Source organism: Styela clava, chromosome 2 (assembly GCF_964204865.1).
Source record: "Styela clava chromosome 2, kaStyClav1.hap1.2, whole genome shotgun sequence".
Lineage (NCBI taxonomy): Eukaryota > Metazoa > Chordata > Ascidiacea > Stolidobranchia > Styelidae > Styela > Styela clava.
This window is the reverse complement of record NC_135251.1, coordinates 3,111,914-3,400,271: the sequence shown is the minus strand read 5'-3', so window position 1 is coordinate 3,400,271 and position 288,358 is coordinate 3,111,914. Positions and strand designations below refer to the sequence as shown.

Below are 288,358 nucleotides of genomic sequence, written 5' to 3'. Positions count from 1 at the left end.
GACGTCGCCGGGCCATTAATACCGCACTTATCAAACACCAGTATGACGGCGGAGGAGAAATTGCGTAATAAACCAACATAACTTTGACCTATTAATCAAGAAAAGCATGCAGAACGGTAAAAGCACGCATGCTGATTTCCAGGCTTCCGAATCTTGCAAGATTTGACGGAGTGTTTTCGCGATGAACCAAAAAGTATGATTACTCGGCGCCAAGACGTCGCCGGGCCATCCGGCACGTATGCAACAGCAATATGTTGGCGGAAGAGAAATTGCGTAATAAACCAACGTAACTTCATCTTTTCGGCTTCGGTAAAGCGATTGAGACGGTAGAAAAACAATAAAATGAAATTTTTCGCGGACCGGCAAAAAAGCCTCGCGGACCGGCACTTGTGAAACTTGATCACTTCAGAAAATAGGGTGGGAGTTGAACTCGATGACCTCATGGTCGTATCGCTCCCTGCTGTCAATACCGAAGCAATTTTGTTTATGTTATGTATTTTTTTCGTATTGATGACTGTTTGTTTTTGGTTGACAAAATAATAAATCTGTTTATGTGAATATGGATTATGTTTATGGAATGTTTACTACGCTTTCTGCTTTGACCTTATATTGTTTGTTTAACAAGTGTGCTAACGCAATTGTTTGTTCACTAAGGCAATTGTTTATTTTACCAGCTTGCACTGACAGTGCGGTGAGAGTAGATCGGCAACTTTCATGAATGATGCGTCGGACCACATTACAGGGTGTGGTTGGATACAGGCAGCGGGCCAGTCAAAATCTCGTCGCGGGCCGGATCCGACCGCGAGTCGTATGTTGCCCACCCCTGGTCTACCATATCATAGTTTGTGAAAAAATGAAGAATTCAAAGTTCATCTTGGCTATGGTCTGCATAATTCTGTAAATAATGAGAAAGGTCGCAATATAGGACTATATACCCGTTTACTTTTGTAAATTGGGCAAACAATACCATGACCTTCCTAACTTCATGACAAAATTGAAATTTGAAATTATAAGGGACTTTATGGACACCCTGCATAATTAGTTTGACGAAATATGGTATAAAAACGATTATAATGATCGCAAAATTCTTGCTAAAACTGAGATTGTTCGGGGATGAACATCAATATATCAGCAGTTCAATTCAGAAATTATTATTATGTCCAATTCCTGTTTAATTTTGTAAATTGGGCAAACAATACCATGAGCTTCCTAAGAGGTAACTTCATGACAAAATTGAAATTGTAAAGGGACTTTACGGACATCCTGTATAATTAGTTTGACAAAACATGGTATAAAAACGATTATAATGATCGCAAAATTCTAGCTAAAACTGAAAATATGAGCAGATGGATTTCATTATATCAACAGTTCAATTCAGGAATTATTATTATGTTCAATTCCTGTCAAAATTACCGCCATCTCATTTCATGTACAAAAATGAAGAATCTTGGCAATGTTCCTTCTAATTCTGTAAACAATGAAAAAGGCCACAATAAGGGACTTCGTTTAGAACTTGACCAGTTCAAATAGATTAAAATTTTACTGCCTGTGTGGCCAATTTTATGAAAAAATTGAAGTGGATAATTTTTTACATTTATTCATTATCGGTAATAATTTTCCAACTCGAGTAAAACATTTCGTTGAGAGGGAGGCCCGTTTGAATGATGATTGTGGTCGCATATCCTTATGAATTTCGATCTGTTATAAAACTGGGAAAATAATATTAGACTGTTATGTATTAGGATATTTTGTACAAAGTCCCCCCACTAATGCAAAAATGTGAGATTTAAGAAAACACCCCTGCCATGTTTTGAAGTAACAACTTTCTAATTATCCAGTTGGGTATAGGGCTAAGAATGATTTAAAAATTTGAATTTCCAACACAATCTGCATCCCTAACTTTAACAGGATGATTACTAATTTTCTTATTTTGAGCATTGGTGGGAGTGTTTTGGGTGGGGGTTGTAGAAAAGATCAATGTCTTATACTTTCCTTAATTCATTTTGGCTGGCGTAAAATATATCGGATTCATTTGTCATTCTGTGGTTACAGATGGCAATTTTAATATGCTAGTCCAAATAGTCCACAAATAAGGCCCTTGCTCTATGGGAAAATGTGGAACGATCTATGAGAAAAAGTGGGTTAGCTTCATCAGACCAATAGATGTAAAAGAATTACTAGATAAAATATTGTGATGTACAACACCCATCTACAATCCAACTTGTAGACCCATATCTGCTTATATCTGGCCTTCTGAATGATAATATAAAATATTCAATAAACAGTGCGTTAATAAGCCTATATTTGACTAACTCTATATTAGGTTGAAGCGAAATGTAGAATGACTCATGAGGAAAGGGTTGTATTTTACTACACTATTGAAAATTCAATACTTTTTAGTCTAGGGCAATGTTCTGAGCAAAAAAAAAACTTGATACACCTATTGTCTCAGTATTTATGCTAAATGTTTGACATTAATATGATAATTGCTGTTTTTTGTTTGGTGTCACCTTTATTAGAAGAAGTACTTGTGATACTACATGTATTACACCAGGCAGAAAAACATTTTATAGCTAGTCCAATAACATAGCACATGAATTATTGTATATTTATGCAGGAGGATAATGTACTCATAATGTACATAGTTATGGATTCATACAGATTTGAAAAATTTAATATTTTCCACAGTGACCAAAAGTTGAATGAGCTCTTCTTTTAAGCAGCATATATAGCTAATGAACAATTTTTCAAAAAAAAAACTCTTAAAAACCACTTAATTTAGTTCGATTTACTTTTGTAGTTTTTGAATATCCAAATTGATTTATGCATTGGTAGAGGAAAGTTGATATATCATTATTAGTGGTTGAAAGGCAGTGTTCTGCCATATTATTTTACATACATGTGGATTATGTAAAATATTTGTCAACAGATCTATCTTGGTTTATATTTCTTTAAAGCGCATTGATCACTGTAAACCATTGGTTAAATTTACCCAACTTTATTGTTAGAATTCCGCAGATACAATCATTTTTACTTCATGGTCTATTAACATGCTTAGGTAATCTAATCTTAGAAACACGTCAACCGGAAAGGAATGTGAAAACAATCATTTACTTTTTCCCCAAACATGCATGAACGAGGTATCTTAAAAAATACTGATTGTGGGTGGAACATGCATACTTGCATGCTTCATCAATATCCCACACTCAGCAGAAGTCAAACATATTTTGAGTAAACACACCTTTGTACAGGGGTATTTTGGGTTTGATTCACTTGAGTTGCAGTCTGGGTTGTGAATAACATGTTGATTTTCATGTATCTGCGCGTAAAATTACAGTATCACTTGCCCCTGGGTTTGTATTTGTAGTTTTTCCGTTATTAATAAGTAGCCTGATAAACCATGGTGTAAAAATGATTGAAATATTTGTGAAATGCTTAATAAAATTGAGCTTGTCCAAGGATAAGCACTAAATCAACAACCCAATTCAAGACTTCTCACAATTATTGTGTGCAATTTCAATCAGAAATTACCATTTACTATCAGGCAACAACAGGGGTGGGCAACTTCTCTAGTCGGCGGATCAGATGTGGGAAAATGAAGTACTCGGCGGGCCGGATGATTACAAAATATTCTTGGGTATCCAATCTTTATTAGATGCTCATGGTGATGCTCTGGAACATTATACTGTCTATCTTGATACATTCTGGTTTTAAACAAAGAAATATTCATAACCTTTTATTTGGATGGATTTGGATTAATCAAGAAAATCATGCAGAGCGGAAAAAGCACGCATGCAGATTTCCAGGTTTCTGAATCTTTCGAGATTTGACGGAGCGCTTTCACGATGAATCGGAACCGAAAAAGCAAAGAGTGATTACTCAGCGCCAAGACGTCGCCGGGCCATTAATACCGCACTTATCAAACACCAATATGACGGCGGAGGAGAAATTGCGTAATAAACCAACATAACTTTGACATATTAATCGAGAAAAGCATGCAGAATGGTAAAAGCACGCATGCTGATTTCCAGGCTTCTGAATCTTGCGAGATTTGACGGAGCGCTTCCGCGATGAACCGAAAAGTATGATTACTCGGCGCCAAGACGTCGCCGGGCCATCCCGCACGTATGCAACAGCAATATGACGGCGGAAGGGAAATTGCGTAATAAACCAAAGTAACTTCGTCTTTTCGGCTTCGGTAAAGCGATTGATGCGGTAGAAAAACAACAAAATGAAATTTTCTGCGGACCGGCGAAAAAGCCTCGCGGACCGGATGGGAACCACTGATCTAAAGCAAATAGAACTTTTATTGTGTGAATGAGTTCTCAATAAAACATCCCCCAATAGTTTTCTGAGATCACATCGAATTTTTAAAAGTATTATTTGACAGACCAACTTTTCTAATAATCATCTTCAGTGTAAAACTTAATCACTTCAGAAATTAGGGTGGGAGTTGAACTCGATGACCTTATGGTCGTATCGCTCCCTGCTGTCAATACCGAAGCAATTTTAGTTATGTTATGTATTTTTTTCCGTATTGTTGACTGTTTGTTTTTGGTTGACAAAATAATAAATCTGTTTATGTGGATATGGATTATGTTTATGGAATGTTTACTACACTTTCTGCTTCGACCTTATATTGTTTGTTTAACAAGTGTGCTAATGCAATTGTTTGTTCACTAAGGCAATTGTTTATTTTACCAGCTTGCACTGACAGTGCGGTGAGATTAGATCGGCAACTTTTATGAATGATGCGTCGGACCACATTACAGGGTGTGGTTGGATACAGGCAGCGGGCCAGTCAAAATCTCGTCACGAGCCAGATCCGGCCCGCGTGTCGTATGTTGCCCACCCCTGGTCTACCATATCATAGTTTGTGAAAAAATGAAGAATTCAAAGTTCATCTTGGCTATGGTCTGCATAATTCTGTATATAATGGAAAAGGTCGCAATATAGGACTATAGACCCGTTTAATTTTGTAAACTGGGCAAACAATATAATGACCTTCCTAAGAACTAACTTCATGACAAAATTGAAATTTGAAATTATAAGGGACTTTATGGATACCCTGCATAATTAGTTTGACGAAACATGGTAAAAAAACGATTGTAATGATCGCAAAATTTTTGCTAAAACTGAGATTGTTCGGGGATGAACATCAATATATCAACAGTTCAATTCAGGAATTATTATTATGTCCAACTCCTGTTTAATTTTGTAAATTGGGCAAACAATACCATATGCTTCCTAAGAGCTAACTTCATGACAAAATTGAAATTGTAAAGGGACTTTATGGACATCCTGTATAATTAGTCTGACAAAACATGGTATGAAATTGAATATAATGATCGCCAAATTCTTGCTAAAACTGAAATTATGAGCAGATGGATTTCAATATATCAACAGTTCAATTCAGGAATTCTCACAATTGATATTTCCAATTCCTGTCAAAATTACCGTCATCTCATAGCATGTACAAAAACGAAGAATCTTTGCTATGTTTCTTCTAATTCTGTAACTGAAGAAAAAGGCCACAATATGGACTTCGTTTAGAACTTGACCAGTTCAAATAGATTAAAATTTTACTGCCTGTGTGGACAATTTTATGAAAAAATTGGAGTGGATAATTTTTTACATTTATTCATTATCGATAATAATTTTCCAACTCGAGAAATACATTTCGCCGAGAGGGAGGGCCGTTTGAATGATGATTGTGGAACCGAAAAGTATGATTACTCGGCGCCAAGACGTCGCCGGGCCATCCCGCACGTATGCAACAGCAATATGACGGCGGAAGGGAAATTGCGTAATAAACCAAAGTAACTTCGTCTTTTCGGCTTCGGTAAAGCGATTGATGCGGTAGAAAAACAACAAAATGAAATTTTCTGCGGACCGGCGAAAAAGCCTCGCGGACCGGATGGGAACCACTGATCTAAAGCAAATAGAACTTTTATTGTGTAAATGAGTTCTCAATAAAACATCCCCCAATAGTTTTCTGAGATCACATCGAATTTTTAAAAGTATTATTTGACAGACCAACTTTTCTAATAATCATCTTCAGTGTAAAACTTAATCACTTCAGAAATTAGGGTGGGAGTTGAACTCGATGACCTTATGGTCGTATCGCTCCCTGCTGTCAATACCGAAGCAATTTTAGTTATGTTATGTATTTTTTTCCGTATTGTTGACTGTTTGTTTTTGGTTGACAAAATAATAAATCTGTTAATGTGGATATGGATTATGTTTATGGAATGTTTACTACACTTTCTGCTTCGACCTTATATTGTTTGTTTAACAAGTGTGCTAATGCAATTGTTTGTTCACTAAGGCAATTGTTTATTTTACCAGCTTGCACTGACAGTGCGGTGAGATTAGATCGGCAACTTTTATGAATGATGCGTCGGACCACATTACAGGGTGTGGTTGGATACAGGCAGCGGGCCAGTCAAAATCTCGTCACGAGCCAGATCCGGCCCGCGTGTCGTATGTTGCCCACCCCTGGTCTACCATATCATAGTTTGTGAAAAAATGAAGAATTCAAAGTTCATCTTGGCTATGGTCTGCATAATTCTGTATATAATGGAAAAGACAACAATATTAATTTAGGAACAATTATGTAAATGTTACAAAGTAATTATGAATAGCGACTGTTTACAAAAGTGTACATTATATAGCAATAGCAGATTTAATGGCATCTATGTTAGGCTTCATCGCACTTGGATGACAAATGTTTTCTTGTTAGATTTGTAGCAGCTTTAGTTAAAGCTTATATCCTAGAACTTTGAAGTTATTGTCGAAAAGTATTATTGAATATTACATTGGATGGATCTTTTTTTATGAAGCTTTACCAGATGGTCAATACGCTGGATGTTTAAAGTGTATGACATTGTAAAGCAAATATGATGTCTTATCAAAAAGTAATAGCAAAAGTCAATGATAACACTGAAAAGTGCACTGACTTCTATGACTTTGCTGAACCTCATGGAGTTTTCAAGAGAAAACTAAATGTGGACGTAACTCCTCAATTGGAAGAAATTGATTTTTATAGAGGTGGAAGAATTCCTGAACACGATTATGTACCAGAGTCACCTAATCAACAAAAGTATTTACAACGAGAAAGAGAAATAGGGATCAGAAAAGAGACACAACCTGATGAATTGTTTAACAACTTTAAACATGGTCATGTCTGTTTCGTGGGGCCCCCTGGTTCAGGAAAGACCACTCTCATGAAAGCAACCTCAAGAGATGTCATACAAGGAAAATATTTTCAGGGGAATATCAAGATGGTTCCATATGTAGAATGTAAACAATTTATGAACGACAGTAAAGTAACAGCAGAAGAACTAATTTTCAGCAATCTCACAAAAGAAGAAAGAGTTCAAGCAATAGACATTGCAAAAACTCACCCAGAGGAAGTTTTGTTTATGCTCGACTCCTTGGATACTCTTCAATATACAGTTGATGGAGTTTATGAACTCATCAGTCTAGATGAGCCTGCATATCCTGAGGTAATAATGTGGAATTTTCTCTCGGAAAAATTATTTCCTGGCTGTCGCATTATATCGTCCAGTCGTGAACATTCCATCAGAAATTATTGGGGAGAAGTTCGACCAGACAAGGTCATTGCACTTGCTGGATTAACAATGGACTCCATCAAAGAAATAATTTCTGGATATGAAGGAAATGAAGAAGCCGAGAAAATAATAGAATTTCTAAAAATCGAAGCTCCAGCACTCTTGTTACTGTGCACTACCCCTGTGATGCTGGTTTACACGCTGATAGCATTAAAATTCAAATCTGACTTCAAACCAAACACCATGAGTGGTATTATGATTGTGGTCATGCAAAGTATCCTACGATCACCCCACACTCACCAAGAGATTACTATGGAAGTTTTGGACAAATTAAAAGAACTATCATACATTGGGACATTAAAACAACGAGTTCTATTTACAGAAGATGATTTTCGTCAAGTTCATCTAAAACCCGAAGAAGCAACCGATCTAGCAATTCTGGCTCCTGGAGGAATATATCGTAAACTCTTTCAAGGAATCCACCTTCTTTACTTTCAACATCAAAGTATTCAAGAAATGCTCACATCTTTCTATATTCTTGGACTGGATTTAAAATCTTTTAAGGAGTTCGTGGATAAACATCTTCATACCGGTCACTTTGTTTTCGTCAGAAAAATGATCTGTGGATTTTTATTGAATCCGACAGTTTATGAAGCAGCTGGAATTTTACTTGAAGGTAATGTGTTGTTTATTGTTGATTCAAATTCAAGCTAGAGCCATTTTTTGTTCTCGATTCGAATCTAAAATTTGTTAGGCGTTTCTCGCATTATCAATTAATCAGTGCAATGGCCTAGCAGTTAAAAATTTCAACCTAATAACTGTATTGGCATTCTAGGTTACTCATCTCGGGTTCACATCACATACTTGTCTCTTCACCTAGGCCCTAGGTTGTAATAAATTTGGTAGACAATGCTGACCTAGGAATATTCCTGTAATTTTAGGAAACAGTAACTCTATGCCTAGCTTATCAGTGGACACTGTTACAGGGCATTTTTCGGAGCCAAATCCATGAATAAGTTCATATAAAAAATTAATTCATCAATGCTGTAATTCTTGGTGATAGAGCAGAGCTCCAGATGCTACTAGGGTAAGGATGGGCAATATTTTTCGATCAGGGGCCAAAAATTGTGCCCACTTAGACTTGCGGGCCATGGATGTAAGTGTAATGTAAAAAGTTACATTTTATGAACAATATTTACAGTGTAACAAAAGCAAAAGTGGAAAACAATAAGCCTCGTGCCAAGACTAATTTTAATCGCAATCTCAACAAATTTCTTGAGCTAATTTTAACTAAAACATCAAAATTTAGTTTTAGTTAGGTTGTGGCACCATCATGCGGGCCAGATTGAATTACTCAATGGGACGGATTTGGCCCACGGGTCATACTTTGCCCATGTCTGTACTTGGGTGCTTTATTGCAAAACCAAAAGTAGCCGAGCATCATTAATACGCATCAATCATTATTATTACACATTTTACACTGGATTTGTACTAAAGTTTTAAGCTTGGGGAAATCTGAAGTGCAATAACAAACACTAGTCCAAACAATGTAACAGACACATTAGTACAATGAGGTGCCCAATACATTGATTGGCTATGGCTGACTAGATTTAATTTTCCAATAACTAATTTAAAAGAGATAAGCGCTAATGTTATTTGCAAGTCAATCTTTACTGAATGGTAACTTATCATTCAGACACAAGTATCATCAGTATACATATATTCTTATATTTTCACAGAAATTCAGGATCTTGAAGAAAAACGAGATATTCTCAAGAAAAGTCTGCAATTACAACTCAATAAAAGATCAAACAAATCAGATCTTTTGGAACTTTTCGCTGCATTGAACGAAGCCAAGAGTGGAATGAGTGACATTGTCAAATCATCTCTTGATAAAATTAACATGTATGATCATCCTCTCTCCATAAGTGATGTTCATGTCATTGGATCAGTAGCTTACTACTGTACGTCACTAATAATGGATTTCCGTAGATGTGATCTCAAGTCATCCTCACTTCAAACTCTGGCATCTGGATTGAAAGGATCAAATGTGAAGGTAAAATTTTTGATATTAAATTCTTTAAAATTTTTTTTCATGTCTTTACTATAAATAAAGCTTTAGGCAAGCAGCTCATATTTGGATTTACTGGTACTACTATATAGTAGAATTCCACCATATATTAATTATATGATAAATTATATATCAGAATCTTTTTGGTTTGAAAGTATTTACTGAATTGTCACACGGAGTGTTGTGATGGACCTGGTTTTTTTAAACCTGAAATCTGCGGTCTGTGGCGCAAATGTAATTATTATAGTTAAATTTCTTATTTGACGAATACTTTCTGACTATACAGTATGTGCCAAACACCATAGAGCAGAATTTTTAGCGCTCCTGTAGTATGTGCACTAGAACGTAGCATGTGTACCAGGTTAGGGTTAGGCCATAAATTTATTCCAATTTTACTTATTTCAGTCCTATTACGAGTGCGGGGACTAGCCTAGTGACTGCCGTAGTATTTGTACCTGAAATTATGGCCTAACACTAACCTGCTACTCGTTCTGCGCTCCAGTGTCCGCCATCTTGGTTCAAATACTACATGAGTAGTTCATTTGGTTTTGTCAGTATTAGATTTGCTTAATACATATTCATGGTTTATTCAATTTAGTCAATAAAAGGCAATGAACTATTGCACATGTGGGCTCCTTGACCAACTGGAATTTTTCATTCAAATTCCACTCTATCAAAAAGGTGAAACCACTGTCCATACTTGATTTTTTGCTTAATTCAACAAGATTTATAGCAGTCCAATTACGGCAAATGCTATGGGAAAGTGGAGAGGTATTGGCCACCTGATTTGCCAAGCTATTTTGTTTTGGTCTTTTGCATAAAATATCCAGTCTTTTACTCGCTGAATGTTTGATAATTCAGCTAACTGTTCCACGCATTGTTTTTGTGAAGTGAATTTTTCCACAAAAATTTCGTTTGCGCAAAAAAAAAATTGCTGTAGAGCAGGGGTCACAAACCCGTTGCCTGCGGGCACCAAGTCGCCCGAGAAGAAAACATGAGTCACCCGAAGACTGTTCCGAAATAAGCTTAAATTTTTGTCCTGCTATTGTATAGATCACACTTCTATGGGAACTGGGAATCGCACTATATTAATTATTGTTACAATCAACCTGATTTGACCTGTGACGGGTCATTTAATAATCTTCCAATTATGACATCACACATATATCACCTTCCACAAACCTGCGTTTTTTCAAGTACAGTGTCAAGTATTCTGTGACGTCTACAGCTGCCGCAAAACCATGGAGGTATTCCCAAACCATAGCCCGCTATGGCCAAGCAACACCCACGGCGACCGACTTTTTAGCTGCCACATAAGAATGGCAGAAAATTGTGCTGCTGTAACCGCGTCAAAAACCATGGCAAGAGCTGCCATCTGTTCGTTTGTTGCAGGAGCTGCCATGAAGTGGTAAGAACTGCCACTCCGTTTTTGCTTGTCCATCGGTTTGTGGAGTAGCAATAATACAATTATTGATTCCAAGGAAAAATGGCAGTAAAACGATAGGGAATCAACCATTTTCACAATGAATGAGAGGTGGATTTATTTTTAACCCTGTGAAAAAAGTTTGCGTGTGTCTGAATTGTTTATTTGCTGGACGATTTTAGCGACGGCAAAGCGGAGTGAAATCACACAATCTACCACGCTTAACTATCCACATGTCAGCGCAGTATGTGCAGAAAAAGCTTGCGATTTAAATCATACGGCAATCCCATTTTTCGAAGCTATTGTTTGGTTCAACCTATCTTTGTTAATCAACATTTTTTGACATGTACTTCACCCGGAACAAACACGGAACACGGCTTTCTGATGATCTGCAAGTCTCGCTCAGAGTTACAGTGTCAAGTTACGCGCCGCAGAACAACACTCTGTAAAATATGATAGCACAACTGTTAAGTCCGTTTTATCTTAGGCTCGTGCATAGTGTTTGCAAATAATCCAAGAGCGTTTTGGTTTCCTAGGATAATATACTAGTGATCACTTTAAAATCAATTTGAAAACACTCAGTTTTTAAATGCAAGTGTCATTGATAGAAATTTATTGCGACGTTGTGATAATCGTTTGATATCCTGGAGAATCCTAAAGTTTATTAGTGGGTCTACTTGACTAAATACCAGTAATTATCAATATTTGAAACTTAATCGAGCAAACTGACTTTTATAGAAGTGTACATTGAACTGGTAGCTCTCGGCTTAATCTGTACCCAAAAAGTAGCCCTCGGCTTCGCAAAGGTTGGTGACCCCTGCTGTAGAGAGACGGAGGTAACATCAATCTCTCTAATCTTGTATTTTCGATGCCCTACATCAGGGGTTCTCAAACTTTTTGCGTTGCGGAGCCCTTGAAAAGGTTGACTATTATTCACGGAGCCCCCAAAAAAAAGTTTAAAATTGCTACTTTCCGATTAATATTCCTGAGTAAGTTAAACGTACTTTACTCAATTTAAATACTAAACCCTTTTAATAGGGTTAATACAAGTCATAAATGAATCTAAATTTCAAAGATAAATTGTATAATACTAAAGCCGAAAATTTGACACATGACAAACATATTAATAAATTAGGCGTCGAATCTTTTCCCCTCTTGACATTTTTGGAAGACTTAAAAGGTTGCTAATAACGTGCGCGATTGCATTTTGTTACAATCGCCGATTGTTTTCGTCAGCATGGCGTGTTTTTAAACCTCAAACATCTTTACGCCGGTGTTTATTCTCACTAAATCAAAAATTTCCTTGTATTGTACATGTATTGTTCCACAATGACGACGATAATTGCTTTTTCGTTCTCGTGGGGAATTATAAGTTCAATGTGAAAAACATGTTACCATATTATAATCATCGGCGACGAAATGCTAAAAATAATAGTTAATAAAGAGGTAAATCCGCAATTCAAATTTCTTGATTAAAAAGCGGCATTCTAAAATATTAGAACTAAAACTTAAAATGGAAGATAACACTATACGTTTTGTTTCAGCAGACTCACGTCAGAATAACATTTTCCACTCTAAAACTACCGACGGAGAACAAATCAAGTTTAACAAATCCCAAGATCGCAAAAATACGACTCCAATTTATTTATAGTTGGCAGTTTATGTTATTTTAGAATAGTATTCTTTCATTTTAGTAATCCTAATAGTAATCTGGAATCGAACGTGAGTAACGATGAGCACAATTAAATTATTACGACAAGACACGCTCACATCGGTCATGAATTGAATATTTTACGCAACAGAAATCTCGTTATCCGTTTTTTTTTTGAATCGCCAAGAATGTTGCGCATAAATTTCCGATTCCAAATTTGCACCTCCTCCCTCTTAAGAATCCTGGCTGCGCTCCTGCTTATAAATAATGTCATTTTTTAAGTCCGCCATTTTGCCATATTTCGAGGCTATATTGTTGTCAAATTTTATCAAAGCTGTTATTGCTTCTAGGAACAGTTTTAAATTAGCCAAGTCAGTATTTTGAAAAGTAATCGAATACCTCGCGGAGCCCCTGGGTTTCTCTCGCGGAGCCCTGGGGCTCCGTACGGAGCACTTTGAGAACCTATGCCCTACATGACGCTACCATAAAATTTGAATATGAAATATGGCACAAACACGAATGTACATGAAATATAGCGAGAATAAAATTACCGTAAATTGTCAGTCACGAAATATGACATTATTATAGACAATAAATAAATGATATATGCATGTATGTCCCAATGTTTTGATGTGATGCAAAATAATATTCCATTTTGTATTTTGTTTTATGTATATAAACAATTCCGAGGTTTTCATCAGTCGAAGAATAAATTTGATGTTTTCTTAGGGAAAAAGTTCATTTCATTGATGCTGTCACAGTTGGCAATTCTTCATTAATAAACCATGCATTTTTGGTAATCTTGATTAATCACGATATGATTGATGGTGAGTAAGGTAAATATCTGAATAATAACGGAGATAAGCATTTTTATCAGCGCCATGAAAGCATAAGATGCTGTAAAGACAAATAAAAACTTGTGGTGATAATTGCGTTGAGGTGATATTGCACAGAATAAAATAGTTTTGACCGCAATACCGTGATTTGCTGAAAGTAAAACGAGGCCGTTGTTTGCTCCAAGTAGAAGGCAGAAATTTTGAATCGTGGAAAATTAAAAAATGAGGGTTATTACCCATATAATCTCCCCCACTGCCTTTTCCCTTGAGTGATATATAATTTTACTTAATCTTAAATTAACATGATTCCTACAATCATAGAAGTTGTTTGAAAATATATATCAGAAAATTATCATCAATTGCAAAATAGCCAGTATGCATATATATCCGATTCAGATTCAGATAATTTATTTTCGTCGTGCAAGAAACATTATGAACAACACAAGCATAGTAAATCAAGGCAAAAGAAAACAACAGACACATAATGTTTCGACTGCAATTAACGAGGAGCCGCGAAAGACTATCAAGTCATCGTGTCAGCGACACCATTAAAGCTGAATGACGTCAAAAAAACGTCAAATGATTAAGGTTGAGTTATATATGATCAGGGCAAAAATTTGGAAAACGTAAATCGAATCGAGAGAGTAAGCCAAATGAGAAAAGTTTAAATAAAAAGTATGAATGGAATCAACAGAGTCGGGGAAGAAATGATTAATCTAGAATTAATTTAGCTCAGGGGAGATTTAAAAAACGTAAATCGAATCGAGAGAGCAAGTCAAAAGAGAAAGGTTTAAAAAGAAATGTGAATGGAATCGAGAGAGAAATGTTTAAATGGGAACAAATATCCATCGTGTCGAGTAAAAGTCAGAAAAAACGCGTTTACGATAAATCATTATGTCAGTCTCGCAGCGTCATGCTCGGGTGATCGCAATCACAATATGAAATTGTTGACTGGCAGGACGCTGTAGAAACTTAGCAACTGAAGGGGAATTCCCAGCAACCATAACAGGGGAAGCCGGGTTGGATTAAGTACCGGTACTGATACGGCAATATATAAATAAATAAATATATAAGTACAATTCAGACAGGAAAAACAGTTTTGATGGGAAAAGTTCATTCCACATGTACTTTGGGCAATGATGCAAACTCAGTGATGATGGTTGTGCTCTGTGAGGACAATAAAGAAAAATGGTGACAATGCCAATGGCATTAAGAGGTGAAAAAAGTCACGATCGTTTAGGTAAAATAGAGATCCTGGACCGAATGACCAGTTATAGAAAAATCGAGCCACACAAAAGGTGGGGGACATGGGTTGTATACGGTACACTACTATACTTATAAGGGATCTATACCACTTATTGAAGCAGACTAAAAGGATACATAGGAATCCAGGTAAAAATTTTTCAAAGCTTGTTTGAATGAATTGTAATTCATAATTCGAATGTTATCGGATACAGCATTCCATAATTTAACGCCTGTATATTTTATCGAATTTTGAGTACGTTTGGTTGAAAAATGAGTTACATAATAGGAACTACTGGCAGAGGATCGTGTTCTATAAGAATGCACGCTGCTTTGTTTCAAGAAATAATCAGTGAATGTAACAGGGAGTTTTTTGTTGTGATGTTGGTGCATCAATTTCAATATCTCTAATTTATAAATATCCACCATTTTAATAATACGAAGTTTATAATAGATTGGATCAAGTCGGGCATAAGGTCCACTGCCAGAGACAGCACGAATGGCCCTATTCTGCATTATTTCAATTTTGCGTAAAAGAGTTTTATCAGCGGAGCCCCATGCAGAAATACCGTATTGAATATGGGCTTGGAATAACGAGTGGTAAACCATACGTAAAGTTGAAATTGGTATAAAATGCCTGAGTTTGTACAGTATTCCCACCGACTTAGATAACTTAGCAGCCAAGTTAGTTATATGAATATCCCATTTCATTTGACTGTCTAAATATATGCCCAGATATTTATAAGAATTGACTTTTTCTAATGTAATGTTGTCAATACAGATTAATAAATTATGATTGGCTTTATGTTTATTTGGTGAAATAAGCATAGACTTAGATTTATCGATATTTAATGTCAATTTGTTAGCCTTCATCCAATTAACCACTTTTACAATTTCAGAGTTCACTCGTGACTGTATAGCTGGTAGAGATTTGTCACTATCTAGAAGTATAGTGTCGTCAGCGAATAGTTTTGCGAAGAAAGAAGAACAGTGGGTGAGGTCATTTATATAGACGAGGAATAATAATGGACCCAACGTCGAACCCTGTGGGACCCCGTGAGTCACTGGTAAGACTGGGGAGCAGTGGGTTCCTACTTGAACGAATTGAGTTCTGCCACTCAAGTAACTGTAGAGAAGTTTATTTGGTATACCTCTGATACCATAATGCCATAACTTTTGGGTTAGAATATTGTGATTAACGGTATCAAATGCCTTTTTGAGATCTAAAAATATAGCACTAACAAATTCTTTTTTTTCTAATTTGTCATAAATGTAAGAGATGGTGTCTAAAATTGCATGAGACGTAGAGTGATTACTCTGGAAACCAAATTGATGTTTATTTATCACGTCATATTTTGTAAAGAAATTACTGAGCCTATTATGAATTAAACGTTCAAATATTTTATTAATTGACGAAAGAATTGAAATTGGCCTGTAATTTGACACAAGTTTTTTATTGCCAGATTTAAAGAGAGGAATTACACGAGCAACTTTGAGGGATGAGGGGAAAATTCCAAGCGAGAGCGAGCAGTTGAACAATTTAACTAGAAGCGGCGCAAGCGGGTCAGCAACGAATTTCAGGAAGCGGGGAGGAATGTTATCCGGCCCAACTGCCTTTCTCTCCTTCAAGTTTAGAATTTCCACTATCATTTCGGATTCTGTGACCAAAGTCATAAAAGCTGATTTACTAACACGGTTACGAAGAAATGGCTTAAATTCACACATGTCATTAGAAAACTTGGCTGCCAAGCTAGATCCAGCAGTTGAGAAATACTTATTAAATTCGGTTGCGATTAAGCAACCGTCTTTAACTGTACTGCCATTTTCAAGACATACTTCAGCTATCGAATGCTTGGAATTATTTTTTGTGGTTGTGATTTGATTAATGATTTGCCACGTAGACCTGGGGTTACCCTTGGTCTGGGAAATAAGATTTTGATAGTGAATTTGCTTCGCTTTGTCTAATACGGAAGTAAGTGTGTTGCGATACTTTTTGAAGTATGAGCGTTGCAAGGGGGTTCCACGTAAAAAATGGGTTTTAAACAACTTATTTCTGTGTTTCATACAAGTGATTAACCCTTTGGTTAGCCATGGCTTTAGCCTCAGCCTTTTTTGACGACGCGATAGAGGTCGAAGTGGGGCATGCCGGTCGATGGTACTAACGAATGACTGTATGAATTCGTCAAATGTGTTGTCAAAGTTCTCAGCAGTTATATTAATTGAGGAAAATCGATTATTCATAATGTTATGTACCTCAGATCGAAAGGCATCAATTGAGAACAGTGACATATCTCTTGACAATACACACTCATTCGTTTTTGTGGGTCTAATGCCTCTTAAACAACAAAGTATGGGGAAATGGTCAGTTATATCGGAATGCACGACAAAGGAGTCAATTTCTAGATGTGTCAAATTGGTGTACATGTGGTCAATAAGAGTGGCTGAGGTGTGGGTGACTCTTGTGGCTTCGGATATTAATGAAATAGCATTGTGTGACACAAGCATATTAATGTAATTTGCAACTTGGGTGCTGTTAGTTGCTGAAAATAAATTAATATTAAAATCACCAACAATGAGGAATTTTTTATTAGCCAATTTAGACAGGGATTGTTCGAGTATGTTCGTAAAGTCGTAGATGTCATTGCGTGGGTGTTTGTAAATAATACCGATTACCAGGTTATCTATAAAATTTTCTAAAGAAATTTCAAACCATAAATTTTCACAATTAGAGTACCGAATGCTATTTTCTATGGTTACAGTATAGGTAACATCATTTCTAATATACGCACCTACGCCTCCTGCTTTAGTAAGAGATGGTGCATGGATGAAAGTATACCCATCTATGTTAATATTTGAAGAATAATTATCAACTAGTTTGGTTTCACTTATAGCTATTATGTGTGGCGGTAATGAGAAACAGGATAATAAGAAAGTTAGTTGGTCAAGATTTTTATGGAGAGAGCGAATATTAGTATGAAAAATAATAAGATCAGAAGACATACGAATAGAATTCAATTTCGAAACTTCAATATTGTTGCAGACAATGTTAAAATTGTTGGACATTTACGTTAAGAGAATAACATCATGAATTTATAGAGAATCAATATAAGAAGATGCGAGTAATAAAATATTATTGCAACTGACCTATTTGATGAATGCTAGGTCATTCTCATTTCTGATTTGTCTTGTTTTCGTGTCATCGTTTTTCTTGACAAAAATTCTCCCATTGTTAGTCCAAAGGTATTTGTATCCACATTGTCTTTTTAGTTCCCTTGATTGAAAATAAAGCGATCTAGCTGTTTTCGTTAAGTTCTCCGCAATGAAAATTTTGGAGAAGTTGAAGAATTTATTAGGGTCTTTTGCTGTTCTCAGTTTTTTTCTATTTGTAATTATGTTGGTTCGGACTCTCCTAGAGGTGAAGCGAGCAATTATGGCAGAAGGTTTATCTGAGTTATCATGTGCTAGTCTATGTGAGTTGTAGATATCTGCGGTGGTAATGTTCACTCCAATGATCTTTGACAGTTTACATACAAGCAGGTCGGTGTTTTCGTTATTATTATAAGCTATACCGTGGAACTCGAGACATTCCAATCGTGATCTTCTCTCTTGGTCTTCAACACGGTCTTCCAGGTGGTCGCATTCATCCTCAAGGTCTTCCACGAGTTCTTCTAGATCTTTAATCTTTTTCTGCTGTTTTTTCACCATATCTTGTGTGGATTTAAGAGATTTATTAATCGAGTCGAATTTATCTGATAAGAATTTTTGGCTGTCCCTGAGGTCACTCTGAGCTTTAGCAATCACACTGAGTTCGCTTCTCATATCTTTCAATGAGGAGTCTAGTGAACTCAGAATGTGTTGAAAACTAGACTCGGCAACTCTTGAAAGATCCGATGGACTGGATGGTGTTGTTTTGGTGGTCAAACATTCATCAATCATTGATGGCAATTGTATCAGTACTTGGCGAAGAATAGTGCTTGTTATAACCGCCATTAGTGCGCTATCTTCCTCCTGTGATGTACTTGGCGAATCAGGAATTGGACGCTTGGAAGAATCCATACTCTACAAGTCTACACTACAGTATATTATCCTTAAACAGCGAAGCTCATTCGGTAGTAAGTTGTTGAAATTTTAGGAAACCAGTCCGGCGGCTGAAAACCATTTCCCCGGCACGTTGTCGACATTAGAGGAAGTTTCCTTCTCATTTCATCTTTGGCTAGATTGTATAATGTATCCTGCAAATTTACAGCAGATATGCCCTTCTGACAACCACTTACCTACAAATTTGTATGTGTAGTGCAATGAAACGAACATGATCTGGTTCTAAGCATATAAAACTATGGCAAGCATTGGTGTTCAACTAAAGAACAGAAATTTCTTTTACTTATTCTGTCTCGACTTGTTGGCCGGTAATATGGAGAAACTCTCAGAGGTGTGGCGCATGGCTTGGCAGTGTGGCAAATTCTGCTAAGAGTTAGGAATATGCTTGCCACCGCACCTCTGATTACCATGCATGGGTTCGCAGTTTCGAATCGCATGCAGGATTGATTACGCATGAGAAGATGACTGGACTCCTCGCCACCATAAGGTGGTTCATGTACCCCCTGGTCGGCTACGGCTTTCTCCGCCATCAAGTCCATGCATCTTAAAACTGGCTAACTAAATGGTAACCGAACGAGAGGCCGTGGTTCGGCATATGATGATTGAGCAATCTTATTGGCTTTCCTCTCCCCCGGGATAAATATGTAAATCCTATTTCTAAACCCTAATTTGAGCGCTAAAGATTGGCTTCGTCTCACAATGTAGAAGTCTTAGATATTTTTGAGCCTGTTTTCTTGGTGATGTAACTGCTATCTGCCAAATACCTGGGCTGGGCTGGGCTGCTCTGCCTATTTCATACGAACGACAGCAGGCCTTTCTATTTGATATATTCCTACTAGCGCCAAAATTACATTACAAATTTCCAAAAGAATGGTGAGAAATGAAGACATCAACATCGAACATGACGAGAGAAAATATATTTTCCAAGTTCAATATTTTCGGTTAACAAAATAGGAGCCAGATACAAATCTATGGTCACTCACTCAAACAGGGGTCCACGATACTTCACTCTATTGAAGCAGCATTCAATTAGCTCCTTGAAATAATAATTTGAAATAGGCCGTGTTAATATCATAGTAATATTTTAATGTTAGTTTTCTGCTTTGTGAGTATTAGGGATTTCATAAAGCTCAAGCTTTCGATCTATTTCACAACATGGGTCAGAATCCTCAGTGTTTGAGTGGCTCACCCAATATATATCGATTCTGATATGTCTACTTTTGTAGTTTGATTTATTTTTTCAAATTCAATGGTAAGGTCTAGAACAGAGTGGTCCAAGGTTGTCGGCTCCAGGGGCCACAAAATTGATTAGCCACGTTGATCAGTATTTGTCATTTATCAAGCTAAAACATGCAAAAACCACCAAAAAACCTACTAAAACCAGCAAAAGGCTTTCTATATCTACGTTTAGTGTGAGATTTCAAACTCTTCATAACGGAAAAAGTGAGAAGGCTTTCTAGCAAAAGGCTTTCTTTATCTACGTTAAGTGTAAGATTTCGAACTCTTCATAACGGTAAAAGTGTTTCCGCAAATGTAAGTGCTTTTGAACAGCTATAGGATTTTTAAAGCAGAATCTTAACTTTGGAAATGCTCATTGCTCACGAGATTCTAAAATGCTGTTTTTAATTATATTCTTTTGTCACCGACAAAACTTGCCGTCATATTAAGCAAGCATTGTGGTACCCCCCCCCCCACATTCAGTTAAAAATATGTTTGAATTCGTCAGTTTGCAAAATAACTTACAAACAAATAACTGCAGATTGATTGATTACCAAATGTGAGGTACAGGAGGGTAATTATTAAATGTTCTGACATATAGGCAGCATTTTTTGTAATACTGTTCAGGCGGGCTGCAAAAAAACACCCGGCATGAATTATATTGTAAGGCCATGACATTAATATTAGTTATCAGACATAGCCAACCAAGCTAATTCGATTTTTAGTTTTCTATGATACCAAAATTGTTAGCATATATTCGTGACATTCAACTTTGCTAGTCGCCTAAGAACACCGTTCAATTTAGTGACATTGGTGATATAACAATATGCCAAAAGATTTTTCTGGTCAATTCTATGACGAAACAACACCAAATGCGATTTTTGATCACCATCTGGCCCACGGGCCTGGGTTTGGACCACCCTGGTCTAGAATATTACTAGAATATCGTGAATCAAAACCTAGAAATCCCACAAAAAACCACTTCCAGTTTGTAAATGTTCATAATGGATCTCCGCTCTAGGAGACCATTTTATTATCAGTCGTTCTGTCTGTGTATCTGTCAGGACCAATCGGGATGAAATTTCTCATGTGGGTTATCATGTCACCCTAGTATTGTGCGTTTCATAGAAAGTCCGGATGGAGGTTTCGTTTTCATGACAACGCTGAATAACGCGCCGATCGTTGAAAAATTTCCATTTTTTTCCCTACTTATCGCCGTTCAATTGTTAATTCGCCTTCGCCTTCTGCACAGTAAAATACGCTTTCCAATAAGTCGTCTTTGGTCTCGATACTCCATAAACTGGAGAAGCCTTAAGGATTTTAATGAACATGATTCTTTCCAATTTTTAGTCACCGCATATGAGTCCTGTAAGTATGTTCACAAAACGCGCAGCACTCAAAATGAATTGGACTTTTTAACCAACCCGCTCACTTAGTTAATCGCGCCACAGTTAAAGATCCTCAAGTTTCTATGGATGGCAATAAGTAGCTAAGTGCGGGCCCCAACTATCAGCGGAGATCCTGGGTGCCTACCGGCTTGTTTTTTTTTATTTCTTACTCAGTAAAGAACCATTTATAGAAATTTTTATATGTGTAAAAATAATTAGATGGTTACCAGATGGAGCCACCCAAATTTCCGAATAGAAAACCGCTGTACACAATGAATATGCTTGATCAGGAACTGAAAAGTTTTTAGAAATATTTTCAATGAAACTTCACAGAATTAGCTGAGTTTTTGTCCAATTGACATGACTTGCAGCAACGACCCGATCGCTATTTCATCCAATGGTGATTTTTGTATTAAAGTGAAAAAAACGAAACTTGATTTTCAAATTTTTTGTATTTTAAGCTATAGTATGAGCTTACGATTTTTCTTTGTTTACTATAAGTGCACTTCCCTGCAAAAACTGCGAGAAATTTTCGCAAATGCTAAACTTTTTGGGAATTTGGTTATCTCATAGTGAGCAAAGGCAGGTCAAAACATTGTTTGACTTTTGAAATTTGAAATTCATACCTGCAAGTGTGACTGTTTTGATATACGGGTAACAATATTTTTGTTCTGTTCTATGAGTTTCAAGAATTTCATAATTGCTCAATCATTCATTCTCGTGCCGTTGTTAACATGGGATACAACTAATCCAAATTTACAGATTTTAATTCTGATATGTCTAGTTTTGTAGTTCAGATTTGTTTTTAAATTCAACGTTATTTTCTATGGAATATTAATGGTATATTTTGCATCTAAAACTACTTTCAGTTTGAGAATGTTCATAATTTGTTTTTTTTTCGCTCAGTAGAGAACCATTCATAGATTTCATGGTTTATAAATTATTCTTGTCTCTTTATAGATCATGGAGTTGGAGCTGAGTGGAAACACAAACATGGGAGTTGAAGGTTTATCAACAGTTGGACAAATACTTTCCAATCAATCCTGTGTTGAATACTTGGGCCTTAGCTACTGCAACCTGTCATCAGATCAACTACAAGCTTTAAAATCATCCTTGGGCACCACAGAGGTATAACACAATAATAATCAATATTTAACTTTTTTACAAGGGTTGGAGGAAATTTTGAGTTTGATTGTTTAATATGTTATAGTTTTACACTTTCGTAACCCAGAATTGGATTACATGGTGAAATTTATGTAAAACTTCTATAATTTTAAATTTACCTTTTTGAATAATAGCTTTCGGGCCTACTCTTTTTTTTGAATATTTGTTTGAAATACATAATAACCAATTCCTATGAGCAATTTAGTTCTGTTGAGTCTTGTCCTGTGATTGTGTGAAATACCTAAAATTGCCCCAAAATGCACCCAAGGGAAGATTTTTTTTCTGATAAACTTCCAAGTTCAATTGATTTTTATTAAAATTTTAGAATAAATGGGCAGTGAGGAGCAGCATTCATTTTCCTGAGTACTTATCGAATATTGTTTTCAAGAAAAATATTCTTATGACTCTTATTCACGGTTACACTCTAAACCAAGCCCTGTACAAGTGTCCACTGAAGGAGTTACTATTTTCTAAAAAAGAAAAAATCATTTCAGTTCGGCATTGGCCTCCCATTTCGTTACAGCTTGTGTTCAGTGGTTTGAACTTGTGCAAACGCAGTCAAGTTCATTGGTCATCACGCCCATGCATGTGAATTCATAGTTCGCATGTTATTCTATCATTTCCAAAAAATGCTGTTTGGTTTGAGTGTTCGATAGTAAAAAGGAAAAAAAGGAAATAAAACTTTCGACCAAAAATAATATTTCTTAAACAATTAATGATAAGTGTTCCATAACCAAATTTAATTTTGACTGGATCAAATATTTCAGTCGCCAAAGCATTATTCACACTATAAATCTTTTGACATAATATACAGTAATTCTGCTGCCGTAAACTTGTAATTTAGTAAATCCCAATGAATCAGATGAGGTCTATGAGAGATAGATTAAGATTGCCTTTTCATAACAAATCTTGTGATAAACTTTAAGTTCTAGTCCTTTGTAAATAATTCATAAATTACCATTCAAAGCAACCTTTGACCTCAGGAACCTGGCTGGTTGTCTCCAGACCTTGTCTGTTTTTAAATTTCAATTTTGACTAGGTTGCTTCGAGTTAACAATGATATCACATATTTTTTTTATTTATTGATTATAAATGCGGTGGGAAAGTAGAGAGGTATGGGCCACCTAATTTGCCAAGCTATTTTGTTTGGTTTTTTGCATAAAATATTCAGTCTTTTACTCACTGAATATTTGATAATTCAGCTAACTGGTACACGCATTGTTTTGTGAAGTGAATTTTTCCACAAAAATGTCGTCGTTTGCGCAAAAAAATTGCTTCAGAAAGACGGAGGTAACATCAACCTCTCTAATCTTGCATTTTCGATGTCCTACATAACGCTACCATATAATTCAAATATGAAATATGGCACAGACACGAATGTAAATGAAATATAACAAGAACAAAATTACCAAGAATTGTCAGTTACGAACTATGACATGATTACAGACAATAAACAAATGATATATGCATGTATATCCCATTTTTTTGATGTGACTCAAAATATTAATACATTTCGTATTTTATTTTATGTCTATAAACAATTTCTTATATGCCCGCATTTGATTATAAAAGTGGTTCCCAAATTAATTTAATATACGGTAAGTCGCGGAATATTAACCCATATCTTAAAAATTGTCTCTATGTGCTAACGTTTAGAAATAAAGCGATAGAAATCGTGAAAATTAATTTTGAAAGTCATTTGCGACTCGCTAATATCAGTCATTTTAATCATTTATATACACAAAGACACGATCTGATTGATGATGAGTAAGGTAAAATCTCGATAATAACGGAGATAAGCATTTTTATCAGCGCTATGAAAGCATATGATGCTGTAAAGACAAATAAAAACTTGTGGTGATAATTGCGTTTAGGTGATAGTGCACAGAATAAAATAGTTTTGACCGCAATACTGTGATTTGCTGAAAGTAAAACGAGGCATTGTTTGTTCTAAGTAGGAGGCAGAAATTTTGAATCGTGAAAAATTAAAAAATGATGGTTATTACCCATGTAATCTCCCCCACTGGCTTTTCCCTTGAGTGATATATAATTTTACTCAATCTTAAATTAACATGATTCCTACAATCAATGAAGTTGTTTGAAAATATATATGTAACAGCAGAAAATTATCATCAATTGCAAAATAGCCAGTATGCATATATATCCTGTAAATTTACAGCAGATATGCCCCTTTGGCAACCACTTCCCTGAAAATTTGTATGTGTAGTCCAATGAAACGAACATGATCTGGTTCTAAGCATATAAAATTATCCCGAGCCTTGAGCTCATGTTTTCTCAATGATGTAACTGCTATCTGCCAGACACCTGTCCTGGGCTGCTCTGCCTTTTTCGTACAAACGGCAGCAGGCCTTTCTATTTGATATGTTCCCACTAGCGCCAAAATTATATTACAAATATACAAAAGAATTGTGAGAAATGAAGACATTAACATCGTACATGACAAGAGAAAATACATTTTCCAAGTTCAAAATTCCCGGTTAACAGAATATGAGCCAGATACAAATCCATGGTCACTCACTCAAACAGGGGGCCACAATACTTTACTCTATTGAAGCAGCATTACATTAACTCCTTGTAATAAGAATTTGAAATAGGCCGTGTTAATATCATAGTAATATTTCAGTGTTAGTTTCCTGCTTTGTGAGTATTAAGCTCAAGCTTCCAATCTATTTCACAACATGGGTCAGAATTCTCAGTGTTTGAGTGGCTCACTCAATATATATCGATTCTGATATGTCTACTTTTGTAGTTTGATTTATTTTTTCAAATTCAATGGTAAGGTCTAGAACAGGGTGGTCCAAGGTTGTCGGCTCCAGGGGCCACAAAATTGATTAGCCACGTTGATCAGTATTTGTCATTTATCAAGCTAAAACATGCAAAAACCACCAAAAATCTTACTAAAACCAGCAAAAGGCTTTCTATATCTACGATTAGTATAAGATTTCAAAATCTTCATAACGGAAAAAGTGAAAAGGCTTTCTAGCAAAAGGCTTTCTATATCTACGTTTAGTGTAAGATTTCAAACTCTTCATAACGGCAAAAGTGTTTCCGCAAATGTAAGTGCTTTTGAACAGCTATAGGATTTTTAAAGCAAAATCTTAACTTCGGAAAATGCTCATGCTCACAAGATTCTAAAATGCTGTTTTAAATTACCGTATATTCTTTTGTCACCGACAAAACTTGCCGACATATCAGGCAAGCATTGTGGTACCCCCCCCTCTCCCCACATTCAGTTATAAATATGTTTGAATTCGTCAATTTGCAAAATAACTTACAAATAAATAACTGCAGATTGATTGATTACCAAATGTGAGGTACAGGAGGGTAATCACTAAATGTTCTGACATATAGGCAGCATTTTTTGTAATACTGTTCGGGCGGGCTGCAAAAAACACCCTGCATGAATTATATTGTAAGGCCATGACATTAATATTAGTTATCAGACATAGCCAATCAAGTTAATTCGATTTTTAGTTTTCTATGATACCAAAATTGTTATCATATATTCGTGCCAAAAAAAAAAGAAATCCAGAGAACAATTTAGACTGCCAAGCACATCATTCAACTTTGCTAGTCGCCTAAGAACACTGTTCAATTCAGTGACATTGGTGATATAACAATATGCCAAAAGATTTTTCTGGTTAATTCTATGACGAAACAACACCAAATGCGATTTTTGATTACCATCTGACCCGCGGGCCTGGGTTTGGACCACCCTGGTCTAGAATATTACTAGAATATCGTGAATCAAAGCCTAGAAATTCCATGAAAAACCACTTCCAGTTTGTAAATGTTCATAATGGATCTCCGCTCTAGGAGACCCTTTTATTATCAGTCGTTCTGTCTGTGTATCTGTCTGGACCAATCGGGATGAAATTTCTCACGTGGGTTATCATGTCACCCTAGTATTGTGTGTTTCATAGAAAGTTCGAATGGAGGTTTCGTTTCCATGACAACGACGAATAACGCGCCAATCGTTAAGAAATTTCCATTTTTTCCCAACTTATCGTCGTTCAATTGTTAACTAATTTGAAATTTCAAGAACGCTACCTTCTGCACAGAAAAATACGCTTTCCAATAAGTCGTCTTTGGTCTCGATACTCCATAAACTGGAGAAGCCTTAGGGATTTTAATGAACATGATTCTTTCCAATTTTTAGTCACCGCATATCAGTCACGTCAGTATGTCTACAAAACGTGCAGGGCTCAAAATGAATTGGACTTTTTAACCAACCCGCTCACTTAGTTAATTGCGCCACCGTTAAAGATCCTCAAGTTTCTATGGATGGCAATAAGTACCTAATTGCGGGCCCCAACTATCAGTGGAGATCCTGGGTGCCTACCGGCTTTTTTTTTTTTATTTCTCACTCAGTAAAGAACCATTTATAGAAATTTTTATATGTGTAAAAAAAAATAGATGGTTACCAGACGGAGCCACCCAAATTTCCGAATAGAAAACCGCTGTACACAATGAATATGCTTGATCAGGAACTAAAACGTTTTTAGAAATATTTTCAATGAAACTTCACAGAATTAGCTGAGTTTTTTTCAATTGACATGGCTTGCAGCAACGACCCGATCGCTATTTCACCCAATGGTGATTTTTGTATTAAAGTGAAAAAACAAAACTTAATTTTTAAACTTTTTGTATTTTGAGCTATAGTATGAGCTTAAATTCTCTTTGTTTACTATAAGTGCACTTCCCTGCAAAAACTGCAAGAAATTTTCGCAAATGCTAAACTTTTTAGGAATTTTTCATCTCATAGTGTGACTGTTTTGATATAACAATATTTTTGTTCTATTCTATGAGTTTCAAGGATTTCATAATTGCTCAATCTTTCATCTCGTGCAGTATGGGATTCAACTATTCCGAATGTACAGATTTTAATTCTGATATGTCTAGTTTTGTAGTTCAGATTTTGTTTTTAAATTCAACGGTATTTTCTATAAAATATTAATGGTATATTTTGTATCGAAAACTACTTTCAGTTTGAGAAGTTCATGATTTTTTATTTCTCACTCAGCAGAGAACCATTTATAGATTTCATGGTTTATGAATTATTCTTGTCTCTTTATAGATCATGAAGTTGGGGCTAAGTGGAAACACAAACATGGGAGTTGAAGGTTTGTCAACAGTTGGACAAATACTTTCCAATCAATCCTGTGTTGAAGACTTGGAACTTAGCGACTGCAACCTGTCATCAGATCAACTACAAGCTTTCAAATCATCCTTGGGAAACACAGAGGTATAACACAATAATAATGACATAATCAACGTTTTAACAAGGGTTGGAGGAAATTTTGATTTTTTTATATGTTATAGTTTTACACTTTCATAACCCAAAATTGGATTATATGGTGGAATTTATGAAAAACCTCTACAATTTTAAATTTATCTTTTTAATAATAGTTCCCAGGCCTGAATGTTTATTTGAAAATTTGTTTGAAAAACATAATAACCAATTCTTTTGATCAATTCGGTTCTGTTGAGTCTTGTTCTGTGATTGTGTGAAATACGCGAAATTGCCCTATATCAGTGGTTCCCGGATGGGGTCGCGAGCAGATTTTTCGGGGCGCCTAACTTCTTGTGAATGTACATTAGTTCGCTTATATTTATCAATAACTTGAAATTAGTAAAGTGACGTTTTTAAAGGTCAGGTAGAGAATGCGATTTAGTGATTGGAACGTCAATGATATATCCACGTTTTCAGCTTTTTTATGCGTGTTGTTCAATTCGAAGTATTGTTGTCTTTGGTCCTGATCTGGCAACAGTCTTTACACGTGCGCTTGCAGGCTAAATAATTTATGTTTACGGTTGAATTCGGTTTCATAATAGCTTGAGTTTTAGGGAGAGATAGTTATTTAAGTTACCTTTAAGTTATGTCCACTACGCTTGATCATTGTATCGCGCTGATGCGTTGTTCCTCTGTCTATTACATATCAGTCTGCCGGTAACGTAACGTTGAAACGTACCGGTGTCGTAAATTGCATAACGATGAATAGATAGTCAGGGGATTGCTGGTAGATTTGCATCACCTGTTCAACTGACTGCAGGGAGAAAGAATTTCTTGATTTTGCCAAACCAAAAACATACGTATATAAGAATAAATAAGGATGTGAAGATTTGCTAATTTTCCAAAGCAGTTACTTACCGGTACATTTCAAATTAATATAAAACATAACTGAACCATTATCACAAATTTTTCACTAAAATGACATCCGGAAAGTCAAGAAAATTGGCTGTACTTAAAACAAATCACAGAAATAGGTTGAGTGTAGAAGATGACATGCGGCTGTGCCTCAGTAACATTACACCATAGTCTCAAAAACTGACAAACGATGTACAGGCGCAGTCTTCTCATTAATATAATTGGAGCCACTGCCAGCTGCCGTCAGACACCCAGAAATTACCTGTCATCCCATTGGCTCGTTTGTTTCCCGCGGTTACGTACAATGTGTCTGAACAGTCAGTTTGATTCCCTAGCTAACTTCAGTGAGAAGACGATACGCGGAACAGTTAAACAAAAGAAAATTGAACTGAAAAATAAATGACCTAGAAAAGAAAAACAAAAAAAGAACAAAAAAAAACAGAAAAGTAAAAAAAAAGTATATTCTAAGTTTGAAATTCATGTGCATGTGCTCATTTCCGTATTACGGTCGCTCTCAACTGTCGACTTTTGTCGCTTCGTCTCACCTCCTTCGAAAGCTATACTCCCGATCTCCACGGTCTTTTCTTAGCCCAGCCTAGTCGACTGACACCAAAGATAAGCGAACAAACAGTTTATTGTTTTTATTCGTTATTTCTCTGTTCTTTCCATGAATATACCCTTTCTATTTATTATGCCGTAATCTAGTTCTAACATGTATTAGTTACGGTTTTTAACCATAATATGATTTATACAAATAGTATAGTAGTTTTGTGGGATCTTAGAACAGATTAGGGCATTTACAGGTAAAATGTGTCCCTACCTACGAAGGGATTTAGGAACGAATTAACTTCGTAGGTATGGTTTTTAATGCTTTTCTTGTTGCGGGGTCGCGAGTATCTGTAAGTGTTGATTTTACGAAGATTGGGGTTGCGAAAAAAAAGGTTGGGAACCACTTCCCTATATCATACTCAATTTTTTTCTGATGATTTTCCAAGTTTAATTGATTGAATAAAAAATTTTGGAACCAAATTAGCAAAGTATTCTTTTCTTGAGTACTTATCATTAAATATATTTTTTGAGAAAAATGTACTATTTGACTCTTATCAACACCATTCACTCTAAATTAGGCCCTGTACAACTGTTCACTGATATCTGTTAAAAAGGAAGAAGGAAATAGTATTTCCTCCTAACAGATATCAGTAAACAATTGTACATAACCTGGTTTGGAGTGAACGGCATTGAAAAGAGTCATATAACACATTTTTCTGAAAATTTGAATGCAATTCAGATTGAAATTTGGGACAGAAGGTAACAGATTTCAAACATTAAATGATGAATGATAACAATTCTAAAAAGCTACTTATTTCCAACATTGAAGGTTGGACAACAAAAGCATTTCTGTTTTTGAAATATTACCGTAATATGACTATGTTGCTCTGAGTTAAAAACAATTTTACAATTTTGTTTATTGTTATTTATTTTGTTTATGACGAGAGAAAATACATTTTCCAAGTTCAATATTTTCGGGCAACAGAATAGGAGCCAGATACAAATCTATGGTCACTCACTCAAACAGGGGCCATGATACTTTACTCTATTGAAGCAGCATTCCATTAGCTACTTGTAATAATAATTTGAAATAGGCCGTGTTAATATCATAGTAATATTTTAATGTTGGTTTTCTGCTTTGTGAGTATTGAGGATTTCATAAAGCTCAAGCTTTCGATCTATTTGACAACACGGGTCAGAATCCTCAGTGTTTGAGTGGCTCACCCAATATATATCGATTCTGATATGTCTACTTTTGTAGTTTGATTTATTTTTTCAATTTCAAATTCAATGGTAAGGTCTAGAACAGGGTGGTCCAAGGTTGTCGGTTCCAGGGGCCACAAAATTGATTAGCCACGCTGATTAGTACTTGTCATTTATCAAGCTAAAACATGCAAAAACCACCAAAAAACTTACTAAAACCAGCAAAAGGCTTTCTATATCTACGTTTAGTGTAAGATTTCAAACTCTTCATAACGGAAAAAGTGTTTCCGCAAATGTACCGTATTTTCTCGAATATACGCCTATCACGCGGATAAGCCGACTCCCTAATAACAGCTTCGAAATAGTGAATTTATAAAAATTCGCATATACGCCGTTTCCACAAATCGTAACACGCGCACGCATCTATTACAGTCAATGATGTTCAATTCAAATTTAATATTCAAATATCGCGATTCGCTACCTTCTTGTATATGGCACACACATTCTAGCGCCGCTGTCCACATTTTGATTAAAACAATTTTCGATTATTATATTTTCTGTTTTATCGTAATGGAAGACAGCACTTTGTGGCACAACTAAATTACTGCCAACATGAAAGGAATTAAATCAGCGCCGACTTGAAGTACCAAACGTATAACATGAGGACATTTTTGATTGAAAATATTTTACAATCATTATTTTATATTAAGGTAGTCGAGATATCCTGAGCGGACACGGCAATAAATTTGGCTATTTTTCGCAAGTCTTCTCAAACATGATTTGTGTGAGCTTCATATATGGGCTGATATATTTTATAATGTATGCCAAAGTGTCTGCCGATTATTTAATTGACTTTGTATACCAGCTGTTATTTGTCTTAATCCTAAAAACAAAAACGTGGCCGGTGCAATGAAGCACTCCCTGCCCAATAACGGCACTTCAGAAAGAAAACGGCTACCACGAAATAAAGTGATTGATTTATGACCCTTCCGTTTTGCTGATTCAGGAAAAAAACGAAAACACAGCTGTTGCCTAACCCATGGACGTACAGCACAGTATTTATCACATCATATTCATATGTTATTTCAACCTTTCAGTTACCGTGAAGGGTTGTTCAAAAAGATTGAAATTACAGTTTTATTGTTAAGAATCAATGCTGTGAGTATTATTCTACCTGAAACTTCTATCTGATCTTTACTTGTGCACAAATGATAACGTTTTGACCACGACACGGCTGGTAGATCAATGCTGTTGCTCTTATGCAAAAGATACAATTAAATTTAATCAAATACAAGCGGTCACGTGTATGATCAGACAATCACACCTAGACAAGCGATCGCGTGTGTGGTGTGTGCGTTCACGCTCTTTATCGTGAGAATTAAGCATGGTCTGTAGCTGTTGCAATTACCGGCAAGTCAGCATTATATCATTTCGTTGCGTGATCAAAGTCTCGATGCGCGAAGGAGCCGATTTTTTGGTGATATCTGAGTTATGCGCACATAAGACGGTCCCTCTAGTTGGGCAACTTTTTTTTTGAGTTTCAAACTCGGCGTATTTGCGAATAAATACGGTGAGTGCTTTTGAACAGCTATAGGATTTTTAAAGCAGAATCTTAACTTTGGAAATGCTCATTGCTCACAAGATTCCAAAATGCTGTTTTAAATTATATTCTTTTGTCACCGACAAAACTTGCCGACATATCAAGCAAGCATTGTGGTACCCCCCTCCCCCCACATTCAGTTAAAATATGTTTGAATTTGTCAATTTGCAAAATAACTTACAAATAAATAACTGCAGATTGATTGATTACCAAATGTGAGGTACAGGAGGGTAATTACTAAATGTTCTGACATATAGGCAGCATTTTTTGTAATACTGTTCAGGCGGGCTGCAAAAAACACCCGACATGAATTATATCAGGGGTTCTCAACCTGGGGTTAATATTATTTATCAGACATAGCCACTAAGCTAATTCGATTTTTAGTTTTCTATGATGCCAAAATTGTTAGCATATATTCGTGACCAAAAAGATAGAAATCCAGATAATAATTTAGACTGCCAAGCACATCATTCAACTTTGCTAGTCGACTAAGAACACTGGACAATTCAGTGACATTGGTGATATAACAATATGCCAAAGGATTTTTCTGGTTAATTCTATAATGAAACAACACCAAATGTGATTTTTGATTAATCGGGATGAAATTTCTCATGTGGGTTATTATGTCACCCTAGTATAGTGCGTTTGATAGAAAACCCGGATGGAGGTTTCGGTTCCATGACAACGACGAATAACACGCCGATCGTTGAGAAATTCCAACTTATCGTCGTTCACTTGTTTACTATGTTGAAATATGAAATTTCAAGAATGCTACCTTCTGCACAGTAAAATACGCTTTCCAATAAGTCGTCTTTGGTCTTGATACTCCATAAACTGGAGAAGCCTTACGGATTTTAATGAACATGATTCTTTCCAATTTTTAGTCACCGCATATCAGTCACGTAAGCTTGTCTACAAAACGTGCAGCGCTCAAAATGAATTGGACTTTTTAAACAACCCGCTCACTTAGTTAATTGCGCCACAGTTAAAGATCCTCAAGTTTCTATGGATGGCAGTAAGTAGCTAAGTGCGGGCCCCAACTATCAGCGGAGATCCTTGGTGACTACCGGCTTGTTTTTTTTTATTTCTCACTCAGTAAAGAACCATTTATAGAAATTTTTATATGTGTTAAATAATTAGATGGTTACCAGACGGATCCACCCAAATTTCCAAATAAAAAACCGCCGAACACAATGAATATGCTTGATCAGGAACTAAAACGTTTTTAGAAATATTTTCAATGAAACTTCACAGAATTAGCTGAGTTTTTGTCCAATTGACATGGCTTGCAGCAACGACCCGATCGCTATTTCACCCAATGGTGATTTTTGTATTAAAGTGAAAAAACAAAACTTCAAACATTTTGTATTTCAAGCTATAGTATGAGCTTACAATTTTTCTTTGTTTACTACAAGTGCACTTCCCTGCAAAAGCTGCGAGAAATTTTCGCAGAGTAAAAATAAATTTACAATTCTGTTTATTGATTTCAAATGCTACCAAGATATGAAACACAAAAAATCTTGACTTGACTGAAACGTTGGATTTTCATATCTATTGATCCTCACTTGATAAAAACTCCCAACCAGGCTATATTTAAAGTTACAATGGTGATTCAACTTTCAAAACGCGGATTTTGACAAAGTTTCGTCAAATTTGAATATGAATTTCACTATGTTGTGTATTAATGCCAAGTGCTACCACTTCATTAAATGCAATTATTTTGACCTGCAACCCCAAGGCCATTCAGAGTTAGGTCAACATTTAATGATGTATTAGTGTTTATACTGTTGTCAAATTTAATAATAAAAAACAGTAGGCCTATAAGATGCAAAAGGATAAATTATATAATTATCATGAACTATTAGAAATTTTGATATTGAGTAATTATAATTAGATTGTTACCAGCGAAAGCTACTTAAACTCAAATTTTTGAATAAAAATACGCTGTGCACAATAAATATGCTTGATCAGGAACTAAAAAAGTTTTTAGGAATATTTTCAATGAAGCTTCACAGAACTAGCTGAGTTTTTGTCCAATTTATTTTCAAATTTTTTGTATTTTAAGCTATAGTATGAGCTTACAATTTTTCTTTGTTAACTAAAAGTGCACTTCCCTGCAAGAACTGCGAAAAATTTTCGCAAATGCCAAACTTTTTAGGAATTTTTCATTTCATAGTGAGCAAAGGCAGGTCAAAACATTTTTTGACTTTTGAAATTTGGAATTCATACATGAAAGTGTGACTGTTTTGATATCATAACAAAATTGATTTTTGTTCTGTTCTATGAGTTTTAAGGATTTCATAATTGCTCAATCATTCATTCATCGTGCAGTTGTTAACATGGGATTCAACTATTCCAAATTTACAGATTTTAATTCTGATATGTCTAGTTTTGTAGTTCAGATTTTGTTTTTAAATTCAACAGTATTTTCTATGAAATATTAATGGTATATTTTGTATCGAAAACTACTTTCAGTTTGAGAAGTTCATAATTTTTTATTTCTCACTCAGTAGAGAATCATTTATAGATTTTATGGTTTATAAATTATTCTTGTTTCTTTATAGATCAAGCAGTTGGGGCTGTATGAAAACACAAACATGGGAGTTGAGGGTTTATCATCAGTTGGACAAATACTTTCCAATCAATCCTGTGTTAAATACTTGGGCCTTGGCAACTGCAACCTGTCATCAGATCAACTACAAGCTTTCAAATCATCCTTGGGAAACACAGAGGTATACCACAATAATAATGACATAATTAACGTTTCAACAAGGGTTGGAGGAAATTTTGATTTTTCAATATGTTATAGTTTTACACTTTCATAACCCAAAATTGGATTACATGATGGAATTTATGAAAAACCTCTACAATTTTAAGTTTATCGTTTTTGAGACTAGTTTCCAGGCCTACTTGTTCATTTGTAAATTTGTTTGAAACATATAATAACCAATTCTTATGACCAATCAGGTTCTGTTGAGTCCTGTCCTATGATTGTGTGAAATACCTAAAATTGTCTTACATTGTACCTAAAGCATATTAGTTTTTTCCAAGTTCCAAGTACAATTGATTTTGAATGAAAGGCAAATGAGCAAAGTATTCTTTTTTTTCAATACCTATATATTTTTCGTATATATTTTTCGAGGGAAATGTGCTTTCACTCTAAACCAGGACATCTATAATTGTCCCCTCATATCTGTTAAAAGGAGTTACTATTTTTTGAAAATCTTTAAGCGTTTCAGTTCGGCATTGGCCTCCCATTTTATCACACCCTGTGTTCAGTGATTTGAACTTGTGCAATCTGGAATGCAAACACAGTCAAATCTAAAGCTCTTACTACTATGACATTACGCCCATGCGTGTAAATTTGTATTTCCCATGTTATCCTATCATCTCCAAAAGTTGCTTTCTAGTTTGAGTGTTCAACAGTAAAAATGGAAAAAATAGATCAAAATTTGGAACAGAAAGTAACAGATTTTAAACAATAAATAATGAATGATAACAAATCTAAAATTCTATTTATTTGCAACATTGGAAGTTTTATTTGTTCCATGTCCGCATTTAGTTTTCACCTGATCAGATATAGAATTGTTCATTTCAATAAGCTTGTGTCACAGAATATTACATTTATTTCAGTCACCACTCATGAAGCGTTCAATGCAAAATATAAAAAACTCATGCTCTCCTCTTACCAATCCGCTGCTGCCCATCTCCATCAGTTAATGACGCGTTGGTATTCCATTTTCTTGCATTTTCAGCTAAACAATTGACCAGATTCATAGCTATTGAGTCTTCAGTACCTGGAATAGTCATTCTTTGTTAAATCTCATTCTATATTTATTTTTATAGTGTATTTCTCTGCTAATTGGTACCATTGCATGGACATATTTTATGGGATAGATAGGAGTGTTCTGAGGATATCACCTATATATTATTGGATGCAGTATTGCATTCAAAACAATAATTTCCAAGCCATATATGTACAATAAACCTTAATATCAAACCAGTTAGTTAGTGTTTATAAATGTCATATTTTGTGCACTACAATTACCTTTATTTTGAATGGTTACACCTCTACAATTGTTGTTAAACATTTCCTTAACTGCTTGTTTCGAAACCCCTGAATAACTGTTTCATATTATAGTATATTTTATTATAGTATTTATTATTACCTGCATTTTGTTGAATATTCAATTTATTGATTCGAATCATTAATCTTAAATATTTCACACACATGAGTTATGGTACTCATCTTTTACTCAAGCACAATGACAGTAAGAGGTTCATGTTTCATAATCTCTTCTTATCAAATGGGTAAATTAATTGGTTAACATTTTATACACGCCTGCGCTTCGCATATCCTACCTTATGCATCCTTAAAAACTCAAACTCGTACCTAATCTAATCAGCTGCCGGTACCCTGGTGAGCAGTTGTATTTTGTATTTTAGCAAATTCTAATGAGACAGGCCAGTTAGGCATAAATAGTTAGTTAAGCATAAATTAAGCATACCTTTCCACAACAAACCTTGTGACAAACTTCATCTTTTAGTCTTTTGTATAGAATTAAGAAATTACCTTCCAAAACAACCTTTGACTTCTGAAACCCAGCTAGTTTTTTAATGTCACAAGAGCTTGTCTGATTATGAAATTACAATTTTGACTGTGTTGCTCTGAGTTAACAATTATTTTACAATTTTGTTTGATGATTACAAATGTTAGCAATTTATGAATTACAATTGATTTCACCACAAAAAATGCTACACAACGAAAACATTGAATTTTGATAACTATCGTTTCTCCCTTGATGAAAACTCCCAACTTCTAGCACCAGGCTGTATTTAATGTTACAATGCATTTCTGTGTAATATGAATAATATGGGTTTGGCAAAACTATGATGAATATGACTGTTATATATTTTATCCATATCAGATTGTTCTTTGTATTTGTTTATTTCAACAGATTGATCACTTGTTACTGAATGAAAATCGAACTGCTAACCATGTAGAAATTGTTGCAGTTGCAAATCTGCTTCCTAATGTTACAAAGAAGTTGTTATTGCAACTATGGAAAATAGCAGATGAAGATAAAGAAATATTGCAGAATCAATTGAATGAAATTGGATCTGAGGTTTGAAATTCTTTCTGCGATAAACTAAATATAAAATATGGGACAGACATAAAACCAACAATTTGAGTGAAATATGAAATAAACTGCAAGTATAAATTGTTCATGCTGGACTGAACACTTCTAAGTTTCACCAAAGTGTATTGTATTTATATTAAAATATAATGTCCTCGCAGTCAATGTGATTGTGTCGTACATATTCAATATTTGCTATTTTTTATTTAGGTTTATTTGTGTTTTGATAAAAAGAACAATTTCATAGTACATTTTTTTTAGTTTCCAAAATTTATCATTCATCTTGCTCTACTGCATAGATGCCTAATTTTTTTTTTATCAAATGAAACCAATAACAAAAATTTTACAATATCAAGGTTTTGTATCAAGATTCATTTGTTTCGCCAAGCAAAAGTCTAAATTTGAAATGAATTTACTAATTTTTCACAATATTTCTTATTTTAATGAATTACCAAGTCACTAGACTGTCAGTTTAGTGATTTATCAAAGATAAGACAAAGTATGCAAATTTTAAAAGTTTTTCAATAAATGGAAGAATTCTTAATAAAATAAGCAGCACTTTTATATAGTATGGTTTTATGGGAAAATGCATCAAATTTCAGCATTGGAATCATTAGATACCGTTGTTTGTTTAAATATTGCTCTGCGTCCTTAGTGCTAATCTTGTATAAAAATTTTATTCATTACAGGAACTAGAAATTTGGTTGGATAGGCACACAATACTCAAAAGTCAAAGGAAGTCAGCAGATGCTACAACCAATGTTTTTTCTAAACAACTTCCAACCACAACTTCAAAAGCTGAATTTGGTAAGTTGTGAATATATTTTTTAAATTGAGTGATGCTATGGTATGATGAGTACTTAATGGTCATCAAGTATTATAGTTATGGTCATCAAGTATTTTTCATTTTTTCGTGGAATTTTATGTTAAATAAATATACTTCCATTGTTGCTGAAACTGGCATATCCTTCAACAGCATCTTGCAACATGTTATATAGCCTATTGTGATTCTTCAAACAGATTTTATATTTTAATTGTTTAATATAAATATGGAAATATCGAACAAATTTTCAGTCTGATATGATTGAATATAAATCTGGGATATTCAAAATTAATTTCATGGAAAAATAGAAAATTGTCTCCAAGTTGTTACATTTGGTTGCAGAGCATTGTTATGGATGGACGCTTGGCATACCAATCTGATTATTTTGCTCGGTTCACAGTTTCGGATCTTGGGGATAATTAAGTGCGAGAGATTTGCTGAATTTCATGTCGTCAAATAGTGGTTCATGTACCCACTGGTTTATTGAGCTTTCTTCACCATCAAGTCCTTGCATCTGAAACAAATAACTGGCTAATTAATCCCATACCCGACATGCACTGGTAACCGGATGAGAGGCCATGGTTCACTGTATAAGCCGCATTATTGATTTACCTTTCTTTTCCAAGTAAAATAAGAAATTCTATCATAGTTTCTGATAAACGATGTTAAATAGATCAAAACAGATTCCTAAGTACTATCGTTTTTTGATAATCATTTATTATTCCTTTTCAGTATCACCATATGACAGTTTTGAGAATACTGGAGAAAATGTGGATTCTTCACAAGAAGTAGGAAACCCCAGGTTAGATATAACAGTACTTTGTATTATATATAATGCTCACCTATATTTCAACTGTCAAGGATAGTGATGGCCTAGTGCAGCGGTTCCCAAACTTTATGTTCGTACGACGCTAAATTATCAGGCAAATAATCATGGTACACGTACATGAAACTTGCTGCCTTTGGATAAAACTGAATTTTGTGATCGTCAATGTGCATTTTATGCTTTTTAAAGTTTGTCAATATGTGCGCCTGAAGAAAAGGGAATGCCATTAAAAACATTCACACTTATTTATCTAATGAGAGGTGTGCGGCAGTTGCTCTGAGCACATCTTTTCAAAGCGAGTTGTTATACTTGTTATGCACATGCATTTCTCTCTCTATGTCCAATCGTAACCGGTATTTAGTTTGATTGACACCCCTGCTGAAAACCCAGCTTTGCAGAGATAGGAGGTTGTACTTGTGGCCATTACAAACAGGTGCTTGAACAAAATTCATATAAGTCATTAAAATCTGATGTCAAGTTGACAAATTGCTCAGCTTTGCTTGTTGATAAGCATATATATTCATATACACATCATTTAAAATGAGAAATAATAAAATATTTATAATAAATACAATATGTAAAAAGGTTTAAAGCCCATGCCAACCAGCTTACATGGTGCACAATCTTTAACGCTGTGAGTGAGGGGAGAAGGGTTTTGAAATCGAGTGATAGGGGCTGTTATTTTAACCAATGGATCAAAATTAATACATTTGCATTCTCCAATTTTATCTTCAGAAGTGAACTCCCACTGTCTGAAGAAGAAGCAGAACAATCAGATAAAGAAGTAACGAAAGAACTTGCAAAGCCAACTCAGCATAGTAAGTCAGACATATTAATAGAATCAGATGGCGTTGGGCTGAGTTACATGCTTGTAATCATTAGGAAGTGCTGAACCTTTGAGATGTTGAATAATACAGGGGGTGTGCAACATTTTTTGCTGGTGGGCCATATAACCAACTTCAGACATCTAGCTAGGCCAGACAAAAAAAGTTAGCTTTTCCATAAACATGGAGAATTAATAAATTACCACAATAAAGAATCCCATTTTATGTAACAGTTTAGTGGGACATTGGAAACTTCAAGTTCTTGCATAGTTTGTTAAGATCAGCTTTGTCAGAACTGTCAACATGAACAGTCGGATTGGAATTTTATTCTTGGTGGGGAAAATTTGAATGCTGACAAGGGCCACACTGAATAGCTTGACAAAACGGTTCATGGCCCACGAGCCACCTGTTGCAGACCCCTGAAATAATAGAATCTGTCCTCAACCAAATTTTCGCACAAATAGTAAGGTTTGGCAAATCAACTGACAAACTGGACAAATAAAACCCACTCCAGGTTGGAGAAGATATCAACTCCAGCTCCAAACTACAAGGAAATCAAATTTTTAATATATTTAATTGCCGTGTGCATGCTTTTTCAATACACTGTTGGGAACGCTTGGTCCACTTCATGTTTTTGAGTTTCAGTAAAAAATTCATAAAAGTCTAAAATTACCGTATTACCCAGATAATTCAACATTCCAACTTCTACTCCTGACTTTGAGTTTGAAAATACCACTTTAGCTCCAATTCCAATGAAAACATTTTATCCTGCTTTTAGCATATATCGCTAACTGAGTCTTAGATTTTCTATTAGTTGCACATAAATCTTTGTATTTGGCTTTTGCTTGAAAAAGTCACTCACAGTTGTTTTATTGTAAGCCTGCTTTATTGATTCTAAAATATCTGAATTGCTACTCACTACTATTTTATATTCGATTTTGTTTTTGAATTTTGTATGAATTGCCCAGAAATAATTTTAAGTTCACAGCTTATATTGAAAATGTTTTTTATTGAAGTATGCTAAGTCGAAATATTTATTTATAGCTTTGCCGCAAATTGAAAATGTTTCGTCTCAAAGAAGTGGATCCGACATTCTTTTGACTTGGAGTGCAGTATCTGACAGAAACGTTCTATACAACATAGAAATCTTCTGCGATGATGTGAAACTTGGAAAGACTCACACTACAGAGGTTCCTCAGTATAGAATGAAGTCACCTACACTTGGTAAAAAATATCGTTTCCAAGTCTGGGCCACAGATGAATTGGGAAACTCTGGCATAAAAACACAGTCAAAGAATGTTATCAAATGTAAGTTATGGCCATTAATCATTACGTGAAGTAGCAACCTCATAATTCAACTTCTTTGTTGTTCTAATAAATAGTGAGTGTATCAGTATGATGCCCCTCCCCCCCCCCCCCCATCATCATTATTAAAACAAATAGCAAGCATTTTCATTCTAACAACTTAGGGTTGCAATTTGCGTCTGACAATGTTGTTTCTATAACACATTAATCGATCATCTGTGAGCCTTGGTAGCAATGTTGGGGGAACTCGAGTAACTCACTCATTCGAACTCGAATAACAGCCATGGCAACTTTACTTAGGACTTAAAAAAAATTTTGGGCAAGTATTTGGAATAGCAAAAAATCAATTAAATATGAATTGCCATACATATCAATGCTGTATATTTGTAATGAGAAAAAGGCTTATTGGCATAAATTCAGTGGTTTCAAAATGACATTTTTTCGAAATGAAAATGATTTACATCCGTTGACCAAGGCACAGTGTTTTTATTCTACCATTTGTGGTAGTTCAAGATTTGTTCACTGATGTTCTACTGCACTATGTCAAGCTGTTATGTGAAATAATGGAACCCCCGAAGTATGTTAACCAAGATACACCAGAATGTTGTATGTGTACCAGGTTAGGGTTAGGCCATATTTTCATCACAATTTTCCTTTTTTTATTTCTTTTATGAGTTCTGGGACTAGCCAAGTGACTCCTATAATATTTGTACCAGGAATTATGGCCTTATCCTAACCTGGTACACATACTATGTTACGGTGTCCGCCATCATGGTCATGCTTCGAGAGTACTGAAAAATTTATGCCGAAACCACTATTTTAGTGGCTCCGAAACATTATCCTCTTCCTTTGAATGTAATTAATGAAAATATATCGTGCTCTGGTCATACAAGCAATCCAAATTTATGGAACCAAATCATATTGCTATTCCTGAATGTGGATACGTTGTTCCATACCTGATTGACCTGGGAAAAAAACAATTGAAAATTCCAACTCAATACACAGGGAATTGCTCTCATAACTTATGTTAACAAATATTATGTCGCATTCCCAGTGCTAGCAAGCCTTTTCTATATTTGCCTTCTTTGCGCCAAATGTTCAAATGACAGTGCAATTAGAGCTGAGCCTGCTGTGATTTATGTCCAAGTACCCATTTCCTGCTCAGCTACTTCTTGCATTTTATTTCAGTAATTAGCAATCTTCCCATTTTGTAGCCAATGACCTCCTTTCTCTAATGGGCTTTATGCATCTAAAACAAAATACTGGCTAACTATTCTCATAGCCGACATGGACTGGTGATCGAACAAGGGCCGTGTTTGCCATGCTATTGAAACGTCTTATCTATTTCCCTTTCCCGATTGATTGGGATAAATATGGAACTTCTAATGTCATTGGAAGGGTCCTTTAAATAACTTTGGAACCACCTCATTTTTTATTGCATTATAGAAAAAATCTATTTTTTTAGCGGAAAATGTTGAAGTTGCCGGCGGCTCCATGAGACTAAATGAATGCAACGTCACGTTTCCTAGTGGAACTTTCAACAAACAAACAAAGGTCTGGATGTCAGTTGGAATAGACAATTCAATATGCCCCAAAGAATACATTGGTATCACACCAGTTTTCGATATCAGCGCGGATTCTGAATTCCTCAAAGATGCGATCGTGCAAATTCAGTCATGGTGCATCGGTCTAGAAAAAGACAAAATTCACATAATACATTTCTCAAGTAAAACTGACTGGGACGTTATTATTCCTGATCAAATCACAGAGGATAACAGCATAGAATTTCGATGCAAAAAGTTTAGTCTGTTCACTGTCGCCATCGAGTGGTTAAAATGGCTACTTGGTAGGCAAGAGGTTATCATGGACAACTGTCTCTATATATATAACAGAAACCAATTTCATTTCACATTTTTCGAGAAAAGTGAGACTGCTGAAACCAATATCAGATCCCATTACAGAGAACTAGGGGCACGTCTTGCTCCAATTCGGTTCAATCCATTCGCTTTGAAAACTAGTGACAGACTTCGCCTCGAGTTACAGATTGATCAAGAAGATTTACAATTCAATATGCCCCACAGACAATTCATATGCGACAGAATATTTCTAGCAGCCCACAAACGTGAATTAACATTTCGTCTTCTTCCTACTTTACAAGAATATCCTAAAAGGCTCATTGTTAGCCGAATTTTGATAAATGACGATTTGCATGAAATGCAAGACTTTGATTTTCCATTACCCCATGCAGGTAAGTGATACTGGGAAGAGGGCTGTATAACATGTTGTGTTCCGATATTCTTGTTTTGATAATGTCCTAGCTATGACTCTGCTCCCTAACCTATTGTTCCCCTAAAAATTTGTTGTTCAAGTTGTCATTCAACCACTCAACGTGATGTGGGTATTTATTGTTAAAATGAGGCTTTCTGTCGTAAAAAAAAACTTTATAGTTTGACTTATTTTGTTTAGTTTATGTTTTTGGAAACTTGTGTTGCCCTATAAATGAATGAAATATAAATGAATGAATGATTCTTAGTGTGTATCTCATAATGTTTAGATATGCCAGGACAACAAACTACCCATATCTACGGCGATGTGAATGTGGCAGGGAACATGAATATGAATGAATAAGGAAACAATCGTCAACAATCTTTACAAGATGTGAGTAAATGCAATAAATATTGGTGCTCGCGTAGTATTTGTACCAGGGCGGGATACTTTGTCTTATTTAATCCCACATTGGTACGAATACTTCTGGAGCGCCTAAATATGCAGATAAACGATATGTGAAATGGAATTCTTATAAAAAACTATTTATCATTTGTGTTATAATAATATTTTGAATAGGTCGAAAAGGCCAAATTGTCCATTATTATACACTTTCTCCTGTTATAAGCACAAAATGATAATATCACCATGAAAATAATCCAACATAAATAAATTTATCAAATATAATAAAATATATATAATAAAAATATAAGATAATATACAACTCAACCTCACATTATAAATATCCCTTCACAAGACATGCATTTAATTTGACTAACAGTATATTATGCTGAAATTGACAATTGTCTGTTTTATTAAGGCACAGAGAGAAGCAGAGCAGCAAAGAGATGCAGATGAAAACGGGGATCGTGAACCAGAATTGATTTTCCAATTTGCTATTTTCTTGTTTGTAGCTGTTTTTCTCAGCGCTTATTTTTCGAGGCGGCACAACTGATTAAACCCTATAATTTGTTTCTGGCTGGAATTTCATAAACTTTAACGGAATCTCTCATATTGACGTTTCGGCGCTCCTGAAGTATTCATAACAGGTCATTTTCCATTAGAATACTTAATCCGCACATTGGTAAGAATACGGCACTCCAGAAGTATTCGTACTAAAGTGGGGATTAACTAAGGCAAAGTATCTTAAGGGAAAATGCGCTGGTACGAATACTATGGAAGCAAAGTATCTTAAAAAAAATGCTCTGATACGAATCCCACGGGAGCAAAGTGCTAAAAAAATGCCCTGGTAGGAATACTTCGGGAACACCGACTTTTTAACTACTGATACTACGTAACTAAAACATCCCTATAAAGTTTAGAATTTGTGCGCCAACACGCAACAAGTTATAATACTAAGTAGGTTGGGAATTAATGGCTGTTATTATAAATGTTGGATTTACGTGATAAATTTTAACTCTGGCTAAACCTAGTAGTTTGACAAAATGTTCCAGAGAGAGCAAACTGGTAGCTGAGGTCTTTGCTGTAACCAATGTTGCCCCTAATCTATGTAAAGTTACAACAGATGTGAATGATAAATTCTAGTTTTTTTTATAATAGTGATACATGTTACAATTACATGCAATGCTTATTGTAAGTTTTCATTTTTTGTTTTGTATATGTCAGCTTTTTAAATTTTCATGCACTGCAATCAGCATTTCTTGTTTATCATGATTAACAAAACTGTACCTAATCTTGCTGTATTGGAATGAAATAACAATTGAATAAATGATTCAACTTATCCAATCCTCAATCCTTCCTAATGTATATAGGTTTTCTATATAACCTTGTGTGTTTTCCTATGTTTTAAAACGTAAAAAAAAATTGAAAATAGTCATAAAATAGAAATAAAAAAAAAAATTAAAAACAACTAAAAAAAATTCCTGAGTAGCTCAGAAATTAAGGAGGCTGATATATGAGTGGAAATATGAAGGTCCACTGAAGCCCCAAAATCTACTGAGACCATAAGACATTATAGTGTAAAATTACATGCCAGTGAATACCGATTGGTGTATTGAATATATGTATTATTTTTATGTCGATCAGATTTTAAAAATTTTATGTGCCGGTAATTGTAGTTCTCATTATTTCTTGAGATTTTTTAGTTTTTCATAATTGATAACTACTGCACATAATCTTGCTGTATTTGAATCCTTCTTACTGTATATATGAGTTTTCCTTGAAACTTCACATTAGCTTAATATTTGAAATAAAAAAAAATAATAAAAAATATAACCAAAAAAGCTTTCATTTCGATATATTCATTTACAAAATTTACCAAAAAAGTTGGCATTCATTTATTTTTTCTTATTTCATGAAACAAGATGTGCTTATTGTGTGTGATGTCTCAAACCTGATTTATTTACAGCCTTCGCCTATTTTTGTATTTTGGCTGTTCAACATTCAAAAAGCTTACAGGCTAGTTGTGTGGCTATCATATTCCATTTTCTTTCTTTTTTGTTTCCGATTGATTGGAACTTTTGACTGTGACATTGTAAATAAAACACACATTTAGGTTTTCTCGATTCGGCTCATTGTTTTCTGATAAATATTTATAGCTAGTGCATAATTTTGATTGCTCGATCATTGCAGCAGTCAGTAGAATTGGGAAATTCCCCATCAGTTGGTGTTTGACTTGGTATTAATGTAATCTTTAGTAAATTTTCTATCTCTGGTAAGTGATATCCAGTTAGATAATTTGTACGGTACTTACCATCATCACAAATATTTCCATTTTTTTAAACCAGCTTCGGTTCCTCGTGGCCTCACTTCCCTAGTAAAACTCATAATTTGTTGTTGATCGATATCTATTTTACTGGTTGGAAAAAAATAAACTTGACTTGCTTTCACTTAGTGATGAGATAAATGTTACAACTGCTATTGTATGTATTGATATTGCCTAATTTTATTTAACCTAATCGTAACTCGTCTTAAAGAGCTATTGTTCGAATTTTTATTAATTTTTGTTGTGAAATGCATCACCTTTTGGTCTTATGTCTTACAATTATTGTCAACTACTGAAATTTACAATTTATGTGTATATTTTAGAACATTTCTGAGATGTTTAAATATTGTGATTTTGTCGGCATTTTTTATGACTGTTATAATAAATTAATTTCAACTCTGGTTCCACCTAGTGGTTAGACAATATGTTCCTAACCAGAGAGAGCAGAATGGTAGCTGAGGACTCTGCCAGAGCCCAAAGTAACTTTGCCCCCAATCTATCTAAGTAAAAACATATGTGTATTATAAATTCTAGTTATATTATAATAGTAATACATGTAGAATATTACAATGACATGCAATGCTTATTGTAAATTTCCATTTTGTATATGTCAGCTTTTCAAATTTTCATGCACTGCAATCAGCATTTCTTGTTTATCATGATTGACAACACTGTACATAATCTTGCTGTATTGGAATGAAATAACAATTGGATAAATAATTCAACTTATCTAATTCTCAATCCCTCCTAATGTATATAGGTTTTCTCTATAACTCTGTGTGTTTTAAAAAGTTTCAAAACGTAAAAAAATTTTTAATGCTTCAAAAAAGTAAAAAATATCGAAAAAAAAATAAAAAAAAGTAGTAAAAATGAAGAAAAAAACATTTTTATGTATTCCCTAAATTTTGTAATATAAAAAAAAAAATTGAAAAATAACAAAAAAAAAAATGCCAAGTTGCTCAGAAATAGAGGAGACTGATCTATGAGTGGAAGTATGAGGAACCACTAAAGCCCCAAAACCTACTAAGACCATAAGACATTATAGTGTAAAATTACATGCCAGTGTATACTGATTGGTGTGAGACTTAAAGTACTCACAGGCAGAGCTCATGGAGTAGCCTATTAGCTTTCGTTTTGATTCTTTTGCTGAACAAAAATAATTCTTGTTTTTATTTTATTGAATTACTTCATTATTAAACTATATTGAATCAAAGGGTTTCCGATATTAACCAATGTCAGATTATATATTTATATAACTAATAGGGAAACTCCACATTTAGGAAGGTTTTGAATTCACTTATTTATATTTCTTTTAGATTAGTGGTTCTCAAACCGGGATCTGTGAGAGATTATTGGGTAGGGTTGGGGTGGCTGAACAGCTGTTAGTTTTGGCGATATAGACTAACGTTGTTCTTGGCACTATCGTGTCAGTTCTTTGAAATTCACTTTACTTATTGGACACGAAAGGGCCTTATGGATCGCTTAGTATTTTTCTTCAACTACAGGATCAATTGCTAGAAAATTTGAAAGGCTTGGCGATGTGGCGCATCGTGCTAAGCGTTAGGAATACGCTCGCCACCTCATCTCCAATTACTCTTCGTAGGTTCGCATCGCATGCAGGGATAATCATGTGCGAGAGGATTGCTGGACTCCTCGCCACCGTAGGGTGGTTCACGTAACCGCTGGTCGGTTACGGCTTCCTCCACCATCAAGTTCATGCATCTCAAAACTAATCCCATCCATGGAATGGTACCGGTAACCACACGAGAGGCCGTGGTTCGCCATATGATTAAGTCGTCTTATCGGTTTTCCTCTCCCCAGGATAAATATGTAAATTCTATTCTAAGGTACTGTAATTGCCCGATTTTACATCTTTTCTTTGTTTTATTGTGTTCTTTTGACTGTTTTTGGTGGACGAGCACGTACTTGTACGTTTATAACTTTTTTATTAAGTTATGCCCGTCCTCCAGGTCGTCTGTGTTTTGTTTGTCCGTTTGTTGTTGTTTTGTTCCTATCGGAGTGATTGAAATAAAATTGATTGGTTGATTGAGAGCTATGCACCTTTCCCCGACCTTTGAACCCGGAATATTCTTCCTATACTTTACCATTGCAATATTCTCGAGGCTATTTTAAAAGTGCTTTTGTGTGTTGGCGCCCGTAAAATGGGGTATGTGTTTCAAACCATCATTATGAATCATCGCATACCGGTTCAACGATCTGTTTTTTTAAAAGTACCGTTAAAGAATTTCAGGCTAGTCTATCACAGCTATTTCTACACTAATTTTTATTACTGTAATTAAATTAAAACTCCTAGAAAGACAGAGTGACCATTGAAATATCTGATTTATATTTAAGTTTCCGAAACACAACTGAAAACTAACGAATTGTCTATTAGAAAAATATGCCTTCGAAGCGACAGAAACTAGAAGTAAATTATCTATTAAGATGAGTTAATCGTGCTTAAAATTATTACTAGCGGTTCTCCTCCAAGTGATGTATTTACTCGGATTCTCGCAAACTTTCGAAAATGGCAGAGAGTTCAAAAACGCAAATACGAGGTAATGTTTACAACCACGCTTGAAAATCTGTCCGAGTGAGAAAAGTGTCTGAGCGGATGCGAAATGGGGACATTGTTACGTCACTTTGTGAATCTTGCTGATTGGCCAATGTCACGAAGTAAACAAGGTAGTCAATGCTCGGGGAAAGGTCCATGTTCAGTGGGACTTATCGGTAACGCTCCGCTGCACACAATTTGACCCCGCCTATTGTCAACAGCACAGCTGTTCTGAGTGCAGCTGCATTCCCAGCTGACTTCGCCGGTCCAAAGCGCGACCTTGCGTTGGTCAATTTTATTTGCTATACCTGTATACTGTGTTTATTAAAGGCGGTTAAAGTTGGTAGAATAAGAAGCTTCTTTAGTAGTTACTTCTGGGAGGATGGTAGAAAGACAGTTCAAAAGTTTGCACATAACTGCAGTACAGAAATAGTCTACGTGTAATATTTTGAGCCTTAGTGGAACAGTGGAAGGTTTAGGAAATTTTGGAATTTCAAGATTTTACTTCAGTGTGTTGTCATTGGTTTTTATATACTCGTTATTTCACGTTTCTGAGATAATATAAGGATATTTGAAATTGAAACAAACTGCAATTCACGACACCGGCTGTCGGGCTGTGGCTTTCATAGCAAAATGCTGTTTAATAAATTCCATAGTTGTGTGTAGCTCGCCTCTCTTTGCAAGTAAAAGATAAAATTTTCAAATCAAACATCTTCCCCCTATTGCTAGCTGCGCCGCTGCCGGCCTGTATATATATACGGTATATGGTATTTTCTTTTCAAATCTAAATACTGTATATTCATACTGAATTATACTACACCCATTTCTAATTTTCCATTTTTCATTGTTTCTCAGTATATCATAATGGATGTTTCATCTATAGCAGACGCAACAAATAACTTGATAGTATATCTGGCAACAATCATAGAGATTGCTCATTATACTCTGGTAATTTACGGAGTACGGAATGACTGGGGTGAGTTGATCATATATAGACAGTTTTTTACGTTTCAAAAAATGTGGTTTCGACCAGTGGCGGGATTCCAATTTTTTGTCAGCCGGTTCCATCACACAAATGTCATATTTTTCAGCCAGTTCTGTTACAAAAAGTCATGTTTTTTTCAGTAATGTCAACCGGTCCGCAGATCTCATAAAATTCCGTGAGACGGTTCTATAGAACCGGTGCGAACCGGTTGAATCCCACTACTGGTTCCGACCCGCAGACTCAGAAGGATGGCTTGATGCTTTCTAAAGGCCTATTCTCTATCAGTAGTTGATACCTCCTAAATAATTATACTTTGGGTAAAACATAGAATCCAAAATGAATCTATTGCATGCTTTTTAACTGAGATATACTCTAGTGTAGGGGTTCTCAAATTTGTAGTGTTATGGAACCCGGGAAGTAGTTGACTAGTTAGTACAAAGCCCCACAATTAGTTTCAAAAAATAAAAACACAATTGTTATTTGCCAATTATTGTTTCTAAATAAATTAAAATTACCTCATTTAATGACTCCGCTTGTAATATTTTATTGATGACGTTATAGCTTTTTGGACAGTCACAAAATGAGCCAATTCAGTATTTTAATAAGTAAGTGAATAGCTCGGAAAGCCCCCAAGTTTCAATCACAGAGCCCTTTAAAAAAATTATTTTAAATTCAGATGTCAACAAGGCAAGGAAACAGCCAGTTGCCACATGGTTGATGTCGATAGCTTGTTGCTACGGTGGAGGGATGATCATAAGTGTTTGTGTAGGAAAACCTGCTCTGACTCCTCTATCCAATAATCAGGTATGGATTTGTTTTATTGTTAAGCTCAGGGCTGTGCAATCTGCGGTCTGTGGCCAAATGCGGCCCACAAGGAAAAATAATGCGGCCTGCAATTTTATAGTTGTTTAATCTAGTATGTGAGAGTAATTCCGATCCATTTGCATTGCAAAGCCTATACCTGAGTCCAATTTATTATCTATGACCTTACAATGCCCTAACAGCTAGGTTGTGCGAACAACGCATGTCATAAGATCAATAACCAATATTTTTGTGTCTATTAGAAACCTCTGTTAAAATAATGGTGTGGCCCGCGGTTTCACCCACTTATTTGTACCCCTTGTATTGAAAGCTGCACATCCCTGAATAGTTAATCTGAGTAAAAAAGCATATGCCATACTTTCCAAACTGGTACGAGGCCTTCAGGCGGTCGAATTCACGATCCAGAGTCCTTTACAGCCAAGATCGCTATGGCGACCAATTGAGTCGGAATTTCGACCCCTGTTCCAACCTTGCAGAACGGTAGTGTTCTGCGGAACAGAGTTTGAGAAACGCTGGAGTAGGCTGTGCTAAACCGGAAAGATTTCAATCATTCGTAAAATTGTAGATCCTCACGTATCGACAGGTATCGGTGGCAACATAGCATATGATAGCCTGGACATATAAATGAATATTAATTTTTCATTTCAGTCAGTTCTCATGATGACAATAGTATGGTGGCACATCTTCTACTCTCCCAAAGATGTCATTTATAATTTGTTGTCATGGAAACCAGCGATGTTAGTGATTGTTCTGGGAAAAGAAATGATTCGAACAAGAAAAATTATAAAAGGTATGCTATATATTTGTTTACACTTTCTGATATTTGATGTTTGTGAAAAATTTGCATCAAACTTCGCAATTCCAGCCATTCAGGAATGATTTTCATATTTATATCAGGGGAAAGGAATGTTGGTAAGACAGCTTAATAATATGAGGTACCTTCGCCTCTCTTTCAGTTACAAGTCTGTGTTGGGTATGGTGTAAGTTAGCCAGTCATTTGTTCCAGATTTCAGGACAAATTTAATTTGTAAGAACTTTATTATATGACACACGGAAATACGCTGTGTTCCACTGTGCTTGTTTTTCTTCCGTAGTCTCGGTTCTCAGTTAAGGCCAGCATATATATTGAGCATTGATACATGTGCTGCTTTCTGGTATGAATGCAAAGCGGTGCTCTATTGTTATTCCGAACAACGTTTTTGTAATTCAGGTATTCTTGAAGGTATTGTTCACTTCAAAAAATAATTTTGTACCACTACGATTCTCACACAGCAACACTTTATTTCGCTGTGCTCATCTCCACATATGTGTAATTATTGGAATCCTGCTCTCTTGTTATTTCAAACAATTATTTTCATAATTTAGGAGTGAAACTTGGTCGTGGAGCTTTCCCAGACTCTCTCTTGATCTGTACTATTCTTGGAATGTTTGGAGCCTGCGGAGGGGGGTTCGTCAAAAATGCTGCAACATTTGTGAGGAAACAATGGAATCATGAGACCGTGAAATCTATTCATTTGGCGACGTGAGTATTGATTTGTTACAAATCGAGACATAAAAATTACGGTAATTATTACGGTAGTTAGTGACTGGGCTATGGAGTTTCAATTTATTGCAAACTTCTGACACATGCGAGCAGGAGTAAAGATTTTGAAATCTTTAGAGCAGACAGACAATCAAGTTTACATTTCTAAAAGAGTTTAAGTAAAGATTTCACCATGAAACAAAATTCAATGTTTTGACTCCAATTTCTAAATATCACTAAAATTAATAAAAGTTAATAAGATGCTATAAGCTAGCGCTACTTAAATTTGTGGTAACTCTGGCTCCATTTAACCCGGTAGGCTTTGCTCCATGGCTTTGACTCCAGCTCTGATAGTGACATTCATATATTTTCTAAAATGAAAGAACCCGTTGTTAGTGAGCTTGATACATGAGGGAACCCGTTCTAGAATTCTGAATCGCTCTTTGGGAACGTGAAATGGTTTTCTAAGATGAGGGAACCAGTTTGACACAAAAGAGAACTCGTTCTTACAATTTTGAATTTAATTACTGGCAATTTACCATAATATCCTATTTTTTTCAGAGTAACAAAGCTCAGCCTTCTGTTCTCTCTACTTTACAATCTACAACTTCTAGGAATCCTGCCGATCTCATTCAACACTGTTGTTCTTCTACAACTAACTGTGATGTTCCTGATATCGGTAAGATATAATAGATTATAGGCAATTAGCCCATGATTTAATATGACCTGCTGAACTTGAGTGAAATAGATTAACACTTTGTGTTTTTACCTTTTTGCGTTCTAATACGGCCAGGCCAATTGGATACTCCCGTAATGTGTACCAGGTTAAGGGTTATTCTCGACAGCAGGCCTGCCTAATGTCTTTTATGGTTGCGGTCCACTTTCACATGAGAAAGTTTTTTGTGGGTTGCAAACTCGAATACCAACCAAGTTTTGATTTACCTTGGAAGTTCCTTATTACATAAAATAGTTTATGTACATAAATTTAATCAAATCCAAAAATACTGAGTAGAGCAGACGGAATATTTGAATATCGTATTGATACTAAAATATTAGAGCTGCAGTTTACTATTCGAATATCTGGTAACACATTACCTGGGCATGTCACTGAAACAAATTTTTGCCTTGTATTTGTACACAGGTCCCATTCCATGTCAATTTACCCCCTTCCCATTAAACAAAAAATTACAAACTTATTTATAGCGCTGGCCTTGGAATTCCCTGCAGGATTCGAACCTACGAACTCACGCAGGTTAATCAGAGGTTAGATAGCAGGCATTTCAAGTCCTATGACACGTTTAGACCAACTAACTCTACATGTAAGAAATTAATAAATTCTCGTTATTTCAGACTTCTTCGAAGTTTGGCGTGAACTTTGATCCGTTCCATCGAATTGAGAAGATAATCACAAGTTGCGTGATGGATTATTCTGCGTATGGGGGAGCTGAGGAGGGAAAATCCTCTGAAAAAAAAGCCGGGGAGGAAAAATCCCCTGAAAAGAAAAAAGATTCTTTGAAAAAGAAAGAATAAGTCCATAGGTTTTCAAATTTAATTTACTTCCTGTAATGCATCGAATTATCTGTTTAATTTGAATCAGGGTATTTTTTCTGATATTGAAACTCGTATTTCCCTCTTTCAACGTTAATTTTAACAGTTTTTATAATTTTGTAATACAAATTCCCACGCATTGCATTATATATTATTATAACGCAGCTAAAATTTTAACATAGTCTTCACTTTCTCAATGTTAATTTTGTTAATTTATTCCATTTTTTAAAACAAATATTTTTCATTTAAATGAGTTTAAATTGAACGATGCAATAGTCTTGTGGAAAAGTAGTCATTTGGGAACCACTGACATATATTACAATCAATTTTTTCAAATACTCAAGTGCAGCGTTTCTCAAACTGTGTTCTGTTCCACATGCTTTCTGAAATTGGTCTGCTGAACAGGGACAAAATTGGTCGCCAGGGATGGCCAATTCGAATAAAGTATTCGAATGTATTCGAATATCTCGTCATTCGAATATCGGAATTCACGTTCATAAGAATATCGGATATTTGTGTGACGTCACACATTTTCGACGCCGCTTTCAAGACGTTTCCGTTGAATGAAAACATTCTCGATAGAAACTTGCGCGTGATTGTTTTTATCACTCATCAGCGTAACGTGTTATTTAGGCCCGCAAACGCCTTTACGATTGTGTTATTTTCTCTAAAACGAAAATTTTCCACCACTTTGTTCCACGATAACGATGACATTTATTTTATTTTTGTACGCGCACGGAATTGTGAATCTGGTAAATACGTTCATCGGCGGCGAGTTTCTAAAGACAACGCAACTTTTTGATTGAAAAGCGGCAATTTAGAATACAGAAAATAAAACCGTAAACAACATAAGTTTTATTGAGGCCCGTGAAAATTTAAAAAACGCTTTTCTAGGCAGTGAAAATCGCAAAATTTCGTCTGCCTCTGGCACACATTATGTTTGGTCGGCGTTGAGAAACATATCGTCACTAATTGAGGGCGGGATTTGCCTGATTATCCATTACTTTAATATGCCGTCAAATATTTTCGGGTTAACACGATACAAGGTTTGAAACGCGACTTTTTCCCTGGTTGTGAGGATGTATATAATATAATTAATCTAAAGTATATTCAATCAATTTTATTGTGATGAAATAAATTTTACTCTTAGCATTTCGATCGAGCGGAGTCACTGTTAACAAGTACATCTAAATATTTGCCGAATTCGCAAAATTCGGATAAAAACAATATTTAATCGGACAGTTTACCTCACGTTTTTATTTTTATGGCCGCGGATTGCAATGGTATATAAGAGTGGTGAGGATTTTATTTTGTCGACGCAACCGCAGGTTAAATTGAAGACAATTAAATTAATAAGAGCAAGACATTTTAAATATGCCCGTGTCGGTCACGAATTCATCACTTTGCACAACAGAAAAATATATATTCCTTGTTATATTATTTGTTGTAAAAGTCGACTCTTTTAACAGGTGGCATGATCGCGGCGATGAATATGTATTTTTAATTTACTGATTATTTGAGATTTTTCTAACGACGATAACGAGTTGGCAAGATTGCAAAAATACATATTAAAATTAAATACATCAAGCAGTTTATCTTGTAATTTTAGGTCACAGATTGCCGTGGACCGAATAGTAATGTTTTTTTTTTGACGTAAGAAGAAGCAACCGCGAAAGATATTTTAGAATCTCGTAGTTGTCATGGATTGAATATTTTACGTAACAGAATGATCATTATACGCTGACAAGACGGCCCTTTTAACGAGCGCAGAATCGCAGTGGGTGTTACAGGCGGCAATGAGAATTTCCGACTTCGAAAATCCTGGCTGCGCGCTGGCGGTGGTGGTCATCTATTCTCTACTAATTTATTTCTAACTCCAAACACAACAATATGTTACACATAATAACAATATGGTTCACATAAATTTATATACAAATATACTGGTAGGTAGTAGAATACTCTAGGCTTAAATATTAGAATTTTTAAAGGCAATTATCTGAATACGAGTAGTATTTTTGTCAATAGACTCGACTATTATCGTAATATCATGGTACCAATGATAGAAAGCGTCAGACAACTCCTTGGCTATCTTTTCATATGGTCATTTGTACAAAGTGAATAAATTTAATAAACTGATTGTGTCACAAGTTGCTATTATTTTTTATTAATAGCTATAAACTATCAATTACTTTGTGTACATATACTGTTGGTCTGTGGCTTCATTCTGATATTTCTATTGAAGCTTATTTCCTAATTTACTGGGTTTTAATCAACTAAAACAAAAATGTGTTATTTTTGATTTTAGAATGTATTCGGAATTCCAGATTCGAAAACATTATTTTAGAATGTATTCGGAATAGTTTAGTATTCGGAAATGGCCATCCCTGTTGGTCGCCATGGCGATCTCGGCCTTACTTCGGCGATAAATTTTTCTCCCAACTGGTGACAAACAGTTGAACAGACCTTGCTATGTGGGAAGTCCGGGAAGATATGCATTTTACCATATTCAATCATCGTCTAATAGCTGTAATAAGCCTATGCTGATTATTGAGTCGAAATAAACTTATACTAGTCTCGTAGTGGCCAGTCTTTGAAAGAAAGTAAACATGAGGAACCCGATACCAGAATCCATGTTTGTGCATAGACTGTCAAGGGCTGTTGGTATTTTAATCAGGCTCAAAAATTATGTGCCATTGAGTGTTTTACGAACTGTTTATTTCGCAATTTTTCATTCTTCCATTCAATATGATATTGTCTTATGGGGTTCAGCATCAAAACCGCGCTGTCAGGACTATATCAAATGTGCCGTTGCGAACTAGACTTAGTCCACTATTTTGAAACTGAATGACTTATTTCACTATGAAATAGGGAAAATTATGCATAAATTCTCCTCAGCGAGTTTACTTGAATCGTTTGCGTCATATTTCACCGATTGTAGTAGCCAATATTCAATATTCGTATAATACACAATCCTCTTTATAAATTCATATTTTATTCCCAGAGCTGACACAAAATTCTCCCAAGAATAAATCAAGTGCACTGGTCCACAAAATTTGGAATCAAATTCCTGAATCTATTAGATTGGCTCCCTATGTGAAATTTAAAACAAGTTACCTAAATTTTCTTGTTAAGGATTACTAGAGTATAGTTATAATATTCAATAGTGATTAAAACATGTAACTGTTCATCATATAATGGTCACATTGCCACTGTTTGCTTACTATCTTTCAATTTTCAAACTAATTTTAAATATTTTTCTAAAATTCACTTATTTTTTCTGGTACCTATTATTATCTGTATTGAGAGTAGACTCCGTTTAATTATTTGGTAGTTAACTAGTCGACAGTTACTTTATATTTTTTTTCTCAATAATTATTTATCTAGAATGGGTGGTGGCTGACTTTGATGACCTTTGGTCGTATCCAGTAGTGGGGTTCAGCTGGTTCGCAACGGTTCTATAAAACCGTCTCACGGAATTTCATAAGAACAGCGAACCGGTTAGCATTACTGGTTACTCTCAATGACTTTTTGTAACAGAACCGGGTGAATCCCACTACTGCGACTCACAAGGCCTGCTTGAAATTGTGGCCCTCCAACTTTGCAAGCTTAGACTAGCTTGAAGTACAAAATCGAAAGTAGTTTGGTGTTTTGTGCGAGCATAAATGTAAACGAAGTTAATTTTTTAACTTGAAATATATTATGATTTTAGAGTGTAACTTATGCAATATGAAACTAATGAATTATGGGAAATTGAAAAATCTAGAACAGAATTGTTGCAAAAGCAGGTTATACATATTTATGCTTCATGAATATCCATGTCCTCGTAAATTCTCTGACTCCAGCGTCAAAACACTTGTTAGTACACGGTACCATGTTAGGGTAAATACCACAGGTTCCTTCCTGAGAGAGAGAGAGAGATTTATTTTTTCGTCAACCAAAAATAACAGTCATCGTAATAATAATAAAAATAACAATAAGAAATAAATTAGTTTGGTATAGACAGGAGGGAGCAATACGACCAGACGGTCATCAAAGTCAACTCCCCCAAAAATTTATGGCTTCCTGCCATAAAAGTGTCATTATTTTGTTACTTGTACACTTGATGGTATATATGCACACAATCAAATGTTCGATGCCCTTTACTATAGCCTACTCTTTTTACGGTATCTCGCCAAGACAACACTGTCTGGTCTCGCACTTTTATTTTCATGGTAACTAGACTGTGGTGCATGAAATCGACTTTTTTTGTTTAAACAGTGATTATTTGGTATGTACCGGGCCGCTTTGACAAACCTGTTGCTTTTCATTTTATTTATTCAATAACATATTTAGTTCGATTTTATTATATTTATCAGGTTTTTATTAGATTCCCCCAAGGGTGGAGTCGCTCGATAACCAGTATTGGTTTTCAACATCTCCTTTCACCCTGGAATACGACTTTTTTATATTTCCTTTAATTTGTGTATGTATAGTTTGTACTTTCAGCATGTTGAAGAAATAAATTACTGATTACTATATTTACTAACTCACTCCTTTATTTTTAGCTTTGCCGCGAATTGAAAATGTTTCATCTCAAAGAAGTGGATTCGACATTCTTTTGACTTGGAATGCAGTATCTAACGTTCTATACAACATAGAAATCTTCTGTGATAATGAAAAACATGGAGGGACTCACACTACAGAAGTTCCTCAGTACAGGATGAAGTCACCTATACTTGGTAAAACATATCATTTCCAAGTCTGGGCCAAGGATGAATGGGGAAACTCTGGCATCAAAACGCAGTCAAAGAATGTTATAAAAGGTATATTTCCAGAATTGTGTAGATTTTAATTTTTTTTGTCATGGACTTCTGTGAATAATACACATACGAGTATACATAAGAGCAACCACTGGCAGTCAGAATCATATTGTGGTGACGATAGACTGCCCAACTCATTGTAACAATTTATTCCAGTTTTGTCATGGATTATATCCTAATCGACTAGCACAGGGGTGTGCAAAATGTGGCCCGTGGCCCACGAAACGAGTTTTTAGTTCAGTTTATCTGGTACGTGCGGGCATTCCAATCTCTTTGCGCCGCAAAGCCTATACTGTACCAGTACCTGGGTGCCACTGCCATATTAGCAACCTTAGCTAGCAGAATTCTGTTGCCAAATACACACTGCTGAGAAAACATAGCAAGGGCACAGCCTGCAGCCTTACCCAGTTACTTGTATCTGGCCCTCCTGTAATAAAGTTTGCACACCCCTGGACTACAGCATGATATTGAAATTTAAGCAAAGCAAGTAAGAATTACAGTATGCACTAAATCGCGACTATTGGGATTTACAGCAATCACTCTATAGCAGTGATTCCCAAACTGGGGTCTGAGGACCTATTGGGGACCGTGAAGCACTTTTGGAGGGTCCGCGAAACAAATCTGTAATATGGCTATTAGCCTGATAATGCAAAAATTGAGTGCCTAAACAAATACACATTTGTCGTCTTTCGCTGTTTTGCAATCACCGCTAGAGACACTGATTCTTCACTTTCTGTTTCGATCACGCTGCTCCATTGTAATGTCACATAGCTGTGGGCCTGTGATATCACAGAGAGAGTTCAATTCATGTCACCACAGGTATACTAACTGCAGTACTGTAGCTAACGCTGCCCTTTTACCAAATATCGAAACAGATTGGATGTCACACTCACATTAGAGTTGCGCTTTATATTCTTTTGTTCGGTTCACTATACGGCGCGTTGATTTTTTTGTTGTGATCTTTTAATGTTTTGGTGCACAAGACCGGGAATCGTTAAAAAAATTTCGAGGGGTACGTCATGGAATTTTTTTCAAAAAGTTTGGGAACCACTGCTCTCTAGCAAAGCTGGTCAACTCGTTGATCGTTGCGTCACGAGTAGTCGATATCATCTGATATTGGTTGAATTTAATGGGTGAATGGGTGGGCCAACTGGGTGAATTTAATAACATACCACAAAAATACAATATACACATACAGTATTTGAGTCTAGGCAAGTTCTATATAGCATATTTTTACGTAACAAAAATAAGTTTTACCACTACCAAGGTTTGAAAATGATGCCCCATATACTGTGTGTCTTGCTGACAAAGGATGCTACAATACCTTCTGCAGTATGCAAATATATTGTCTCATTTTAAAAGTAGTATGATGAATTTTATTCGCAACTGGCATCAGAATGTCTAATTTTTTCTAATTCCAAGCGAGCAAAGAATTACTTTTGGAGGAAATTGTAAATTAGATACCAAAGTTTGAGCAGTCATGTAACATTTATGGTTTGAGAATATTTATTTTTGCTGTTTAGATAATACATGATTACTTGGCAAAGTTTCTCTAGGACTTTTCAACACTTACAACTAAAAAATTGGACCTCATATTTGAATTGTATAATATGAATAAATCTAAAACTAATGATGAAACATTTACTTAGGATACAATTACATAATCAAATTAACAACTTTAATGAAACCTAAAAAATACAAATTTTGAGTCCATTTTATTGGCAGCGATGGTAGTTTTTATGCGTGTGTGCGGTTATCTGCATATTCAGTACCCATTGCCCACCCAATTCATCAGACCCCAGGTGATGATCATGAGATTTGAATCCGATACATAATAATCTGCGATGTCAACACAGTTAAGTCAAACATTTTAACGACCAGTTCATCACACCGGCCTGATAACTTAGTTAGAACTATAAGGTGTTAAAAAAATAACGCAAAGTTAACAGACGTTAAGATGAAATGCTACTCAAAACATTTTAACACCTTTTTATATTTATAGAACGCAGAGAACCTCCACCTATCAACTTTGCTGGAGCAAATATTGGGAATCTGCATCTACCGGAAAGAGGAAATCAGAACAATCAGCAAATGGTGAGATTTGAGTAATATTCATTCTCAACTTTCTACGTTGATATTTCAAAGTATTCATATGTATGTTTTTAATCATCTCCTACACGATGTAATAGACAGTTACAGGCTCTGTTGTGTGGTGCATCGGGCTAAGCGATATGAATACACTTGGTACCACCCCTTTGATTACCCTGTGGGTTTGCAGGTTCGAATCCTGTGGGGGATAATTAAGTGTGAGAGGATTGCTGGACTCTTTGGCGCTGTAGGGTGTTTCACGTAACTGCATAACCGCTGGTCATTTATGGCTTCCTCCACCATCAAGTTCATACAATTGAAAATATCGACTAACTAACCCCATACTTTACATCAGTGGTTCTCAACCTTTTACTGACCGCGTACCACTTTCCTGTTTTTTACTGTGGCCGTGTACCACCGACAAAACTCCTTTTTTGGCGTAAGGAAAAAGACACGAGAAACGTGCTATGGGTGTGTTTTATAATGTGGCACTACATCATTTGTGGCGTAACATGCAAAACGAACAAAAACATGCCCATATCGCTTTGCAAACTTTCTGCTTATTCTGAGAGTGTTTTGGTGTGTTGGCGCATATAAACTGGTTTACGTGTTTGAAACCATAATTTTTATTAAAATTAATCAACCATGTGCCGTTTGCAGGTACTGATATTGCTAAGTTTAGCCTTGTCCATCGCAGCATTTGCAAGATTCAATTTTGGATACTGCAACTGAAGTAAAGCTCCCCGGAAGACATAATGATAATTGAGTTAAACAATACACAACTATTTTTCTGAAACACAACTGAAAACTGACAAATATCACTCAAAACTACAAAAACAAGGCAATGTTTGCAACCATGCTTGAATATCTGTTTGAGCGACAGAAGTGTCGTAGCGGTGACCGGACATTAGAACCCACGTACATTCAAACCCATGCGTATATCCGCGGGTTCAATCTACATGCGAGTGCTAAAACCCATGGGTTAGGGTGAGTGTGGGTTCAAATATCCGTAAAACAAAAAAAATTCCATAGGTGCAATAATATGCAGGTGCAATTGACATGGGTTTAAATGTAATGGAACCGTCTGAGCGGCTGGGTGCAGAAATTGCAATTGTTACATGTTGCGTCATTATTGACCTATAGTTACGGAAATAAATAAGGAAACTGATGCTTGGGGAAACATCCATAAACGCTGTTCAGTGAATACATACAGTAAGAAATATAAAGCGTTGCCGGCATATTTTAGCCAACTGAAAGGTTAATTATTGCAATAATTCAAATCTGCTCGCGTACAACTTGAAAAGCTCCCGTACCACAGGTTGAGAACCACTGCTCTACATAGACTGATAACCAGACGAGAGTCTGTGGTTCGTAATATGATTAAGCAGTGTAATCGGCTTTTCCTCCCCCGAGATAAATGTGCAAAACCTATCCTAATTCATGTTGATAATAAGCCTCAAAATGTGATGTCACTATGCATATTAAAACTTTGCTATACCATGGGACCAGAAACTGTGGGATATTCAGTCACTAAGCCATATGAAATATTTAATCCCTAAATTTGAATGATATAATTGTCTGCGTTTTTATAGCAGGTAATAAAGATAAAAAATATGCTAGATAGTAAAATTGAAATTTTTTCAAGGGGCAAAATGAACAAGAAGAAGCTGGTGCAGTAGGTGGAAACCAAGCAATAGAATAAACCAATACAACATGAAGGTGATGACGGTATGTGAAATACCATTTACTAAAACAGCAAACTTGATTTCTTGTCTTTTATATTTTCGAAATAGTTCGTGGAGTCATATTAGATCAGTTGTTCGCAATCTTTGATAATTAGAATGAAAATTACCATTCAGTAGCAGAAAACAACATCATCAATCATTGGTACTACAATCAAAATTATTGATAGTGATACAAATAAAACTAACATTTTTTAATGGTTCTGTGGCCTATCTCAAAATCTTTTCGTGGCACAGCAGTGGGACATGGCCCACTGGTTGAGAACCAGTGTATTGGATGAAACAATAACTCATTTTGTCTCCTATTTTTGCTATGTTCACTGTACAGTGAGTAATTGCCTTCGTTTTTTGAATGTGGTCTTTACATATCTGCGGACGATCAATTACCCTGAAATATTATTTTATTTGCAGGAATTCAACCAGGTTTTTCCTAAAGTTCTTTTTTAACAAACAATATTCAAGATTTGTAATTGTTGCTAATCTAATGCCTTATTCGAACATCACATAGAAAATTGTTATGATATTTCTCTACTGAGCACAATTTTTAGAGCCATCCGAATAGAAAATTTTTTTTTTTTTCAGATTCCGATGATCTTGAGAAGTTTACCAAACTGACCACATTCTAAAGACATTGCTAAGATACAAATGTTTCATCAACATGTTAATGTTAATGCCGTATATTTAACATTAAATTTCTCCAATAATCTCAGACTTAATTGCGATTGATCTTGTGGTATCCTGCAACACATTATGGACATGCATATGTAGTGAAGGGATCAAATATTAGTAATATTAACTCTTAAAGACTAGATAGTCTAGTCCAGTTATAGTGGAATTGAGGAGAAAATTTTATAATTTTGTTTTTTGTGTGAAATGCTGATTTTGCATAGGCTTGGATTACAAAACATAGTAATTGACTCTTAGTCATATGCACCTTCCTTCAGCAACGATTTCGGCAATTTAGGTCATCTCTCACAAGATTTGACCTCTTGAACTGACCTCAGAGCATTTTGTAAAATTCTGCACCAAATTCTGATTTGCATGTTTTGTCATACAAATTCTTGTCATTTCATGATTTTTTTATTTTATTTTCCTATTAGTTTTACAAATTAGGTTGGGTGCTGCATTAATGCTTTAGCTTCTTATGTACTATTTTTAGTGACTCATAACAAACTCACTTTAAGCTTTTCCAGATATCATGTGTATTGTTTTTATGTCGCCCTCATTCAGAAATTTTTGTGCAATTCTAATTTTTATGGTATGTCAACAACTTTCATTATTTAGGTCAGGTTTTGAGTTTTTTCTTATAATTGACAACTGCTGTATTTATTCTTGCTGTATATCAGTTTACTTTGCCACTCCACATTTTTGTTTGAATTTTAAAATATATAAAAATAATGAAAACTATAAAAATCAATAAAAACTATAAAAAAAAATCCAAGTTATTAACCTATATCGTAACTCGTTTCAAATAGCCATTGTTCGAATTTTTATCAATTTTTGTTGTGAAATGCATTATTATCTTTTGCTTTTATGTTTTTCAATTATTGTCAACTACTGATATCTATTATTTCTGTGTTTATTTTAGAACATCTTCATGAATTTATGATATTCTGATTTGTCGGCAAACCCACCATAAATTATGCATTCCATGACTGTTATGATAACAGTTGGACTGGAGTGATTGATTTTTGGCTCAGTGTTGTGGTTTGATATTGTGTTCCGAAAACTTGGTAGCTGAGGACTCTACTGGAGCCCAGTGTAACTTTGCCCCTAATCTATGTAAAGTAATAAGAAATGTCCATTATGAATTCTAGTAATATTATAATAGTGATACATGTAGAATATTACAATGTTTTGTTTTGCAATGCCTATTTCGAATTTCCATTTTTTTGTTTTGTGTGAGTCAGCTTTTTAAATTTTCATTTACTGCAATTCGCTTTTCTTGTTCATCATTATTCTCTAAGTATCAAAAAAGTAAAAAAAAATAAAAATAGTCAAAAAATAATGAAAAAAAAAATTCATGTATTTCCCTAAATATGAAAAAGTAAGAAAAATTAAAAAAACAGCAAAAAAAAAAAAATTTTGTGTATCCCATAAATTTAAAAATATAAATGTGAAATATTTCATTAAAGAGCTTATAGCTTTATGATACAAAATGAAATGATCAACATAACACTTTGGCCTGCATAATCTAACAGGTCTTCTGTCAAAAATGCTTCGATTTTCTTTTTATTCTATGTTATATTTTGTTAATTGTTGTAGCATCTGTATAATAAATAATCAATGTGAAAAAAACCGGGCTCCGTGCCCAAGAGCCTGATTGCCTACAACTAGAATTTTGCAAGTTACCTACATGCTGTTCGGATCTCATGGAGTTTAATTTAGTGTGAGAGACTAGCAGAATTCAACTGGTAGGTTGGGGGAAATCGACCCATATTTTACTAGCAACTATTCACCTGGGTTAGTGTTTGGACGGTAGGGCATCATTCATCATATAGCTTAAGCCAAGGAATTTTATTTTTATTCCTTCTTAATGAAGAGGAAAAATTAATCCAAAGCCAAGTACTTGAAATTGCCATTTTTCGATAACCTGAATGTTTATTACGACAAGATTTTCATGGTGATGCTGGCAGCCTTGGCTATCAGAAATCAGAGTATCAAAAAGCGAATGATGTCGAATGGACAAGCAACAATGGGTCTCCTAAAACTTTAGTTTTTGGCAGTTCGACACGTTGAAAATGGATGCGACTTATGCGAGATGTCAACCGCTATATGTAGCCTACCTGAAGAAGGAATAATGTAGCCGCAAATTTCACCCTTAAATGCGGTAGACATCACGCTAAAGTCGCATGTGACAATGATTAGTGCAGGGTTTCCCAAACTGTATCGCGGCACACTAGTGGACCGCCAAGGTCTTGAAAATGTGCCACATATTTTCACAAAATTCCTGAGATTTTTTCACAATAATTAACGATGCTACATGAACTTTATTACATTGCATTCAGTAATGAATGTAGTTCGGTACCACACATATTATAGGGTCAATCTGTATAAAGATTTATTATTCAATGTCTACCGATAGGTGATGTAATATGCCACACTTCTCTAATATCTGAATATATAAGGTGTTAAGTTTTCGACCCCAACCAAACAATACAAGTTTGCTCAAAGCAAAGTCGCTTGACTCTAACTAAACAATCTCTTTCAAACTGTCAGCAGTTAAGAAATTGAAGAGACTCTTAAAGCGATATTAATTTCATAATATTTGACATGTCATGTTTTCACATTTCATTTTTCACATGAAATATTTAGAGTTCTCAATTTTATCACAAATTTCGCCATGCAAATTTTCTGTCAGTACAACATATGCAATACAATATATATAGTACGACAAAATATTTTTCACATTTTCATGATTCTGCATACAGTATATTAACTTTCTGCACTGACAGAAACGATATAGACTTGTTGTTACAACTGACCCGCGAAATCTTGTTTTAATCTTATTCAATGTCGAATTGCATAATATTAATGGATAAATAATTCAATAAAACTGATTTATATTAAGTGTGCCGCGACTTTTTAATCTTGTTGTTAGTGTGCAGCAAGCTGAAAAAGTTTGGGAACCCCTGGATTAGAGGACTCTAGCTCTGCCTTTACAAAGTTGAGATAGGCCTCGTTAGGCAGTAATCAATGATCAACTTTTATAATTGGATTTGGTGTAGAGAGGAAATCCAATAATCATATGGCGAACCGTGGACTCTTGTTCGGTAAACAGTACATGTACAAAGGGTTGATAGGTCATCAACATTTACATTTTTCAAATCTTGAACTTTCATATCTATCTTGGGCAAGGGGAAAACTGATATTACAACTTGACCATATGGCTAGCCACGGTCTCTGGTCCTATTACTGTTATACATACCGATAGTCCATGTCCGATACAAGGTTAAATTGGTTTCTGATGGTTATACTTATAGGATATGAGTTACATATTTATCCTGGGGGAGAGGAAAACCGGTGAAACGAATTAATCATATTGCGAATCTCGGACTTTCCTGTTTATCCTGTGGAAGAAAAAACTTGACCATATAGCTAACCATGGCCTCTGGTCCTATTACCAATGTATGTCAGATTCGGGTTAGTTGGTCAGTTATTTTGTTTCAGATGCTTGAACTTGGTGGTTATAGGATGGGATTTAGATATTTATCACGGGGTAGAGGAAAGCCGTTAAGACGAATTAATCATATTGCGAAAACACAGCCTCTCGTCTGGTTAACAGTCAATGACGCGTACTGGTATGGGAATGGTTGGCCAGTGGACCCGTGGTATCTGATAGCTCAACATTTACCTTTTTTAATTGGACGTGCATGTTTATCCTGCGGAAAAAACTGATATGACAACTTGACCATATGGCTATTCACCAATCCATGTCAGATACAGGGTTAGTTGGCCAGTTATAGGACGGGATTCAAATATTTATCTTAGGAGAGAGAAAAACTGATAAGACAACTTAATCATATGGCTATCCACGTTCTCTCATCTGTTTACCAGTCCATGACAGGTATGAGAATAGTAAGCCAGTTATTTGTACAAAGCTCATGGACTTGTGGCATCTGATAGGTCAACACTTTGGGTGTCGCTGCTTGATAACCATTTTTGGTTCACCGCGACTCCTCTTCCCCATATTCAATATGTGTATTCAATATTACTCGTTGAACATTGTATATTATAATACAGAATAGAGCAGATGTGATTGAACGTGGAATACTTCTTGAACTGGAAATTATGGGGGTTGACTATCACAGGCTGAAACTGATAGAAAAGTTCAAAGGTCGGGGATCAGAATTTCTCTTGCTGCTTCAATAATTTATGCAGCATAGAAGAACCTGTAACCGAACAGCGGTTACATTAACCATTCTACAGTATAATCACGTTCCATTCAACCATTCTCAGATTATGTAGTTGTGATTACAACAAGTTCATACGCATAGGTTTTCAATGCGACAAGAAGACCAGCTATGTGCCTGGCTTCAGTGAGCAAAAGTTATCCAGGTATACACTAGGTGGCAATAGAGAACAAAAAATCGCAAACACGAACTTTAAACTATTTGTCAATGACTACAAGAACATTCTTCATAATTGTACCATATACTGAGATTTTTTGTGCAGTACATTATAAAATGTAATGTTGACCATTAACAAGTGGTAATGTTGATAAACAATTTAATAGTAAACACGACTCCAGATTATTCAGCCGCGTGGAGGCAACACGCAGCGTATCCATGACGACTAGATTTTAATTTCCGGTAAATAGCGGATTTTTTTTCAAATTTAATTGCTGGTATTATACCGAAAGCCGAAGCCTATATATAGTGCTCAACCATATGGCGAACCACGGCTTCTCATTCGGTTACCAGTCCATGTCAGATATGGGATTAGTTAGACAATTATTCCGATTGCATGGACTTGATGGTAGAGATAACTGACCAGCGGTTATGTGGACCACCCTACAGCGGCGAGGAGTCCAGCAATCTTTTCAAACATAATTATTCTCCACAGGATAATTATGCGAGCTTGCGAATTTACTGAAATTCTTTACCGTTTATACTGACCTACTTCTTTTAAGGCAAAATACTGTATCCACATTCCTTCGAAGATGGACATATTCGAGAATTTGTAGCATATAGCAGCTGTGATATCATGAGTGTAAGATCAAGAGTTTCGATTCAGAAATGGCAAGTTCATGAAAATCGTTAATATGACCATCAAGTCTTTAGAGCCTGGACGACTTTTTCATTGTAATGTAAACTCATTTCGTTTGAGGCGTTGATCAATTGCAGAGGCATTAATATGATAAACCCGATGAAAAAAAAAAACTTGATCAAAATGGTGATTCTATATTACAGTCCAGATTTAAATAAGAATCACTGTCACAATTTTAGAAATATTTGATAACGAATACCCATCGCTAAGTGATGGTGCTATCAAACTGTTGTCTGTATTTTCAACCAGTTACCTATGCGTTATTGGAAAGAATCGGCTGTACAATGCTCCAGAGCTACATGTTGCAGAAGCTTCTTTGAGGCCTCGTTTGCAATCCTATATTTGAAACGAAACAGCAGCAGAACTCTCACTAGACTTAATTGTGTTTGTACATGATTTGGCATGTACATGTTTTTTATGTGAAATGTTTTGTATGTGCATGTTTTATATGTTCCTTTCTTACGCATAGTGGGTGCCCAGCACTGGATTTCATTATGTAAATATAAGGTATTATTTTATGCTTCACCCATTACAATTTTTGGCCAGAACATTATTTCATAATTTTATTTTCATGTGAAATGTTTTTAAGTGTATCTTTTTTTGTCTAGCTTTCTAAAAGCATGTCGAGGGCCCAGCATTGCATTAATTAGCGCAAATATAAGGTATTATTTTCTGTTCTGGTCCTTTCATTTTTTTGCCGGTCAGTGAGTACATTTAATTAATTTTACCGGTCCGCCAGGGTAGTAACCACTGATCAACATTACTGACATAGCGGAGTCTAACGTTTGAACTACTAAGCCACTGAGGCCCAATAAAATAAAACTGATCTAAATGAATATTTTATTCTCCACAGCATCGGGTGTTTTCTTTAAATCTGTAGTAAACAAAGAGTCGTTGCACGCGATCGAGAAAGCGGCGTTTGTGGTTGTTTTGGACGATGAATCCAATGTATTAGACGTTGATGACATAACAACTTTCTCAATGTTCGAACGTTCGCTGTTGCATGGAAAATGCCATAACAGGTGATTGAATTTTATTTAAAGTTATTTTTTTGAGGGGGAGGTCAGTTCTGAATTTGCCTGAGGTTTGCCTGAGGTTTTTTGGGGGGTTAGGGGGGGAGGTCACTCTCACTCTTGGACTAAGCTTTAGACAAGCTATGATAAAAAGTTATGATGATATTTTTCCTAAAAGTATCTCATACCAATTTTTTTCTGTTCTGTTTCTAACCCTAACCTGGTACACACACTATGGGACATTATGTGCGAGTAAATGCCCGGGCTGTGAATTATGCTGGAGTAGAGGCTTAGTTTGGCAAGTTTTCATTGGTATCAGAGTTTGAGCCGTAGCCGTATTTCAAATTCAAATTGTTCTGAGTCATGACAGGCCCCAACTCATCCAGGTTGCAATAAATTAAGTATGCAATGCTGAACTTGGGAGTTCTTAGTCCTAAAATTGTGTCTCCATAAGCGAGACATGGCAGCTTTTCGCCTAAAAAAACTTGCCTGTGGGTGATTATACAGGGCTTTGTTTTTCGCGACTTCTAGAGGCTAATAAAGAATAAATTATATTTAGATGGTTCGACAAATCTTTCCAAGTTATTTTCTATAAAATATATATATTTGGAATGAAGGCGGAACATTCCTGTGCCGACGCTCCGATCATGAGCCACCTTACGGAAGAAGTCTTGTACGATAAGTTTGCGAACTTTGGATATAATGATGACGGTACCTGCGTCGGAGAATTAACTACGACTCCCCTTCCTCCTCAGCGTTTAAAATAGAACATTCCAGAACCTGTAAGTGTTGCCTTCAGATTTAAAAAATATTTTGTGTTCGGGAACACTAATTTAATGCCAGATGGAATCAGTCTTTCAATCTTGGCTATTTGATTGAAAATATTATATGTGGGAACACTAATTTAATGCAGAGTGGAATCTCTCATCTTGACCTAACCTACTGCTCAACTGAAAGTATATTGTGTATGGGAACACCTGATTTGTAAAGAGTGGAATCACTTATCACATGAGCTATTTGATCAGAAATATATATTGTAATTGGGACTGTTTTAATCCAAGGCGAAATCTCGCTCCCATATTTAACTATTTGACTAAAATGTTTTGTTATGCTTTTGGGAGCCATGAAATCTCATTTTTCGCTATTCAGTGGTTCCCAACCTTTTACGGCTCGTGGTCCCCTTCCAGAGGCTTTCAGCACTCACGGCCCCTTTCTATCATTCCAGTGGTATTTATAATGTTATTTTGCTTGGTTGATTCCAAATCCCATTATGATCGAAAAATTCATGCTCAACAAAGTGAAAACACCCTGTCGAATAACCTTATCAAGCAATGAAACTAGGAAGAGTATTTTTTTTATGTAATCATTTTTGCACATAGCATTGTGGCCCCCAGAAACTGCTCTGTGGCCTCCAGTTGGGAACTGCTGTGCTATATATTAACATTTTTTGCTTGGTAGCGCTGATTTTATACAGAGTTGAATCAGTATCCTAACAATTAATTTTCCTTTATACAGGGCATCGACGTCATTTAATCAACTCTGAGGATTGCAAAGCTTTTGTCTGATGGCGTAGACCTCCACGTGTTCCCATTTCGTAAATTCGGAAAAGGATTGATCAAAACTTTCCGAATGTCTCCTGATGCTTTGTTCCAATTGTCTCTTCAACTTGCACATTTCAGGGTAAGAGAAATTTTTTTCAAATTGAATATATTTTCTAAATTAGGGGTGGGAAACATATTTTTTTCATTGCACAACAAATTAAAATTTCTCTCATAATATATATTATTTATTCAACAATTGAAATTTTGAGTTCTCGCATAGTTGTTAACATCTGCTTTGAAGGTCATCATATAAACCTTACAGTAAGAAAAGGGTGGGTTGGTTGAGGGTCGGCTTATTTTAATTCAAGCTCGAGAAAGTAAAAGCACCCTGCGAAATAACCTTATCACTCAAAGTAACAGCGGGGTGTTTTGTGCCCAGCGGGGTTTGAGAGTTGGAACCCCCTTTTTAAAATGTTGAAACCTTCAAAACAGATCAGATCTCATATTTCCTCCCTTCTGAAATTAAAAATAAAAATCATCTTTATTACAGGACAAAGGTCATTTCAGTTTGACGTACGAAGCTTCGATGACGAGATTGTTCCGAGAAGGGAGGACCGAGACTGTTCGTTCATGCACGACTGAATCCTGCGCTTTCGTTCGCGCCATGGAAGATCCAGAACAAACTGTAAGTTTATTGTTCGACTAAACCAAGCTGTGCTCATTAGAATGTGACTAGTCAGAATAATGTAATTATTATAAACAGGACTCGATGCTGTTATTTCAAGTTTTATAATCTGTGGCCCCTTTAAAGACTCTCAATGCTTGTGGCCTGCCAGCTCTTCTATGGAAGTACTTGGTTTCGATAATGAAAAATGAAAGTAAAAGAGTAAATCTATTACAATGGAAGATATTGAACCAATAACAGTTAATTTATATTGAATTATGAATTGATATAGTAATCTCAAATGGCAAGTGTGAGGCCTTTTGGTCGGGGCACGCAGAGAAACTTCTGTACAACCGGAAGAACCCAGGGTGCGGTTGCGGGTCGAGCCCTTCTCTATTGAAATGAAAAAAAAAGCATTTTTAGCATTTTTTGGGCGCTCCGGTATATTCCTACCAAGATGACGCACAACCTGAACCTTAACTTAGTACACAGACTGTGTTCAGGTTGTGCACCATCTTGGTACAAATACTACGGGAGCACCGTTTTTTGTTCTCGAGACTGTTTAAAAATCCGCTTTTCCGGCCTTCTTCCAGACCTGCTGGCTGTTACGGTCTAACTTGGCAATTAAAAATTCTGGTTTCAAAACCCACCTACTGCATGCGTGGTAGAGAGGCCCCTATTAATGCTGTGTAATTTAACATTGGAATATATTGGCTTTCGTTTCCTCTATGTTAATAAACCAAACCAAAATTATTTCCTCATTTCAAATAAATTCCCACTTTTCAGAATGAAGACAGAATTGCTCTTCTGAAGAAAGCCACAGAACGCCTTGTATCTGGATATAAGTAGGCCATGACTGGTAAGTTATTGTGTTATTCAGAAACATTTTCTCACCCTCAATTCGAACTTAGTACCCGCTGGCTATATGAGGCAGGGACATAGGGTTTTGAGGGCCGAAACGCCCACTTTTGAAATGTAAAAAACATTTTCTGTAACATACATAGCAATTTTTCTTAGCTTGAAACGCTTTTTAGACCCTCAAGAGTCTTGGAAGCCCACGTTTTCCTCAACCCCACATCCAGCTAAACCAGCTGTTTCCTCTAACTTGGCAATTAAAAATTTCAGAAATTATTCAAAATAACTTGCTAACAATAAGCTACAAATAACAGATAGTAAGGCGAAAGTATGTTTTAATCAAAAAACATGTTGAAAATGCCTGGATGGAACGCACATATTCAGAATAAAGCGGACAATCCAATCCAATCTATCGAATATTTTTATTTTCAACTAACTTCACGCCCCTCTTGTTGGAAGCCCCCCCAACCACTACACTAATCTATGCTTGAAACAATCCAAGTAAATTGGGAGGTGGGGGGAATTCCCACAAGGCCCCAATTCTAAACCGATCTTTTTTTCCTCCCATAGGTCAAGGCATTGATCGTCATTTATTTTGTCTCTACGTCGTGTCAAAATATCTCAAGATTGAGTCTCCCTTCTTGCAAAAGGTCAGAATATCATTTTCTTTTGTTTTTTTTTTCTTTTTTTTTAATTTATAACTTTTTCTTATTTTTTATATATTTCTACTCACTTTTTTATACGCTAACCTTATGTGATGTTTTGTGTCTTCGCTCTGGACAAACCTAATAAGTTGTCACTGATGATTTGTAAGAGCCTGCTTTTTTTTTGAATGTCTGGGTTCAATTAATTGGGCAGGCAATACTGGGAACTGGGAAGTTTCTGATTCGCTGTTGGCATCAATTCCCCCCCCCCCCCTCTAAAATTTCAAACACCCCCTAATTTTGAAGTATGATACCGCTTTTTTTTACCTAACTTAAGTATAATTGTATTTAAATATCCAGAAGGTAGAATATTTATCAGTGCAGATGATCTGTCAAATACATAGCACATTTTTATAAGTTATGAATAGTTTAATCGCTAATAGGAAAATATTTACCAACCTTCTAAATTCCCCCCCCCCCCCTCCAAAGTGAAATGCTGAAGTACATACTGGCCGTAGGTTCCCATATCTCCACTATGTGAGAACCTCCTGTTCTAGAAGTTACAGAATCTTTCCAGTTTAGCCGATTCAATTTATTACACCCTGGGTAAGGTGGGGCGACATGATGTTTGAACTCAAACTATCGTCTAGGTCCAACCCCTTAAACATTAGAATTAAAGTAAAAGCACAAATAAAGTTGGATTTCCAGATCTATTAGTCTTCATTGCTTTTCAAAACACTTGCCCCGCTTCCATCATTGCCTGCCCAAATTTATTGCACCCCTAGGTGAGCTGGTGAGCAGAGTTTTTTATTCGGCCAACAAAGTCTCACACCATAAACATTAGCATAAAAGTAAAAACTAAAAGCATAAGTTGTTTTCAAAACATTCCTCACAACGATCATTTTTCTTTTCGGTGTTTCTTATCGTGCTGGTGCAAGCTATCGCTGAAGCGTAATTTTCTTTCTCGCTGTTGCAACTTAGTGTATGTGTAATTCGAAATTCAAGAAATTTTGTCCCTAAAAATTTGTCAAATTGGCTGTTATGGAATTAATTTCATCTGGTCACATTGACATTTCAAACCCTGCATTATTTACTCATTCGACCATGACTTCCATTAGATTTCTCAATCATGTGACTCTCTAGTCATTATCGTTAATCAAATATTTTTCTTATTTTAACCCTGCATTTTCGGTCATCATTCATCCAACCATGACTGCCATTCATTTTTCAATCATGCGGTGTTCTATTGCATATTCATATTCATCAATTTTTTGTTCAATTTAACCCTACATTTTCGTTCATCAGACCATGATGCTCCAGCCAACATTCCTAATCTCAAATTATTTGTTCATTTGGCCCTGCATTTTTATTCCTCTGACCATAACTTTGATTAAGTGTTTCACAAATTTAAGTTCATTAGATAAAAAATCATAAAGAATGTTATTATCATTTTAACCCAGCATTTTTAATCATTCAACTGTGACTGTCTTTATTCGTACCCTTCATTTTTAGTTATTAACGCATGGCTGTCTATTGTCATCAAATTCTTCATTATGTGAAAAAAAAAAATTTTCAAAAAAGTTTTTTTCAAATCGCGAATTACAATCATGAAAATAATTATTTATTTGTTCACCACAATGTATGATATTTTCAAAACCATTATATATTTGGAAATTTTCTTTGTATCTAACTGAACTAAAAAAAAATTGTCTTGATTTGTATATCCAGCAAACATTCGTCCCCTCTGTGACAGCAGCAACTTGTGAATGCGCAAATAGTTCCGCATTAATTTTAGTTCATTTCAACCCTGTATTTTTATTTATTATACCGTGACTCTTTAGTTGAACCCTCAGTAACATATCACCCTGTGACTTTACAAATCCATGCGATCCCCTGAATGAATAGATAGATCCACATCAATTTTAGTTAATTTCAACCCTGTATTTTTATTTATTAGACCGCGACTCTTTAGTTGAACACTCTGTGACAAAGCAGTTACAAATCCTTGCGACCCTCGAATGTGCACATAGTATCATGTCAATTTTGCTTCATTTAAACCCTTTTTTTTACTTATTGGACCAAAACTTTTTTTTTAGTTGAATCTGATAATGAAAAATTAACAGTCTTTTTTAATTTTATTTTCATTTCAATCCTGCATTTTAACTCATCTAACCGTGACCCACATGGCAAGTCATTGGACCTTTCAAATACACCCATAGGTTGTGACTCATCAGCCTTTCAAAAAACATAGTTCAAAAATTGAAGGAGGGAGGGGGAATCCCATTTTTTGGATGTAGTCATTACACGCATATCACATTTTTTTCATATTAAAAAGAAAACCTTTTTCATCTTTGAGTTTCTCTACTCTAAAAAATAACTATTATCATGCTGTGTGTCTTTCTTTTCACTGTTTTCATTAATCTTCAATCAGTTTCCATGTTTCCTGTCGCAATAACTCCCAACTTAAGTAAGTCTCCTCTTATGAGACAGTGGGTATTCTTTTTATAATATTTACTATGTGACCTGCATTTGCAGCTATTGCTATGTAATAGATTTGCATATTTATCCCGAGGAGGGGAAAGTCGATAACACAGCCTGATTCTACGGCAAACCACGGCCTGTCGTCCGGTTACCAGTCCATATCGGGTCTGGGATTAGTTAGCTAGTTTGCCCACCTTAGCAGGTGGGCCATGTAAGTGTGACGTAAGAAGTTACATTTTATGACCAATGTTTACAGTGTTGCAAACGCAAAGGTGGAAAACAATAAGCCTCGTGCCAAAACTATTTTAAACGCAATATCAACAAATTCCTTGAATTATTTTAAACTTGAACATCAAAATTTGGTTTTAGTTGTGGCAGCATCGGGCGGGCTTGTCTTATTAGATTACCATATTCATTTTTTTATCATCATCTTATCTTAACTGTCTTTTTTTTTATCTAGGTTACTCTCTGTTTACACTCTTTTGAATGTATTTATATTTCCATGTTATTATCTCCTTATCTATTTATCTTATCAGAACTCATCTCGATTTGCTGATAACATCGAAAAAGCAATGATGGATGTGAAGGACCTCTGCGAATATGCATTGTTATTATTAGGTTTTAATGCATTGTGTTTTTATAAAAAGAAAGGGGGGAGCACTGGGGGTAAAAAAGTAGGGGATTTTATTTTAATTTTACTTATACTTTTGTGTGAAAAAGCGTGTTCTATTTTTTCTGTAATATTTACTGATTGTGTTTTTATCTTAGTGTAAAACAGATTTGAAAACCGAAAAAAAATTTCTGAGGGATGGGGGAATTTTTTAAATAAATTAGAATTTGAGTAAAATTTTATATAAATCACGATTCAGCATACTTGCATAAATATTTTGACAATTTTGAACAAACCGGCAGTGACTCTGAACTTTTTTTCTGCCCCCTGTCCCCCTCCCCCCCCTTTAATTTTCGTCGTCTCACTCAGGTGAGAGCTGTATACAGCATATATATCTAGACATGTTTTTCAAGTTTTTTTAAGAATTTGGGTGCATTTGCCTGTGGTGAGGTCACAACACAGGACCCAGAGAGATTATGACATTTTTTCTCACACCCCCTGTCCCCCCACCATTTCAATGTCCCAGCCAGGAAGAAAAACAGCTCTAGTGGGTGCTATCTGTTGGGGTCCCGTTTTTTTCTCCCCCTCCCCTCTTTTTCCACGATAAACTCTTATGTTGTGCTCCCCCGCTTTTTCGTTTTCTGTATATTCAACATATCAACCACTTTGTATTTGCTTTTAGGGAACACCACATAGTCACAAATATTTTTGATAATAACCCCCCCCCCCCAAAAAAAAATAAAAAAATTTGTTATATTCATATTTCCATTAACAAGAATACAGCATAAATGGAAAATAGAATGAAAAAAATTTCTTAGTTCCTTCCAACTTATCTTCCTCAAATATTTTCACTTTATTGAGGATATTATTTCTCAAAACAATACGTTGTTACGAAACCATATATTGTTTGGCCCTCACAGACGTATTGAATGAAGGTAAAAATACTTTAACAATTGCTGATTAAAAAACAACAAACCTGGTTAAGATATATTGATAACTGATTTCATAACAAAATTGAAATTGTAAACGGACTTTATGGACACCCTGTATTTATGAAGCATTTTAGACTTGACAATATATGATTATATTCTGGGTTATGGCACATCCTATAACAGGGCTACTCAACTATTTTTACCAAAGATCCGCAAAACTGAACTGTGAAAACTGAAAAGTCATTTGGGTCCGGCCTTTCCAGAAATTATATTTTGGCATCCTTAAACACGCAATTCCTCGGCCGACTAATGATTATTAGATAATCAAGATTGTTTGTTATGGCGTTATAGTTCTTTTCATATATACTTTTGAATCTATAAAAGTGATTTTATAAAAGGAAACTTCAAAAGTGGGGCTAATGATCTAAAACAAAGAATTATGCGCGGTCCGAATTGAATACCCGAAAGGTCCGGGTTCGGACCTCGGTCCGCCAGTCGTGTAGCCCTGTCCTATAAGGTTAGAAATGGCTCGGGTTTCTCATATAATTATTATAAAAGACACCGACACAATTCTTTTTGACAATCAACTCAGAATAATGTGATGTTCCCTCTATATATATATTATATTTGTGATCTTCTTTGATAGACTGTTAGGAATTGAATCTTTTTTGATGTTTTAATTATGATTCCAGGACTGAACTTCGGAAACCGAATTTGATAATGAGAACTGTAGCCTATATACAGGGGCATAGCCAGCAGGGGGTTTTGAGGGTTGCTCCTTCCTTTTTTAAATGTAAAAAAAGGCATATTACTGATTTAAACATAGCAATTGTCTGTAAAGAAAACTTCTTTGACATAATTTTTGAGTTTTTGTCGAAATTATAATTATCACCATTAGAAGTCCGAAACTATAATTAATGAGAGAATTCCAAATTTTGACCACAAAAAACTAAGACTCTGTGTCCCATCTCTACAACTCTGATTTTGTGTTCGAATTTTTGGTGAAACAATATTTTTATATGAGTTATGTGTGACTATTCAAGTATTTATTCGAGTGTGTTTTTTTTCGCAGGGTGGTGTATTTTGTTTATTATCATGTTTTTTAGGAATGTAAGATTTACATTATCAAAATGTGTTCAAGTTTTGCTATTTATATACAAGCCCAGGCGCTCCGGAAGTAATCACACCAAGATGACGCACAACCTGAACAACCTTAACCTGGTACACATACTATGTTCAGGTTGTGCGCCATCTTGGTACGAATACTTCGGGAGCACCCAAGCCCGAATTAATTAAGTGTGTAATGCCAGCTTTTTTCTGTACTGGATGTAAATCACAGCGTTCTTGGCTGATTTCTAATTCTTGATGTCCGATATTATTTTTTACTCTGAATATTCCAATGGATAGTGAAAATAATGCCATAGATTAGGGTGCTCCCGAGGTATGTGCGCTAGGATGTATAGGTACCAGGTTAGAGTTCAGGTTGTGCGCCATCTTTGTGCAAATTTTTTAGGAGCGCTTAGATTTGAATTTTGGACTCCGGACTCTACTCTAGTAGTCTCTAGTTTTTAGTCCGGTGGTTCCCAACCTTCAACAGCTCCCTTCCAGAGGCTTTAAGGACTCATTGGCCCCCTGTTTATCATTCCAGTGGTATTTATAGTTTCAAATACCCCGGTTGGGAACCGCTGCTTTAGTCTTTCAATACAGCTTTTCAATATCAATAAGAGCAATTCAAACTAAACTCTGCCGGACTCCAATATTGTTATTAAAAGCATGTCAAACTCTAGGGATGCCCTAACGCAGGGGTGCGCAACCTGTGGTCCACAAGGAAAAATTGTGTGGTCCGCGCAGAAGTGACAATTTTGAAAGGTGTACGGCCTGTAAAACGAGTTGTTATCAGTTCAATCTGGTTCGTGCCAGTTACTCCAATCTCTTCGCATTGCATAGCTCATACCCAAGTTCAATTTATTATTTATGCTTATGACGTCACAGAAGCGAACTACACATGTCATAAGTTCAATAGCCAAACTTTTTGTGCCTGCGACTACTAGAAAGCCGATGTTAAAAAGGTGCGTCCCGAGGTTTCACCAAGTTATTTGTACCTGGCCCTCTTGTATTAAAGGTTGCCCACCCCTGGGTTAAACCATTCAATCTCAAAAAGCTATCCCGTTTATGGTCACTGAAGCATGACTGGGCAGAATAATCACATTCTGGCAAGCAGGGTAGAATTCTGTAATATGAAACTATCTAGATATGGATTTTATACTTCTGAATTCAGACTCGCCGTTCTCTCTATGTACTTAGACTTTTAGCTGTTTTTGTGTGTTTTAAAATTTTTGAAAGTAAATTGGACAAATATGAACAATATTTTGCAGGATTGTGTTTTTTCTTTGAAATGAAAGGGGTGAAGACATTTTTAACAATAAAGAATGATAAAAAAAAAATTGAAATGCCCTGGTACTCGGAGTGTCGGACTTGACAATGTTGACATTGCAAGTTTGAAATATTGAGTTTGAAGATCAGATCAGGGTCAGACCCCTCTTCTAAAATGTAAATAAAACAAATTTTTTCGTATCACACATAGAAATTTTTTATAGCTTAGAACGCTTTTTAGACCCTGAGCCGGTTCTGCTAGCTGTTATGGTCTAACTTGGCAATTACAAAGTTCAGAATCCCCCTTCGAAAATTCCTGGCTACACTCCTGTCTCTGATCACCAATGCCGACCTGACATGTCTTTTTATAGCAATGGTAGCTTTTTGGGGGCTCCCGAAGTATGCAAACCAAGATGGCGGACATCAATGTAATATGTGGCGGAATGTAATATGTGTACTAGGTTAGGGTTAGGCCATAATTTTAGGTATAAATACTACGGGAAGCTCTTGGCTAGTCTTCGAACTGATAATAAGACTAAAATAAGGAAAATTGGAAAAAAATTATCGCCTAACCCTAACTTGTTACCCATGTTACGTTCCGATGTCCGCCATCTTGGTTCCCATACTTCGGGAGCATCGCTTTTTGTTTATCAGAAGAGCTTTCGAATCCATTCAGACATATGACTCTTTTCTTCCGAGTGAGTTATTTTATGAAACATGTTTCTTACTGTATATGAACACTCTGCTACTTATTGGACACGTTAATGGACATAGCGAATGTTTTAATATTATGTTGTTGTTCTTGTTATTCGTCATCATTAAAAAATCGCTTTTCTCGTCGAATACTGGACCAATTGCTTTGAAATTTATAGTGGTTGAAGACCTATTACATTTATTTTTTTTCCTAAATTTCGTATGAAATCTTATATATCATCTAAAATTTCGCTGTATTATTTCATCCATGGAAACACTGGCTGTCCGGTTTGATTCTGTAAATCCTTGCTACGCAAAACTCGGAAATTTTTTGAGGGTACCGGTAGCGTCAAAGTTATGGTTAACGTGTCCATATATTTGAGCATTGCTCTCTTGTCCTAATAATCATGACTGACTTGGGCGAAAATTAGAAAAGTTCACACTAGATGACAGTATAGAACAACAAAATTCATCAACGTGGTCTTCGAATGATTGACATCTGAAGATCAAGACATTTATTTTCCGACTTTACATCAAATAATTTTATGCAATGATTTTGTAGATTATCAAACCGATTGTAATCAACCTTTCTTTCATCTAATTTAATATTTTGTTGGAACTTAAATAGAAGCCACTATGCGGCAACAATGAGCAATATTCTTTTCGGTATCCATGGTGACTTAATTGTAACTTCCGGCCTAAATAATTTTACACATCATGAAGGCAAAGTATTGAAAAAACAGGCAAACTTCGGAATTCTTAACGTTGGAGATGTAGCTTATAATTACTATTATTTTGAGGCTATTGATATACAACAACTTATTTTATTGTAAAAAGGAGAGGAGAGAATTTACATATCCTGAGGAAGAGGAAAGTTAATAACACCACTTAATCATATGGAAAACCACCGGTTACCTGTCAATGTCGGGTATGGGATTAGTTAGCCAGTTATTTGATTTCGGATGCCCGTACTTCATAGTGAAGGGAGTTGCAACTGACCAGCGGTTACGTGAACCACCCTACGGTGGGGAGGAGTCCAACAATCATCTTGTGCATAATTATCCATCACAGGATTCAAACCTGCCAACCCACGCAAGGCTAAAAAGCTCTACATAAGCTTTACGTAACTATGTTAGCATTGCAGGTTAAAATGTCGTGTTTAAACCATTCACCCTTTTAAATAGGAAAGATTTCAGACTGCAAATATTGTATATCAGTGGAAGCTTATACAGAGCCTATTTTAAAGTGAAAGGCAGGAAACAAGCATCAAATAGATGTTTTTGTTATTGGTAAGAAAAGCTTAGGACAGTGGTCACCAAATTGTGGGTCATGACCCCAAGTTGGGTCGCCTTAAATATTTTAGGGGTCCCCCAGTGTCCGGTGTTGTATTCTTGTTTTATTTTTTAATATTCTATTGTGTGCATTCTACACCGAGCTGACTAGCACTACATAGCAAATTTGGATATTCTGAATTATTTCGATATCTTTTATACAGGGATCTGCAAATACAGGGTTGTGACCCAAAACCGTCCACTCTGGGTCGCAAAACAATTGCAATTTTCCGTAAATATAAGAATTGTGTCTGTGTAGCATATTTATCTATCACAACTTTATGAACATGTGATTAAAATTATGGATGTTTTCCTGAGCATCGGCATCTTTATTTACTGCTGTAACATTGGCCAATCAGCATAAATGCAAAATTTGATGTAACAATAAGCGTTTTAGCATACACTCAAACACTTTTGTGTCACTCAGACAGATTTTCATGGTGATTATTATCTTGTTTTCGCATGCTATTTGTAAGTTTTCAGTCGTGTTGTGGTAAATATAAGTCCAAATCAAATAACTCAATGATCATTTTGTCGTCGTAGGAGTCCTATTTTAATTGCAGTAATCAAAAATTAGTCTAAAAATAGCTGTGACAGACTAGACTAACTTTTCTACCGGTACATTTAATTGGAAGGTTGTTGAATGTTTTGATTTAAAAATATAGTCTGAAACATATAAACTGGTTTATAGGCGCCGACTCGTAAAACCACTCTTGAAATAAGTACCAATAATTTTGCACAGGTAGAGTATACAGAAAGAATATCAGGGGATCAAAAGTTGGGGAAACATTTATTGCATAGTTGTTCGAAATATTATTTGTTATTATCCTACTACATAGTCAATTGTATTGTTTCGTAGCAATGCATGGTTAGCAGTAGCTGTGTGTAATTGCTAACTAAGACAGATAACAAGATTTTATGTGCTAATTGTCAGATAATTTTGTGCAAGAAAATTGCTAGTGTCAATAATAGTCTTAAAATCGATAATCAATTACATGCTTACCAAATCTTTGGGTCGCGAGAAATTAGAAAAACATTTTTTGGGTCGCACCGAAAAATAGTGGCAGACCCCTGTTTTAGAATAGGCTATTATGTAATGACAATAATCTGAATTATAACACTAAATCAAGAGCATATGATGGAATTTTCGAAATGCGACACAGGCCTGAGCTGGCATAAAGAAATAAAGGTACTCGATTGTAACAGACACAAATGTGACATCACAATAAACAGTGACGAACAAAATATGCGTGAAACATACAGGGGCATTCTCTGAAATTATGGGAAGTTGTGGGGCGTCTATTTAGACATTTGAAAATATGGCAAGTCAAATTTGGAAACTCTATGTTGCAAGTGCACGAGAATAAAATTTCACTGTGATTAGTTTTTAGTGGTTTGAATAATTTTAATGAATATTTTTTTCTTGACTGTTGTATTCATATACTTTGGGGTCATGAGTGCTTATCATACGCCATAATTTTTGAAATGGGGTCGCGTCTTAAAAAGTTTGGCGACTACTGCTATAAGAGACTGTTTTGAGCTTTGGCAAGGAATAAAGCAGGCACAAGATTTTAAAATCATGCAGTTCTAATGTTTGTTGCGTTCAGTTGAGGGACTAAAACTATTATCTCGATACTTGTCAAGAGCATTGTTCAGAGTAAAGTGTATTCACTCCAATAAACAAAAAACTTTTATTTTCTATTGGAATCCAAATTTTGGTCAAAAATCAAATTCAGTAAGTCTATTCATATAACTTACCAACGAGCATGCACTGATAATCCTAAAAACTTGGAAAATATATAGCGAAGTCTTACTGAAATTGAATTCAATATTTTCTGACTCCAATCAAATTTTACAAAAAAATCTTCCCGGTGTGTCATATTTTTTCTTTCATAATATGTTAATGAACATATATATGTATGTATCGGTTATTTATAATATGAGCATGATTAGGATACAGTTGTTTTTTTTTATTAAAAAAATTACTACTCTCAAAGTATGTGAACCACTGTGGCAGACACCAGAACGTAGTATGTGTACCAGGTTAGGATTAGGCTATAATTTCGGTAGGGGAGTCACTTGGATGGTCCACGATCTTGTAATAGAACTGAAATAAGGAAAATTGGAATAAAATTATAGTCAAATTTTAAAGCCACTAATACCACCTATATATGAAGTTTACTTTTTTTGGCCTTTTTCCGAAAAGATCAACCAATTCAATATTTGTTTCTGATTAAGACATGCGGGTATAGGAAATTGTGACTGAATATTTTTTGTGTGTGCTCTACATTTTTGTTTTAATTCTTAAATTCAGAAGATATTTTATATTTCATTTTGCATCTTCCTGTCATTAGAGTAGGCTATATTAACACTCATTTTACTTTCCATTCAATTGAGGTTTTTGAGCCTTAGGATTTTTATTTTCTCAAATTGAATAGTTCTTAAGTAGTGGTCTCAATTTTTGCTTCAAACAATGAAATACAATGGGAAGTAGGATACCTTACCAGCTACTGGTACAGATTAGCATGTGACAAGTCATCTTCTCCAGCCTATTTTGACTTGACTCCACATGGATCAAATGAGTGTACATGTTGTGCGTGTCACATGGACATTATGGCAAGTACATGTTTAAAAATAGGTTAATTTTCATCTGGAATTTGGCTTGTTAACATAGTCATGTTTAAATATTTTAGCCTTGCTTTTATAATATGGAACTGGTAGCGGTATCGTACTCGTTTTCATCATCCTATTTTTAAAATATTAGTGCTTCTTATTTCTCATGTGCTGTCGTACTAGATCCATATTACTGTGAGTTTAACAACCTCTTTTCATGTATATAATTACCTCCAGCACCCAGCCTCTGTAGAGATCCATGAGTGTATAGCTAAAACATCACTTCGCTTCTGAATTAAGTAAAATTGTCCGCAGCCATGAAATGATTACCGGTACCCTTGGTTGTTTATTCAATGATCCGCGGCTGCTATGGTTACCTCGAATGTCATGTCTAAAGTAGTCTTCTTACGTAAACTATAGAGTCACCGGGATATCGGGTCGCTTAAATGTTTCTCAAAGTCCGGCTTTTGTTAGTATTTTAGGTTTGACTTCTTTTTCAGTATGGTTTATTGTTAGACTAACCCTCTCATAGGTGAGGCTTCTTGATAACAATCAATTTAAAAATTTTAGTTGGAAACATCTTCGGTAACTGTATATTACCGGTATATAAATCAAATTCTTGGTTAAGCGATCTCTAGAGACTCTAGGCATCCATGTTGGATATGGCACCCTGCAACATGAGTTATAGAATTTCTTTTAGCAACTTATTTCAGAGAATTGCATGATTATAATTGGTGCAAGTTTAACCCAGGCACAATGTTAACTCCCAGTAAGCTAGTGACTGAAATGAGCAGGCTAAAGTTTAAAATTTTGAACGTTGCATACTGCCATTAGTAATTCACTTTGAATGTCAAATATTATTGGTGGTTTTTGACAGATGGCCTAATGTTTCCAAATTCATTCATTTGAATTTTGTTCATCTGTATTTTTCTGCTACTGCCCCAACATTAGTTTTCAGCATTAATGTTGTTTTGTTTGCTGGAAGTGAGGTTTAGTGTCCCACCATCCTCTGTTTATCTCATTAGTTGTCCCATGGTTAGTTTAAAAGCGACAAAAGCATAAAACATTATGTTTTTTATCCATGTGAGTACCTTTTCAAACATAAACTGTCGGATTAAGATTTTATGCTCGATTGGGAAAAAATCTGAGTGTTGACAAGAGCCACACTTGATGGCTTTGCTGGCCAGGTTGTGGCCCACGGACTGCCTGTTGCACAGCCCTGGTTTATCCCTAGGGAAATAGAATTGCTGTAAACAGATCAAAAATTTAGTGGCATGAAATAACCGATTACTGCAAAGCTCAAAATCTTTGTGCTGAAATGCTTTCAATTGTTTAACTTATGTATGATCCATTCGTAAGGTAATATTTCCACTTATCAGTAATTGCCTGGTAAAAGCTGTTTTCAGAACGAAGCTGTAAATCTTGGCATATTTATGTGCAAGAGGATTGCTGGATTCCTCGCCACCGTGGGTGGTTCACTTAACCACTGGTTAGTTACAGCTTCATCCTCAATCATGTCCATGCATCTGAAACAAATTAATGAAATATTTTCTGCATTTGATAAGCTAAGTATTTTTTGTGATAATAGTAGTATCTTCTCAATACTAGGCAAACTTCAGTCCTCATTCTTGTCTGTTACATACCTTGAATTATGTGCTTGTGAACTATTCTATTCACACGTCAAAGTATAATTTATAAAAGGAAAGGAAACAGTTTGAATAGACTAGGAAAATTTTATACTATTATATAAACAACTTGCAAAATTGATTTGAATGGCATTTTATCAGTGTTGAACAATATGGGTTATTTAAATATAACAAGTCTTGTATTACATACTGACTGTCACTACTCAGTGGTGGCATTCTGTGGTAAATGTTTGTGGTATTTAGAAGTAATATTCCAATTTTGTCAATCCCAGGAAATTTTTAAGTAACCTTGTGATGAATTTTTGATTATGTATTTTTGATTGATGTCCTATTTTGGAAGAGTAAAATGTAAATGATTTTCCTTAATTAAATTGATTTCACAAATGAAGGCAAGATTAAGGTTGAGCTATAAATTTATTATTAGTATCAACCAATTTGATTAAGCCTGCATCAGGCTTGAATGAACATGCAATTTGTATATTCAATATGTATGACTCAAACGTTTATTGGGAGAATCCAGGGTTTGAAATCAAATTTTAATTATGCCCTCACATCATGCCATATTCTCAGGATAGAATGTTCTAAGATTCTTGATGAAATTTCAAACTTGGCATTATTGGCAATATCTATCATTTGGGGTCAGCCCTTGAAATCTTCAATGGCGTTTCACACTTGTGCCACCACAATGAGGATTGGACAATTGGATTTCAATAGAGTAGTAATTACCGGTAATAGTAATATTTTCATTAGTATCTGAATGAAATTCAACTTGCCCTTTTTTGGGGTAATTCAAAATATCAAATAAACAATAAGTGATTTAATAAGAATATTTATTTTGTTATGCCACCACTAATCTAAATAAAATTGAAAGTCAGGATAACTCTTCTAATTGGCATTTAATAATTTCTTATAAATGAAAATGTTATTGTTACAAATTTCACCCAAGACTTCAAGTTCTGGTTTATATTTGTTTTGCAAATATCTAAGCAATACACATGTTCTAAAATATCTTATTAGTGTTGTATAAAGTTGAATTTTGTGGTTCGACAGCAGTTGGAGTTATAGGTGTTTTCCTAAACACCGACTTATTTATTTCTTTTTCATTGACTAATCAGTAAAATGACAATTATTATATATTTGTGTTTCAGTGATTCAAAAATCCATAAATCAAATAACCTAACGGTCATCTATCTGGCATATTATTCAAGCTTAGTTGCAGTAATCAGAATGGAGTTTGTTAAAAGCTACACAATTGACTAGGCCAGCGGTTCCCAAACTTTTGTCGGCTAAATTATCAAGAAAAAAAATCACTGCGCACTTCAAATTCAATTTTAGCAAGAAGTGCCTACCTCTATTGTTGCATAACAATAAAACCAAAAAAAAGTAGTGGACATAGAAAGATAAAATGAATTTATTGATTCATATAAACGGAATTCAAAATAAAATAAACAATAAAACATTTACGATTAATACAATATGTAAAATATTTAATAGGATATCAGTTATGGTAGGGACTAGGTTAAACTATCAATACTTTTGAATGGCAGGTTTTCAAATATTTTGATCCAGATGATGGTTTTTTTAACGATTTGCCAACTCTCGTAATTATTCTCAAAATATAAGCTTTTAAAAATTTAATATGGTGACCAATAGGAAGGAATTTGAATTTTTCTGGAGTCAGGGTTTAGTGACATAAACATTGAAGGCCCACATGAAAAGCATATTGTAGGCACTATTGTACCATTTGATATTTTCTTCAATCAATGAGTTCAATTTTTTTAACTCTTCCAGTCACACATGACCAAATATCACATACTTGAAAGGACTGTCCAGGCACTATATTTTGCGACTAGTTAGTCATGAGACACAATCGATTGTGTTGTTATGCACATTTCAAAGGGTAATGCTAGCCCTGGATCTCTTGTGGTAGAATACTATTCATTTAATTAACTATTTGTAGCTTTAATTTTTTTGTAAATAATGTCTGTATGTTTCTTAAACCTAATTCCAAAGTTTTGTCCATTTTTCCAATGTTTTTGTGTTCTAGATTATTGCGAATTTCTCTGTAATATTTCTGTGTCCTATCAGAACTCAGAAGTTTTATTTCGTCGTGCATAAAATATTGTACGCAATTAAACAATTATAATGATAATACAAAAATCAATTGAAGACTGAAGTATACATGCATACAATATATCGCAATTGACGCGGAGCCGCGAAAGACTGCAAAAGTCATCGTGTCAACGACACCGTGTTGATTTATTGATGAACAGATGACGTTAAATAAATGTAAAAAAAAAAAAGATATGAATTGGATGATATCATCATGACTTGCTGAGCGAATTTAATTCAGGAAATAAAAAGTAAATATGATGCAAGTCAATCGGGAAAGAGTGACTGAATAAGTCAGTTTTGCTTTATAATGTCATGCTCGGGTGAGCGTAAAATCAACAAAGAAATTTCATGACTAACATGACGCCGTATAGCGTAGTTACTAGTTAGCAACCAGAAAAGGGGAGAATTCGTTATATGAGTTAAAGAGACATTAATAATATTCAAATTTGACAAGTGAAATGATTATATCGACAGAGGAAGTAAGCAACACTAAATAATGTGTTTATACATATCTTTAACCTTAGTCAATGATTAAATAGTTTTTCTGACGAGATGACAGTTACTACCAGAAATTGGAGTGCTATGTAAACAGTTGATGACAGACAGGTGATTATAAATGTATATTCGATAGTCCTATAAAAGCTGTATGTAAACGGGGTGTGTCCATGCCACGCCAGTTTTTGAATTGTGTCTGTTGAGTGCCACTGTGAAACGAAAGAGCTTTTTTTCATTTCTTCTCTCATATTTATTTTTCCCTTTGATTGAAGGTCTGAGAGAACCTCAGATGTCGTCAGTTTTCAGTTACGTGGATAAGTCAATCCTAGGAGAATTAACTTATGCAAACCAACCCATTCATTGTATTTTGCATTGAATTTGCAAATTCCGAAAATACAATGTGAAATTCTCAGTAACTATCTATCATAATGATTGTACTATTGTTTTGTAAGAAAATAACACAAGAAAATGTTATGGGCTATTACTCACGCTTAACCTTTCATTAGACAGTAAAGCACTCGTCACTAATGTGACGAGGTTGCAGAGCTTCAATAAACGATTGAATGAAAATTAGTTCTAATGAAACGGTCCACGTTTATTTTTGATATATTCGACAATAATGCATTATCTACAATCAAACGTAGCAAATATGTCAATTATCTAATCTGTGTTATCAATGCTGAAAGTATTGGATGTTGTCCCAATAAAATCCCAATCAATCTCGATGCAGGCAATGATGGTAAATGAATTACCTGGAGACAAATTATTCAATGATTAGATTTTTCAACCTCCCCAGTCATGCATGATCATTTATCACATATACATACAAAGGATTTTCATGCCAGAATGAATTGCAGTTAATTGGGCTGGCACAACATGTGACCGAATGAATATATTGAATTCTCATGTACCCTACCACAGATAATAATTGGACCCCTTGCGGATGATATTAATTTTATTTAAGCTTCACTATTGGAAGCTTTCTAATGAGTTAAGAGAAAATCTGTATGAGTGTTCGATCTTTTCTGTCAATGTATTTCTTATGCAATATGTAAACATAATTATCAAACTCAAGTTCTGCCACTTTTTTGATGTTTTCATTCCTGCTGGTCCTTCTGATTTGTAGTTTTGTAGTAGAAATGTTAAAGCAAGTTTCCCTTGTATTGGCTGGATATTTTGTTCAGTTTATTGCGCTTCTGAATTGTTGCAAAACTCCTTTGTAATATTACTGCGCCCTTTGTTTACTCTTAGTCAATGATTTACTAGTTTTTTTGATAAGAAGCCAGTTAGTACCAGATATTGAAGTGTTAAGTAAACAGATGACGACAGACAGGTGATTAATATGCTGTATTTCTTGAAATAGCAATATATTTGCCCGTCCTATAAAGCCGTATGCGAAGAGGGTGGGTATATAATGATTGAAATCTTCTTTGGCCGATGATGGTCAATAGGTTAATCATACCATAATTGTGCAATCCATTAGCAGCCCATGTTTGGTCAATCTCGTTCAAGGAAAGTGAATTTAATGCAACATGAAATAACAGTGAAATTAACTGCTTTATCTCAAATGTATTATTGCTCATATCTTAATAGTTTGGCATTCCACAATTCTTGATTTTAATAATCAAAACTTTCAATCATTCAGGTAAAATTACTTTGCTGCATTAGTATAGCTGATACCCAATTCAACTTTCCAAACTTTGATATGAAAAACTTGGGCAATATTTTTTGATAATTTTTCATATATTGCATTGAAAACAAAGATTAATTGTATAATTACCTATATAAGGTATATGCAGTGTTATATACGTAGCCTGGGTTCTGTCCGAAATGTTTTTTGGAAAGCGATTTTGCAGCATTTGCTGTGAGACATAAACTCATGTGTCTTTGTCAACACCATTTTGCTCGACTTGTAACTCAGGGTGGCACAACCTTTTTTCTATAGACGGCCCGATTACGTTTTTATAATTTGTCTACGGCTGCAAGTGGAATTGACGTTTTTTATAAAACTTACTTAATTAAGGAAATTGGTGTTTATTGATATATCTCATTGGCGTGCATCTAAAACGTTTTGTGAGATGGTAAATAAAAAGAATACTGAACAAAAGTGTCTAAGGGTGACCAAATAATTTTATCAAATCGGAAAATTTCAATAAATATGAGATATTCGGATAATTTAATCTACAATCTAAAGAGAAGCCAGAGCACTGGTCGACACTTACTGTTGTTATTGGCGCAGCAAGAGGGCCAGCCCTAAAATCCTGCTTTTTTTTTAATATTTCCCGGAGACCTAAGAAGTCCCTAATAGCGTGTGGTATTTTCGCAGAGTAAATGTTATTTAAGTCGCCGATTGTTTTGGTCAGCTCAATGCGGTTATTAAGATCGATAAGCATATTGATAGGTATTTGTCTGTATGTATGTCTGTCTGTGTGTATGTCTGTTAGATGAACGCGATATCTCGCGAATGCGAGGTTGAATCTGCTCCAAAATTTGCATGTGCATTCATCTTATCTCGGACCAGAAACCTATTGATTTTGGGCGAATTATGTCGTATAATTAGCGAGTTATCAATCAATTATTGATATAGTGATCTAGATTTTTGTAAAGCGAGAGAATTTTGAGACCCGCCGAGTGTGTGTGTGCGATGCGCAGTGCGCAAGTTACAAGAGCGGATGAATCGAAACTGCAGTTTCTGTTTTGGGGGATCCCCTAACTATCGATTGATAAGTCTTCGGTTTCCAACCGATATTCTCGTTATTATGTCGGTAAACTATATTTTTGGAAATCTTCTCATCTCAAAATAACTTGTTATTTTGCGAGCAACGTCATAGAGGCGTTAAGTATAAATGAAAGGGTAAATCTGCTTTTAAAAAATTTCCAACTGAAAATGAAGGAGTGAATTTTAAGGCTGTAAAATCATTTTATAAAATATTAACAACATGAACGGGGCACACCGCAACTTTTGCTTTAAGATTCCGCGCCATATGAAAAAGTGCTATTTTAAACATTGCAAATCTCCAAAATTGGGCCATAATGCTAGATTGGTATCTATATCATAATTACCGAAGTTGAATCAAATATTTATGCCCAAGATTCTGGCTGGCTGCGCTTCTGGCTTTTGTAATAATATGAAAATGTATGAAATGTAACAGATTTTTTTCCTCCTTAGTGATATGGAGCAATGTTTACAACTGCTTCTTTTTATAAACTCTGAGTCTAGTTTATTTCTCGTTAATAAAACACTAACATATGGTATTTTGGAGGAAAAAATATACACACCAGCACAGCCACACATTTCACCTTTGATGGCCGCTGATTGTGAACCCTTGTTGTATGTGAATGACTGATAACTCAACATGATTTAGCTTACTAACAGTCCATACTCCAAACGTAACGAACGAGATATATGAAATTCCGCGCTTTATTTCTCGAATAACTTTAAAAGGTAAAGTAAGTTTGTTAGGAGCTTTTTAAAAATATAAGTGGTAGCTTGCTTGTACATGGTTGTACATGTTGTCATGTTTTATTGGTTTTGTTAGATATTTGCCAGTTTCAGTGATTCAAAAATCCAGTTTGCCAGTTTCAGTGTTTCAAAAATCCAGTTTGCCAGTTTCAGTGGTTCAAAAATCCAGGTTTAAATCAAATAACTCAATGGTCATCTATCTATCATTTTATCCAAGCTTAGTTGCAGTAATAAAAATGTAGTTTGGTAAAAGCGACAATTGACTAGACTAGCCGTTCCCAAACTTTGTTCTTTGTGCGACGCTAAATTATCAAGAAAAAAATCACTGCGCACTTCAAATTCAATTTTAGCAAGAAGTGCCTACCTCTATTGTTGCATAACAATAAAGCCAACAAAAGTAGTGGACATAGAAAGATAAAGTGAATTTATTGATTCTTAAACACAGATTTCAAAATAAAATAAAACATTTATGATAAATACAATATGTAAAATATTTATTAAAATATCAGTTTTGGTAGGGGACTAGACTTAACTATCAATACTTTTGAATGGCAGGTTTTCAAATATTTCGATCCAGATGATGATTTGAACGATTTGCCAACTCTCATAATTTATTTCAAAAAAATATTCTTTTAAAATTTAATATGGTGACCAATAGGAAGGAATTTTTCTGGAGTCAGGGTTTAGTGACATACACATTGAAGGCCACATGAAAAGCATGTAGTTTTGTTTAGAATTTTTAGTGTGGGTAGAGTTTTACCCCTCAAAGATTTTAGCCACAAGATTAAAGGTTTTTAGGAATGAAGCATAAAGCAAGTCAGTATAAGGGTAGCTTGTGCTCAATTTCTAGTAAATATTCTGTAGGAACTTCCATTTTCATAGTCACGGTTCATTAATATTTTTGGATTGAAGGATTTAGAATGGGTTCCTAAAATTCGAAGGCTCTATTGTACCATTTGATATTTTCTTCAATGAGTTCAATTTTTTTAACTCTCCCAGTCACACATGACCAAATATCACATACTTGAAAGGACTTTCCAGGCACTATATTTTGCGACTAGTTAGTCATGAGACATAATCGATTGTATTGTTATGGACATTCCAAAGGGTAATGCTGGCCCTGGATATCTTGTGGTAAGATACTATTCAATTAATTAACTATTTGTAGCTTTAATTTTTTTGTAAATAATGTTTGTATGTTTCTTAAACCTAATTCCAAAGTTTTGTCCATTTTTTCAATGTTTTTGTGTTCCAGAATATTGCGAAATTTCTCTGTAATATTTCTGTGCCCTATCTTTTACCTTAGTCAGTGATTAATAAGTTTTTCTGATGAGATGACAGTTACTACCAGAAATTGGAGTGCTATGTAAACAGTTGATGACAGACAGGTGATTATAGATGTATATTCGATAGTCCTATAAAAGGTATATGTAAATGGGGTGTGTCCATGCCACGCCAGTTTTTGAATTGTGTCTGTTGAGTGCCACTGTGAAACGAGAGAGCTTTTTTTCATTTCTTCTCTCATATTTATTTTCCCCTTTGATTGAAGGTCTGAGAGAACCTACTGATGTCATCAGTTTTCAGTCACGTGGATAAGTCAATCCTAGGTGAATTAACTTATGCAAACCAACCCATTCATTGTATTTTGCATTGAATTTGCAAATTCCGAAAATGCAATGTGAAATTCTCTGTAACTTTCTATCATGATGATTGTACTATTGTTTTGTAAGAAAATAACACAAGAAAATGTTATGGGTTATAACTAGCGCTTAACAATTCACTAGACAGTAAATCACTCGTCACTAATGTGACGAGGTTGCAGAGCCTAAATAAACGATTGAATAAAAATTAGTTCTAATGAAACGGTTCGTGTTTGTTTTTGATATATCCGACAATCCCATGTAGTATACCGCCAATATGTCAATTATCTAATCTGGGTTATCAATGCTAAAAAAATTAGATGCTGTCCCAATCAAATCCCAATCAATCTCAATGGAGGCAATGATGGTAAATGAATTAGATGAATTATTCAATGATTAGATTTTTCAACCTTCCCAGTCATGCATGATTAATTATCACACTTACATACAAGGGATTTTCCTGACAGAATTAATTGCAGTTAAATGGTCTGGGCTGGCACAACATGTGACAGAATATATCGGATTGCCATGTACCCTTCCACAGATAATAATTGGACCCCTTGCGGGATGATATTAATTTTATTTAAACTTTACTGTTGAAAGCTTTCTTATGTGTTAAATGAAAATCTGTATGGGTGTTTCATTCTGTCAACTTTTCTGTCAATGTATTTATTATGTAATATTTAAACATCATCATCACACTTGAGTTTTCCCCAGTTTTTTGATGTTTTCATTTCTGCTAGTCTGTCTGATTTTTAGTTTTGTAATGGAAATGGGAAAGCAAGTTTTCCTTGTATTGGCTGGATATTTTGTTCAGTTTATTGCGCTTCTGAATTGTTGCGAAATACCTCTGTAATATTACTGCGCCCTTTGTTTGCTCTTAGTCAATGATTTATTAGTTTTTCTGATAAAAGCCAGTTTGTACCAGATATTGAAATGCTAAGTAAACAGATGACGACAGACAGGTGATTAATATGCTGTATTTCTTGAAATACCAATATATTTGCCCGTCCTATAAAGCCGTATGCGGAGAGGGTGGGTATATAGTAATTGAAATCTTCTTTGACCGATGATGGTCAATAGGTTAATCATACCATAATTGTGCAATCCATCAGCAGCCCATGTTTGGTCAATCTAGTTTAAGGAAAGTTAATTTAATGCAACATGAAATAACAGTCAAATTGACTGCTTTATCACAAATGTATTATTGCTCATATCTGAATAGTTTGGCATTTCACAATTCTTCCTTATGATAATCCAAACTTTTGATCATTTAGGTAAAATTACTTTGCTGTATTATTGTGACTGGTACACAATTTAACTTCCCAAAATTTGAGTTTGAGGTATTAGAACCAAGATGGCGGACCCCGGACGATAGTATATGTACCAGGTTAGGGTCAGGTCATAATTTTAGGAACAAATACTACAAAAGTCACTGAACTAGTCCCGAACTCGTAATAAAACAAAAATACGGAAATTGTAATAAAATCATGGCCTAACACTCACCTGGCACACATACAACGTTCCGGTATCTGCCATCTTGGTTCATATACTTCGGGAGCACCATAATTTCCAGTACAAATACTATGTGAGTCATTTCGCTAAAACTTGTAATAGAACCAAAATAAAGAAAATTGAATATCCCTAACTTGGTACACATACTACGTTCCTGTGTCTGTCATCTTGTTTCACATATTTATTTTATTCTTTATATTCTGTTTGCTGTATTCTTTGATGATTTTTCATATAATGCTTTGAAATCTAAGATTATCATGTATAATTACTTATGAAAAGTATATTCAGTGACATCAACGTAGCATGGATACTGTTCCAAATGTTTTTTGAAAAGTGATTTTGCAGCATTTCCCGTGAGGCATAAACTTATGTGTCTTTTTCAACACTATTTTGCTCTATTTGTAAGTGGTTAACTGTAAACTCAACATTTTTTGGTTTAATATCAATCCTTACTCCAAACGAACCGACTGAGATATATGAAATTCCGCACTTATATTGCTGTGAGTTTGTGAGGAGCTCGAGATATGAGTAGCTGCTCACTTGTGTCTGGCCTTGTTCAAAGCGAAAATCACGAGTAAGTTTCGTGTAAACTAAAACAAATTGCTCCCCTTCCCAATTTTGGGGCTGCTATGCCCTTGTTCAGTGCCAGGTGACATAGCCACAGGGATTCGGGGTTGAACTGCTCTGCATTGTCAAAATCTTGAGAATATTGAAAATGTATAACTCACTCAACTATATCCTAATTAGGCCTAGTCATTCGATAAATAGAGATTTTGTCACTTTTGACAAACCGGGTACTCCTGTAGTATGTGTACCAGATTAGGGTTAGGGCATAATTTTATTCCGATTTTCCTTATTTTAGTTCTATTACAAGTTTGGGGACTGTCTGTGTTAGCCAAGTAAATATACCCTCTGACCATAGGTTTCAGTCCCTTTACACAACATGTAGTAGGCAAACAAAATTATCTCCCTCCATATTGGTACACATACTTCTGGAGCGCTCAGATCTGAAACTACTTTTATGCTATTAGAGTTTGAATGTCCTTGTGTTTCAAGTAGAGCTATGTAAAACATAGTATATAAACAAGTTATATTTCTTGTTGTAGAATGAGATTTTATTACCCCAAACAAAGTCAACACATTTGAAGCAACAGAAAACAAAATAATTCAACAAGAATTGGTTGATCATTATTATTATCATTATTTGTGTGGATCAGTATGCAAGACCATTTTATCGCCTTTCTGCTGATTATTGAGTCGAAATAAACTTATCTTATCTATCTATAACTGAATAATTTAATACAGGGATGTAAAAATTCAAATATCGCGAACTTCAAATACTGTTTTTTCTTGTTTATAAGAATCCCGAATATGGCGCATATATCCTAGAGTCGAACCCACGACGAGATGGTTTAGGCGTCCTCGGAAAATTGGGTCCTAATTAATTGTTTACATCCTCAGTTTCGATAGTGACCGAACATAACAGGAAATTTTTCCATTTCTTGTAATTTAGAGTGTTTAAAATAGCTCTTAAAGATTTAAATTTTTCATGTTATGTGTTATAAATTTATTTTTGATTATGAATCAATACCTCCAACTTAAAATTAAAAATATTGTTATCAACGCTGTCTGGATAACGATAAAATCCCCAACAGAAACTAAATAATATTCAAGAGCTATTTTATACACTCTAGACTGCAAGAAATTGAAAAAAATTTCGTTATGTTCGTTAACTATCGAAAATGAGGATGCAAACAATTGATTACGACACAATTTGCTTTTAAATTTATTGCCGAATTTAAATGTAAAAAAATTTCAACCAAGAACGTCCTTATAAGCACTTCAACTCGGAGTTTATTGAAATCTATTCATGATGACTGTTAGTTATTGCCACTTTCAATTCGGCTGATTGCAATAAAAAATGAAATAATTGTGAAATGTTTTTAAATCTGAACAGTGGCGGTAGGATATGTGCACCATATTCGGTATTCTTATAAACACGAAAAAAACGATATTCGAAAGTTGCAATATTCGTATATTAAATTTATATTGTACATCCCTGCGTTAAATTAACCTAAAATAAACCAATAATATCACACACACATTTTAAGTTTTCGGTTTTCGGCCTTTCATATGTAGAAAATCTTACATTAGTCGAAGCAATATTTTCCCGAAAATAATTATTATATCCAGATTTGCAGTGTTTCTACTGCATTATTATAACATAAAGAGGGGCGACAGTAAAATGCGTCAAGATGATGAAGCGTGAGAGTATTCGTCACAAGAGAGATATTGTGGTGCTATTGTCGCTTTCAATTCGCATCGACAGCGCGCGTTTTCTATTTTTTTGAGGTGACATATCTCATTTTCAAATACAAACATACGCGGGGATAGCATCACTATTAGATAACTAACAGCAATGAGGTATGATTGAACCCTTAACCCCCCCCCCCCCCCAATTTTGCAGTATAAAGTAATTTCTGTCAGTGTGGAAAATTTTTTGTCAAAAGAACAGTATTCCTTTTCACATTGTTAGATATCATTGGCTTCTTGTATAGAGCAGGAGTTCGCAAGTACTTTTCAGCGCGACCCTAAAAAAATAGTTTTATTTTCTCACGAGCCAAGCATTTGGTTAGCATATAATGTTGTGGGAAATACTTTGTAATTAAAAATATCAATTTCAAAACTACTATTGACAGCAGCAATATTCTTGCACATGAATTGTTTAAAACTTAGGATAGAATCTACATATTTATTCCAGGGAGAGGAAAGCCGATGAGATGACATAATCAGACCTTGATGGTGGAGATAGCCCTAACCGACTATCGGTTGAGTGAACCACCCTGCGGCGGCTAGGAGTCCAGTAATCCTCTCGCACATAACTATACTCGCATGGGATTCAAACCTGCGAACCCACACAGGATAATCAGAGATTTGGTGGCCACACTGCCGAGCCATACTTAGCATATGAAATAGTATATAATTGCATTCACTCTGCCTAATGAAAATTACAGGCTCTGTGTTGATCTTCTTCCACTTCTAACTTTGATCTGTATTCGTTTTTAATAACACAGAAAACGTCCTTTCACATTAGTAGGTAGTTACGAAGGGTAGAAGAACATTCATTGAAGCCGCAGACAACTCTGGATACTTATATTTATGGCAAATTACAAATTGTTTTGCGACACAGATTAGAAGGTCTTGTGGCCCAAATATGATTGCAGGCCCACTACTTAGGGCCCACTATTTACAGACCCCTGGTATAGAGAGCTCTGTTCAAAACAGAAGGCGTGGAATGGGTGTCGCATGAAACATCATTGAATGTATTACTTGAAATACTTGAAATCGTGAAAACACAATAATAATAATTTAGGAACAATTATGTAAATGTTACAAAGATATTATGAATAGCGACTGTTTACAAAAGTGTACATTATATAACAGATTTATTGGCATCTATGTTAGGCATCATCGCACTTGGATGACGAATGTTTTCTTGTTAGATTTCTAGCAGGTTTAGTTAAAGTATATATCCTAGAACTTTGAAGTTATTGTCGAAAAGTATTATTGAATATTACATCAGATGAATCTTTTTTTATGAAGCTTTACCAGATGGTCAATACGCTGGATGTTCAAAGTGTATGACATTGTAAAGCAAATATGATGTCTTATCAAAAAGTAATAGCAAAAATCAATGATAACACTGAAAAGTGCACTGACTTCTATGACTTTGCTGAACCTCATGGAGTTTTCAAGAGAAAACTAAATGTGGACGTAACTCCTCAATTGGAAGAAATTGATTTTTATAGAGGTGGAAGAATTCCCAAACACGATTATGTACCAGAGTCACATAATCAACAAAAGTATTTACAACGAGAAAGAAAAAGAGGGATCAGAAAAGAGACTCAACTTGGTGAATTGTTTAACAACTTCAAGCAAGGTCATGTCTGTTTCGTGGGTCCCCCTGGATCAGGAAAGACCACACTCATGAAAGCATCCTCAAGAGATGTCATGCAAGGAAAATATTTCCAAGGAAATATCAAGATGGTTCCATATGTAGAATGTAAACAATTTATGAACGACAGTAAAGTAACAGCAGAAGAACTAATTTTCAACAATCTCACGAAAGAAGAACGAGATCAAGCAATATACATTGCAAAAACTCACCCAGAGGAAGTTTTGTTTATGCTCGACTCCTTGGATACTCTTCAATATACAGTTGATGGAGTTTATGAAGTCATCAGTCTAGATGAGCCTGCATATCCTGAAGTAATTATGTGGAATTTTCTCTCTGAAAAATTATTTCCTGGCTGTCGCATTATATCGTCCAGTCGTGAACATTCCATCAGAAATTATTGGGGAGAAGTTCGACCAGACAAGGTTATTGCACTTGCTGGATTAACAATGGAGTCCATCAAAGAAATCATTTCTGGATATGAAGGAAATGAAGAAGCCGAGAAAATAATGGAATTTCTCAAAATCGAAGCTCCACCACTCTTGTTACTGTGCACTACCCCTGTGATGCTGGTTTACACGCTGATAGCATTAAAATTCAAATCTGACTTCAAACCAAACACCATGAGTGGTATTATGATTGTGGTCATGCAAAGTATCTTACGATCACCCCACACTCACCAAGAGATTACTATGGAAGTTTTGGACAAATTAAAAGAACTATCATACATTGGGACAATGAAACAACGAGTTCTATTTACAGAAGATGATTTTCGTCAAGTTCATCTAAAACCCGAAGAAGCAACCGATCTAGCAATTCTGGCTCCTGGAGGAACATATCGTAAACTCTTTCAAGGAATCCACCTTCTTTACTTTCAACATCAAAGTTTTCAAGAAATGCTCACATCTTTCTATATTCTTGGACTGGATTTAAAATCTTTTAAGGAGTTCGTGGATAAACATCTTCATACCGGTCACTTTGTTTTCGTCAGAAAAATGATCTGTGGATTTTTATTGAATCCGACAGTTTATGAAGCAGCCAGAATTTTACTTGAAGGTAATGTGTTGTTTATTGTTGATTCAAATTCAAGCTAAAGCCATTTTTTTTCTCGATTCGAATCTAAAATTTGTTAGGCGTTTCTCGCATTATCAATTAATCAGTGCAATGGCCTAGCAGTTAAAGTGTTCAACCTAATAACTGTATTAGCATTGTAGGTTACTCATCTCGGGATCACATCACATACTTGTTTCTTCACCTAGGCCCTAGGGTGTAATAAATTTGGTATACAATGCTGACCTAGGAATATTCCTGTAATTTTAAGAAACAGTAACTCTATGCCTAGCTTATCAGTGCACACTGTTACAGAGCATTGTTCGGAGCCAAATCCATGAATAAGTTCATATAAAAAATTAATTCATCAATGCTGTAATTCTTGGTGATAGGGGCAAAGGTTGAGATGCTACTAGGGCAAGGATAGGCAAGATTTTTCGACCAGGGGCCAAAAATTGTGCCCACTTGGACTTGCGGGCCATGTAAGTGTGATGTAAAAGTTACATTTTCTGAAAAATATTTACAGTGTAACAAAAGCAAAAGTGAGAAACAATAAGCCTCGTGCCAAGACTAATTTTAATCGGAATCTCAACAAATTTCTTGAGCTAATTTTAACTAAGACATCAAAATTTAGTTTTAGTTAGGTTGTAGCACCATCATGCGGGCCAGATTAATTACTCAACGGGGTGGTTTTGGCCCACGGTTCATACTTTGCCCATTCCTGTACTAAGGTGCTTTATTGCAAAGCAAAAAGTAGCCGAGCATCAAGTGCAATAACAAAGACTAGTCTAAACAATGTAACAGACACATTAGTACAATGAGATGCCCAATACATTGATTGGCTATGGCTGACTAGATTTAATTTTCCAATAACTAATTTGAAAGAGATAAGCGCTAATGTTATTTGCAAGTCAATCTTTACTGAATGGTAACTTATCATTCAGACACAAGTATCATCAGTATACATATATTCTTATATTTTCACAGAAATTCAGGATCTTGAAGAAAAACGAGATATTCTCAAGAAAAGTCTGCAATTACAACTTAAAAAAATATTAAACGAATCCAATCAATTAAACCGATCAGATCTTTTGGAACTTTTCACTGCATTGAACGAAGCCAAGAGTGGAATGAGCGACATTGTCAAATCATCTCTTGACAAAATTGACATGTCTGGTCATCCTCTCTCCATAAGTGATGTTCATGTCATTGGGTCAGTAGCTTCCTACTGCACATCACTAAGAATGGATTTCTCTGGGTGTGATCTCAAGTCAGCCTCACTTCAAACTCTGGCATCTGAATTGAAAGGATCAAATGTGAAGGTAGAATTTCTGATATTAAATTCTTTAAAATTTGTTTTCATGTTTTCACTATAAATAGTGCTTTAGGCGAGCAGCTCATATTTGGAGTCACCGGTACCACTATATAGTAGAATGTCACCATATATTGACTATATGTTAAATCATATATCAGAATCTTTTTGGTTTGAGAGTATTTACTGAATTGTGACACGGAGTGTTGTGGTGGACCTGGTTTTAAACCTGAATTCTACGGTCCGTGGGGCAAATGTATTTAAATTTCTTTTTTGCTGAATACTTACTGACTATACAGTATGTGCAAAACATCATAGTGACTGTAACCTGTCATCAGATCAACTACAAGCTTTAAAATCATCCTTGGGCAACACAGAGGTATAACACAATAATATTCACATAATTATCGCTTTTGAAAGAGTTGGAGGAAATTTTAAGTTTGATTTTTTAATATGTTATAGTTTTACACATTCATAACCCAGAATTGGATTACTTGGTGAAATTTATGTAAAACCTCCATAATTTTGAATTTACCTTTTTGAATAATAGCTTTCAGGCCTAATTGTTTATTTGAATATTTGTTTAAAATACATAATAACCAATTCCAATGAGCAATTTAGTTCTGTTGAGTCTTGTCCTGTGATTGTGTGAAATACCTAAAATTGCCCTATATTGCACCCAAAGGAAGATAATTTTTCTGATAAACTTCCAAGTTCAATTGATTTTTATTAAAATATTAGAATGAATGGGCAGTGTGAGAAGCAGTATTTTTTTTCTTGAGTACTTACCAAATATTGTTTTTGAAAGAAATTAACTATATGACTCTTATTCATGTTTTTCACTCTAAACCAGTGGTTCTTAAACTTTTTGAGCCGCGCCCCCCTTTGAAAAATTTTACAAACTTCGCGCCCCCCCCCCTTTTTTTTCTTCAAACTGCCTCTGTGATGAACCGGTTGCTTTATATTAGGATAGCGCTGTAAGAGTGTTGGTCTCATAGCGTCATTGCTCAGATTGTTTAGGCATAAAACGCATCGGGGTACAACTTCGCCATTTACTGTTGTATGTATAAAGCCAAATAGTGGTGGTCATCATACATTCTCGTTTTTCCGCTCAGTTTGCAATACCTGGTAAAGTCAAACTATTTTTTAAGTAAAACTAAACACGCAATAAACCTATGCTTTAATATCGTATTTTCGTTTACATAAGACATGTGAAATTTCAATCAATTGTTTACGTCATCACTATTAAGCAATGCAAAAATTTTTTACTTCAAAAAAATTTTTTACTTTATTGTTTATTTACTAAGCAACAATTACAAACTTCTTAGCTTTCCTAACGTTTCCAAAATTCATTACCAATACATTTGGACAACCATCAGGTTAAAACATACAGTTTACAAAATGGAGAATTGCGAATGAATTTATGTAAATTTAAAAGCATTTAATTTTTTGTCAGTTATTATGCATGTGGATGTTTTCCCGGCCCTCGATTGCTGAAAATAAAGTCGCTAAGGCGTTTGCGATTGCATTTGTTTAAATCTCGATTGTTTTCATCAACGTGACGTTATTTAAGCCATGAAAATTGCAGGGACAGCTCATATTGGTGTGATTTGCAGGAATACAAATCAAAATATAATCGGGCACTTTGCCACACATCTTTATGTTCGCGGATTACCGTAGTATTTTGGGGCAGTGGTGCTCTTACTTTATCGACGCAATTGCAAATTTAATTTATCAGAATTAAATAAATGAAGCAACCTTTAAATATGTATATCGGTCATGGATTAAATATTTTATTCATCAGTAAAACCATGTCATATCTATTGAAAAAGTTGGGTCTTTCGACGATAGCGTAATCTCGATGACTGACTCAGGAGCCGTACTGCGGGGATTTCGAGTCGTTGAATATGTATTTTTCATCTACTAATATACTTTATATTTATTTTCATTGTACCAAATTAAATATACTTTCTGGGATATTATACCAGATCTTTCTAACGACGATAACAAATTCGCATGAGCGCAATATATATCAAAACTAAATATAATCGGTCGGTTGATCACACATTGTTATGTCCGTGGATTGGCATGGTATTTTAAATTGGTAATGACTAATTTATTTTAATTAACTAGTTTATTTTGTCGTGAGTCGCCGCATCTGCGAGTTACCTTGAACACAAATGAATTGAAATAGTGAGACACTTTGAATTCTTGTAGTTATCATAGATTGAATATTACGAGACAGAAAAATTTAGGTGCTACCGAAGTATGCGAACCAAGATGGCGGACATCGGAACGTAACACGGGTAACAGGTTAGGGTTAGGCGATAATTTTTTTCCAATTTTCCTTATTTTAGTCCTATTATCAGTTCGAAGACTAGCCAAGAGCCTCCCGTTGTATTTATACCTAAAATTATGGCCTAACCCTAACCTAGTACACATATTACATTCCGATGTCCGCCATCTTGGTTCGCATACTTCGGGAGCCCCAAAATTTATTATACCGCGAAAAAGCCGATATTTTTAACGAACGCGGAGACCGTTTCAGGAGCAGTTACATGGATATTTCCGATTTCATCCTGTGACCTCTCGCGCCCCCCAGTTTAAGAACCACTGCTCTAAACCAAGCCCTGTACAAGTGTTCACTGAAGGAGTTACTATTTTTGAAAAACTGAAATCATTGCAGTTCGACATTGGCCTTCCATTTTATTACACCTTGTGTTCAGTGGTTTGAACTTGTCCAATCTGTAATGCGAACGCAGTCGAGTTCATTGGTCTAACTACTGGGTCATCACGCCCATGCATGTGAATTCATATTTCTCATGATATCGTATCATCTCCAAAAATTGCTGTTTGGTTTGAGTGTTCGATAGTAAAAAAGAAAAAAGTGAATCGAACTTTCAACCGAAAATAATATTTCTCAATTAATGATAAGTGTTCCATAACCAAATTCAATTTTGACTTGATCAAATATGGAATGTCCAATTGTTTAAACTTTAGTCACAGCTTATTACATTTATTCTAGTCACCAAAGTCCTATTAACTATATTTCTTTTGATATATTATACAGTAATTCTGCTGCCGTAAACTCGTAATTTAGTAAATCCCAATGAATCAAATGAGGTCTATGAGACATAAATTAGGCTTGCCTTTTCATAACAAATCTTGTGACAAACTTTAAGTTTTAGTCTTTCGTAAAGAATTCATAAATTACAATTCAAAGCAACCTTTGACCTCTGGAACCTGGCTGGTTGTCTCCAGACCTTGTCTGTTTTTAAATTTCAATTTTGACTAGGTTGCTCTGAGTTAACAATGAAATCACAAGTTTCTATCTATGGATTATAAATGCTATGAGAAAGTGGAGAGGTATTGGCCACCTGATTTGCCAAGCTATTTTGTTTTGGTCTTTTTACTCACTGAATGTTTGATAATTGAGCTAACTGTCTCACGCATTGTTTTTGTGAAGTGAATTTTTCCACAAAAATGTCGTTTGCACAAAAAAAATTGCTGTAGAGTAGGGGTCACCAACCCGTTGCCGGCAGGCACTAAGTCACCCGAGAAGACCACATGAGTCGCCAACAGGGATCTGTTCCGAAATAAGCTTAATAACAGCACAATTAATTTTTGTCCTGCTATTCTTGTATAAATCACACTTATTATGGGAACTGGGAAAGGTACTATATTAAATATAGTAACAATCAACCTGATTTGACCTCAGTATTGTGACGGGTCATTCAAAGTCTTCCAATTATGACATCACACAGATATCACCTTCCACGAACCAGCGTTTTTTCAAGTACAGTTTCAAGTATTCTGTGACGTCTAAAGCTGCCGCAAAACCATGGAGGTATTCCCAAACCATAGCCCGCTATGGCCAAGCTGACTGACTTTTTAGCTGCCACGTAACAATGGCAGAAAATTGTGCTGCCGTAACTGCGTCATAAACCATGGCAAGAGCTGCCATCTGTTCGTTCATTGCAGGAGCTGCCATGAAGCGATAAAAACTACGAACTTTTTCTTATCCGTCGATTTGTGGAGTAGCAATATTACAATTATTGATTCTAGGAAAAATGGCAGAAAAACGATAGGGAATCAACCATTTTCACGATGAATGAGAGGAAGATTTATTTTTAACCCCGTGAAAAAAGTTTGCGTGTGTCTGAATTGTTTATTTGCTGGACGATTTTAGCGACGGCAAAGCGGAGTGATTTCACGCAATTTACCACGCTTAATCATCCACATGTCAGCGCAGTATGTGCAGAAAAAGCTTGCGATTCAAATCATACGGCAATCCCATTTTTCGAAACTATTGTTTGGTTCAACCTATGTTTGTGAATCAACATTTTTGACATGTACTTCACCCGGAACGAACACGGAACACGCCTTTTTGATGATCTGCAAGTCTCGCTTAGAGTTACGGTGTCATGTTACGTGCCGCAGAACAACACTCTGTAAAATTTGATAGCACAACTGTTAAGTCCGTTTTATCTTAGGCTTGTGCATAGTGTTTGCAAATGATCCAAGAACGTTGTGGTTTCCTAGGATAATATAGTAGTGATCACTTTAAAATCAATTTGAAAACACTCAGTTTTAAAATGCAAGTGTCATTGATAGAAATTTAGTGCAACGTTGTGATAATCGTTTGATTTCCTGGAGAATCCTAAAGTTTATTAGTGTCTCTACTTGACTAAACACCAGTAATTATCAATAATTGAAACCTAATCGAGCAAACTGACTTTTCAGAAGTGTACATTGAACTGGTAGCCCTCGGCTTAATCTGTACCCCGAAAGTAGTCCTCGGCTTCGAAAAGGTTGGTGACCCCTGCTGTAGAGCAGGGGTCACCAAACTACGGCCCGCGGGCCGGATCCGGCCCGAGACGTCATTTTATCCGGCCCGCGGCGTCATTTTATCCGGTCCGCAATAACACGCAAAAATGGCTAAATTTTTTTCCAAGGAAGATTTTCACGAGCATCGTCGTCCTTGTTTATTTCGTAACATTGGCCAATCGGCAAGATGCAGAAAAGTGACGTAATAACACTTTTGTCACCCTAACAGATTTTCAGTCGTGGTTGTAAACAAAACTTCGTTTTTGCGACTTTGAATGCTACCAGTACGTAACGTTTTCTGCGATACACTTGTACACTCGTAGCGCTTGCTTTCGACGAAACTGTTTGTTTTTCGTGCTAAAATAAACGTCGAATGTGCATCTTGTGCTAACAGTACTGTAATCCCTCGCGTACTGCTCCAATTTCAAAAGCCACACTAACTTTTGTACTGCTTTAATGCGGATATTCATGTAGGTATGTTACAAAAAAATTGAAGTTCATCCGATTTAAATAAAAACTAACGGAGATATCGGAATTTTAGTACCGCCCGACAGCCAATTTTTTCCATAATGATTGTATTACTTTTTTGATAAGAACTGTACTAAATATGGAAAAATAACACATATCAATCACTAATCTTTCGATGTGCGTCACATCTATGGTATATTGAGATAATTTCAGGATTTTATTCTGGCAACGGTCATTGACACCGCCGAAAGATCGTCGCAAATAAACGCTGGAGTTGTGCATGATAGTTTGACAGTGGTTCATTGTGGGTAATAGGCTTGCACGTAATTTACAGATTTACGGAATTACGGAATTATTTCGAGTTACGGAAGGGAAGTTACGAATTACGTAAAGTCGTAATTATTGGTCGAGCGCTTTCGCGATTGAAACGAGCTCTCTTCAAAGCAGTCAATTCCGTCGATTGTAAAAAGTGAAAGTTTAAAAAGAAGTTAAAGCTTCGGTATTTGTAGCCGTTTTTCTCACTTTTCTCTCTCTTGCCAATACGTCACCGTGATAATTAATGTCGCGCTTATCAAACAGCAATATGACGACGGAAGAGAAATTGCGTAATGAACCAACGCAACTTCGTCTTTTCGGCATCGGTAAAGCGATTGAGACGGCAGAGAAACAACAATATGACGGGATTTCCCGCGATCCGGTAAAAATCCTTTGCGGACCGTTGACGGTCCGCGGACCGGCGGTTGGAAAGCACTGTTTTAGAATACTTAAATCAAATCCAGAATCTCATTCTATTTTTATAGTTACCGTATTTAAATAGTGGGATTTCTCCACCACAATGATTGAAATTAAAGAAAAAAAAAGCTAAATTGTAGCCTAAATGTTTAATGTATACCTATCTTTGTGCAGTATTTAATTAAAAATATCCTGATAATTGGATTATATTTAACCAAGGCAACGAGATTTAAGAATTTCGACGATCGTTTTTTTTTGTTTTTAACAGTTCAATATTCTCAATTTAACTACTATCAAATATCAAGTATGAGCCAGTGTGTTTATTCTGTGCGAGAACCATTTTCAATTACAAAACCTTGATGTTCTGTTACCGGTTTTATCGTTTTATATCAGTCCGGACTTGTCCTTGCTCAATATATTTTCCACAATGCCTCGCAATATTTCGGCCAAATATGATTAACTGTCTTTACCAAATGCGGCAACTTATTTTGATTCTTGAAAACCACCGACACTCGACCAAATTTGTGTCAATCTTGGCCGATAGGATCGTCGACTTGAGTTAGAAAAATAAGTTAATTTTTTCGTGCGTGCAAAATAAATGTCACAATATGCATTTTCTTGCGATATAACTTTGTATTTTCGGCAAAGCCATATCATATAAGTACGGTATTTAAATTATGCGCAAATAATTAATATTTGATCTAAATTTGTTGCAAATAATGTTACAACATTTAGGCCGCGACAGGATTTAATGTAAAATGAAGCATGGTAATCGGAATAACGTCAATAAGTCGGCATCAATAATTATTATAAAATGGTGACTAGGTAGTAAAGTCGAATAATGTTAAAAACGGTGCAATAACAAGTCTTCGTCGCGAGGCAAGAGCAAGTATAATCAAACGAGAGAATACGCTCGTCATGGCATTGATAAATTGGAAACCCGACATTTTTTTGAATACGATTTTAAAAAAGTCAACTATCGTTTCATAAATATCCGTATACCAGTGTCGGTAATGATAAAATTGATCGCATAAAATTGGGACGGTTAATTTGTGAAGGTGATAAAGGAAATCAAAGCTAGCACAAAAGATAACAATCAGAATAAAATTAATTTGAATTCACTCTTGTCTTAACATCTGTCACCGGCATGTAGTACTGCCAGGAATATGAAAACCCAAACTTGATGTCCCAATCGAAAATGAAGTGGATTCAATTGGTTGTTATGATAGGTTTAAATGTGTGAAAAAATATCGCAATTACGGGGTCATTACGTAATCGATTTGGCCGTAATTACGGAATTGATTTTTGTAAATTACGTGCAAGCCTAGTGGGTAATAATTAACGATGTTCTGATTGTACGAACTTCATAAAAATTGGTAAGTATCAAGTTAGACAAGAAATACACACGTTCATATAAATTTTATTGGTGTCCATAGACAATATCAATAATTTGCACTACGTATAACTGGAGCGTAATTTTTAAAAGCGCCGAATGTTGGGAAATTTATGCGCATGAAATTCAAATACCAGATAATAGTTGTTTATTTTATCTAAATTATGTCAAAATTTCATAGAATTCCAAGCTACAGCAGGCAGTCGTTTTTATGAGCGATATTTCAACACGGCGTAACGGTACTTAGCAGACGTGATGCGTACATTTTTTGTCGCGGATTTTGTAACATTTCTAATTCATGACAGCAACGTTTTGATAACAGCTAAACTCCTAGGATGTTCTCGATCTATATTCTGCGATATTCCCAACATTTGTGAATTTATTGTATTGCATTGACAAAAATATTCATCCGGCCCGTTTCAACACAATTTGAGTCATACCCGGCCCGCGGTCAAAAAAGTTTGGTGACCCCTGCTGTAGAGAGACGGAGGTAACATCAATCCCTCTAATCTTGCATTTTCGATGGCCTACTACCATATATTTGTAATATGAAATATGGCACAAACACGAATGTACATGAAATATAGCGAGAAGAAAATTACCATAAATCGGTCGGTTGATCACACATTGTTATGTCCGTGGATTGGCATGGTATTTTAAATTGGTAATGACTAATTTATTTTAATTAACTAGTTTATTTTGTCGTGAGTCGCCGCATCTGCGAGTTACCTTGAACACAAATGAATTGAAATAGTGAGACACTTTGAATTCTTGTAGTTATCATAGATTGAATATTACGAGACAGAAAAATTTAGGTGCTACCGAAGTATGCGAACCAAGATGGCGGACATCGGAACGTAACACGGGTAACAGGTTAGGGTTAGGCGATAATTTTTTTCCAATTTTCCTTATTTTAGTCCTATTATCAGTTCGAAGACTAGCCAAGAGCCTCCCGTTGTATTTATACCTAAAATTATGGCCTAACCCTAACCTAGTACACATATTACATTCCGATGTCCGCCATCTTGGTTCGCATACTTCGGGAGCCCCAAAATTTATTATACCGCGAAAAAGCCGATATTTTTAACGAACGCGGAGACCGTTTCAGGAGCAGTTACATGGATATTTCCGATTTCATCCTGTGACCTCTCGCGCCCCCCAGTTTAAGAACCACTGCTCTAAACCAAGCCCTGTACAAGTGTTCACTGAAGGAGTTACTATTTTTGAAAAACTGAAATCATTGCAGTTCGACATTGGCCTTCCATTTTATTACACCTTGTGTTCAGTGGTTTGAACTTGTCCAATCTGTAATGCGAACGCAGTCGAGTTCATTGGTCTAACTACTGGGTCATCACGCCCATGCATGTGAATTCATATTTCTCATGATATCGTATCATCTCCAAAAATTGCTGTTTGGTTTGAGTGTTCGATAGTAAAAAAGAAAAAAGTGAATCGAACTTTCAACCGAAAATAATATTTCTCAATTAATGATAAGTGTTCCATAACCAAATTCAATTTTGACTTGATCAAATATGGAATGTCCAATTGTTTAAACTTTAGTCACAGCTTATTACATTTATTCTAGTCACCAAAGTCCTATTAACTATATTTCTTTTGATATATTATACAGTAATTCTGCTGCCGTAAACTCGTAATTTAGTAAATCCCAATGAATCAAATGAGGTCTATGAGACATAAATTAGGCTTGCCTTTTCATAACAAATCTTGTGACAAACTTTAAGTTTTAGTCTTTCGTAAAGAATTCATAAATTACAATTCAAAGCAACCTTTGACCTCTGGAACCTGGCTGGTTGTCTCCAGACCTTGTCTGTTTTTAAATTTCAATTTTGACTAGGTTGCTCTGAGTTAACAATGAAATCACAAGTTTCTATCTATGGATTATAAATGCTATGAGAAAGTGGAGAGGTATTGGCCACCTGATTTGCCAAGCTATTTTGTTTTGGTCTTTTTACTCACTGAATGTTTGATAATTGAGCTAACTGTCTCACGCATTGTTTTTGTGAAGTGAATTTTTCCACAAAAATGTCGTTTGCACAAAAAAAATTGCTGTAGAGTAGGGGTCACCAACCCGTTGCCGGCAGGCACTAAGTCACCCGAGAAGACCACATGAGTCGCCAACAGGGATCTGTTCCGAAATAAGCTTAATAACAGCACAATTAATTTTTGTCCTGCTATTCTTGTATAAATCACACTTATTATGGGAACTGGGAAAGGTACTATATTAAATATAGTAACAATCAACCTGATTTGACCTCAGTATTGTGACGGGTCATTCAAAGTCTTCCAATTATGACATCACACAGATATCACCTTCCACGAACCAGCGTTTTTTCAAGTACAGTTTCAAGTATTCTGTGACGTCTAAAGCTGCCGCAAAACCATGGAGGTATTCCCAAACCATAGCCCGCTATGGCCAAGCTGACTGACTTTTTAGCTGCCACGTAACAATGGCAGAAAATTGTGCTGCCGTAACCGCGTCATAAACCATGGCAAGAGCTGCCATCTGTTCGTTCATTGCAGGAGCTGCCATGAAGCGATAAAAACTACGAACTTTTTCTTATCCGTCGATTTGTGGAGTAGCAATATTACAATTATTGATTCTAGGAAAAATGGCAGAAAAACGATAGGGAATCAACCATTTTCACGATGAATGAGAGGAAGATTTATTTTTAACCCCGTGAAAAAAGTTTGCGTGTGTCTGAATTGTTTATTTGCTGGACGATTTTAGCGACGGCAAAGCGGAGTGATTTCACGCAATTTACCACGCTTAATCATCCACATGTCAGCGCAGTATGTGCAGAAAAAGCTTGCGATTCAAATCATACGGCAATCCCATTTTTCGAAACTATTGTTTGGTTCAACCTATGTTTGTGAATCAACATTTTTGACATGTACTTCACCCGGAACGAACACGGAACACGCCTTTTTGATGATCTGCAAGTCTCGCTTAGAGTTACGGTGTCATGTTACGTGCCGCAGAACAACACTCTGTAAAATTTGATAGCACAACTGTTAAGTCCGTTTTATCTTAGGCTTGTGCATAGTGTTTGCAAATGATCCAAGAACGTTGTGGTTTCCTAGGATAATATAGTAGTGATCACTTTAAAATCAATTTGAAAACACTCAGTTTTAAAATGCAAGTGTCATTGATAGAAATTTAGTGCAACGTTGTGATAATCGTTTGATTTCCTGGAGAATCCTAAAGTTTATTAGTGTCTCTACTTGACTAAACACCAGTAATTATCAATAATTGAAACCTAATCGAGCAAACTGACTTTTCAGAAGTGTACATTGAACTGGTAGCCCTCGGCTTAATCTGTACCCCGAAAGTAGTCCTCGGCTTCGAAAAGGTTGGTGACCCCTGCTGTAGAGCAGGGGTCACCAAACTACGGCCCGCGGGCCGGATCCGGCCCGAGACGTCATTTTATCCGGCCCGCGGCGTCATTTTATCCGGTCCGCAATAACACGCAAAAATGGCTAAATTTTTTTCCAAGGAAGATTTTCACGAGCATCGTCGTCCTTGTTTATTTCGTAACATTGGCCAATCGGCAAGATGCAGAAAAGTGACGTAATAACACTTTTGTCACCCTAACAGATTTTCAGTCGTGGTTGTAAACAAAACTTCGTTTTTGCGACTTTGAATGCTACCAGTACGTAACGTTTTCTGCGATACACTTGTACACTCGTAGCGCTTGCTTTCGACGAAACTGTTTGTTTTTCGTGCTAAAATAAACGTCGAATGTGCATCTTGTGCTAACAGTACTGTAATCCCTCGCGTACTGCTCCAATTTCAAAAGCCACACTAACTTTTGTACTGCTTTAATGCGGATATTCATGTAGGTATGTTACAAAAAAATTGAAGTTCATCCGATTTAAATAAAAACTAACGGAGATATCGGAATTTTAGTACCGCCCGACAGCCAATTTTTTCCATAATGATTGTATTACTTTTTTGATAAGAACTGTACTAAATATGGAAAAATAACACATATCAATCACTAATCTTTCGATGTGCGTCACATCTATGGTATATTGAGATAATTTCAGGATTTTATTCTGGCAACGGTCATTGACACCGCCGAAAGATCGTCGCAAATAAACGCTGGAGTTGTGCATGATAGTTTGACAGTGGTTCATTGTGGGTAATAGGCTTGCACGTAATTTACAGATTTACGGAATTACGGAATTATTTCGAGTTACGGAAGGGAAGTTACGAATTACGTAAAGTCGTAATTATTGGTCGAGCGCTTTCGCGATTGAAACGAGCTCTCTTCAAAGCAGTCAATTCCGTCGATTGTAAAAAGTGAAAGTTTAAAAAGAAGTTAAAGCTTCGGTATTTGTAGCCGTTTTTCTCACTTTTCTCTCTCTTGCCAATACGTCACCGTGATAATTAATGTCGCGCTTATCAAACAGCAATATGACGACGGAAGAGAAATTGCGTAATGAACCAACGCAACTTCGTCTTTTCGGCATCGGTAAAGCGATTGAGACGGCAGAGAAACAACAATATGACGGGATTTCCCGCGATCCGGTAAAAATCCTTTGCGGACCGTTGACGGTCCGCGGACCGGCGGTTGGAAAGCACTGTTTTAGAATACTTAAATCAAATCCAGAATCTCATTCTATTTTTATAGTTACCGTATTTAAATAGTGGGATTTCTCCACCACAATGATTGAAATTAAAGAAAAAAAAAGCTAAATTGTAGCCTAAATGTTTAATGTATACCTATCTTTGTGCAGTATTTAATTAAAAATATCCTGATAATTGGATTATATTTAACCAAGGCAACGAGATTTAAGAATTTCGACGATCGTTTTTTTTTGTTTTTAACAGTTCAATATTCTCAATTTAACTACTATCAAATATCAAGTATGAGCCAGTGTGTTTATTCTGTGCGAGAACCATTTTCAATTACAAAACCTTGATGTTCTGTTACCGGTTTTATCGTTTTATATCAGTCCGGACTTGTCCTTGCTCAATATATTTTCCACAATGCCTCGCAATATTTCGGCCAAATATGATTAACTGTCTTTACCAAATGCGGCAACTTATTTTGATTCTTGAAAACCACCGACACTCGACCAAATTTGTGTCAATCTTGGCCGATAGGATCGTCGACTTGAGTTAGAAAAATAAGTTAATTTTTTCGTGCGTGCAAAATAAATGTCACAATATGCATTTTCTTGCGATATAACTTTGTATTTTCGGCAAAGCCATATCATATAAGTACGGTATTTAAATTATGCGCAAATAATTAATATTTGATCTAAATTTGTTGCAAATAATGTTACAACATTTAGGCCGCGACAGGATTTAATGTAAAATGAAGCATGGTAATCGGAATAACGTCAATAAGTCGGCATCAATAATTATTATAAAATGGTGACTAGGTAGTAAAGTCGAATAATGTTAAAAACGGTGCAATAACAAGTCTTCGTCGCGAGGCAAGAGCAAGTATAATCAAACGAGAGAATACGCTCGTCATGGCATTGATAAATTGGAAACCCGACATTTTTTTGAATACGATTTTAAAAAAGTCAACTATCGTTTCATAAATATCCGTATACCAGTGTCGGTAATGATAAAATTGATCGCATAAAATTGGGACGGTTAATTTGTGAAGGTGATAAAGGAAATCAAAGCTAGCACAAAAGATAACAATCAGAATAAAATTAATTTGAATTCACTCTTGTCTTAACATCTGTCACCGGCATGTAGTACTGCCAGGAATATGAAAACCCAAACTTGATGTCCCAATCGAAAATGAAGTGGATTCAATTGGTTGTTATGATAGGTTTAAATGTGTGAAAAAATATCGCAATTACGGGGTCATTACGTAATCGATTTGGCCGTAATTACGGAATTGATTTTTGTAAATTACGTGCAAGCCTAGTGGGTAATAATTAACGATGTTCTGATTGTACGAACTTCATAAAAATTGGTAAGTATCAAGTTAGACAAGAAATACACACGTTCATATAAATTTTATTGGTGTCCATAGACAATATCAATAATTTGCACTACGTATAACTGGAGCGTAATTTTTAAAAGCGCCGAATGTTGGGAAATTTATGCGCATGAAATTCAAATACCAGATAATAGTTGTTTATTTTATCTAAATTATGTCAAAATTTCATAGAATTCCAAGCTACAGCAGGCAGTCGTTTTTATGAGCGATATTTCAACACGGCGTAACGGTACTTAGCAGACGTGATGCGTACATTTTTTGTCGCGGATTTTGTAACATTTCTAATTCATGACAGCAACGTTTTGATAACAGCTAAACTCCTAGGATGTTCTCGATCTATATTCTGCGATATTCCCAACATTTGTGAATTTATTGTATTGCATTGACAAAAATATTCATCCGGCCCGTTTCAACACAATTTGAGTCATACCCGGCCCGCGGTCAAAAAAGTTTGGTGACCCCTGCTGTAGAGAGACGGAGGTAACATCAATCCCTCTAATCTTGCATTTTCGATGGCCTACTACCATATATTTGTAATATGAAATATGGCACAAACACGAATGTACATGAAATATAGCGAGAAGAAAATTACCATAAATTGTCAGTCACGAAATATGACATGATTATAGACAATAAACAAATTATATATGCGTGTATATTCCAATGTTTTGATGTGACGCAAAATATTTATCCATTTTGTATTTTGTTTCATGTATATAAACAATTCTTGGGGCTCCCGAAGTATGCGAACCAAGATGGCGGACATCGGAATGTAATATGTGTACTAGGTTAGGGATAGGCCCTAATTTTAGGTATGAATACTACGGGAGGCTCTAGGCTAGTCTTCGAACTGATAATAGGACTAAAATAAGGAAAATTGGAAAAAATGATCGCCTAACCCTAACCTGTTACCCATGTTACGTTCTGATGTCCGCCATCTTGGTTCGCATACTTCGGGAGCACCCAATTCTTATATACCCGCATTTGATAATGCAAGTGGTACCCAAATTGATTTAATAGAGGTCACGAAATATTAACCCATATCCTAAAAATTGTTTCTATGTGCCAACGTTTAGAAAAAAAGTGATTAGAATCGTGAAAATTAATTTTGAAAGTCATTTGCGACTCGCTGATGTCAGACATTATAATTGTTTATATACACAAAGACAAGCTTACGTGTAGCATCGATTAAATGTGTATGAAACATAAAACTATTACATGTCACAAATAACTTCAATAAAATCCATTTTTATTTTCAATGCACCTTTAGGCGATGAGTAAATTCGTTCTTCATTAATAAACCATGTATATTTGATAATCTTGATTCTGAACCTGAACCTGAAACTGCAATTGTTTATCAATAATCACGATATGATTGATGATGAGTAAGGTAAATATTTCAATAATAACGGAGATAAGCATTTTTATCAGCGCTATGAAAGCATAAGATGCTGTAAAGACAAATAAAAACTTGTGGTGATAATTGCGTTGAGGTGATAGTGCACAGAATAAAATAGTTTTGACCGCAATACCGTGATTTGCTGAAAGTAAAACGAGGCCGTTGTTTGTTCCAAGTAGAAGGCAGAAATTTCGAATTGTAAAAAATTTTAAAATGAGGGTTATTACTAGGGATGTGACGAGTTCGGCATAACAGAGATTCGACGAATCCAATATTAGGTCAAGGACTCGAATCGAGTTCGTGACGTCACAAAGTAAAAGTAGAAAAACACGTTTTTGACCATACTACAGCATTGCACGCTTTCAAACATACGTCGTAGCTCATATTTTTTTTCCTTAATGGTTTCGCAGATAGCTGTTGAATCAATTTAAAAATATATTTTTCTTCTTTTTTGGCGGTCATAATGTAAACGTGGGTCAATGTGCGCCTTGGCTGTGAACTGTATTTCCAGCCCACCACCTTGCATCAATTCTGGGCGGCTATCCAGAAATTCGCACATGTCAATATGAAAAATAAAAAGCTTTTGACTACAATGCTTTCCCATAATTCCAGATATTTCTAGCCTCAAATTTACTATGTCGTGTGCGAAAATGGTAGAGCAATGCCACTCGTCGTCAATACAATGCTTGCAATTTAGTAGTTTATGTAAACGTTCTAATACGCTCCATGCTTTCCATTGCTCCGATGAGATTCCTTCTTGGGTTGATCCAGAGCATGTTTCATTTTTATTTATGCGAATCGAAAACCCAAAAATATTGCGCTAACGCATATTTTATCGTGTACCACCTGTATACCAAAAAGGATAGATAGTTTGAAGCTCATTTAAAGTAACCTTTGACCTCTGGCACCTGGCTGGTTGTTTTCAGACCTTGTCTGTTTTTAAATTTCAATTTTGACTAGGTTGCTCCGAGTTAAAAATGATATGACAACATTTTCATCTATGGATTATAGATGCTATGAAAAAATGGAGAGGTATAGGCCACCTAATTTGTCAAGCTATTTTGTTTTGTTCTATTGCATAAAATATCAAGTCTTTTACTCGCTGAATGTTTGATAATTCAGCTAACTGTTCCACGCATCGTTTTTGTGAAGTGCATTTTTCCACAAAAAATGTTGTTTGCGCAAAAAAAAATGCTGTAGAGAGAAGGAGGTAACGTCAATCCTTCTAATCTTGCATTTTCGATGCCCTACATAACGCTACCATATAATTCTAATATGAAATATGGCACAAACACGAATGTACATGGAATATAGCGAGAACAAAATTACCGTAAAATGTCAGTCACGAAATATGACATGATTATAGACAATAAACAAATTATAAATGCATGTATATCCCAATTTTTTGATGTGACGCAAAATATAAATCCATTTCGTATTTTATTTTATGTATATAAACAATTTCTTATATGCCCGCATTTGATTATAAAAGTGGTTCCCAAATTAATTTAATATAAGTCGTGAAATATTAACCCATATCTTAAAAATTGTTTCAATGTGCCAACGGTTAAAAAATAAAGCGATAGAAATCGTGAAAATTAATTTTGAAAGTCATTTGCGACCCGCTGATATCTGACATTATAATCGTTTATATACACAATAACAAGCTCACATGTAGCATCGATTAAATGTGTATGAAATATAAAACTATCTCTTGTCACAATTGACTTCAATAAAATCCATTTTTTTTTCAATGCACCGATATTTGTGTTCCTTAAATAAACATATAACACTTCTCTCCTTTTAAGCAGCCAAATGTGATGTAATCACCTTTAGGCGATTGGTAAATTCGTCTCATGTATGTTTTAAGTCAGAAAATAAAACATGTAGGCCCTCTTTCTTGATTACAAACCACAATTACACAATTGTATTTTTCGCGGATTCGACAATTGTACTGAGGTTTCATCAGTCGAAGAATAAATTTGATGTTTTTTTAGGAAAAAAGTTCATTTTTTGATGCGGCCACAGTTGGCAAATATTTTTAATAAACCATGCATTTTTAAAAAAAAAATCTCGATTCTGAACCTTGTGCATTTTTAATAATCATGGTTCTGAACCTTGTGCAATTGTTTATCAATAATCAAGATATGATTGATGATGAGTAAGGTAAATATCTCAATAATAACGGAGATAAGCATTTTTATCAGCGCCATGAAAGCATAAGATGCTGTAGAGACAAATAAAAACTTGTGGTGATAATTGCCTTGAGGTGATAGTGCACAGAATAAAATAGTTTTGACCGCAATACTGTGATTTGCTGAAAGTAAAACGAGGCATTGTTTGTTCTAAGTAGGAGGCAGAAATTTTGAATCGTGAAAAATTAAAAATTGATGGTTATTACCCATGTAATCTCCCCCACTGGCTTTTCCCTTGAGTGATATATAATTTTACTCGATCTTAAATTAACATGATTCCTACAATCAATGAAGTTGTTTGAAAATATATATGTAACAGCAGAAAATTAACATTAATTGCAAAATAGCCAGTATGCATATACATCCTGTAAATTTACAGCAGATATGCCCCTTTGGCAACCACTTCCCTAAAAATTTGTATGTGTAGTCCAATGAAACGAACATGATCTGGTTCTAAGCATATAAAATTATGGCGAGCCTTGGTGTTCAACTGAAGAACAGAAATTTCTGTCACGACTTACTTAATCTGTCACGGCTTGTTGAGCGGTAATATGAAAAACTATCAGCGGTGTGGCGCATGGCTCGGCAGTGTGGCAAATTCTGCTAAGAGTTAGGACTATGCTTGCCACCGCATCTCTGATTACCATGCGTGGGTTCGTAGTTTCGAATCACATGCGGGATTTATTACGTATGAGAGGATGGATGGCTGGACCCTTGCCAGCATAGGGTGGTTCATGTACCCACTGGTCGATTACGGCTTTCTTCACCATCAAGGTCATGCCTCTGAAAACTAATTCCATCCATGGAATGGTAACCGAACGAGAGGTCGTGGTTTGCCATATGATGATTAAGCAATCTTATTGGCTTTCCTCTCCCTCGGGATAAATATATAATGTCCTAATTTTAAACTCTAATTTAAGCGCTAAAGATTGGCCTCGTCCTACAATGTAAAAGTCTCGGATATTTTTTATCATGTTTTCTCAATGATGTAACTGCTATCTGCCAGACACCTGTCCTTGGCTGCTCTGCCTATTTCGTGCAAACGGCAGCAGGCCTTTCTATTTGATATGTTCCCACTAGCGCCAAAATTATATTACAAATTTACAAAAGAATGGTGAGAATTGAAGACATCAACACCGAACATGACGAGAGAAAATACATTTTCCAAGTTCAATATTCCCGGTTAACAGAATAAGAGCCAGATACAAATCTATGGTCATTCATGCATCAAACAGGGGGCCATGATACTTTACTCTATTGAAGCAGCATTCCATTAGCTCCTTGTAATAATAATTTGAAATAGGCCGTGTTAATATCATGGTAATATTTTAATGTTAGTTTTCTGCTTTGTGAGTATTAGGGATTTCATAAAGCTCAAGCTTCCGATCTATTTGACAACATGGGTCAGAATCCTCAGTGTTTGAGTGGCTCACTCAATATATATCGATTCTGATATGTCTACTTTTGTAGTTTGATTTTTTTTTTCAAATTCAATGGTAAGGTCCAAAACAGGGTGGTCCAAGGTTGTCGGCTCCAGAGGCCACAAAATTAATTAGCCACGTTGATCAGTATTTGTCATTTATCAAGCTAAAACATGCAAAAACCACCAAAAAACTTACTAAAACCAGCAAAAGGCTTTCTATATCTACGTTTAGTGTGAGATTTCAAACTCTTCATTACGCAAAAAGTGGAAAGGCTTTCTAGCAAAAGGCTTTCTATATCTACGTTTAGTGTAAGATTTCAAACTCTTCATAACAGTAAAAGTGTTTCCGCAAATGTAGGTGCTTTTGAACAGCTATAGGATTTTTAAAGCAAAATGCTCATTGCTCACAAGATTCTAAAATGATGTTTTAAATTATATTCTTTTGTCACCCACAAAACTTGCCGATATATCAAGCAAGCATTGTGGTACCCCCTAACCACATTCAGTTAAAAATATGTTTGAATTCGTCAGTTTGCAAAATAACAGACAAAAAAATAACTGCAGATTGATTGATTACCTAATGTGAGGTACAGGAGGGTAATTACTAAGTGTTCTGACATATAGGCAGCATTTTTGTAATACTGTTCAGGCGGGATGCAAAAAAACACCCGGCATGAATTATGTTGTAAGGCCATGACATTAATATTATTTATCAGGCATAGCCAACCAAGCTAATTCGATTTTTAGTTTTCTATGATACCAAAATTGTTAGCATATATTCGTGACCAAAAATATAGAAATCCAGATAACAATTTAGACTGCCAAGCACATCATTCAACTTTGCTAGTCGCCTAAGAACACTGTTCAATTCAGTGACATTGGTGATATAACAATATGCCAAAAGATTTTTCTGGTTAATTCTATGAAGAAACAACACCAAATGTGAATTTTGATTACCATCTGGCCCGCGGGCCTGGGTTTGGACCACCCTGGTCTAGAATATTACTAGAAAATCGTGAATCAAAACCTAGAAATTCAATTGAGTCGTCTTTGGTCTCGATAATCCATAAACTGGAGAAGCCTCAGGGATTTTAATGAACATAATTCTTTCCAATTTTTAGTCACCGCATATCAGTCACGTAAGTATGTCTACAAAACGTGCAGCGCTCAAAATGAATTGGACTTTCCAACCAACCCGCTCACTTAGTTAATCGCGCCACAGTTAAAGATCCTCAAGTTTCTATGGATGGCAATAAGTAGCTAAGTGCGGGCCCCAACTATCAGCGGAGATCCTGGGTGCCTACCGGCTTGTTTTTTTTATTTCTCACTCAGTAAAGAATCATTTATAGAAATTTTTATATGTGTAAAAATAATTAGATGGTTACCAGACGGAGCCACCCAAATTTCCGAATAGAAAACCGCTGTGCACAATGAATATGCTTGATCAGGAACTAAAAAGTTTTTAGAAATATTTTCATTGAAACTTCACAGATTTAGCTGAGTTTTTGTCCAATTGACATGGCTTGCAGCAACGACCCGATCGCTATTTCACCCAATGTTGATTTTTGTATTAAAGTGAAAAAACAAAACTTGATTTTCAAATTTTTTGTATTTTAAGCTATAGTATGAGCTTACAATTTTTCTTTGTTTACTATAAGTGCACTTCCCTGCAAAAACTGCGAGAAATTTTCGCAAATGCTAAACTTTTTAGGAATTTTGTTATTTCATAGTGAGCAAAGGCAGGTCAAAACATTTTTTGACTTTTGAAATTTGAAATTCATACCTGCAACTGTGACTGTTTTGATATCATAACAATATTTTTGTTCTGTTCTATGAGTTTCAAGGATTTCATAATTGCTCAATCATTTCATGTTGTGCAGTTGTTAACATGGGATTCAACTATTCCGAATTTACAGATTTTAATTCTGATATGTCTAGTTTTGTAGTTCAGACTTTGTTTTAAATTCAACGGTATTTTCTATGAAATAATAATGGTATGTTTGTATCGAAAACTACTTCCAGTTTGAGAAGTTCATAATTTTTTATTTCTCACTCAGTAGAGAACCATTTATAGATTTCATGGTTTATAAATTATTCTTGTTTCTTTATAGATCCTGAGGTTGTTGCTGGATGGAAACACAAACATGGGAGTTGAAGGTTTATCATCAGTTGGACAAATACTTTCCAATCAATCCTGTGTTAAATACTTGGGCCTTTTCAGCTGTAACCTGTCATCAGATCAACTACAAGCTTTCAAATCATCCTTGGGAAACACAGAGGTATAACACAATAATAATGACATAATTAACGTTTTAACAAGGGTTTGAATTTGATTTTGTGATAAGTTAAGTTTTACACTTTCATAGCCCAAAATTGGATTGCATGGTGAAATTTATGAAAACCGCTATAATTTTAAATTTATCTTTTTTAATAATAGTTCCCAGGCCTAAATGTTCATTTAAAAATTTGTTTGAAATATATAATAATCAATTCTTATGACCAAATTGGTTGTGTTGAGTCCTGTCCTATGATTGTGTGAAATACCTAAAATGTCCTACATTGTACCTAAAGTATATTAGTTTTTTTTTTTTGATTAGGTTCCAAGTACAATTGATTTTGAATAAAAGGCAAATGAGCAAAGTATTCTTTTTCTTCAATACCTGTCGAATATATTTTTTGAGGGAAATGTGCTTTCACTCTAAACCAGGTCATCTACAATTGCCACTGATATCTATTAAAAGGAGTTACTATTTTCAGAAAATCTGTAAGCGTTTCAGTTCGGCATTGGTCTCCCATTTTATTACCCCTTGTGTTCAGTGATTTGAACTTGTGCAATCTGAAATGCAAACATGGTCAAATCTAAAGCACTTACTACTAGGTCATCACACCCATGCGTGTAAATTTATATTTCTTGTGTTATCCTATCATCTCCAAAAGTTGCTTTCTAGTTTGAGTGTTCAACAGTAAAAATGGAAGAAATAGATTAATTAAAATTTGGAACAGAAAGTAACAGATTTTAAACAATAAATAATGAATGATGACAAATCTGAAATTCTATTTATTTGGAACATTGGAAGTTTCATTTGTTCCATGTCCGCATTTAATTTTCACCTGATCAGATATAGAATTGTTCATTTCTATAAGCTTGTGTGACAGAATATTACAATCATTTCAGTCACCACTCATGGAGCGTTCAAAGCAAAATATAAAAAAAACTCATGCTCTTCTCTTACCAATCTGCTGCTGCCTTATATCCCAGTTGATGTTGTGTTGGTATTCCATTTTTTTGCCATTTTCAGTTAAACAATTGACCAGATTCTTAACTATTGAGTCTTTAGTACCTGGAATAGTCATGTGATTTGTGACTTTTTAAATCTCATTCTATATTTAGTTTTATAGTGTATTTCTCCGCTAATTGGTACCATAGCATGGACATATTTCATATTTGTAAAGAATTCATAAATTACCATTCAAAGCAACCTTTGACCTCTGGAACCTGGCTGGTTGTCTCCAGACCTTGTCTGTTTTTTTATTTTCAATTTTGACTAGGTTGCTCCGAGTTGACAATGATATCACAACTTTTTTTTTTATCTATGGATTATAAATGCTATGGGAAAGTGGAGAGGTACCGGTATGGGCCACCTGATTTGCAAAACTATTTTTTTTTGGTCTTCTGCATGAAATATCCAGTCTTTTACTCGCTGAATGTTTGATAATTCAGCTAACTGTTCTACGCATTGTTTTTGTGAAGTGAATTATTCCACAAAAATTTCGTTTGCGCAATAAAAAAATTGCTGTAGAGGAGGGGGCACTTATGAGTAAGCTCAATTAATTTTTGTCCTGCTATTCTTGTATAAATCACACTTCTATGGGAACTGGGGATGGCACTATATTAATCATTGTAACAATCAACCTGATTTGACCTCAGTAATGTGACGGGTCATTTGATAGTCTTCCAATTATGACATCACACAGATATCACCTTCCGCGAACCCATGTTTTTTCAAGTACAGTTTCAAATATTCTGTGACGTCTAAAGCTGCCGCAAAACCATGGAGGTATTCCCAAACAATAGCCGCTATGGCCAAGCCAAACCCACGGCGACTGACTTTTTAGCTGCCACATAACAATGGCAGAAAATTGTGCTGCCATAACCGCGTTTTAAACCATGGCAAGAGCTGCCATCTGTTCGTTTAGCAGGATTTACAAATCTATCCCGGTTGAGAGGAAAGCCGATAAGACAGCTTATCCATATGGCGAACCACTGCCTCTCGTCCAGGTAACCATTCCAAGTCGGGTATGGGATTAGTTATATTGTTTGTTTTCGGAAGCATGGACTTGTCCATCGGTTTGTGGAGTAGCAATAATACAATTATCGATTCCAAGGAAAAATGGCAGAAAAAGTTTGCGTGTGTCTGGATTGTTTATTTGCTGGACGATTTTAGCGACGACAAAGCGGAGTGAAATCACGCAATCTATCACGCTTAACTATCCACATGTCAGCACAGTATGTGCAGAAAAAGCTTGCGATTCATTTCATACGGCATTCCCATTTTTCGAAACTATTGTTTGGTTCAACCTAGCTTTGTGAATCAACATTTTTTGACATATACTTTACCCGGAAGAACACGAAACACGCCTTTCTGATGATCTGCAAGTCTCGCTTCGAGTTACAGTGTCAAGTTACGTGCCGCAGAACAACACTCTGTAAAATTTGATAGCGCAACTGTTAGGTCCATTTTATCTTAGGCTTGTGCATAGTGTTTGCAAATGATCCAAGAACGTTGTGGTTCCCTAGGATGATGCTGTAGAAAGACGGAGGTAACATCAATCTCTCTAATCTTGCATTTTGGATGACCTACATGACGCTACCATAAAATTTGAATATAAATATGGCACAAACACGAATGTATATAAAATATAGCGAGAACAAAATTACCGTAGATTGTCAGTCACGAAATATGACATGATTATAGATAATAAACAAATGATATGCATGTATATCCCAATGTTTTGATGTGAGGCAAAATAATAATCCAATTTGTTTTATGTATATGTAAACAATTCTTATATACCCGCATTTGATAATGCAAATAGTTCCCAAATTAATTTGATATAAGTCACGAAATATTAACAAAAATCCTTAAAATTGTTTCTATGTGCCAACGTTTAGAAATAAAGTGTAAAAATCGTGAAAATTAATTTTTAAAGTCATTTGCGACTCACTGATGTCAGACATTATGATTGTTTATATACACAAAGACAAGCTCACGTGTAGCATCGATTAAATGTGTATGAAATATAAAACTATTACTTGTCACAATTAACTTAATAAAATCCATTTTTAATTTCAATGCAACTTCTAACACTTCTCTCCTTTTGACCAGCCAAATGTATTGTAATCACCTTTGGGTAAATTTGTTTCATGTATATTTCAAGCCAGAAAATAAACATGTATACCCTCTTACTTGATTACAAACCACAATTACACATTTGTATTTTTCGCGGATTGAACAAATTGTACTGAGGATTTCATCAGTCGAAGAAAAAATTTGATGTTTTTTTAGGGAAAAAGTCTATTTTTTTGATGCCGCCACAGTTGGCAATTCTTCATTAATGAACCATGCATTTTTAATAATCTTGATTCTGAACCTTGTGCAATTGTTTATCAATAATTACGATATGATTGATGATGAGTGAGGTAAATATCTCAATAATAACGGAAATAAGCATTTTTATCAGCGCTATGAAAGCATAAGATGCTGTAAAGACAAATAAAAACTTGTGGTGATAATTGCGTTGAGGTGATAGTGCACAGAATAAAATAGTTTTGACCGCAATACTGTGATTTGCTGAAAGTAAAACGAGGCATTGTTTGTTCTAAGTAGGAGGCAGAAATTTTGAATCATGAAAAATTAAAAAATGATGGGTATTACCCATGTAATATCCCCCACTGGCTTTTCCCTTGACTGAAATATAATTTTACTCAATCTTAAATAACATGATTCCTACAATCAATGAAGTTGTTTGAAAATATATATGTAACAGCAGAAAATTATCATCAATTGCAAAATAGCCAGTGTGCATATATATCCTGTAAATTTACAGCAGATATGCCCCTTTGGCAACCACTTCCCTAAAAATTGTATGTGTAGTCCAATGAAACGAACATGATCTGGTTCTAAGCATATAAAATTATGGCGAGCCTTGGTGTTCAACTGAAGAACAGAAATTTCTTTTACTTATTCTGTCACGACTTACTTATTCTGTCATGACTTGTTGAGCGGTAATATGAAAAACTCTCAGCGGTGTGGCGCATGGCTCGGCAGTGTGGCAAATTCTGCTAAGAGTTAGGACTTTGCTTGCCACCGCATCTCTGATTACCATGCATGGGTTCATAGTTTCGAATCACATGCGGGGTTGATTACGTATGAGAGGATGGCTGGCTGGACCCTCGCCACCATAGGGTGGTTCATGTACCCACTGGTCGGTTACGGCTTTCTCCACCATCAAGTTCATGCATCTCAAAACTAATCCCATCCATGGAATGGTAACCAAACGAGAGGCCGTGGTTCGCCATATGATGATTAGGCAATCTTATTGGCTTTCCTCTCCCCCCGGATAAATATATAATGTTCTAATTTTAAACTCTAATTTAAGCGCTAAAGATTGGCCTCGTCCCACAATGTAAAAGTCTCGGATATTTTTTATCATGTTTTCTCAATGATGTAACTGCTATCTGTCAGACACCTGTCCTGGGCTGCTCTGCCTATTTCGTACAAACGACAGCAGGCCTTTCTATTTGATATGTTCCCACTAGCGCCAAAATTATAATACAAATATACAAAAGAATTGTGAGAAATGAAGACATTAACATCGTACATGACGAGAGAAAATACATTTTCCAAGTTCAAAATTCCCGGTTAACAGAATATGAGCCAGATACAAATCCATGGTCACTCATGCATGAAACAGGGGGCTTTAATACTTTACTCTATTGAAGCAGCATTCCATGAACTCCTTGTAATAAAAATTTGAAATGGGCCGTGTTAATATCCTAGTAATATTTTAATGTTAGTTTTCTGCTTTGTGAGTATTGAGGATTTCATAAAGCTCACGCTTCCGATCTATTTGACAACATGGGTCAGAATTCTCAGTGTTTGAGTGGCTCACCCAATATATATCAATTCTGATATGTCTACTTTTGTAGTTTGATTTTTTGTTTCAAATTCAATGGTAAGGTCTAGAACAGGGTGGTCCAAGGTTGTCGGCTCCAGAGGCCACAAAATTAATTAGCCACGTTGATCAGTATTTGTCATTTATCAAGCTAAAACATGCAAAAACCACCAAAAAACCAAATAAAACCAGCAAAAGGCTTTCTATATCTACGTTTAGTGTGAGATTTCGAACTCTTCATAACGGAAAAAGTGAGAAGGCTTTCTAGCAAAAGGCTTTCTATATCTACGTTTAGTGTAAGATTTCAAACTCTCCATAACAGTAAAAGTGTTTCCGCAAATGTAGGTGCTTTTGAACAGCTATAGGATTTTTAAAGCAAAATCTTAACTTTAGAAAATGCTCATTGCTCACAAGATTCTAAAATGATGTTTTAAATTATATTCTTTTGTCACCGACAAAACTTGCCGATATATCAAGCAAGCATTGTGGTATTCAGTTAAAAATATGTTCGAATTCGTCAGTTTGCAAAATAACAGACAAAAAAATAACTGCAGATTGATTGATTACCTAATGTGAGGTACAGGAGGGTAATTACTAAGTGTTCTGACATATAGGCAGCATTTTTTGTAATACTGTTCAGGCGGGCTGCAAAAAACACCCGGCATGAATTATATTGTAAGGCCATGACATTAATATTAGTTATCAGACATAGCCAACTAAGCTAATTCGATTTTTAGTTTTCTATGATACCAAAATTGTTAGCACATATTCGTGCCAAAAAAAATAGAAATCCAGATAACAATTTAGACTGCCAAGCACATCATTCAACTTTGCTAGTCGCCCAAGAACACTGTTCAATTCTGTGACATTGGTGATATAACAATATGCCACAGATTTTACTGGTTAATTCTATGACGAAACAACACCAAATGCGATATTTGATTACCATCTGGCCCGAGGGCCTGGGTTTGGACCACCATGGTCTAGAACAGGGGTTCCCAAACTTTATTGGCCGCGGGCCAAAATTAGAATAGGAAAGATGTTCGCGGGCCGGAAGAATGTAGCGCCCAAAAGTGGATTCACTTTCATTTGATATTTTTTTGAAACATGTTTGTTTGACTCATAATGGAGCTTAATGTTGTATTCCTTCAGAACTGGAATAGTTCGTTGGCAAAGAAGACAAATCTCTAAAGTTTGATACTTTTCAATGGAGAAATACGAACACTGCCATTTATCCAAGAAATGTTAGTTTTCATGAATCTAGTTTTCGTTTGATTTCTGACATCTTTAAGCTTTCCTATATGGCTGATAACTAAATTACTACCCTATGTAATCCTAACACCGGTACCTATAATTGATATACTGGTAGAATTGAATTGTTACGATAAACACGTGCTTGAACTCTGATAATGACATAAATTACCGGTATCTAGATCGCAAAAAGGTGGAAATAAAATCTGTTGAACACTATTTCACGTAAGCTCGGTGGGCCATTTCAAATCGTTACGCGGGCCGGATTTGGCACACGGGCCGCGGTTTGGGAACCCCCGGTCTAGAATATTACTAGAATATCGAGAATCGAAACCTAGAAATTCCACGGAAAACGACTTCCAGTTTGTAAATGTTCATAATGGATCTCCGCTCTAGGAGACCCTTTTATTATCAGTCGTTCTGTCTGTGTATCTGTCTGGACCAAACGGGAGGAATTTCTCACATGGGTTATCATGTCACCCCAGTATTGTGCGTTTCATAGAAAGTTCGGATGGAGGTTTCGTTGGCATGACAACGACGAATAACGCGCCGATCGTTGAGAAATTTCCATTTTTTTTTCAACTTATCGCCGTTCAATTGTTAACTAAGTTGAAATTTGAAATTTCAAGACCGCTACCTTCTGCACAGTAAAATACGCTTTCCAATAAGTCGTCTTTGGTCTCGATACTCCATAAACTGGAGAAGCCTTAGGGATTTTAATGAACATGATTTTTAGTCACCGCATATCAGTCACGTAAGTATGTCTACAAAACGCGCAGCGTTCAAAATGAATTGGCCTTTTTAACCAACCCGCTCACTCAGTTAATCGCGCCACAGTTAAAGATCCTCAAGTTTCTATGGATGGCGATAAGTAGCTAAGTGCGGGCCCCAACTATCAGCTGAGATCCTGGGTGCCTACCGGCTTGTTTTTTTTTATTTCTCACTCAGTAAAGAACCATTTATGGAAATTTTTATATGTTTAAAAATAATTAGATGGTTACCAGATGGAAAATTTTCGAATAGAAAACCGCTGTACACAATGAATATGCTTGATCAGGAACTAAAAAGTTTTTAGAAATATTTTCAATGAAACTTCACAGATTTAGCTGAGTTTTTGTCCAATTGACATGGCTTGCAGCAACGGGTGATCGGGTGATCGCTATTTCATCCAATGGTGATTTTTGTATTAAAGTGAAAAAACAAAACTTGATTTTCAAATATTTTGTATTTTGAGCTATAGTATGAGCTTACAATTTTTCTTTGTTTACTACAAGTGCACTTCCCTCCATTTTCGCAAATGCCAAACTTTTTAGGAATTTTTCATCTCATAGTGAGCAAAGGCAGGTCAAAACATTTTTTGACTTTTGAAATTTGAAATTCATACCTGCAAGTGTGACTGTTTTGATATCATAACAAAATTAATTTTTGTTCTGTTCTATGAGTTTTGAGGATTTCATAATTGCTCAATCATTCATTCATCGTGCAGTTGTCAAAATGGGATTCAACTATTCCGAATTTACAGATTTTAATTCTGATACCTATGTCTAGTTTTGTAGTTCAGATTTTGTTTTAAATTCAACGGTATTTTCTATGAAATATTAATGGTATATATTGCATCAAAAACTACCGTATATGATCGCGTATAGGCCGAGTTTAAAACTCAAAAAAAAAGTTGCCCAACTAAGGGACCGTCTTATGCGCGCATAACTCAGATAGCACCAAAAAATCGGCTCCTTCGCGCATCGAGACTTTGATCACGCAACGAAATGATATAATGCTGACTTGCCGGTAATTGCAACAGCTACAGACCGTGCTTAATTCTCACGATAAAGAGCGTGCACGCACACACCACACACGCGATCGCTTGTCTAGGTGTGATTGTCTGATCATTAACGTGACCGCTTGTATTTGATTAAATTTAATTGTATCTTTTGCATAAGAGCAACAGCATTGATCTACCAGCCGTCTCGTGGTCAAAACGTTATCATTTGTGCACAAGTAAGAATCAGATAGAAGTTTCAGGTAGAATAATACTCACAGCATTAATTCTTAACAATAAAACTGTAATTTCAATCATTTTGAACAACCATTTACGGTAACTGAAGAGTTGAAATAACATATGAATATGATGTGATAAATACTGTGCTGTACGTCCACGGGTTAGGCAACAGCTGTGTTTTCGGTTTTTTCCTGAATCAGCAAAACGGAAGGGTCATAAATCAATCACTTTATTTCGTGGTAGCCGTTTTCTTTCTGAAGTGCCGTTATCGGGCAGGGAGTGCTTCATTGCACCGGCCACGTTTTTGTTTTTAGGATTAAAACAAATAACAGCTGGTATACAAAGTCAATTAAATAATCGGCAGACACTTTGGCATACATTATAAAATATATCAGCCCATATATGATGCTCACACAAATCATGTTTGAGAATACTTGCGAAAAATAACCAAATTTATTGCCGTGTCCGCTCAGGATATCTCGACTACCTTAATATAAATAATGATTGTAAAATATTTTCAATCAAAAATGTCCTCATGTTATACGTTTGGTACTTCAAGTCGGCGCTGATTTGATTCCTTTCATGTTGGCAGTAATTTAGTTGTGCCGCAAAGTGCTGTCTTCCATTACGATAAAACAGAAAATATAATCGAAAATTGTTTTAATCGAAATGTGGACAGCAGCGCTAGAATGTGTGTGCCATATACAAGAAGGTAGCGAATCGCGATATTTGAATATTAAATTTGAATTGAACATCATTGACTGTAATAGATGCGTGCGCGTGTTACGATTTGTGGAAACGGCGTATATGCGAATTTTTATAAATTCACTATTTCGAAGCTGTTATTAGGGAGTCGGCTTATCCGCGTGATAGGCGTATATCCGAGAAAATACGGTACTTTCAGTTTGAGAATGTTCATGATTTTTTATTTTTCTCTCAGTAGAGAACCATTTATGGATTTCATGGTTTATAAATTATTCTTGTCTCTTTATAGATCAAGGAGTTGAGGCTGAGTGGAAACACAAACATGGGAGTTGAAGGTTTATCATCAGTTGGACAAATACTTTCCAATCAATCCTGGGTTGAAGAGTTGAGCCTTCACAACTGCAACCTGTCATCAGATCAACTACAAGCTTTCAAATCATCCTTGGGAAACACAGAGGTATAACACAATAATAATGACATGATTAACGTTTTAACAAGGGTTGGAGGAAATTTTGATTTTTTAATATGTTATAGTTTTACACTTTCATAACCCAAAATTGGATTGCATGATGGAATTTATGAAAAACTCTACAATTTTAAATTTATCTTTTTAATAATAGTTCCCAGACCTAAATGTTTATTTGAAAATTTGTTTGAAAAACATAATAACCAATTCTTCTGACCAATTCGGTTCTGTTGAGTCTTGTTCTGTGATTGTGTGAAATACGCGAAATTGCCCTATAACAGTGGTTCCCGGATGGGGTCGCGAGCAGATTTTTCGGGGCGCCTAACTTCTTGTGAATGTACATTAATTCGCTTATATTTATCAATAATTTGAAATTAGTAAAGTGACGTTTTTAAAGGTCAGGTAGAGAATGCGATTTAGTGATTGGAACGTCAATGATATATCCATGTTTTCAGCTTTTTTATGCGTGTTGTTCAATTCGAAGTATTGTTGTCTTTGGCCCTGATCTGGCAACAGTCTTTACACGTGCGCTTGCAGGCTAAATCATTTATGTTTTCGGTTGAATTCAGTTTCATAATAGCTTGAGTTTTACAGAGAGATAGTTATTTAAGTTACCTCTAAGTTATGTCCACTACGCTTAATCATTGTATCGCGCTGATGCGTTGTTCCTCTGTCTATTACATATCAGTCTGCCGGTAACGTAACGTTGAAACGCACCGGTGTCGTAAATTGCATAACGATGAATAGATAGTCGGGGGATTGCTGGTAGTTTTGCATCACCTGTTCAACTGACTGCAGGGAGAAAGAATTTCTTGATTTTGCCAAACCAAAAACATACGTATATAAGAATAAATAAGGATGTGAAGATTTGCTAATTTTCCAAAGCAGTTACTTACCGGTACATTTCAAATTAATATAAAACATAACTGAACCATTATCACAAATTCTTCACTAAAATGACATCCGGAAATTTAAGAAAATTGGCTGTACTTAAAACAAATCACAGAAATAGGTTGAGTGTAGAAGATGACATCGGCTGTGCCTCAGTAACATTACACCAAGTTCTCAAAAACTGACAAACGATGTACAGGCGCAGTCTTCTCATTAATATAATTGGAGCCACTGCTAGCTGCTGTCAGACACCCAGAAATTACCTGTCATTCCATTGGCTCGTTTGTTTCCCGCGGTTACGTACAATGTGTCTGAACAGTCAGTTTGAGTCCCTAGCTAACTTCAGTGAGAAGACGATACACGGAACAGTTAAACAAAAGAAAATTAAACTGAAAAATAAATGACCTAGAAAAGAAAAACAAAACAAAAAAACAAAAAAAAAACAGAAAAGTTAAAAAAAAGTATATTCTAAGTTTGAAATTCATGTGCATGTGCTCATTTCCGTATTACGGTCGCTCTCAACTGTCGACTTTTGTCGCTTCGTCTCACCTCCTTCGAAAGCTATACTCCCGCTCTCCACCGTCTTTTCTTAGCCTAGCCTAGTCGACTGACACCAAAGATAAGCGAACAAACAGTTTATTGTTTTTATTCATTTTTTCTCTGTTTTTTCCATGAATATACCCTTTCTATTTATTATGGCGTAATCTAGTTCTAACATGTATTTGTTACGGTTTTAAACCATAATATGATTTATACAAATAGTATAGTAGTTTTGTGGGATCTTAGAACAGATTGGGGCATTTACAGGTAAAATGTGTCCCTACCTACGAAGGGATTAAGGAACGAATTAACTTCGTAAGTATGGTTTCTAATGCTTTTCTTGTTGCGGGGTCGCGAGTATCAGTAAGTGTTGCTTTTTTGCGAAAATTGAGGTTGCGAAAAAAAAAGGTTGGGAACCACTTCCTTATATCATATTCAATTTTTTCTGATGATTTTCCAAGTTTAATTGATTGAATAAAAAATTTTAGAACCAAATTAGCAAAGTATTCTTTTCTTGAGTACTTATCATTAAATATATTTTTTGAGAAAAATGTACTATATGACTCTTATTAACACCATTCACTCTAAATTAGGCCCTGTACAACTCTGTACAATTCACTGATATCTCTCAGGAAAGGAGAAGGAAATAGGAAATAGTATTTCCTTCTAACAGATATCAGTGAACAATTGTACATAACCTGGTTTGGAGTGAACGGCGGTGAAAAGAGTCATATAACACATTTTTCTGAAAATTTGACTGCAATTCTAAAAAGCTATTGAAGGTTGGACAACAAAAGCATTTCTGTTTTGAAATATTACCGTAATATGACTATGTTGCTCTGAGTTAAAAGTATTTTTACAATTTTGTTCATTGATTCCAAATGCTACCAAGATATGAAATACAATCAGTTTGATCAAAAAAATTGTCACTTGACTGAAACATTGAATTTTAATATCTATTTATCCTCACTTGATAAAAACTTCTGGCACCAGGCTATATATTCAAAGTTACAAGGGTGGGTCAACTTTCTAAATGCGGATTTTTACCAAGTTTGTCAAATTTGAATATGAATTTCACTATGTTGTGTATTAATGCCAATTGCTACCACTTTATTGAATGCAATTATTTTGACCTACAACCCCAAGGCCATTTAGAGTTAGGTCAGCATTTTATGATGTATCACTGTCGTCAAATTTAATATTAAAAAACAGTAGGCCTATAAGATGCAAAAAGATAAATTTTATAATTATCAATGAACTATTAGAAATTTTTATATGTGTTATTATAATTAGATAGTTACCTGACGGAGCCACCCAAATTTCCGAATAGAAAACCGAATTTCCAAATAGAAAAATAGAAAAAACTCATGCTCTCCTCTTTTACCAATCTGCTGTTGCCACATCTCCCAGTTAATGTCGTGTTGGTATTCCATTTTCTCGACATTTTCAGCTAAACAATTGACCAGATTCATAACTATTGAGTCGTCAGTACCTGAGATAGTCGTTCTATGTGATTTGTGACTTTTTAAATCTCATTCTATAATTACCGTAGTTTTATAGTGTATTTCTCTGCTAATTGGTACCATTGCATGGACATATTCCATGCGATAGATAGGAGTGTTCTGAGGATATCATCCATATATAATATTGGGTGCAGTATGACATTCAAAACAATATTTTTCCAGGCCATAGATGTACAATAAACCTTGATCTCAAATCAGTTAGTTAGTCCTTTTATGCTAAGTTGTTAATAAATGTTATATTTTGTGCATTACCACTACCTTTAACATGAATGGTTACACCTCTACACTATTCCCAATTGTTGTTAAACATTTCATTGACTGCTTGTTGCGGAACCCCTGAATAACTGTTTCATATTATAGTATTTATTGTTACCCGCATTTTGTTGAATATTCAATTCACTGATTAGAATCATTAATATTAATAATTTCACACAGAGTTATGGTACTCATCTTTTACTCAAGCACAATGACAGTACGAGGTTCATGTTTCATAATCTCTTCTTATCAAATGGGTAAATTAATTAGTTAACATTTTATACACGCCTGCACTTCGCAAATCCTATCTTATGCATCCTTGAAAACTCAAACCCGTATCTAATCTAATCAGCTGCCAGGGCCCCCGGGTGAGCAGTTGTCATGGTTACCAAGCTTAATGGTGCTTGTAGTCTCTATTTTTACATTGACTTGCTCCTCTGGATTTACTAGACCGTACTTAAACGTTCTCCTCACTGACATGCGATTCCCATTCTATTTTATTCTAAGCTGTATATGTACGTCACACTGATTGAAGCACTATTAACGCTATAAATCTTTTGACATTTACAATGAAAAGATTAATTCTGATATCATGAATGTTCGTATGTCCCATTGTATTTTAGTAAATTCTAATGAGACAGGCCAATTAGGCCTGTAAGCATAAATTAAGCTTGCCTTTTCATAACAAACCTTGTGACAAACTTTAACTTTTAGTCTTTTGTACAGAATTTATAAATTGCCATTCAAAGTAACCTTTTACCTCTGGCACCTGACTCGGTATTTAATCATAGTCTCCTGAATATATTTCGCTTACGACTGGTTTGCTACGCATGAGAGATGCGTTACTTCGTCATCAGTTTGCTATATTTTGAAGCTTACGGAAGAGGATTTCCGTTCGAATTCATTTGGAAGGGTTTTGTTGGTTGAAATAAATAAAAATATATATTGAGGCATTAGGATAAAGTAGGGGGTCGTGGCAGGCCTTTCTATTTGATATGTTCCCACTAGCGCCAAAATTATATTACAAATATACAAAAGAATTGTGAGAAATGAAGACATTAACATCGTACATGACGAGAGAAAATACATTTTCCAAGTTCAAAATTCCCGGTTAACAGAATATGAGCCAGATACAAATCCATGGTCAGTCACTCAAACAGGGGGCCATGATACTTTACTCTATTGAAGCAGCATCCCATCAACTCATTGTAATAATAATTTGAAATAGGCCGTGTTGATATCATAGTAATATTTTAATGTTACTTTCCTGCTTTGTGAGTATTAAGGATTTCATAAAGCTCAAGCTTCCGATCTATTTGACAACATGGATCAGAATTCTCAGTGTTTGAGTGGCCACCCAATATATATCGATTCTGATATGTCTACTTTTGTAGTTTGATTTATTTTTTCAAATTCAATGGTAAGGTCTAGAACAGGGTGGTACAAGGTTGTCGGCTCCAGGGGCCACAAAATTGATTAGCCACGTTGATCAGTATTTGTTATTTATCAAGCTAAAACATGCAAAAACCACCAAAAAGCTTACTAAAACCAGCAAAAGGCTTTCTATATCTACGTTTAGTGTAAGATTTCAAACTCTCCATAACAATAAAAGTGTTTCCGCAAATGTAAGTTCTTTTGAACAGCCATAGGATTTTTTAAGCAAAATCTTAACTTTGGAAAAGCTCATTGCTCACAAGATTCTAAAATGTGGTTTTAAAATATTCTTTTGTCACCGACAAAACTTGCCGATATATCAAGCAAGCATTGTGGTACCCCCCAACCCCCGGTCCCCTCAACCTCCCCCCCCCCCCCCCAACACATTCAGTTAAAAATATGTTTGAATTCGTCAGTTTGCAAAATAACGTACAAATAAATAACTGCAGATTGATTGATTACCAAATGTGAGGTGCAGGAGGGTAACTACTAAATGTTCTGACATATAGGCAGCATTTTTTGTAATACCCTTCAGGCGGGCTGCAAAAAAACACCCGGCATGAATTATATTGTAAGGCCATGACATTAATATTAGTTATCAGGCATAGCCAACTAAGCTAATTTGATTTTTAGTTTTCTATGATACCAAAATTTTTAGCACATATTTGTGACCAAAAAGATTGAAATCCAGATAACAATTTAGACTGCCAAGCTCATCATTCAACTTTGCTAGTCGCCCAAGAACACTGTTCAATTCAGTGACATTGGTGATATAACAATATGCCACAGATTTTACTGGTTAATTCTATGACGAAACAACAACAAATGCGATATTTGATTACCATCTGGCCCGAGGGCCTGGGTTTGGACCACCATGGTCTAGAACAGGGGTTCCCAAACTTTATTGGCCGCGGGCCAAAATTAGAATAGGAAAGATGTTCGCGGGCCGGAAGAATGTAGCGCCCAAAAGTGGATTCACTTTCATTTGATATTTTTTTGAAACATGTTTGTTTGACTCATAATGGAGCTCAATGTTGTATTCCTTCAGAACTGGAATAGTTCGTTGGCAAAGAAGACAAATCTCTAAAGTTTGATACTTTTCAATGGAGAAATACGAACACTGCCATTTATTTAAGAAATGTTAGTTTTCATGAATCTAGTTTTCGTTTGATTTCTGACATCTTTAAGCTTTCCTATATGGCTGATAACTAAATTACTACCCTATGTAATCCTAACACCGGTACCTATAATTGATATACAGGTATAATTGAATTGTTACGATAAACACGTGCTTGAACTCTGATAATGACATAAATTACCGGTATCTAATTCGCAAAAAGGTGGAAATAAAATCTGTTGAACACTATTTTACGTAAGCTCGGCGGGTCATTTCAAATTGTTACGCGGGCCGGATTTGGCACGCGGGCCGCGGTTTGGGAACCCCTGGTCTAGAATATTACTAGAATATCGTGAATCGAAACCTAGAAATTCCACGGAAAACCACTTCCAGTTTGTAAATGTTCATAATGGATCTCCGCTCTAGGAGACCCTTTTATTATCAGTCGTTCTGTCTGTGTATCTGTCTGGACCAAACGGGAGGAATTTTTCACATGGGTTATCATGTCACCCCAGTATTGTGCGTTTCATAGAAAGTCCGGATGGAGGTTTCGTTGGCATGACAACGACGAATAACGCGCCGATCGTTGAGAAATTTCCATTTTTTTTTCAACTTATCGTCGTTCAATTGTTAACTAAGTTGAAATTTGAAATTTCAAGAACGCTACCTTCTGCACAGTAAAATACGCTTTCCAATAAGTCGTCTTTGGTCTCGATACTCCATAAACTGGAGAAGCCTTAGGGATTTCAATGAACATGATTTTCTCCAATTTTTAGTCACCGCATATCAGTCACGTAAGTATGTCTACAAAACGCGCAGCGTTCAAAATGAATTGGACTTTTTAACCAACCCGCTCACTTAGTTAATCGCGCCACAGTTAAAGATCCTCAAGTTTCTATGGATGGCAGTAAGTAGCTAAGTGCGGGCCCCAACTATCAGCTGAGATCCTGGGTGCCTACCGGCTTGTTTTTTTTATTGCTCAGTCAGTAAAGAACCATTTATAGAAATTTTTATATGTGTAAAAATAATTAGATGGTTACCAGACGGAGCCACCCAAATTTCCGAATAGAAAACCGCTGTACACAATGAATATGCTTGATCAGGAACTGAAAGTTTTTAGAAATATTTTCACAGAATTAGCTGAGTTTTTGTCCAATTGACATGACTTGCAGCAACGACCCGATCGCTATTTCCCTCAATGGTGATTTTTGTATTAAAGTGAAAAAACAAAACTTGCTTTTCAAACATTTTTTATTTTAAGCTATAGTATGAGCTTACAATTTTTCTTTGTTTACTATAAGTGCACTTCCCTGCAAAAACTGCGAGAAATTTTCACAAATGCCAAACTTTTCAGGAATTTTTCATCTCATAGTGGGCAAAGGCAGGTCAAAACATTTTTTGACTTTTGAAATTCATACCTGCAAGTATGACTGTTTTGATACCATAACAATATTTTTGTTCTGTTCTATGAGTTTCAAAAATTTCATAATTGCTCAATCATTTGTTCTCGTGCAGTTGTTAACACGGGATTCAACTATTCCAAATTTACAGATTTTAATTCTGATATGTCTAGTTTTGTAGTTCAGATTTTGTTTTTAAATTCAACGGTATTTTCTATGAAATATAAATGTTATATTTTGCATCGAAAACTACTTTCAGTTTGAGAATGTTCATAATTTTTTATTTTTTACTCAGTAAAGAACCATTTATGGATTTCATGGTTTATAAATTATTCTTGTCTCTTTATAGATCATGAGGTTGGGGCTGATTGGAAACACAAACATGGGAGTTGAAGGTTTATCATCAGTTGGACAAATACTTTCTAATCAATCCTGTGTTAAATACTTGAGCCTTGACTACTGTAACCTGTCATCAGATCAACTACAAGCTTTCAAATCATCCTTGGGAACTACAGAGGTATAACACAATAATAATGACATAATTAACGTTTTGACAAGGGTTTGAATTTGATTCTGTAATAAGTTAAGTTTTACACTTTCATAGCCCAAAATTGGATTGCATGGTAAAATTTATGAAAACCGCTATAATTTTAAATTTATCTTTTATAATATTAGTTCCCAGGCCTAAATGTTCATTTAAAAATTTGTTTGAAATATATAATAATCAATCCTTGTGACCAATTTGGTTGTGGTGAGTCCTGTCCTATGATTGTGTGAAATACCTAAAATGTCCTACATTGTACCTAAAGTATATTAGTTTTTTTTTCTGATTAGGTTCAAAGTACAATTGATTTTGAATAAAAGGCAAATGAGCAGAGTATTCTTTTTCTTCAATACCTGTCGAATATATTTTTTGAGGGAAATGTGCTTTCACTTTAAACTAGGTCATCTACAATTGCCACTGATATCTGTTAAAAGGAGTTACTATTTTTTGAAAATCTGTAAGCGTTTCAGTTCGGCATTGGCCTCCCATTTTATTACACCTTGTGTTCAGTGATTTGAACTTGTGCAATCTGGAATGCAAACACAGTTAAATCTAAATCTCTTACTCCTAGGTCATCATGCCAGTGCTCGGAAATTTATATTTCTCATGTTATCCTATCATCTCCAAAAGTTGCTTTCTAGTTTGAGTGTTCAATAGGAAAATGGAAAAGATAGATTAAAATTTGCAACAGAAAGTAACAGATTTTAAACAATTAATAATGAATGATGACAAATCTAAAATTCTATTTATTTGCAACATTGGAAGTTTTATTTGTTCCATATCCGCATTTAATTTTCACCTGATCAGATAGAATTGTTCATTTCTATAAGCTTGTGTCACAGAATATTACATTTATTTCAGTCACCACTCATGAAGCGTTCAAAGCAAAATATAAAAAAAACTCATGCTCTCCTCTTACCAATCTGCTGCTGCCACATCTCCCAGTTCTTTGTGATTTGTGACTTTTTAAATCTCATTCTGTAATTAGTTTTATAGTGTATTTCTCTGCTAATTGGTACCATAGCAGGGACATATTGCATGCGATAGGTTGGACTGTTCTGAGGATATCGCCCATATATTATTGGGTGCAGTATGACATTCAAAACAATAATTTCCAGGCCATAGATGTACAATAAACCTTGATCTCAAATCAGTTAGTTAGTCCCTTTTATGCTAAGTTGTTAATAAATGTTATATTTTGTGCATTACCACTACCTTTAACATGAATGGTTACACCTCTACACTATTCCCAATTGTTGTTAAACATTTCATTGACTGCTTGTTGCGGAACCCCTGAATATCTGTTTCATATTATAGTCTTTATAGTTACCCGCATTTCGTTGAATATTCAATTCACTGATTAGAATCATTAATCTTAATAATTTCACACAGAGTTATGGTGCTCATCTTTTACTCAAGCACAATGACAGTACGAGGTTCATGTTTCATAATCTCTTCTTATCAAATGGGTAAATTAATTAGTTAACATTTTATACACGCCTGCACTTCGCAAATCCTATCTTATGCATCCTTGAAAACTCAAACCCGTACCTAATCTAATCAGCTGCCAGTGCCCCCCGGGTGAGCAGTTGTCATGATTACCACGCTTAATGGTGCTTGTAGTCTCTATTTTTACATTGACTAGCGCCTCTGGATTCACTAGAATGTACTTAAACGTTCTTCTCACTGACATGCGATTCCCATTCTATTTTATTCTAAGCTGTATATGTACGTCACACTGATTGAAGCACTATTAACGCTATAAATCTTTTTTGACATTTACAATGGAAGGAGTAATTCTGACATCATAAATGTTTGTATGTCCCATTGTATTTTAGTAAATTCTAATGAGACAGGCCAATTAGGCCTTTGGGACATGAATTAAGCATGCCTTTTCACATAAAACCTCGTGACAAACTTTAACTTTTAGTCTTCAGTACAGAATCAATGAATTACCTTCCAAAACAACCTTTGACCTGGCACCTGGCTAGGTCTTTAATGTCACAAGAGCTTGTCTGTTTTTGAAATTTCAATTTTGACTCTGTTGCACTGAGTTAACAATGATTTTACAATTTGGTACAATGATTAAAAATGTTAGCAATTTGTGAAATACAATTGGTTTTACCACAAAAAATGCTACACAGCGAAAACATTGAATTTTGATAACTATTGTTTCTCCCTTGATGAAAACTCCCAACTTCTAGCACCAGGCTGTATTCAATGTTACAATGCATTTCTGTGTAATATGAATAATATGGGTTTGACAAAACTATGATGAATATGACTGTTATATATTTTATCCATATCAGATTGTTCTTTGTATTTGTTTATTTCAACAGATTGATCGGCTGTCTCTGAGTGAAAATCGAACTGCAAACCATGAAGATATTGTTGCAGTTGCAAATCTGCTTCCTAATGTTACAAAGAAGTTATCATTGGTAGGATGGAAAATTGCTGATGAGGATAAAGAAATATTGCAGAATCAATTGAATGAAATTGGATCTAAGGTTTGAAATTCTTTCTGCGATAATCTAAATATAAAATATGGGACAGACATAAAATCAACGATTTGCGTAAAAACTGAAATAAACTGCAAGTTTAAATTGTTCCCGCTGAACTGAACACTTCAAAGTTTCACCGAAGTGTATGTTATTTATATTAAAATATAATGTCATCGTAGTCAATGTGATTGTGTTGTACATATTCAATATTTGCTATTTTTTAATTAGGTTTATTTGTGTTTTGAAAAAAAGAACAATTTCATAGTACATTTTTTTAGTTCCCAAAATTTATCATTCATCTTGCTCTACTGCATTGATTATTTATTTTAATTTTAAACTAATAATTTTACAATACCAAGGTTTTGTATCAAGATTCATTTGTGTTTCTGTTTCGCCAAGCAAAAGTCTGAATTTGAAATGAATTTACTAATTTTTTCACAATTTTTATTTTAATTAATTACCAATTGTAGACTGTCAGTTTAGTGGGTAATCGAAGATAAGATAAAGTATGCAAATTTTGAAAGTTATTCAATAAATGGAAGAATTCATAATAAAATAAGCAGCACTTTTATATAGTATGGTTTTATGGGAAAATGCATCAAATTTCAGCACTGGAATCATTAGATACCATTGTCTGTTTAAATATTGTGCTGCATGCTTAGTGCTAATCTTGTATAAAAACTTTATTCATTACAGGTACTAGGAATTGAGTTGGATAGAACAATACTCAAAAGTCAAAGCAAGTCAGCAGATGCTACAACTAATGTTTTTTCTAAACAACTTCCGGCCAAAACTTCAAAAGCTGAATTTGGTAAGTTTTAAACCTATTTTTTAAATTGAGCGGTGCTATGGTATGATAAGTATGTAATGGTCATCAAGTATTTTAGTTATGGTCATCAAGTAGTGTTCATTTTTTGGGGGATTTATTGTTAAATAAAGATGGAAATATCGAACAAAATTTTCAGTGTGATATGATTGAATATAAATCTAGGGTATTCAAAATTAATTTCATGGGAAAATATAAATTGTTTCCAAGTTGTTACATTTGGTTGCAGAGCATTGTTATGGATAGATGCTTGGCATACCGATCTGATTATCTTGCGCGGTTCACAGTTTCGGAACTTGGGGATAATTAGGTGTGGGAGGTTTGCTGACTTTCAAGCCGTCAAATAGTGGTTTCTAACCCCAACCCACTGGTTTATTGAGCTTCCTTCACCATCAAGTCCATGCATCTGAAACAAATAACTAATTAATCCCTCACCCAATCATGCATTGGTAACCAGATAAGAGGCCATGGTTCACTGTATAAGCCGCATTATTGATTTACCTTTCTTTTCCGGGTAAAATAGGAAATTCTATCCTAATTTCTGATAAACGATGTTACATAGCTGAAAACAGAGTCTTAAATACGATCATTTTTTGATTATTATTTATTATTCTTTCTCAGAATCACCAAATGACAGTTTTGAGAATACTGGAGAAAAAGTGGAGACTTTACAAGAAGTAGGAAGCCCCGGGTTAGATATAATAGTACCTTGTATGATATATAATAATCACCTATATTTCAATTGTCAAAGATAGTGATGGCCTAGTGCAGCGGTTCCCAAACTTTATGTTCGTACGGCGCTAAATTATCAGGGAAAAAATCGCTGTACTCGTACATGGAACTTGCTGCCTTTGGATAAAACTGAATTTTGTGATCGTTAATGTGCATTTTATGCTTTTTAAAGTTTGTCAATATGTGCACCTCAAGAAAAGGGAATGCCATTAAAAAACATTCACACTTATTTATCTAATGAGAGATGTGCAGCAGTTGCTCGGAACACATCTTTTCAAAGCATGATGTTATACTTATAATACACATGCATTTCTCTCTCTATGTCCAAACGTAACCGGTATTTTGTTTCGATTGACACCACTGCTGAAAACCCAGCTTTGCAAAGATAGGAGGTTGCACTTGTGGCCATTTCAAACACGTGCTTGAACAAAATTCATATAAGTCATTAAAATCTGATGTCAAGTTGACAAATTGTTCAGCTTTGCTTGTTGATAAGCATATATATTTATATACACATCATTTAAAATGAGAAATAATAAAACATTTATAATAATTACAATATGTAAAAAGGTTTAAAGCCCATGCCAACCAGCTTACATGGTGCACAATCTTTAACACTGTGGGTGAGGGGAGAAGGGTTTTGAAATCGAGTAATAGGGGCTGTTATTCTAACCAATGAAAAAAAATTAATACATTTGCATTCTCCAATTTTATCTTCAGAAGTGAACTCCCACTGTCTGAAGAAGAAGCTGAACAATCAGATAAAGAAGTAACGGAACAACTTGCAAAGCCAACTCAGCATAGTAAGTCAGTCGTTTTAATAGAATCAGATGGTGTTGGGCTGAGTTAAATGCTTGTAATTATGAGAAAGTGCTGAACCATTGAGATGTTGGAATAATACAGGGGGTGTGCAACATTTTTTGCTGGTGGGCTATATAACCAACTTCAGACATTCAGACAAAAAATTTCACTTTTCCATAAACATAAAGAATTGAAAAATTCCCACAATAACGAATCCCATTCATGTAACAGTTTAGTGGGACATTGATAACTTCAAGATTATGCATAGCTTGCTAAGATCAGCTTTAGAACTGTCAACATAAACAGTCTTGAGATTGGGATTTTTTTAGTCTTAGGGGGGGGGGGGGGGGGGAGCTTGACGGAACGGTTTAGGGCCCACGAGCCAGAGCCACCTGTTGCACACCCCTGAAATAATTGAATCTGTCCTCAACCAAATTTTCACACAAATAGTAAGGTTTGGCAAATCAACTGCTAAACTGGACAAATGTAACCCACTCCAGGTTGGAGAAGATATCAACTCCAGCTCCAAACTACAAGGAGATCAAATTTTTAATATAATTAATTGCCGTGTACATGCGTTTTTAATACACTGTTAGGAACGCTTGGTCCACTTCATGTTTTTGAGTTTCAGTAAAAAATTCATAAAAGTCTAAAATTACCGTATTACCCAGATAATTCAACATTCCAACTTCTACTCCAGACTTTGAGTTTGAAAATACCACTTTAGCTCCAATTCCAATGAAAACATTTTATCCTGCTTTTAGCATATATCGCTAACTGAGTCTTAGATTTTCTATTAGTTGCACATAAATCTTTGTATTTGGCTTTTGCTTGAAAAAGTCACTCACAGTTGTTTTATTGTAAGCCTGCTTTATTGATTCTAAAATATCTGAATTGCTACTCACTACTATTTTATATTCGATTTTGTTTTTGAATTTTGTATGAATTGCCCAGAAATAATTTTAAGTTCACAGCTTATATTGAAAATGTTTTTTATTGAAGTATGCTAAGTCGAAATATTTATTTATAGCTTTGCCGCAAATTGAAAATGTTTCGTCTCAAAGAAGTGGATCCGACATTCTTTTGACTTGGAATGCAGTATCTGACAGAAACGTTCTATACAACATAGAAATCTTCTGTGATGATGTGAAACTTGGAGAGACTCACACTACAGAGGTTCCTCAGTATAGAATGAAGTCACCTATACTTGGTAAAAAATATCGTTTTCAAGTCTGGGCCAAAGATGAATTGGGAAACTCTGGCATCAAAACACAGTCAAAGAATGTTATCAAATGTAAGTTATGGCCATTAATTATTAAGTGAAGTAGAAGCCTTATAATTCAACTTGTTTGTTGTTCTAATAAATAGTCGGTGAGTGTATCTGCATGGTGGCGCCCCATCATCATTGTTATAAAAATATCAAGCATTTTCATTCTGAAATTCACTTATTGGTGCAATTTGGGTTAGACAATGTTGTTTCAATGACATATTGATCGGTCTTCTGTGGGCCTTGGTAGCAATGTTGGGGGAACTAAAGTAACTCACTCATTCGAACTTGAATAACAGCCATAGCAACTTTAATTAGAACTCAAAATAAATTTTGGGCAAGTATTTGGAATAGCAAAAAATCAATTGAATATGAATTGCCATACATATCAATGCTGTATAGTTGTAATGAGAATAAGGCTTACTGGCATAAAATCAGTGGTTTCAAATGACCTTTTTTTTAAAATGAAAATGATTTACATCCGTTGACCAAGGCACAGTGTTTTTATTCTACCATTTGTGGTAATTCAAGATTTGTTCACTGACGTTCGACTGCACTATGTCAAACTGTTATGTGAAATAATGGCACCCCCAAAGTATGTGAACCAATATACACCGGAGCGTCAGAACTGTCAACATAAACAGTCGGATTGGGATGTTATTCTTGGCGGGGAAAATTTGAATGCTGACAAGGGCCACACTGAATAGCTTGACGAAACGGTTTATGGCCCACGAGCCACCTGTTGCAGACCCCTGAAATATTAGAATATGTTCTCAACCAAATTTTCACACAAATAGTAAGGTTTGGCAAATCAACTGCCAAACTGGACAAATATAACCCACTCCAGGTTGGAGACGATATCAACTCCAGCTCCAAACTACAAGGAAATCAAATTTTGATTATAATTAATTGCCGTGTGCATGCCTCTTTAATACACTGTTAGGAACGCTTGGTCCACTTCATGTTTTTGAGTTTCAGTAAAAAATTCATAAAAGTCTAAAATTACCGTATTACCCAGATAATTCAACATTCCAACTTCTACTCCTGACTTTGAGTTTGAAAATACCACTTTAGCTCCAATTCCAATGAAAACATTTTATCCTGCTTTTAGCATATATCGCTAACTGAGTCTTAGATTTCCTATTAGTTGCACATGAATTTTTGTATTTGGCTTTTGCTTGAAAAAGTCACTCACAGTTGTTTTATTGTAAGCCTGCTCTATTGATTCTAAAATATCTGAATTGCTACTCACTACTATTTTATATACGATTTTGTTTTTGAATTTTGTATGAATTGCCCAGAAGTAATTTTAAGTTCACATCTTATATTGAAAATGTTTTTTATTGAAGTATGCTAAGTCAAAATATTTATTTATAGCTTTGCCGCAAATTGAAAATGTTTCGTCTCAAAGAAGTGGAACCGACATTCTTTTGACTTGGAATGAAGTATCTGACAGCAACGTTCTATACAACATAGAAATCTTCTGTGATGATGTGAAGCTCGGAGAGACTCACACTACAGAGGTTCCTCAGTATAGAATGAAGTCACCTACACTTGGTAAAAAATATCGTTTCCAAGTCTGGGCCAGAGATGAATTGGGAAACTCTGGCATAAAAACACAGTCAAAGAATGTTATCAAATGTAAGTTATGGCCATTAATTATTAGGTGAAGTAGCAACCTCATAATTCAACTTCTTTTTTGTTCTAATAAATAGTGAGTGTATCAGTATGATCCCATCATCATCATTATTATAACAAATAGCAAGCATTTTCATTCTAACAACTTAGGGTTGCAATTTGCGTCTGACAATGTTGTTTCTATAACACATTAATCGGTCATCTGTGAGCCTTGGTAGCAATGTTGGGGGGACTCGAGTAACTCACTCATTCGAACTCGAATAACAGCCTTAGCAACTTTACTTAGGACTCAAAAAAAATTATGGGCAAGTATTTGGAATAGCAAAAAATTAATTAAATATGAATTGCCATACATATCAATGCTGTATATTTGTAATGAGCAGAAGACTAATTGGCATAAAATCAGTGGTTCCAAATGACATTTTTCCGAAATTAAAATGGTTTACATCCGTTGACCAAGGCACAGTATTTTTATTCTACCATTTGTGGTAGTTCAAGATTTGTTCACTTACATTCAACTGCACTATGTCAAACTGGCACCCCCGAAGTATGTGAATCAAGATACACCGGAACGTTGTATGTGTACCAGGTTAGGGTTAGGCCATATTTTTGTTATACAATTTTTTTTTTATTTCTATTATGAGTTCGGGGACTAGCCAAGTGACTCCCACAGTATTTGTACCGGGAATTATGGCTTTATCCTAACCTGGTACACATATTGGGTTCGGGGACGAACCAAGTGACTCCTGCAATATTTGTACCAGGAATTATTGCCTAATCTCAACCTGGTACACATATTGAGTTTGGGACTAGCTAAGTGACTCCCACAGTATTTGTACCTGGAATTATGGCCTAATCTCGACCTGGTACACATATTGAGTTCGGGGACTAACCAAGTGACTCCTGCAGTATTTGTACCTGGAATTATGGCCTAATCCTAACCTGGTACACATATTGAGTTCTGGGACTAAGCAAGTGACTCCTGCAGTATTTGTACCCGGAACTATGTCCTAATCCTAACCTGGTACACATATTGAGTTCTGGGACTAGCCAAGTGACTTCCACAGTATTTGTACTTGGGTGCTCCCGAAGTATGCGAATCAAGATGGCAGACATCGGAACGTAAAATGGGTAACAGGTTAGGGTTAGGAGATAATTTTTTTCCAATTTTCCTTATTTTAGTCCTATTATCAGTTCGAAGACTATCCAAGAGCCTTCCGTAGTATTTATACTTAAAATTATGGCCTAACCCTAACCTAGTAAACATATTACATTCTGATGTCCGCCATCTTGGTTCGCATACTTCGGGAGCCCCTGTACTTGGAATTATGGCATAATCCTAACCTGGTACACATATTGGGTTCGGGGACGAACCAAGTGACTCCTGCAATATATGTACCAGAAATTATTGCCTAATCTCAACCTGGTACACATATTGAGTTTGGGACTAGCTAAGTGACTCCCACAGTATTTGTACCTGGAATTATGGCCTAATCTCGACCTGGTACATATATTGAGTTCGGGGACTAACCAAGTGACTCCTGCAGTATTTGTATTTGGAATTATGGCCTAATCCTAACCTGGTACACATACTACGTTACGGTGTCCGCCATCTTGGTCATGCTTCGAGAGTACTGAAAAATTTATGCAGAAACCACTATTTTACTGGCTCCGAAACACCATCCTCTTCCTTTGAATGTAATTAATGAAAATATATCGTGCTCTGGTCATACAAGCAATCTAAATTTATGGAACCGAATCATTTTTCTATACCTGAATGTGGATACGTTGTTCCATACCTAATGGACCTGGGAAAAAAAAAATCAAAAATTCTAACTCAATACACAAGAATTGCTCTAATAACTTATGTTAACAAATATTATGTCGCATTTCCAGTGCTAGCAAGCCTTTTCTACATTTTGCCTTCTTTACGCCAAATGTTCAAATGACAGTGAAATTAGAGCTGAGCCTGCTGTGATTTATGTCCAAGTACCCATTTCCTGCTCAGCTACTTTTTGCATTTTATTTCAGTAATTAGCAATCTTCTCATTTTGTAGGCAATGACATCCTTTGACTAATGGGCTTCCTGCATCTGAAACAAATTACTGGCTAACTATTCTCATAGCCGACATGGACTGGTGATCGAACAAGGGCCGTGTTTGCCATGCGATTGAAACGTCTTGTCCCTTTCCCCGGGATATATATAGATATCCTAATGACATTGGAAGGGTTCTTTAGATAACTTTGGAAGCACCTCATTTTTTATTGCATTATAAAACAAATCTATATTTTTAGCGGAAAATGTTGAAGTTGCCGGTGGCTCCATGAGACTAAATGAATGCAACGTCACGTTTCCTAGTGGAACTTTCAACAAACAAACAAAGGTCTGGATGTCAGTTGGAATAGACAATTCAATATGCCCCAAAGAATACATTGGTATCACACCAGTTTTCGATATCAGTGCAGATTCGGAATTCCTCAAAGATGCGATCGTGCAAATCAAGTCATGGTGCGTCGGTCTGGAAAAAGACAAAATTGACATATTACATTTCTCAAGTAAAACTGACTGGGACATTATTAACCCTGATCGAATCACAGAGGATAACAGCATAGAATTTCGATGTAGAAAGTTTAGTCTATTCACTGTCGCCATCAAGTGGTTAAAATGGCTAATTGGCAAACAACAGGTCATTGTGGATAACTGCCTCTATATTTCAAACAAAAATGACTTTCATTTCACATTTTATGGCCAATGTGAGACTGTTGAAACAAGAATCAGATCCCATTTCAGAGAACTAGGGGCACGTCTTGCTCCAATTTGGTTCAATCCAATCTCTTTGGAAACTGGTGACAGACTTGGCCTCGAGTTACAGATTGATCGGGGACAAGAAGACTTACAATTCAATATGCCCCACGGACAATTTGATTGTAACTACGCATTTCTAACATCCCAGAGACATACATTAAAATACCGTCTTCTTCCTAATTTGCAAGAATATCCTGAAAGACTCATCATTTGTAGAGTTTTGAAGAATGACGTTTTGAATGAAATGCAAGACTTTGATTTTCCATTACCCCCTGCAGGTAAGTGATACTGGGAAGAGGGCTGTATAACATGTTGTGTTCCGATATTCTTGTTTTGATAATGTCCTAGTTATGACTCTGCTCTCTAACCTATTGTTCCCCCAAAAATTGGTTGTTCGAGTTGTCATTCAACCACTCAACGTGATGTAGTTGTTAAAAAGAGGCTTTCTGTCGTAAAAAAAAATTTCTAGTTTGGCTTATTTTGTTTAGTTTCTGTTTTTGGAAACTTGTATTGCCCTATAAACATTACTTTTGAAACGTCAAAGTTGAAATATATATGATTATGAATCTAATGTGTATCTCATAATGTTTAGATATGCCAGGACAGCAAACTACCAATTTCCTCGGAGATGTTCATGTGGCAGGGAACATGAATCTCAATGAACAAGAAAACAATCGTCAACAACCTATACAAGATGTGAGTAGATTAATGGTATTTGCGAAACAGCTGGTAAAATCCAGTTCTATTCCTCCGTTATAATTGTTTGGGTTTTTCTTCAAAGCATAATTTTTAAAGGAACCAGTGAAATGGAATTCTTATAAAAAGCTATTTATTATTTGTGTTATAGTGATTGTTTGAATATTTCGAATAGGTTGAAATATTGTCCAATTGTCCATACACTTTCTCCTGTTATGTGCACAAAATCATAATATTACCATGAAAATAATCTAACCTAAATAAATTTATCAAATATAATATAATGTAAATAAATATATATAATATAAATATAAGATAATATACAACTCAACCTCACATTATAAATATCCCTCCACAAGACATGCATTTGATTTGACTAACAATATATTATGCTGAAATTGACAATTGTCTGTTTTATTAAGGCACAGAGAGAAGCAGAGCAGCAAAGAGATGCAGATGAAAACGGGGACCATGAACCAGAATTGATTTTCCAAATTGCTATTTTCTTGTTTGTAGCTGTTTTTCTCAGCGCTTATTTTGCGAGGCGGCACACCTGATTAAACCCTATAATTTGTTTCTGGCTGGAATTTCATAAACTTTATCGGAATCTCTCATATTGACGTTTCTGCGCTCCAGAAGTATTCATAACAGGGCATTTTCCATTAGAATACTTTGCTTAATCCGCACATTGGTAAGAATACGGCACTCCAGAAGTATTCGTACTAAAGTGGGGATTAACTAAGGCAAAGTATCTTAAGGGAAAATGCGCTGGTACGAATACTATGGAAGCAAAGTATCTTAAAAAAAAATGCTCTGATACGAATACTACGGGAGCAAAGTGCTAAAAAAATGCCCTGGTAGGAATACTTTGGGAACATCTACTTTTTAACTACTAGGTAACTAAAACATCCCTATAAAGTTTAGAATTTGTGTGCCAACACGCAACAAGTTATAATACTAAGTAGGTTGGGAAAAAATGGCTGTTATTATAAATGTTGGATTTTCGTGATAAATTTTAACTCTGGCTAAACCTAGTAGTTTGACAAAATGTTCCAGAGAGAGCAAACTGGTAGCTGAGGTCTTTGCTGTAACAATGTTGCCCCTAATCTATGTGAAGTAACAACAGATGTGAATGATAAATTCTATTTTTTTTATAATATTGATACATGTAACAATGACATGCAATGCTTATTGTAAGTTTCCATTTTTTGTTTTGTATATGTCAGCATTTTAAACTTTCATGTACTGCAATCAGCTTGTCTTGTTTATCATGATTGACAACACTGTACATAATCTTGCTGTATTGGATTAAAATAACAATTGCATAAATAATTCAACTCATCCAATTTTCAATCCTTCCTAATGTATATAGGTTTTCTATATAACCTTGTGTGTTTTCCTATGTTTCAAAACGTAAAAAAAAATTAAAAATAGTCATAAAATAGATATAAAAAAATTTCCATGTTTAAAAAAAATAAAAAATAGCAAAAAAAAAATAAAAAAACAGTAATAAAAATTAAAAAAAATTCATGTATTCCCTAAATTTTATGTTATAGAAAAAAAATTAAAAAAAACTAAAAAAAAATCAGAAATAAGCTCAGAAATTGAGGAGGCTTATATATGAGTGGAAATATGAGGGTCCACTGAAGCCCCAAAACCTACTGAGACCATAAGACATTGTAGTGTAAAATTACATGCCAGTGAACACTGATTGGTGTGAGACTTAAAGTACTCACAGGCAGAGCTCATGGAGTAGCCTATTAGCTCTCATTTTAATTCTTCTTTTTATTTTATTGAATTACTTCATTATTAAACTATATTGAATCAAAGGGTTTCCGATATTAACCAATGTCATATTATGTTTATATTTCTCTCAGATCTCAAACTGACTAACGTTGTTCTTGGCGCTGTTGTGTCAGGATCAATTGCTAAAAAAATTTCTACGGCTAAAGATTGTTCAAAAATTTATGTGGTCTCTATGAAATTCGTATTTATCTTTTCTGTGTGATGACGTCATTAAAATAAAAAATTTGCATCATGTCTTTGTTCCATGACCGCATTTCAGCGATCTTGTCAGACTATCAGTTCTGTAAGAGATCACGCAAGATTAGCAATTTCACATACCAACCCAGGAATGAAACAAATATGTGCTAAGCTGCAAGCACATTCTTCACACTAAGGTTAATAGGCACCGTTTAGTTGCAATAAATCAGCAACTCAATTTGTGTTGCAAATTTGAGGAGTGGCAGCCGATTTGAATAGCTCTAAGCTATGTTCTGTATTGTAATTTAGGTTTGAAATTATTGGGCAAATGCCCCAGAGAGGTATAAGGGGTCCGTAGGCGTGGTAACTTTGGGAACAACTTTTTTAGATGGATAATTTTATGAAGCTACATTTGCAGTATATGTGCAATGTCTCAAACCTGATGCTACAGCTCATTATTGAAAGCAATTTTTGGCTGAAAAATAAACGAGAATATCGGTCAGAAACCGAAGACTTATCGATCGAAAGTTAGGGGATCCCCCAAAACAGAAACTGCGGTTTCGATTCGAAAAATTCTGCAAACCCGAACTGGATTGTTTTGATTAGTTTTCAGCCAATATCAGAAATGTAGGAAACAATAGCCAACTCCCCATGTCGTCGAAATACTACTCGAGGAAATACTTTTATGAAGAATTCTGCAAATCCGAACTGGATTGTTTCGATTAGTTTCCAGCCAATAGCCTATTTCTGTATTTACCAATCCTATAGTTTGTGTTAAATACAACGGCGCTAACCCAGGTTGCGACGGCTATTCAAACACAGCCTAGCGATATTTTGGTGAGGAATTCTGCAACCCCGAACCTGATTTAGGGATATGGACATTGCTTAAACTTTAAGGGGTAATTATAAGTAACGAGATACGATCTCGCGGCGTGTATCCTTCGCTCTGACTCAATAGTGTGGAAAATTTCTCGAAGGAAACTTGCGCATCGCGACGACGTCAAAGTTACAAGAGAGATATGGACAAGGCTCAAAGATTAATCACGAGATACGATCTAGCGGTGTGTATCCTTCGCTCTGACTCACTAGCGTGAAAACTTGCGCATCTGATACGCACACACACATTCAGCGCGTCTCGAAAATCTGTGAAAATCCAGATCTCTTCATCACTAATTAATTAATAACTCGCTAATTATACGACATAATTCATCCAAAATCAATAGGCTTCTGGTCCGAGATATGATGAATGCACATGCAAAATTTGGAGCAGATTCAACCACGCCTTCGTGAGATATCGCGTGCATCTAACAGACAGGCAGACAGACATACATACAGACAAATACCTATCAATATACTTACCGATCTTAAGATCGATAAGTAATTATTTCTGATCGCTTACAGACTAGTTGAGTCGTTATTGTTTCTAATTTTTGTCTTTTGATTGGGATTTTTGAATATGACATTGTGGATAAAACACCCATTATAAGTGGTTATTTTCATGCAAATCTGCTTTTCAAATCAGTCTCATTGTTTGTACTGTATAGAGCAGGGTCGTCCAAGATTGCCGGCTCCGGGGGCCACAAAATTATTTTTGCATTGTTCGCGGGCCACAATAATGCCAAGAATATAATAGATAAACAGTGCAATACAATTCAAACATTTCATTGTGCAAACACATTGATCACTATTTGGCATTTATCAAGCTAAAACATGTGAAAACTTACTAAAACCTGCAAAGGCCTTTTTTAGCTTTCTTTTCAAATTCATGTTTACGAAATAACATATGAATAACTGCCGATTCATTGATTACCAAATGTAAGCTAACAGAAGGGTAAATAGGCAGCATTTTTTCTAATACTGTTTAGGGTGGTTGCAAAAAACACACGGCATGAATTATATTGTTGGGCCATAACGTTGATATTTAGATATTAGGCATAGCCAACCTAGGCTAATAAAATCCCAATCGATTTTTAGTTTTCTATAATGCCAAAATTGTTAGCATATATTCCTGACCAAAAAGATTAAAAAGAAATTTAGACTGCCAAGCACATCATTCAACTTCGCTAGTTGCCTCAGCCGGTTATAACACTAATCAATTCAGCGACATTAGTGATGTAACAATATGTCCAAAAAATTTTCTGGTTAATTTTATATGAAAACAACACCAAATGCGATTCTTTGACTTCTTTCCGAATGTGACGCGGGCCACAGATTATGAAGCTGCGAGCCACATGTGGCCCGTGGGCCTTGGTTTAATTTAAACCACCCGGGTATAGAGTGAGTAGTACCGGTAACTGATGATGATAATTCATGTTTGAAATTCTCAGTGATTCCTGTATTTAAATGCCTAACTTTTGCTTGATATGTTATTTAAATTATTGTAAAAGTGAAATATTTCAATAAAGAGCTCATAACTTTATGATACAAAATGAAATGACCAACTTAACACTTTCGCCTGCATAATCCAACAGGTCTTCAGTCAAAAACGTTTATGAATTGAATTTACTTTTAATTCTGCGTTATTCCGAAGCTTTGGATCCTTTGGGAACTCATGAAAAGATCGGTCAGGTTGTTTCTCAGACGTTACAGAGCAACCGTATACGACACAGTACCATATTCAATTATTCCATCGTCTTATAGCTGTAATAGGCCTATGCTGATTATTGAGTCGAAATAAACTTATACTAGTCCTGTAGTAGCCAGTGTAAGTAAACAGAAGAACCCGATACCCCAATCTACGTTTGTGCATGGACTGTTATGAAACATTCGATCTATTTACAGAGTTTGTTTTTCCAGTAACAATTTTTTGTCACTGTTTTTTTGCAATGAAATTGAACCACAGCATTACCATAATACGTCAACGAGTGTTTTTTATTACATATTTTTGCAGGAAAAGCACCGTTATGATACAAATACACGTCTCACATTTTAAAAGTCATTTGAGAGGTTTGGCGGTGTGGCGCATCGTGCTAATACGCTCGCCACCTCATCTCTGATTACTCTTCGTAGGTTCGCATCGCATGCAGGGATAATCATGTGCGAGAGGATTGCTGGACTCCGACACCGCTGGTCGGTTATGGCTTCCTCCACCATCAAGCCCATGCTTCCGAAAACAAATAACTAACTAATCCCATACCAACCTGGACTGGTAACTGGCCGAGAGGCCGTGGTTCGCCATATGATTAAGTCGTCTTATCGGGTTTCCTCTCCCCAGGATAAATATGTAAATTCTATCCTAAGGTACTGTAATTGCCCGATTTTACATCGTTTCTTTGTTTTATTGTGTTCTTTTGACTGTTTTTGGTGGAAGGGCACGTACTTGTACGTTTATAACTCTTTTATTAAGTTATGCCCGTCCTCCAGGTCGTCTGTGTTTTGTTTGTCCGTTTGTTGTTGTTTTGTTCCTATCAGAGTGATTAAAATAAAATTGATTGGTTGATTGAGAGCTATGCACCTTTCCCGAACCTTTGACCCCGGTATATTCTTCCTATACTTTACCATTGCAATATTCTCGAGGCTATTTTAAGAGTGCTTTTGTGTGTTGGCGCCCGTAAAATGGGGTATGTGTTTCAAACCATCATGATTCATCGCATACAACGATCTGTTTTTTAAAAGTACCGGTAAAGAATTTCAGGCTAGGGTATCACAGCAATTTCTACACTAATTTTCATTACTGCAATTAAATTAAAACTCCTAGGAAGACAGAGTGGCCATTGGAATATCTGATTTATATTTAAGTTTCCGAAACACAACTGAAAACTAACGAATAGAGTTCAAAAACGCAAAAACGAGGTAATGTTTACAACCACGCTTGAAAATCTGTCTGAGTGAGAAAAGTGTCTGAGCGGATGCGAAATTGGGGCATTGTTACGTCACTTTGTGCATCTTGCTGATTGGCCAATGTCCCGAAGTAAACATGGTAGTCGATGCTCGGGGAAAGGTCCATGTTCAGTGGGACTTATCGGTAACGCTCCGCTGCACACAATTTGACCCCGCCTATTATCAACAGCACAGCTGTTCTGAGTGCAGCTGCATTCCACGCCGGTCTAAAGCGCGACCTTGCGTTGGTCAATTTTATTTGCTATACCGGTACCTGTATACTTTGTTTATTAAAGGCGGTTAAAGATGGTGGGATAAGAAGATTCTTAAGTAGTTACTTCTGGGAGGATGGTAGAAAGACAGTTCAAAAGTTTGCACATAACTGCAGTACAGAAATAATCTACGCCTAGTATTTTGAGCCTTAGTGGAACAGTGGAAGGTTTAGGAAATTTTTGAATTTCAAGATTTTACTTCGGTGTGTTGTAATTGATTTTTATATACTCGTTATTTCACGTTTCTAAGATATTATTAAGGACATTTGAAATTGAAACAAACTGCAATTCAAGACAACTGCTGTGGCTTTCATAGCGAAATGCTGTTGAATAAATTTCATAGTTGCGTGTAGCTCGTCACTCTTTGCAAATGGAAGAGAAAATTTTCAAATCAAACATCTCCCCCTATTGCTAGCTGCGCCGCTGCCGGCATGTTCATATATACGGACTGTACGGTATATGATATTTTTTTTCAAATTTATATACTGTATATTCATACTGAATTATACAATACCCATTTCTAATTTTATTATTGTATCTCAGTTAGTATATCATAATGGATGTTTCATCGATAGCAGACGCAACGAATAACTTGATAGTATATCTGGCAACAATCATAGAGATTGCTCATTATACTCTGGTGATTTACGGAGTACGGAATGACTGGGGTGAGTTGATCATATATAGACAGTTTTTTACGTTTCAAAAAATGGGGTTTCGACCAGTAGTGGAATTCAAATTTTTTGTCAGCCGGTTCCATCACACAAATGTCATATTTTTCAGCCGATTCTGTTGCAAAAAGTCATGTTTTTTTCAGTAATGCTAACCGGTTTGCTGATCTCATAAAATTCCGTGAGACGGTTCTATAGAACCGGTGCGAACCGGTTGAATCCCACTACTGGTTCTGACCCGCAAACTCAGAAGGATGGCTTGATGCTTTCTAAAGGCCTATTCTCTATCAGTAGTTGATACCTCCTAAATAATTATACTTTGGGTAGAACATAGAATCCAAAATGAATCTATTGCATGCTTTTTAACTGAGGTACACTCTAGTGTAGGGGTTCTCAAACTTGTAGTGTTATGGAACCCGGGAATGGCCCCACAATAAATTTTTTTTAAAAATAAAACACAATTGTTATTTGCCGATTATTGTTTCTGAATAAATTAAAATTACTTTATTTAATGACTCCGCTTGTAAAATTTTATTGATGACGTTATAGCTTTTTGGACAGTCACAAAATCAGCCAATTCAGTATTTTAATAAGTAAGTGAATAGCTCGGAAAGCCCCTGAGTTTCAATCACAGAGCCCTTCAAGAAAATTATTTTAAATTCAGATGTCAACAAGGCAAGGAAACAGCCAGTTGCCACATGGTTGATGTCGATAGCTTGTTGCTACGGTGGAGGGATGATCATAAGTGTTTGTGTAGGAAAACCTGCTCTGACTCCTCTATCCAATAATCAGGTATGGATTTGCTTTATTGTTAAGCTCAGGGGTGTGCAATCTGCGGTCTGTGGCCAAATGCGGCCCACAAGGAAAAATAATGCGGCCCTGCAATTTTATAGTTGTTTATTCTAGTATGTGAGAGTAATTCCGATCCATTTGCATTGCAAAGTCTATACCCGGGTTCAATTTATTATCTATGACCTTACAATGCCCTAACAGCTAGGTTGTGCGATGCGAACAACGCATGTCATAAGATCAATAACCAATATTGTTGTGTCTACTAGAAACCTCTGTTAAAATAATGGTGTGGCCCGCGGTTTCACCCACTTATTTGTACCCCTTGTATTGAAAGCTGCACATCCCTGAATAGTTATTCTGAGTGAAAAAAGCATATACTATGCTTTCCAAACTGGTACGAGGCCTTCCGACGGTCGAATTCACGATCCAGAGTCCCTTACAGCCAAGATCGCTATAGCGACCTATTTAGTCGTAATTTCGACCCATGTTCTAACCTTGCAGACTGGTAGAGTTCTGCGGAACAGAGTTTGAGAAACGCTGGAGTAGGCTGTGCTAAACCGGAAAGTTTTCAATCATTCGTATAATTGTAGCTCCTTACGTATCGACAGGTATCGGTGGCAACATAGCATATGATAACCTGGACATATAAATATTAATTTTTCATTTCAGTCAGTTCTCATGATGACAATAGTATGGTGGCACATCTTCTACTCTCCCAAAGATGTCATTTATAATTTATTGTCATGGAAACCAGCGATGTTAGTGATTGTTCTGGGAAAAGAAATGATTCGAACAAGAAAAATTATAAAAGGTATGCTATATATTTGTTTACACTTTCTGATATTTGATGTTTGTGAAAAATTTGCATCAAACTTCGCAATTCCAGTCGTTTAGGAATGATTTTCATATTTATATCAGGGGAAAGGAATGTTGGTAAGACAGCTTAATAATATGACGTACCTTGCTCTCTGCTTCAGTTACAAGTCTGTGTTGAGTATGGTGTAAGTTAGCCAGTCATTTGTTCCAGATTTCAGGACAAATTTAATTTGTAAGAACTTTATTTCATGACACACGGAAATACGCTGTGCTTGTTTTTCTTCCGTAGTCTCGGTTCTCAGTTAAGGCCAGCATATATTTAAGCATTGATACATGTGCTGCGTGATGGTATGAATGCAAAATGCAAGGCGTTGCTCTCATGTTATTCCAAACAACTTTTTCGTAATTCATTTCGTAACTTCAAAAAATAATTTTGTTCCACTACGATTCTCACACGACAACACTTTATTTCGCTGTGCTCATCTCCACGTATGTGCAATTATTGGAATTTTACTCTCTTGTTATTTCAAACAATTATTTTCATAATTTAGGAGTGAAACTTGGTCGTGGAGCTTTCCCAGACTCTCTCTTGATCTGTACTATTCTTGGAATGTTTGGAGCCTGCGGAGGGGGGTTCGTCAAAAATGCTGCAACATTTGTGAGGAAACAATGGAATCATGAGACCGTGAAATCTATTCATTTGGCGACGTGAGTATTGATTTGTTACAAATCGAGACATAAAAATTACGGTAATTATTACGGTAGTTAGTGACTGGGCTATGGAGTTTCAATTTATTGCAAACTTCTGACACATGCGAGCAGGAGTAAAGATTTTGAAATCTTTAGAGCAGACAGACAATCAAGTTTACAATTCCAAAAGAGTTTAAATATAGATTTCACCATGAAACAAAATTCAATGTTTTGACTCCAATTTCTAAATTTCACTAAAATAATAAAAGTTAATAAGATGCTATGAGCTAGCGCTACTAAAATTTGTGTTAACTCTGGCTCCATCTAATCCGGTAGGCTTTGCTCCAGCTCCAGCTCTGATAGTGGCATTCATACATTTTCTAAAATGAAAGAACCCATTGTTAGTGAGCTTGATACATAAGGGAACCCGTTCTAGAATTCTGAATTGCTCTTTGGGAACGTGAAATGGTTTTCTAAGATTAGGGAACCAGTTTGACACAAAAGAGAACCCGTTCTTACAATTTTGAATTTAGTTACTGGCAATTCACCATAATATCCTATTTTTTTCAGAGTAACAAAGCTCAGCCTTCTGTTCTCGTTATTTTACAATCTACAACTTCTAGGAATCCTGCCGATCTCATTCAACACTGTTGTTCTTCTACAACTAACAGTGATGTTCCTGATATCGGTAAGATATAATAGATTATAGGCAATTAGCCCATGATTTAATATGGCCTGCTGAACTTGAGTGAAATAGTTTAACACTTTGTGTTTTTACCTTTTTGCGTTCTAATACGGCCAGGCCAATTGGATACTCCCGTAATGTGTACCAGGTTAAGGGTTATTCTCTACAGCAGGCCTGCCTAATGTCTTTTATGGTTGCGGTCCACTTTCACATTAGAAAATTTTTTGTAGGTTGCAAACTCAAATACCAGCAAGTTTTGATTTACCTTGGAAATAAAATAGTTTATTTACATAGTGAATCAAATCCAAAAATACTGAGTAGAGCAGGCGAAATATTTGAATATCGTATTGATATTAAAATATTAGAGCTGCAGTTTACTATTCGAATATCTGGTAACACATTACCTGGGCATGTCACTGAATCAAATTCTTGCCTTGTATTTGTACCTATGTATTTGTATGTATTTATTCCCTCCCATTAAATAGTGTTCCCATTGAAAAAACATTACAAACTTATTTATAGCGCTGGCCTTGGAATTCCCTGCAGGATTCGAACCTATGAACTCATGCAGGTTAATTAGAGGTTAGATAGCAGGCATTTCAAGTCCTATGACACGTTTAGACCAACTCTACATATAAGAAGTTTAACAAATTCTCGTTATTTCAGGCTTCTTCGAAGTTTGGCGTCAACTTTGATCCGTTCCATCGAATTGAGAAGATAATCACAAGTTGCGTGATAGATTATTCTGCGTATGGGGGAGCTGAGGAAGAAAAATCCCCTCAGAAAAAAGCCGGGGAGGAAAAATCCCCTGAAAAGAAAAAAGATTCTTTGAAAAAGAAAGAATAAGCCCACAGGTTTTCAAATTTAATTTACTTCCTGTAATACATCGGATTATCTGTTTAATTTAAATCAGGGTATTTTTTCCGATATTGAAACTTGTATTTCCCTCTTTCAACGTTAATTTTAACAGTTTTTATAATTCTGTAATACAAATCCCCACGCATTGCATTAATGCAATATATGATTTTGTGACTGTATTATAAATATTAAATTATATATTATTATAACGCAGCTAAAATTTTAACTTAGTCTTCCCTCTCTCAATGTTAATTTTGTTAATTTATTCCATTTTTTAAAACAAATATTTTTCATTTAAATGAGTTTAAATTGAACGATGCAATAGTCTCGTGAAAAACTAGTCATTTGGGAACCACTGACATTTATTACAATCAATTGTTTCAAATACTTTAGTGCAGCGTTTCTCAAACTGTGTTCTGTTCTACATGCTTTCTGAAATTGTTCTGCAGAACAGGGAAGAAATTGGTCGCCATGGCGATCTCGGCCTTACTTCGGCGATAAATTTTTCTCCCAACTGGTGACAAACAGTTGAACAGACCTTGCTATCTGGGAAGTCCGGGAAGATATGGATTTTACCATATTCAATTGTTTCATCGTCTAATAGCTGTAATAAGCCTATGCTGATTATTGAGTCGAAGTAAACTTATACTAGTCTCGTAGTGGCCAGTCTTTGTAAGAAAGTAAACATAAGGAACCCGATACCCGAATCCATGTTTGTGCATAGACTGTCAAGGGCTGTTGGTATTTTAATCAGGCTCAAAAATTATGTGCCATTGAGTGTTTTACGAACTGTTTATTTTGCAATTTTTCATTCTTCCATTCAATATGGTATTGTCTTATGGGGTTCAGCATCAAAACCGCGCTGTCAGGACTATATCAAATGTGCCGTTGCGAACTAGACTTAGTCCACTATTTTGAAACTGAATGACTTATTTCACTATGAAATAGGGAAAATCATGCATAAATTTTCCTCAGCGAGTTTACTTGAATCGTTTGCGTCATATTTCACCGATTGTAGTAGCCAATATTCGTATAATACACGATCCTCTTTATAAAATTCATATTTTATTCCAAGAGCTGACACAAAATTCTCCCAAGAATCAATCAAGTGCACTGGTCCAAAAAATTTGGAATCAAATTCCTGAATCTATTATATTGGCTTCCTATGTGAAATTTTAAAAAAGTTACCTAAATTTTTTTGTTAAGGATTACTAGAGTATAGTTATAATATTCAATAATGATTAAAACGTGTAACTGTCCTTCATATAATGGTCACATTGCCACTGTTTGCTAACTATCTTTCAATTTTCAAACTAATTTTAAATAATTTTCTAAAATTCACCTATTTTTTCTGGTACCTATTATTATCTGTATTGAGAGTATACTTCGTTTAAATATTTGGTAGATAACTAGTCGACGGTTACTTTATATTTTTTTCTCAATTATTATTTATCTGGAATGGGTGGTGGCTGACTTTGATGACCTTTGGTCGTATCCAGAAGTAGGATTCAGCCGGTTCGCACCGGTTCTATAGAACCGTCTCACGGAATTTCATGAGAACAGCGAACCAGTTAGCATTACTGGTTACTCTCAATGACTTTTTGTAACAGAACCGGGTGAAAAATATGACTTTTGTGATGGAACCGGCTGACAAAAAAATTGAATCCCACCACTGGTCGTATCGCCATCTCCCAGTCTTCTCTGACTGCGACTCACAAGGCCTGCTTGAAATTGTGGCCCTCCAACTTTGCAAGCTTGTACTAGCCAAGTACAAAATCGAAAGTAGTTTGGTGTTTTGTGCGAGTATAGTGCGAGTGTATTTTGAAATATATTATGATTTTAGAGTGTAACTTATGCAATATGAAACTAATGAATTATGGGAAATTGAAGAATCTAGAACAGAATTGTTGCAAAAGCAGGTTATACATATTTATGCTTCATGAATATCCATGTCCTCGTAAATTCTCTGACTCCAGCATCAAAACACTTGTTAGTACACGGTACCATGTTAGGGTAAATACTACAGGTTTCTTCCTGCCAAAAAGTGTCATTATTTTGTTACTTGTACACTTGATGGTATATATGCACACAATCAAATGTTCGATGCCCTTTACTATAGCCTACTCTTTTTACGGTATCTCGCCAAGACAACACTGTGAGACTGTCTGGTCTCACACTTTTATTTTCATGTTAGCTAGACTGTGGTGCATGGAATCGACTTTTTTTTGTTTAAACAGTGATTGTTTGGTATGTACCGGGTCGCTTTGACGTACTTATTGCTTTTCATTTTATTTATTCAATAACATATTTGGTTCGATTTTATTATATTTATTGCGTTTCAGTTAGATTTCCCCAAGGGGGGAGTCGCTCGATAACAAGTATTGGTTTTCGACATCTCTTTTCACCCTGGAATGCGACTTTTTATATTTCCTTTAATTTGTGTATGTATAGTTCATACCTTCAGCATGCTGAAGAAATAAATTACTAATTACTATATTTACTAACTCACTCCTTTATTTCTAGCTTTGCCACAAATTGAAAATGTTTCATCTCAAAGAAGTGGATCCGACATTCTTTTGACTTGGAATGCAGTATCTAACGTTCTATACAGCATAGAAATCTTCTGCGATGATGTGAAACTTGGAGAGACTCACACTGCAGAAGTTCCTCAGTATAGAATGAAGTCACCTACACTTGGTAAAACATATCGTTTCCAAGTCTGGGCCATGGATGAATGGGGAAACTCTGGCATCAAAACGCAGTAAAAAAATGTTATAAAAGGTATATTTCCAGGATTATGTAGATTTTATTTTTTTTGTCATGGACTTCTGTGAATAATACACATACGAGTATACATAAGAGCAACCACTGGCAGTCAGAATCATATTGTGGTGACGATAGACTGCCCAACTCATTGTAACAATTTATTCCAGTTTTGTCATGGATTATATCTTAATCGACTAGCACAGGGGTGTGCAAATTGTGGCCCGTGGCCCACGAAACGAGTTTTTAGTTTCGTTTATCTGGTACGTGCGGGCATTCCAATCTCTTTGCGCGGCAAAGCCTATACTGTACCAGTATCTGGGTGCCACTGCCATATTAGCAACACTAGCTAGCAGAATTCTGTTGCAAATTACACACGGCTGAGAAAATGTAGCAAAGGCACGGCCTGCAGCCTTACCCAGTTACTTGTATCTGGCCCTTCTTTAATGAAGTTTACCCCTGGACGACGGCATGATATTGAAATTAAAGCAAACCAAGTAAGAATTACAGTATGCACTAAATCGCGACTATTGGGATTTACAGCAATCACTCTATAGCAGTGGTTCCCAAACTGGGGTCTGCGGACCATTTGGGGACCGTGAAGCACTTTTGGAGGGTCCGCGAAACAAATCTGTGATATGGCTATTAGCTTGATAGTACAAAAATTGAGTGCCTAAACAAATACACATTTATCGCCTTTTGCAATCACCGCTAGAGACACTAATTCTTCACTTTCTGTTTCGATCACGCTGCCCCATTGTAATGTCACAGAGCTGTGGGCCTGTGATATCACAGAGAGAGTTCAATTCATGCCACCACAGGTATACTAACTGCAGTGCTGTAGCTAACGCTGCCCTTTTACCAAATATCGAAAGAGACTGGATGTCACACTCACATTAAAGTTGCGCTTTATATTCTTTTGTTCGGTTCACTATACGGCACATTGATTTTTTTTATTGTGATCTCTCAATGTTTTGGTGCACATGACCGGGAATCATTAAAAAAATCGCGAGGGGACCGTCATGGAATTTTTTCAAAAAGTTTGAGAACCACTGCTCTATAGCAAAGCTGGTCAACTCGTTGATAGTCATGTCCCGAGTAGTCGATATCATCTGATATTGGTTGAATTTAATGGGTGAATGGGTGGGCCAACTGGGTGAATTTAATTACATACCACAAAATATATAATATACACATACAGTATTTGAGTCTGGGCAAGTTCTATAGAGCATATTTTTACGTAACAAAAATAAGTTTTACCACTGCCAAGGTTTGAAAATGACGCGCCGTATACTGTGTGTCTTGCTGACAAAGGATGCTACAATACCTTTTGCAGTATGCAAATATATTGTCTCATTTTAAAAGTAGTATGATGAATTTTATTCGCAACTGGCATCAGAATGTCTAATTTTTTTAATTCCAAGCGAGCAAAGAATTACTTTTGGAGGAAATTGTAAATTAGATACCAAAGTTTGAGCAGTCATGTAACATTTATGGTTCAAGAATATTTATTTTTGCTGTTTAGATAATACATTATTACTTAACAAAGTTTCTCTAGGACTTTTCAACACTTACAACTAAAAAATTCGACCTCATATTTGAATTGTATAATATGAATAAATCTAAAACTAATGATGAAACATTTACTTAGGATACAATTACATACACAAATTAACAACTTTAATGAAACATAAAAATACAAATTTTGAGTTTATTTTATTGGCTGCTTATTGGCAGCGATGGTAGTTTTTATGCGTGTGTGCGGTTATCTGCATATTCATTACCCATTGCCCACCCAATTTATCAGATCCCAGGTGATGATCATGAGATTCGAATCCGATATATAATAATCTGCGATGTCAACACAGTTAAGTCAAACACTTCAACGACCAGTCCAGCACACCGGCCTGATAACTTAGTTAGAACTACAGGGTGTTAAAATAATAATGCAAAATTAACAGACGTTAAGATGAAATGTTACTTAAAACATTTTAACACCTTTTAAAAGCATTAAATTTCAGTGAAATACAATTTGAACTTTTCACGACTGACGATTTTTAACAGTTACTTTTTAACGTTGCCATGACAAAAAAGGTTACCTTAATTTTGCGTAGCTTTTTTAACACCCGTATATAAGTATTGAATGATATCATAACTATAACCTGAAAAATAAATTTTTGTACTTGGCTTTGAAAGAAAGCATCATTACATGGATTGATCAAGGATTTAATCCAGTAGCATGCTTATAGTTTTAAATTATTGAGTTTTATGAGCCTGTTATCTGTAAATTAAAAACATAACATTTAAATATACTCTTTTTTTGCATAGTTATTAACAGTAAATTCAAATTGTTTTTAGTCGAAAACATTGGAGTTGAAGGGGATACAGTAAACCTCAACGAATGCAAAGTTACTTTTCCGGATGGAACATTCAATGAAACAACAAAGGTCTGGATGTCACTTGGATTGGACAATTCAATATGCCCAGCACAATACATCGCAATCACACCAGCTCTCGACATCAGTGCAGAATCAACATTACGCAAAAGCGCATTAGTACAAATGAAGACATGGCGTCTCGAGCTGAAGAAAGAGAATGTTGACATACTTCACTTTACTAATGACACTGACTGGAACATTATTAAACCTGATCTAGTCACGCATGACAGAACTATAGAATTTCGCTGTCAAGAGTTCAGTCGAGTACTTGCCGTTATCAACGCTATCAAACGATGGTTTTCTGGCCCCCCTCCTCCAGTTCTCAAAGAAAACTTTCTTTATATCATGGGTCACAATCAAATCTGCATCACATTTTTCAGTCTAAGTGAACTTGTAGAAAGAAGCATAATTACATATTACGAAAGCCGTGGTGCACAACCGGTACCAACAAGATTCAACCAAGTGATTTTAAGACATGGAGACAAAATTCATCTCAAACTGCGAATCGAAGGAGGGCCTGGAGACTTGCAGTTCAATGAACCTAATGGTCACAGATTTTCCGTAGATGATGATTTCTTAATGGCATCAAGACATGACTTTGAATTTGAACTTCTCCCTAACTTGCAACAATATCCTCAAATTGTCATCAAATGTGAAATGGAGAAAAATGAAGATGAAATTAATAGAAAAGTTATAAAATTTACTTTCCCACTAAAACCTCCAGGTGAGTGGGAATGTAACTATTGTTTTGCTCTGAAGGATGCCCAGCAAGTTAGTTTCATTTCAAATTGAAAGATAAATGTCAAATAGTTTCGTCTGTTTGTTAAAATTTAGATTGAACAGAATGTACATTACATGATTGGCCAGTTATAAAATTCCCATCATTTGAATATGTAAAGTTAAAATTTATTACCCTAATTTTTGCATATTGAAGTTGTAAAGAATGTCTTATGTTAACTGCACATTGTCTTGAGAACCTACTCACCACACTACATCACACTTCTATTGATATATATTTTTATAAGTAAGTGGCATCCAATAAATTATGGTTACATTCATATATATTTTTATGAGACCATATATCTTTAGTTTGATACTAAGCCGAAGGTGATCATAAATATTTTCTGCATTTTTCATCTTTTTATACTTATATTTATAGAACGCAGAGGACCTCCACCTATCAACTTTGCTGGAGCAAATATTGGGAATCTGCATCTACCGGAAAGAGGAAATCAGAACAATCAGCAAATGGTGAGATTTGAGTAATATCTATTCTCAACTTTCTATAATGATTTTCAAAGTATTCATATGTATGTTTTCAATCATCTCCTACACGATGTAATAGACAGTTACAGGCTCTGTTGTGTGGTGCATCGTGCTAAGCGATATGAATACACTTGGTTCCACCCCTTTGATTATCCTGTGAGTTTGCAGGTTCGAATCGTGTGGGGGATAATTATGTGTGAGAGGATTGCTGGACTCTTCGGCGCTGCAGGGTGTTTCACGTAACTGCGTAAGCGCTGGTCATTTATGGCTTCCTCCACCATCAAGTTCATGCAATTAGAAATATTGACTAACTAACCCCATACTCTACATAGACTGATGACCAGACGAAAGGATGTGGTTTGTCATATGATTAAGCAGTGTTATCGGCTTTTCTTCCCCCGAGATAAATGTGCAAAACCTATTCTGATTCATGTTGATAATAAGCCCCAAAATGTGATGTCACTATGCATATTAGAACTTTGCTATACCAGGGGACCAGAAGCTGTGTGATATTCAATCACTAAGCCATATGAAATATTTAATTCCTAAATTTGAATAATATTTGTCTGCGTTTTTATAGCAGGTAATGAAGATAAAAAATATGCTAGGTAGTAAAAATGAAATTTTTTTAAGGGGCAAAATGAACAAGAAGAAGCTGGTGCAGTAGGTGGAAACCAAGCAATAGAATAAACCAATACAACATGAAGGTGATGACGGTACGTGAAATACCATTTACTAAAACAGCAAACTTGATTTCTTGTCTTTTATATTCTCGAAATAGTTCGTGGAGTCATATTAGATCAGTGGTTCGCAACCTTTGATAATTGAAATGAAAATTACCATTCAGTAGCAGAAAACAGCATCATCAATCATTGGTACTACAATCAAAATTATTGATAGTGATACAAATAAAACTAACATTTTTTAATGGTTCTGTGGCCCACCTCAAAATCTTTTCGTGGCGCAGCAGTGGGACATGGCCCACTGGTTGAGAAGCAGTGTATTGGGTGAAACGATACCTCATTTTGTCTCCTATTTTTGCTATGTTCACTGTACTGTGAGTAATTGTCTTCGTTTTTTGAATGTGGTCTTTACATATCTGCGGACGATCAATTACCCTTGAAATATTATTATATTTGCAGGAATTCAACCAGGTTTTCCTCAAGTTCATTTTTAACAAACAATATTCAAGATTTGTAATTGTTGCTGAACTAATGCCTTGTTCAAACATCACATAGAAAATTGCTATGATATTTCTCTACTGAGCACAATTTTTAGAGTCATCTGAATGGAAAAATTTTTTTTTTTTCAGATTCCGATGATCTTGAGAAGTTTCCCAAACTGACCACGTTCTAAAGACATTGCTAAGATACAAATGTTTCATCAACATGTTACTGTTAATGTCGTATATTCAACATTAAATTTCTCCGATAATCTCAGACTTAATGCTGAATGATCCTGTGGTATCCTGCAACACATTATGGACATGCATATGTAGTGAAAAGCTTAAATATTAGTAATATTAACTCTTAAAGACTAGATAGTCTAGTCCAATAATAGTATAATCAGGGAAAAATTTTATAATTTTTTTTGTGTGAAATGCTGATTTTGCATAGGCTTGGATTGTGAAAACATAGTAATTGACTCTTAGTCATATGCTCCACCCTTCAGCAACGATTTCAGCAATTTAGGTCATCCCTCACAAGATTTGACCTCTTGAACTGACCTCAGAGCATTTTGTAAAATGCTGCACCAAATTCTGATTTGCATGTTTTGTCATACAAATTCTTGTCATTTCATAATTTTTTTATTATTTTTTCCTTTTAGTTTTACAAATTAGGTTGGATGCTGTATTAATGCTTCAGCTTCTTATGTACTATTTTTAGTGAGCCATAACAAACTCACGTTAAGCTTTTCCAGATATCATGTGTATTGTTTGGTGACCGTACATTTGAACCCACGTACATTTGAACCCATGCGTATATCCGCGGGTTCAATCTATATGCGAGTGCTAAAACCCATGGGTTAGGGTGAGTATGGGTTCAAATATCCATAAAACAAAAAACAATTCATAAGTGCGATAGTATGCAGGAGCAATTGCCATGGGTTCAAATGTACATGGGTTCAAATGTAATGGAACCGTATTGTTTTTATGTCGCCCTCATTCAGCAATTTTTGTGTAATTATAATTTTTATGGTATGTCAACAACTTTCTTTGTTTAGGTCAGGTTTTGAGTTTTTTCCTATAATTGACAACTGCTGTACTTATTCTTGCTGTATATCAGTTTACTTTGCCACTCCACATTTTTGCTTGAATTTTAAAATATATAAAAATAATAAAAACTATGAAAATCAATAAAATTATAAATAAAAAAAAATCCAAGTTATTAACCTATATCGTAACTCGTTTCAAATAGCCATTGTTCGAATTTTTATTAATTTTTGTTGTGAAATGGATTATTATCTTTTGCTTTTATGTTTTTCAATTATTGTCAACCACTGATATCTATTATTTCTGTGTATATTTTAGAACATCTCTATGAATTTATGATATTCTGATTTGTCGACAAACCCGCCATAAATTATGCATTCCATTTCTGTTAAAATAACAGTTGGACTGGAGTGATTGATTTTTGGCTCAGTGTTGTGGTTTGATATTGTGTTCCGAAAACTTGGTAGCTAAGGACTCTACTGGAGCCCAGTGTAACTTTGCCCCTAATCTATGTAAAGTAATAAGAAATGTCCATTATGAATTCTAGTAATATTATAATAGTGATACATGCAGAATATTACAATGATGTTTTGTTTTGCAATGCCTATTACGAATTTCCATTTTTTTGTTTTGCGTGAGTCAGGTTTTTAAATTTTCATGTACTGCAATCCGCTTTTCTTGTTCATTCTCTTGTTTATTCCCTATACCTCCGTGTGTTTCTCTAAGTTTTAAAAAAGTGAAAAAAGTAAAAATAGTCAAAAAATAATGAAAAATAAAAATTTATGTATTTCCCTAAATATGAAAAAGTAAAAAAAATTAAAAAAACAGCAAAAAATAAAAAAAAATTTCGTGTATCCCATAAATTTAAAAATATAAATGTGAAATATTTCGTTAAAGAGCTTATAGCTTTATGATACAAAATGAAATGATCAACATAACACTTTGGCCTGCATAATCTAACAGGTCTTCGTCAAAAATGCTTCGATTTTCTTTTTATTCTATGTTGTATTTTGTTAATTGTTGTAGCAACTGTATAATAAATAATCAATGTGATAGAACCGGGCTCCATGCCCAAGAGCCTGATTGCCTACAACTAGAATTTTGCAAGTTACCTACATGCTGTTCGGATCTCATGGAGTTTAAATTAGTGTGAGAGACTAGCAGAATTCAACTGGTAGGTTGGTTAAGGAAATCGACCCATATTTTACTAGCAACTATTCACCTGGGTTAGTGTTTGGACGGTAGGGCATCATTCATCATATAGCTAAAGCTAAGGAATTTTATTTTTATTCCTTCGTAATGAAGAGGAAAAATTAATCCAAAGCCAAGTACTTGAAATTGCCATTTTTCGATAACCTGAATGTTTATTACGACAAGATTTTCATGGTGATGCTGGCAGCCTTGGCTATCAGAAATCAGAGTATCAAAAAGCGAATGATGTCGAATGGACAAGCAACAATGGGTCTCCTAGAACTTTAGTTTTTGGCAGTTCGACACGTTGAAAATGGATGCGACTTATGCGAGATGTCAACCGCTATATGTAGCCTACCTGTTTACATGTTCATCCTGTGGAAAAAACTGATATGAGAACTTGACCTTATGGCTAACCACAAATCCATGTCAGATACAGGGTTAGTTGGCCAGTTATAGGACGGGATTTAAATATTTATCTTAGGAGAGAGGAAAACTGATAGGACAACTTAATCATATGGCTATCCACGTTCTCTCATCCGCTTACCAGTCCATGACAGGTACGAGAATAGCAAGCCAGTTATTTGTACAAAGCTCATGGACTTGTGGCATCTGATAGGTCAACACTTTGGGTGTCGCTGCTTGATAACCATTTTTGGTTCTCCGCGACTTCTCTTCCCTATATTCAATATGTGTATTCAATATTACTCGTTAAACATTGTATATTATTTATACTGGATGGGTAAAATAAACTTGACTATGCCATTCCGCGACCGATTGGCCTGTTACCAATCCATGTCAGGTATAAGTATAAGTCAACCAGTTATTGGCTACAAATGCAGAATAGAGCAGATGTGATTGAACGCGGAATACTACTTGAACTGGAAATTACGAGGGTTGACTATCACAGGCTGAAACTGATGGAAAAGTTCAAAGGTCGGGGAACAGAATTTCTCTTGCTGCTTCAATAATTTAAGCAGCATAGAAGAACCTGTAACCGAACAGCGGTTACATTAACCACTCTAACAGTATAATCACGTTGCATTCAACCATTCTCAGATTATGTAGTTGTGATTATAACAAGTTCATACTCATAGGTTATCAATGTGACAAGAGGAACAGCTATGCCTCTCTTCCCGACCTTTGACCCCTGGAAAATTCTCCCTATACTTTACCATTGCAAAATTTTCGGGGCTATTTTAAGAGTGCTTTTGCGAGTTGGGGCCTGTAAAATGGGGTATGTGTTTCAAGCCATCATTATGATTCATCGCATACAACAATCTGTATTTTAAAAGTACCGGTAGAGAATTTCAGGCTAGGGTACCACAGCTATTTCTACACTAATTTTCATTAATGCAATTGAATTGAAACTCCTGGGAAGACAGAGTGATCATTGAATTATCTGATTTATATTTAAGTTTCCGAAACACAACTGCAAACTAACAATCGAGTTTAAAAACGCGAAAGCGATGTAATGTTTACAACCACGCTTGAAAATCTGTCTGAGTGAGAAAAGTGTCTGAGCGGAAGCGAAATGGGGGCAATAAAGCGAGCAGTAGAGCTATGTTGGATTCTCCCCTTCAGATTTTGATTTGCTGTGGGTCATTGTAATTGGATGTGGTTTTTATATCATTTATGTATGCATGCGTTTTATGTTAAGGCATGGTGTTTGAGTTGACTTGTTGGCCAAGGTATAGATAGTAAAATTTTGTGTGTTTTTTGCATGGTGTGATAAATTTTTCTCTGTCCCAAGCAAAATGTCATCATAGATCATCTATCCATCGCTATATAATGACAATACATCCCATTTAATTAAACAATTATTTTTTGCCTGTAATAAATAGTTCAGAGCGTTCCCCTTCACCCAATCATTGAAACATCTACTCGCAGTTTTATTTTTTGTTTTTCAGGTTACTTCAAAGTGATTAAATGAAGTAAAACACATAAGGAAAAAAACAAAAAAAGACTCCCGATATCCTGTGAAATAACAACCTCATTCCCATATCCTTGTCTGAAATCAATACCCAAGAATGAAAAACCTCACTTAGACCCTTTGTAACCAATTTATTTCCACATCCTACTTTACTTAATTATAGTAATTTTACTGTTACCGGTAACTTAATTACTTATTACAATCTGGACTATAATTTGGCAATAATAGGCTCTAATTTGGGGAATGAAATGGTCTCGCCCACCTCTTCATGCACCCAATTCTGGCAACTTTGGTTGGGCAACTTGGCATTTGACTCCAACTATAATCAGCTTGGCAATATGTTTTCAATAGAATCTTCCTTTTATATACCTAATTAACGATTAGAAGATCGATCAATTTGGCAATGGCAACCATTACAAAAATATCAATATGGTGTGGCAGATAATTTTCTTTTCTAGTATTTATTTATTTATTTTTTTGTTTACTGTATAGTATACCCTAAATTTATCGCGTTTCATTCTTACTTAAATAACTTCTCAGTGGTTGTGTGTGTGTGTGGCTGGTGGGTGCATGTGAGCGTGTGTGAAATAACTTGATAATTTTAGGTGAGTAAACACGTACCACTTCCTCTTGGCAAAACCTTTCATCTTATATTTTGTACGTTATAAACCTTATCTAAGGTTTTGTTTGCTCCCCTGATTTCATAATCAGATTTTATTTATTTGTTTTTATCTGTCAAATGTATTGTTATGCTGATTATGGAGTCGAAATAAACTTATACTTATATACTTATATACATTGTTACGGCACGTTTTGCATCTTATTGAATGGCCAATGTCACGAAGTAAACAAGAAAGTCGATGCTCGGGGAAAGGTCCATGTGCGCTGGCTTCAGTGAGCAAAATTTATCCAGCTATACTCTAGGTGGAAATGGAGAACAGAAAACGCTAACACGACTTTTAGACTATTTGTCAATGACTACAAGAACATTCTTCATAATTGTACCGTATACTGGGAATTTTTTGTGCAGTACTTTACAAAATGTAATGTTGACCATAACAAGTGTTAATGTTAGTAAACAAGTCAATACTAAACACGACTCCAGACCAGATTATTCAGCCGCGTGGAGGCAACATGCAGCGTATCCATGACGACTAGATTTTAATTTCCGGTAAATAGCGGATTTTTTTCAAATTCAATTGCTGGTATTATACCGTTATCGTCCCCGTTTTCTGATCTGTGTTCTTTGTTTTTGTTCGCCTTAGGTCAGGCTATTGCATCACCTCTTTGTTCAAAAATATCAAGTATTTTGTGGCTAGAGCTGCCGCAAAACCATGGCGGGATTTCCAAACCATGGCCGCTAAGACCAAACCCTAACCCACGGCGACTGACTTTTTAGCTGTCACAAACCAATAGCGAGCGGCGGTCATTACGACAGCAAATCGAATACCACCAATTTTGCTGCCGTAACCACGGCATGTCGACTGTAATAGCAGGGCTGCCCCTGACGGTGATAAATGTTGGATGATTTGGAACACCTTCCTTATGAATACAGTTTTAATGTTTTTGGGGTTAGGTTTGGGTTTAAGTAGATATAATTCCGCATGATAGACTAAAATATTGTACATGACTTTGTAAACATACCGGTAATAGTGCGATGAAACCATGGCAAGAGACGCGACGGTACGTTTGTGGCAGGAGCTGCCATGAAGTGGTAAGAACTGTGCCTCCCGTACCGATACTAGAATTGTTGAGATACTTAGGATAGGTTAGGCATTTACATATTTATGCCAGGGGAAAGGAAAGCCGAAATACTGCTTAACCATATGGCAAACCACGGCCTCTCATCCGGTTACCAGTCCATGACGGATATGGGATTAGTTAGACTATTATTCTGATTGCATGGACTTGATGGTAGAGGTAACTGACCAGTGGTTATGTGAACCACCCTACAGCGGCGAGGAGTCCAGCAATCTTTTCAAACATAATTATCTTCCACAGGATAATTATGCGAACTTGCGAACCTATTGAAATTGTTTACCGTTTATACTGACCTACTGAAAAACTTGCTAACTTCGGATGCCTTGTAATTTCGGATAAAGTTTTCAATCGTTTGTCATATTGTGCTTCTGGCAGTTTCTATAGTGAATCCTTATAAATCTAAATCATATTCAATCGGGCAGTTTAATTTATTTTTTGATTTAAAAAAATCATGTTTCACAATAGAACTGACCTTCCGTTTTCGAGCGGCTCAAATCGTGACTTCTACTGATGCTAACTTCCTCAAACTACCGTCTTTCGATAGAGGGCGATAACAATGTATATGGGAAATTAGACTGATCGCAAAATGTCGCAGAAGACTTGAGAAAAAATAGAAATTCAAATATTTTTTTATTATAATAATAGTATCTGATGACACGTTGAACTTACTGTCACACTGACGTCATGTTGCGTCACCTTTATAGATTTGACGCCAAACTTTTGGGCGCCGACGAGTTGGCGTGATTTGAAAATAGCAACAATATTTTGTTTGATTGGATCAACATCGACAATTTTTAATTTCTCCATTTGGAATGGCAGCATGGTTCAAAATAGAAAAATTGTGAGCAGTCGTGAAATACTGCATAATTATAAAATATATAACCAGTGATAAATTGCCACCATTGAGTTCTGTTTCATGAATTTAACAGAGGATTACATCAATGTAATATATTTCAAGTTTGACGCGAATCGGACAACAAAAGACTGAGTGATTGATTGAAGTATAGTGAAATCATCCGAAGTTAGCCGGTTTTACGGTACTTCTTTTAAGGCAAAATACTGTCTCCACATTCCTCCAAAGATGGACATATGCGAGAATTCAATGCTTATAGCAGCTGTGATATCATGGGTGTAAGATCAAGGATTTTGATTCAAAAGGCAAGTTCATAAAAATCGGCATGTGTGCTTTTTCTGTTCTGCGTGCTTTTCCTGATTCATATGATCATCAATATAAAACGTTATGCATATTTCTTTGTTTAAACTAGAAAACAGTCAAGAACAGTATAATTTTCCAGTAAGATATGAACTTGTTGTGGGGTCTCATGTAGTTTCGTACCCAACGTACTTCTAGTGGGCGTAGCATAACAATTTTTTCACGTGTCAATCCTAACCCCCACCTGACCACACCATCCAAAAATTATGTCACTACGACGTCACAGTGACGTAATAGAGCCCTTCAAACTATGCGAACCGTCATCCAAGACGCGCAGACGAGAACCCGAAATCGAACAGCTATTTCTCGTCGCAGCGATCCCGATAGGGGAGAGATCGCTGACGTTATTCAGTTCTTTATCATCGGCGCCGATGCCATTTCGGGCGATCGTACGAGTATTTGGCAAGCTCTATGACGTGATTGTGACGTAATTTTTGGATGGGGTAGTCAGGTGAGGGTAGGGTTGACATGTCAAAAAAATGTTATGCTACGCCTACTAGAAGTACGTTAGGTACGAAACTACACGAGACCCCTTGTTGTGACCCTGCAGGTGGTCACGAGACGCGCAAGAATCCATGGGCCGCAGAGATCTTTTGAGCCTGGGGCCAAGTTACCGACAACTTTTTTATTGTAATGTAAATTCATTTTGTTTGAAGCGTCGATCAACTGAGGCATTAAGAGGCATTAATATGATAAACCTGATGAAAAAAGCTTGATTGAAATGGTGATTCTACTTTACAGACCAGATATAAAAAAGAATCACTGTCACAATTTGGATATATTTGATAACGAATACCCATTGCTAGATAATAGTGCTATCAAACTGTTGTCCATATTTTCAACCAGTTACCTATGCGTTATGCGGAAGGAATCGGCTGTACACTGCTCCAAAGCTACATGTTGCCGAAACTTTTTTGAGGCCTCGTTTGCAATCCTATATTGGAAACGAAACAGCAGCAGAACTCTCACTAGACCTAATTGTGTTTGTACATGATTTGGCATGTACATGTTTTTTACGTGAAATGTTTTGTATGTACATGTTTCATATGTGCCTTTCTTATACATAATGGGTGCCCAGCACTGCATTTCATTATGCAAATATATAAATATTTTATGTTTCAGCCATTACAATTTTTGGCCAGCACATTATTATATATTTTTTCTTCATGTGAAATGTTTTCAAGTGTACCTTTTTTTGTCTAGATTTCTAGAAGCATGTCGAGGGCCCAGCATTGCATTATTTAGCGCAAAAATATGGTATTATTCTCTGTTCCGGTCCTTTCATTTTTTTTCCGGTCCGCGAGTACATTTAATTCATTTTACCGGTCCGACAGGGTAGTAACCACTGATCAACATTACTGACATAGCGGAGTCTAACGCTTGAACTACTAAGCCACTGAGGCCCATTAAAATAAAACTGATCTAAATGAAAATTTTATTTTTCACAGACTCGTCGTGATTTCTTCAAATCTGGAGCAAAGAGTCGTTGCACGCGATCGAGAAAGCGGCGTTTGTGGTTGTTTTGGACGATGAATCCAATGTATTAGACCTTGATGACGGGACAATTTTCTCAAAGTTCGGACGTTGTTGCATGGAAAATGCCATAACAGGTGATTGAATTTTATTTTGAGTTATTTTTTTTTGTGGGGGGGGGGGGGGGGGAGGTCACGTTCTGAGTTTGCTTGAGGTTTCTCAGGATATATATTATTTTTGGGGGGTTCGGGGGGAGGTCACTCTCTCTCTTCGACTAAGGTTTAGACAAGCTATGATGATATTTTTCCACAAAGTATCTCATGACAATTTTTTTCTGTTCTGTTTCTAACCCTAACCTGGTACACATACTATGGGACATTATGTGCGAGTAAATGCCCGGGCTGGGAATTATGCTGGAGTAGAGGCTTAGTTTGGCAAGTTTTCATTGGTATCAGAGTTTGAGCCGTAGCCGTATTTCAAATTTTTCTGAGTCATGACAGGCCCCGACTCATCCAGGTTGCAATAAATTAAGTATGCAATGCTGAACTTGGGAGTTCTTAGAGTTAAAATTGTATCTCTTTAAGCGAGACCATGACAGCCTTTCGCCTAAAAGAATTTGCCTGTGGGTATTTATACAGGGCCTTGTTTGTCGTGACTGCTAGACGCTAATAAAGAATAAAAAAATTTTCGGATGGTTCGACAAATCTTTCCAAGGTATTTTCTACAAAAACGCGTGATTTGGAATGAACGCGGAACATTCCTGGGCTGACGCTCCGATCATGAGTCATCTTACGGAAGAAGTCTTGTACGGTGAGTTTGCGAACTTCGGATATATTGATGACGGTACCTGCGTCGGAGAATTAACAACGACCCCCCTTCCTCCTCAGCGATTAAAATGGAACATTCCAGAACCTGTGCGTGTTGCTTTCAGATTAAAAATATTTTGTGTTCGGGAACACTAATTTAATGCCAGGTGGAATCAGTCTTTCAATCTTGGCTATTTGATTGAAAATATTATATGTGGGAACACTAATTTAATGCAGAGTGGAATCTCTCATCCTGACCTAACCTGCTGCTCAACTGAAAGTATATTATGTATGGGAACACTAGATTCTAGATTCACTAGAACACTAGAAGAGTGGAATCACTTATCACTTGAGCTATTTGATCAGAAATATATATTGTAATTGGGACTGTTTTAATCCAAGGTGGAATCTCGCTCCCATATTAACTATTTGACTAAAAATGTTGTGTTCTGCTTTTGGGAGCCATGATTTCCTAATCTCATTTTTCGCTATTCAGTGGTTCCCAACCTTTTACGGCTCGTGGTCCCCTTCCAGAGGCTTTCAGCACTCACGACCCCTTTTTATCATTCCAGTGGTATTTATAATGTTGTTTTGATTGGTAGGTTCCAAATCCCATTATGATCAAACAATTCATGCTCAACAAAGTGAAAACACACTGTGGAATAACCTTATCAAGCAATGAAACTAGGAAGAACATTTTTTCCATGTAATTATTTTTGCACATAGCATTGTGGCCACCTGAAACTGCACTGTGGCCTCCAGTTAGGAACTGCTGTGCTATATATTACCATTTTTTGCTTGGTAGCGCTGATTTTAAACAGAGTTGAATCAGTATCCCAACAATTAATTTTCCTTTATACAGTGCATCGACGTCATTTAATCAAGTCTAAAGATTGCAAAGCTTTTGTCTGATGACGTTGACCTTCATGTGTTCCCATTTCGTAATTTCGGAAAAGGATTGATCAAAACTTTCCAAATGTCTCCTGATGCTTTTATCCAATTGTCTCTTCAACTTGCACCTTTCAGGGTAAGAGAAATTTTTTCAAATTGAATATATTTTCTAAATTAGGGGTGGGAAACATGTTTTGTCGGTGGGCCATATAACCAACTAGAGCTCAATTGATATCACTTTTTGCTGCCGATACAGATATTGAAATATCGGCCAACTAGTGGCCGATAACCGATACCGATATTTATATAAATTATATTGTGAGCCACAAAATGGGCTTTTATGATGTACCTCATGTAGTTTCATTTTGATATTTATTATCATTGCAGTAAGACCTTTACGACGGGTCGTATCACTAACTTCAGACATCTAGCTGGGCCACATCAAAAATTTAGTTTTTTCATCACACAACAAATTAAAAATTCTCTCATTATAAATATTATTTATTCAACAATTAAAATTCTGAGTTCTTGCATAGTTGTTAACATCTGCTTTGAAGGCTTTTGTATAGCCTTACAGTAATAAAGGCAGCGGGCAAAACGGCGAAAGACCACCATGTGTTTTGCAATGTAACTAAAACATTTTTTTGGTTCATACATAGCAATTTTGCGTAACTTAACATATGTTAGACCCTCAAATTTCTAGTCTAGTTATAACAGGGGTGGCCATGGGTTTTAGACCTGGGGCCAGAAATTTTGCCAATCTACCCTGGCGGTCCACGTACGTGAGACAAAAAAGTTACATTTTATGAACAATATTCAGTGTTACAAAAGCAAAAGTGGAGAACAATAAGCCTCGTGCTAAAACTAAATTTAATCGCATACTCAACAAATTCCTAGAGCTATTTTTTAGCTAAAACATCCAAATTTGGTTTTAGTTTGGCTGTGGCAGCATTGGGTGGGCCAGATTGAATTACCCAATGAGCCGGATTTGGCCCGCGTGCAGTAGTTTGCCCATGTCAGCTCGAAGACTCTTGAAAACCCACATTTTCCGGCCAGGCGGAGCTGCTAGCTGTTACGGCCTTATCAATTAGAAATTTCTTGTCTAGTTATAATATATTTCCTAAATTGACCATAAAAAAGATCAGACCGCTTCCTCATATTTCTTCCCTCTTGAAATAAAAAAAAATCATTTTTATTACAGGTCAAAGGTCATTTCAGTTTGACGTACGAAGCCTCAAAGACGAGATTGTTCCGAGAAGGGAGGACCGAGACTGTTTGTTCATGCACGACTGAATCCTGCGCTTCCGTTCGCGCCATGGAAGATTCAGAACAAACTGTAAGTTTGTTATTTTACTAAACCAAGTTGTGCTCAATGCTCATTAGAGCATGAGTATACAGAATAATGTAGTTATAATAAACAGGACTCGATGCTGATATTTCTTGGCTCACTTGAGATGAAATAGTATATGTGTTGTAATATAGGTTAACTGAGAGTTGAGACTTTCAAGTTATGTAACTGTTAACAAAACGTTGTTTTCTCGCTCGCTCGATTTGACAATGTGCTTTTCACATCTCTTCCGCAAGCGCATCCTCGAGTTTCAATTCAGTGTCGACAAAGTTTTGTTAACGTCCCAATAATGCTCTCTTAAAGTTTTTTTTTGTTTATAGCTTAGGCATCTTTGCTCTTTTCATCCTTCTTATATTTGAACAAGTGTTCCCACTTTTCAAATCTTTCAATAATGTTTTGAATCAGTTTTCCCTATTTCTAATAAATTTTCCCTTTTCAGAATGAAGACAGAATTGCTCTTCTGAAAAAAGCTACTGAACGCCATGTATCTGGATATAAGGAGGCCATGACTGGTAAGCCATTGTGTTATTTAGAAACATTTTCTTATCCCCAATTAGGGCTGTCCAAGCGAACCGAATATTCGAAATCAAATTGAAATTATTCGAAGCGGTTTTAGGCCAATTTACGAATTGCTAAAATTTGGTGCGCCTCACGATCGCTTTCTTTGCTGTAAAAAGGTCTCTCCTATTGACCGGTGACATGTAATTATCCATTTCATGCATGGTCATAAATGAAAAGTTATCGGTAACAATGATTAAAGATGACGTTTTTTGTGAGAACACAAGGATAGAGTTTTGAGGGTCGAAACGCCCCCTTCTGAAATGTAAAAAAACATTTTTTGTATCATACAGCAATTCTTCTTAGCTTGAAACGCTTTTTAGGCCCTCAAGAGTCTTGGAAGCCAACGTTTTCCTCAACCCCGCATCCAGCTAAACCCACCAGCTGTTTCTTCTAACTTGGCAATTGAAAATTTCAGAAATTATTGAAAATAACTAGCTAACAATAAGCTACAAATAACAGATAATAAGGCGAAAGTATGTTTTATTCAAAAAACATGTTGAAAATGCCTGGATGGAACGCACATATTCAGAATAAAGCGGACAATCCAATCCAATTTAACGAATATTTTTATTTTCAACGAACTTCACGACCCCTTAATAAATTGTTTACGCCCCTCTTGTGGGAAGCCCCCCCAACCACTACACTAATCTATGCTTGAAACAATCCAAGTTAATGGGGAGGTGGGGGGAATTCCCACAAGGCCCCAATTCTAAAACGATCTTTTTTTCCTCCCATAGGTCAAGGCATTGATCGTCATTTATTCTGTCTCTACGTCGTGTCAAAATATCTCAAGATTGAGTCTCCCTTCTTGCAAAAGGTCAGAATATCATTTTCTTTTGTTTTTTTTTTCTTTTTTTTTCAATTTTTTTCAATTTATAACTTATTCGGGGCTCTCGAAGTATGCGAACCAAGATGGCGGACATCGGAATGTAATATTTTTACTAGGTTGGGGTTAGGCCATAATTTTAGGTATAAATACTACGGGAGGCTCTTGGCTAGTCTTCGAACTGATAATAGGACTAAAATAAGAAAAATTGGAAAAAAATTATCGCCTAACCCTAACCTGTTACCCATGTTACGTTCCGATGCCCTAACCTGGTACACAGACTATGTTCAGGTTGTGCACCATCTTGGTACAAATACTTCGGGAGCACCACTTTTTCTTATTGTTTATATATTTCTACTCACCTATAATAATGTTTGGTTGAAAGTGTTTAACCTTATGAGATGTTTTGTGTCTTCGCTCTGAACGAACTTACTAAGTTGTCACTGATGATTTGTAAGGGCCTGCTTTTTTTTTGAATGTCTGGGTTTAATTATTTGGGCAGGCAATACTGGGAACTGGGAAGTTTCTGATTCGCTGTTGGCATTAATTCCCCCTCCTCTAAAATTTCAAACACCCCCCTAATTTTGAAGTAAGATACCCCACTTTAATACCTAACTTAAGTATAATTGCATTTGAATATCCAAGAGGTAGAATATTTATCAGTGCAGATGGTCTGTCATACACTTAACACATTTTTATAAGTCACGAATAGTTTTATCGCTAATAGGAAAATATTTACCAACCTTCTAAATTCCCCCCCCCCTCCAAAGTGAAATGCTGAAGTACATACGTAGGTTCCCATATCTCCACTATGTGAGAACCTCCTGTTCTAGAAGTGACAGAATCTTTCCAGTTTAGCCAATGATTCAATTTATTACACCCTGGGTAAGGTGGGGCGACATGATGTTTGAACTCAAACTATCGTCTAGGTCCAAACCATTAAACATTAGAATTAAAGTAAAAGCACAAATAAAGTTGGATTTCCAGATCTATTAGTCTTCATTGCTTTTCAAAACACTTGCCCCGCTTTCTTCATTGCCTACCCAGGTGGGTGGGTGCTTTTCGTAACTCCTGCCCCGCTTTCGTCTTTGCCTACCCAAACTTATTGCCCCCCTTTGCTTTAACACGGAATTTCGCGCGTCGCCAAATCAAGCGTGAATTGCGCGAGAAATCACAAATGGCGCTCCCTAACACACAGAAGGGACAAATTTTCTTTGCATTATGATGTTATTTGTTTTCTTTTCACGCCTAACGTATCGTTTCTTTACCTTATTTTGTAAAATAGGTCCCCACTGTTGCGTAAATTTATGAACGTTTTGTAAATTATAAACGTATGACAATGTATTTAAAAAATCGGAAATTCTTATTGCCGTCTGTAACAGTCACCGCGATTAAGCGCTCGTTAAAGAGACGTTTTTTCAGCGTATAATGATTTTTCTGTTGCGTAAAATGATCAATCCATGACAACTACGGCCTACGGGATTCCAAAATGTCTTAAAATATTAAATTAATTATGTCAAACGTAACTCGCGGTTGCTTCTTCTTAAGTCAAAATTAAAACATTACTTCTCTGAAATGCCACGGCGATCTGTGGACATAATGGTATGAGATAAACTGCCGGGTGTATTTAATTTTAATACGTATTTTTGAAATCTTGCAAACTCGTTATCGCCGTTAGAAAAATCTCAATAACTGATATAAAATCCCGTAGAGTACAATTTCATTTCGTGCAATGAAAATACATATAAAGTATATCGTTTAATCAAAAATACATATTCATCGCCGCGATTAGGCCACTTGTTAAAAGAGCCGACTTTTACAATGAATAATGAGTTTTCTGTTGTGCAAAGTAATCAATTTGTGACCGATAAGGGCATATTTAAAATGTCCTGCTTTATTATTGTCTTCAATTTAACCAGCGGTTGAGTCGACAAAATAAAATCTTCACAATTTTAAAATACTACCGCAATCTGCGAACATAAAGTGTGGTAAACTGCTCGAACATATAAAACTTTGATTTCCTTATTTTCAGGACATGTAACATCAAAAAATTCATAAATGTGCTGTAATATCTCAGATTAAAATTTATTTTAGCACAATAATATTGATTGAATATACATTTGATTGATTATCTTATGTATATCATCACAACCCGGGGACAATTGTCCCGTTTCAAACCTTATTTAATGTTGAAAATTAAATTTTCGAAGGCAATTTAAAGTAATGGATAATATGGCCAATCGCGCCCACAATTAACAGTGCTTCGATTTTAGTAACGATATGTTTTCTAAGCGCCGACCAAACATAATGTGTGCGAGAGGCAAACCAAATTTTGCGATTTTCAATGTCCAAAAAGGCGTTTTCAAACTGTCGCAGGCCTCAATAAAACTCCTATTGTTTAAAGTTTTATTTTCAGCATATTATATTGTCGCTTTTCAATCAAAAAATTTGCGTTGTCCTCAGAAACTCGCCGCCGATGAACGTATATTAATTAAACTATCCCCGGATTCGCAATTCCGTGTGTGTACAAAAATAAAATAATTATCATCGTTAACGTCGCACATTTAGAGAAAATAAAACCAACATAAAGTTGTTAACGGCCTAAATACCAGGTCACACTGATAATAACAAACGGCGATTATAGCAAATTGCTATCCCACGTGTTATTGGCGAGTTTTACAGTTATAAAAAATTTTCAACGGCACGAGTATATCTAATATATAAAACTTCGATGTCCGCCAACCTGCAAGAATTAATATTTTCAAAAAAATGAATCGGGCGGGAATACAGATTACGATTTTTAGGATCGCGGCGACAAAAACAATTAGCGATTTTGATGAATTTACCCAGTAAATAAAAAACGCTTTGTTGCCGGCCTTTCAAAGTTTCTTCTAATTTTCGAAGGGAGTATCGACCTCCGACGGACCCCTGTTGTATTTGAAAAAAAAATTCGTTATTCGACTATTCGGTATTCGTAAAAAATATTCGAACTATTCGATTCGAAAAAAATATCCGATTTTGCCCACCCCTACCCCTAGGTGAGATGGTGAGCAGAGTTTTTTATTCGGCCAACATAGTCTCACACCATAAACATTAGCATAAAAGTAACTAACTAAAAGCAGAAGTTGTTCTCACAACATCTCTCACAATATCTCTCACAATGATCATTTTTCTTTTCGGTGTATCTTATTGTGCTGGTGCAAGCTATCGCTGAAACATAATTTTCTTTCACGCTGTTGCAACTTAGTGTATGTTTAATTCGAAATTCACGAAATTTTGTCCCTAAAAATTTGTCGAATTGGCTGTTATGGAATTAATTTCATCTGGTCACATTGACATTTCGAACCCTGCATTATTTACTCATTCGACCATGACTGCCATCAGATTTCTCAATCATGTGACTCTGTAGTCATTATCGTTAATCAAATATTTTTCTCATTTTAACCCTTCATTTTCGGTCATCATTCATCCAACCATGACTGCCATTCATTTCCAATCATGCGGCGTTCTATTGCATATTCATATATGCATTCATATCCATTTTGGTTCACATCAATTTTGGTTCATTACGGCTTCCTCCACCACCAAGTCCATGCTTCCGAAAACAAACAATACAGTAAATCTAATCCCATACCCGACTTGGAATGGTAACCGGACGAGAGGCCGTGGTTCGCCATATGAATAAGCCGTCTTATCGGCTTTCCTCTCCCCCGGGATAAATATGTAAATCCTATCCTATCCTATTTCAACCCTGAATTTTTATTTATTAGACCGCGACTCTTTAGTTGAACACTCTGTGACAAAGCAGTTACAAATCCTTGCGACCCCGGAATGTGCACATAGTATCACGTCAATTTTGCTTCATTTAAAACCTTTTTTTACTTACATTACACACATATCACATTTTTTTCATATTAAAAAGAAAACCTTTTTCATCTTTGAGTTTCTCTACTCTAAAAAATAACTATTATCATGCTGTGTGTCTTTCTTTTCACTGTTTTCATTAATCTTCAATCAGTTTTCATGTTTCCTGTCGCAATAACTCCCAACTTAAGTAAGTCTCCTCTCATGAGACAGTAAGTATTCCTTTTATAATATTTCATGTGACCTGCATTTGCAGCTATTGCTATGTAATAGATTTGCATATTTATCCCGAGGAGGGGAAAGGCGATAACACAGCCTGACTCTACAGCAAACCACGACCTGTCGTCCGGTTACCAGTCCATATTGGGTATGGGATTAGTTAGCTAGTTTGCCCACCTTAGCCGGTGGGCCATGTAAGTGTGACTAAAAAGTTACATTTTATGACCAATGTTTACAGTGTTGCAAACGCAAAGGTGGAAAACAACAAGCCTCGTTCCAAAACTAAATTTAATCGCAAGCTCAAAAAATTCCTTGAACTATTTTAAACTTTGGTTTAAAATCAAAATTTGGTTTTAGTTTGGTTGTGGCAGCATCGGCTGTCTTATCTTATTAGACTACCATATTCATTATTTTATCATCATCTTATCTTAACTGTTTTTTTATCTAGGAGACTCTCTGATTACACTCTTTTGAATGTATTTATACTTCCACGTTATTATCTCCGCATCTATTTATCTTATCAGAACTCATCTCGATTTGCTGATAACATCGAAAAAGCAATGATGGATGTGAAGGACCTCTGCGAATATGCAAAGAAAAAATAATTTGAGAAAAAAAGAAAAAAAATTAGGAATTATTATTAGGTTTTAATGCATTGTGTTTTATAAAAAAAGGGGGGAGCACTGGGGGTAAAAAAGTAGGGGATTTTATTTTGATTTTACTTATACTTTTGTGTGAAAAAGTGTGTTCTATTTTTTCTGTAATACTTACTGATTGTGTTTTTATTTTAGTGTAAAACAGATTTGGAAACCAAAAAAAAATTATTTCCTGTAGGATTTGGGAATTTTTCAGATAAATTTGAATTTGAGTACAATTTCATATAAATCACGATTCAGCATACTTGCATAAATATTTTGACAATTTTGAACAAACCGGCAGTGACTCTGAACTTTTTTTCTGATCCCTTACCCTGCCCCCTCTCCCCCCCCCCCCTTCAATTCCGGCATGGCTAGGTATCACTGTAGGCTCTGAACTTTTTTTCTGATCCCTTACCCTGCCCCCTCTACCCCCCTTTAATTTTCGTCGTCTCACTCAGGTGAGAGCTGTATACAGCATATATATCCAGACATGTTTTTCAAGTTTTTTTAAGAATTTGGGTCCATTTGCCTGTGGTGAGGTCACAACACAGGACCCAGAGAGATTATGACATTTTTTCTCACACCCCCTGTCCCCCCACCATTTCAATGTCCCAACCAGGAAGGAAAACCGCTCTAGTGGGTGCTATCTGTTGGGTCCCCGTTTTTTTTTCTCCCCCTTCCCTCTTTTTCCAAGATAAACTCCTATGTTGTGCTCCTCGCTTTTTCATTTTCTGTATATTCAACATATCAACCACATTGTATTTGCTTCCCCCCCCCCCCCAAAAAAAAATAAAAAATGAAAAATTTGTCTTATATTCATATTAACATTAACAAGAATACAGCATAAATGTTGAATAGAATAAAAAAAATTTCTTAGTTTTGACCCTCACAGACGTATTAAATGTTGTCACAGACGTATTAAATGAAGGTAAAAATACTTTAACAATTGCTGATTAAAAAACAACAAACCTGGTTAAGATAATATTAAGAACTGACTTAACAAAATTGAAATTGTAAACGGACTTTATGGACACCCTGTATTTATGAAGCATTTTAGATTTGACAATATATGATTATATTCTGGGTTATGGCATATCCTATAGGGTTAGGAATGGCTTGTGGATGGGATTTCTCATATAATTATTATAAAAGACACCGACACAATTCCTTATGACAATCTACTCATTTAAATGTGGTGTTCCCTTCACTTTTATTATATTTATGATCTTCTTTGATAGACTGTTAGGAATTGAAACTTTTTTTGATGATTTAATTATGATTCCAGGACTGAATTTCGGAAACCAAATCTGATATTGAGAACTGTAGCCTATATACAGGGACATAGCCAGCAGGGGGTTTTGAGGGTTGCTCCTTCCCTTTTTAAATGTAAAAAGGCATATTACTGATTTAAACATAGCAATTTTTCGTAAAATAAAATGTTTTTTCAACTCTTTAAAACCCATATGCTTCGGCATCCTTTTGAAATGTAAAAAAAAGCAATTTTTTGTAGCCTAAAACACTTTATGGGACTCTTGAAGACTTATATAACCCCAGGACAGACCTAGCAATTACGGTCCAACTTGGCAATAACAAATATCAAGACCTTCACTTTTAAAAATTCCTGGTTACGCTTCTGTTTATACACGCTTCAATTGTCTGTAAAGAAAACTTATTTGGCTTAATTTTTGAGTTTTTGTCGAAATTATGATTATCACCATTAGAAGTCTGAAACTATAAATAATTAGAGAATTCCAAATTTTGACCACAAAAAACTAACCTCTGTGTCCTGTCTCTACAACTGATTTTGTGTTCGAATTTTTGGTGAAACAATATTTTTGTATGAGTTACGTGTGATTATTCAAGTATTTATTCGAGTGTATTTTTTTTCGCAGGGTGGTGTATTTTTCTAATTATCATATTTTTTAGGAGCATGTCATTTACATTATCAGAATCTCAGAGTGTGTTCAAGTTTTGCTATTTATATACAAGCCCAGGCGCTCCGGAAGTATTCACACCAAGATGACGCACAACCTGAACAACCTCACCCTGGTACACATACTATGTTCAGGTTGTGCGCCATCTTGGTACGAATACTGAGAGCACCAAGTTTACTCTGAATATTCCAATGGATAAAGAAAATAATGCCATAGATTAGGGTGCTCCCGAAGTATGTGCGCTAAGATGTATAGGTACCAGGTTAGAGTTCAGGTTGTGCGCCATCTTTGTGCAAATATTTCCGGAGCGCTTAGATATGAATTTTCGACTCCGGACTCTACTCTAGTAGTCTCTAGTTTTTAGTCCGGTGGTTCTCAACCTTCAACAGCTCCCTTCCCGAGGCTTTAAGGACTCATTGGCCCCCTGTTTATCATTCCAGTGGTATTTATAGTTTTAAAGACCCCAGTTGGGAACCGCTGCTCTCTAGTCTTTGAATACAGCTTTCCAATATCAATAAGAGCAATTCAAACTCAACTCTGCCGGACTCCAATATTGTTATTAAAAGCATTTCAAACTCTAGGGACTCCCTAACGCAGGGGTGTGCAACCTGCGGCCATAAGAAAAAATTGTGTGGTTCGCGGATTAGTGACAACTTTGAAAGGTGTACGGCCTGTAAAACGAGTTTTTATTAGTTCAATCTGGTTTTTGCTAGTAATTCCAATCTCTTTGCATTGCAAAGCATATACCTCAGTCCAATTTATTATATACGCTTATGACGTTACAATGCCCTAACGACTTGTGTGAAGCAAACTTCACATGCCACAAGATCAATAACCAATATTGTTTTGCCTGCAACTACTAAAAGCTTATGTTAAAAAGGTGCTTCCCGCGGTTTCGCCAAGTTATTTGTATCTGACCCTCTTGTATTAAAGATTGCACACCCCTGGATTAAACTATTCGATCTCAAAAAGCTCTCCCGCTTATGGTCACTGAAGCATGACTGGGCAGAATAATCACATCCTGACAAGCAGGGTAGAATTCTGTAATTTAAATGCATTTAGATATAGACTTTTATACTGCTGAATTCAAACCCGCCGTTCTCTCTCTATACTTAAACTTTAAGCTGTTTTTGTGTGTTTTGAAATTTTTGAAAGTAAATTGGACAAATATCAACAATATTTTGCAGGATTGTGTTTTTTCTTTGAAATGGAAGGGGTGAAGACATTTTGAACAATCAAGAATGATAAAAAAAAATTGTGATGCCCTGGTACTCAGATTGTCGGACTTGTCGATGTTGACATTGCAAGTTTGAAATATTGAGTTTGAAGATCAGATCAGGGTCAAACCCCTCTTCTAAAATGTAAATAAAACAAATTTTTCGTATCACACATAGAAATTTTTCATAGCTTAGAACGCTTTTTAGACCCTGAGCCGGTTCTGCTAGCTGTTATGGTCTAACTTGGCAATTACAAAGTTCAGAATCCCCCTTCGAAAATTCCTGGCTACACTCCTGTCTCTGATCATCAATGCCGACCTAACATGTCTTTTTATAGCTTTTTGTTTATCAGAAGAGCTTTCGAATCCGTTCAGACATATGACTCTTTTCTTCCAAGAGAGTTATTTGATGAAACACGTTTCTTACTGTATGTGAAATCTCAGCTACCTATTTGACAAGTTAGTGGACATAACGATCGTTTTAATATTATGTTGTTGTTCTTGTTATTCGTCATCATTAAAAGATCGCTTTTCTTTATGAATACTGGACCAATTGCTTTGAAATTTATAGTGGTTGAAGACCTATTACTTTTATTTATTCCTAAATTTCGTATGAAATCTAATATATCATCCAAAATTTTGCTGTATTATTTCATCCATGGGAACACTGGCTGTCCGGTTTGATTCTGTAAATCCTTGCTACGCAAAACTCGGAAATTTTTTGAGGGTACCGGTAGCGTCAAAGTTATGGTTAACGTGTCCATATATTTGAGCATTGCTCTCTTGTCCTAATTATCATGACTGACCTGGGCGAATATTAGAAAAGTTCACACTAGGTGACAGTATAGAACAACAAAATTCATCAACGTGGTCTTTGAATGATTGACATCTGAAGATCAAGACATTTAATTTCAACTCAACTAGGACTTGTACATCAAATAATTTTATGCAATGATTTTGTAAATTATCAAACCAATTGTAATCACCCTTTCTTTCATCTAATATGATATTTTGTGGGAACTTAAATAGCAGCCACGATGCGGCAACGATGAGCAATATTCTTTTCGGTATCCATGGTGACTTAGGTGTAACTTCCGGCCTAAATAATTTTACACATCATGAAGGCAAAGTATTGAAAAAACAGGCGAAACTTTGGAATTCTTAAAGTTGGAGATGTAGCTTAAATTTACTATTAATTTGAGGTTGTTGATATACAACAACTTATTTTATTGTAAAAAGAAGATTATTATTAGGATAGGATAGAAGAGAATTTAAATATCCTGAGGAAGAGGAAAGTTAATAATAACACCACTTAATCATATGGAAAACCTGTCCTGTCGGGTATGGGATTAGTTAGCAAGTTATTTGATTTCGGATGCCTGTACTTCATAGTTAAGGGAGTTGCAACTGACCAGTGGTTACGTGAACCACCCTACGGTGGGGAGGAGTCCAACAATCATCTTGTACATAATTATCCATCACAGGATTCAAACCTGCCAACCCACGCAAGGTAAAATCAGTGGTGCGGCGGCGAGAGTATTTCTAACGCTTAGCATGATGAGTCGCATCAATTAGCAGAAATTAGGCTTTGCCAATAATTTTTTTATATGCTTTCTTTCCTGGTTTTTATGAGTTGGATTCAGTTATTGTCCCACCTTTCTCCGTTTATCTTATTATCCCAACCCGATATAAGCACAAATAACAAAATAAATCAAATGATTAATAGTGGCGCAATAACAATATATTATTTTGAAAGTAACCCAGAGTTTAACCCAAATGTTTGTGTTGAAATCTTCAAGAATTGCAATTTTTATAATTTATTGAAAATGCAATATTTATGTGTAAATATTCATTTCCACCTATTAGTGATTGCTTGCAAAAGACCTAGAGTATAGATGTAAACCTAATACACCAATAAATGTTTGAAAGTGCATAATTGGTTTTAATTTATTTATTTCGAATCATCATAATTGCAACAAATTCATTTTGTACGCAAATTTTATTGTCAAAATTCATTATTATTATGATTCAGATTAAAAATTGAAATTTCCCAGGCCTCAATAAAAATTTGATATATATTTGACTTCTTATAAACTCTTTTGGGCCATGTGGCTAAAAAGCTCTACATAAGCCTTACCTATGTTGGCATTGCAGGTTAAAATGTCGTGTTTAAACCATTCACACTTTTGAATAGGAAAGATTTCAGACTCCAAATATTGTACATCAGTGGAAGCTTATAGAGAGCCTATTTCAAAGTGAAAGGCAGGAAACAAACATTAAATAGATGTTTTTGTTATTGGTAAGAAAAGCTATAGGACAGTGGTCACCAAATTGTGGGTCGTGACCCCAAGTTGAGTCGCCCTAAATATTTTAGGGGTCACCCAGTGTCCGGCATTGTATTCTTGTTTTATTTTTTATTATTCTATTGTGTGCATTCTACACCGAGCTGACTAGCACTACATAGCAAATTTGGATATTCTGAATTATAGTGATATCTTTTATACAGGGATCTGCAAATACAGGGTTGTGACCCAAAACCGTCTACTCTTAGTCGCAAAACAATTGCAATTTTCCGTAAATATAAGAATTGTGTCTGTGTAGCATATTTATCTATCACAACTTTATGAACATCTGAATAAAATTATGGATGTTTTCCTGAGCATCGACATCTTTATTTACTGCCGTAACATTGGCCAATCAGCATAAGTGCAAAATTTGATGTAACAATAAACGTTTTAGCATACACTCAAACACTTTTGTGTCACTCAGACAGATTCTCATAGTGAATATTATCTTGTTTTCACATGCTATTTGTAAGTTTTTAGTCGTGTTTTGGTAAATATAAGTCCAAATCAAATAACTCAATGATCATTTTGTCTGTAGGAGTCTTATTTTAATTGCAGTAATCAAAGCTTAGTCTAAAAATAGCTGTGACAGACTAGACCAACTTTTCTAACGGTGCATTTAATTGGAAGGTTGTTGAATGTTTTGATTTAAAATGATAGTCTGAAACAAATAAACCGGTTTATAGGCGCCGACTCGTAAAACCACTCTTGAAATAAGTACCAATAATTTTGCACAGGTAGAGTATACAGAAAGAATATCAAGGAATCAAAAGTCGGGGTAACATTTATTGCATAGCTGTGTGTAATTACTAAATAAGACAGATAACAAGATTTTATGTGCTAATTGTCAGATAATTTTGTGCAAGAAAATTGCTAGTGTCAATAATAGTCTTAAAATCTATAATCAATTACATGCTTACCAAATCTTTGGGTCGCAAGAAATTAGAAAAACATTTTTTGGGTCGCACCAAAAATTAGTGACGGACCCCTGGTTTAGAATAAGGCTATTATGTAATGACAATAATCTGAATTATAACACTAAATCAAGAGTGTATGATGGAATTTTCGAAATGCAACACAGGCCTGAGCTGGCATAGAGAAATAAAGGTACTCGATTGTAACAGACACAAGTGTGACATCATAATGAACAGTGGCGAACAAAATATGCGTGAAACATACATTCTCTGAAATTATGGGAAGTTGTGGGGCGGCTATTTAGGCATTGGAAAATATGGCAAGTCACACTTTGAAAACGCTATGTTGCAAGTGCACGAGAATGAGATTTCACTGTGATTAGTTTATAGTGGTTTGAATAATTTTAATAAATATTTTTTTCTTGACTGTCGTATTCATATACCTTGGGGTCATGAGTGCTTATCATACGCCATAATTTTTGGAATGGGGCCGCGTCTTAAAAAGTTTGGCGACTACTGCTATAAGAGACTGTTTTGAGCTTTGGCGAGGAAACAAAAAACTTTTATTTTCTATTGGAATCTAAATTTTGGTCAAAAATCAGATTCAGTCAGTCTATTCATAGAACTTACTATCGAGCATGCACTGATGATCCTTGTGTTAATTTTAACTTGAATATATACATTTCATTTCATGTTTTACTAAAAACTTATAAAAATATATAGCGAAGTCTTACTGAAATTGAATTCAATATTTTCTGACTCCAATCAAATTTTACAAAAAAATCTTCCCTGTGTGTCATATTTTTTCTTTAATAATATGTTAATGAACATATATATGTATGTAACAGTTATTTATAATATGAACATGATTAGGATACAGTTTTTTTTTTCTCATTAAAAAAATTAGTACTCTCAAAGTACGTGAACCACTGTGGCAGACACCAGAACGTAGTATGTGTACCAGGTTAGGGTTAGGCCATAATTTGCGGTACGGGAGTCACTTGGATGGTCCACGAACTCGTAATAAAACTGAAATGGGAAAATTGAAATAAAATTATGGTCAAATTTTGAATCAAGATTGATTGGAAATACAACTCGTACAATCATACAGTAACATTCAACAGTTCAACTTGGAAATCTTTGCTTTAAAATTAAATTTTAAATATTGTATCGAACACCATGCTAATTTTCCTAATAACATAATATAAAGTTTACTTTTTTGGACTTTTTTCGAAAAGATCAACCAATTCAATATTTGTTTCTGATTAGGACATGCTGGTATAAGAAATTGTGACTGAATATTTTTTATGTGTGCTATACATTTTTGTTTTAATTCTTAAATTCAGAAGATATTTTATATTTCATTTTGCATCTTCCTGTCATTAGAGTAGGCTATATTAACACTTATTTTACTTTCCATTCAAATGAGGCTTTTGAGCCTTAGGATTTTTATTTTCTCAAATTGAATAGTTCTTAAGTAGTGGTCTCAATTTTTGCTTTCAAACAATGAAAATAAAATGGGAAGTAGGAAACCTTACCAGCTACTGGTACAGATTAGCATGTGACAAGTCATCTTCGCCAGCCTATTTCGACTTGACTCCACATGGATCAAATGAGTGTCCATGTTGTGTCACATGGACATTAGGGCAAGTACATGTTTAAAAATGGTTAATTTCATCTGGAATTGGGCTTGTTAACATAGTCATGTTCATATATTTTAGCCTTGCTTTTATAATATGGAACTGGTACCGGTATCGTACTCGTTTTCATCATCCTATTTTTATAATATTAGTGCTTCTTATTCTCATGTGCTGTCGTACTAGATCCATATTACTGTGAGTTTAACAACCTCTTTTCATGTATATAATTACCTCCAGCACCCAGCCTCTGTAGAGATCCATGAGTGTATATTTAAAACATCACTTAGCTTCTGAATTACCGTAAGTAAAATTGTCCGTTGATGTTTACTGGAATTCAGTACTGCGCCAAAAAAAACAATAGTCCATAGCGCAGCCATGAAATAATTACCGGTACCCTTGGTTGTTTCTTCAATGATCCGCGGCTGCTATGGTTACCCCGGATGTCATGTCTAGAGTAGTCTCCTTACGTAAACTATAGAGTCACTGGGATATCGGGTCGCTCAAATGTTTCTCAGAGTCCGGCTGCTGTTAGTATTTTAGGTTTGACTTCTTTTTCAATATGGTTTATTGTTAGACTAACCCGCTCATAGGTGAGGCTTCTCGATAACCATCAATTAAAAAATTTCAGTTGGAAACATCTACGGTAACTGTATATTACCGGTATATAAATCAAATTCTTGAATAAGCGATCTCTAGGCATCCATGTTAGATATGGCACCCTGCAACATGAGTTATAGAATTTCTTTTAGCAACTTATTTAAGAGAATTGCATGATTATAATTGGTGGCAAGTTTCACCCAGGCACAATGTTAACTCCCAGTAGGCTAATGACTGAAATGAGCAGGCTAAAGTTTAAAATTTTGAGCGTTGCATACTGCTATTAGTAATTTATTTATCTGTAATTTTCTGCCACTGCCCCAACATTAGTTTTCAGCATTAATGTTGTTTTGTTTGCTGGAAGTGAGGTTTAGTGTCCCACCATCCTCTGTTTATCTCATTAGTTGTCCCATGGTCAGTTTAAGAGCGACAAGAGCATAAAACATTATGTTTTTTATCCATGAGAGTGCCTTTTCGAACATAAACTGTCGGTTAGGATTTTATGCTTGATTGGGAAAAAATCTGAGTGTTGACAAGAGCCACAATTGATGGCTTTGCTGGCCATGTTGTGGCCCACGGACTGCCTGTTGCACAGCCCTGGTTTATCCCAGGGGGAATAGAATTGCAGTAAACAGATCAAAAATTTAGTGGCATGGAATAACAGATTACTGCAAAGCTCAAAATCTTTGTGCTGAAATACTTTCAATTGTTTAACTTATGTATGATCCATTCGTAAGGTAATATTTCCACTTATCAGTAATTGCCTGGTAAAAGCTGTTTTCAGAACGAAGCTGTAAATCTTGGCATTGTGCGCATCGGGCTAAGCATTAGGGATACGCACTCCACCGCACCCCTGGTGACTCTGTGTTGGTTCACAAGTTCGAATTCTATGGGGAATATTTATGTGCAAGAGGATTGATGGATTCCTCGCCACTGTGGGTGGTTCACTTAACCACTGGTTAGTTACAGCTTCATCCTCCATCAAGTCCATGCATCTGAAACAAATTACTGGCTAAATAGTCCCATACTCTACATGGTCTGCTAACCAGACAAGAGGTTCCGAGAGGACGAAAGGTATATTTGCATATGATCAAATGAAACTTATTTTACATTTGATATGCTAAGTATTTTTTGTGATAAATAGTAGTATTTTCTCAATACTAAGCAAACTCCAGTCTTCATTCTTGTCTGTTACATATGTTGAATTATGTGCTTGTGAACTACCGGTATTCTATTCACACTTCAAAGTGTAATTTATAAAAGGAATGGAAACAGTTTGAATAGACAAGGAAAATTTTATACTATTATATAAACAACCTGCAAAATTGGTTTGAATGGCATTTTATCAGTGTTGAACAATATGTGTTATTTAAATATAACAAGTCTTGTATTCCATACTGACTGTCACTACTCAGTGGTGGCATTTTGTGGTAAATGTTTGTGGTATTTAGAAGTAATATTCCAATCTTGTCAATCCCATGAAATTTAATAGTAACCTTGTGATGAATTTTTGATTATGTATTTTTGATTGATGTCCTATTTTGGAAGAGTAAAATGTAAATGATTTTCCTTAATATAATTAATTTCACAAATGAAGGCAAGATTAAGGTTGAGCTATAAATTTATTATTAGTATCAACCAATTTGATTAAGTCTGCATCAGGCTTGAATGAACATACAATTTGTATAATCAATATGTATGACTCAAACATTTATTGGGAGAATCCAGGGCTTGAAATCAAAATTTAATTATGCCCTCACATCATGCCATATTTTCAAGATAGAATGTTCTAAGATTCCTAATGAAATTTCAAACTTATCATTGGCAATATCTATCTTTTGGGGTCAGCCCTTGAAATCTTCAATGATGTTTCACACTTGTGCCACCACAATAAGGATTGGACAATTTGATTTCAATAGAGTAGTAATTACCGGTAATAGTAATATTTTCATTAGTATCTGAATGCATTTCAACTTGCCCTTATTTGGGGTATTTTAAAATATCAAATAAACAATAAGTGATTTAATAAGAACATTTATTTTGTTATGCCACCACTAATCTAAATAAAATTGAAAGCCTATGATAATCGTTTTAATTGGCATTTGATAATTTCTTATAAATGAAAACGTTATTGTTACAAATTTCACCCAAGACTCAAGTTCTGGTTTATATTTGTTTTGCAAATGAAACAATATGGGTAAGCAATTCACATGTTCTAAAATATCTTATTAGTGTTGTATGAAGTTGAATTTTGTGGTTCAACAGCAGTTGAAGTTATAGATGTTTTCCTAAACACCGACTTATTTATTTCCTTTTCATTGACTAATCAGTAAAATGACAATATTTATATATTTGTGTTTCAGTGGTTCAAAAATCCATAAATCAAATAACTCAATGGTCATCTATCTGGCATATTATTCAAGCTTAATTGCAGTAATCATAATGTAGTTTGGTAAAAGCTACAATTGACTAGGCCAGCGGTTCCCAAACTTTTGTCAGGTAAATTATCAAGAAAAAAAATCACTGCACATTTCAAATTCAATTTTAGCAAGAAGTTCCTACCTCTATTGTTGCATAACAATAAAACCAACAAAAAGTAGTGGACATAGAAAGATAAAATGAATTTATTGATTCAAATAAACAGAATTCAAAATAAAATAAACAATAAAACATTTTCGATTAATACAATATGTAAAATATTTAATAGGATATCAGTTATGGTAGGGACTAGGTCAAACTATCAATACTTTTGAATGGCAGGTTTTCAAATATTTTGATCCAGATGATGGTTTTGAACGATTTGCCAACTCTCGCAATTATTCCCAAAATATAAGCTTTTAAAATTTAATATGGTGACCAATAGGAAGGAATTTGAATTTTTCTGGAGTCAGGGTTTAGTGACATAAACATTGAAGGCCCACATGAAAAGCATATTGTAGGCACTATTGTACCATTTGATATTTTTTTCAATGAGTTCAATTTTTTTAACTCTTCCAGTCACACATGACCAAATATCACATACTTGAAAGGACTTTCCAGGCACTATATTTTGTGACTAGTTAGTCATGAGACATAATCGATTGTATTGTTATACACATTCCAAAGGGTAATGCTGGCCCTGGATCTCTTGTGGTAGAATACTATTCATTTAATTAACTATTTGTAGCTTTATTTTTTTTGTAAATAATGTCTGTATGTTTCTTAAACCTAATTCCAAAGTTTTGTCCATTTTTCCAATGTTTTTGTGTTCCAGATTATTGCGAAATTTCTCTGTAATATTTCTGTGGGTCACCTTTAACCTTAGTCAATGATTAAATAGTTTTTCTGATGAGCTGACAGTTACTACCAGAAATTGGAGTGCTATGTAAACAGTTGATGACAGACATGTGATTATAATTGTATATTCGATAGTCCTATAAAAGCCGTATGTAAACGGGGTGTGTCCATGCCACGCCAGTTTTTGAATTGTGTCTGTTGAGTGCCACTGTGAAACGAGAGAGCTTTTTCCCATTTCTCTCTCATATTTATTTTTTCATTTGATTGAAAGTTGGACAGAACCTACTGATGTCATCAGTTTTCAGTCACGTGAATAAGTCAATCCTAGGTGAATTAACTTATGCAAACCAACCCATTCATTGTATTTTGCATTGAATTAAACATAATTATCACACTTGAGTTTTCCCCACTTTTTTGATGTTTTCATTCCTGCTAGTCTGTCGGATTTGTGGTTTTGTAATGGAAATGGGAAAACAAGTTTCCCTTGTATTGCCTGGATATTGTGTTCAGTTTATTGCGCTTCTGAATTGTTGCGAAATTCCTCTGTAATATTACTGCGCCCTTTGTTTGCTCTCAGTCAATGATTTATTAGTTTTTCTGATAAAAGCCAGTTTGTACCAGATATTGAAGTGCTAAGTAAACAGATGACGACAGACAGGTGATTAATATGCTGTATTTCTTGAAATACCAATATATTCGCTTGTCCTATAAAGCCGTAAACAAAGAGGGTGGGTATATAATAATTGAAATCTTCTTTGGCCGATTCTGGTCAATAGGTTAATCATACCTTAATTGTGCAATCCATCAGCAGCCCATGTTTGGTCAATCTAGTTCAAGGAAAGTGAATTTGATGCAACATGAAATAACAGTGAAATTAACTGCTTTATCTCAAATGTATTATTACTCATATCTTAATAGTTTGGCATTTCACAATTCTTGATTTAATAATCAAAACTTTCAATCATTCCTGTAAAATTACTTTGCTGCATTATTATAGCTGAAACCCAGTTTAACTTTCCAAAATTTGATATGAAAATCTTGGGCTGTATTGTTTGATAATTTTTCATATATTGCATTGAAAACAAAGATTAATTGTAAAATTACCTATATAGGGTATATGCAGTGTTATATACGTAGCCTGGGTCCTGTCCCAAATGTTTTTGAAAAGCGATTTTGCAGCATTTTCTGTGAGAAATAAACTCATGTGTCTTTGTCAACACCATTTTGCTCTACTTGTAAGTCAGGGGGCACAACCTTTTTTCTATAGACGGCTGGATTACGTTAATTTTTTATAAATCATACTTAATTAAGGAAATTGGTGTTTATTGATATATCTCATTGGCGTGCACATAAAATGTTTTGTGAGATGATAAATAAAAAATATACTGAACAAAAGTGTCTAAGCGTGACCAAATAATTTTATCAAATCGAAAAATTTCAATAAATATGAGATATTCGGATAATTTAATCTACAATCTAAAGAGAAGCCAGAGCACTGATCGACACTTACTGTTGTTATTGGCACAGCGAGAGGGCCAGCCCTAAAATCCTGTTTTTTTTTAATATTTCCGGGAGACCTAAGAAGTCCTAATAGCGTGTGGTATTTTCGCAGAGCAAATATTATTTAAGTCGCCGATTGTTTTGGACAGCTCAACGCGGTTATTTAGGCCGTATTCAATATTATGCCGGTAAACTATATTTTTGGAAATCTTCCCATCTCGAAAAAACTTGTTATTTTGCGAGCATCGGCATAGAGACGTTAAGTATAATTAAACGGGTAAATCTGCTACTAAAAAAGTTCCAACTGAAAATGAAGGAGTGAATATTAAGGCTCTAAAATCGTTTTATAAAATATGAACAACATGAACGGAATACACCGTAACTTTTACTGTAGGATTCTGCGCCATATGAAAAAGTGCTATTTTAGACATTGCAAATCTCCAAAATTAGTCCATAATGCTAGATTGGTATCTATATCATAAATACCGAAGTTGAATCAAATATTTATGCCCACGATTCTGGATGGCTGCGCTTCTGGCATTTGTAATAATATGAAAATGTATGAAATGTAACAGACTTTTTTCCTCCTTAGTGATATGGAGCAATGTTTACAACTGCTACTTTTTATAATCTCAGAGTCTAGTTTATTTTCTATTAATAAAACACTAATATATGGTATTTTGGAGTAAAACATACACACCAGCACAGCCACACATTTCACCTTTGAAGGACGCTGATTGCGAACCCTTGTTGTATGTGAATAACTGATAACTTAACATGTTTTAGCTTACTAATAGTCCATACTCCAAACGTAACGACCGAGATATATGAAATTCCGCGTTTTATTTCTTGAATAACTTTAAAGGTGAAGTAAGATTGTAGGGAGCTTCTTAAGATATAAGTGGCTGAATGAGTGGCATGTGACCTAATATATTGAATTCTCATGTACCCTACCACAGATAATAATTGGACCCCTTGCGTATGATATTAATTTTATTCAAACTTCACTATTGAAAGCTTTTTCATGCGGTGAATGAAAATCTGTATGTGTGCTTGATCTTTTCTTTGAATGTATTTCAAATGCAATACTTAAACAAGATTATCAAACTTAAGTTTTTGCCACTTTTTTCATTTCTGCTAGTCTAGTAGTTTTGTAGTGGAAATGTTAAAGCAAGTTTCCCTTGTATTGGCTGGATAATGTGTTCAGTTTATTGCGCTTCTGAATTGTTGCGAAATTCCTTTGTAATATTACTGCGCCCTTTGTTTGCTCTCAGTCAATGATTTATTAGGTTTTCTGATAAAATGCCAGTTAGTACCAGATATTGAAGTGTTAAGTAAACAGATGACGACAAACTGATTAATATTAGTGATTAATATGCTGTATTTCTTGAAATACCAATATATTCGCTTGTCCTATAAAGCCGTAAACGAAGAGGGTGGGTATATAATAATTGAAATCTTCTTTGGCCAATTATGGTCAATAGGTTAATCATACCATAATTGTGCAATCCATCAGCAGCCCATGTTTGGTCAATCTAGTTCAAAGAAAGTGAATTTAATACAACATGAAATAACAGTTAAATTGACTGCTTTATCACAAATGTATTATTGCTCATATCTGAATAGTTTGGCATTTCACAATTCTTCTTTATGATAATCCAAACTTTTGATCATTTAGGTAAAATTACTTTGCTGTATTATTGTGACTGGCACACAATTTAACTTTCCAAAATTTGAGTTTGAGGTATTAGAACCAAGATGGCGGACACCAGAACGTAGTATATGTACCAGGTTAGGGTCAGGTCATAATTTTAGGAACAAATACTACAGAAGTCACTCAACTAGTCCCGAACTCGTAACAAAACAAAAATACGGAAATTGTTATGAAATTATGGCCTAACAGTCACCTGGCACACATACAACGTTCCGGCATCTGCCATCTTGGTTCACATACTTCGGGAGCACCATACTACGTGAGTCATTTCGCTAGAACTTGTAATAGAACCAAAATAAAGAAAATTGAATATCCCTAACTTGGTACACATACTACGTTCCTGTGTCTGTCATCTTGTTTCACACACTTCGGGACCACCAAATTTGTTATGAAAAAGTTTATTCTTTAAATTCTGTTTGCTGTATTCTTTGAGAATTTTTCATATAATGCATTGAAATCTAAGATTATCATGTATAATTACTTATGAAAAGTATATTCAGTGACATCAACGTAGCAAGGATACTGTTCCAAATGTTTTTTGAAGAGTGATTTTGCGGCATTTCCCGTGAGGCATAAACTCATGTCTCTTTTTCAACACTATTTTGCTCTACTGTAAGTGGTTCACTCAACATTTTTTGGTTTACTATCAATCCTTACTCCAAACGAACTTACTGAGATATATGAAATTCCGCACTCATATTGTTGTGAGTTTGTGAGGAGCTTGAGATATAAGTAGCTGCTCGCTTGTGTCTGGCCTTGTTCAAAGCGAAAATCATGAGTAAGTTTCGTGTGGACTAAAACAAATTGCACCCCTCCCAGTTTTGGCGCTGCTATGCCCTTGTTCAGTGCCAGGTGACATAGCCACAAGGATTCGGGGTTGAATTTCTCTGCATTTTCAAAATCTTGAAAATATTGAAAATGTATAACTCACTCAACTTTATCCCAATTAGGCCTAGTCATTCGATAAATAAAGGTTTTGTCACTTTTGACAAACCGGGTACTCCTGTAGTATGTGTACCAGATTAGGGTTAGGGCATAATTTTATTCCGATTTTCCTTATTTTAGTTCTATTACAAGTTTGGGGACTGTCTGTGTTAGCCAAGTAAATATACCCTCTGACCATAGGTTTCAGTCCCTTTACACAACATGTAGTAGGCGAACAGAATTATCTCCCTCCATATTGGTACACATACTTCTGGAGCGCTCAGATCTGAAACTACTTTTATGCTATTAGAGTTTGAATGTCCTTGTGTTTCAAGTAGAGCTATGTAAAACATAGTATATAAACAAGTTATATTTCTTGTTGTAGAGTGAGATTTTATTACCACAAACAAAGTCAACACATTTGAAGCAACAGAAAACAAAATAATTCAACAAGAATTGGTTGATCATTATTATTATCATTATTTGTGTGGATCAGTATGCAAGACCATTTTATCGCCTTTCTGCTGATTATTGAGTCGAAATAAACTTATCTTATCTATCTATAACTGAATAATTTAATACAGGGATGTAAAAATTCAAATATCGCAAACTTCAAATACTGTTTTTTCGTGTTCATAAGAATCCCGAATATGGCGCATATATCCTAGAGTTGTCGTCCATGTGTGGTTCGACAATATGTTACAACCGACATGAAAGAATTTTGATAAGCGCCGACTTGAAGAACTCATAAGACATCGAGAACGTTTTTGATTTAAAATATTTTCTTATCGTATATTTTAACTTAGTCGAGATGGTTTAGGCGTCCTCGGAAAATTGGGTCCTAATTATTTGTTTACATCCTCAGTTTCGATAGTGACCGAACATAACAGGAAATTTTTCCATTTCTTATAATTTAGAGTGTTTAAATTAGCTCTTAATGATTTTAATTTTTCATGTTATGTGTTATAAATTTATTTTTGATTATGAATCAATACCTCCAACTTAAAATTAAAAATATTTTTATCAACGCTGTCTGGATAACGATAAAATCCCCAACAGAAACTAAATAATATTTAAGAGCTATTTTATACACTCTATACTGCAAGAAATTGAAAAAAATTTCGTTATGTTCGTTAACTATCGAAAATGAGAATGCGAACAATTGATTACGACACAATTTGCTTTTAAATTTATTGCCGAATTTAAATGTAAAAAAATTTCAACCAAGAACGTCCTCGACACCTTATAAGCACTTCAACTCGGAGTTTATTGAAATCTATTCATGATGACTGTTAGTTATTGCCGCTTTCGATTCGGCTGATTGCAATAAAAAATGAAATAATTGTGAAATGTTTTTAAATCTAAACAGTGGCGGTAGGATATGTGCACCATATTCGGTATTCTTATAAACACGAAAAAAACGATATTCGAAGGTTGCAATATTCGTATATTAAATTTATATTGTACATCCCTGCGTTAAATTAACCTAAAATAAACCAATATCATCACACACACATTCTAAGTTTTCGGTTTTCGACCTTTCATTAGTCAAAGCAATATTTTCCGAAAATAATTATGGTATCCAGATTTGCAGAGTTTCTACTGCATTATTATAACATAAAGACGAGCGACAGTAAAATGCGTCAAGATGATGAAGCATGGGAGTATTCGTCACAAGAGAGATATTGTAGTGCTATTGTCGCTTTCTATTCGCATCGACAGCACGCGTTTTCTTTTTTTTTTGAGGTGACATATCTCATTTTCAAATACAAACATAAAGGCGGGAATAGCGTCACTATTAGATATCTAACAGCAATGAGGTATGATTGAACCCTTAACCCCCCCCCCCCCCCCCAATTTTGCAGTATAAAGTAATTTCTGTCAGTGTGGAAAATTTTTTGTCAAAAGAACAGTATTCCTTTTCACATTGTTTGATATCGTTGGCCGCTTGTATAGAGCAGGAGCTTGCGAGTACTACTCGTCGCGTCCCTAAAAAAATAGTTTTATTTTCTCACGAGCCAAGCATTTGGTTAGCATATAATGTTGTGGAAAATACTTTGTAATTAAAAATATCAATTTCAAAACTACTATTGACAGTAGCAATATTCTTGCACATAAATTGTATAAAACTTAGGATAGGATCTACATATTTATTCCGGGGAGAGGAACGCCGATGAGATGACATAATCAGGCTTATTCATATGGCGAACCACAGCCTCTCGTTCGGTTACCAGTCTAAGGTGGGTATGGGATTAGTTAGCCAGATATTTGTTTTCGAAGGCATGACCTTGATGGTGGAGATAGCCCTAACCGACTATCGGTTGAGTGAACCACCCTGCGGCGGCTAGGAGTTCAGTAATCCTCTCGCACATAACTATACTCGCAGGGGATTTAAACCTGCGAAGTGCGAACCCACGCAGGATAATCAGAGATTCGGTGGCGAGCGTATTCACAATGCTCAGCACGATGCACCACACCGCCGAGCCATCCTTAGCATATGAAATAGTATATAATTGCATTCAATCTGCCTAATGAGAATTACAGGCTCTGTGTTGATCTTCTTCCACTTCTAACTTTGATCTGTATTCGTTTTTAATATGTGATAACACAGAAAACGTCCTTTCACAGTAGTAGGTAGTTACGAAGGGTAGAAGAACATTCATTGAAGCCGCAGACAACTCTGGATACTTATATTTATGGCAAATAACAAATTGTTTTGCGACACAGATTAGAAGGTCTTGCGGCCCAAATGTGATTGCAGGCCCACTATTTACAGACCCCTGGTATAGAGAGCTCTGTTCAAAACAGAAGGCGTGGAATGGGTGTCGCATGAAACATCATTGAATGTATTACTTGAAATACTTGAAATCGTGAAAACACAATAATAATAATTTAGGAACAATTATGTAAATGTTACAAAGATATTATGAATTGCAACTGTTTACAAAAGTGTACATTATATAACAGATTTATTGGCATCTATGTTAGGCATCATCGCACTTGGATGACGAATATTTTCTTGTTAGATTTCTAGCAGGTTTAGTTAAAGTTTATATCCTAGAACTTTGAAGTTATTGTCGAAAAGTATTATTGAATATTACATCAGATGAATCTTTTTTTATGAAGCTTTACCAGATGGTCAATACGCTGGATGTTTAAAGTGTATGACATTGTAAAGCAAATATGATGTCTTATCAAAAAGTAATAGCAAAAATCAATGATAACACTGAAAAGTGCACTGACTTCTATGACTTTGCTGAACCTCATGGAGTTTTCAAGAGAAAACTAAATGTGGACGTAACTCCTCAATTGGAAGAAATTGATTTTTATAGAGGTGGAAGAATTCCCAAACACGATTATGTACCAGAGTCACCTAATCAACAAAAGTATTTACAACGAGAAAGAAAAAGAGGGATCGGAAAAGAGACTCAACTTGGTGAATTGTTTAACAACTTCAAGCAAGGTCATGTCTGTTTCGTGGGTCCCCCTGGTTCAGGAAAGACCACACTCATGAAAGCAACCTCAAGAGATGTCATGCAAGGAAAATATTTCCAAGGAAATATCAAGATGGTTCCATATGTAGAATGTAAACAATTTATGAACGACAGTAAAGTAACAGCAGAAGAACTAATTTTCAACAATCTCACAAAAGAAGAACGAGATCAAGCAATATACATTGCAAAAACTCACCCAGAGGAAGTTTTGTTTATGCTCGACTCCTTGGATACTCTTCAATATACAGTTGATGGAGTTTATGAAGTCATCAGTCTAGATGAGCCTGCATATCCTGAAGTAATTATGTGGAATTTTCTCTCTGAAAAATTATTTCCTGGCTGTCGCATTATATCGTCCAGTCGTGAACATTCCATCAGAAATTATTGGGGAGAAGTTCGACCAGACAAGGTTATTGCACTTGCTGGATTAACAATGGAGTCCATCAAAGAAATCATTTCTGGATATGAAGGAAATGAAGAAGCCAAGAAAATAATGGAATTTCTCAAAATCGAAGCTCCACCACTCTTGTTACTGTGCACTACCCCTGTGATGCTGGTTTACACGCTGATAGCATTAAAATTCAAATCTGACTTCAAACCAAACACCATGAGTGGTATTATGATTTTGGTCATGCAAAGTATCTTACGATCACCCCACACTCACCAAGAGATTACTATGGAAGTTTTGGACAAATTAAAAGAACTATCATACATTGGGACAATAAAACAACGAGTTCTATTTACAGAAGATGATTTTCGTCAAGTTCATCTAAAACCCGAAGAAGCAACCGATCTAGCAATTCTGGCTCCTGGAGGAACATATCGTAAACTCTTTCAAGGAATCCACCTTCTTTACTTTCAACATCAAAGTTTACAAGAAATGCTCACATCTTTCTATATTCTTGGACTGGATTTAAAATCTTTTAAGGAGTTCGTGGATAAACATCTTCATACCGGTCACTTTGTTTTCGTCAGAAAAATGATCTGTGGATTTTTATTGAATCCGACAGTTTATGAAGCAGCCGGAATTTTACTCAAAGGTAATGTGTTGTTTATTGTTGATTCAAATTCAAGCTAGAGCCATTTTTTTTTCTCGATTAGAATCTAAAATTTGTTAAGCGTTTCTCGCATTATCAATTAATCAGTGCAATGGCCTAGCAGTTAAAAATTTCAACCTAATAACTGTATTGGCATTGTAGGTTACTCATCTCTGGTTCACATCACATACTTGTCTCTTCACCTAGGCCCTAGGGTGTAATAAATTTGGTATACAATGCTGACCTAGGAATATTCCTGTAATTTTAAGAAACAGTTACTCTATGCCCAGCTTATCAGTGCACACTGTTACAGGGCATTGTTCGGAGCCAAATCCATGAATAAGTCCATATAAAAAATTAATTCATCAATGCTGTAATTCTTGGTGATAGAGGCAAAGGTTGAGATGCTACTAGGGCAAGGATGGGCAAGATTTTTTGACCGTGGGCCAAAAATTGTGCCCACTTAGACTTATGGGTCATGTAAGTGTTATGATTTTATGAACAATATTTACAGTGTTACAAAAGCAAGAGTGGAAAACAATAAGCCTCGTGCCAAGACTAATTTTAATCGCAATTTCAACAAATTTCTTGAGCTAATTTTAACTAAAACATCAAAATTTAGTTTTAGTTAGGTTGTGGCACCATCATGCGGGCCAGATTGAATTACTCAACGGGGCGGATTTGGCCAACGGGTCATACTTTGCCCATGTCTGTACTAGGGTGCTTTATTGCAAAGCAAAAAGTAGCCGAGCATCATTAATACGCATCAATCATTATTATTACACATTTTACACTGGATTTGAACTAAAGTTTTAAGCTTGGGGAAATCTGAAGTGCAATAACAAACACTAGTCCAAACAATGTAACAGACACATTAGTACAATGAGGTGCCCAATACATTGATTGGCTATGGCTGACTAGATTTAATTTTCCAAAAACTAATTTAAAAAAGATAAGTGCTAATGTTATTTGCAAGTCAATCTTAACTGAATGGTAACTTATCATTCAGACACAAGTATCATCAGTTTACATATATTCTTATATTTTCACAGAAATTCAGGATCTTGAAGAAAAACGAGATATTCTCAAGAAAAGTCTGCAATTACAACTCAATAAAAGATCAGACAAATCAGATCTTTTGGAACTTTTCACTGCATTGAACGAAGCCAAGAATGGAATGAGTGACATTGTCAAATCATCTCTTGACATAATTGACATGTATGATCATCCTCTCTCCATAAGTGATGTTCATGTCATTGGATCAGTAGCTTTCTACTGCACATCACTCTCAATGGATTTCGATAATTGTGATCTCAAGTCATCCTCACTCCAAACTCTGGCATCTGAATTGAAAGGATCAAATGTGAAGGTAAAATTTTTGATATTAAATTCTTTAAAATTTGTTTCCATGTTTTTACTATAAATGAAGCTTTAGGTGAGCAGCACATATTTGGAGTCATCGGTACTACTATATAGTAGAATGTCACCATATATTGATTATATGTTAAATTATATATCAGAATCTTTTTGGTTTGAAAGTATTTACTGAATTGTCACAAACAGAGTGTTGTGGTGGACCTGGTTTTGAACCTGAAATCTGCGGTCTGTGGTGCGAATGTAATTAAATTAGTTAAATTTCCTATTTGACGAATACTTACTTGACTATAGAGGACTTGCACGGGTCACGTGACATTGTTACTGGACGGCAATAAAACAAAAACGTCCATTTGGCTCCTGTCAGTTGCAAGTCGGATTATACGTTTGCGTTTTGTTTGGCTGTTGAACATGGGTATTTCGTTGTTCTGTTGGCTGTACGTATAGTATAGACAACGAAATGGATCTTCAGTAATATTCCACTGATTTCAAAAGATCCTGAACGTCGCGCAATGTGGATATCATCTATTGCCTATTGGCAGAACTGCTTGGTGTCAAGTCCAGAAGCCATCTTACTTGTGTTTCACTGTTTGCGGACAGCACTTCGTTGATGGTGAGTGATAATGTGGTGATAGTGTGCCGTTATCAATTTCTTTAAATATTCACAAGCTACCTCATTTCAATGGAAAGCAGATGAAAAACTACTGTTATCAATAGGCCTAGGCGTGGGCCTACTTGCAGTTGCAGACTTGACTTGTGTAAGACAGTAAGAAATTAATAATCAATAATCTAATAATCAACTACTGCTATTAGTAGGCCTAGGCCTAGTTGCAGACTTGACTTGTGTAAGACAGTAAGGAATTAATCTAATAATCAACTACTGTTATTAGTAGGCCTAGGCGTGGGCCTACTTCCAGTTGCAGACTGGACTTGTGTAAGACAGTAAGGAATTAATAATCAATTGCTGTAAGGTATTGTTTCCCTACTTAGCAGGTAATCTATTACTAAGTGTGAAAGGTTGAATAGATTACTAAAGTTTAACACCAGTGTTCATGCAAAAAATAACCAGAATTCAATTGACTATTCAATTGACGGCTAGCCGCAACCTTTTGTTTAAAGAATATTATGAGATACGACTTAAGAGTCTAAACTTTTATTTGAGAGGGGTGTGACCCAAGCTAATTTGCAAATAGTATTCATGGTACCAAATGTATCACACACTTTACAGTAATTATAAATTATATTTGAAAAATAAAGCACATCAAAAATGTATTTTTAAAAAACAATTGGTTTTATCTGCAGATACTAGGTTGATATTGAGATTGACCATTTCAATGCTAAATTTTCTTTAGTCAAAAGGCACACTTGATTCGCAAAAATTTGTGAATGCGCACAGTACACCAATTTGTCCAATGTTTTGATTCCATAGGCAGGATGTTGTGGATCGGTGCTGCTCAGGATGGGATATTTTTGCCTCTAAATGCATATTACGTGTATTACGGTACGTGTTTCACATGAATCCATCGTGCTCACATTCGACTGTTTTCAAGGTCTGAAGGCTCCAACAGCCTTATTTTATGGGTACACAAGAGAATTTTCAGTGTGACATGCATGGGTCAGTTGGAGTCACTAACCTCAAGATATCTATAAGCAAGGATAAGATAACCTGGAAGTAACATTCCATAATTTAGAGTAAAAAATGTATCTGCCTCCACAGCCCTTTCGAATGGAAGATATGATGCCTCGGGGGTAATTTCTATCAAATATTTAACAGTATGGTTCTAGTGAAAAGGGGTGTAGGCGGCTTTTTTTTAAAGTGTGGTAGGTCTAGTCGAAAGACACATTAAATGTTTATGCTAACAACTGCGAATTAATATTGCAACGCATACAAGTTAACAGAATTTGTTGAAATGATCCTGCCTTTTGCCTTTCAATTTCAAAATCCTCCTTTTTCTAACTATTCTCTTCTTCTCTGGGGATGGCGAAAATTCAAATATCGATGGGACATGTAAGCAGCTGATAATGGGTTATCTTCCCTTTTTCCTGAAAATAAATTAAACACTAATCATCATTTGACAGTGCCAAGTTTGTGTATCAGATCAGTAATAAATTACCTGCCAACTAACAAAACATTCAGACAACACCTTCTGACCATTAATGAAGATTTTTTTCAATTTAAAACGCAACTATGCCTACCAAGTTTTTAGGATAGAATTTATCTGTGGTCGGGGACAGATTGCAAGGTGCAACATCGTACGATTACCATTCTATGTCGGGATTAGTTAGCCAGTTATTTGTTTTAGAACCATGGACTTGATGGTGGGGGATGTCGTAATCGACCAGGAACCACCCTTAGTGGGAGGAGAGCTGCAATCCCCTCGCACATAAGTTACATAACTATCCTCGCATGGGATTTGAACCTGTGAAACTCCCAGGGGGATCAGAGTTGCGGTGGCGAGCGTATCCTCAGAGAATTCAATTGAATTCTGGTTATTTTTTGCATTAGCACTGGCGTTAAACTTTAGTTATCTATTCAAATTTTCACACTTACTAATAGATTACCTGCTAACTAGGGAAACAATACCTTATGGCAATTATTGATTAATACCTTACACGAGTCAAGTCCGCAAGTAGGCCTACGCCTAAGCCTATCAATAACAGTAGCTTGTCATCTGCTTTCCATTGAAATGAGGGAGCTTATGAATATTTAAAAAAAATTGATAACGGCACATCATGACTCACCATCAACGAAGTGCTGTCCGCAAACAGTGAAAAACAAGTAAGATGGCTTCTGGACTTGACACCAAGCAGTCCTGCCAATAGATGCGCGACGTTCCGGATCTTTTGAAAACAGTGGAATATAGCTGAAGATTCATTTCGTTGTCTATACTATACGTACAGCCAGCGGAACAATACGAAATAACCATTTTCAACAGCCAAACAAAACGGAAACGTATAATCCGACTTGCAACTGACAGGAGCCAAATGGACGTTTTTGTTTTATTGCCGTCCAGTAACAAGGTCACGTGACCCGTGCAAGTCCTCTATAAAGTATGTGTAAAACACCACAGAGCAGAATCTTCAGCACTCCTGTAGTATGTGCACCGGAACATAGCATGTGTACCAGGGTTGGGGTTAGGCCATAAATTTATTCCAATTATTTCAGTTCAGTTCTATTGAGAGTTCGGGGACTAGCCAAGTGAATCTCGTAGTATTTGTACCTGAAATTATGGCCTAGCCCTTACCTGCTACCAGTTCTACGTTCCAGTGTCCGCCATCTTGGTTAACATACTACATGAGTAGTTCATTTTGTTTTGTCAGTATTAGATTTGCTTAATAGGTATTCATGTTTTATACAATTTAGCCAATAAATGGCAATGGACTATTGCACACGGGGCCTCTATCAACTGGAATGTTTCATTAGAATTCCGCTCCATGAAAAAGGGTGAAAACCACTGTCCATGCTTAATTTGTTGCTTAATTCAACAAGATTTATAACAGTCCAATTACGACCCTAAATTGTTCTTGTTTCATTATAGATCATGAAGTTCAACCTGCAGAGAAACGCAAACATGGGAGTTGAAGGTTTATCATCAGTTGGACAAATACTTTCCAATCAATCCTGTGTTGAAGGGTTGAACCTTGGAATATGCAACCTGTCATCAGATCAACTACAAGCTTTCAAATCATCCTTGGGCAGTACAGAGGTATAACACAATAATAATCACATAATTATCACTTTTGAAAGAGTTGGAAGAAATTTTGAATTGGATTTTTTAATATGTTATAGTTTTACACCTTCATAACCCAGAATTGGATTACATGGTGAAATTTATGTAAAACCTCTATAATTTTAAATTTACCTTTTTGAATTATAGCTTTCAGGCCTAATTTTTATATTTGTTTGAAATACATAATAACCAATTCCTATGAGCAATTAAGTTCTGTTGATTCTTGTCCTGTGATTGTGTGAAATACCTAAAATTGCCCTATATTGCACCCAAAGGAAGATTTTTTTTCTGATAAACTTCCAAGTGCAATTGATTTTCATTAAAATTTTAGAATAAATGGGCAGTGTGAGGAGCAGCATTCATTTTCTTGAGTAATTATCGAATATTGTTTTTGAGAAAAATATTCTATATGACTCCTATTCATGTTTTTTCACTCTAAACCAAGCCCTGTACAAGTGTTTACTGAAGGAGTTACTATTTTCTGAAGAACTGAAATCATTTCAGTTCGGCATTGGCCTTCCAATTTATTACACCTTGTGTTCAGTGATTTGAACTTGTGCAATCTGTAATGCGAACGCAGTCAAGTTCATTAGTCTTACTACTGGGTCATTATGCCCATGCATGTGAATTTATATTTTTCATGTTATCGTATCATCTCCAAAAATTGCTGTTTGGTTTGAGTGTTCGATAGTAAAAAAGAAAAAAAGGAAATCGAAGTTTCAACCGAAAATAATATTTTTTTAAACAATTAATGATAAGTGTTCCATAAACAAATTTAATTTTGACTTGATCAAATATGGAATGTCCACACGTATAAGCTTGAGTCACAGCTTATTACATTTATTTTAGTCATCTAAGCACTATAACTAAAAATCTTTCGACATATTATACAGTAATTCTGCTGCCGTAAACTTGTAATTTAGTAAATGTCAAAAAATGTCATTTGCGCAAAAAAAATTGCTGTAGAGAGACGGAGTAACATCAATCTCTCTAATCTTGCATTTTCGATGCCCTACATAACGCTACTACATAATTCTAATATGAAATATGGCACAAACACATGAGTGTACAGGAGATATAGCGAGAACAAAATTATCCTAAATTGTCAATCACGAAATATGACAGGATTATAGACAATAAACAAATGATATATGCATGTATATTCCAATTTTTTGATGTGACGCAAAATATTAATTTATTTCGTATTTTATTTCATGTATATTACCAATTTCTTATATGCCCGCATTTAATTAAAAAAGTGGTTCCCAAATTAATTTGATATAGGTCGCGAAATATTAACCCATATCCTAAAAATTGTTTCTATGTGCCAACGTTTGGAAATAAAGCGATAGAAATCGTGAAATTAATTTTGAAAGTTTGCGACTCGCTGATATCAGACATTATAATCGTTTATATTAGGGGCGTGCAACTGTTTAGCGCAATGGGCCACAAACTACAAGTATAGTGATACCGGGGGCCATGCCATCGAACAACTCAAAATTTTTTCTGAATAATTTATTTAATGGAAGAGCACGTACAATCAGTATATTTATTGTGTAGGTGATTAATGTGATAATCAACTTTCCTTTTCTTAATGGTAGACATTTGAACTTTGCTAAGCTTTTTTGTATAATAATCATAAAGTAAGATCACATACCACTGCCAGAACAAGGCGGTTTTCATACAATGCACATTATGCTGCAACAATGGGGGTCGTCACAATACTGTAGACTAGGGTCGTCCAACACGTGGCCTGCTGGTGCATTACGAGTGGCCAGTGGCCCGCGCTGTATTTTTCAGAATCGAATAAAAAAAATTGAGCAAAATTATTATTTTGAATGATGTAGTATACAAAGACGTGATGTAGTATACAAAGACGATTTGTTTGTTTCCTTAACTGCGCTCTGTCAGCCATTTTAAATGAGGCATGAGTCCCATTTTGAATCAACCAACTAGAAGGAGATATCGATACATAAAGGTGCCATAGTCGCTTACACACTTGGTCTATTATTATATGACGTTATCGCAAAACAATCGAAGCCATTCTCAAATTGAGAATTTGTTAAGGAATCTATATTATTTATTGTATTCGGGTTTCCGATGTTTTACGTCTGGAAATGAAAGAGGTGTTTGCAAAAAAAGCCTGTCAAAACAGACCATAACTTGTTGTGTTGAGAGCTTGGGAACTCTATAGCGAAATCTTCAATTGCAAAATCGGGAAAATTTTTATCGTATTCCTTGGATCTTGACGAAAGCTTTGACATCAAGGTTACTGATCAGTCGGCGATCTTCTATGGTACGAAAGTGGGTGATGATTTTGAAATTACCGAATAGCTCACAGCCATTATCCCTATTAATGGTACCGGTACGCATAGAGGCGTGTGATATGTTGGAAGCTGTGATGAAAATGATCAAGCGGCTTGGCTTGTCTTTGGCAAAACTTTCGGGAATCACCACTGATGGCGCCCCATCAATGGTTGGGAAACAACAGTTTTATTGCTTTAATAATTGTGAAAGTTTGGAATAAGGGTATTGTTTTTTCATTAACCTGTAGTCAGTCTAGAAAAACAAGCGCATAACTATCATGTTAAGTGGCCCGCGAGATTATTAGTAAACTACATGTGGCCCTTCGATCAAAAAGGTTGGACGACCCTGCTGTAGACAGAATTAAATCGCAGTGTGATGTAGTCTTATGGAGATTTTCCCGACCTTTGACCCCCGGAAAATTATTCCTATACTTAACCACTGCAAAATTTTCGGGTTTATTTTAGGAGTGGTTTCGCGAGTTGACGCCTGTAAAGTGGGTTATATGTTTCAAACTATCATTATTATCCATTAATTCATTGCATACAACAGGGTGGTCTAAACCCAGGCTCGCGGGCCACAAGTGGCCCGCCGTTTCATTATCTGTGGCCCGCGTCACATTTGAGCGAGAGTAAACAAAAATCGCAATCAGTGTTGTTTCGACATAAAAATAACCAGAAAAATTGTGATTGGCTAGTCTGGATCATTAACTGGCTTTTTATTTTTTATTATTTGTAAGTTTTTAAACATTAATATGAAAAGAAAGAGGACCAATTCAGATGACTTTTGACTGGATATGGGAAGAAAATACCACAATGCCTGCCTTATATGTGTGTACGTTATGTCGGTGACAATCTAAAAAAGAAATTTGTTCTTTATGTCATTTTATCTGTGGTTGTTTTTGCATGTTTTAGCTTGATGAATGACAAATAATGGTCAATGTGTTCGGACAAAAAGTATTTGATTTGCACTATTTACTTATTCTTGGTACTATTGTGGCTCGCGAACAATACAAAGATAATTGTGTGGCCTGGGAGGCCGACAACCTTTGACCACCCTGGTATACAATAATCTGTTTTTTAAACGTACTGGTAAACAATTTTAGCCTAGTCTATTACAGCTATTTCTACACTAATTTTTTATTGTTGCAATTAAATTCTTCTAAGAAGATAACGTGATCATTAAATTATCTGATTTATATTTAAATTTCCGAAACACAACTGAAAACTAATGTATATAGTTCAAAAACCCGAAAACGAGGTAAGGTTCACGACCACGCCTGGAAATCTGAGTAAGAATAGTGTCGGAGCGGATACGAAAAGGGGGCATTGTTACGTCACTTTTTGCATCCTGCTGATTAGCCAAAAGTTCGGGGAAAAGTCCATAGACTTATACTGCAGTCAAAAATGCCAATTACGCCGTTACAATTCGAAAAAGATCTTAAATTAATAGGCTACGAAGCATGAAGTCTGTAGCGGGACACGTAAATAGGTACCGCGTGCCGTGCTGTACCTGTATGTTGCACAGCTCTGATTTACATACACAAAGACAAGCTCACATGTAGCATGGAATAAATGTGTATGAAATATAAAACTATTACTTGTCACAATTACCTTCAATAAAAACCATTTTTATTTTCAATGCACCGATATTTGTATTCCTTAAATAAACCTATAACACTTCTCTCCTTTTGAGCAGCCAAATGTACTGAAATCACCTGGCGATGAGTAAATTCGTTTCATGTATGTTTCAAGCCAGAAAATAAAACACGTATGGATCTTTCTTGATAACAAACCACGATTACACATTTGAATTTTTCGCGGATTGGACAATTGTACTGAGGTTTTCATCAGTCGAAGAATAAATTTGATGTTTTTTTAGGGAAAAAGTTAATTTTTTTGTTGCCGCCACAGTTGATTCATTAATGAACCACGCATTTTTAATAATCTTGATTCTGAACCTTGTGCAGTTGTTTATCCAATAATCACGATATGTTTGATGATGAGTAAGGTAAATATCTCAATAATAACGGAGATAAGCATTAATATCAGCGCTATGAAAGCATAAGATGCTGTAAAGACAAATAAAAACTTGTGGTGATAATTGCGTTGAGGTGATAGTGCACAGAATAAAATAGTTTTGACCGCAATACTGTGATTTGCTGGAAGTAAAACGAGGCCGTTGTTTGTTCAAAGTAGAAGGCAGAAATTTTCAATCGTGAAAAATTAAAAATGAGGGGTATTACCCATGTAATCTCCCCCACTGGCTTTTTTCTTGAGTGATATATAATTCTACTTAATCTTAAATTAACATGATTCCTACAATCAATGAAGTTGTGTGAAAATATATATGTAACAGCAGAAAATTATCATCAATTGCAAAATAGCCAGTATGCATATATATCCTGTAAATTTACAGCAGATATGCCCCTTTGGCAACCACTTCCCTAAAAATTTGTATGTGTTGTCTAATGAAATGAACATGATCTGGTTCTAAGCATATAAAATTATGGCGAGCATTGGTGTTCAACTGAAGAACAGAAATTTTTTTTTACTTATTCTGTCCCAACTTGTTGGGCGGTATTATGGAGAAACCTCAGCGGTGTGGCGCATGGCTCGTCAGTGTGGCAAATTCTGCTAAGAGTTAGGAATATGCTTGCCACTGCACCTCTGATTACCATGCATGGGTTCGCACATTCGAATCACATGCAGGTTTGATTACGTATGAGAGGATGACTGGACTCCTCGCCACCATAGGGTGGTTCATGTACCCCCTGGTTGGTTACGGCTTCCTCCATCATCAAGTCCATGCATTTGAAAACTCGCTAACTAATCCCATACCCGACATGGAATGGTAACCGAACGAGGGGGGCCGTGGTTCGCCATATGATGATTAAGCAATCTTATTGGCTTTCCTCTCCCCTGTGATGAATATGTAAATCCTATTTCTAAACCCTAATTTGAGCGCTAAAGATTGGCCTCGTCTCACAATGTAGAAGACTTGGATATTTTTTAGCATGTTTTCTTGATGATGTAACTGCTATCTGCCAGATACCTGTTCTGGGCTGCTCTGCCTATTTCATACAAACAGCAGCAGGCCTTTCTATTTGATGTGTTCCCACTAGCGCCAATATTAGATTACAAATATTCAAAAGAATTGTGAGAAATGAAGACATTAACATTGTACAGAGAAAATACATTTTCCAAGTTTAAAATTCCCGGTTAACAGAATATCAGCCAGATACAAATCCATGGTCACTCATGCATGAAACAGGGGGCCATAATACTTTACTCTATTGAAGCAGCATTCAATTAACTCCTTGTATTAATAATTTGAAATAGGCTGTGTTAATTTCCTAGTAATATTTTAATGTTAGTTTTCTGCTTTGTGAGTATTAAGGATTTCATAAAGCTCAAGCTTCCGATCTATTTGACAACATGGGTCAGAATCCTCAGTGTTTGAGTGGCTCACCCAATACATATCGATTCTGATATGTTTTGTAGTTTGATTTATTTTTTCAAATTCAATGGTAAGGTCTAGAACAGAATGGTCCAAGGTTGTCGGCTCCAGGGGCCACAAAATTTATTAGCCACGTTGATCAGTATTTGTCATTTATCAAGCTAAAACATGCAAAAACCACCAAAAAACTTACTAAAACCAGCAAAAGGCTTTCTATATCTACGTTTAGTGTAAGATTTCAAACTCTTCATAACGGTAAAAGTGTTTCCGCAAATGTAAGTGCTTTTGAACAGCTATAGGATTTCTAAAGCAAAATCTTAACTTTGAAAAATGCTCAATGCTCACAAGATTCCAAAATGCTGCTTTAAATTATATTCTTTTGTCACCGACAAAACTTGCCGACATATCAAGCAAGCATTGTGGTACCCCCCCCCCCCCCACATTCAGTTAAAATAGGTTTGAATTCGTCAGTTTGCAAAATAATTTACAAATGAATAACTGCAGATAGATTGATTACCAAATGTGAGGTACAGGAGGGTAATTACCGGTACTAAATGTTCTGACATATAGGCAGCATTTTTTGTAATACTGTTCAGGCGGGATGCGAAAAAACACCTGGCATGAATTATGTTGTAAGGCCATGACATTAATATTATTTATCAGGCATAGCCAACCAAGCTAATTCGATTTTTAGTTTTCTATGATACCAAAATTGTTAGCATTTATTCGTGACCAAAAAGATAGAAATCCAGATAACAATTTAGACTGCAAAGCACATCATTCAACTTGGTAGTCGCCTAAGAACACTGTTCAATTCAGTGACATTGGTGATATAACAATATGCCAAAAGATTTTTCTGGGGAATTCTATGACGAAACAACACCAAATGCGATTTTTGATTACTTTTGATTACCATCTGGCCCGCGGGCCTGGGTTTGGACCACCCTGGTGTAGAATATTACTTAAATATCGTGAATCAAAATCCAGAAATTCCACGAAAAATCACTTCCAGTTTGTAAATGTTCGTATTGGATCTCCGCTCTAGGAGACCCTTTTATTATCAGTCGTTCTGTCTGTGTATCTGTCTGGACCAATCGGGATGAAATTTCTCACGTGGGTTATCATGTCACTCTAGTATTGTGCGTTTCATAGAAAACCCGGATGGAGGTTTCGTTTCCATGACAACGACGAATAACGCGTCGATCGTTGAGAAATTTCCATTTCTTTTCCCAACTTATTGCCATTCACTTGTTAACTAAGTTGAAATTTGAAATTTCAAGAACGCTACCTTCTGCACAGTAAAATACGCTTTCCAATGAGTCGTCTTTGGTCCCGATACTCCATAAACTGGAGAAGCCTTAGGGATTTTAATGAACATAATTCTTCCCAATTTTTAGTCACCGCATATCATTCACGTAAGTATGTCTACCAGACGCGCAGCGCTCAAAATGAACTGGACTTTTTAATCTACCTGCTCACTTAGTTAATCGGGCCACCGTTAAAGATCCTCAAGTTTCTATGGACGGCAATAAGTAGCTAGGTGCGGGCCCCAACTATCAGCAGAGATCCTGGGTGCCTACCGGCTTGTTTTTTTTTATTTCTCACTCAGTAAAGAACCATTTATAGAAATTTTTATATGTGTAAAAATAATTAGATGGTTACCAGACGGAGCCACCCAAATTTCCAAATAGAAAACCGCCAGACACAATGAATATGCTTGATCAGGAACTAAAACGTTTTTAGAAATATATTCAATGAAACTTCACAGAATTAGCTGAGTTTTTGTCCACTTGACATGGCTTGCAGCAACGACCCGATTGCTATTTCACCCAATGGTGATTTTTGTATTAAAGTGAAAAAACAAAACTTTATTTTCAAATTTTTTGTATTTTAAGCTATAGTATGAGATTACGATTTTTCTTTGTTTACTATAAGTGCACTTCCCTGCAAAAACTGCGAGAAATTTTCGCAAATGCTAAACTTTCTAGGAATTTTGTTATCTCATAGTGAGCAAAGGCAGGTCAAAACATTTTTTGACTTTCGAAATTTGAAATTCATACCTGCAAGTGTGACTGTTTTGATATACCGGTAACAATATTTTTGTTCTGTTCTATGAGTTTCAAGAATTTCATAATTGCTCAATCATTTCATCTCGTGCAGTTGTTAACATGGGATTCAACTCTTCCGAGTTTACAGATTTTAATTCTGATATGTCTAGTTTTGTAGTTCAGACTTTGTTTTAAATTCAACGGTATTTTCTATGAAATATTAATGGTATATTTTGTATCGAAAACTACTTTCAGTTTGAGAAGTTCATAATTTTTTATTTCTCACTCAGTAGAGAACCATTTATAAATGTCATGGTTTATAAATTATTCTTGTCTCTTTATAGATCCTGAGGTTGTGGCTGAGTGGAAACACAAACATGGGAGTTGAAGGTTTATCATCAGTTGGACAAATACTTTCCAATCAATCCTGTGTTAAATACTTGAACCTTGGCATCTGCAACCTGTCATCAGATCAACTACAAGCTTTCAAATCATCCTTGGGCAGCACAGAGGTATAACACAATAATAATCGCATGATTACCGTTTTAACAAGGGTTGGAGGAAATTTTGATGTTTTAATATGTTATAGTTTTACACTTTCATAACCCAAAATTGGATTGCATGATGGAATTCATGAAAAACCTCTACAATTTTAAATTTATCTTTTTAATAATAGTTCCCAGGCCTAAATGTTTATTTGAAAATTTGTTTGAAAAACATAATAACCAATTCTTCTGACCAATTCGGTTCTGTTGAGTCTTGTCCTATGATTGGGTGAAATACGTAAATTTGTCCTACATTGTACCTAAAGCATATTACCATATTTTCTCGACTATACGCCTATCACGCGGATAAGCCGACTCCCTCTAATAACAGCTTCGAAATAGTGAATTTATAGAAATTCGCATAAACGCCGTTTCCACAAATCGTAACACGGCACGCCCATCTATTACAGTCAATGATGTTCAATTCAAATTTAATATTCAAATATCGCGATTCGCTACCTTCTTGTATATGGCACACACATTCTAGCGCCGCTGTCCACATTTTGATTAAAACAATTTTCGATTATTATATTTTCTGTTTTATGGTAATGGAAGACGGCACTTTGCGGCACAACTAAATTACTGCCAACATGAAAGGAATTAAATCAGCGCCGACTTCGCATAACATGAGGACATTTTTGATTGAAAATATTTTACAATCATTATTTTATATTAAGGTAGTCGAGATATCCCGAGCGGACACGGCAATAAATTTGTTTATTTTTCGCAAGTCTTCTCAAACATGATTTGTGTGAGCTTCATATATGGGCTGATATATTTTTTAATGTTTGCCAAAGTGTCTGCCGATTATTTAATTGACTTTGTATACCAGCTGTTATTTGTCTTAATCCTAAAAACAAAAACTTGGCCGGTGCAATGAAGCACTCCCTGCCCGATAACGGCACTTCAGAAAGAAAACGGCTACCACGAAATAAAGTGATTGATTTATGACCCTTCCGTTTTGCTGATTCAGGAAAAACGGAAAACACAGCTGTTGCCTAACCCATGGACGTACAGCACAGTATTTATCACATCATATTCATAGGTTATTTCAACCTTTCAGTTACCGTAAATGGTTGTTGAAAATGATTGAAATTACAGTTTTATTGTTAAGAATTAATGCTGTGAGTATTATTCTACCTGAAACTTCTATCTGATTCTTACTTGTGCACAAATGATAACGTTTTGACCACGAGACGCTGGTAGATAGATCAATGCTGTTGCTCTTATGCAAAAGATACAATTAAATTTAATCAAATACAAGCGGTCACATTTATGATCAGACAATCACACCTGTGTGGTTTGTGCGTGCACGCTCTTTATCGTGAGAATTAAGCATGGTCTGTGGCTGTTGCAATTACCGGCAAGTCAGCATTATATCATTTCGTTGCGTGATCAAAGTCTCGATGCGTGAAGGAGCCGATTTTTTGGTGCTATCTGAGTTATGCGCGCATAAGACGGTCCCTTAGTTGGGCAACTTTTTTTTTGAGTTTTAAACTCGGCGTATATGCGAATAAATACGGTAGTTTTTTTTCTGATTAAGTTCCAAGTACAATTGATTTTGAATGAAAGGCAATGAGCAAAGTATTATTTTTCTTCAATACCTGTCGAATATATTTATTGAGGGAAATGTCCTTTCACTCTAAATTAGGTCATCTACAATTGTCCACTCATATCTGTTAAAAGGAGTTACTATTTTTTGAAAATCTGTAAGCGTTTCAGTTCGGCATTGCCCTCCCATTTTATTACACCTTGTGTTCAGTGATTTGAACTTGTGCAATCTGGAATGCAAACACAGTCAGCTCTTAATAATAGGTAGAAATTCCAGCCCGACCCGACTCCGGGCCGTGGGTATTAAACCAGACCCGACCCGAGCCCGACTAATTAACTGGATTTGCAGGCCCGACCCGAGCCCGACTAGGCAATGAATAAGCATCATCATCCAAAGAACTACGAAACTTTAAATTTCGAAATTTAATATTTATGAAATCGGAACCACTCTGAAAAATAGTTTCTAATGAACATATATTTACTTATAAAAAATCCAGCGATATATAAGCCCGACCCGAACGTATTGATTGTCATTTCAGGCCCGACCCGAACGTAATGATTGACAAATCAGGCCCGACCCGACCCGAACGCAATGATTGACATTTCAGGCCCGACCCGAACCTAATGATTGACAAATCAAGCCCGACCAGACCCGAACACAATTATTGACTTTTCAGGCCCGACCCAACCCGAACGCAATGCTTAATATTTCAGGCCCAACCCGACCCGAAATATCGGGTCGGGTCGGGCTGGGGCTCGGGCTCCAGATCTTAGCTCTACTACTAGATCATCACGCCCATGCGTGTAAATTCATATTTCTCATGTTATCCTATCATCTCCAAAAGTTGCTTTCTAGTTTGAGTGTTCAATAGAAAAATAGAAGAGAAAGTAACAGATTTTAAACAATAAATAGTGAATGATAACAAATCTAAAATTCTATTTATTTGCAACATTAAAAGTTTTATTTGTTCCATGACCGCATTTAATTTTCACCCAATCAGATATAGAATTGTTCATTTCTAAAAGCTTGAGTCACAGAATATCACATTTATTTCAGTCACCACTCACGAAGCGTTCAAAGCAAAATATAAAAAAACTCATGATCCCCTCTTACCAATCTGCTGCTGCAACATCTCCCTGTTAATGTCATGTTGGTATTTCATTTTCTCGCCATTTTCAGCTAAACAATTGACCAGATTCTTAACTATTGAGTCGTCAGTACCTGGAATAGTCGTTCTATGTGATTTGTGACTTTTTAAATCTCATTCTATAATTACCATAGTTTTATAGTGTATTTCTCTGCTAATTGGCACCATTGCATGGACATATTTTATGCGATAGATAGGAGTGTTCTGAGGATATCACCCATATATTATTGGGTGCAGCATCTAATTCAAAACAATAATTTCCAGGCCATAGATGTACAATAAACCTTGATCTCAAATCAGTTAGTTAGTCCTTTTCTGCTAAGTTGTTAATAAATGTTATATTTTGTGCATTACAACTACCTTTAACATGATTGGTTACACCTCTACACTATTCCCAATTGTTGTTAAACATTTCATTGACTGCTTGTTGCGTAACCCCTGAATAACTGTTTTATATTATAGTCTTTATAGTTACCCGCATTTCGTTGAATATTCAATTCACTGATTAGAATCATTAATGTTAATAATTTCACACAGAGTTATGGTGCTCATCTTTTACTCAAGCACAATGACAGTACGAGGTTCATGTTTCATAATATCTTCTTATCAAATGGGTAAATTAATTAGGTAACATTTTATACACGCCTGCACTTCACAAATGCTACCATATGCATCCTTGAAGACTCAAACCCGTACCTAATCTAATCAGCTGTCAGTGCCCCGGGTGAGCAGTTGTCATGGTTACCACGCTTAATGGTGCTTGTAGTCTCTATTTTTTCATTGACTAGCGCCTCTGGATTTACTAGACTGTACTTAAACGTTCTCCTCACTGACATGCGATTCCCATTCTATTTTATTCTAAGCTGTATATGTACGACACACTGATTGAAGCACTATTAACAATATAAATCTTTTGACATTTACAATGGAAGGATTAATTCTGATATCATGAATGTTTGTATGTCCCATTGTATTTTAGTAAATTCCAATAAGACAGACCAATTAGGCCTTTGGGATATAAATTAAGCATGCCTTTTCACAACAAACCTTGTGACAAACTTTTAGTCTTTAGTACAGAATCAATAAATTACCTTCCAAAACAACCTTTGACTTCTGGCACCTGGCTAGGTATTTAATGCCACAAGAGCTTGTCTGTTTTTGAAATTTCAATTTTGACTCTGTTGCACTGAGTTAACAATTATTTCACAATTTTGTTTGATGATTGCAAATGTTAGCGATTTGTGCAATACAATTGATTTCACCACAAAAAATGCTACACAACGAAAACATTGAATTTTGATAACTATTGTTTCTCCCTTGATGAAAACTCCCAACTTCTAGCACCAGGCTGTATTTAATGTTACAATGCATTTCTGTGTAATATGAATGATATGGGTTTGGCAAAACTATGATGAATATGACTGTTATGTATTTTATCCACGTTCAATTGTTCTTTGTATTTGTTTATTTTAACAGATTGATTGGTTGGATCTGGATGAAAATCGAACTGCAAACCATGAAGATATTGTTGCAGTTGCAAATCTGCTTCCTAATGTTACAAAGAAGTTGGATTTGTTAGGATGGAAAATGGCAGATGAAGATAAAGAAATATTGCAGAATCAATTGAATGAAATTGGATCTGAGGTTTGAAATTCTTTCTGAGATATTCTAAATATAAAATATGGGACAGACATAAAATCAACGATTTGCGTAAAAACTGAAAAAAAAACTGCAAGTCTAAATTGTTCACGCTGAACTGAACACTTTAAAGTTTCATCGAAGTGTACCAGTATGTTATTTCCATTGGTGTCGTTTCGATTCTATAAAGGAGTCGTTAAAATATAATGTCATCGCAGTCAATGTGATTGTGTTGTACATATTCAATATTTGCTATTTTTTAATTATGTTTATTTGTGTTTTGATAAAAAGAACAATTTCATAGTACATTTTTTTATTTCCCAAAATTTATCATTCATCTTGCTCTACTGCATTGATTATTTATTTTAATTTTTTTATCAAATGAAGCCAATATCAAAAATTTTACAATATCAAGGTTTTGTATCAAGATTCATTTGTGTTTCTGTTTCGCCAAGCCAAAGTCTAAATTTGGAATGAATTAGCTGATTTTTCACAATAATTCCTATTTTAATGAATTACCAATTGTGGACTGTCAGTTTAGTAAGTTATCAAAGATAAGATAAAATATGCAAATTTTGAAAGTTTTTCAATAAATGGAAGAATTCTTACTAAAATAAGCAGCACTTTTATATAGTATGGTTTTATGGGAAAATGCATTAAATTTTAGCACTGAAATCATTAGATAACGTTGTTCGTTTAAATATTGTGCTGCATGCTTAGTGCTAATCTTGTATAAAAACTTTATTCATTACAGGAACTAGAAATTCGGTTATCTGGAAGTATACTCAAAAGTCAAAGCAAGTCAGCAGATGCTACAACCAATGTTTTTTCTAAACAACTTCCGACCACAACTTCAAAAGCTGAATTTGGTAAGTTAGAAATATGTTTTTTGGATTGAGTGGTGCTATGGTATGATGAGTATGTTATGGTCATCAAGTATTTTAGTTATGGTCATCAAGTATTTTTCATTTTTTTGAGGATTTAATGTTAAATAAATATACTACATTGCTGCTGAAACTGACATATCATTCAACAGCATCTTGCAACATGTTATATAGCCTATTGTGATTCTTTGAACAGATTTTGTATTTTTTTTGTTTAATATAAATATGGAAATATCGAACAAAATTTTCAGTCTGATATGATTGAATATAAATTTAGGATATTTAAAATTATTTTTAAGGAAAATATAAAGTGTCTGCAAGTTGTTACATTTGGTTGCAGAGCATTGTTATGGATGGATGCTTGGCATACCAATCTGATTATCTTGCTCGGTTCACAGTTTCGGATCTTGGGGATAATTGAGTGCGAGAGGTTTGCTGAATTTCATGTCGTCAAATAGTGGTTCATGTACCCACTGGTTGATTGAGCTTCCTTCACCATCAAGTTCATGTATCTGAAACAAATAACTAGCTAATTAATCACATTCCCAATCATGCACTGGTAAACGGATGAGAGGCCATGGTTCACTGTATAAGCCGCATTATTGATTTACCTTTCTTTTCCGGGTAAAATAGGAAGTTCTATCATAGTTTCTGATAAACGATGTTACATAGCTCAAAACGGATTCCTAAATACTATAATCTTTTGATAATTATTTATTATTCTTTTTCAGTATCACCATATGACAGTTTTGAGAATACTGGAGAAAATGTGGAGACTTTACAAGAAATAAGAGGCCCCAGGTTAGATATAACAGTACTTTAAATTGGTATGATTTTCCAATTGTCAAGGACAGTAATGGCTTAGTGCAGCGGTTCTCAAACTTTATGTTCGTACGGCGCTAAATTATCAGGGAAAATATCGTGGTACACGTACATGAAACTTCCTGCCTTTGGATAAAACTGAATTTTGTGATCGTTAATGTGCATTTTATGCTTTTTAAAGTTTGTCAATATGTGCGCCTGAAGAAAAGGGCATGCCATTAAAAACATTCAAACTTATTTATTTAATGAGAGGTGTGCGGCAGTTGCTCTGAACACATCTTTTTAAAGCGAGATGTTATACTTAAAATGCACATGCATTTCTCTATCTATATCCAAACGTAACCGGTATTTTGTTTTGATTGACACCACTGCTGAAAACTCAATTTTGCAGAGATAGGAGGTTGCACTTGTGGCCATTCCAAACAGGTGCAAAATTCATATAAGTCATTAAAATCTGATGTCAAGTCGACAAATTGCTCAGCTTTGCTTGTTGATAAGAATATATCTTCATATACACATCATTTAAAATGAGAAATAATAAAACATTTATAATAAATAAAATATGTAAAAACTTCAATCATATATCAGCTATGTTTAACACAATTCTGTTAATTTTCGCGTCGTGGGAACCTCTGGCCTAGTGGTTGAAGTGTTGAACTTATTATCTATCACAGAGTAATAGGGTCTGTTATTTTAACCAATGGATCAAAATCAATGCGTTCGCATTCTCCATTTTTATCTTCAGAAGTGAACTCCCACTGTCTGAAGAAGAAGCAGAACAATCAGATAAAGAAGTAACTGAACAATTTGCAAAGCGAACTCAGCATAGTAAGTCATCCATATTAATAGTATTAGATAGCATTGGGCTGAGTTAAATGCTTGTAATTATGAGGAAGTGCTGAACCATTGAGATGTTGGAATAATACAGGGGGTGTGCAACATTTTTTGTCGGTGGGCCATATAACCAACTTCAGACATCTAGCTAGGCCAGACAGAAAAATTTAGTTTTTCCATAAACATAAAGTATTGAAAAATTCCCACAATAAAGAATCCCATTTATGTAACAGTTTAGTGGGATTTTATACTTGGGGAGGGGGGGGGGGATTCGAATGCTGAAAAGGGCCACACTGAATAGCTTGGCGGAACGGTTTATGGCTCGCGAGCCACCTGTTGCTCACCCCTGAAATAATAGAATCTGTCTTCAACCAGATTGCAAATTTTCACACAAATAGTAAGGTTTGGCAAATCGACTGCCAAACTGGATAAATATAACCGACTCCAGGTTGGAGAAGATATCAACTCCAGCTCCAAACTACAAGGAGATCAAATTTTTAATATAATTAATTGTCGTGTGCATGCCTCTTTAATACACTGTTGGGAACGCTTCATGTTTTTGAGTTTCAGTAAAAAATTCACAAAAGTCTAAAATTACCGTATTACCAAGATAATTCAACATTCCAACTTCTACTCCTGACTTTGAGTTTGAAAATACCACTTTAGCTCCAATTCCAATGAAAACATTTTATCCTGCTTATAGCATATATCGCGAACTGAGTCTTAGATTTCCTATTAGTTGCACATGAATTTTTGTATTTGGCTTTTGCTTGAAAAAGTCACTCACAGTTGTTTTATTGTAAGCCTGCTTTATTGATTCTAAGATATCTGAATTGCTACTCACTACTATTTTATATTCGATTTTGTTTTTGAATTTTGTATGAATTGCCCAGAAATAATTTTAAGTTCACAGCTTATATTGAAAATGTTTTTTATTGAAGTATGCTAAGTCGAAATATTTATTTATAGCTTTGCCGCAAATTGAAAATGTTTCGTCTCAAAGAAGTGGAACCGACATTCTTTTGACTTGGAATGAAGTATCTGACAGCAACGTTCTATACAACATAGAAATCTTCTGTGATGATGTGAAGCTTGGAGAGACTCACACTACAGAGGTTCCTCAGTATAGATTGAAGTCACCTACACTTGGTAAAAAATATCGTTTTCAAGTCTGGGCCAAAGATGAATTGGGAAACTCTGGCATCAAAACACAGTCAAAGAATGTTATCAAATGTAAGTTATGGCCATTAATCATTAGGTGGAGTAGCAACCTTATATTTCAACTTGTTTGTTGTTCTAATAAATAGTCGGTGAGTGTATCTGCATGGTGGCGGCCCATCATCATTGTTATAAAAATATCAAGCATTTTCATTCTGAAATTCACTTATTGGTGTAATTTGGGTGAGACAATGTTGTTTCTATAACACATTAATCGGTCATCTGTGAGCCTTGGTAGCAATGTTGGGGGGACTCGAGTAACTCACTCATTCGAACTCGAATAACAGCCATAGCAACTTTACTTAGGACTCAAAAAAAATTTTGGGCAAGTATCTGGAATAGCAAAAAATCAATTGAATATGAATTGCCATACATATCAATGCTGTATATTTGTAATGAGAAGAAGGCTAATTGGCATAAAATCAGTGGTTCCAAACGACATTTTTTCGAAATCAAAATGATTTACATCCGTTGACCAAGGCACTTCGTATTTATTCTACCATTTGTGGTAGTTCAAGATTTGTTCACTGGCGTTCGACTGCACTATGTCAAACTGTTATGTGTAATAATGGCACCCCCGAAGTATGTGAACCAAGATACACCGGAACGTTGTATGTGTACCAGGTCAGGGTTAGGCCATATTTTCATTATACAATTTTCCTTTTTTTATTTATATTATGAGTTCGGGGACTAGCCAAGTGACTCCCACAGTATTTGTACCCGGAATTATGGCCTAATCCTAACCTGTTACACATATTGAGTTCTGGGACTAGCCAAGTGACTCCTGCAGACTCCCACAGTATTTGTACCTGGAATTATGGCCGAATGCTGACCTGGTACACATATTGAGTTCGGGGACTAGCCAAGTGACTCCTGCAGTATTTGTACCTGGAATTATGGCCTAATCCTGACCTGGTACAAATATTGAATTCTGGGATTAGCCAAGTGACTCCTGCAGAATTTGTACCTGGAATTATGGCCTAATCCTGGCCTGGTACACATATTGAGTTCGGGGACTAACCAAGTGACTCCTGCAGTATTTGTACCTGGAATAATGGCCTAATCCTAACCTGGTACAAATATTGAGTTCTGGGACTAGCCAAGTGACTCCTGCAGTATTTGTACCTGGAATTATGGCCTAATCCTGACCTGGTACAAATATTGAATTCTGGGACTAGCCAAGTGACTCCTGCAGTATTTGTACCTGGAATTATGGCCTAATCCTAACCTGTTACACATATTGAGTTCTGGGACTAGCCAAGTGACTCCTGCAGTATTTGTACCTGGAATTATGGCCTAATCCTGACCTGGTACAAATATTGAATTCTGGGACTAACCAAGTGACTCCTGCAGTATTTGTACCTGGAATTATGGCCTAATTCTAACCTGGTAGACATATTGAATTCTGGGACTAGCCAAGTGACTCCTGCAGTATTTGTACCTGGAATTATGGCCTAATCCTGACCTGGTACAAATATTGAATTCTGGGACTAACCAAGTGACTCCTGCAGTATTTGTACCTGGAATTATGGCCTAATTCTAACCTGGTAGACATATTGAATTCTGGGACTAGCCAAGTGACTCCTGCAGTATTTGTACCTGGAATTATGGCCTAATTCTAACCTGGTAAACATATTGAGTTCTGAGACTAGCCAAGTGACTCCTGCAGTATTTGTACCTGGAATTATGGCCTAATCCTGACCTGGTACAAATATTGAATTCTGGGACTAGCCAAGTGACTCCTGCAGTATTTGTACCTGGAATTATGGCCTAATCCTGACCTGGTACAAATATTGAATTCTGGGACTAGCCAAGTGACTCCTGCAGTATTTGTACCTGGAATAATGGCCTAATCCTGACCTGGTACAAATATTGAGTTCTGGGACTAGCCAAGTGACTCCTGCAGTATTTGTACCTGGAATTATGGCCTAATTCTAACCTGGTAAACATATTGAGTTCTGAGACTAACCAAGTGACTCCTGCAGTATTTGTACCTGGAATTATGGCCTAATTCTAATCTGGTACACATATTGAGTTTGGGGACTAAACAAGTGACTCCTGCAGTATTTGTACCTGGAATTATGGCCTAATTCTAACCTGGTACAAATATTGAATTCTGGGACTAGCCAAGTGACTCCTGCAGTATTTGTACCTGGAATAATGTCCTAATCCTAACCTGGTACAAATATTGAGTTCTGGGACTAGCCAAGTGACTCCTGCAGTATTTGTACCTGGAATTATGGCCTAATTCTAACCTGGTAAACATATTGAGTTCTGAGACTAACCAAGTGACTCCTGCAGTATTTGTACCTGGAATTATGGCCTAATCCTGACCTGGTACACATATCAAGTTCGGGGACTAACCAAGTGACTCCTGCAGTATTTGTACCCGGAATTATGGCCCGATCCTAACCTGGTACACATACTACGTTACGGTGTCAGCTATCTTGATTGACATACATCAGGGAGTACCGAAATAATTATGCAGAAACCACTACTCTAATGTCTCCTAAACACCATCCTCTTCCCTTAAATGCGATACATAAAAATATTTTGTGCTCTGGTCATACAAGCAATCTAAATTTATGGAACTAAATCATATTTCTATTCCTAAATGTGAATAAGTTGTTCCACACCTGACCTGGGAAAAAAAAAAATTGAAAATTCCAGCTCAATACACAGGGAATTGCTCTAGCAACTTGAGGTAACGACAATATTTTGTCGCATTTCCCAAGCCTTTTCTATAATTTTCTTTTCGCAAAATGTTCAAATGATAGTGAAATTATAGCTGAGCCTGCTTTGATTTATGTCCAAGTACCCAGTTCCTGCTCAAGCTATTTCTTGCGTTTATATTAGTAATTAGCAATCTTCTGCTTTTGTAGCCTATTATCCCCTTTCCCTAATGGTCGTTATGCACCTAGAACAAATTACTGGTTAACTATTTCCATACCTGACATGGACTGGTAATCGAACAGGGGTTGTGGTTCGCTATACAACTGAAACGTCGTATATACTTTCCTTTCACCGGGATGAATATGGAACTCCTAATGACATCGAAAAGGTTCTTTAGATAACTTTGGAACAAGCGGTTAAAATTTATTTTTTTCGCATTATAAAACAAATATATTTTTTTAGTGGTAAACGTCGAAGTTACCGGCGGCTCCCTGAGACTGAACGAGTGCAAAGTCACGTTTCCTAGTGGAACTTTCAACAAACAAACAACGGTCTGGATGTCGGTTGGAATTGACAATTCACTATGTCCAGAAGGATACATTGGTATCACACCAGTTATCGATATCAGTGCAGATTCGGAATTCCTCAAAGATGCGATCGTGCAAATTCAGTCATGGTGTGTCGGTCTAGAGAAAGACAAAATTGACATATTACATTTCTCAAGTAAAACTGACTGGGACATTATTAACCCTGATCGAATCGCTGAGGATAACAGCATAGAATTTCGATGCAGAGAGTTCAGCCCAGTTATGGCCTTCATCAAGTGGTTGCTATTTGGAACAGTGGAGCTTCTTATGGAACATCGTCTTTATATTTTAAACAAAAACCAATTTCATTTTGCATTTTTTACATGCGGTGAGACTGTTCAGAACGCTGTCAGACATTATTATAAAGACTTGGGTGCACAACTTGCTCCTTTTCATCTCCCTCAGATCCTGTTACAAATTGGAGACAGAGTTCACATGAAACTTCGAATTGACCGCGGACCAGAAAATTTACATTTCGATTTTCCTGATGGCCATACTTTCCTGGTAGACAAAAAATTTCTGAGAAAGCAAAGAAATGTATACACGGTTAATCTTTTCCCTGTCCTCGACGAATATCCCCAACGTAACATCAGATACGAGATGGATAAGGATGGTGATGAACCGGAAATTTGCAATCGTAATTTTGATTTCCCATTGGAAGGTTAGTAATTCAAGGCTCTTGCGCTCGCCTCACACAGTTTTACCATATATTGTACTAATATGAAACGATGGTACATGAGTTTTCTTAGAAAACATACACAAAATACAAAAACAAAATGAATTAGTAACATTCTCAAAAAAATGAACGAATGATATATGCCAGTGGTTGCCGAGTTTTGTGTGTATCGCGAAATATCAATCTAATTTAGAAAAATAAATTATGCGCCCACATTTAGAACTTGTCTTACAATATTAAAAATCAACAACATTAGTTAATCGTTAAATACTATCGTTATCAGAGTCAATTAACAGAGATAGGGTATAAACACAATTAAAAGATTGATGGTGTTTATTTGTGTTAAAGTGATAACATACGGTAGTTTTGATCGCGAAAGTGCCATGATCTGACAGTAAATGGTTGTTTAACTTGAGGCTGAGTAAAAGGTAACCCCTTGTAGGATGTAAAGTGGAAGTTTATTTTTCGAGTTTTCGTTTAATATTCTCAAAATCACAAGCATCATCTTCAGATCTTCAGGCGCGGCGGTGTGGCTCAACGGGCTAAGCGTTAGGAATATGCTCGCCACCGCACCTCTAACTATTCTGCGTGGGTTCGCAGGTTCGAATCCCATGCATGGATGGTTATGTGCGAGAGGATTGCTGGACTCCTCGCCGTCGTTGGGTGGTTCACGTAACCGCTGGTCGGTTACGGCTTCCTCCACCACCAAGTCCATGCTTCCGAAAACAAAGAATACAGTAAATCTAATCCCATACCCGACTTGGAATGGTAACCGGACGAGAGGCCGTGGTTCGCCATATGGATAAGCCGTCTTATCGGCTTTCCTCTCCCCCGGTATAAATATGTAAAAATTCTATCCTATCCAGAACTACTCACCATAAGACCAACTTAAGTTTAATTATACTCAGACCAAACATTAAACAATTTCCTATTCCTATATTCATAGAACGCAGAGGACCTCCACCTATCAACTTTGCTGGAGCAAATATTGGGAATCTGCATCTGCCAGAGAGAGGAAATCAGAACAATCAGCAAATGGTGAGATTTTTACTATTTCAGACAGCTGAAAGGTTATATTTTATGCTGATAGCAAGCCCCATATTAACTATGAGATATTGGGACCACCATTCCATATGCAATATTATATCCTTTATATCCTTAAAGTTAATTGATATTATTCTGTACTTTATAACACTGTCAATAAGGATAGTAGTCTATGTCACATAGTAAATATGACATATTATTTTAAGGGTCAAAATGAACAAGGAGAACCTGGTGCAATAGGTGGAAACTAAGGAAGATAACCACAATTGAATGAACCACTACAACATGAAAACGATAACGGTAGGTGAAATGCCACTATAATCATTTTTTCAGCCTTCCCAAATTACTGTTTCTCAAATCATACTAAAGGTATTTGATATAAATAATTCCTGAAATAATCTTGGAGTCATTTTAGATAAAACAATGACACATTTTTTTTTGCATGATTCATATTTTTTTAATTTCTATTTTCGCTATGTATACTGTATTGTGAGAAGTGCGCCCCCAGAGTTTTCATTTTTAGAGATTTTGTATTAGCGGTAATTCTATTTTCTGGATATTCAAGTACCATTATATTGAAGTTAGAAATTAAAGTCTGTCATACTTCAAAATTAGGGTGGGTGTTTCATGAGGATGTGGGTGGGGGGAGGGGGGGGGGGTGCTCTAATGAATAGGAACTTGCGGAACCCCTGAACTATATTGCACTAGTGTGCCTAAGGAACGTTATATATTTGTGGACGATCAATGACTCTTAAAATTTTATTGTGTTTGCAGGAAATTAGCCAGGTTTTCCCTCAAGTTCATTTTTGATAAACAATATTTGTGATACTTGCTTTTCTAATGCCTCATGCAAACAACACATAGAAAATTGTTGTAATAGCACCATTTATGCAATCAAGCTATCAAGTTTTCAACTTCATCTGAATTAACAATTTTTTTTAGATTCCGACGATCTTTGCTGAAAATTCCTTCAAAATATGAAAAGTGTTCTAGACTGAACACATTCGAACGATATTGCTAAGGGACAGATGTCGCATAAACTAAAGAGAGTCGTGTTCAACTTTTGATTACTCCAACAACTTTGGACTGAATGCCGAATAATTAACTCTTGGAAGACTGTTCCCTAAATGGTCAAATTTTTCAGTAATATTCGAATTTATAATTCAAACCTTTTTTATGTGAAATGTTGACTGAAATGTTGAGAGTAGATTTGACCTTATGAGCTCACAACCATAATCTTTGTAGAATGAGTGTTTTGGCAGCCATGACAACATTTGGGCACCCGAAATTTCTGTACCAGAGCATTTTCCTTTTGCTTTACTTTGCCTCACTTGATCCCCACATTGGTACGAATAATTCTGGAGCGCCAAATATTTAATAATTAAAGCATTTTATGAAATTAAATGCTGATTTGCATGTATTTTCATTTGTTTCATACGAGTCCTTGTTATCTGATAAATTTGAAAATTAGATTGAGTGCTGCATTAATGCTTCAGCTTTTATGTACTATTTTTAGTGAGCCACAACAAATTCACTTTAAGCTTTTCTATACATTGGTTTTATATCGATTAGATTCAGAAATTTTAAGTGTTTGTTTTTATGGCATGTCATTTTCATTATTTATTTCAGGTTTCAAGACTTTTTAATTTTTCATGATTGACAACTACTGTACATAATCTTGCTGTATTTAAATCGCCCTTAATCCTTCTTGTTGTCTATAGGCTTTCTTTGTAACCTCACATTTGATTATATTTTAAAATATGAAAAATGATAAAAACAAAAAAATCAATGAAAACCATAAGTGAAAAAAATTTCCAAGTTATTAACCTAATCGTAACTCGTTTTAAATAGCTATTGTTCAAATTTTTATTAATTTTTGTTGTGAAATGCATTATTACCTTTCGCTCTTATGTTTTTCAATTATTGTTAACCACTGATATCTATTATTTCTGTGTATATTTTAGAACATCCCTATGAATTTATGATATTCTGATTTGTCGGCAAACCCGCCATAAATTATGCATTTCATGACTGTTATAATAACAGTTGAACTGGAGTGATTGATTTTTGGCTGAGTGTTGTGGTTTGATATTGTGTTCCGAAAACTTGGTAGCTGAGGACTCTACTGGAGCCCAGTGTAACTTTGCCCCTAATCTATGTAAAGTAATAAGAAATGTCCATTATGAATTCTAGTAATATTTAATAGTGATACATGTAGAATATTACAATGATGTTTTGTTTTGCAATGCCTATTACGAATTTCCATTTTTTTGTTTTGTGTGAGTCAGCTTTTTAAATTTTCATGTACTGCAATCCGCTTTTCTTGTTCATCATTATTCTCTATAACTCCGTGTGTTTCTCTTAAGTTTTAAAAAAGTAAGAAAAAGTAAAAATAGTCAAAAAATAATGAAAAAAAAAAATTTATATATTTCCCTAAATATGAAAAAGTAAAAAAAATTAAGAAAGCAGCAAAAAATAAAAAAAATTTCGTGTATCCCATAAATTTAAAAATATAAATGTGAAATATTTCAATAAAGAGCTTATAGCTTTATGATACAAAATGAAATGATCAACATAACACTTTGGCCTGCATAATCTAACAGGTCTTCTGTCAAAAATGCTTCGATTTTCTTTTTATTCTATGTTGTATTTTGTTAATTGTTGTAGCATCTGTATAATAAATAATCAATGTGATAGAACCGGGCTCCATGCCCAAGAGCCTGATTGCCTACAACTAGAATTTTGCGAGTTACATGCTGTTCGGATCTCATGGAGTTCAATTTTGTGTGTGAGACTAGCAGAATTCAACTGGTAGGTTGGGGGAAATCGACCCATATTTTACTAGCAACTATTCACCTGGGTTAGTGTTTGGACGGTAGGGCATCATTCATCATATAGCTAAAGCTAAGGAATTTTATTTTTATTCCTTCTTAATGAAGAGGAAAAATTAATCCAAAGCCAAGTACTTGAAATTGCCATTTTTCGATAACCTGAATGTATATTACGACAAGACTTTCATGGTGTTGCTGGCAGCCTTGCCTATCAGAAATCAGAGTATCAAAAAGTGAATGATGTCGAATGGACAAGCAGCAATGCATGTCCTAGAACTTTAGTTTTTGGCAGTTCGACACGTTGAAAATGGATGCGACTTTTGCGAGACGTCAACCGCTATATGTAGCCTACCTGAAGAAAGAATAATGTAGCGGCAGATCTCACCCTTAAATGCGGTAGACGTCACGCTAAAGTCGCATGTGACAATGATTAGTGCAGGGTTTCCCAAACTGCGTGACACGGCACACTAGTGGGCCGCCAAGGCCTTGGAAATGTGCCACAAATTTTTTACACAAAATTCCTGAGATTATTTTACAATAATTAACGATGCAACATGAACTTTATTACATTGCAATCAGTAATGGATGTAGTTCGGTACCACACATATTATAGGGTGACCTAAAAAACGAAACCAAGTCCATTTGGAACATATTTTATGGATTCCGTTTTTTGGGGTCAACCTGAATAAAGATTTATTATTCAATGCCCACCGATAGGTGATGTAATATGCCACACTTCTCTAATTTCTGAATATATAAGGTGTTAAGTTTTCAACCTCAACCCAACAATACAAGTTTGCTCAAAACAAAGTCGCTATTCTTAACTAAACAATCTCTTTCAAACTGTCAGCAGTTAAGAAATTGAGGAGACTCTTAAAGCGATATTAATTTCATAATATTTGACATGTCATGTTTTCGCATTTGATTTTTCACATGAAATATTTAGAGTTCTCAATTTTACCACAAATTTCGCCATGTAAATTTTCTGTCAGTACAACATATGCAATACAATATATATAGTACAACAAAATATTTTTCACATTTTCATGATTCTGCATACGGTATATTATTTCTATGATATTGCATATATTAATTTTCTGCTCTGACAGAAACGATAAAGACTTGTTGTTACAATTGACCCGCAAAATCTTGTTTTAATCTTATTCAATGTCGAAACGCATAATATCAATGGATAAGTAATTTAATAAAACTGATTTAAATTAAGTGTGCCGCGACTTTTTAATCTTGTTGTTAGTGTGCAGCAAGCTGAAAAAGTTTGGGAACCCCTGGATTAGAGGACTCTAGCTCTGCCTTTACCAAGTTGAGATACGTTAAGCATGGCCTACTGCTAGACAGTAATCAAAGATCAACTTTTATAATTGAATTTGGTGTAGAGAGGAAATCCAATAATCATATCGCAAACCGCGGACTTTTGTTCGGGAAACAATACATGTACAAAGAGCTTGACCCTGTGGCATCTGATAGGTCATCAATATTTACATTTTTCAAATCTTGAACTCTCATATATATCCTGGGGAAGGGGAAAACTGATATTACAACTTGACCATATGGCTAGCCACGGCCTCTGGTCCAATTACCCATAGTCCATGTCCAATACAAGGTTAGATTGCCAGTTATTTTGTTTCAGATGAATGAACTTGGTTATAGAATAGGATTTGGATATTTATCATAGGGTAGAGGAAAGCCGTTAAGACGAATTAATCATATTGCGAAAACACAGCCTCTCGTCCGGTTAACAGTCCATGACGCGTTTTGGTATGGGAATGGTTGGCCAGTGGACCCGTAGTGTCTGATATTTTCAACATTTACCTTTTTTAATTGGACGTACATGTTTATCCTGCCGAAAAAACTGATATGACCATATGGCTAACCACAAATCAATGTCAGATACAGGGTTAGTTGGCCAGTTATAGGACGAGATTCAAATATTATTCTTGGGAGAGAAAAAAACTGATAAGACAACCTAATCATATGGCTATCCACGTTCTCTCATCCGCTTACCAGTCCATGACAGGTATGAGAATAGTAAGCCAGTTATTTGTACAAAGCTCATGGACTTGTGGCATCTGATAGGTCAACACTTTGGGTGTCGCCGCTTGATAACCATTTTTGGTTTTCCGCGACTCCTCTTCCCCATATTCAATATGTGTATTCAATATTACTCGTTAAACATTGTATATTATTTATACTGGATGGGTAAAACAAACTTGACTATGCCATACCGCGACCGATTGGCCTGTTACCAATCCATGTCAGGTATGGGAATTGTATAAGTCAACCAGTTATTGGTTTCAAATGCAGAATAGAGCAGATGTGATTGAACGTGGAATACTACTTGAACTGGAAATTACGGGGGTTGACTATCACAGGCTGAAACTGATGGAAAAGTTCAAAGGTCGGGGATCAGAATTTCTTTTGCTGCTTCAATAATTTAGGCAGCATAGAAGAACCTGTAACCGAACAGCGGTTATTTAACCACTCTACAGTATAATCACGTTCCATTTAACCATTCTCAGATTATGTAGTTGTGATTACAACAAGTTCATACTCATAGGTTATCAATGCGACAAGAAGACCAGCTATGTGCGCTGGCTTCAGTGAGCAAAAGTTATCCAGGTATACACTAGGTGACAATAGAGAACAAAAAATCGCCAACACGAACTTTAAACTATTTGTCAATTACTACAGGAACATTATTCATAATTGTACCGTATACTGGGAATTTTTTGTGCAGTACATTACAAAATGTAATGTTGACCATTAACAAGTGTTAATGTTGATAAACAAATTAATAGTAAACACGACTCCAGATTATTCAGCTATGGAGGCAACATGCAGCGTATCCATGACGACTAGATTTTAATTTCCGGTAAATAGCGGATTTTTTTTTTAATTTAATTGCTGGTATTATACCGTTATCGTCCCCGTTTTCTGATCTGTGTTCTTTGTTTCTGTTTGCCTTAGGTTAGGCTATTGCACCACCTTTCTGGTCAAAAATATCAAGTATTTTGTGGCGTATAGAAGTCAAGTCAAGTCAAGTTTATTTTTTCCAACCAGTAAAAAACAAAAAACACATGCAAAAATATATAGAAAAAATGATATTTAAATTACTGGGGAAGGGAAGCCGCGGGGAACCAAAACTGGTTATCGAGATGCGACACCCAAGGTTCTAACACCTAGTTTGACAGATCGGGGAGAAGAGTTTCAACAAATAGATACCATATAAATTTTACTAAAGAGCTAACTAATTGCAATTGTTATATATTATTACTAAAAATTACCGTGCATTAAATGTGCCATAATAGCAGCGAATAACGGGGGATTTCCCGTTTGCATAGACCTAGCTGTAGCGAAATGTTGTTCTGTAGAATAACTGGGGAATTTTGAAGGTGACCTGACCACAACGTGGTTGTGCTATGAAGCGATATAGCAATGGACACCGATCAGGTAAATAAATAAAGTGAAATTAGCACGCTGGATGTTGAAATAAATATTCACCATTGGTGTCCTGACGCGTTATCTCAGTACCGGTACCGTACTGCTTGTAAGCTAACAAAAAAAATATTAGGAACAAATATAAATGATTTGATACTGTCAGACTGTGATAAGAATACAATGAAAAAACAATATTGACATTTGTTGGGGTGAAAATAAATGTTGGTATAAAATCACTAGACTATGGAGTCCTTCAATGATAGAAATATCTGAATATAGGAAGCACTGTGATAGGAATACCGGTACTCCATTGCTTAAACTGGTACCGTAAGTTGATGTTAACTAATACTAAAATATGAAACATAATTAGTAATACTTTTTCATGTAACATAGCACAATTGATAGTTTTTGTCCATCCTAAAGTATATATTGAGACACTAAATGTCTTTTTAGATTTGATTTGAATATCTGGTGGGACATGCTTTTTAACTCACTTGGTAAATTGTTCCACATTTTTGCTCTAGTGTACTTTAGGCAATTTTGGGTTATGGAATGTGACAAACGACGTAAATAAAAAGAGTGTGTGGAGGCTGATCTTGTGTTATGTGTGTGTATAGTACTTTGTCGTATAAAATAACCATCAAAAGCACTTGGTAGACAATGGTTGTGATATTTGTGCATAAGCTTGCAGATCTCTAATTTATAAATATCTGCAAGCTTTAAAACATTAATTTTGTTATAAATTATGTTAAGATTTATGCGAGCAGACGAACGATAAAGGATTTTAACCGCCCTGTTCTGAAGTACATTAATTCGATGCAAAATTGATTGAGATGTGGATCCCCAAGCTACAATAGCATATTGGATATATGTTTGAAAAAGTGAGAAATATACCAATTTAAGGGTTGCTGTATCTATATAGTGTTGAAGTTTACCTAACATACCTACAGTTCGAGAAAGTTTTTTACGAATATCATTAACATGGACATCCCAACGTAAGCAGTTATCTATATTTAGTCCTAGATATTTGTAAGAAGGGACAGATTCTAGCTCTGTTCCATTGATGTTAATAGAAATTGCGGTGACTTGATGACGTTGTTTAGGGCATATATGAACAATTTTAGATTTATTAATATTGATTGTTAGCTTGTTGCTAATCATCCATTCGAATACCTTTGCCATCTCGATATTTACATGTTTTTCTAAGGTCAACGCAGATTTCGCACTGTCCAGAAGACCGGTGTCATCTGCGAACAATTTTGTCAAGAGGTCAGAGCAATTTGAGATGTCATTGATATATAAAACGAAAAACAGTGGGCCAAGACAGCTGCCCTGGACAATTCCTGTTTTTATGGGAAGCACTTCAGACCGGTTAGTGCCAATTTCAACATATTGCTGTCTACCCGTGAGGTAGTCTTTAAAAAGGTTGTTGGCACAACCGCGGATTCCATAATGGTGAAGTTTATCGAGTAGGATATCATGGCTAACAGTATCAAAGGCCTTTTTCAAGTCTAAAAATACGCAACATATATGTTCATCACGTTCAAATTTTTCATAGATGTATTCAACTAAGTCGATAATAGCATGATTTGTAGAGTGATTATTCTGAAACCCAAATTGGTATTTATTAATAAGGTTGAAATTTTGACAAAAATCCATTGACCTGCAATATAAGAGTTTTTCAAAGACAATAGCAATACTTGATAAAATAGAAATGGGTCTGTAATTTGATGGATCTGTTTTATTCCCAGATTTAAATAATGGAATGACGCGGGCTAGTTTGAGGGCTGATGGGAAGATGCCCATTATTAAAGAAGCATTGAAGAAGTACACAATGATCGGGGAAATAATGTCGGCAATGATCTTGAGAAAGTAAGAGGAAATGTTGTCATCCCCAACCGCTTTTCCCTTTTTCAATGCTAATATTGTGTTAAAAACCTCATTAACAGTGGTAGCTCGGAGGTATATTGATTCCTTGGTGGTGGAGCGAAGAAACTCTTTGAAATTTTTATTAGAAGGTGGCACACTGTCAATAAGATTTTTACCGATGCTCGTGAAAAAATAGTTAAGTTCGTTGGCAATTACAAATGGGTTGGTGCTTTTGGAGCCATTTCTAAGGGTAAGTTCTGGAATTGAAGTACTTGAATTCGATTTTACATTCACAATTTCCTTAATTGTCCGCCAAGTGTGTTTTATGTCCCCCCTATAATTTTGTACTTTAGTAAGGTAATGATTTTGTTTGGATCTTCTGATGATGTGGGTTAAAGTATTCTTATACTTTTTGTAGTTTCTTCGTTGACTTGGGGTGCCTAGTATGTAATGCTTTTTATGCAACAAATTCTTGTTCCTTATCGATATTCAATGAAGTATTTACCACCATAGCAAGTCTTCCTGATGGCAAAGCAGTGGGGTATGACAATATACCTGCCAAATTTTTAAAATACGCCGCTGATATAGTGTCTCCCATGCTGTGTAAGTTGTTTAATGCCTCCCTAGACCATGGTATTTTTCCCAATTGTTTGAAAATTGCTAAAGTCACACCAGTGTTCAAAGCTGGAGACAAAGAATGTGCAACCAACTATCGCCCCATTTCACTTCTTTCGACTATGACCATAACATTCGAAAAACTTTTGCATACCAGACTAACACAATTTATAGATCGAAATAGCATTATTAATAAGTCACAGTTTGGTTTCCAAAAGAAGCACTCTACTAATCATGCAATACTAGATATGGTAACTTACTTTTATGATAAATTAGAGAAAAGGGAATATATCAGTGCAATATTTCTCGACCTAAAAAAGGCATTCGACACTGTCGACCATCACATATTAGTTAGAAAGCTGAGCCACTATGGCATTCGCGGTCATGCATCAAAATTCTTCCAGAGCTATTTATATTCGCGTCAACAATATGTCAAAATAGGATCAAATTGCTCCGAACTTGCAACTGTACAATGCGGAATTCCCCAGGGCACAATAATTGGCCCATTATTGTTCGTATTATTCGTCAACGATCTTCCTCATGCCACCAGATTATTGGTCAAACTCTTCGCTGACGATACCGGGTTATTTGGAAGTTCAGTCTCGCCAAATGACTTGCAAATACACATGAACTCTGAAATGCAAAAAATTGCAACGTGGATGACTAGTAACAAACTAACTATAAATATTGAAAAATCCAAATCACTTCTAATTAATCCCAAAAAAAATGAAAGAAGTGTGCATTTGATTAAAATTACTATTAATGGTATATTACTTGAGAATGTGAACTCATACAAATACTTGGGTATACACATTGATAACCAGTTAAAATGGGCAGCTCATATTAACTACATTGCTGGCAAGCTTGCTAGAACAGCAGGTATATTATTCAAACTTAAAAAGTTTCTCACCCCATCAGCTATGCGATTAGTTTATTTTTCTCTCTTTCAATCATATCTTCAATATGGTATCGTAGCTTGGGGAAACGCATCTTCCACACTCCTTCACAGATTAGAGGTACTGCAAAATAAATCAATCCGAGCAATAGGCAATGCACCTTTACGATCCAGACTTGACCCATTGTATCACAGGTTAAAAATAATGAAACTTTGCCATGTCCATAAATTTGAGATATTGAAACTTATGCACCAGTACTTTGACGGCAATCTTCCAACCGCATTCGTAGGATATTTCACCAAGCAGACTAATGTTCATTCGTATTACACAAGATCTGCTTCACAAGCTTCCTTTCATGTACCGAGATACACGTCATGTAGAACGCAGAATTCCATCAAATACGTGGGTGTAAAGTTATGGAATAATATATCAGGTGAAAAGAGATCACTATCCTATCATGGTTTTAAAAGGGAACTAAAAAAGAAATACATTGATGACTACCTTTCTTTGAATTGATCACCAAAAAATCACCTACCGGTACCTATACGGTACTGCGCTTCTTTGCAACTGACCCGAGTACTTGATTAAGTCTATATCATTAAGCCATGTCATCGGCTTACCTGTCCGCTGGGTTAAATATTCGAATCCTGTCCCTTTACTCTGTCGCAGCCAAATTGACTATAAAGTGTTATAGTCACTTTGGTCGCAACGTATCAATAACGTACCGTTATTCTACTCTGCCAAACAAAGCGCACTGCGAACGAATCAGATGTGCGTGGAGTCGTAATTCTTGAAAACCAAATTTTGGTTAAAGACCTTGCGTACATCATGTCAGGGGATACTGAAAGATCCAGTCTAAAGGGAATTATAGTTAATCGTTATATTTTTTTTACTCCACATCGATATATAACATATTTTATGTCTTTTCGTGCAACCGTTTAATTCATACAGTGCATTTCATCTTTTATGAATTTGGTCACTGATTTAAATAATAAAAAAACATGCTCGTAACCAGGATGTTATGTTTTTTTTTATTTTAAATACTTATGATGGATATTTGGTATTTTTCGTTTTTTGAAAATGTTCTTTTTTCTTCAAAATATTTATTTTGAAATGTTTTGGTGTTTCATTAACTTTTTAAGCTATTAACCTGAATCAACAAGCGTTTTAGGTGTCGCTGCCTGAAGACCTCTTGAGGTCCCTCGCGACTCCTGTCACACAATTTAAGTTAGTTTCCACTTGTATTTGTAATTATTTTTTTTATATCATACCATGTTTAAATTGTGTTGACGAATAAATGATGATTGATTGATTGATTGATATTAAGATATCTTTGGTTATCCATGATTTGTTTGCCAGTCTAGTCACTTTGCGTGAGCATTTTCCCATGGGTGCGTTCCTGTCAAGTATGCATTTAATTATGCTAATAAAAGTGTTAAACCTCTGATTGAAGTTGGTATTAGATAGTTCTGTGGCCATGAAGTTGTCAAAAGCGTTTTCCGCATCGTGTCTAAAATTTTCTTTATTAAAGTTTGACATTTTACGTTTTGTGCGAGCCGTATCAATTCTATTCGCTACATTAATATTGGGAATGCAACATATTATGGGAAAATGGTCAGAGATATCGTCTAGTAAAATGTAAGACGAGTAATCATGATCTATGATGTTTGTGTAGATGTGGTCTATTAGGGTGTGGGATGTGGGAGTAACTCTTGTGGGGTGAGTAATTATGGGAATAGCCAAGTGAGATAAGAGCATGTCCATGTATTGAATGGTTTGTATATCATGGGCTAGAAGATTAATATTAAAATCACCCATAATTATAAATTTACTATTACGATTCTCTAAATTGCAGAGGCATTGTTCCATCGCTTCAGTGAAGTTCATAATGTCTCTACGAGGGTGTTTGTAAACAACGCCAATGATGATGTTTTTCTTGGTATAGGTAAGTGGAGGACTAACCTCAATCCACAGTTCCTCACAGTTTGAGTAACTTAGGTCACATTGGTGAATTTCAGTGAAGTGGATATCTGATCTGATGAACATGCCAACACCTCCAGATTTTGTGGGAGAAGGGTTATGAATAAAGTTGTATCCAGTAATTCTAATGTTGCAGATAGGTGAATTGGACAACTTGGTTTCACTTAATGCGATTATATGGGGGGCATGATGGAAGCAAGTTAAGAGTTGGATTAGGCTATCAATATGTTTTGAAATTGATCAAACATTCAGGTGAATTATAACTAAATCAGAGGACTTGAATCCCGAAGAAGTATTTTTAATGTTACTGGAGTCTAAATAATTACATATGCCTGGGTAAATGTTCGAAGGAATGGTTAGAGTTTTCCAAATGGCGTCGGTCATGGGAGTTTGTTGTTGATGAGAGTCAAATAAACCTGTGTTATCTATAGATGTCATGATCTTTCTATTAATAACATAATATACATTAATAACATAATATACATACAAAGTTTAAGGACTGACGGTAATGAAACAACTCCAATGTTGGAGTAATCTAAATATTTTCTTGCTACAGGGCATATAGATGGAGATCGGGCTGAGGAGACCTCGGAGGAATTATCTGGACCGGACAGAAGGACGTTTAAATCAATGGATTTATGACAGAAATACCTACAGCTAGAGGGAGGCAAAAGTATACAAGTAAAATGAAATTTAAGATTACACAATTTACAATGCATATAAGAATTGCTACGGCATGGAGAATGAATTACTGAACACAAGTTATCGAATGTCATGGAGACTTATGATAATGTTATAAAATGAAGACCGATAGAAAGAGTCTGACCTATTTGATTTTGTGAAGATCGCCTTCATCTAGTATTTCTAATGTGTCCGTCATTCTATTCTTTTTTATTCGGACTTTCCCGTTTGAAGTCCATAGATACGCATATCCACATTTGTTTTTCAACACTTTCGCTTGAAAAAATAATTCCTTATTCCTGTTTGTTAAATTTTCGGCAATAAAAACCTTGGCGATGTTTTTAATATTTGTGGTGTTAGGAGCAGTCTTTAGGTTCTTGCGATTTTCAAGGATCTTGTTGCGTATTCTTCGATTTGTGAACCGCACGATGATGGGCGGATGATTTTTCGGATTGCGTGTTGGGAATCTGTGGCTATGGGAAATGTCACTAGGTTCAACATTAACTTTTGCGAGTTTAGTAATTTCCATAACAATTTTGTTAGTGTCTTCATTGGCAAGATATGGAACTCCATGGAATTCTAGGTTTTCGAGCCGAGATCTCCTTTCCTGGTCTTCCGCGTGCTCAGTAACATACCAGAGATCTTCTTCCAGATTTCGGACTCGTTCCTCCAGACTCAGTATTTTTTTGTTCTGGGTTCTCAGTTCATCGTCTACCAATTTCTGGCGACTCAGGAGCTCATCAAACTTTTTTGATTGAAAAGTTTGCGAATCCTTGATGAATGCCAGTTCCTCTTTGATTTCTTTTAGAGACTGTGTTTGGTTATCCATGAACTCTTTGAGACCTGGGCTTAGGGGTATGTAGTCTGATGCACTGCTGCTGGTGAAGTTTTCAGAAATACAACGGGCAATTATACCGGGTAGTTGTATCTCAATATTTTTTTGAATGGTTTCTTGGATTTTTGGCCAACATAGGGAAGCGGATGTTGCTTCTCCAAGCCTGGCCAAGGGGGAAGCAGGTAACGGCACTGGCACTGATGCAAGAATGGGTGATAGTCCGGGATCTGGTGGACATGTCTTGCTTGATTTTTCTGGTGCAGTGTTCTTTACAGAGCTGTCCATTTTTTTTCTTGTGTTTGGCATTTGTAGATGTAAGAATAATGCTAGTTATTTATAAATGTTAGATGAATCTAGAACCTTAAACAGAGAATAAGAGCTTCCGCAAAACCATGGCGGGATTTCCAAACCATGACCTCCAAGACCAAACCCTAACCTACGGCGACTGACTTTTTAGCTGTCACAAACCAATAGCGAGAAGCAATCATTACGACAGAAAATCGAATACCACCAATTTTGTGGCGTAACCACGGCATGTCACTGTAATAGCAGGGCTGCCCCTGACGGTGATAAATATTGGATAATTTGGAACGCCTTCCTTATGAATACAGTTTTGATGTTTTTGGGGTTAGGTTTGGGTTTAAGTAGATATAATTCCGCATGATAGACTAAAATATTGTACATGATTTTGTAAACATACCGGTAATAGCGCGATAAAACCATGGCAAGAGACGCGGTGGTACGTTTGTGGCAGGAGCTGCCATGAAGTGGTAAGAAATGCGACTCCCCGTACCGGTACTAGAATTGTTGAAATATTTAGGATAGGTTAGGCATTTACATATTTATGCCAGGGGAAAGGGAAGCCGATATACTGCTTAACCATATAGCAAACCACGGCCTCTCATCCGGTTACCAGTCCATGACGGATATGGGATTAGTTAGACAATTATTCCGATTGCATGGACTTGATGGTAGAGGTAACTGACCAGCGGTTATGTGAACCACCCTACAGCGGCGAGGAGTCCAGCAATCTTTTCAAACATAATTATCTTCCACAGGATAATTATGCGAACTTGCGAACCTGTTGAAATTGTTTACCGTTTATACTGACCTACCGAAAAACTGGCTAACTTCGGAGGCCTTGTAATTTCGGATAAAGTTTTCAATCGTTTGTCATATTGTGCTTCTGACAGTTTCTATAGTGACTTCTTATATATCTAAATCTGTTATCATATTCAATCGCGCAATTTAATTTATTTTTAGATTAAAAAAATCATGTTTCACGATAGAACTGACCTTCCGTTTTCGAGCGGCTCAAATCGTGACTTCTACTGATGCTAACTTCCTCAAACTACCGTCTTTCGATAGAGGGCGATAACAATGTATATGGAAAATTAGAATGATCTCAAAATGTCGCAGAAGACTTGAGAAAAAATAGAAATTCAAATATTTTTTTATTATCAAAATAATAGCATCTCATCTAACGCACACGTTGAACTTGACATCACACTGACGTCATGTTGCGTCACCGTTATAGATTTGACGCCAGACTTTTGGGCGCCGACGAGTTGGCGTTATTTGAAAATAGCAACAATATTTTGTTTGATTGGATCAACATCGACAATTTTTAATTCCTCCATTTGGAACGGCAGCATGGTTTGAAATAGAAAAATTGTGAGCAGTCGTGAAATACTGCATAATTATAAAATATATAACCAGCGAAAAATTGTCACAATTGAGTTCCGTTTCATGAATTTAACAGAGGATTACATCAATGTAATATATTTCAAGTTTGACGCAAATCGGACAACAAATGGCTGAGTAATTGATTGAATTATAGTGAAATCATCCAAAGTTAGCTGGTTTTACGGTATTTCTTTTAAGGTAGGGTGACCATACGTCCTCCTTTTGGAGGATTTGTCCTCCTTTTTCGTTGAAAAAGTCAAAATGACTCTAAAAAGTCAAAATGTCCTCTATTTTCGCGTTATTAAATATTTAAAATTCTCTTATGATATACTCAACAGTTTTTGATGTGTTAAGGAAATTCCAAAGTAAGTAGAAACTAGGAGAAGTTGTTCCAGAGGTTCGCCGAAGTTCCTCTACAATAGTTATATATAATAGAATCTTTCTAGTACCCAGCTTACTAATTTAAGAACAAATATTGAAATTACGATAGTCCATCGAAGATATACAATCTTACACGTTTAAGCAACTCGTGAAATGGCTCAGCCCGGTGTAGCTTCGCGCAGATATATGTTTTACTGGACATGTCAATGACCGTTACATCTTGAATTCAGTACATTTCATTAAAACTCATATCAAAATGGCGCTAGTTCAAATTGTAGGCCATGTCAATTTCGGCAAAAATCCGTAAAAAAAAAACGTTTCAATCCGGATTCGGATGCAGTTTGAAATTTTGGACACGAATGACTTGAGCTACCAACATTTTTGAGGTATCATATCATCTTTCGAATCTTCAAAATGCAACTTTCATACAACAAAAGATGGTTGCTGCGACACCATTGTGACACAACAATCACTATTTACACACACATCGTATTAGTTAGTATCTAATTCAAAGGTTGCACCACAATGATCATTTTATATAACCTTGCAGAATATTAGCTTCCCCTTTGTGAAGTTCTGATTGAGATCCTAGTTTAAACCTTTGACGGGAGCTTGCACAACAGTGAAGAAAAACTTGAGAAGCACTGCCCTAAGTTAAATGCATACTTGTTATGCATTGCCGTTTATCACGAAAAATCGTGTTGTTCTGCAATTATTTTTTGCGTCATTTCATTTGTATTTCGCAATTTAGTGAAGTTTCGATTTTGGCAGAAAATTTCGTCAGTAGCCCAGTACAACCCCATTTTACACAAGAATTAAAGCAGAAGTATCCATGCCTCAGAAATAATAAAACTAATAGCGAAGCGGAGTGCATTACTTGCGGATACGATACTTTCGTTTCTGAGGTGAATGAAGGCAAGATTAGCTTACAGTTGCATGTTGACAAGACAAAAAAGCATTATTGCATTGTAGTCACATCGTCTATTGTCACTTCCATATTTAAGCCTAGATATTTAGTGGATATATAATGTATATATATCAGGCACGAGTAAAACATGGTTCTACCGAATGGTGTGTCCTCCTTTTGGGGTTTGGAAATATTGTCACCCTATTTTAAGGCAAAATACTGTCTCCACATTCCTTAAAAGATGGACATATGCGAGAATTTAATGCCTATAGAAGCTGGGATATCATGGGTGTAAGATCAAGGATTTTGATTCAAAAGGCAAGTTCATAAAAATCGGCACGTGTGCTTTTTCTGTTATGCGTGCTTTTCCTGATTAATATGACCATCAATATAAAACGTTATGCATATTTCTTTGTTTAAACCAGAAAAAAGTCAAGAACAGTATAATTTACCAGTAAGATATGAACTTGTTGTAACCCTGCAGGTGGTCACGAGACGTGCAAAAATTCATGGGCCGCAGAGATCTTTTCCAATATTTTAAGCCTGGGACCAAGTTACCGATGTCTTTTTTATTGTAATGTAAATTCATTTCGTTTGAGGCGTCGATCAACTGCAGAGGCATTAATATGATAAACCTGATGAAAAAAAAGCCTATTGAAATGGTGATTCTACTTTACAGTCCAGATTTGAAAGAGAATCACTGTCACAATTTGGATATATTTGATAACGAATACCCATTGCTAAGTAATAGTGCTATCAAACTGTTGTCTGTATTTTCAACCAGTTACCTATGCGTCATTGGAAAGAATCGGCTGTACACTGCTCCAGAGCTACATGTTGCAGAAACTTGTTCGAGGCCTCGTTTGCAATCCTATATTTGAAACGAAACAGCAGCAGAACTCTCACTAGACCTAATTGTGTTTGTACATGATTTGGCATGTACATGTTTTTTATGTGAAATGTTTTGTGTGTACATGTTTTATATGTGCCTTTCTTACGCATAAGGGTGCCCAGCACTGCATTTCATTATGAAAATATATAAATATTTTATGTTTCAGCCATTACAATTTTTGGCCAGCACATTATTTCATAATTTTTCTTCATGTGAAATGTTTTCAAGTGTACCTTTTTTGTCTAGATTTCTAGAAGCATGTTGAGGGCCCAGCATTGCATTATTTAGCGCAAATATATGGTATTATTTTTTGTTCTGGTCCTTTTATTTTTTTGCCAGTCCACGAGTACGTTTAATTAATTTTATTAGTCCGCCAGTAACCACTGATCAACATTACTGACATAGCGGAGTCTAACGCTTGAACTACTAAGCCACTGAGGTCTATTAAAATAAAACTGATCTAAATGAATATTTTATTCTTCACAGGCTCGGGTTTTTTCTTTAAATCTGGGGTAAACAAAGAGTCGTTGCACGGGATCGAGAAAGCGGCGTTTGTGGTTGTTTTGGAGGATGAATCCCATGTGTTAGACGTTGATGACGTGACAACAGTCTCATGTTCGGACGTTCGCTGTTGCATGGAAAATGCCATAACAGGTGATTGAACTTTATTTTAAGTTATTTTTTTGAGGGGGGAATATTTTCTAAATGGGAATCACTAATCCCAGTTCTTTGCTTTAGTATATAATAAAATTTAGTCCAAACGTGTCTCACGATAAATTCTGTTACGTAAAAAAATGTAATTTACTCCTCGAGCGTAGATTATAAATAAAATAATTTCATCGTCAAAACCGCCGTTTGAATGTTTACCCGGACATAGACTTCCATGTTTACTTCGTAACATTGGCCAATCAGCAAGATGCAAAAAACGTGACAATGCCCCCTTTCACATCCGCTCAGACACGCTCACTCAGACAGATTCTCAGGCGTGGTCGTGAACATTACCTCAGTTTCGCGATTTTGAATTATGTTCGTTAGTTTTTAGTTGTTTTTCGGAAATTCAAATATAAATCAAATAAGTCAATGATTACTTTGTCTTCTTATGAGTTTCAGTTAAATTACAGGAATCAAAAATTAGTGTAGAAATAGCTGTGATAGACTAGGCTCAAATTCTTTATCGGTACTTTTAAAAAATAGATTGTTGAATGGTGTGTATTAGAATGATAGTTTGAAACAAATACCCCATTTTACAGGCAACAACTCGCGAAACCACACTTAAAATAAACACCGAAAATTTTAAAATGGTAAAGTATGGGAAAAATTTTCCACGGTCAAAGGTCGGGGAAGGTCCATTCAGTGAATCGTCCCGGGCCAGATTATTTTACTCCGGCCGTATTTTGCCGACCACTGGGATACGCAACTACCGTACCTTACTGCGAAGACGAGTCCAGAAATCCTTTTGCGTGTGATAATCGCCCACGTGATTTAAGCCTGCGAATGCACACAGATTACAGAACTAAGTGCGCTGAACATAAAACAGGTTTCGCGAAATCGCCCCCCTATCGCCCCCTTCAACTTTTTCGCCCCCCTCTGTATCGTTTTCGCCCACTGGGGGGCGATATCGCCCACTTTGGGAATCACTGATCTAGATCCAACCCCTTAAACATTAGAATTAAAGTAAAAGCACAAATAAAATTGGATTTCCAGATCTATTAGTCTTCATTGCTTTTCAAAACACTTGACCCGCTTTCATAATGCCTACCCAAATTTATTGCACCCCTAGGTGAGCTGATGAGCAGAGTTTTTTATTCAGCCAACATAGTCTCACACCATAAACATTAGCATAAAAGTAAAAACTAAAAGCATAAGTTGTTTTTGCAACATTTCTCACAACGATCATTTTTCTTCTCGGTGTTTCTTATCATGCTGGTGCAAGCTATCGCTGAAACGTAATTTTCTTTCTCGCTGTTGCAACTTAGTGCATGTTTATTTCGAAATTCACGAAATTTTATCCATAAAAAATTTGTCAAAATGGCTGTTATGGAATTAATTTCATCTGGTCACATTGACATTTCAAACCCCGCATTATTCAAAATGGCTGTTATGGAATTAATTTCATCTGGTCACATTGACATTTCAAACCCCGCATTATTTACTCATTCGACCATGACTGCCATTTAGATTCTTAATTATATGACTCTCTAGTCATTATCGTTAATCAAATATTTTTCTCATTTTAACCCTGCATTTTCGGTCATCATTCATCCAACCATGACTGCCATTCATTTTTCAATCATGCGGCGTTCTATTGCATATTCATCAATTTTTTGTTCAATTTATCCCCGCATTTTTGTTCATCAGACCGTGATGCTCCAGCCAACATTCCTAATCTCAAATTATTTGTTCATTTTGGCCCTGCATTTTTATTCCTTCGACCATAACTATGTTTTAAGTGTTTCACAAATGTTTGTTCATCAGATAAAAAATCATGAAGAATGTTATTATCATTCTAACCCTGCATTTTTAATCATTCAACTGTGACTGTCTTTATTTGTACCCTTCATTTTTAGTTATTAACGCATGGCTGTCTATTGTCATCAAATTCTTCATTATGTCAAAAAAAAACAATTTTCAAAAAAGTTATTTTTAAATCGCGAATTACAATCATGAAAATAATTATTTATTTGTTCGCCACAATGTACGATATTTTCAAAACCATTATATATTTTGAGATTTAGAAATTTTCTTTGTATCTAACTAAACTAAAAAAAAATTGTCTTGATTTGTATATCCAGCAAACATTCGTCCCTTCTGTGACAGCAGCAACTTGTGAATACGCAAATAGTTCCGCATCAATTTTAGTTCATTTTGATACTGCATTTTTACTTATTATACCGTGACTCTTTAGTTGAACCCTCAGTAACATATCACCCTGTGACTTTACAAATCCATGCGATCCCCTGAATGAATAGATAGATCCACATCAATTTTGGTTAATTTCAACCCTGTAATTTTATTTATTAGACCGCGACTCTTTAGTTGAACACTCTGTGACAAAGCAGTTACAAATCCTTGCGACCCTCGAATGTGCACATAGTATCATGTCAATTTTGCTTCATTCAAACCCTTTTTTTACTTATTGGACCAAAACTTTTTTTTAGTTGAATCTGATAATGAAAAATTAACAGTCTTTTTTAATTTTATTTTCATTTCAATCCTGCATTTTAACTCATCTAACCGTGACCCACATGGCAAGTCATTGGACCTTTCAAATACACCCATAGGTTGTGACTCATCAGCCTTTCAAAAAACATAGTTCAAAAATTGAAGTAGGGAGGGGGAATCCCATTTTTTGGATGTAGTCATTACACGCATATCACATTTTTTCATATTAAAAAAAAAAAAAAACTTTTTCATCTTTGAGTTTCTCTACTCTAAAAAATAACTATTATCATGCTGTGTGTCTTTCTTTTCACCGTTTTCATTAATCTTCAATCAGTTTCCATGTTTTCTGTCGCAATAACTCCCAACTTAAGTAAGTCTGTCTTGCTGCATTTCAACCAAATTGGCTTATGTCACATCTTAAGGTTTTGTGAACATTGACTTGGTCTTATTTTAAAGGGAAGGCTTATATTAAAATCATTTTCAAAATTCAGGCTAGGTCTTATTTTCAATTAAACAACGTTAGTGTGGTTCTAACAACCAAAACTAAAATGCACATAAGGGACGACTTGCAATCAAAACTAAAATAGGTGCAGGTACGCCATATTAAGATGGTCGATGATGATGGTAGATGAAAAATTCAATTTCTGAAAAAAGTGACATAAACTGCTTTGGTTTTTCCGCGGTGAATTCTGTAAATTTTGCCCTACTTTTAAATATGTTTGACCTTGATTAATATTCAAGTCTTTTTTGGCTTTTCTATAAAATTACGCTTAAACTGACTTAACAAATAATAACCAGGGTTGGCTAAAAATGAATACTTGTACTTTGTACATTTTAATATAATATATCCGGATGTGGAATATCGATGGTAATCTGAAGGGGTCATGAGTAAAATAGGAGTATGAGGGTGGACACAAGCAGAAATGGTCTAAACCAGTGGTTCCCAAACCGCAGCCCGCCGGTCAACGATTTAATATGGCCCGCCGAACTCAAGTGAAACAGTTTAACACATTTTTTTTTAGTTCTAGATACCGTCATTATCACAGTTTAAGCCTGTATATATTCTTACTTATACCGGTATCTTAATTATATGTACCGGTACTGGTTTCGATCCCTAGCGAGCGCTCCACGACCCGCAAATATCCTTCTGCTTCTAATTTGGCCTCGGTCAATCAACTTCGGGAACAACTGGCCTAAACCTGATACCCTATCATTCCAAATATATTCTAAAAAATATCTTCAAATATTCTTTGGGTTGTGCTTCTAACCATTTGTATTAACGCTCACCTTTCGATCTAATTCACTGTTTGTACGAGGTTGCTTTTTAGTTTTGATGTTGTATTATGATGTAACTATGGTTGTGTTGTGACATCACTATAGTGCAACGATTTTCATTTTTAGGATATTTTGATTTCATAATATGGTATTAGTATTCATCTTATGATGTAAGAATCACTCTTAACCACATCACTTTGTTTTATTGTGACATCATATTTTGATTCATGACATCATAATTTGAAATCAGATGCTTGGTGAGGCGTGGAAATTCTTTTCATAACTTGACCATGTCTGTTTAAATGATTTACTTTGTTTCATTGTGACATCATATATTGACTTATGACATCATAATTCGGGGGTAAGTGCTCGGTGAAGTGTGGGAATTGTCAACATCCCAGACTGCGATTAACCAAACTGGTCGTATCGACCATTATAAAGATTTTCACCCTGACTTGACACCACAAGGGGGAGGATTTGGTCCGGTGAGTCTAATATGACATCATCAAGCGTGTCATAATACACTGGCTGTGATTGGCTGTTTGTCTAATCATCACTCATGCATGTTATTACTAACACCCTTGCGTAATTGCGTAATTCTATCTCCTAATTTTTAGTTTTTAATCATTTCTAATTCTACAGAACATGCGATTGCAACAATCATTGCCCTCAACGCATTTTTTAAACCTAATTTGCGATTTTTTTTACAATTTTTTCTGTTTCAGTCAGGTACGTGTGGGGCGGAAGTTAACAATCAATGGAGGGGGGAGTATTTGTGTGAAAACTTTTTGCGAGGGCATTCGACTTCTATATCTTTCCCTAAAAATCCTCTGTGTTTGTTAAATCCTCGTATTGCTTATGCAAAAAGTTTTCACATAAAACACATGGTACTCTCGAAGTATGTGAACCAAAATGACGGACACCGGAATGTAGTATGTGTACCAGGTCAGGGTTAGGCCATAATCTCAAGTACAAATACTAAGGGAGTCACTTAGCTAGTCCCCGAACTCGAAATAGAACTAAATAAGGAAAATTGGAATAAAATTATGGCCTAACCTTAACCTGGTATACATACTACGTTCCGGTGTCCACCATCTTGTTTCACATACTTCGGGATTACTGAACGCATTACAGGTTGGTCCAAAAGTGGGCCTACTGTTATTGATAACTGTGTTACTTTTTGGCAAATTTGTATAAATAACATATATAAAGCAGTTGTATTCTACCTGGTTCACAAGGGATTATGCAATGCTATATTTTAGATGTTTGTTTTAATTTTAACAATCTTGTATATTTGTAGAAATGGTTTCTAATGGATTAGTACATGCTCGTCATTGCACTTTTGATTACAATGTGTGAGTACGAGGTTTGAATCCCGTAGGGGTATAATTTTGCAAATCGCATATAGAGCCAGACTTGTGTAAGCTCATTCCGCTAGAAACCATTTTTACGATAATAATATTTTCATTGCTCTTTCACCTTTTCTCTCTTTATTGAACTTTCTTTCTACTTCCTGATCTTATGACCCTCGAACCTGATATGACTCCTTATCTCATTCCAACATATAACGAAACATTAGGTGCTTGAAATAACGTACTTTATGATTTGGGTGGTTTTGTCTAACATTGTATGACCTTCGACTATAAGTTTGACCTCTATAAAATGATTTTCAACCCCCATTCTGACCTCTACTGTGTGAAATGACCTTCAACCTGAAAGTTGACCTCCCGATAAAATGACATTTAACCCCAAATTATAAAATCACCTTGAACCAAAAAATTTACCTCTAATTTACAAAATGACCTATAACCCCAAATTTGCGAAATGACCTTCACTCCTAAATTTGACCTCTACAAAATAACCTTTGACCCTAAAGTTCCTTAAATTTGACATTTCCACTCTTCTGCTACGACCCTGCTTCACCCCAACAGGTTCTTCGTGAGCTGTGGCGTCTTTCGACGTCTCAGACCCCCCACCAACAGGGAATGAAGATAAATCTTGTTGAACACCCCTCATTCTTGTCTGGGGGAGGAGGATTCGGTCCGGTAAGAATGCAATAGCGACATCTAATGGACGTATGGGTCTCACACGCTTGCAGGCTATGTTGTGCTGTTTCTTGCATTGAGTCTTAAATCTGTAACAGCAGAAACTCCATAACACACATCAGTGGCTTCTTGCAATTACTGTACCCCTAAGAATTTTGCTGCAGGCTTTTACCACCAGTGACCAATGAAGCATGACTAGACAGAATGTTCTTATCTTTATATGCATGGAATATTTCTTCAATTATAAGTCATCTTTCCTAGACGAGGAAGCGCACAAAGCACAAACTTTTTAAAAAATATAGGATGTCCATAAAGTCCTAAAATTATTTACAATTGCAGGGAATTTATCGATACCATATATTGTTTTGGCCCTCACATATGTATGAAATGAAGTAAAAATACCTAAACAATTACTGATTAAAAACAACAAACCTGGTTAAGATATACTGAGAATTGACTTCATAACAAAATTGAAATTGTAAATGGATTTTATGCACACCCTGTATTTATAATTATAGTCAAGCTTATAATGTCTCGGGCAGCTATGTCCTCCTCTCTTCAATACCTCAATTACCAAAATTGTTTCAGTTAATTGTGTGTGTGGTGTGTGTTAACAAGTCAAAATTTGAATAACAAATCCTTGATTTGATTGGTTGATACAATACGTGAATATATACAGGGTGACCAATGGGCTGATTAAATAAATCAAATAAAACTGAAACAGTGGTTCTCAAGCGATGGGGTGCGCCCCACAAGGAAGGCGTAGACAATTATTTGAAGGGGCTTGAAGCTAATTGAAAATAATCTATGTGGGTGGAACATAAATAATGAAATTAATGTAAATATCCAAAAAAAGGCATGCAATATCAAATTGAATTTTCTTTTTTAATTAGCTTGACGCCCCATTAAACAATTGTCTACGGCCCACTTGCAGGTCGCGCCCCATTTGAGAACCACTACGCTAGGTCATGGCCAGTCTATTGAAGGATCCCAACATCGTTAATATTTTCGGCTGCGGTGATACTTTAGAACAGCGGTTCTCAATGGTGGGGCGTGTAGACAGTGTGACAGTAGTATTTGTTTGATTTGATCTTCCCTGCCTTATGTTGGTATTTACATTCACCAGTCTGGTGCAAACTTGACAAATTCTAAAAAGGACTTAAAAAGTTTGAGAACCACTGCTTTAGGTATAGTTCTTGAATCCAATTTCCGACTTCACGATTCTGTATTCTAGTCTTGTTTTTCACTTCATAGTTGCTCAGTATGGCTTCAAAATTGTGTGTTTCAAATTGTGATAATGTTAGCTTGCTTCTAGAATTCAACCGCTCTTTTAGAAGCCGTATTTAGTACTCAATATCTGTGAAATTTCAATTAAAGTTTTTTAATACATTCTCCATGTGAGCTTGCTCAATGTAGCAAAGACTTGTATGACTCTGAGCAAGTCTAGCTGCTAGCACTGAAATGCCAAAGCTTTTGAACAGCACAAATTAATGATGTGTGCTCACTCAGAAGTAAAGAAGACTCATGTCCGAATAATAGATAAGAATTATTTCGATTTTAACTCCTTATCATACTTGAGCATGCATGGTATGTGTTTGTTTGCATGGAGTGTGGAATCTTCTATAGCCAAGATTATTAGCAATATAATATGATGCAACTTTATATTTTATTATTTTATCCCCCCAGTTGGCTGTGCAGTCGGAATTAATTTATACCCAATGCCAATCTCTGAGCCTGCTAGAAAACGACCACCGATTTCAGATGAACAAAAATGTTTCTTCTTACTCTTGGTTAAAGGAAATCTCTAAACTACAATAAATTTTGTCTACAAAATCTTCTGTGCATGTTAATTCCTTCTTTAATAGACAGTGAAAATAGATCTAAACTTTCCCTCTGAGCAGGGCTGTAGAGAAAAAGTCACTGATTGTAAAGAGCTGTAAATTCTTTTTGAAGGTTGGATTCATTTGAGAATTCATGAAGAATTTATTCGAGAATTCATTTTGTTATTGTTCACTCACTTTATGTGAGCCTCGCTTGGAATATTGTTACTTATGCTCTCAACAAACATACTCAAAGCCGAAATTATTAAAATTTGGTTTTCTCATACAGTTCAAAGTCATATTTCAAATGGCACAGACTTTGGGGTCACAATTGGGTCAAAATTTCCCGACTTCACAGCCTATGCACTGTGACCTGTTACTAAAAATTTCTCCACGTTTTGTCAGGTCGCTGACGATGGCTACGGTGGCTCCTACATCATCTGCCACGAAAACACCATAATGTTTCACATCTCAAGCAAAGTCTCCTCTCATGAGACAGTAAGTATTCCTTTTATAATATTTCATGTGACCTGCATTTGCAGCTATTGCTATGTAATGGATTTGTATATTTATCTCGAGGGAGAGGAAAGGCGACAACACAGCCTGACTCTACGGCAAACCACGGCCTGTCGTCCGGTTACCAGTCCATATTGGGTATGGGATTAGTTAGCTAGTTTGCCCACCTTAGCCGGTGGGCCATGTAAGTGTGACGTAAGAAGTTACATTTTATGACCAATGTTTACAGTGTTGCAAACGCAAAGGTGGAAAACAACAAGCCTCGTTCCAAAACTAAATTTAATCGCAAGCTCAAAAAATTCCTTGAATTATTTTAAACTTTGGTTTGAAATCAAAATTTGGTTTTAGTTTGGTTGTGGCAGCATCGGGCTGTCTTATCTTATTAGACTACCATATTCATTATATTATCATCATCTTATCTTAACTGTTTTTTTTTATCTAGGGGACTCACTGATTACACTCTTTTGAATGTATTTATATTTCCATGTTTTTATCTCCTTATCTATTTATCTTATCAGAACTCATCTCGATTTGCTGATAACATCGAAAAAGCAATGATGGATGTGAAGGACCTCTGCGAATATGCAAAGAAAAAATAATTTGAGAAAAAAAGAGAAAAAATTAGGGATTATTATTAGGTTTTAATGCATTGTGTTTTTATAAAATAAGGGGGGAGCACTGGGGGTAAAAAAGTAGGGGATTTCATTTTGATTTTACTTATACTTTTGTGTGAAAAAGCGTGTTCTATTTTTTCTGTAATATTTACTGATTGTGTTTTTATCTTAGTGTAAAACAGATTTGGAAACCAAAAAAAAAAAATTTTCTGAGAGATGGGGGAATTTTTTAGATAAATTTGAATTTGAGTAAAATTTTATATGAATCACGATTCAGCATATTTGCACAAATATTTTGACAATTTTGAACAGACCGGCAGTGGCTAGGTATCACTGTAAGCTCTGAACTTTTTTTCTTACCCCTTACCCTGCCCCCTCTCCCCCCCTCTCTTTTTCATCGTCTTACTCAGGTGAGAGCTGTATACAGCATATATATCCAGACATGTTTTTCAAGTTTTTTTAAGAATTTGGGTGCATTTGCCTGTGGTGAGGTGACAACACAGGACCCAGAGAGATTATGACCTTTTTTTTCACACCCCCTGTCCCCCCACCATTTCAATGTCCCAGCCAGGAAGGAAAACTGCTCTAGTGGGAGCTATTTGTTGGGGTCCCAGTTTTTTTCCTCCCCCTTCCCTCTTTTTCCGAGATAAACTCCTATGTTGTGCTCCCCTGCTTTTTCATTTTTTGTATATTCAACATATCAACCCTTTGTATTTGCTTTTCGGGAACACCACATAGTCACAAATATTTTTGATAATAACCCCCCATCCCCCCCCCCCCCCCCCCAAAATGTGTTATATTCATATTTACATTAACAAGAATACAGCATAGATGTAAAATAGAATAAAAAAATTTCTTAGTTTTGACCCTCACAGACATATTGAATGAAGGTAAATTAACAATTCCTTTTTGACAATCAACTCAGAATAATGTGGTGTTCCCTCTATATATATTATATTTATGATCTTCTTTGATAGACTGTTAGGAATTGAATCTTTTTTGAAGTTTTAATTATGATTCCAGGACTGAATTTCGGAAACCAAATTTGATAATGAGAACTGTATCCTATATACGGGGGCATAGCCAGCAGGGGGTTTTGAGGGTTGCTCCTCCCTTTTTTAAATGTAAAAAAGGCATATAACTGATTTAAACAGCAATTTTCGTAAAATAAAATGCTTTTTGAACTCTTGAAAACCCATCTGCTTCGGCATCCTTTTGAAATGTAAAAAAAGCAATTTTTTGTAGCATAAAACACTTTATGGGACTCTTGAAGACCTACACGACCACCGGACAGACCTAGCAATTACGGTCCAACTTGGCAATAACAAATATCAAGATCTTCACTTTTAAAAATGCCAGGCTACTCTTCTGCGTATACACGCTTCAATTGTCTGTAAAGAAAACTTCTTTGACTTAATTTTTGAGTTTTTGTCGAAATTATAATTATTACCATTAGAAGTCCGAAACTATAATTAATGAGAAAATTCCAAATTTTGAACACAAAAAACTTAAACTCTGTGTCCCATCTCTACAGCCCTGATTTTGAGTTCGAATTTTTGGTGAAACAATATTTTTGTATGATTTATGTGTGATTATTCAAGTATTTATTCGAGTGTATTTTTTTTCGCAGGGTGGTGTATTTTTCTAATTATCATATTTTTTAGGAACATGAGATTTACATTACCAGAATCTCAGAGTGTGTTCAAGTTTTGCTCTTTGTATACAAGCCCAGGCGCTCCGGAAGTATTCACACCAAGATGACGCACAACCTGAACAACCTTAACCTGGTACACATACTATGTTCAGGTTGTGCGCCATCTTGGTACGAATGCTTTAGGAGCATGCAAGCCGTAATTAATTAGGTGTGTAATGCCAGCTTTTTTCTCTACTGGATTTAAGTCACAGCGATCTTGGCTGATTTTTAATTCTGGGTGTCCGAAAGTATTTTTTACTCTGAATATTCCAATGGATAGTGAAAATAGTGAGGGTGCTCCCGAAGTATGTTCACCGAGATGTATAGGTACCAGGTTAGAGTTCAGGTTGTGCGCCATCTTTGTGCAAATTTTTTAGGAGCGCTTAGATTTGAATTTTCGACTCCGGACTCTACACTAGTAGTCTCTAGTTTTTAGTCCGGTGGTTCCCAACCTTCAACAGCTCCCTTCCTGAGGCTTTAAGGACTCATTGGCCCTCTGTTTATCATTCCAGTGGTACCCTGTTTAGGTACCCAAACTCTAGGGACGCCCTAACGCAGGGGTGTGCAACCTGTGGCCCACAAGGAAAAATTGTGTGGTCCGCGGATTAGTGACAATTTCGAAAGGTGTACGGCCTGTAAAACGAGTTTTTATTAGTTCAATCTGGTTCGTGCTAGTAATTCCAATCTCTTTGCATTGCAAAGCATATACCTCAGTCCAATTTATTATATACGCTTATGACGTTACAATGCCCTAACGACTTGTGTGAAGCAAACTACACATGTCATAAGATCAATAACCAATATTGTTTTGCCTGCAACTAATAAAAGCTTATGTTAAAAAGGTGCGTCCCGCGGTTTCACCAAGTTGTTTGTATCTGGCCCTCTTGTATCAAAGGTTGCCCACCCCTGGATTAAACTATTCAATCTCAAAAAGCTCTCCCGCTTATGGTCACTGAAGCATGACTGAGCAGAATATTCACATCCTGACAAGCAGGGTGGAATTCTGTATTTTAAAAGCATTTAGGTATAGACTTTCATACTGCTGAATTCAGACCCGCCGTTCTCTCTACAAAACTTTTAGCTGTTTTTGTGTGTTTTAAAATTTTTGAAAGTAAATTGGACGAATATGAACAATATTGTGCAGGACTGTGTTTTTTCTATGACCTAGAAGGGGTGAAGACATTTTGAACAATAAAGAATGATAAAAAAAATTGTAATGCCCTGGTACTCAGAGTGTCGGGTTTGACAATGTTGAAATATTGAGTTTGCAGATCAGGGTCAACCCCCCTCTTCTAAAATGTAAATAAAACAAATTTTTTCGTATCACACATAGAAATTTTTCATAGCTTAGAACGCTTTTTAGACTCCGAGCCGGTTCTGCTAGCTGTTATGGTCTAACTTGGCAATTACAAAGTTCAGAATCACCCTTCGAAAATTCCTGGCTACACTCTTGTCTCTGATCACCTATGCCGACCTAACATGTCTTTTTATAGCAATGGTAGCTTTTTGGGGGCTCCCGAAGTATGCGAACCAAGATGGCGGACATCGGAATGTAATATGTGTACTAGGTTAGGGTTAGGCCATAATTTTAGGTATAAATACTACGGGAAGCTCTTGGCTAGTCTTCGAACTGATAATAGGACTAAAATAAGGAAAATTGGAAAAAAATTATCGCCTAACCCTAACCTGTTACCCATGTTACGTTCCGATGTCCGCCATCTTGGTTTGCATACTTCGGGAGCATCGCTTTTTGTTTATCAGAAGAGCTTTCGAATTCGTTCAGACATATGACTCTTTTCTTCCAAGAGAGTTATTTTATGAAACACGTTTCTTACTGTATATGAACACTCTGCTACTTATTGGACACGTTAATGGACATAACGATTGTTTTAATATTATGTTGTTGTTCTTGTTATTCGTCATCATTAAAAAATCGCTTCTCTCGTCGAATACTGGACCAATTGCTTTGAAATTTATAGTGGTTGAAGACCTATTACATTTATTTTTTTTCCTAAATTTCGTATGAAATCTTATATATCATCCAAAATTTCGCTGTATTATTTCATCCATGAAAACACTGGCTGTCCGGTTTGATTCTGTAAATCCTTGCTACGCAAAACTCGGAAATTTTTTGAGGGTACCGGTAGCGTCAAAGTTATGGTTAACGTGTCCATATATTTGAGCATTGCTCTCTTGTCCTAATAATCATGACTGATTTGGGCGGATATTAGAAAAGTTCACACTAGATGACAGTATAGAACAACAAAATTCATCAACGTGATCTTTAAATGATTGACATCTGAAGATCAAGACATTTAATTCCAACTCAACTACGACTTTACATCAAATAATTTTATGCAATGATTATCAAACTGATTGTAATCAGCCTTTCTTTCATCTAATTTAATATTTTAATGGAACTTAAATAGCAGCCACTATGCCGCAACAATGAGCAATATTCTTTTCGGTATCCATGGTGACTTAATTGTAACTTCCGGCCTAAATAATTTTACACATCATGAAGGCAAAGTATCGAAAAAACAGGCAAAACTTTGGAATTCTTAACGTTGGAGATGTAGCTTAAATTTACTATTATTTTGAGGCTATTGATATACAACAACCTATTATATTTTAAAAAGAAGATAATAATTAGGACAGGATAGAAGAGAATTTAAATATCCCGAGGAAGAGGAAAGATAATATTAACACCACTTAATCATATGGCGAACTACTGGTTACCAGTTAATGTCGGGTATAGGATTAGTTAGCCAGTTATTTGATTTCGGATTCATGTACTTGATAGTGAAGGGAGCTGCAACTGACCAGCGGTTATGTGAACCACCCTACGATGGGGAGGAGTCCAACAATCATCTTGTACATAATTATCCATCACAGGATTCAAACCTGCCAACCCACGCAAGGTAAAATCAGTGGTGCGGTGGCGAGAGTATTTCTAACGCTTAGCATGATGAGTCACATCAATTAGCAGAAATTAGGCCTTGCCATTAATTTTTTTATATGCTTTCTTTCCTGGTTTTCATGAGTTGGATTCAGTTATTGTCCCACCTTTCTCTGTTTATTTTATTATCCCAACCCGATATAAGCACAAATAAGAAAATAAATCAAATGATTAATAGTGGAGCAATAACAATATATTATTTTGAAAGTAACCCAGAGTTTAACCCAAATGTTTGTGTTAAAATACTCAAGAATTGCAATTTTTATAATTTGTTTATGTGTAAATATTCATTTTCACTTATTAGTGATTGCTTGCAAAAGGCCTAGAGTATAGCTGTACACCTAATACACCAATAAATGTTTGAAAGTGCATAATTAGTTTAATTTATTTATTCTGAATCATCATAATTGCAACAAATTCCCTTTGTACGCAAAATTTTATTGTTAAAATTTATTATTATTAGGATTCAGATTGAAAATTGAAATTTCCCAGGCCTCAATAAAAATTTTGATATATATTTGACTTCTTATAAAACTCTTTTGGGCCATGTGGCTAAAAAGCTACACATAAGCCTTACCTACGTTGGCATTGCAGGTTAAAATGTCGTGTTTAAACCATTCACACTTTTGAATAGGAAAGATTTCAGACTCCAAATATTGTACATTAGTGGAAGCTTATACCGAGCCTATTTCAAAGTGAAAGGCAGGAAACAAACATCAAATAGATGTTCTTGTTATTGGTAAGAAAAGCTATAGGACAGTGGTCACCAAATTGTGGGTCGTGACCCCAAGTTGAGTCTCCCTAAATATTTTAGGGGTCACCCAGTGTCCGGCATTTTATTCTTGTTTTATATTTTATTATTCTATTGCGTGCATTCTACACCGAGCTGACTAGCACTACATAGCAAATTTAGATATTCTGAATTATAGTGATATCTTTTATACAGGGATCTGCAAATACAGGGTTGTGACCCAAAACTGTCTACTCTTAGTCGCAAAACAATTGCAATTTTCCGTAAATATAAGAATTGTGTCTGTGTAGCATATTTATCTATCACAACTTTAACAACATCTGATTAAAATTATGGATGTTTTCCTGAGCATCGACATCTTTATTTACTGCCGTAACATTGGCCAATCAGCATAAGTGCAAAATTTGATGTAACAATCAACGTTTTAGCATACTCTAAAACACCCTTGTGTCACTCAGACAGATTTTCATGGTGAGTATTATCTTGTTTTCGCATGCTATTTGTAAGTTTTTAGTCGTGTTCTGGTAAATATAAGTCTAAATGAAATAACTCAATGATCATTTTGTCTTCGTATGAGTCTCATTTTAAATGCAGTAATCAAAAATTAGTCTAAAAATAGCTGTGACAGACTAGACTAACTTCTCTACCGGTACATTTATTTGAAAGGTTGTTGAATTTTTTGATTTAAAATGATAGTCTGAAACATATAAACCGGTTTATAGGCGTCGACTCGTAAAACCACTCTTGAAATACGTACCAATAATTTTGCACAGGTAGAGTATACAGAAAGAATATCAGGGGATCAAAAGTCGGGGTAACATTTATTGCATAGTTGTACAAAATGTTATTTGTTATTATCCTACTACGTAGTCAATTGTATTGTTTCGTAGCAATGCAAAGTTAGCAGTAGCTGTGTGTAATTGCTAAATAAGACAGATAACAAGATTTTATGTGCTAATTGTCAGATAATTTTGTGCAAGAAAATTGCTAGTGTCAATAATAGTCTTAAAATCGATAATCAATTACATGCTTACTAAGTCTTTGGGTCGTGAGAAATTAGAAAAACATTTTTTGGGTCGCACCAAAAAGTAGTGGCGGACCCCTGTTTTAGAATAAGGCTATTATGTAATGACAATAATCTGAATTATAACACTAAATCAAGAGCGTATGATGGAATTTTCGAAATGCGACACAGGCCTGAGCTGGCATAGAGAAATAAAGGTACTGGATTGTAACAGACACAAGTGTGACATCACAATAAACAGTGGCGAACAAAATATGCGTGAAACATACATTTTCTGAAATTATGGGAAGTTGTGGGGCATCTATTTAGGCGTTGGAAAATATGGCAAGTCACACTTTGAAAACGCTATGTTGCAAGTGCACGAGAATGAGATTTCACTGTGATTAGTTTATAGTGGTTTGAATAATTTTAATGAATTTTTTTTTCTTGACTCTCGTATTCATATACTTTGGGGTCATGAGTGCTTATCGTACGCCATAATTTTTTAAATGGGGCCGCGTCTTAAAAAGTTTGGCGACTACTGCTATAAGAGACTGTTTTGAGCTTTGGCACGGAGTAAAGCAGGCACAAGATTTTAAAATCATGCAGTTCTAATGTTTGTTGCTTTCAGTTGAGGGACTAAAACTATTAGCTCGATACTTGTCAGAAGCATTGTTCAGAGTAAAGTGTATTCAGTCCAATAAACAAAAACTTTTATTTTCTATTGGAATCTAAATTTTGGTCAAAAATCAGATTCAGTCAGTCTATTCATATAACTTACTATCGAGCATGCACTGTTAATCGTTGTGTTAATTTTAACTTGAATATATACATTTCATTTTATGTTTTACTAAAAACTTTTTTTTTTATTATCATTTTTGAATGAGACGTTTCCGAAAAATTCGGACTCTCAAAGTATGTTAACCACTGTGGCAGACACCAGATCGTAGTATGTGTACCAGGTTAGGGTTAGGCTATAATTTCCGAAACGGGAGTCATTTGGATGGTCCACGAACTTGTAATAGAACTGAAATGAGGAAAATTGGAATAAAATTATGGTCAAATTTTGAATCAAGATTGATTGGAAATACAACTCGTACAATCATACAGTAACATTTTAACAGTTTAACTTGAAAATCTTTGCTTTTAAATTGAATTTTAAATATTGTATCGAACACCATGCTAATTTTCCTAATAACACTTATATATAAAGTTTACTTTTTTGGACTTTTTTCGAAAAGATCAACCAATTCAATATTTGTTTCTGATTAGGACATGCGGGTATAGGAAATTGTGACTGAATATTTTTTATGTGTGCTCTACATCTTTGTTTTAATTCTTAAATTCAGAAGAGATTTTATATTTCATTTTGCATCTTCCTGTCATTAGAGTAGGCTATATTAACACTTTTTTTCACTTTCCATTCAATTGAGGCTTTTGAGCCTTAGGATTTTTATTTTCTCAAATTGAAGCAGTAGTCTTAATTTTTGCTTTCATACAATGAAATACAATGGGAAGTAGGAAACCTTACCAGCTACTGGTACAGATTAGCATGTGACAAGTCATCTTCGCCAGCCTATTTCGACTTGACTCCACATGGATCAAATGAGTGTCCATGTTGTGCGTGTCACATGGACATTATGGCAAGTACATGTTTAAAAATAGGTTAATTTCATCTGGAATTGGGCTTGTTAACATAGTCATGTTTAAATATTTTAGCCTTGCTTTTATAATATGGAACTGGTACCGGTATCGTACTCGTTTTCATCATCCCATTTTTATAATATTAGTGCTTCTTATGTCTCATGTGCTGTCGTACTAGATCCATATTACTGTGAGTTTAACAACCTCTTTTCATGTATATAATTACCTCCAGCACCCAGCCTCAGTAGAGATCCATAAGTGTATATATAAAACATCACTTAGCTTCTGAATTACCGTAAGTAAAATTGTCCGTTGATGTTTACTGGAATTCAGTACTGCGCCAAAAAAAACAATAGTCCATAGCGCAGCCATGAAATAATTACCGGTACCCTTGGTTGTTTATTCAATGATCCGCGGCTGCTATGGTTACCTCGGATGTCATGTCTAGAGTAGTCTCCTTACGTAAACTATAGAGTCACTGGGATATCGGGTCGCTCAAATGTTTCTCAAAGTCCGGCTGCTGTTAGTATTTTAGGTTTGACTTCTTTTTCAATATGGTTTATTGTTAGACTAACCCGCTCATAGGTGAGGCTTCTCGATAACCATCAATTAAAAAATTTCAGTTGGAAACATCTACGGTAACTGTATATTACCGGTATATAAATCAAATTCTTGATTAAGCGATCTCTAGGCATCCATGTTGGATATGGCACCCTGCAACATAAGTTATAGAATTTCTTTTAGCAACTTATTTAAGAGAATTGCATGATTATAATTGGTGGCAAGTTTAACCCAGGCACAATGTTAACTCCCAGTAGGCTAATGACTGAAATGAGCAGGCTAAAGTTCAAAATTTTGAACGTTGCATACTGCCATTAGTAATTTACTTTGAATGTAAAGTCAAATATTATTGGTGGTTTTTTACAGATGGCCTAATGTTTCCGAATTCATTCATTTGAAATTTATTTATCTGTATTTTTCTGCTACTGCCCCAACATTAGTTTTCAGCATTAATGTTGTTTTGTTTGCTGGAAGTGAGGTTTAGTGTCCCACCATCCTCTGTTTATCTCATTAGTTGTCCCATGGTTAGTTTAAAAGCGACAAGAGCATAAAACATTATGTTTTTTATCCATGTGAGTGCCTTTTTAAACCTAGACTATCGGATTAGGATTTTATGCTTGATTGGGAAAAAATCTGAGTGTTTACAAAGGCCACATTTGATGGCGTTGCTGGCCAGGTTGTGGCCCACGGACTGCCTGTTGCACAGCCCTGGTTTATCCCAGGGGAAATAGAATTGCAGTAAACAGATCAAAAATTTAGTGGCATGAAATAACAGATTACTGCAAAGCTCAAAATCTTTGTGCTGAAATGCTTTTAATTGTTTAACTTGTGTATGATCCATTCGTAAGGTAATATTTCCACTTATCAGTAATTGCCTGGGAAAAGCTGTTTTCAGAACGAAGCTGTAAATCTTGGCATTGTGCGCATCGGGCTAAGCATTAGGGATACGCACTCTACCGCAGCCCTGACTGTCACTACTCAGTGGTGGCATTTTGTGGTAAATGTTTGTGGTATTTAGAAGTAATATTCCAATTTTGTCAATCCCAGGAAATTTTTTAGTAACCTTGGGATGAATTTTTGATTATGTATTTTTGATTGATGTCCTATTTTGGAAGAGTAAAATGTAAATGATTTTCCTTATTATAATTAATTTCACAAATGAAGGCAAGATTAAGGTTGAGCTATAAATTTATTAATAGTATCAACCAATTTGATTAAGTCTGCATCAGGCTTGAATGAACATACAATTTGTATAATCAATATGTATGATGCAAACGTTTATTGGGAGAATCCAGGGCTTGAAATCAAATTTTTCAAATACAAATTAAAGTGCCACGTGAAAAGGCGTGTAATTTTGTTTAGAATTTTTAGTGAGGGTGGGGTTTTACTTCTCAAAGATTTTAGCCACAGGATTAAAGGTATTTATGAATGAAGCATAAAGTAAGTCAGTATAAAGGTAGCTTGTGTCCAATTTATAGTAAATATTCTGTAGGAAAGTTTATTTTCATAGTCACGGTTCATTGATATTTTTTGATCGAAGGATTTAGAATGGGTTCCTGAAAATTCGAAAGCACTATTGTATAATTTGATATTTCTTCAATGAGTTCAATTTTTTTAACTCTCCCAGTCACACATGACCAAATATCACATACTTGAAAGGACTTTCCAGGCCTTATATTTTGTGACTAGTTAGTCATGAGACATAATCGATTTTATTGTTATGCACATTCCAAAGGGTAATGCTGGCCCTGGATCTCTTGTGGTAGAATACTATTCATTTAATCAACTATTTGTAGCTTTAATTTTTTTGTGAATAATGTCTGTATGTTTCTTAAACCTAATTCCGAAGTTTTGTCCATTTTTCCAATGTTTTTGTCTTCCAGAATATTTCGAAATTTCTTTGTAATATTTCTGTGTCCTATCTTTAACCTTAGTCAATGATTAAATAGTTTTTCTGATGAGATGACAGTTACTACCAGAAATTGGAGTGCTATGTAAACAGTTGATGAAAGACAGGTGATTATAAATGTATATTTGATAGTCCTATAAAAGCTGTATGTAAACGGGGTGTGTCCATGCCACGCCAGTTTTTGAATTGTGTCTGTTGAGTGCCACTGTGAAACGAGAGAGCTTTTTTCCATTTCTCTCTCATATTTATTTTTTCATTTGATTGAAAGATGGAGAGAGCCTACTGATGTCATCAGTTTTCAGTCATGTGGATAAGTCAATCCTAGGTGAATTAACTTATGCAAACCAACCCATTTATTGTATTTTGCATTGAATTTACAAATTCCGAAAATACAATGTGAAATTCTCCGTAATTATTATTATTTTAACTATCATAATGATTGTACTATTGTTTTGTAAGAAAATAACACAAGAAAATGTTATGGGTTATAACTGACGCTTAACCATTCACTAGACAGTAAATCACTTGTCACTAATGTGACGAGGTTGCAGAGCCTAAATAAACGATTGATGGAAATTAGTTCTAATGAAACGTTTGTTTTTGATATATTCGACAATATTTTTTTTTTTTTTTTTTTTTTAATTTTTTAATGCATTATCTACAATCAAACGTAGTATGCCGCTAATATGTCAATTATCTAGTCTGTTTTATCAATGCTAAGAGAATTGGAATACCTACATTGAAACCAGGTATGACCCAGCATGTGGGTCACTTTCGTCTGTTCACTAGATACAAATTACTTATGGTTTAAGGTGCTTTAACAAATTGGCCATGTTTGATGAGTTGATTTCTCACATCCATTAGTCATTTCACAGAAAGAAGTTGAAACTGGGTGTGTCGTTGTCAATCAGACTTAACACAATTTGTTATTTAATATTATGTATGGCCAATATGTATATTAGATGCTACAGTATTGGCCGGAGATTTTATACAATTTTTGGAAGTTATATGAAAATAATTTCATACAATTACATGTGAATTTATAGAATATTTAGGCAGTTAGAGTTGTACCAGTGCATCAGGCCACCAGTAGATGTTGCAATTGTGATAAAAATGACCAACTGTCTTATACATCCACATGTATTTGTAATATTTTAAACAACTCGCAACGATGACTGAAAATTAAATGTGTAACTCAAACCATCTTTGTCTCCTAAAGGTACAAAAATTTTGTGAACCTAGAGGTTTGTGGACTATTGAGCAAACTGTAAATATCTCAATACTTTTAAGTGTCTGCTTGTCAGGAGCATTGTTCAAAGCAAAGATTTTAGAGGTTTCCTCAATGTATTTAGAATCAGAATTCTATCGGTTAATTGGTAATTTTCACTCTCATAAATGAATGAAAAGGTTCTTATCTCTCACTTGGAATCGGAATTCTGGAAACCAATCCGATTTGATTTACTTCATTTCATATAAATATATTTTATTCAATCACTGTTGAGCATATGTCGATAGGTTACACCGTATATTGATGTCATAAAATTTATTGTAAAACTTACTGTAAATGATGTGAATAATATATTAAAATTTACGGTAATTCTTAGGCAAATATCCATAGTTTAATTGTTGAATGTGCCTAATCACCAAACTTTGATGTCCAATTAGGCTTGATGCAGTGTAAACTACATTGATAATTGCTATTAATATGCATATCCGAGTGATGAACTAGCCTATATTAAAAAACCTAACTCTTACTCCTATTCCAAGAGAACAATATTGCATTGCATTTTTAAAAATGCTCACGATATTAGTTGAAGTGTAATAGAGATTGATCGAATTGTATGCCCAATCAATCTCGATGCAGGCAAAGATGGTAAATGAATTAGATGAATTATTCAATGAATTAGATTTTTCAACCTCCCCAGTCATGCATGATAAATTATCACACATACATGCAAAGGATTTACCTGCCAGAATGAATTGCAGTTAATTGGTCTGGGCTGGCACAGCATGTGACAGAATATATCGGATTGTCATTTATCCTTCCAAAGATAATAATTGGACCCCTTGCGGGATGATATTAATTTTATTTAAGCTTCACTATTGGAAGCTTTCTAATGTGTTAAGAGAAAATCTGTATGAGTGTTCGATCATTTCTGTGAATGTATTTCTTATGCAATATGTAAAAATAATTATCAAACTCAAGTTCTGCCACTTTTTTGATGTTTTCATTTCTGCTGGTCTGTCTGATTTGTAGTTTTGTAGTAGAAATGTTAAAGCAAGTTTCCCTTGTATTGGCTGGATATTTTGTTCAGTTTATTACGCTTCTGAATTGTTGCAAAATTCCTTTGTAATATTACTGCGCCCTTTGTTTACTCTTAGTCAATGATTTACTAGTTTTTCTGATAAGAAGCCAGTTAGTACCAGATATTGAAGTGTTAAGTAAACAGATGACGACAGACGGGTGATTTAGATGCTGTATTTCTTGAAATACCGATATATTTGCCCGTCCTATAAAGCCGTATGCGAAGAGGTTGGGTGTATAATAATTGAAATCTTCTTTGGCCGATTCTGGTCAATAAGTTAATCATACTTTAATTGTGCAATCCATTAGCAGCCCATGTTTGGTCAATCTAGTTCAAGGAAAGTGAATTTAATGCAACATGAAATAACAGTGAAATTAACTGCTTTATCTTAAATGTAATATTGCTCATATCTTAATAGTTTGGCATTTTACAATTCTTTATTTTAATAATCAAAACTTTCAATCATCCATGTAAAATTACTTTGCTGCATTAGTATAGCTGATACCCAATTAAACTTTCCAAAATTTGATATGAAAAACTTGGGCTATATTGTTTGATAATTTTTCATATATAGCATTGAAAACAAAGATTAATTGTATAATTACCTATATAGGATATATGCAGTGTTATATACGTAGCCTAGGTCCTGTCCTAAATGTTTTTTGAAAAGCGATTTTGCAGCATTTTCTGGGAGAAATAAACTCATGTGTCTTTGTCAACACTATTTTGCTCTACTTGTAAGTCAGGGGTGCACAACCTTTTTTCTATAGACGGCCGGATTACGTTTTCATAAGTGGTCTATGGCTGCAAGTGGAATTGACGTTTTTCATAAATCATACTTAATTAAGGAAATTGGTGTTTATTGATATATCTCATTGGCGTGCATCTAAAACGTTTTGTGAGATGGTGAATAAAAAGTATACTGAACAAAAGTGTCTAAGGGTGACCAAATAATTTTATCAAATTAAAAAATTTCAATAAATATGAGATATTCGGATAATTTAATCTACAATCTAAAGAGAAGCCAGAGCACTGGCTGAAACTTACTGTTGTTATTGGCACAGAGAGAGGGCCAGCCCTAAAATCCTGCTTTTTTATAATATTTCCGGGAGACCTAAGAAGTCCCCAATAGCGTGTGGTATTTTTGCAGAGCAAATGTTATTTAAGTCGCCTATTGTTTTGGTCAGCTCAACGCGGTTATTTAGGCCGTCATCGATATTATGTCGGTACACTATATTTTTGGAAATCTTCCCATCTCAAAAAAACTTGTTATTTTGCGAGCATTGGCATAGAGACGTTAAGTATAATTAAAAGGATAAATCTGCTACTAAAAAAGTTCCAACTGAAAATGAAGGAGTGAATATTAAGGCTCTAAAATCGTTTTATAAAATATTAACAACATGAACGGAATACACCGTAACTTTTACTTTAGGTTTCTGCGCCATATGAAAAAGTGCTATTTTAGACATTGCAAATCTCCAAAATTAGTCCATAATGCTAGATTGGTATCTATATCATAATTACCGAAGTTGAATCAAATATTTATGCCCACGATTCTGGATGGCTGCGCTTCTGGCATTTGTAATAATATGAAAATGTATGAAATGTAACAGACTTTTTTCCTCCTTAGTGATATGGAGCAATGTTTACAACTGCTACTTTTTATAATCTCAGAGTCTAGTTTATTTTCCGTTAATAGAACACTAACATATGGTATTTTGGAGTAAGATATACACACCAGCACAGCCACACATTTCACCTTTGACGGCCGCTGATTGTGAACCTTTGTTGTATGTGAATAACTGATAACTCAACATGTTTTAGCTTACTAACAGTCCATACTCCAAACGTTACGACCGAGATATATGAAATTCCGCGCTTTATTTCTTGAATAACTTTAAAGGTGAAGCAAGTTAATGAGGAGTTTTTTAAATATATAAGTGGCTGCTTGCTTGTACATGGTTGTACATGTTGTCATGTTTTATTGGTTTTGTTAAATATTTGCCAGTTTCAGTGGTTCAACAATCCAGGTATAAATCAAATAACCCAATGGTCATCTATCTATCATTTTATCCAAGCTTAGTTGCAGTAATCAAAATGTAGTTTGGTAAAAGCGACAATTGACTAGACCAGCCATACCCAAACTTTGTTCTTTGTGGGACGCTAAATTATCAAGAAAAAAATCACTGCGCACTTCAAATTCAATTGTAGCAAGAAGTGTCTTCCTCTATTGTTGCATAACATTAAAGCCAACAAAAGTAGTGGACATAGAAAGATAAAGTGAATTTATTGATTCATAAACACAGAATTCAAAATAAAATAAAACATTTACAATTAATACAATATGTAGAATATTTAATAGGATATCAGTTGTGGTAGAGACTAGGTTTAACTATCAATACTTTTGAATGGCAGGTTTTCAAATATTTTGATCCAGATGATGGTTTCGAACGATTTGCCAACTCTCATAATCATTCTCAAAATATAAGCTTTTAAAATATAATATGGTGACCAATAGGAAGGAATTTTTCTGGAGTCAGGGTTTGGTGACATACAAATTGAAGGCCCACATGAAAAGGCAGGTAATTTTGTTTAGAATTATTAGTGTGGGTAGAGTTTTACCCCTCAAAGATTTTAGCCACAAGATTAAAGGTTTTTATGAATGAAGCATAAAGTAAGTCAGTATAAGGGTAGCTTGTGTTCAATTTCTAGTAAATATTCTGTAGGAAAGTTCATTTTCATAGTCACGGTTCATTGATATTTTTTGATCGAAGGATTTAGAATGGGTTCCTGAAAATTCGAAAGCACTATTGTACCATTTGATATTTTTTTCAATGGGTTCAATTTTTTTAACTCTCCCAGTCACGCATGACCAAATATCGCATACTCGAAAGGACTTCCCAGGCCTTATATTTTGCGACTAGTTAGTCATGAGACGTAATCGATTGTATTGTTATGCACATTCCAATAGGGTAATGGTGGTCCTGGATCTCTTGTGGTAGAATACTATTCATTTAATTAACTATTTGTAGCTTTAATTTTTTTGTGAATAATTTCTGTATGTTTCCTAAACCTAATTCCGAAGTTTTGTCCATTTTTCCAATGTTTTTGTCTTCCAGAATATTGCGAAATTTCTCTGTAATATTTCTGTGTCCTATCTTTAACCTTAGTCAATGATTAAATAGTTTTTCTGCTGAGATGACAGTTACTACCGGAAATTGGAGTGCTATGTAAACAGTTGATGACAGACAGGTTATATTAATGTATATTCGATAGTCCTATAAAAGCTGTATGTAAACGGGGTGTGTCCATGCCACGCCAGTTTTTGAATTGTGTCTGTTGAGTGCCACTGTGAAACGAGAGAGCTTTTTTCCATTTCTCTCTCATATTTATTTTTTCAATTGATTGAAAGTTGGAGAGAACCTACTGATGTCATCAGTTTTCAGTCACGTGTATAAGTCAATCCTATGTGAATTAACTTAAGCAAACCAACCCATTCATTGTATTTTGCATTGAATTTGCAAATTCCGAAAATACAATGTGAAATTCTCAGTAACTATCTATCATAATGATTGTACTATTGTTTTGTAAGAAAATAACACAAGAAAATGTTATGGGTTATAACTCACGCTTAACCTTTCACTAGACAGTAAAGCACTCGTCACTAATGTGACGAGGTTGCAGAGCTTAAATAAACGATTGAATGAAAATTAGTTCTAATGAAATGGTTCGCGTTTATTTTTGATATATTCAACAATAATGCATTATCTACAATCAAATGTAGCAAATATGTCAATTATCTAATCTGTGTTATCAATGCTAAAAGAATTGGATGTTGTCCCAATCAAATCCCAATCAATCTCGATGCAGGCAATGATGGTAAATGAATTACCGGTAGACGAATTATTCAATGATTAGATTTTTCAACCTCCCCAGTCATGCATGATCATTTATCACACATACATACAAAGGATTTTCATGCCAGAATGAATTGCAGTTAATTGGTCTGGCACAACATGTGACCGAATATATTGAATTCTCATGTACCCTATCACAGATAATAATTGGACCCCTTGCGGATGATATTAATTTTATTTAAACTTGACTATTGAAAGCTTTCTCATGTGTTAAATGAAAATCTGTATGTGTGCTTGATCTTTTCTGTGAATGTATTTCAAATGCAATACTAAAGCGAGATTATCAAACTTAAGTTTTTCCCACTTTTTTGATGTTTTCATTCCTGCTAGTCTGTCTGATATGTAGTTTTGTAATGGAAATGGGAAAGCAAGTTTCTCTTGTATTGGCTGGATATTTTGTTCAGTTTATTGCGCTTCTGAGTTGTTGCGAAATTCCTCTGTAATATTACTGTGTCCTTTGTTTACTCTCAGTCAATGATTTATTAGTTTTTCTGATAAATGCCAGTTTGTACCAGATATTGAAGTGCTAAATAAACAGATGACGACAGACAGGTGATAAATATGCTGTATTTCTTGAAATACCAATATATTTGCCCGTCCTATAAAGCCGTAAACGAAGAGGTTGGGTATATAATAATTGAAATCTTTTTTGGCCGATTCTGGTCAATAGGTTAATCATACCTTAATTGTGCAATCCATCAGCAGCCCATGTTTGGTCAATCTAGTTCAAGAAAAATGAATTTAATGCAACATGAAATAACAGTGAAATTAACTGCTTTATCTCAAATGTATTATTGCTCATATCTTAATAGTTTGGCATTTCAAAATTTTTTGATTTTAATAATCAAAACTTTCAATCATTCAGGTAAAATTACTTTGCTGCATTATTATAGCTGATACCCAATTTAACTTTCCAAAATTTGATATGAAAAACTTGGGCTATATTGTTTGATAATTTTTCATATATTGCATTGAAAACAAAGAATAATTGTATAATTACCTATATAGGGTATATGCAGTGTTATATACGTAGCCTAGGTCCTGTCCCAAATGTTTTTTGAAAAGCGATTCTGCAGCATTTGTTGTGAGACATAAACTCATGTGTCTTTGCCAACACCATTTTGCTCTACTCGTAAGTCAGGGGTGCACAACCTTTTTTCTAAAGACGGCCGGATTCCGTTTTTATAAATAGTCTACGACTGCAAGTGGAATTGACGTTTTTTATACTTAATTAAGGAAATTGGTGTTTATTGATATATCTCATTGGCGTGCATCTAAAACGTTTTGAGAGATGGTAAATAAAAAGTATACTGAACAAAAGTGTCTAAGGGTGACCAAATAATTTTCTCAAATTGGAAAATTTCAACAAATATGAGATATTCGGATAATTTAATCTACAATCTAAAGAGAAGCCAGAGCACTGGTTGACACTTACTGTTGTTATTGGCGCAGCGAGAGGGCCAGCCCTAAAATCCTGCTTTTTTTATTATTTCCGGGAGACCTGAGAAGTCCCTAATAGCGTGTGGTATTTTCGCAGAGCAAATGTTATTTAGGTCGCCGATTGTTTTGGTCAGCTCAACGCGGTTATTTAGGCCGTCAGGCCGTCATCGATATTATGTGGATAAACTATATTTTTGGAAATCTTCCCATCTCAAAGAAACTTGTTATTTTGCGAGCATCGGCATAGAGACGTTAAGTATAATTAAAAGGGTAAATCTGCTACTAAAAAAGTTCCAACTGAAAATGAAAGAGTGAATATTAAGGCTCTAAAATCGTTTAATAAAATATTAACAACATGAACAGTATACACCGTAACTTTTACTTTAGGATTCCGCGCCATATGAAAAAGTGCTATTTTAGACATTGCAAATCTCCAAAATTGGGCCATATTTCTAGATTGGTATCTATATCATAATTACTGAAGTTGAATCAAATATTTATGCCCACGATTCTGGCTGGCTGCGCTTCTGGCATTTGTAATAATATGAAAATGTATGACATGTAACAAATTTTTTTCCTCCTTAGTGATATGGAGCAATGTTTACAACTGCTACTTTTTATAATCTCAGAGCCTAGTTTATTTTCCGTTAATAAAACACTAACATATGGTATTTTGGAGTAAAACATACACACCAGCACGGCCACACATTTCACCTTTGAAGGCCGCTGATTGTGAACCCTTGTTGTATGTGAATAACTGATAACTCAACATGTTTTAGCTTACTAACAGTCCCTACTCCAAACTTCACGACCGAGATATATGAAATTCCGCGCTTTATTTCTTGAATAACTTTAAAAGGTAAAGTAAGTTTGTTAGGAGCTTTTTAAAAATATAAGTGGCTGCTTGCTTGTACATGGTTGTACATGTTGTCATGTTTTATTGGTTTTGTTAGATATTTGCCAGTTTCAGTGATTCAAAAATCCAGTTTGCCAGTTTCAGTGGTTCAAAAATCCAGGTTTAAATCAAATAACTCAATGGTCATCTATCTATCATTTTATCCAAGCTTAGTTGCAGTAATCAAAATGTAGTTTGGTAAAAGCGACAATTGACTAGACCAGCCGTTCCCAAACTTTGTTCTTTGTGCGACGCTAAATTATCAAGAAAAAAATCACGGCGCACTTCAAATTCAATTTTAGCAAGAAGTGCCTACCTCTATTGTTACATAACAATAAAGCCAACAAAAGTAGTGGACATAGAAAGATAAAGTGAATTTATTGATTCTTAAACACAGATTTCAAAATAAAATAAAACATTTACGATAAATACAATATGTAAAATATTTATTAAAATATCAGTTATGTTAGGGACTAGGTTTAACTATCAATACTTTTGAATGGCAGGTTTTCAAATATTTTGATCCAGATGATGGTTTTGAACGATTTGCCAACTCTCGTAATTATTTTCAAAAAAATATTCTTTTAAAATTTAATATGGTGACCAATAGGAAGGAATTTTCCTGGAGTCAGGGTTTAGTGACATACACATTGAAGGCCACATGAAAAGCATGTAATTTTGTTTAGAATTTTTAGTGTGGGTAGAGTTTTACCCCTCAAAGATTTTAGCCACAAGATTAAAGGTTTTTATGAATGAAGCATAAAGTAAGTCAGTATAAGGGTAGGTTGTGTTCAATTTCTAGTAAATATTCTGTAAGAAAGTTCATTTTCATAGTCACGGTTCATCGATATTTTTTGATTGAAGGATTTAGAATGGGTTCCTGAAAATTCGAAAGCATTATTGTACCATTTGATATTTTCTTCAATGAGTTCAATTTTTTTAACTCTCCCAGTCACGCATGACCAAATATCACATACTTGAAAGGACTTCCCAGGCCCTATATTTTGCGACTAGTTAGTCATGAGACATAATCGATTGTATTGGTATGCACATTCCAAAGGGTAATGCTGGCCCTGGATCTCTTGTGGTAGAATACTATTCATTTAATTAACTATTTGTAGCTTTAATTTTTTTGTGAATAATGTCTGTATGTTTCCTAAACCTAATTCCGAAGTTTTGTCCATTTTTCCAATTTTTTTGTCTTCCAGAATATTGCGAAATTTCTCTGTAATATTTCTGTATCCTATTTTTAACCTTAGTCAATGATTAAATAGTTTTTCTGCTGAGATGACAGTTACTACCGGAAATTGGAGTGCTATTTAAACAGTTGATGACAGACAGGTGATATTAATGTATATTCGATAGTCCTATAAAAGCTGTATGTAAACGGGGTGTGTCCATGCCACGCCGAATTGTGGCTATTGAGTGGCACTGTGAAACGAGAGAGCTTTTTTCCATTTCTCTCTCATAATTATTTTTTCATTTGATTGAAAGTTGGAGAGAACCTACTGGTGTCATCAGTTTTCAGTCACGTGGATAAGTCAATCCTAGGTGACTTGACTTATGCAAACCAACCCATTCATTGTATTTTGCATTGAATTTACAAATTCCGAAAATGCAATGTGAAATTCTCCATAATTATTATTATTTTAACTATCATGATGATTGTACTATTGTTTTGTAAGAAAATAACACAAGAAAATGTTATGAGTTATAACTGACGCTTAACCATTCACTAGACAGTAAATCACTTGTCACTAATGTGATGAGGTTGCAGAGCCTAAATAAACGATTAAATGAAAATTAGTTCTAATGAAACGGTTCGCGCTTGTTTTTGATATATTCGACAATATTGCATTATCTACAATCAAACGTAGTATGCCGCCAATATGCCAATTATCTAGTCTGTTTTATTAATGCTAAGAGAATTGGAATACATACATTGAAACCAGGTATGACCCAGCATGTGGGTCACTTTCGTCTGTTCACTAGGTACAAATTACTTATGGTTTACGGTGCTTTAACAAATTGGCCATGTTTGATGAGTTGATTTCTCACATCCATTAGTCATTTCACAGAAAGAAGTTGAAAGCGGGTGTGTCGTTGTCAATCAGACTTAACACAATTTGTTATTTAATATTATGTATGGCCAATATGTATATTAGACGCTACAGTATTGGCCGCAGATTTTATACAATTTTTGGAAGTTATATAAAAATAATTTCATACAATTACATGTGAATTTATAAAACATTTAGGCAGTTAGAGTTGTACCAGTGCATCAGGCCACCAGTAGATGTTGCAATTGTGATAAAAATGACCAACTTTCTTATACATCCACATGTATTTGTATTATTTTAAACAACTCGCAACGATGACTGAAAATTAAATGTGTAACTCAAACCATCTTTGTCTCCTAAAGGTACAAAAATTTTGTGAACCTAGAGCAGGGTGGTCTAAACCCAGGCCCGCGGGCCACATGTGGCTCGCCGCTTCCTTTTTTGTGGCCCGCGTCGCATTCGCGCAAGGGTAAACAAAAAATTGAATTTGGTGTTGTTTCGTCATAAAAATAACCAGAAAAATCTTCTGACTTATTGTTACATTACTAATGTCATCGAATTGACTGGTGTTATGGCTAGATGAGGCAACTAGCGAAATTGAATAAAGTGGTTGGCTAGTCTAAATTGTTACCTGGTTTCTATATTTTCGGTCGGGAGTATATGCTAACAAAATCTAAAAATCTAATGAGGAATCTATTAGCCTAGGTTGACTATGCCTGATAACTAAATATTAATGTAATGGTCGACCAATATAATTCCTGCCGAGTGTTTTTTTTGCAACCCGCCTTAACCGTCATACAAAAAATGCTGCCTATATGTCAGAAAATATAGTAATTACCCTCCTGTATCTCAAATTTGGTAAAAATCGGTAATCAATCAACCTGCAGTTATTTGTAAGTTATTTTGCAAACATGAGTTTGAAATAAAAGCTGACCAATTCTAACATGTTTTTGACAAGATACGGGTGGGAAAATATCACAATGCTTGCTTAATATGATAACAAAAACGGCATTTTCTTCGTATGGCACTTCCTCTGTTGTGAAGGTTTTGAAGTCTTACACTGAATGTAGATATAGTAAAACTTTTGCACGTTTAAATGAGTTGTTTGGCATTTTTTGCATGTTTAGCTTGATAAATGACAAATAATGACCAATGTGTTTGGACAATAAAAGTGTTTGTTTTGTATGGCACTGTTTACCTATTCTTAGCACTATTGTGGCCCGCAAACAATACAAAAATTATAGTGTGGCCCGCGAGGCAGACCATCTTGGACCACTCTGACCTAGAGGTTTGTAAACTATTGAGCAAACTGTAAATATCTCAATACTTTTAAGTGTCTGCTTAAGTGTCTGAAGCATTGTTCAAAGCAAAGATTTTAGAGGTTTCCTCAATGTATTAAGAATCAGAATTCTATCGGTTAATTGATAATTTTCACTCTAATAAATGAATGAAAAGGTTCTTATCTCTCACTTGGAATCGGAATTTTGGAAACCAATCCGATTTGATTTACTTCATTTCATATAAATATATTTTATTTAATCACTGTTGAGCATATGTCGATAGGTTACACCGTATATTGATGTCATAAAATTTATTGTAAAACTTACTGTAAATGATGTGAATAATATATTAAAATTTACGGTAATTCTTAGGCAAATATCCATAGTTTAATTGTTGAATGTGCCTAATCACCAAACTTTGATGTCCATTTAGGCTTGATGCAGTGTAAACTACATTGATAATTGCTATTGATATGCATATCCAAGTGATGAACTAGCCTATATTAAAAAACCTAACTCTTACTCCTATTCCAAGAGAACGATATTGCATTGCACTTTTAAAAATGCTCACGATATTAGTTGAAGTGTAATAGAGATTGATCAAATTGTATGCCCAATCAATCTCGATGCAGGCAAAGATGGTAAATGAATTAGATGAATTATTCAATGAATTAGATTTTTCAACCTCCCCAGTCATGCATGATAAATTATCACACATACATGCAAAGGATTTACCTGCCAGAATGAATTGCAGTTAATTGGTCTGGGCTGGCACAACATGTGACAGAATATATTGGATTGTCATTTACCCTTCCACAGATAATAATTGGACCCCTTGCGGGATGATATTAATTTTATTTAAGCTTCACTATTGGAAGCTTTCTAATGTGTTAAGAGAAAATCTGTATGAGTGCTCGATCTTTTCTGTGAATGTATTTCTTATGCAATATGTAAACATAATTATCAAACTCAAGTTCTGCCACATTTTTGATGTTTTCATTCCTGCTGGTCTGTCTGATTTGTAGTTTTGTAGTAGAAATGTTAAAGCAAGTTTCCCTTGTATTGGCTGGATATTTTGTTCAGTTTATTGCGCTTCTGAATTGTTGCAAAATTCCTCTGTAATATTACTGCGCCCTTTGTTTACTCTTAGTCAATGATTTACTAGTTTTTCTGATAAGATGCCAGTTAGTACCAGATATTGAAGTGTTAAGTAAACAGATGACGACAGACTGGTGATTTAAATGCTGTATTTCTTGAAATACCGATATATTTGCCCGTCCTATAAAGCCGTATGCGAAGAGGTTGGGTATATAATAATTGAAATCTTCTTCGGCCGATTCTGGTCAATAAGTTAATCATACTTTAATTGTGCAATCCATCAGCAGCCCATGTTTGGTCAATCTAGTTCAAGGAAAGTGAATTTGATGCAACATGAAATAACAGTGAAATTAACTGCTTTATCTTAAATGTATTATTGCTCATATCTTAATAGTTTGGCATTTCACAATTCTTTATTTTAATAATCAAAACTTTCAATCATTCAGGTAAAATTACTTTGCTTCATTATTGTGACTGGTACACAATTTAACTTTCCAAAATCTGAGTTTGAGGTATTAGAACCAAGATGGCGGACACCGGAACGTAGTATATGTACCAGGTTAGAGTCAGGTCATAATTTTAGGAACAAATACTACGGAAGTCACTCAACTAGTCCCGAACTCGTAACAAAACAAAAATACGGAAATTGTTATAAAATTATGGCCTAACAGTCACCTGGCACACATACAACGTTCCGGCATCTGCCATCTTGGTTCACATACTTCGGGAGCACCATACTACGTGAGTCATTTCGCTAGAACTTGTAATAGAACCAAAATAAAGAAAATTGAATATCCCTAACTTGGTACACATACTACGTTCCTGTGTCTGTCATCTTGTTTCACACACTTCGGGACCACCAAATTTGTTATGAAAAACTTTTTTCTTTATATTCTGTTTGCTGTATTCTTTGAGAATTTTTCATATAATGCATTGAAATCTAAGATTATCATGTATAATTACTTATGAAAAGTATATTCATTGACATCAACGTAGCAAGGATACTGTTCCAAATGTTTTTTGAAAAGTAATTTTGCGGCATTTCCGGTGAGGCATAAACTCATGTGTCTTTTTCAACACTATTTTGCTCTATTTGTAAGTGGTTCACAGATAACTCAACATTTTTTGGTTTACTATCAATCCTTACTCCAAACGAACCGACTGAGATATATGAAATTCCGCACTTATATTGTTGTGAGTTTGTGAGGAGCTTGAGATATATAAGTAGCTGCTCGCTTGTGTCTGGCCTTGTTCAAAGCGAAAATCACGAGTAAGTTTCGTGTAAACTAAAACAAATTGCACCCCTCCCAGTTTTGGGGCAGCTATGCCCTTGTTCAGTGCTAGGTGACATAGCCACAGGGATTCGGGGTTGAACTTCTCTGCATTTTCAAAATCTTGAAAATATTGAAAATGTATAACTCACTCAACTATATCCTAATTAGGCCTAGTCATTCGATAAATAGAGGTTTTGTCACTTTTGACAAACCGGGTACTCCTGTAGTATGTGTACCAGATTATGGTTAGGCCATAATTTTATTCCTATTTTCCCTATTTTAGTTCTATTACGAGTTGGGGGACTGTCTGTGTTGGCCAAGTGAATAAACCCTCTGATCTGACCATAGGTTTCAGTCCCTTTACACAACATGTAGTAGGCGAACAGAATTATCTCCCTCCATATTGGTACACATACTTCTGGAGCGCTCAGATCTGAAACTACTTTTATGCTATTAGAGTTTGAATGTCCTTGTGTTTCAAGTAAAGCTATGTAAAACATAGTATATAAACAAGTTATATTTCTTGTTGTAGAGTGAGATTTTATTTGAAGCAACAGATAACAAAATTATTTGCCCATGCTGTATAAGTAATCATTCAGATATAGCATCAGCGATGAAAAAGGGATAAAAATATACAGAAATAAAATGTATATGTGTGAGCAGTGGCGCAACCAGGCCGTTTACAACGTGGGGTTCGCCCGGAATTGACACAGTGCAACCACGGCGTAAGTCGCAACGCCACTGGGTGTTGTCCCAGTGTCTGGAACACGATAAATTACTCCTGGTTGATAGGGAAACGCCATCGATAAATCCCAGCATTTCGCTTACTTTGCCCTCGTTCATTAGGTATGTATGTTCATTCATTCGTCTCGTAAAAGCAAAAACACAGGAGTTAGTAAATATCAACGTTGAATACGGGATTTATACACAAGACCACACTGGCCTAAAACACATGAAAGTGCGGCATACACCCCCTAGGACAGGGGTGGGCAACCCCTGGCACCACGCGAGCCACCACCTTCAGATAAAAAGTTTCGAGACTCTGAACTATCTGATGAAACTCGGTGTTCGTTTATTCATTATCGTTTAACAACCCGTTATTTATATAAATTTTAAACTCTAATTGTCCTTTCAGGTTCCATTACATTTGAACCCACGACAATTGCACCTGCATACTATTGTACCTATGGAATTTTTTTTTGTTTTACGGATATTTGAACTCATACTAACCCTAACCCATGGGTTTTAGCACCCGCATATAGATTGAACCAGCGGATATACACATGGGTTCAAATGTACGGTCACCATCCTTTCATGACATATGGCTACAGAAAAAAACATTATGACGTAACAAAGGAGTACGCTTTCGAGAAGCGCGCAGCATTCATTTGGCTACATTCTTACATAGGCTAATATAGTTCGTCTGTGTCATTTTTTTTCTTCATTTTTGCTTGATTTATAAAGTTGCGAAGCTCATATTGGTTAAAGTTACTCTCTAACTGTTATAAATTGATTTCAAAAGAAATATAAGCGATGCGGAATGAAATACAAGAGAGAAGTGCAGAAAACGAAATATTGTGTGATTGGGATGCCATTCATGAAAATGTTCCATCTCTTAAAAACTTCGCAACTGCATTACTCTCAATGTTTTCATCTACATAAACTTGTGAATCTCTGTTCTCAGTTGTGAACTTTATGAATTCTCGTAATAGGAATAGCCTGAAAGTTACAAAATCTCACTGATATAGAAAAAGTAATCAAATCTATTTGTCAGACTGATATTTTCCCGACTAGTGAATCTGTCTGTACCTGTTTGAAAGGTTTATTATTGTGTATCTTTGCTTTGAAAGTAGCAAAAATGTTTTTAATTTTAGTCGGCATGCGGAAGAATTTTGTCGCTAAATTTAGCCGATTTTAACACGCGAGCCGAAAAAGGTTGCCCACCGCTGCCCTAGGATAAGCATAAAATGCAATGAATCAAATAAGTATAATAATATGGTCCTTCATACAGACAGTTGTGCAAGGAGGGTGGATGGGTAGCAATATAGGCAACAGGTGTAAGGGTGGAGTATGCCCAACTGTTTGTACAGAGGAGTTGGTAGGAAAAGACAACATCAATAAATAGAGACAATACAACATGGAATATAATACATATAAACATATTATTAAAATTTGTATATATACTAAATATAGCAACCTTGAGTAATGGTACCCCACCCTATAAATGGGAGAAATAGTCAAGTTTATAGGAGTATGTGCATATATGGTATGTACCACTCAAGGGGGAGTGTCTTAAGTAATATATGGCTAATCTAGCAAAAATGCGTTTCTTCCAGGCTTGGGGAAATGCGATGTAATAAGTTCTGTCAAGTTATTCGCTTTTCCAAGTTACTTTGTATTTTATAGTTCTGAATACCGCCAAAAAAGATCAGGATTTAAAAAAAGATATTCAGGTTGCATTTCCATAAAACCTATCATGATCGCATGTCAGCCAGACAATTTGAAGGTATAAAAGTATATTGAAATAGAGAACAATAAATTATAAAGAGTATCATTTTGCCATGTCATGGATTTTGAATTAAAATAATAATAGAATATGGTATCCTGGGATGAATTTAACAATAACCGTTGTCCCTATTGTTTGCTGCATTTAAATTTTAATGTACCTCACTTTCTATAACCTAAAATACAATTAAAATACTTCATTTACAACTAATTTTTGGAAACACAACTAAAAAGGTGTGTGTATGTGAGTGTGAATGATTTGATTCAGTAGTTTTAGGTGAGTGAACACGTACCACTTCTTTTTGGCAATACCTTCCATCTTATATTCTGTATGTTTTAAACCATATCAAAGGTTTTGTTTACTCTCCTGATTTCATAATCAGTTTTTATTTATTTGTTTTTATCAACCATTTTATCGCCTTTCTGCTGATTATTGAGTCGAAATAAACTTATCTTATCTATCTATCTATAACTGACTAATTTAATACAGGGATGTAAAAATATCAAATTCAAATATCGCGAACTTCAAATACTGTTTTTTCGTGTTTATAAGAATCCCAAATATGGCGCATATATCTTAGAGTTGTCGTCCATGTGTGGTTCGACAATATGTTACAACCGACAAGAAAGAATTTTGATAAGCGCCGACTTGAAGAACTTATAAGACATCGAGAACGTTTTTGATTTAAAATATTTTCTTATCGTATATTTTAACTTAGTCGAGATGGTTTAGGCGTCCTCGGAAAATTGGTTCCTAATTAATTGTTTACATTCTCAGTTTCGATAGTGACCGAACATAACAGGAAATTTTTCCATTTCTTGTAATTCAGAGTGTTTAAAATAGCTCTTAAAGATTTTAATTTTTCATGTTATGTGTTATAAATTTATTTTTGATTATGAATCAATACCTCCAACTTAAAATTAACGATATTGTTATCAACGCTGTCTGGATAACGATAAAATCCCCAATAGAAACTAAATAATATTTAAGAGCTATTTTATAAACTCTAGACTGCAAGAAATTGAAAAAATTTTCGCTATGTTCGTTAACTATCGAAAATGAGGATGCAAACAATTGATTACGACACAATTTGCTTTTAAATTTATTGCCGAATTTAAATGTAAAAAAATTTCAACCAAGAACGTCCTCGACGTCTTATAAGCACTTCAACTCGGAGTTTATTGAAATCTATTCACGATGACTGTTAGTTATTGCCGTGCCACGCTTTCGATTCGGCTGATTGCAATAAAAAATGAAATAATTGTGAAATGTTTTTAAATCTAAGCAGTGGCGGTAGGATATGTGCACCATATTCGGTATTCTCATGAACACGAAAAAACGATATTCCAAGGTTGCAATATTTGTATATTAAATTTATATTGTACATCCCTGCGTTAAATTAACCTAAAATAAACCAATATCATCACACACACATTTTAAGTTTTCGGTTTTCGGCCTTTCATATGTAGAAAATCTTACATTAGTCGAAGCAATATTTTCCCGAAAATAATTATGTTATCCAGATTTGCAGAGTTTCTACTGCATTATTATAACATAAAGACGGGCGACAGTAAAATGCGTCAAGATGATGAAGCATGAGAGTATTCGTCACAAGAGAGATATTGTAG

General features: G+C 35.4%; 4 protein-coding genes, 4 long non-coding RNA genes and 1 pseudogene across 10 annotated transcripts; 8 read left to right on the top strand and 1 right to left on the bottom strand.

The window, feature by feature from the left end:
• The first annotated feature begins 14,340 nt into the window (after positions 1-14,340).
• LOC144419928 (uncharacterized) lies at positions 14,341-16,934 on the top strand. Its single transcript, XR_013474382.1, has 3 exons — positions 14,341-14,947; positions 15,697-15,864; positions 16,261-16,934. It is a non-coding gene; the product is annotated as an uncharacterized LOC144419928 (long non-coding RNA).
• A 25,640-nt stretch (positions 16,935-42,574) lies between these two features.
• Positions 42,575-47,198, top strand: LOC144419819 (uncharacterized). 2 transcript variants are annotated; one of them, XM_078109875.1, is made up of 3 exons: positions 42,575-43,350; positions 43,657-43,760; positions 44,194-47,198. In XM_078109875.1, exons 1-2 carry the CDS (start codon positions 42,597-42,599, stop codon positions 43,728-43,730), a joined length of 828 nt encoding a protein of 275 aa, XP_077966001.1. In that variant the 5' UTR covers positions 42,575-42,596; the 3' UTR covers positions 43,731-43,760; positions 44,194-47,198. The 2 variants fall into 2 exon arrangements, with proteins under 2 accessions (XP_077966001.1, XP_077966000.1); XM_078109874.1 differs by having other exon boundaries at positions 44,188-47,198.
• Positions 47,199-49,510: 2,312 nt separating this feature from the next.
• Positions 49,511-53,354, top strand: LOC120335775 (trimeric intracellular cation channel type 1B.2-like). Its single transcript, XM_078110306.1, has 7 exons — positions 49,511-49,622; positions 50,308-50,435; positions 51,102-51,243; positions 51,664-51,675; positions 51,819-51,925; positions 52,537-52,654; positions 53,326-53,354. Exons 1-7 carry the CDS (start codon positions 49,511-49,513, stop codon positions 53,352-53,354), a joined length of 648 nt encoding a protein of 215 aa, XP_077966432.1.
• Positions 53,355-58,207: 4,853 nt separating this feature from the next.
• On the top strand, positions 58,208-259,419 carry LOC120335766 (carnitine O-palmitoyltransferase 1, muscle isoform-like; annotated as a pseudogene). The gene is made up of 12 exons (XR_013474429.1): positions 58,208-58,325; positions 165,565-166,368; positions 166,804-166,906; positions 176,697-176,829; positions 177,384-177,607; positions 178,362-178,526; positions 179,592-179,726; positions 180,178-180,250; positions 181,037-181,116; positions 256,371-256,484; positions 258,710-258,802; positions 259,339-259,419. The product of XR_013474429.1 is annotated as a carnitine O-palmitoyltransferase 1, muscle isoform-like (transcript).
• Positions 67,030-69,710, top strand: LOC144419829 (uncharacterized). Its single transcript, XR_013474288.1, has 3 exons — positions 67,030-67,210; positions 67,785-68,943; positions 69,494-69,710. It is a non-coding gene; the product is annotated as an uncharacterized LOC144419829 (long non-coding RNA).
• Positions 70,515-72,000, top strand: LOC144431960 (carnitine O-palmitoyltransferase 1, liver isoform-like). The gene is made up of 3 exons (XM_078119843.1): positions 70,515-70,614; positions 71,026-71,160; positions 71,926-72,000. The coding sequence occupies exons 1-3, from the start codon at positions 70,564-70,566 to the stop codon at positions 71,986-71,988; spliced, it is 249 nt and encodes an 82-aa protein (XP_077975969.1). The 5' UTR covers positions 70,515-70,563; the 3' UTR covers positions 71,989-72,000.
• On the top strand, positions 148,690-151,513 carry LOC144419901 (uncharacterized). The gene is made up of 3 exons (XM_078110110.1): positions 148,690-149,439; positions 149,754-149,857; positions 150,280-151,513. Exons 1-3 carry the CDS (start codon positions 148,746-148,748, stop codon positions 150,412-150,414), a joined length of 933 nt encoding a protein of 310 aa, XP_077966236.1. The 5' UTR covers positions 148,690-148,745; the 3' UTR covers positions 150,415-151,513.
• On the top strand, positions 232,774-234,967 carry LOC144420006 (uncharacterized). Its single transcript, XR_013474427.1, has 3 exons — positions 232,774-232,967; positions 233,180-233,273; positions 233,916-234,967. It is a non-coding gene; the product is annotated as an uncharacterized LOC144420006 (long non-coding RNA).
• On the bottom strand, positions 241,871-243,135 carry LOC144419904 (uncharacterized). The gene is made up of 2 exons (XR_013474365.1): positions 242,655-243,135; positions 241,871-242,377 (listed from the first exon to the last, which is right to left on the bottom strand). It is a non-coding gene; the product is annotated as an uncharacterized LOC144419904 (long non-coding RNA).
• Positions 259,420-288,358: the final 28,939 nt, after the last annotated feature.

Coding starts and splice junctions, on each gene's coding strand:
- LOC144419819 (XM_078109875.1), top strand. CDS start 42,597: ATGAGACTAAATGAATGCAACGTCACGTTTCCTAGTGGAACTTTCAAC. Junction 43,351..43,656: donor TTTTCCATTACCCCATGCAG/GTAAGTGATACT, acceptor CATAATGTTTAG/ATATGCCAGGACAACAAACT.
- LOC120335775 (XM_078110306.1), top strand. CDS start 49,511: ATGGATGTTTCATCTATAGCAGACGCAACAAATAACTTGATAGTATAT. Junction 51,926..52,536: donor TCAAAAATGCTGCAACATTT/GTGAGGAAACAA, acceptor TATTTTTTTCAG/AGTAACAAAGCTCAGCCTTC. Junction 52,655..53,325: donor CTGTGATGTTCCTGATATCG/GTAAGATATAAT, acceptor TCGTTATTTCAG/ACTTCTTCGAAGTTTGGCGT.
- LOC144431960 (XM_078119843.1), top strand. CDS start 70,564: ATGTCTCCTGATGCTTTGTTCCAATTGTCTCTTCAACTTGCACATTTC. Junction 70,615..71,025: donor TTCAACTTGCACATTTCAGG/GTAAGAGAAATT, acceptor TCTTTATTACAG/GACAAAGGTCATTTCAGTTT. Junction 71,161..71,925: donor TGGAAGATCCAGAACAAACT/GTAAGTTTATTG, acceptor CCCACTTTTCAG/AATGAAGACAGAATTGCTCT.
- LOC144419901 (XM_078110110.1), top strand. CDS start 148,746: ATGTCAGTTGGAATAGACAATTCAATATGCCCCAAAGAATACATTGGT. Junction 149,440..149,753: donor TTTTCCATTACCCCCTGCAG/GTAAGTGATACT, acceptor CATAATGTTTAG/ATATGCCAGGACAGCAAACT. Junction 149,858..150,279: donor GTCAACAACCTATACAAGAT/GTGAGTAGATTA, acceptor TGTTTTATTAAG/GCACAGAGAGAAGCAGAGCA.